Source organism: Amaranthus tricolor, chromosome 1 (genome assembly GCF_026212465.1).
Source record: "Amaranthus tricolor cultivar Red isolate AtriRed21 chromosome 1, ASM2621246v1, whole genome shotgun sequence".
Lineage (NCBI taxonomy): Eukaryota > Viridiplantae > Streptophyta > Magnoliopsida > Caryophyllales > Amaranthaceae > Amaranthus > Amaranthus tricolor.
The window spans coordinates 7,700,760-7,984,077 of record NC_080047.1 but is presented as its reverse complement, the minus strand read 5'-3'; the positions used below and the strand labels follow the sequence as shown (position 1 = coordinate 7,984,077).

The 283,318-nt window shown below is 32.5% G+C and overlaps 25 protein-coding genes, 1 long non-coding RNA gene and 2 other non-coding genes across 38 annotated transcripts in view; 16 read left to right on the top strand and 12 right to left on the bottom strand.

Annotated features, from left to right (window-relative positions):
• LOC130822892 (uncharacterized) overlaps positions 1-1,449 on the bottom strand; it is a 1,694-nt gene extending 245 nt beyond the window's left edge. The window contains exons 1-2 of the mRNA XM_057687695.1: positions 1,251-1,449; positions 1-296 (exon numbers count right to left, since the gene is read on the bottom strand). The exon at positions 1-296 is cut by the window's left edge and continues 147 nt beyond it. Coding sequence (XP_057543678.1) covers positions 1-296; positions 1,251-1,449 — 495 coding nt within the window. The remainder of the gene's footprint in view (positions 297-1,250) is intronic.
• Positions 1,450-4,719: 3,270 nt separating this feature from the next.
• On the top strand, positions 4,720-8,511 carry LOC130822733 (clathrin coat assembly protein AP180). Its single transcript, XM_057687684.1, has 2 exons — positions 4,720-5,297; positions 6,462-8,511. Exons 1-2 carry the CDS (start codon positions 4,720-4,722, stop codon positions 8,509-8,511), a joined length of 2,628 nt encoding a protein of 875 aa, XP_057543667.1.
• A 754-nt stretch (positions 8,512-9,265) lies between these two features.
• LOC130828881 (3-ketoacyl-CoA synthase 4-like) lies at positions 9,266-11,714 on the bottom strand. The gene has a single exon (XM_057694912.1). The coding sequence runs from the start codon at positions 11,198-11,200 to the stop codon at positions 9,674-9,676; it is 1,527 nt and encodes a 508-aa protein (XP_057550895.1). The 5' UTR covers positions 11,201-11,714; the 3' UTR covers positions 9,266-9,673.
• Positions 11,715-12,264: 550 nt separating this feature from the next.
• Positions 12,265-18,864, top strand: LOC130828897 (uncharacterized). Of its 4 annotated transcripts, none has more exons than XM_057694930.1 (3): positions 12,265-12,405; positions 17,507-17,710; positions 18,347-18,864. In XM_057694930.1, the coding sequence occupies exons 2-3, from the start codon at positions 17,522-17,524 to the stop codon at positions 18,437-18,439; spliced, it is 282 nt and encodes a 93-aa protein (XP_057550913.1). In that variant the 5' UTR covers positions 12,265-12,405; positions 17,507-17,521; the 3' UTR covers positions 18,440-18,864. The 4 variants fall into 4 exon arrangements, with proteins under 4 accessions (XP_057550913.1, XP_057550922.1, XP_057550929.1 ...); XM_057694939.1 differs by having other exon boundaries at positions 12,266-12,405; positions 17,510-17,710; XM_057694946.1 differs by having other exon boundaries at positions 12,266-12,405; positions 17,493-17,710.
• On the top strand, positions 12,270-17,462 carry LOC130828889 (protein ARV 2). Its single transcript, XM_057694921.1, has 2 exons — positions 12,270-12,405; positions 16,607-17,462. Exon 2 carries the CDS (start codon positions 16,656-16,658, stop codon positions 17,313-17,315), a length of 660 nt encoding a protein of 219 aa, XP_057550904.1. The 5' UTR covers positions 12,270-12,405; positions 16,607-16,655; the 3' UTR covers positions 17,316-17,462.
• Positions 18,865-25,828: 6,964 nt separating the features above from the next.
• On the top strand, positions 25,829-27,526 carry LOC130828872 (transcription factor RADIALIS-like). Its single transcript, XM_057694901.1, has 2 exons — positions 25,829-26,092; positions 27,411-27,526. The coding sequence occupies exon 1, from the start codon at positions 25,829-25,831 to the stop codon at positions 26,060-26,062; it is 234 nt and encodes a 77-aa protein (XP_057550884.1). The 3' UTR covers positions 26,063-26,092; positions 27,411-27,526.
• Positions 27,527-30,649: 3,123 nt separating this feature from the next.
• Positions 30,650-31,722, bottom strand: LOC130828864 (glycine-rich RNA-binding protein-like). The gene is made up of 2 exons (XM_057694889.1): positions 31,541-31,722; positions 30,650-31,300 (listed from the first exon to the last, which is right to left on the bottom strand). The coding sequence occupies exons 1-2, from the start codon at positions 31,646-31,648 to the stop codon at positions 30,908-30,910; spliced, it is 501 nt and encodes a 166-aa protein (XP_057550872.1). The 5' UTR covers positions 31,649-31,722; the 3' UTR covers positions 30,650-30,907.
• Positions 31,723-64,581: 32,859 nt separating this feature from the next.
• On the top strand, positions 64,582-70,471 carry LOC130828801 (probable LRR receptor-like serine/threonine-protein kinase At2g16250). The gene is made up of 4 exons (XM_057694804.1): positions 64,582-67,155; positions 67,994-68,122; positions 68,362-68,384; positions 69,316-70,471. Exons 1-4 carry the CDS (start codon positions 65,168-65,170, stop codon positions 69,924-69,926), a joined length of 2,751 nt encoding a protein of 916 aa, XP_057550787.1. The 5' UTR covers positions 64,582-65,167; the 3' UTR covers positions 69,927-70,471.
• A 352-nt stretch (positions 70,472-70,823) lies between these two features.
• Positions 70,824-70,895, bottom strand: TRNAQ-CUG (transfer RNA glutamine (anticodon CUG)). Its single transcript has one exon. It is a non-coding gene; the product is annotated as a tRNA-Gln (tRNA).
• Positions 70,896-72,057: 1,162 nt separating this feature from the next.
• On the bottom strand, positions 72,058-79,224 carry LOC130828845 (NADH dehydrogenase [ubiquinone] iron-sulfur protein 8, mitochondrial-like). Its single transcript, XM_057694862.1, has 8 exons — positions 79,007-79,224; positions 77,572-77,656; positions 75,911-75,964; positions 75,711-75,802; positions 75,485-75,598; positions 73,038-73,105; positions 72,829-72,940; positions 72,058-72,465 (listed from the first exon to the last, which is right to left on the bottom strand). Exons 1-8 carry the CDS (start codon positions 79,058-79,060, stop codon positions 72,370-72,372), a joined length of 675 nt encoding a protein of 224 aa, XP_057550845.1. The 5' UTR covers positions 79,061-79,224; the 3' UTR covers positions 72,058-72,369.
• A 3,595-nt stretch (positions 79,225-82,819) lies between these two features.
• On the top strand, positions 82,820-92,235 carry LOC130828853 (uncharacterized). 2 transcript variants are annotated; one of them, XM_057694879.1, is made up of 3 exons: positions 82,820-83,065; positions 83,162-83,280; positions 89,990-92,235. In XM_057694879.1, exons 1-3 carry the CDS (start codon positions 82,914-82,916, stop codon positions 90,007-90,009), a joined length of 291 nt encoding a protein of 96 aa, XP_057550862.1. In that variant the 5' UTR covers positions 82,820-82,913; the 3' UTR covers positions 90,010-92,235. The 2 variants fall into 2 exon arrangements, with proteins under 2 accessions (XP_057550862.1, XP_057550857.1); XM_057694874.1 differs by lacking the exon at positions 89,990-92,235 and adding an exon at positions 89,122-89,362 and having other exon boundaries at positions 82,822-83,065.
• Positions 92,236-95,249: 3,014 nt separating this feature from the next.
• Positions 95,250-100,198, top strand: LOC130828829 (uncharacterized protein At1g01500-like). Of its 3 annotated transcripts, none has more exons than XM_057694852.1 (3): positions 95,250-95,845; positions 96,842-97,664; positions 99,261-100,198. In XM_057694852.1, exons 2-3 carry the CDS (start codon positions 96,963-96,965, stop codon positions 99,462-99,464), a joined length of 906 nt encoding a protein of 301 aa, XP_057550835.1. In that variant the 5' UTR covers positions 95,250-95,845; positions 96,842-96,962; the 3' UTR covers positions 99,465-100,198. The 3 variants fall into 3 exon arrangements, with proteins under 3 accessions (XP_057550835.1, XP_057550827.1, XP_057550823.1); XM_057694844.1 differs by having other exon boundaries at positions 96,365-97,664; XM_057694840.1 differs by lacking the exon at positions 95,250-95,845 and having other exon boundaries at positions 96,306-97,664.
• A 4,285-nt stretch (positions 100,199-104,483) lies between these two features.
• LOC130828808 (BTB/POZ domain-containing protein At3g05675-like) lies at positions 104,484-109,747 on the top strand. Of its 2 annotated transcripts, XM_057694821.1 has the most exons (3): positions 104,484-105,726; positions 107,400-107,729; positions 109,609-109,747. In XM_057694821.1, exons 1-2 carry the CDS (start codon positions 104,578-104,580, stop codon positions 107,697-107,699), a joined length of 1,449 nt encoding a protein of 482 aa, XP_057550804.1. In that variant the 5' UTR covers positions 104,484-104,577; the 3' UTR covers positions 107,700-107,729; positions 109,609-109,747. The 2 variants fall into 2 exon arrangements, with proteins under 2 accessions (XP_057550804.1, XP_057550798.1); XM_057694815.1 differs by lacking the exon at positions 109,609-109,747 and having other exon boundaries at positions 107,400-109,286.
• Positions 109,748-111,011: 1,264 nt separating this feature from the next.
• LOC130822575 (uncharacterized) lies at positions 111,012-111,988 on the top strand. Its single transcript, XM_057687672.1, has 2 exons — positions 111,012-111,178; positions 111,280-111,988. Exons 1-2 carry the CDS (start codon positions 111,012-111,014, stop codon positions 111,986-111,988), a joined length of 876 nt encoding a protein of 291 aa, XP_057543655.1.
• A 6,743-nt stretch (positions 111,989-118,731) lies between these two features.
• LOC130828823 (probable receptor-like serine/threonine-protein kinase At4g34500) lies at positions 118,732-127,343 on the top strand. Its single transcript, XM_057694829.1, has 7 exons — positions 118,732-119,603; positions 122,752-122,856; positions 122,961-123,083; positions 123,311-123,481; positions 124,277-124,406; positions 124,492-124,701; positions 126,826-127,343. Exons 1-7 carry the CDS (start codon positions 119,020-119,022, stop codon positions 126,904-126,906), a joined length of 1,404 nt encoding a protein of 467 aa, XP_057550812.1. The 5' UTR covers positions 118,732-119,019; the 3' UTR covers positions 126,907-127,343.
• A 2,603-nt stretch (positions 127,344-129,946) lies between these two features.
• Positions 129,947-130,019, bottom strand: TRNAE-CUC (transfer RNA glutamic acid (anticodon CUC)). The gene has a single exon. It is a non-coding gene; the product is annotated as a tRNA-Glu (tRNA).
• Positions 130,020-130,108: 89 nt separating this feature from the next.
• On the top strand, positions 130,109-135,837 carry LOC130828792 (cyclase-associated protein 1). Its single transcript, XM_057694792.1, has 10 exons — positions 130,109-130,586; positions 131,852-132,020; positions 132,098-132,162; positions 132,405-132,711; positions 132,796-132,940; positions 133,027-133,136; positions 133,266-133,321; positions 133,416-133,472; positions 133,618-133,761; positions 135,430-135,837. Exons 1-10 carry the CDS (start codon positions 130,308-130,310, stop codon positions 135,514-135,516), a joined length of 1,419 nt encoding a protein of 472 aa, XP_057550775.1. The 5' UTR covers positions 130,109-130,307; the 3' UTR covers positions 135,517-135,837.
• Positions 135,838-141,480: 5,643 nt separating this feature from the next.
• Positions 141,481-152,642, top strand: LOC130828783 (glucan endo-1,3-beta-D-glucosidase-like). The gene is made up of 5 exons (XM_057694783.1): positions 141,481-141,995; positions 144,640-144,995; positions 147,888-148,214; positions 148,890-149,298; positions 152,001-152,642. The coding sequence occupies exons 1-5, from the start codon at positions 141,623-141,625 to the stop codon at positions 152,150-152,152; spliced, it is 1,617 nt and encodes a 538-aa protein (XP_057550766.1). The 5' UTR covers positions 141,481-141,622; the 3' UTR covers positions 152,153-152,642.
• Positions 152,643-158,750: 6,108 nt separating this feature from the next.
• Positions 158,751-169,423, top strand: LOC130828771 (guanine nucleotide-binding protein subunit beta-1). 2 transcript variants are annotated; one of them, XM_057694761.1, is made up of 6 exons: positions 158,751-159,285; positions 159,418-159,512; positions 160,355-160,776; positions 161,989-162,346; positions 163,044-163,157; positions 163,738-169,067. In XM_057694761.1, exons 1-6 carry the CDS (start codon positions 159,138-159,140, stop codon positions 163,861-163,863), a joined length of 1,263 nt encoding a protein of 420 aa, XP_057550744.1. In that variant the 5' UTR covers positions 158,751-159,137; the 3' UTR covers positions 163,864-169,067. The 2 variants fall into 2 exon arrangements, with proteins under 2 accessions (XP_057550744.1, XP_057550753.1); XM_057694770.1 differs by lacking the exon at positions 163,738-169,067 and adding an exon at positions 169,085-169,423 and having other exon boundaries at positions 158,752-159,285.
• An 895-nt stretch (positions 169,424-170,318) lies between these two features.
• Positions 170,319-179,840, bottom strand: LOC130828763 (coatomer subunit gamma-2). The gene is made up of 18 exons (XM_057694748.1): positions 179,584-179,840; positions 179,198-179,295; positions 179,058-179,108; positions 178,188-178,301; positions 177,888-178,088; positions 177,706-177,807; positions 175,716-175,823; positions 175,396-175,626; positions 174,680-174,930; positions 174,388-174,559; positions 174,128-174,283; positions 173,993-174,043; positions 173,602-173,742; positions 173,331-173,528; positions 173,113-173,244; positions 172,854-173,027; positions 171,601-171,840; positions 170,319-170,901 (listed from the first exon to the last, which is right to left on the bottom strand). Exons 1-18 carry the CDS (start codon positions 179,627-179,629, stop codon positions 170,707-170,709), a joined length of 2,661 nt encoding a protein of 886 aa, XP_057550731.1. The 5' UTR covers positions 179,630-179,840; the 3' UTR covers positions 170,319-170,706.
• A 1,696-nt stretch (positions 179,841-181,536) lies between these two features.
• LOC130822416 (putative proline-rich receptor-like protein kinase PERK6) lies at positions 181,537-188,287 on the bottom strand. Its single transcript, XM_057687661.1, has 8 exons — positions 187,726-188,287; positions 186,384-186,920; positions 185,215-185,301; positions 184,701-184,771; positions 184,506-184,582; positions 184,211-184,355; positions 183,647-183,808; positions 181,537-181,820 (listed from the first exon to the last, which is right to left on the bottom strand). Exons 1-8 carry the CDS (start codon positions 188,285-188,287, stop codon positions 181,545-181,547), a joined length of 1,917 nt encoding a protein of 638 aa, XP_057543644.1. The 3' UTR covers positions 181,537-181,544.
• Positions 188,288-191,236: 2,949 nt separating this feature from the next.
• On the top strand, positions 191,237-192,652 carry LOC130822259 (hydroquinone glucosyltransferase-like). Its single transcript, XM_057687649.1, has one exon. The coding sequence runs from the start codon at positions 191,237-191,239 to the stop codon at positions 192,650-192,652; it is 1,416 nt and encodes a 471-aa protein (XP_057543632.1).
• A 1,359-nt stretch (positions 192,653-194,011) lies between these two features.
• LOC130828760 (ras-related protein Rab7) lies at positions 194,012-197,868 on the top strand. Its single transcript, XM_057694733.1, has 7 exons — positions 194,012-194,308; positions 195,814-195,840; positions 195,981-196,080; positions 196,222-196,368; positions 196,842-196,922; positions 197,046-197,191; positions 197,620-197,868. Exons 1-7 carry the CDS (start codon positions 194,256-194,258, stop codon positions 197,684-197,686), a joined length of 621 nt encoding a protein of 206 aa, XP_057550716.1. The 5' UTR covers positions 194,012-194,255; the 3' UTR covers positions 197,687-197,868.
• A 492-nt stretch (positions 197,869-198,360) lies between these two features.
• Positions 198,361-206,367, bottom strand: LOC130828751 (uncharacterized). The gene is made up of 9 exons (XM_057694721.1): positions 206,215-206,367; positions 203,780-205,384; positions 203,339-203,565; positions 202,910-203,242; positions 201,792-202,038; positions 199,861-199,989; positions 199,563-199,778; positions 199,044-199,167; positions 198,361-198,795 (listed from the first exon to the last, which is right to left on the bottom strand). Exons 2-9 carry the CDS (start codon positions 205,346-205,348, stop codon positions 198,560-198,562), a joined length of 3,081 nt encoding a protein of 1,026 aa, XP_057550704.1. The 5' UTR covers positions 205,349-205,384; positions 206,215-206,367; the 3' UTR covers positions 198,361-198,559.
• A 4,760-nt stretch (positions 206,368-211,127) lies between these two features.
• On the bottom strand, positions 211,128-215,844 carry LOC130828741 (peroxisome biogenesis protein 19-1-like). Its single transcript, XM_057694709.1, has 5 exons — positions 215,556-215,844; positions 215,413-215,458; positions 214,793-215,087; positions 212,361-212,677; positions 211,128-211,332 (listed from the first exon to the last, which is right to left on the bottom strand). Exons 1-5 carry the CDS (start codon positions 215,593-215,595, stop codon positions 211,287-211,289), a joined length of 744 nt encoding a protein of 247 aa, XP_057550692.1. The 5' UTR covers positions 215,596-215,844; the 3' UTR covers positions 211,128-211,286.
• Positions 215,845-217,568: 1,724 nt separating this feature from the next.
• On the bottom strand, positions 217,569-228,713 carry LOC130828734 (SWI/SNF complex subunit SWI3D). 2 transcript variants are annotated; one of them, XM_057694696.1, is made up of 7 exons: positions 228,042-228,713; positions 225,445-225,980; positions 220,971-221,645; positions 220,423-220,589; positions 219,587-220,338; positions 218,493-218,692; positions 217,569-218,268 (listed from the first exon to the last, which is right to left on the bottom strand). In XM_057694696.1, the coding sequence occupies exons 1-7, from the start codon at positions 228,523-228,525 to the stop codon at positions 217,930-217,932; spliced, it is 3,153 nt and encodes a 1,050-aa protein (XP_057550679.1). In that variant the 5' UTR covers positions 228,526-228,713; the 3' UTR covers positions 217,569-217,929. The 2 variants fall into 2 exon arrangements, with proteins under 2 accessions (XP_057550679.1, XP_057550681.1); XM_057694698.1 differs by lacking the exon at positions 228,042-228,713 and adding an exon at positions 227,808-228,027.
• A 3,941-nt stretch (positions 228,714-232,654) lies between these two features.
• Positions 232,655-236,408, bottom strand: LOC130828732 (uncharacterized). Of its 2 annotated transcripts, none has more exons than XR_009047391.1 (4): positions 236,230-236,408; positions 236,017-236,071; positions 235,423-235,588; positions 232,655-233,938 (listed from the first exon to the last, which is right to left on the bottom strand). It is a non-coding gene; the product is annotated as an uncharacterized LOC130828732 (long non-coding RNA). The 2 variants fall into 2 exon arrangements; XR_009047392.1 differs by having other exon boundaries at positions 232,655-233,955; positions 236,230-236,402.
• Positions 236,409-246,079: 9,671 nt separating this feature from the next.
• Positions 246,080-257,339, top strand: LOC130828727 (ABC transporter B family member 4-like). The gene is made up of 13 exons (XM_057694690.1): positions 246,080-246,309; positions 248,144-248,444; positions 249,340-249,394; positions 249,483-249,658; positions 249,748-249,969; positions 250,191-250,429; positions 250,558-251,083; positions 251,499-251,772; positions 252,561-253,387; positions 254,099-254,365; positions 254,716-254,979; positions 255,954-256,247; positions 256,655-257,339. Exons 2-13 carry the CDS (start codon positions 248,208-248,210, stop codon positions 257,006-257,008), a joined length of 3,735 nt encoding a protein of 1,244 aa, XP_057550673.1. The 5' UTR covers positions 246,080-246,309; positions 248,144-248,207; the 3' UTR covers positions 257,009-257,339.
• The last annotated feature ends 25,979 nt before the right edge of the window (positions 257,340-283,318 follow it).

Genomic DNA, 283,318 nt, shown 5'->3' with positions numbered 1-283,318 from the left:
AATGGATTCGGATACAGCCACAACGGATCCGGTTACAACCAATAAACCCACCAAATCCGGGTGGTGCTCCGCCATTTGAAACCCGACAAACCCACCATAGCTAAACCCAACCACCACACATTTCTCTTCCACACCTAACTTCTTCAATCCTATTGCAAAACAATCTGCTTGAAATCTTGGAGTTCTATCAGTTTTGTTTGTGTAGGACCCACCGAAGAAAATGAGGTCTGGGATGTAAAGGGTGTATTTTTTTCTTAGGGCTAGGACTTGGAATTGCCATGTTAGAATTCCAGTACCTAAAATAATAACAACAATAATTTGTCAATTACAATCTTAAAGTTTAGCAATTTTGCGAAGAATAGTCTTAATGTTTATTTTGGAAATTATAGTCACCAAAATATTAAAGTTTATAGGTTTAGGCCAAAACACAGAATTCCGACTATTTTTGTGGTCGGAATTTTAGTTTAAGTGATAGAAGTTTTGTGTTTTTGGCCTGAACCTATAAACTTTAATGCTTTGATGGCTGAAATTCGCAAAAAATAAACATTAAAACAATAATTCACAAACATGCTAAACTTTAAAGCTATAATTTGCTAATTATTTAATAACAATATATATATACATATGTAAAAACTCTATAATCAAAATTATTTCAAGTTTTATTTACTTCTGCATACTATGCCAATGCATAAATTTAATTATTATTATTATTATTATTATTATGCATAAATAAAAATTTTAAAACAATTTAATAAAATTACATTGTGACTAATTAAACACGATCGAATTTAATTATGTTTTAATTTATAATTTAAAAATAAAATACAAACTAATATTTTTGGTGAATATTGCAAATAAATTTCCAAATGAAACATTTGAAGTGGATGTGAAGGAGTATAATTGTACTTTGAAATATACCTTCTCTGTCATCATTTGCTTGCAACACTTCTTAAAATACACTTATATATGCATATTTTTTACCGTTAATATCTCTAAATATTTAGTAGAAAATTTTTTAATAAAAAGTTAGCTATTATACATATAAAAACCAATTTAACATGATTTTACATAATTATATATTTTATTAAAGATAATTCACTAAAAAAATATCAAAACAAAATTTATAAAAAAATTTAAAAGTCAAAATATTACGAGTAAAAATGAACCGTTAGAGTATATTAGCTACATAAATCAATATAAATAAGATGGTATGCAAGGAGTAAGGACTAAGAACATATTTTTTGAATTACCTGCAAAACCTTGAATAAGAACAAGAGATGGTTTCTTTTTCTTCCTTCCATCCTTGTTTTTGTTATTCTTCTCTTTGTTATTATTAACCCAGAAATGAATAACTGTTCCAGGCTCTATTTCAACATCAATAGGATGCATTCCTATTGACTTCATCAATTTGTGTAGCATGGAAATGTAGCATTTCATAACATTCACCATCTTTCTCACTCTTAGTTTGAAATCAGTTATTAGTTAAATTATAATATATAAGGGAAATTTTGAATAATAAAACAAACTATTATTTGATCAGTTGAAATTACACCGATTGTTTATTTTGTTAAATAAACTCAATTATTGTTTATAATCATCTTTAAAAACTTCTTTGTAGTCAGGCAATTAGGAACAAATAATAACAAAAGAAATGAAAGATCAAATGCCTGAATTGATATTTTTACATCTCAATATCAATAAAAAAACAATACGAATGAAATTACACGTATATTATATATTTTTTAATGTCAAGTTGGGTTCATGTCATGTTGAATAGGATTTTAGAGTACGTTAAATAGGTATTTATCTTCTACTAAGTACATATTTAGAGTAGGTCAGTATTACATAACTGAAAAATCTATAACTAAAGTCTTGCCACATATAAATAAACAAAGCTTTTTCAGTGAGTTTATTAGTTTCGAGGGGTATAATATCATTTTCATCCTCAACAAAGAACAACAGTCAATATGAACAACTTTGCATTTGAATAAAGTGTTAGATGAAGCATGTGGGTCTAAAATTCATTAAAGCATGTAAAGAATGCTTCTAAAAAGGAAGTATTGGTGATAGAATGAGCAAACAAATAAAAATTGAATCAAAAATAAACCTTAATAATTTATAAAATAACAATAAAATAGTGAAATTAAATCCTAATAATTTGAACTAGGTAATAAAAACTAACCAAATATGAATTTGAGACCATAAAGATTACCTGAGATTAGACTTGATGAAAGATGGCAAAATTCAACAAGAAAATACAATTATGTGGCAACAATCTTATCTTAGAGATAAAAAAAACAATGGAAGTTGAATGAGTATCAAAATAAACTGACAAAGTATGAAAGATAACAATTTATCTCACTGTAAGACGGTCTCATACAAGACTTGCTGAAAGGCGTAATTTTTATTATAATTCATAATTTCTCGTTTTTTCAATTTAATTTTCTTAAGTATTGGGTTGATTCATGTGTGTGGTCACTCTAAGAGAGCGTGGATAATTTTTGAATGAGAAGACCCTAGAAACAATGTCCAACAATAGAATGGTTCATACGATGAAAATTTGAACAAAATAAGTATTTTTTTCTCAAAATATTTTCAAACTAAGCATGGAAAAAACATATTTTCAAAAATAAACACCTCCAGCTCATTTCGTAGGTATGAGATTTGTTCGTTGTTAGTAACAGCAGACAATTACAAAAATTGAGTTAAAAAGGTCAGTCAAGCAATCGCCCGCTCTTACTAACAGAGGGCGATTAATTGACTGTGTTTTTACTTTTTGACTGTTGTTGACTTTTGCATGTGTAATGTATTAGGCCATGACAATTCGTCACATGATCTCACCGTGGCCCACTCGTGTGGACACGGAGCACCTGTGCACTCGGGCACACAAACCCACGAGTTAAGAGTATTGACTTTCACATACACTTGGTGAGGTTCATTGTTTCCCATATACCTTAATCAATTTTTTTATCTCATATGGCCTAATTGTTACTAACAGCGAGCGATTATTTAAACTGAGTTAAAAAGTTAGCCCAGAAATCGTCCCTTGTTAGTAACAGGGAACAACCTCCTAACTTTAAACTGAGTTAAGAAGTCAGCCCAAAAATCGTCTATTGTTAGTAATAGGGAATAACCTCCTAACTTAGATTTCGAAATTTACATACTTATTTTGGGAATTTAATTTCTCCAATACCTATTTTAAAATTTTTTAAGCATTTTTCTTATTTTGTTCAAATTTTCTCATATGGTAAGAAGTCTGCCTTACGATCACAAGGTGCTAAAGAGTTCTCTTTCCCGTTGGTTTAAATATTTGGGCCTCTATTTTTCCAAAAAAAAGGGCCTTTTGCTTGGGTTTTAGATGAAAAAGTCCCAAACACATCATTTTAAGTAGATATTCTTATGAGAGGTTATTTTTACATTCTAAAATATTATTTATGGGCCTATTTACTTCTCTTTGGGGTGTCTCTTAAGAATAATTTGTGTTATCAAAGCAAAAAGTAACTACTTTAGTAGTACACTTGGCCAGCTTAAATAATAAACATAGCTACTCTTGTGAGAGATTGTTTTTTAATAAGACGATCTCAAAACAAGAAGTGTATATTTTCATTATTTCTGCTATAAGTTAGCTATTTAACCATGTATTGAGGTGTCTCAATGTGAGATCCCTCATACAACAATTCGTGTAATAAATTAAAAAACGTCCAGCTAATTTGTTATTTTATTGTAGTGAATGAATATAATGTTACTCATCCAAATGCGAAGCAAAAATTTGTGACTCCATTATATGTGCTTTATATAAGAGCCTCTGCTTTATCTTAAAATATTTGTTTATATTATGTATTATTTAAATTTTAAGTCCTCTAACTGTGAGGGCCTACGCAATCAGTTGTACATGCCAAAAATCTTCCTATCTACACCAAATGATTATGAAATGTTTGACTTGTAATAAATTTTATACAACCTAACTCGAAATGATATTAAATACCAATATAGATCTTAAACTATGGAAGTTAAACTATTAATGTGACTCAAGCATAGAATTTACATTTTTAAATTAAAGAGGTCTAAAAGAATTAACATTATCTACGTGCAGGAATAGTATGAGTGGAGGTCCATAACATAACGTCTCATACACTTCCACCCTGGAATATGATGTAGAGACGAATAAGAATATAAGATTTAGTGTCTTTTTATTATTGGGTCGATTTAAAATTGAGTTTTATGTCCACATTAATTCTTATATAATTTTCAATTCATTTAAAAGTCGAGTCAACTTAAATTCAATTACAATATCGGATAAATTATCAGATTATTTTAGAACATGCAATCTGATAAAAAATACATTTCAAATAAGTTCTTATCACGTTATAGTTGGACTAAATAAGATCAAATTTGAAATTGTATCATGCATGCCTCCCACTAAGTTTTCCAGCTCTTCCATTTTTCTTCCACCACCCAATTTTCTCTTCCTATTCTTCCCTCTTCTAAATCATAACCACTTCCAAATTTTTCTCTCTTTCCTCAAATCAAAATCATCCCTAAAAAAATTTTTAAAAAAAATTCAAAGCCCATAATTTGTTATTCTTGCTTGCATTCTACATTGTCAAGAAAACAATAAACAAATTGGTAATTTTGAATTTGTGTGCTTGATGCATTTATAGAATATAAACTTTATACAAAAATTTTTCCTAAGCTACCGTCCCTAGAAACATAATCGCAATGCCGAGCAAGTTAAAAAAGGTCATCGCGGCCATGAAAGATCAAACGAGCATAAGCATTGCCAAGGTATCAGGAGGAGTAGAATCCTCATCTCTAGAAGTCGCAATCTTAAAAACTACAATTCACGACGAAACTCCAATAGATGAGAGATATGTTACGGAAATTCTTAAAATTGTTTCCTCTAACAGGTCTTATGCAGGATCGTGTGCACGAGCAATAGGACGTCGTATAGGACGGACAAGAAGTTGGGTTGTTGCGATAAAATCACTCATGTTAGTTTTACGGGTTTTTCAAGATGGGGACCCACATTTTCCTAAGGAAGTCCTTCATGCCATGAAGCGAGGGTACAAAATCCTTAATCTCAATTCTTTTCGTGATGACTCTTCAAACTCTTGCCCGTGGGATTTCACGGCCTTTGTCCGAACGTTCGCCCTATATCTCGAGGAACGTCTCGAATGTTTTGTCACCGGAAAGCTTCAACGGCGTACAGCCTACAACCAATCTGATGATCGGAGGTGTCATTCGAGGAAAAATGAGCCTATTGTTCGTGACATGAAGCCTAGTGTGCTCTTGGACAGGTATTCTATAATCTTAAACATTATCAAACAATGCCTTTATTTGCCTCGTATTATATATTGCTTGCATTGATAATTGCAAAACTAAGATATGATTTCTAGATAAATTGAGGATGTATATGGGTTAAATTTTTGAATTATACAATAATTTATTTATTTCTGTTAATTAAAGAAAAAAATAAGCTAATAAATTAAAAACCAACGAGAACTTATAATAACTTTTTCATTTTAGCTTACCGAATAAATTTTTAGTTATTTGATCCACCGGCAAGTAAGGATCCACGCTTTTGAGTTTTGAATCCCAGATTCGCCTATATTAGATCCTAATGGTTTGGGTTGGATTTGGGTCTATAAACTTATGTAGGGTCTAAATTCTCACTTTTGAGTTTTGAAACCCAAATTCAAAGACACATTTGCATTAATTTTTTAATAGATTATACAAAAAAATATTATGTGATCAATTTGTATATTTTAGAATATTACGTGATTTGAAACTTTATTAATTTATTGAAATGTGATCGTTGTATATATTTGTACTTTAGAAATTACTTGATGAATATCTTGTGTTAAGGACTTGAATGTTGAAAATTTCCATATATTTAGGTTCTTAATGAGTGAATACGAATGGACAAATATTGCATGATATATATTTTTTTTTAAGTTTTTTGAAAAAAGTAAAAAAAATCAATTTTGAACACAAATCCAGACTCTAACCAGGTTATGGTTTGAGTATGAGTTTAAATTATCCACTTTATGAATATGAATCTAAATCTAATAAAAAATAAATTTGTCTAAATTTAATTGAATCTGATTCAAGCACATCTCTACCAGCATGTTAAATATTAATAGTCAACTGATAAATCGGGCAAAACGTTATTTATCAAATATGGCCTCTCATATAATTGAAATAGCATTCATATGTTTCAATTTTTATAGATAAAAGCCTTTGTAAGCTATTTTAACTAAGGTCCTAAAAAATTGCATCTTTGAACAAGTCCATATTTTATTTATGTTTGTAGTGTGGAAAAAAGAAGTTGCAATAACGAATTTGAACTTGGAAAATGGATATAGTACAACATTATTTCACCCAATTACTCAAGTGCAAATAATTTGATCTAATTCCAAATTTTAATCATCTAACACATTTGTGTGTTTAACATCACACAGGATCTTACACTGGCAAAAGCTACTAGACCGTGCGATCGCCACCCAACCAACAGGCGCAGCTCGAACTAACCAGCTAGTCCAAACATGCCTATATGCAATTGTCCAAGAAACCTTTGACCTATACCGCGACATATCCGATGGTCTAGCCTTATTACTAGACAGTTTCTTCCATTTACAGTACAAAAACTGTGTAAGTGCATTCCAAACATCAGTTAAAGCCTCGAAACAATTCGAAGAACTTAGCTCATTTTACGACTTATGCAAAAACATTGGTGTCGGAAGAACCTCAGAATACCCAAGTGTTCAAAAAATCTCAGACGAATTAGTCGAAACATTGCAAGAGTTTCTCAAGGACAAATCCTCGTTTCCTGGGACTAATGGTAGAAGTCCTCCAGGTGGAAGTTCAGCTGGCCTACCGCCTCTTAGCCCAAACTCGGAGTCTGGCTCAGTAAGGCGGTCTGAGTATGGTGGGTCCCAATGTACTTCACTCGAAGATCTTATTGGTGCGGATGGTGGGTTCAGCCCCGGGAGGTATTCAGACCCGGGAAGGCAGAAACCAATGCAATCAGAAGATCAGTACTATAGTACAAATGACACTGCTTCTGTGCAGTCTGATCCGACTGATCACCAAAGATTTAGCTCAGTTACGGATCTTTTGTCACTAGATGATCCATACCCATCAACTGAATTCAATGGGGGAATAACCCGAGAGGAAATCTCATTCGAACTTACCGATGATCAAGGCCTAAGTTCGTCCGCAGGACAAGGTTGGGAATTGGTCTTATTTGAAACAACACCGGCAGATCAACCTCCTACACAATCACAAAATCATGTTAGAAACGATAGTGAGATCAATTTATTCGGTGATTTCAATCGATTAAGTACTTCTTCATTATCACCCTTACCAAACGTGCAAAACTATAATCCGTTTTTACAAGATACAAATGATTTATCGGAGGGTTGTTTTCCTCCTACAATCAATGCTGAATTTGGTAATACCGGGGAGTTTAGTATGGATCATTTCTCCGAGAGTTTTGGTAACCGACTAAGCATTACCAGTACTAGTTCTGTGCCACCAACATTTGTACCCGATCCAAACGACAGTAATCAAGTTGATTTCTTTAGAGACCTTGTCCGAGGTCCCATGCCTTATGGTAGTGATCTCGTCGAACACAATCGAAGTGTTTCGACATCATTCCTGGATGACTTCAACGGTTTAGGACAAGGGCTGCCTACATTTAGCAACGCCAATGTACCAACAACTCATCATGCAAGGTTCACGAGTACTGATCTGAGCGCTCCAATATTTTCGGGTGCATTCAACAACAGTAGTAATGACTTCGATTCGAGTGAACAAACAACAGCTCGACATGCCAGGTTCGCGAGTGGTGATCCAAGTACAGTGTCACCATTTTCCGGTGCATTTAACAGTACTAATACTCAAAGTGTTGGTGAACAAACAGGAGCTCGACATTCTAGGTTCCCGAGTGGTAATCTTAGTGCTCCATCAGCATTTTCGGGTGCATTTAACAGTACAAACAATTTAGGTGCAAGTGATCAATCAGCAGCTAAACATGTTAGGTTCGCGAGTAGTGATCTAACTACTTTATCAGCATTTTCGGGTTCATCTAACAACATTACTGATAATGTGGGTATAAGTAAACGACCTACATCTCATCATGTTCGATATGGAAGTAATCGACTAGTGCCACCAACTTATTACGCGGATTTAAGGGATGGATCAACTGATGTGAATACGATGAATGCAATTGTACCTTTTGGTCAAGTAGGAAATGATAATTTCTTCTCTTCAAGTCCTAAATTCCAAGCAGCACCAACATTTCGTGCCTCCTCGAGTGTAGAGATGGATCAGAATCAGCATAGTTTGTGGGAGCAAAACGATCCGTTTGGATCATTTCCGAGTACGACAATGAATAATAATAGTGATCAGCAACGAAATAATGGGCATTTAGATCAACAGAATTTATGGCAACAACAACAGTCATGGCTGCAAAATCAGAATAGAATTTTAGCTAGACATTTGACATGATCACTCTATTATGGATGATATAACCACCTTGTATTTAGTTGTAGATAGCTTCATTTTGTAATCAGTAGTATATTTTGTTTCCTTCCAAATGGCCTTCTAGCTCCAAAATAGTTAACGTTTTTTTTGTTGGCAGCGAGATATCTGCACAACGAACAAACCTAGCCCACAGGGTATCTGGGAATCCCACTCCAACACTAAAGTTAGAATGTGCATAAGATAAGGTGGGTCGCTCCTGGTTCAAGGAACCTAATGCCGTAGATGAGTAATTCAATAGTGGTTTTAGTGGACATGACGTCATAATAAGGTGCGCTAGGACTCTTTGAACTAGAGAACTGAAGCTAAGTTGACAGAGAATTAGAGAGTAAGAGTGATCTCCACCGTCTTTAGTATACCTATGAGGAAATAAACATTGTGATCATTCTTCCTTGCGGTCTAAGGAGAAAATTTAAGAGAAATACATGGCACGTATTTCAGGCTTTTCTGGAGGCTTTCACTTCTTCCAAGATGATTTTTTTACCCATGGAAGGCACGTGTTTATCTGGTCGATATGCGTAAGCCCAACTCTAGATGAGCTCTTTATTGAAAGTTAAATCCAACCAATACACATTAAGTAGAGAATTATAGCATATTGGCTTAGGATGAAAGTATCTCAATAGTAAGAAAATAGTCATGCAATGCTAGTGTTTATCATTTTTAGCCTTCTAAAGGCAAAGGTCATTCTAAAAAACTAAAGCCCAAATAAATGAACATATCATTTTGTAAAAAACAATAAGAGAAAAGACACAAATGATAAGTACATAAAGGTACCTCTATATGGGAATGGGACCAGTACATGACCAATTACAACATAGAAGTATTTGTAGCTCAACAACTTTTCACAAACAAATACTAAGGAGTACATATTTGTAGGATGTTTGAATCTCACTCCCTAGGCTTCAAATGATTATAAAAATTATGGAAAAAGAAAGTCTTTTCACATCCAAATCAATACACAACATAACTTAACAATTTAAAATTCACAATATAAAACTCCCCTCCATCAATCAAATAATCACTAAAAGTCGACACAAAATAAGAAAATGTAACTAACAAGAATGTTCCTCTCCCGTTGTTTCCTTCTTTCTCGACCTTAAATTAAATAATTACACAATAGTCTCTCAAATTAACCTTTAATCTCAACAGGGTACCTATCAATACATTCCAACCAAGGACTTTTTGGTGATGGCTTAACATCTCTTAATGCTTGCCAAACAATACTATTACACTTAAACCCTGATCCAAATGCAATTTGCCATACCCTATGCCCTTTCTTCATCCTATGTTTAGCCTCAATATACCCAAGCTCGTACCAAATTGAGCTCGAAGACGTGTTCCCAAACCTATGAAGCGTCATCCTAGATGCTTCAACATGGACCGGACTCAACTGAAGGCTCTTCTCAAGCTCATCAATTACGGCTCTTCCACCAGCATGAATACAAAAATGCTCGACCGCAAGCTTAAAATCAGGAATATAAGGCTTCACATTAATATTTAAAAATTTCCTCCCAACAAGAGTGAAGAAGAATAGTAATTGTTCACTTATAGGAAGTACTAATGGACCAAGTGTAGTTATATTAGTCCTTAGTGCATCCCCAGCTATTGCCATCAAATCTTTAGAAAGTGAAACACCAGTTTTACCAATTTCATCTTGTTCTTGGTAAACACAATTAAAAGCCTTGTCGTTCGCACCCATATGTGTGCGGACGACATAATTAAGACGGTATTTGGCGCGAAGTTTTTCTTTTTTTTTATTAGAAAGCAAAACCGCTGCGCCACCAACTCGAAACAAACAATTGGGAATAAGCATTGATTTCTTATTCCCAAAATACCAATTTTGGGTTATGTTTTCGGTGCTAACAACAATAGCATAAGTATTTTTATGAACTTGTAAAAGATCTTTAGCAAGATTAATTGCTATAACCCCAGCTGAACATCCCATTCCGCCAAGATTATAAGATTGAATATTCCCACGAAGTTTAAATTTATTCACTATCATTGCAGATAATGATGGGGTTGGATTAAATAAGCTGCAATTTACTACTAAAATACCAATTTCTTTTGGTTTGATTCCAGTTTGAGTAAAAAGATTTTCCAAAGAACCAAACAGAACTTGTTCAGCTTCTTCTCTTGCAGCTTTCATGGATGGTTTTGGAGGAATTGAATGCATTGCTTCTGGAACAACTGTTTCTTCCCCTAATCCAGAACGCTCTAGAATCTTCCTTTGGAACTCAATAGAAGATTCATCGAAATCTCCAATTAATCTAGAATGTTCCACAAAATCCTTGAATCTGACCCGGAATTCACTTGGTGGATGGTACAATGAAAAATCCACCAAGTAAACGGATCTGGGTCGGGTCGTGAAGTAAACAGTAGATCCAAATACAAGAATAATACAACAAGCGACAACAGTAAAAGCGTTGTACTTAAGTTGAACCCAAAAGTGGTAAACGTCGTCGTATCGCATTTGAGAAGCTTGAATAACGGTCAACGATATTAATGGAAGTAAACAGAGAGTAAGTAGGTGATTCATAAGGTAATAAAAACCAATTTTGACGTATTTAAGACCAACACTCTGGAGAAAATCAGGTAAATACCTAAAATGACGGGTACGAACACCATTAAACGACGGCGTTTCGGCGGTTTCCGGCATTTTTGAGAAATGGGTTTTGTAATTAAGGAGGTTAATTGAAATGGGTAAGTGTTAGTTTTTGGAGATTTGGACTAATTTTTTTGGGTATGTTTGATGAATATATAAGTAAGAAAAAAAGAATCTAAGGCGTTGGAAATGGCTGAAATGAAGAAGTGGAAAATGTAATTAATTAAGTATATTAATTGAAATGGGTAAGTAGGAGTGTTAATTTGGGAACATTCCCAATAATTTCCAAGATTAATGGAAGGGAATTTAAATAGAGGGAAATAACGTGAATGAGAAGATGAAAGCTGGAAATGGTGACGAGGAGAAGTGGGTAAGGTTTAGAAATGGTAGTTGCAACAAACCTGGGGTAGCAGATTTACATGGATGGAAATTGGAATAATAGAAGTAATACATAGTCCCATTTGGTTTCTTTAGGCCATTTATAAATTAAAATACAGTTTAGTAAAATATTGTTTAATTTGTCTCAACATAAGAATTATTAATATCAGCGGTCAATGAAAAGAGTAATAAACTAAGTTGAGAAATAAGAATGGACTACTAGTAGTACGTAAGATAAATGGATTGAAAGGGAAAGTTTGTTGACTGATTCTTACCATGTTTGGGTACAATGTAAAGAAATTTCCAGATTGATGAAATGGAAGCAGAGAGTTGAAGTGTTAAGTTTGGGGGTGGAGATTTATGCTTTCCGTGTGATCTACTGTCTGGGAAACACGGACACGACACCTAACTGGTGTGTCCCGTGTCGGACACGGACACGTAAAAATCCGTGTCCGACACGCCAAATGAAGTGTTTAATATTTTAATACTTTTTCGGACACGTGGACACGACAAGGACACGCGATGGACACAGCAAGGGACACGGCAAGGACACGTGTGTTATTTTTATTAAAAAAAATAAAAAAAAATTTAAAAAAAAATATTGAAAACAGAATCAATACAGTAGGCGAACAATCAAATTCCATATTTTCATTTCCCTCTCAATTCCCTCTCTTGCTCTCAGCCTCTCACTCCTCCTCTAACCCTAAAAACTCGAACTCACCTCTTCCTCCACCTCCACCACGCCACCGCCACCGCTGCAACTGCTCGAACTCGAACTCGGTCGGTGCTGCAACTTCTGGCTGCTGCTTCCCTGTGGGCTGTGGGTTGTTCGAATCCAATCAAAGAATCCCTAAAAATCGAAATTTTTGATTTTGTTTAAGGTATTTTCACTCTTTATCCTAAATCCTAATCTTAATCTTGTTCTAATCTTTAATCTAAGTGTTAATCTTAAATTCTTAATCTTGTTGAGTTGTTGTTTTAACATTTATTTTTAAATCTTGATTGTGGGTTCTTTTTTGATTTTCAAGTATTGTTTTTGAGGTTTGCTGGCTGCTGCACTGTATTCAATATTCATGTCTTACTTGACTTTGTTGAAAAAATCATGTGGTTTGCTTTGTTCTATCACTCATGAAATCTGGAATTTAGGACTGTTTTCAATATTATGATTTTGATCATATGCATCTGGAATTTAGTACTTGTTGTCTTGCTGATTATGGATCTCAAAATGCATAGCAACTGTTTGTTCATATGCATCTTCATTTTTAGCATTTTTTTTAATGTGTTTGTTAATGTTATTTGTTAATCTTGATTTTTAAATCTTTAATTGTGGTTGTTTGAATTTGAAGAGTTCAATCATGTCTAGTAGTGGGGCTAGTGGCTCTGATTCATGCAATGTTAGTGGTGATGCTACAAAAGAAGAGGTTGATTTCGGTTCTTATCCTTTGTGGAAATATGTTGTTAAAGGGGACAAAATGAGTGGAGGTGGGGGTAATTATACTTGGCAATGCAACTTTTGCAAACAAATAAAGAGTGGTTCATATACTAGAGTTAGAGCACATTTGATGGGTGTTGCAAAAGGTGAAATTAGTCAATGTCCTAATGTAAAAAATGAGGATAGAATGCAAATGAGAAACTTAGAAAGACAAGTTGAGCAATATAAAGAATCTAGACAACCAAAAAGACCACCACTTCCTAGTCAATCTTTGTCTATAGAAACTTCTCTTTCACCAACTTCATATGTCAAGAAAAGAAAATCTGACAACCCAATCACCAAAGCTTTTGATATACAAGCTCAAAACAACTTAGATGCTGAGATAGCAAGGATGTTTTTTACTGGAGGATTGTCTTTCAACCTTTGTCGAAACCCTTACTATGTTAGTTCATACTACTATGCTGCCACAAATAATATTCCTGGTTACAATAAAATGAGAACCACTTTGTTAGATAGAGAGAAAGAAAATGTTGAAAGGCTTTTAGAACCAACAAAGGCTACTTGGAGGGAAAAAGGGGTAAGTATAGTGAGTGATGGGTGGAGTGATCCACAAAGGAGACCTTTAATTAACCTATGGTGGCTTGTGAAGTTGGTCCTCTGTTCTTAAAGGCCGTTGATTGCTCGGGAGAGGTAAAGGATAAAGACTTTATTGCTAGCTTGTTGAATGATGCCATTGAAGAAGTTGGAGATGACAAATTTGTTGTACAAATTCTCACTGATAATGCAAACAATTGCAAGGCTGCTGGAGAACTTATAGAGGGTAGATATCCACATATATTTTGGACACCATGCATTGTTAATTTAAATGCAAAGTAAAGTAGCTCCGTCTGTTAGATTGTTTATTATTGAAAATAATGTGGTATGTGAATAAATTGATGGGTTTTGGAGTCTGAAGAGAAAAAGCGACATTTGAGTGAGGTTTTTAGTTTTTTGGGGGTATCAACTTTGAAGATTGATTGAAATTTTTGTTTGTTTGTGTAATTATGGTTGAAGTAGAACAGTAAAACATGAATTTCCTTTTTTTTTCCTAGGTTGTTAGATTGATTTTCTCAATTGATTGCTTGTAATTTGCTAGTAGTAGTATTACTAAGGCAGTATAGGCAATATTGAACAATTGAACATCATCAAAGAAAATAGGAAAATAGAAGAGATGATCTAGAGTCATTTGTAATTGTTATGCCGCATTTTATGGATGATGTTGCCATTCACATAAGCCTCCTATAAGTATAGGACTGAGGTGCTTGTCTTATGCGTGCGCTGAAGTGCTCTCATGGATTTGGTGAGTAGTAGTGGCTGGTGAAGTGAAGCTAAGTAACAAAATGAGTGAACGACTGCGCGTGCAGGCGTATAGCAAGCGTACTAGTGTTACTGTAATGTGGCTAGGACACATCAAGAGAGTTGTAGTGTTTCATAAGACTTGTGAGCGAATTTGTAAGCGAAGTTGTGACAGCTCCCAAACTAAAGTTTGTGTAAGAATGCCGCAAAAGTTTTAGTCCCCCGGAAATATTAGAGTTGGATCCTTCACAAGAGGGCGGGTGTATTATGTGATATACTTTCCTGTATATAATACTAGGAAAATATTTTGATTAAGATACTAAACTTAGGTTGGCCATCTCCATTTTGTAAGAAATAAGCAATGGGAATTGATTTAAATGATTTCTGTAAAATGTTACTTTACATAGTAAGATTACAATGCAAACTCAAATGTCCAACTAAATGTTGTATTTGGTAAGGTATGTGAAAACGAGGCTATATTAGAGTTCGAACAATGTGTTTCAAACTCCAATATTGCCAAGATCGAGTGTATGAAGTTTAGTGACAAACAAATTACGCTATCAATGAAATCAATGTTTGTAGGAGAAAATAAAGCAATAAAATGACACAAAGATTTAACGAGGTTCACCCAACTTAGGCTACGTCCTCCAGTGTATAGTATCTCTTATATTATCAAAGGAGTTCAAAGAACTCTCAAATATGGAGAATTACAATAGAGAAGAGATATAGGCTAGTGTTTGGCTTGGGGTGTATTTTGTGGATGTCTATTGAGTGAGTATGAGAGCTCTATATATAGTACTAGGTACATAAATGTCAATAGCTCACTAAATACAGAATTAATATGAATAATGAATGACATGAAACTTCTCCAAGAACTTGAAAAGTCGAAAACAGCATCTTAGGCACATTAGAGAAACCGCTCGACTGGAACAGAGAGCTCGCTCGGTCGAGCGAGCAGCTGATACCTTCTGGATATATTCTGTCTGTCCGCTCGACCAATCAATAAGGCTCACTCGGTCGAGCGGATAGGTCGAGCGACCATTCTGCTTCTTCTGTCAGAATTCTGATCGAACAAACATAAACCAAGTCCTTTCTACTTCTTCATTAAGTCCCATAACTCTTTATATTTCATTACCTTATTAATGCATACTTTTAATCACCATCATAAATCACAATCAACACCCACATTAACATACTCATGGGATTCCATCCTAAGAGTCACACATGAATGCACACACCAAATATGCACTCAAGTCACACTAATCATAACAGTATGAGTTTGCTATGTTTAGATTTTCTATATGTTTATTTGGTATAATTTTGAGATTGCAACTTTGTAAGGCTAGATTCTTATCGTAGAACAACATCACTATGGAGGTTTAAGGGCCAGGTCTGACTTTCGTAAATGAAAAACAGGTCTAGATTTTGTCTTTCAATTTGTTTGATTTGGATTATTCAAGTTTTTTTGAGTTTATAATTTCTAATATTTTATATATTGTGCTTTTAACATATTATATTCAATGTTTTGTTATTGAATTTTATGGCTTTTGCATGTTGATTTTGCAAGTTTCTATTTTCATTTAAAACTTGCGTTTATTTTAGCCGATTTTGTGTGTTTGAGTTTCATTGTTGACTGAGCTAGAGATTGATTTAGGATTTACTTGATGAATTCGAATGTCAATTGCCGATTGGGGAATTTTGTGACTTCTAAGGTTGATTGAATTTTGGGTTTCTTGGATGTTAATGATCACTGAGCTTCATTTGAATGACAGTCATACAGCATGAGTGCCTGACCTTCATTCTTCATGAGCTCATCCTTTATGTCATTCTTCAACTCGAGGTTTAGGGAGTAAACACAGTCCTTGTTCTTGTCTGAAGATGTTTTAGCCTTTTAGGTGTTTTGAGAATTCAGTAGGCAGAGGGAATGAAAAAAGGGAGAGTAAATTATACTTGTTTGGATACCTGCACTAAAGGGAAGTATTTGCAGCCTTAATTTGTTAAGGCATGTTTGGAGGAAGAAGTGCAAGGGGAATCCAGGAAAAACATTATAGAGGAATCAGGGGAAAACTCCACTTGTACAGTCAAAAAGCCGAACATGGAGAAGAGGGGTTACTATTTCCCTTAAACCAAACATTATCCAATTAATCTAGAGTTGTGCCTTTTTCCTAGGTTAACTTGATAAAATTACTTCGATAAATCTACGTCATTCTTGTATTCTTTACCCCTAAACTCAAACGGAACTTTAGCTGCCTTCTTATAAACACCTGAACAAGATTCATCTTCCCACTGAGCCGATTACGATTTTTTTCATTCAGGTAAAAGTCTATAGAGTTCAGTTATACGAGACAGCAAAATAGTACCAATATGAATCCTCGATGTGTGAAGTGCGGCCAAGGAGTTGAAAAGCTCTACATTCAATATTCGCCAGGAAACATCCGACTGTTGAAATGCAGCAACTGCAAGTCAGTTGCTGACGAGTACATAGAGTGTGAGGTTATGATTCTCATAATTGATCTGATCCTTCACAAGCCCCCGGCTTACAGACACTTGCTCTTCAACTTGCTCCGCGACAAAGTTCAAAATTTTGACGCCTTGTTATTCAAGCTGTCCATTATCTTCCTCGCCCTTGATGCTTACAAGTTGTGGATTTTGAATGGGATCTCAGTTGAACAGTCGATTATGATCATGGGTTTGAAAACTTTCGGGTGTGCTCTTTTAGGAAATGTGGTGTTCTTTTGTGTGCTTTTGGTTTTACCAAGGAGGTTTTTGACTTTTGTAGATGATTTTTCTGGGTATAGAGATGTGCTGCTCGTAGTGATTGTCTCGAGCTACTTAAAGCTTTATATGTTGTCCATGTTAGTATGGGAATTGCCTGCATCAGTGGTTTATATCATTGATTTGTTTGTTATGTCGTCAAATATGGTGGCTTTGCGGGCGATAACGGAATCCCCTTTCAGGAGATGTTTCGGGTTATGTTTTGGTGTTCATGCCTTGAAGTTTTTTGTGAACTGGTTGCTGAAATAGTTGTAATGTTGATGTTGTTCAAGCTTTTATAGTTTTCTTTACTTGAAAGATATTATAGATCACTATTTGTGGTTATTGAAATTGTCTTGAGGGAGTTTTACATTTTTGTGTGACCTGATGAACTATATGATGCCTTTTTAATCTAAAAGACAGCTTAATTTTTTGTTGCTCTTTGAGCACGTATTCTATAGTAGCAAGTTGGGAACATGGAATCTCAAAAGCATCAAGCTGAAACTACACCATCGACTACTGCACCAACTCCCGCAATCACTTCATGTCGGAAGAAAAAGAAAGAAGATGCAACTTTCCTCGAGGACATAAAAGATCATATTGATGAGTTTGTCAATGCTTCCATGGATGAACACAAGTCGTGCTTCAAGAAAACCATTCAAAAGGTCAATTCTATTAAACATATTCTCAAATGAGATATCTATTGGGTTCACCCAATTACATCTACATTCTTAAAGTGATACTTACAATCTTAAAAGTGATAAATCATAACTTTAAAGTGATCACTTTTTTTTGTTGTCTTAAATTGATTACGTATAAGTTATAACCTCGAAATGATTACTTACAGACTTAAATTAATCACTCATAATATTAAAGTAGCCGATTATAATCTTAAAGTGAACTTACAATTTTAAGTAATTATTTTTTATACTTCTAAATTGGTCGCACACAACTATAAATGTATAATTTTAAATTGATCAATTAGATAAATGACCTGATTGTATGTGTGTGTTCATCTCATGGTGAGACGTTTCTCGTACAAGACTTGCTTTTATTATGCTCATTATGATAAAAGTAAAAACATGTTACTCTTTTACCCTTCTATCAAAAAATTTTTTTTTCCTAGTCTTGTTGGCCTTTTATTATTAAACTACTTTCAAAGTGCAATTTCCCCTCTGTTGAAAAGATCTATTCTTTAGAAAGAGATAAGCCCTGTTTATTAGGTGATTTGGAGGATGAATTTCGTGTAAATGCTCTTATAAACTTGTCATTAATGATCGAAATAATTGTGTGAAGGGCAGATGTTTGGCATGTCAAAGGTAGTAGCACAAAGGAATTCTGAGCTGCAAGAAGTAGAGAGTGTTCTTCCACTGCAGACAACAGTCTCAGAGTAAAGCATCCGGAAAGTACTCTCGAAGAAGTTTTCCTTCATAATAAGAAGCGTTGATTTTCACCTGTACAATCGTTGTTGGATATAATTTTTCATGATGACTTGCTTTCGTTCGTGTAGCCGACTCTATATTGTCGGTTACGAGATTAAGGCTTTTAAATAGTTGTGCTGATTAGAAATGATGCTTTTGTACAAGTGATCGAATGTAACATAATTTGCTTTTTCAATTCATAATTTGCTCAAATTCAAACAACCCAAAATTGACCGTAATTTGCTGTTATAGATTTGGATTTGCGAGGAGTTAGAGAATCATGTAACACTAGAGTGATTGGTAATTGGTTCAATGTGATTGATGACAAGGGACAGCAACTACGTCTGATGCTAATTTTGTGCACCATGATAACATGAGATATGACTATACTTTTATGCTATACCATCTAGAACCAAATACTGATATTCAACTATTTAAAAAAGTAAAAAAAAAAAAAATAAAAAATAAAAAAAATACCGATATTCACTAACTGAAATATTCACTTCTATGCTGTGATTATAGGTTTCCTGAGTATCTTGTATTTAAATTATTGAAAACATTTGTGGATATTCTAACTTTTCCTGTTGATTATTTTGTCTTTGCTGCAAATTGCAGGTGCTTACACTTTTTCTTTTTAATGGAGTGAAAGTCGCCCAAAAGTATTTCCAAAAAACGTTTTTTGTATTGCAAGAGGGAAAAGAGTATAGCCCTTTTTCTCTCTGATTTTTATTTTGGAATATACTTCTATGATATTGCTTCACTACATATCCATGGAGCAATCAATCAATAAAATATACTAATGAAGAAATAATTTGAGATATGTATCACGTTCTCATTAAAAAAAATTTCGTCTTTTTTTATGGAAATTTTTGATGATTAACTTGATTTTTAAGGAAATAATTAATTCATTAAAAAATATAATACTTTTTAATTGACTATAAATATATTTGCTTATATAAACCTATAATTTTTTTATCCTAAATCTAAAATAAAAGTAAGTTTGCTTCATTAAGAATTGATCCAACTATAAAAAGACAAAAATAAAATAATTTAATTTTCTATTTTCATATATACAATTTTCATATACATAAATTTTAAGCTCAAAATTTATATTATATTTTATATACAATTTATATATTTTATAATTCTTTAAATCTGATAAAAATCTACAAATTAAATTAAAATATATAATATATTGATGGAAAATCTAAAATATTTCAACGATGGGATCATAGAAAAAGAATAATTTTTTATAAATCTTATAAAAATTATTAACGGACATTTCTTAACTTACTTGGGTGATTTCATCAATATAATGTAGCTTAACGTTAATCAATTTGATAAATTTTTATTGATTGGTGGTAATTTTTTTGTCTAATTTTCACATATATGTTTTAATATAATTGAATAAATTATTTCTCCGCGTTGTCAATTATATTATTATAACATATACAAAGATTTAATGATTATGTTTTATGCTGTAAATGAATTAATTTTATAAATTAATATTTATATATTCATATAAGTAAATATTTATTATATCCGTGTTTTGCATGAGAATCTATCTAGTATCATATAGTAAATTAAATAGGAAAATAAAATTATTTATTTATAATATTACTTTCTTTTTTTACTTGCATCATTTTGAATTTTACACTACTAGCTATTCACAAGTATTACTTTGACTATACAGTGAATTATCTATTTATGACAAAAAAAATAGTTCTCAAATCTTATTAGATTTATTTTAAAATGTAGCTTTCACAAATTAACTTTGTATAATTTTTACTTATATAATTAGATACGTAAGCAGATTAAACTTGCATTGGCATACATATCTTAAGAATGGTTGCAATTAAAAAGAAATGGAGAGTATTATGTTGATAAAGCATTATAGAATTGTTCAGAGTTTCAGCCCCATTCTGGCATTCAACAATGGTAGTGCGGCGTGTACCTTGTGGAATTCATTTCATGGTTTCATGCATGAATTGATTATAATATAACTATTATTAGAGAGAAGCCAATTAACATTGGGGTAGTGACAATGATTTTTGTCCTGGTATAAGCGTATGCTTATGATTATTATATATGGATTAGTTACTTAGTTTTAGGCTTAAAATTTAAAAGTAAATATGCAAATAATCAGTGCCTCAAAATTTATTGTAAGGTTTACTCCACTATAGAAGAGCAATTGTAGGATTTATAGTTCAACCGGTCTCAGCCTCTTAAATCTTAATGTCTACTTATTGTTTTCTTAATGTCTAATTACATTATTCAAAATGTCTACTTACTGTTTTCTTAATGTCTAATTACATTATCCTTAATGTCTATATATAAGATACTTAGTGCCCACTGAAAAAGTACTTAAAATGCCTACCGAGAAACTTAACCTACTAGCCTACTTATCATATCCTTAATGCCTACTTGCAATATATTTAATGCCCACCGAGTAAGTACTTAAAAACTTACAATATTCTAAATGTCTACTTACAATATTCTGAACGCCTATCGAGAAACCTTTTTAGGCCAGTCCAATCACAACAATTTGTGTTAATATTTTGAAGAAAGCTCTTTTCTAAAGTCTAAAGTCTAAAGCCACTTCCCAAGAAGAATGAACAATACAATAAAATTTTGAGGACAAGATAGTATGCCTTTTTAGGACTTTTTTGAATGACTGCACATATAAGAGGTGCAAGAATCTATGCCCCACTGCAAGCATAGTTGTCTTACAAAATCTTCTCCAAGTATGCTCACTAAGATTTTGATGGGCTAATTGTGTTCTTAATGCCCTGACCTCATCTTAGCTAGAGAAAGAATAAGCTTAAATATAAAATTAAAGCAACCGGATAACACCAATACTGCAGTCATTATTAAAATTAAAGCAACTAATCAAATATATTAGTGTTTTGTCTAGATTCTGCTTTGTTTTGTGGTATTTGTTTTGTGTATTCTTTTGCTGGTCTTTTCTTGGAAGAACATTAACTGCGGGCCATTACTCGAGTTGAGGGTCTCTTTTAGATCCCGACCTCCTTCTGATGATGGTATTGGTTTGCCTTCTATCCACCCTCCACTTTCCAATAGGCAGGATTCAGTGGCTTAATTCTTCTAGCCTTTTCATTTGTATGCCTCTAGGCTCTAGGTAGCTTAGAAGTTAAGTTGCTTGAACTTAGGTTCTCTTGTCAAATATTAGTAATAGAAGTATAGTTTCAATTAAGAACTACTATAATAACATTATATTATCCCAATGTCATTAAAGGACTCACTTACTTATTAGTGATAGCAAAGAGGTTATTTCCAATGATCTTTTGTAGCAAATATCATCTGCAGCTTTACATAAATAAGAAATGTATATAATTTAATGCATCATTTTATTAAAGCCCATTTAATTTGAAATCAAACAACAATAAAAATTTGGCTAAATCGAAATAAGGGACATACGAATTAAGAAGTAAACCAATGAAATTATATACCTCTCAAAAGTGGAAAAACAGAATCACATTAAACCTACTAACTTCCAAATCTCATCACATTCAGAGAATCAAATTCGAAAAAGCATTTATTATGCACGCTTTAAATGTCAACTCAGCATTACTGTCAGTTTAATACACTCATATCAGCACATATTTGGAGTAACTAATAAGGTGATCCCATAACTAAACATATAATAGAGTGTTAAACAAGAAAATTATACTGTTGAATTATTCACCCTCCCCTTTATCAGCTCATTCCACTAACCAAGATATAGCATCAATATTTTCAATTTTCCTTTCAAAGGTTCTGTTTCAATGGTATCAGCATTTAGTCCTTGTGCCATGCAAGGACCACAATGGGTGGAAGATTTCTGTAAAGCTTAGGTTCCTTGGTCCCTTGTCTATACCTTGTCTTAAACATAAAAAGGCAATGATAATCTGATAGAAATTAGTATATGCTCTATTTCAAAAATTTTGCATCATGTATAAATCATGCATTCTCCTACTACGTCTCACGACTCTCAGCCACATGCATAAGCTGATATAGAAGTATAAAATATGCTATCACGGTATTACCCACAATGCCAAGTTGTCTTCGCCTAGATAGAGTTTGGTAGGACGAATAAGATGTTGTTTCTGATTGACCCTTGTAACCATCATTTGCAATTTAGAATACAAATGATCTAAGAAGTTGCTTTATTATTGTTCATTATAATTCGAAACTAAATACTCAATACTAATATATACACGAAAATAAACTCATGCATTTCCTAATAAGTCTCTCGATTCTCAGCCACATGCAGTACTAATAAGTACTATATATACATGTCGTTATCCTAATGCCAAGTAGCTCTGCGAATTTCAAGTGATTAGAAGTATGCAATTCTGCATTGTTATTATAAAGAGATTGTTTCAGAATGACACTTGATTGGAAACATTTGAGCTATTTAATATGTCCATTATAATATAAAATTAATGAAATATACTAGTGTACTATCTATGAAAGAAAATAATCTGGCAGTTTGTCTGACTTATATAACACTGAACAGTAAGCAGCAGCTCAGTTATAAAAAGGGCTAGCGGATAGATAGATAACACCTGACAGGAACCAATGATACGGATTCCTTCTCAACATGAAAAGATGCAAGTTGGAGCTGAAATAAGAGATACCTAGAAAGTGGCAGGAAAAAACTTTCTAACAAATGATGAGTCCTAGACTCTTAAAAATGTATGTCAAATGCAGTGGCAGTCTGGCAGAGGTTCCATTTCCAATGATATACTCATGATTGCTGAATATTCAAATTTCAAGGAACAGAATACAAGACTTGTAAGATTTAAGCAAATGCAAATTTACATGTTATTCGGCAGGAGAAGTAATACTTATTATAGCTATTCTTCTTTGCTGTTTATTTGTGTACAAAGTTTTAACAATAATGTTGCAATAGTTTGTTTAAACATACTATTAAATATAACAAGGAGAACATTTTTAATATCATGAATCATCTTATATTCAAAGCTCTCCAACTTGCAATTTCCTGTGTACATATCCTGATTCTAAATGTAATGATCAAGTTTTTTTGGTGAAATCTAGTTGGCATTTTATTCCAATAGAACCTACAGGTTTATGCTCATTCAAGCAACTTGCAAGATGAATCCAAACTCTCTCATTATCAATCTTCCTTCTTCTGGTATCTTTCCTTTACCACCTCTCATATCTGATATTAACGTTCCTCCTAATTTCAGGCAGACATATTCGATGATCACAACATCAACTCTAAGAATATGTTAACGCTTGTCTAGAACTAACTCATTGTTAAGGTCTCAATTCGTCTTTTCTCTTTTGATTGATACATGTTATTCGAATTGGAGACTAGTTACTAGTTAGTAATTAGAATCAGTTAACCATTAGTCAATATTTTGGTGATATAAGCTCCTGAGGGAACAAGAACATTTTATCACCCTAATTCTTCTCCCAAAGCTCAGCTTTAATCAAAAAAGGGAATCTTGAACATACACAGCCTTAACCCTGCAATAACAGATAGGCTGAAACGGTTTCCAGCGGATTCTTAGTCTGATATACTCCTTTGTCCCCCTGAATTTTCTACTTTTAGGATTAGATAACTATATAAGGAGTAATTTAGTTGTAGATAAAATAAGATAAAGAAACTTAAGTTGTGTGAATGGTATAAAAATAGAAAGTAAATGTATGAATGAGAAATCAAGAATGTGGTAGAAACTAGTTTCATAAAATAAAATGTAACAAAATAGGTGAGACAAACAAAATGAAATTGTAGCAAATTCAGGGGCAAACCAGTACTTGTTTGCAACTTCTCACTTCTCAGTAAGAAAGAACATACAAGAGTGAACAATTTTAATTTAGTTAACTCAAGTCCTAAAGTCAAAAACAATGAACCTTCTAGTATTACATTGGGAAAAAAATAAAATAAATAATTGCATGTCCTTTGGAAGTACTCAGGTCATTAGGGTACTGATCTCCACAAATCATAAATAAAAGATCAGTAAACATAAGAAGATATGACATTAAAAATAAAGAATAGCTAGTGTTAAGTTGAAACTCCTGAGTCCTGAATGTGTCTGGTGCAACCATTATATAGACACGACTTTGTAAATATCTTAAGTCGAACGTAAAAATTAACTCTATCATCATCTACCTTTATAGGGGACTTTTTTATTAGAGAAAACCAAATTTGTTAAGAGAATGCAAGTGGACTAAAGGCGTTAAGGAAGCTTTGCATACTCACATAAATATCAATTATATGGTCCTGTAAGAGATTCCTTAGATGTCTGTACCAATGAAGTGATTGTATCCCGTATCACAGAACACAGTAACAGTTGAGATATGATTCGGTGTTTGATCAGAATTACAGACAACAAAACATGTTGATTGTCTAAGCTTCAGATAGCTTAACAAACCACGTACCAATTTGAATTTACATTCTTTTCTAATTTCATGTAAGTAGACCAACTTACCAAAAAATTACTTACACGTATACACTCAGTCTCTTGCTGAACTTATAATCTATGACTATGAGATTCCTAAGGCAATCATTTTACTGTCTAAGAAGGCCAGCTAAAGAGCATGGAATGTTGTTCTGGACAAGGTACAATAAAAGATCATCTGCCTTAAGAAGCACACAAAAGATGTTCTACCAGAAGATTTGTCTGACACCAAAAATAGTAAATTATTAACTGACCTGTGGCTCACTCGTAAAGTTCTCCATATTGTCAGTGGATGATTAAGAATATTCCTAGGCCTGGATAATGAAACAGGTAAGTACTCTTCATAAAAATCCTGAAAGGCAGAGAATCTTCCATGGCCCGAATCATTAAGACTCTTGCCTAACCCGACCTGCCCTGACCTGCCTTGTTGAACATGTCTACACATGATGTATATGGAAGAAAATTTTCTAAACCTGAATATGTATTTTTATGGGAAAATGTAAATGTTAGGACTAGGGTGATAATGCGTAAGCAAAATTAATGCAAAAGAAAACAAGTTTAGTGATAAGAGATACTGATTCTAGTACCTGGATAATCAATTTTCACTCTTCCTCCAGCATATTCCTGTAGGAAAACAATTCACTCAAATTCCACATTTTTTGGGCAAAACACTTGACCCAACTGGCATTACCCCACAGTCACCTCCACACCACTATAAAGAGCAGGCACTGCCAACGCTTACTCACATCATAACATCTGTTTATCTACTGATTCTCACGTAGTTATAGTTTTTCATTCTCACGTAGTTATAGTTTTTCATTATTCAAAATATCTCCAAAAATTTGTGTTCACTCATAGTATTCTCATTAGGCTCATTTTATCAATCTCACAATAACCTTGTGTTTGCAGCTTCTTAATCTAACAAATGGTAATGTCGTCTCAGGGATCAGGATCCACTTGGACACCTAAGCAAAACAAGGCCTTTGAAAGGGCCCTAGCTATCTATGACAAAGACACACCTGATCGCTGGCACAATGTAGCCAGAGCAGTTGGAGGGAAAACTGCTCAAGAGGTTAAGAAGCATTATGAAGACCTCTTGGAAGACATCAAAAGCATCGAGGCAGGTCAAGTGCCCTTTCCTAACTACAGAAATACCGGTAACTGAGGAAAGCAAAGTCGAATTTTGGAGCAAAAGGTATAATAAAAACCTGAATTTATTTTTCTTATTGTAATACTACATTTACGTGTCATGACCACAATGTCAAGTGGCTCTCGCCAAAACAAGATTTAGGAGATCGCCAAATCCGATGTGCGCAACTTTTCCCTTATAATGACAAAGAGTTTGTTTCTGATCGACTCTTGAATACAAACGACATCTTAACTTCACATGTACTAGAAGCGCAAGCAATTGTTATTTTAGAGCAACAAAATTACCCCTTTTGCTTCCAGGTTCTTGCTTCATATTTAATAAAGCTTAGGAACAAGTCTTTGTTTCCATAGTTAGCTACAACAAATCAAAATAGCAAACCCAAAAAGTCTACTAAAAAGTTAGCCTTGTCTCATTTTCATAAATCTTACATGGGATTTGAAAGTATTGGAATTAGGTTGCCAAACTTAACCTAAACCCAATGCTTAATTACCTTTTACAAGCCTGAAATCCTGACTTACTAATCAACTTGCCCACTTCTGTCACCCTGTGAATTCCTTCAAGGACAGTAGTTTAATAGCAACATAACGCCAAGTTCATGCATTTCATAAACCGACGAAGAATAGTAGCGTGATAAATTTAATTTTAATTACTAAACAAAAATTACAAGTGTTGATTTAAAATATGAAGAGAAGGGAACCAGACATATGCCACCCCTAATGAAAGAAGGCATCTTACAAAATCAAATGTGCAACCATTTTTGAATACGCGTAATTCACAATGTAAAAAATAATAACCTAACATAAAAGTTTTGTCTATTTTCGATGGAGTTGCATACAACACTTCATTATCCCAATGTCATTAACCGGCATTCACCTAGGGTGGAGTTTGTGGGGTTAAACGTATGCAACTTACTCTTGTTAGTGACAACACTAACAAAATGGTTGTTTTTCTTGGTAGCAAACATCAGGTGCAACTTCACATAAATATATACGCATGATTTAATGAGTCATTTTACTTTAGTTCATTATAATCTGAAACCAAAGAACTATAAATTCTGATGGAATTACATAATTATAATTATTTTGGTTTTGAGTTATGTGTTACAGTTCAATGTTCCATCATTTTATTATGATTCATATTTCTTATAAACTACTTGCAATCAAGGGTCAATTGAAACAACAGATTTATTATTACAAAGGTATGGTTGCGTACATCCAATCTTCCGCTCTGCTTAAGAGGGAGTTACTTAACGTTGATGGCATATTGTAGTTTGCAGGCACCTATTCAGATACCAACTAGTTCAACTTAATAGTAACATTTATCTTTCTCACATTATCCTTTTTTGTGATTTTGTCTTGTGCAGGTTGAAAGATCTACAGCTCTCATGAAAATTTATCTTAATGAATAAAAAAATTATTTAATCACTTGCTCCAGTACCTCCTAGTAAATTAATCAATGCTACTGTTTTTTTATTTAAGCTCTGTGAAGCAATGCATCAAACATCTAATATGCAATCATGTTTGTACCTAATGTATAAAAGATTGTCATACTCAAGCCTTGTGTTCATTTTGTTTTTCTATGCTGTGAAGTTCCAAACAACAATCCATTTTAGAATGATTTTTCCTTAATACGACTTCAATTTCTTTAATTTTGATACAACAAAACAAATTAAAAGAAAAAATAAGTAGAAAAAAAAATACAATATAGCAAAATAACAAAAATCTGAATCGAAAATTGTGGCAAAATCTATAGCGACAGTGTGACAATGTAATAGAAGTATGTATTACCTGCGTTTCAAATGTATCCTATTATATTTTCCTAAATACATTATGTTCATATTTTGATATCATCCAAAATCAAACGAAATAATGAAAATTTTAGACGATAATTTGCAGCTAGGGTTTCCACAAATTTCAAACCTTATTTAGATGATGATCAGGTTGTAATAACTGAAATGCGGAGAGAAACTGCAAAACTCGCTACCAAGATGGATCAAATATTCATTGAAACAAGAGACTGAAGATAAAATGATGCTAGCTTTTAACGAAATCTTACCAATTTGTCCATGAATATTCTGTGCCGTAGTCTTATCATATAGAATTATGATTTAGCGTATGATATAACATAAGTGTTAACATACTTCATTTTAAGTAGGAAGCAATAAACCGCTAGAGGTTTTTTTTAGAAGAAAAAAAGGTAAAAGATCTTTAAAAAAATGGGATTAACAATGGTTTTTAAATTTATTTTTACAAAAAAAAAAATTAAATCTTAAAAAAATCTTAAATTGTGAAATATAATTTTCAATATTCTATAAGAAATAACCTATCACAATTGTTATTTGAAATTCATATGCCATTCAAGATTTCACTCATTGATTCTATATTTACTCGTTATTATAGTCTTGTATGATTTACTTGATTTTTACTGATTAATATTTATTGACTGATTAAGCTTATTTTTACTCAATACTCAATACGTATTTAAGATGGACTAAATAGAGTCTAATAAACATTGGAATTCCATTCACCAAAAACAATTATATTTGTATATTAGAGTGGATAGCTTATGCATTTGCTCAACCAAATTATTTCGAAAATTTCTAGTAAATAACTTTAAAGAAGTAAAGCTGGACTTCAACTATAGAATTAAATTGCTATGAAATATGAATTAATTGTATAGAGATTTTTTATATGAAGTTTTTTTAAAATTTAAAAAATTATATACTTTTTCTTTTTGGAAAATATATTGTTACAAAAACATTTTTAATAATCCTTCACCCATTGAATGGACCCGAAACCGACACAACCAAAACCAGAAAACAATCCAACCTAAACTTAATATTACCCGAAAAAGACTTAATGCGAATTCGACTAACGAACTGTTTTGACAGATCTAACTACAAACTTTTTTTGCCCCTAAAATTTATTACAACTTTATTTTTAGCTAGGAATTAATAAAAACATATTATATACTTCTTCAGTTTCTTAAAGAAGTTTTCTATATACGGTATAAATTTTGAAAAAAATAACCTTGTTGATCGTCATTTTAATAATTTAAAAATGCTTATAATCTTCATATATCTTCCACTAATTTTATTTTAACATTTTTTAGTTATATTCTTTATTGTCTCCACATATTTCACACTAACTTTATAAATTTTTTTTTTTTATTAGGTGTACTTTCTATATTTTTTTCCACTTTCTTTCTTTTAATATTTTTTTAACATTTATTATTTTCATTTTACATCAATCAAATTTATTATTCAATGAAATAATATCTCTACCATTAAAAAAGAAAATAAGTTTATAAATTCATCATATACTTATAAATAGACATAATTTACAAAAACGAGAAAACGTTTCTAAAAAATCCCTCTTATCGAGATTAGGTTGATAGGTGTCTCTTATTTCTTGAAGATTATACATCGGTAATTACGGTTAAACTGAATTTTATATAATTTTTATCAATATTAGTCAAGTACATCTTATAAATTTTATTAAAATTAATATTAATATTTTAATTTTATTAAGCAGCATAGAAGATATTTAGGAATTAAACTAATATACATTCCCAAACATGCAAATAAATAAAATAAAAAATTACTATTTTAAATAAACTCAAAATAACGAATTAGTACGTTACCGTTGTTTCACGTACTTTCTCCATTTAATATTACTTGTATCAAATAAATTTTGCACAATTTAACATGTGTGAAATTTTTTATATATAGAGTTATACATAATTTAAAATTATGAAAATTTAATATTATAAAAATTTTGTAAATAAAATGAATAGTTAGTTTAATATAAAAGAGGAAGCACTACATTGCACCCCAGTAATTAAGGCGGAAAATCAATTTAACCCACCGTAAACGTCAGACGACAGGCAGATGCGGAGATGCCGTATACCCGCAATAATTTAAAGGAAAGGGAACTCCCACCAGCTCCACCCAAATTGTCCACTCGAGCTAAGATAAGATAATAAAATGAATATGGATCTTTTCATTGTTTTATAATTTGACCCCTATTTTATTATTAGTGTAAAAAATATATTTGCGTCAGTTTTGATACAATTCTTTTACTACTGTTGTTTAAAACTATTGAATAAATGTCAGGGCGAAAAGTCTAAAAATTTGAAATGCATATATAAATTCTCCATAGTCCATAATGTATAAAGATTATGGTAAAATTTTGGAGTAAAACTGATAGTAGACGCACAAATAGTGTGAAATTCTTTTGTGAGCATTAAATTGTGTAAAAATTTTACACTATAGTAGATACGTAGGTTAATAGCATTACTATGAGCTTATTTTATTATATATATTAAAATAAATATAAATAAATAAATAAATAAAATCCTTGATAAATAAAAATAATTAATACTCCCCTAGGAGGCGTAGATTAGATAAGCCGTAAATAAAATACCTCTTGGCTAATAGTATATTCGTAAAGTAGGTCGCGGTCAGTACTGAACCTATATTGGCATCGAATCCCAAATCGTTGTGCACAGAAAACAATGTTTAAATTGTTAATTTTTAAATGAATGATGATAAAGGACCAAAAATTGAAAGAAATAAAGCAAAAAGGATAAAGATTGAAGACATTCGGCATTCAACTTCTTTCCATTACTTGCAAAAGGCTGAAACTATAGTTTCTAATTACAAACTAACAGTAACATCCAGAATCACAGTAACCAAACATCCCTAAGAACACCCATTATCAACCAGCGATCAAAATCAAGTAACCAAAAGTAACAGCAACAGTAACATCAAACAGAACCAGTAACAATAAGATAATTTTTTCCCATTCAATGGCAAAGAAAGCTTATGTGGGTGATGGAAACAATCCAAGATCCTAAAATCTAATTCCTCCAGTTTCCGTCAGAGTTACCACGAGAGTAACCACCACCACCACCACCATAACCACCTCCACCACCTTCACGGCGATTCCCACCATAACCACCGCCTCCACCTCCGTAACCACGGTTACCACCACCGTATCCTCCTCCACCACCTTCACGACGTCCTCCGTAACCTCCACCACCACCTCCATAACCACCACCACCTTCACGGCGTCCTCCGTAACCTCCACCGCCTCCTCCTCCACTGCGAGATTGGGCTTCGTTAACGGTGATTTGACGTCCGTCAAGTGTTTGACCATTCATTCCTTCAATGGCTGCATCGAGTTGCTCCTTGCTTTGGAATGTGACAAATCCAAATCCTCTAGATCTGCCAGTCTCTCTGTCATTGATAACCTGAAAATCATGAAAACAATAGGTTTAATCCCAGATCTACGATAATACATTTAAAAAATAGACAAAAATGGAAAAAATGATCATTGGTCTTTTGACGGACATACCGTTTCCGGATATCATCATAAAAAAGAACAGATCAAGATCAAGTAACAATAGTAACAGAGTAACAGAATTTCAGATCAAAGCAACACAATCATATATTTTTTTTTTCTTTTTTTCTGAGATTTAGTAACAAGAAACCTTCGAATCAACGACATCTCCATACGGTGAGAAAGCTTCTTCCAAGGCACGGTCATCGGTGGCCCATGCGAGACCACCGACAAAGCATCTGTACTCAACTTCAGCCATTTTTTAAGAGAAGAAATGTATAATAAAGATCTAGAGTTAAAATAAGAGAGAAAAGTAGAGAGCACGAAGAAATGAAGAGGACGTAGGGATGTTTATATAGGAGGAATTAGGGTTTGATGGTTGTGAATCAACGCAGTTTACGGAGTTAACTATGGTTTATGTGAACTCTAATGGATAACTATGGTTAAAGAGATATTTTGATTTCTGAGAGCTTTCACAAAAAAATATCTTGTGATCTTATCTTTGGCTCGTGATCGTGGCGTTTAGTGGATTGGAGTATTTGACCATTTGGCCACTTGGTGAGATATTTTTTAGGATTAAATATTTTTGTTACTTTAACATGTTTGTTTTTTTTTATTTTTTTTTATTTTATTTTGAACGATATTCTTTTTCCTATATTTTTTGTTACAAATATAATTTATAAGTAATTTGAGTTAAGGAAAAGTGATGCTTTAGGCAAAAATGAGTAAAAAATATATTGATGGATCAAAAATATAAGTTTAATGTTGTGCGACAACGGAAGCAAAGATTGAAAATAATAATGAAAACAATAAATATTCAAACAAACAATAAAGAAAATCACACCGAGAAATTAACGTGGTTCACTATCAATGTGATAGCTACATCCACTGGCACCGAGAATAAACTTTTCACTAAACCGGGAGATTACAAGATGAACACGAGAAACCACAACAATGGCTGTCCAAACTTTTTCTCTATTAGTTTTCCTTACTTTGTGTTTTGCATTGCATCTTATGCTCTAATTCTAATTACATTGGGGCTTTATATAGTATACCTCATAATAAAAAGAAATTAGGGTTAAGATAATACAAAAGAAACCGTCAAAAACAAAGAGTAACCGGCCAAAAACGTGCCAAAACTAACTTCCCGCAAAAATCGCAGTGCTCCGCGGCCCGCACACAACCTTCTACTTGGCGACCTGCGTTATCCATTTCCCAAATCTTCATCCCAAATAATGACTTGTTCGAGTCACTATATTTCAACATTTAATAGGGTGTGTGATAATTATTGTTGTCAAAATTGTGATACGAATCATAAAATCGTACGATTGTACGACCCATATCGGACCCAACGACTAGGATTGTTGGTTGAATCGAAATCTAGTGGTATTGTTGGTAGGATCGTTAGAATCGACTATAATAGCTGGTAGGATTGTTCAAAACTACTAATTTAATTTTTTTATAGTTTTTTGTTTTTTTTTTGCTTACTATGGTTTATTATTATATCTTTGTGTGTATGTGCTCTAAATATATTATGTGTAGTGTATATCTTTTATATATTTTGTCATTTCATTAAGAATTGAGAAAAAAAAACACCATTAAAAAGTAAGAAATGCATATGTTATAAAATTAAAGCAAAATCTTAAGAAAATATATGGGTTCTTAATACTTGTTTATATTGAAAATGATCAAACAATAAACATAAACATAATACAATTACTGCAAATTCGTAAGAGCTTTTAATCCTACGATCCAATCCTATCAGTTGAATTTAATTCTACATAGAATCTTGATCTTGATTACCTTGGTGATATCTAATTAAGAAGATTTTGATTCAACGTCAAAAAAAAAATATATAGCAACAATGAAAATTAAACTCCCACGTATAGAAAATAGTTTCACATTTCCATTTTTAACTTTATTATTTAAAAATAGCTAAGACTGACACAATTAAAATCATCTCACAATAAAACGATCTCACATACAATATTTTTTGAAACTTTTGGCACAAGAGGTTAGTAATTGTGTCATGACTTTGTGTATGATCAACATATGGTGTGCTAGTGCGAATATGCTAATAAAAGGCCCAATTCAATCAGCCCATTATTAATCCAACAACTGTCATGAGAGAGAAATATTGAATAAAATGATTTTTTTTTCAACAAATTGCCGAAATATGCTTTGAAAAATCTTAAATCTCCAAATATGTATTTTTATGTCCGAGCTTAAGGTCATGGCTGGCTTGTTCGTTCTTGTCAACAGCGAATAAACATTTGTTGTTTTTTGTCCTTTCAAACGTTATTGGTAACAGCGGACAAATACCTGACCTCCTTTGGCATAAAAACGCTTATTTTGAAATTTAAAATTTTTAAATTGGAAATTTTTTTAAATAAGACTTTTTTTTTTCAAATTATCCGTTAGAAACCGCCTTTTATGAAACAACTTTAAAAATACAAAGTCTATATTTTCATAATTTGAGGCTTATCTTAACTTTAAACCCATATATGAGGCTTATCTTAGTGAAACTGCCTCATAAAAGAATTTGTGTTACTAATCGGGTGCGTGCTAAATGTCGAGTCTCCGGGCGTGCAAGTACGTGGGCCTGTTTGTGGTACGAGTTGGAAGGGAGGAGACAAAACTTACATGAGACCATCTTATTATGAGACGGACCTATACAATCATCCTAAATTCTAATTAGTGATTACTTTAAGTAATGATTGCTCACTTTAAAATTGTAAGTAATAAGGGTAAAGTTATAAGTGACAACTTTAAGGTTATAACTGATTACTTTAAGGTAATAATGGTCACTTAAATATTGTAAGTGATCGTTGATAAGTGATGAGTTAAGATCATCTCTATTACTTAAAATGTAATGGAGGATCTATTACTCAAATCTAATGGTTAGAATTGTTTGATAAAGGAAAACATGAAGAATTTTGAGATTTTATTTTTTATTCTAAAATAGGTGTCAAAATCTTAAAATGGGTAATTGAGAAAAGTAATGGAGAGGATCCTAATACATAAGTGATTACTTTGACATTATTAAGTGATCACTTTAAAATTACACGTTTTTAAGGTTATAATCGGTCACTTTAAAATAGCAAATTATTAATTTAAGATTATAAGTAATTGCTTTAAAACTGTAAATATACACTAAACAAACCAAATAATAACGACCTAATCGTGAGACCATATCATTTGAAAAATTGTGGAAGAGAACTGAAATGATCTTGGGTGTTTTTGTCTTGAGGAAGTCTCATATGCGGTCGTCCTATATTTAGGACATGGTAAATGAGCCAGCCTATCATGTAATCAGTTTTAAGACTTATGTGATCACTTTTAAAGCTTATGCGATAAAGTATATGTGATCACTCTTTACTATTATAATTGGTTACTTTTAACGCCTATGTGATCCTTTTTAAGGCATATGTGATTAATTTAAGACCTATATGATCACTTTTAATTTACTGTGTGATCAGTTTTAAAGCTCATGTGGTTACTTATAAAGCATATGTGGTTACTTTTAAGACTTATGTGATCACTTTTAAGACTTATGTGATCACTTTTAAAGCATGAGTAATCACTTTAACTACCATAAGTGATTACTTTTAAAGTCTACATGATTACTTTTAAAACTTATGTAATTATTTTTAGGCTTAAGTGATCACCTTTAAGGCATATGTCATCATTTCTAATTTTCAAGTCCACTACCACCCCCACCACAAAACACAATCTTCATAAGCTTTAAAAATAATCACATAAGCCTTAACAGTGATCACATATGCGTTAATTTACTGTGTTGATCACTTTTAAAACTTATGTGGTTACTTTTAAAGCATATGTGATCACATTTAAAACTTATGTGATTTCTTTTAAAGCATGTGTGATCAATTTAAAGACCTATGTGAATGTGATTACTTTTAAGGCCTAATAGTCAATGTGATAAGTGATCATTTTTAATTTTTGAGTCCTCTACCATCATCACAACCACCACAAAATATAATCTCTATCTCTATAAGCTTTAAAAGTGATCACATATGCTTTAAAACTGAGCCTATAAGCTTTACAAGTGATCACATAGTAAAATAAAAATTAGCACATATGTCTTTCAAAGTAGTCATATAAAAATTAAAAGTGATCACATAAACTTAAAAAAAATGATTACATAAATTTTAAAAGAAATCACGTATGAAATAGCGTCCTTATTTTAGGACAATCCTAAACAAGATTTTGGGTTTTGTCTCTACAAATAGAAATAAGATGGCCCAGTAATGGACAATGTGTTGAACGGTCAATGGATCATCAGATATTGGGCTTAGCAGGTGACATCAAATAATGTTTGGTCCATAAAAACGTTTGGGTTTTATGCCCTTGTGCCACGCGTGGATTCGTTGCATCAAAACCATTCGTACAACTCTTATATCAGACCGTGACGGATATGTTCATATAAGAAGTCTTTATTTTAAAAATGATATGTTAATATAAACAATTAAAAGTGGTATTTTAAGGAGATTTTAATTATGTAATGTTTAGGAATAAGTATTGCATTTTAAATTATAAATTTTAATTATTAAAATAATAAATAAAAAATTTGAGAATGATAAGGTTTGAGTAGTCATTTTCAAATTCTCAACTTTAACTACTTTAATAATAAGGAAAATTGGCTGAACTTAATCCCAACTATCACCCGTTGGCCAAAATTAATCCCCACTATCGATTATTTTTTAATAATTCCAACTGTTCTCCTAATTTGTTCAAAACATACCCACCTCCCGGGTAACCGGCAGCAGCAGGTAACACCTGTGACATTTTTTTTCTCCTTTTTTTTTTTTACTTTAATCTTCAAAAATAACTCATCTCCTTCATCTATTAATCCCCTCCTTCTTCTTCTTTCCCATTAATCCCCATTAATCCCCTCCTCTAGTGATAAATCCTAACTTCTCAAAAAAACCAAATTGAATGTAAACCTCCAAAATCTTTAAATTCCTGCAACATATGATGTTGATCCCCCAAAACTAATGAATTCAACTTTTTCTTCTATGTTTTCAAACTCTAATCCCAAATCTAGGGGTGCACGTTACGGAGGAAGCTTGACATGCTACAATGGTCTTCCTGTGCAACTGAGGATTGCCAAATGAGTTACTAGATTGGGAAACAAATTCTATGGTTGTGCTAATTGGCCTGTAAGTGCTCCAATTTCTAAAAAAAATTTCAATTTCATTTTTTCACCAAAATAAAGCATATCTGATTTAATCTTTGTGTGGCTGTGATAGAATACCAATTGTAAGTTTTTTAAGTGGGAAGATGATGTTGACAAATCCACTAATGAGATCGACAAGCATGAACAATTAAATGTTGAAATTGGAGCTTTAGTTGACAAAATTTAGAAATTAAAGCATAAGAAGAGGATTATGGAAGAGGTTGTTACATCACTTAAAGTTGAAAATGCAAAGCTCAATGGCGCGGTGAAGGCCTTAGGAATTATGCTTGTGTTCTCATGGTTCATATGTTTTGTGATTGTATTTCTTCTTACTTAGCAATGTAATAACATTCATTATTTAATGTAATTGGAAGCAATATACTAAATTGCAACTAGTATTGAGATGTAATGACTAATTTGTACTGAATTTGCAACTAGTATAAAGAATGATTATGAAGAAATTAGTGCTGAATGATAATGAACACAGTAGTGCAACTTGTATTAGTACTGAATTTACAACATATATTAGCTGGTGCTTCTAATTGTTGAAGGTTGGGCAGACACCAAGTGATGTCAAGGTTGCTCTGTTGGTGTTTTCAAGGGAGTAAAAGCACTTTTTTTAGGTCTTTCTCTTGGTTTTTTGGGCTATGGAGGGACCTCTTGCACTTTACCCTTCTCAGGGCATTTCCTCTTGTTGTGAGTGGTGCTTTTGCATAGGGTATAAGTCATTTGGACCTCGTGTTTGGTCAGTCTGCCAGGATGTTTGGGGTATTCATGGGGTGATTTAAACCTAGATTTCCTAGGTCTACCTGGGCCTATTTTAATTGGTGGGGGGTCCATTGGAATGTTGAGCTGAGGCTAGTGCCTCTCTCCAGCTAAGGACTAATGCTACCGTTATACGCAAGTAATTAAGACTCTACAGTGTAACATTTATCAACGTATGACTAAACTTCCTTATGTAAATAAAACAAAGCAGCCACAACATGACAACATGGTATACCCTTTAACTTCCATTTCCCACAAGTGCACTCTCTTTTTTCAATATCAACTTCCAAAATATCAAAATGACAAGATACTTGGAATCTGGTAGTAGATGCAGGCATCACTGAATACTTAGTTGCTTTCTCTTTCTCTTTATCTAGCATCTCTTGCACTTTAGAACAAAGGATACCATCCCACTTAGCAGCCTGTTCCTTCTTTGTCACAAGTCTTTTCATCATCAATGACCTAATTTCTTCTAACATATTTATAAGATGTTTTGACCTTGCATTCATGATGTAATTGTTGAATGTTTCAACCATATTGCTAACAATTACATCACACATGCTATCCCTTTTCACATATGCTCTACAAAACACATTTGGATCAGCTTTTTTAAATGCATCCATAGCTTCATGACTTACCTCATCCATGTCCTTGATGGCATCATAGAAGTCAGGCTGATTGTAGGCCTTGGCAGATCTCCAAAACAACATCTTCAACTCAACTCCCTTGAATTGCTTGTTACAGTTGGCATATATATGCCTTGCACAGTGCCTATGCTTAGCTTTTGGAAACTCTAGATTAACTTCCGTTAGTATGCTCTGCCAAGAAAACAAAGTCATTGCATAAAACCAAATTCAATCATTGCACAATGAAATTAGGGAAAAAAATATAGTTACCTGATGCTCATCAAAAATCACAGTCCAGCCTTCACTATTGGTTGGAGGTAAACCCTTCTTCAACTCTAATAGAATCCATTCCCAAGATTCATTGTTCTCCCCCTTTACTACGGCCTAAACCAAAATTTTGCAGTAAATTTATCAAAAACACCAGCCTAAACTGAAAAAAGGGCAAAATCAACTACTAATACCATCCAAAACCAACAGATTACAAAAAAATTAAAGTTAAATGCTAGAGAATTACTAAGGGGAAATCGACATTACCATTGAAGAACCAAAATTGAGTAACGCCTTCAACTTCCTCACCTTCAATTGATCTTCTTCAACACTGACACCTTGTTCTTCGCGTTCAACTGAGTACTTAGGGTTTGATTTTGAATATGGGGAAGGATGTATGGAGGGTCAGTAATGGAGGATGATGAAGGAGATGGGTTATTTTTGAAGATTAAAGTAAAAAAAAAATGCCATAAGTGTTACCTGCTGTTGCCGGTTACCAGGAAGGTGGGTATGTTTTGAACAAATTAAGAGAATAGTTGGGATTATTAAAAAATAATCGATAGTGGGGATTAATTTCGGCCAACGGGTGATAGTTGAGATTAATTTCAACTAATTTTCCTAAAAACAATGGTGAAATTTAATCCAAATTCAAATTTGAATTTGATTTGTCAGACAATAAATTTGAGGCAATTTGAAATTTTCAAATGAAATCATTTATCCAAACATAACATTAAGGAATAAGTGTCACTTTTTAGGAAATATATGGGTTCGATTTTTACTGGCCTCCCCCCTTTTCTAGTCTACCATGTTTCCAAAAGAGTGGTTATAGCGCAATCTATGATTGTCTCACATTTTCAAATGAGAATTTGTGAAACCATCAGAATTATAGGAGTCTAAAAAATAGGTATGGTGATTTTAATTTTAGGAACTTTAACACTATAGAAGAACAATTTAGAGGATTTTTTTTTAATTGTAAATTAGAGGATTTTTTTTTAAATTGTAAATTGATCTTATTTTGTAAATAAAAATTAGGAAAATTCCACATGGTATCATCTAGTTTTCGTGAAACACCAGTGGTAGCACTTTTGTAAGATTTTTCCATATGGTAGCATTCAGTTTATGCACTATCTAACTGCCGTAATATTTTTCGTTAAATTCTTGTTAGTTTCTGTTTAATTCATTATTTTGTAAGATTTTTCTACATGGTAGCATCCAATTTTTGCTTTCAAATGTTTAATTCACCATTTTAACGTTTAATTCACTGATTAATTTATCAACACCCTTAAATGTTGTAACAATTTTATTTTCATTCAAATTATTCGCATTATAAAGTTCAAAAGGTGCATTACAAATATTAATAAATAATTCAAAATGTGCATTCCAAGCACTAATACATATCTACTTAATTGTTACAAAATTATAAGAGCGTTGATAAATTAATCGGTGAATTAAACGTTAAAATGGTGAATTACATATTTGAGAGCAAAAACTGCATGCTACTATTGTAACACCCGAATTTCCTCCCTTCCTTCACGATTTCTGGTTTCCCTGAATTTCCAACCCCTTACACGAAACCAGAAATCGTGAAGAAAGGGAGGAAATTCGGGTGTTACAACTATGTGAAAAGATCTTACAAAATGATGAATTAAACGGAAATTAACAAGAATTTAACGAAAAATGCTACGACAGTTAGATAGTGTAAAAACTGGATGCTACCATGTGGAAAAATCTTACGAAAGTACTACCACTGGCGTTTCATGAAAATTGGATGCTATCATGTGGAATTTCCCTAAAAATTATGTTACCCTCCACTTGCACATGTATAGTGCTTTAAAAACACACAAATTTTTTTGAGAGATCATCTCTAATTAGACCGACCCATTATTTATTTTTTAAAATATTGTAAGTAGGTATTAAGAATGATATAAATAGATATTTAAGATATTGAAAGTAGGCACAAAGGATAAGGTAAGTAAACATTAAGAATAATGTAAGTAGGCATTAAAAATACGGTAAGTATGCATTAATTTTTAATGATTTGGGCATAAGATACGTCTCTCAAGAGACTAGCTGTTAAAAAAAATAGTTGAAAGTATAAAAACCAGAGTTTGAAGCATTTATGTGGAAAGACCAATTCAATATAAAACACAATATGGTGAAAAATTGTATAAATAGAAGTATTTTTTATGGAGTCGAAAAATGGACGACAGAGTAAAAGTTTGGGTTGGGATTAAAATATATGTGAGTTTGTAGATAGAATGAGTAGAAGTTAGAAGAATTTTATCAGTCTGCATTTATATAAGAAACTGTAGCAAACTAATTGTGACGACTCTTTTTAGAAAATATAATAAATCTAATGAGAAAGAAAAAATATCTATGTATTAAGTATACAACTATTTGTAAGAGAGATTGTCCCTTAAATAGACAATCCTAAAATAAATTATTTTACTTACTTTTAATTTATATAATTAAATTTAACTATTTAATGCATTTATAAAATACATTATTAGGTGAGATTACCTTATACAATAATTCATGTTAGTGTATATTTTTTTGATGTCCTTTTCCATGCTTCAAAACAAAATCTCCGAAAAGGATGGTTGGGCCAATGTGTAAAGAAAATGGTAGAGGTTGCTTAAAACATTCGTACAAACTTATTATTGCTTGTTCCAAATTCTTTGCCAAATACTAGTAAGTCGATGGTACATCACTCTCAAGTCTCACCCAACAAATACAGGTTTTATTTTCAACGCCAAACTTAGAAATATTAGTTCTGTTTACAAATACTTGTCAATTGTAATTGATAGTAATATATTTATAAGTTGTTTAAAATAAACTTGATAACTCGACATTTAACCCGACCTTGTAACTAGAGGTGTTTAACGGGGCGGGTCGATCAAACGGGTCAAGGGTCTGATCACATTTTAACGGGTCAGGTTAATAACGGGGCGGGTCATTAACGGTCTTTGGTATAAAGGGTTGGGCCGGGCCAGATAATTACAAGAATTTAAAAAATTTACCACTTTTTTTTTATATTGTTAAATTATATTATTGTATACATAAATGGGTCGATCTAACGGGCCATAAAGTATAATAAAAAAACTATTTTATGAACTTTAAAAAATTGGGTCAAAGTGGGTCGGATCTAAACGGGCTTTGACCCGTACCGACCCGTTTAGTTTTGACCCGACCTGCTCCGACTCGGCCCGTTGAACACCTCTTCTTGTAAGTGTTGTAACTAAACTCAATTTGACCCAAATTCAAAAACGAATTATAATTATATAAAAAGCAACATGGACACAAGACTCGACTTTAAACCAACCAAAATATTTGACCGGAAATCATTCGATGATTTAAATAAACAAATAAAGATATTACTATCAATTTTAAGTATAATGAAGTGGAGGATGAACGAATAAATCGGCTTCGACTACGTTTGTGCTTAGCTACTTTAATACTAAAATCCATATTTAACCAATAAAATTTTGACCAAGAAAATAAAATTTGATAATCATCATTTTGTTCTTTTAGTGATAAGATGAAGCCCAAGCCTTAAAAGATGCAGTTAATAGAGTTTCATTAGGCCCTTATTAAGATTTTGTATGTCAAGGAATCTAATACAGCGTCCTTAAAAAATATATTTAAAAATATTATGATAGATATTTGAAATATAATTTGTTGAGAAAAACATAGAAGAAACTCTTAACCGCTACTTTTTATTTTGAAAAGCTATAAGTTACTATTTGAAAACCACTACTAATAATTAAAAGTTACTTAAACTATTATTTTAATGAATAACAACATTTTTTCTAAAATAGTATTTGTAACATTATTAAACAACTGACAATACTTTAACTATTAAACTGAATACGCCTTACGTAACTGATATTATTAAGGTAAACGTCCATTTCATTCTATCTAGGAAAGATAAATACTAAATATATATAATATTACTTTATAAAGTTGAGAAATAGCTGAACTATTATCAAAAACTTCAATTTGAATTTCCTTTAAACTTATAAGTGAATTATTTTCTTCTTCACATTGTTTGGATGTTCCAAAACTATTTCTAAAATTTTATGAAGTGATAATCTTTCATTTGTATTAATTTATTACAAATCTTTCTATACGCGCAAAATAAAAGGATTAGAATGACTTTCACTTTGTTTTTTTCTTTGTTTTACTGTATCAATTTCCAACAAATTGCAAATATTTCGGCTGTTCAAAGCTTTTCTTATCAAAGAAACGTGTTTGCTCAAATGTGCTTTTTGGTTTCGTTTTATACAAGTTGTTTTTAGGTTATCATGGATTCATGGTAGTTTTTTTTTTTATTTTTTAAAAATGATTGTTTCAAAGTTTGACATTATATATATTGGGTAAAATTTAATAAGAATAGTATTTTAAATAAACAAATATTATACATTCCTAGTTTCACACAAAAAACATGAAAATAAAATGAAAAATTATTTATTGCCTTTTTTAGAAAATGGCGATGATCTAGTGACAATTTTTGATACACTTAAAAATCAAACGGTGACGGCTTGGCGATCCTCAAGGTCGTCACCCTTTTTAAAATTTAATTAATTAATTTATTTAATTTTTTTACCATATATATATATATATATATATATATATATATATATATATATATATATATATATATATATATATATATATATATATATATATATATATATATATATAAAGGTAGACGGAGGAACGAGAACAAATTAAATAAATTAACTATGCAATTAACGGTAACAAAGATTAATTTTTTTTGTTCCTAATAATTTTTATGTAATACAATTTACAATTAACTAATTAGAAAATAAATATTATTATCATTTAGGTATAATAAATTATCATCACTTTCACCTCACAATTAGTTTATTTACTTTTCAATTTAGGGATCTATATATAAGAGGACGCAAACAAGTATATTTCATCTTAATTAATGATTACAGGCACACGTACTGCATCTAGTGATGGCCACGGTCCGGGTTGGGCCGGTTCCGTTCTGGTTCCATTTGGAACCTGATTCGAACGTTTCGGTTCCGGGCGGTTCCGGCGGTTCTAACTCGCGAGTCGGACCATTGGTTTATTTTTATTTTTCCTTTAAATATAATATAAAAATACAATAACAATGCGGACGTACCTTTGATGATTACTTGATTATTAGCGAAATTCATTGCTTATCATCGTTATTAAAATATTTACTAAAAAGAATGAAAAAAATAGATTAATAAGAAACGATAAAGATGATTAATAAAAAAAAGAGGGAGAAAATGGACTTAAACCTAGTACCCGAAGGAATACTAAGCTGTCTACGTATCCCGAAGAAATCAAAGCCTACGTAGTTCTTTGTCATACCTTTTATTTGTAGTTGTTGAATGTTGATTGATCGTTGTCCGATTGATCCTATTCGTCTTCGTCATCATCATCTGTCTTAAAACATGGGTCTAAAATTGTCGCAATTTCATAAATAAAAGGAAAATCAGTAAAATATGTGTTCCACTTGTCCATCATATCTGCAAGAATCGGCTTTAAATATGTGTTAGTATCATCATGCGAATGTTTGAGAACATGATAAAAAAATAGTAATACTAAGTGGACGTTTGATTCGTAAACATATGAAAAAATCTTAGTTGCGTGGTCATACGCTTCTAATATTTTCTGTACACGTATAGCTAGTTCCCATGTGTCATCACTTATATAGCTATCTGTACACTCACTATAAAGTTGTGTTATAACTGGACGATAAGCAATCACTTTTTTTAATAAATCGTGGGTTAAGCCCCAACGTGTAGAAGTATCTAATGACCAATACACTTTTTTTAGTTGATAATGGTCACATAATTGTATATATCTTCTCTTTACCTGTCCAACTCTAAGCCACTTCACTATGTCTCTAATAGGATCTAATAAATCACTTGATTGTTTTATACCTGCTTGGCAAGATAAGTTTACTATATGAGCACAACAACGTACGTGTAATAATTTACGCAAGAATAAAACTTAATGCAGGTTCGTTATACAAAAGTTCGATGCATTTAATGTTGGCGGTTGCATTATCGATAAAACAACAAAATATCTTATCTAACAAGTTCCATTCTTTACATATCTCTATTAATTTGTATTTTATGTTTTCACCCGTATGTCTTTCGAGCATTACCTCAAAAGCAATTGTTCTTTTTTGAATAATCCAATTTTGATATATCCAATGTGCTATTACACACATATAAGCTTCTAAATGTGGGGAAGCAGACCAAATATCAGTTGTTGTGCTAACCCTACCATTAAAAGATTTAAACATTTCTACTAATTTATAGCGCATTGATTCATATAATTTAATTGTTCGTCGTTTAAGAGTGTTCCTAGGGATTGCTCTATATGGTGGTTGCAAAGTTTTTCTAGTGTAATACTCGTACGCCCTACTTTCACCATGGTTAAATGGCAATTCATCACAAATTACATATTTAGAAAATTCATCAATCATATCATTACGATTATATTTAAAAGGCATACCTCCACTGGGAATATCCCACTGTCGGCTTCCACTTGTGGTCCCGCTGCCGCTTGCTCCATGAGTTTCTTTTGTGATTCCATGCTTCTTTGCCAAATGTTTGTTAAAAAATCCCGTACCACCACCTAACACGTATTCACAAAACACAATAAATAAATTTTTAATACATTCTTGATTTATAAATATGAATATCATGTATGTATAAAAAACTTAAAAAGTATTTACCTCTAGTTAAATTGTATGAAACTAAGAGATTTACTCCTTGACTTTCACAAATTTGACAAGTGCATAAGAAAACATCTGAATTGTCGGTTGGTTCTTTTGTAAAATACGACCACACATTTGAAACAACTCTATCACTAGGAGATGGCATTACCGGAAAAGGTTGTCTTACTAGTTCATCTTCATCTAAATTTAAATATAAAGACATACTCAAATACCACAATATATAAATAAATAATTTAAAATTTAATCAATTTGAAGAATAAAATTATAAAACTAACCGAAAGTTTGGAAATTGACTCGTTTACCACGAGCTTGTCTCTGTTGTTGTAGTTGTTCTTCATGTGATCTTGTTGATGACTGTCGAGAACTATGTATCCCAATAGGGGTCATTGGTTCCTCTTCATGTTCTTCTTCTTCATCAATTGTATTTCTCTTTCCACTTCTTCTGCATAATCGTGTAATTCTTAGTCGTACCCTTTTGGATAATTTGGTTCATAATTATAATTACTAATCGAAGGTGTTGTTGATACCGACGGAGTTGAAGTGGCTTTTCTTTTAGAGCTAGAACCTCCCAATAATATTGAAATAATAATGAAATTAAGAAATAAATAAATAATTAATAGACTAATTATGTAATTAACTAAATTAAGAAATAATTAAAGACTAATTATGTAATTAAGAGAATAATTGAGTAATTAAGTAGAGAGAGTAGGAGAAGAGATGAGTTGTGAATGAAAATGATTGAAAATGATGTGTACTTATAGTAAAAATCACAATGGCTATTTTTTGGACGGTTCCAAAGAACCGCTGGGCCGGTTCACCAGGCCTGTTCCGGTTCCGGTTCCAAGGAACCTGTGGTCCGGGTGAACCGGCCCGCGGTTCTTAGGTCCGGTTCAAGCAGTTTTTTCCGGCAGTTTCACGGTTCCGCGGTTCGGGCCGGTTTGGAACCTGTCGCAAATGGTTCCTGTTCCGGGACGGTTTCAAGCGGTTCGGGATCGGTTTGGTTCCGGGTAACCCGCTCTGTGGCCATCACTAACTGCATCCAATGCCAAAGATATATATTTTTCTTTGAAATCGTTTTAAGGGACCACGCATGCATGCAATTGAATACACAGAACTATCGATGAATCTTCACCAAACAAATATCACAAGCCTACGAGCCAATGTTAGAAAAATCGACATAACCAAATTAAAAACTTAAGTTAATGATTGATTTCTTATGATTTGTTATATAATCTAATACGCTCTTTTACACGAGAGCCTATTGAAGTAGAAGTGTGGATGTAGTACAATGCCTTTTTATACTAACGCTGAATATTTCACTTTAATTCATAATCTCTTTTCACTTGTCAGGTAGCTCTGTTACTATGTGAAAGAACAAACTCGATCAAAAATTTAAACTGATGGTTGAGTTTCAAAGATATGTTATATACTCTACCACAGAGCACAAACAAATAAGTAAAGCGAGCCCTTGTTTTTGATTGTTCCTCATGTTTAAAAAAATTCTTGGATTTAAAATCTTATTTTGATTTGGTTTCTTAACATGGTATCAAAACTTACGCGTTTGAATCTCGCCCACCTTTTATTTACCGTGAAATATTTAGCACCATGTAAGAGGAGAGCGTGCGTTGCATCCATGATCGTTTAAAGGGTGATAGAGTACTGGGGGGGGGGTGTCAATTCAAAATTTAAATGGGCGTATCAGGGTAGGTCATGTCAAATTTAAACGGGCTGGGGTGGGTCAAAGCCCGTTTAAACAAGACCTACTTCGGCCGATTTTTATAAAGTTCATATAATAGTTTTTTATTTTACTTTATTGTCCGTTGAGTCGACCCATCTTATATATATAATAATATCCTATAAAAATATTTAAAAAAGTGGTAAATTCTTTTTGCAACCAATTTCTATAATTATCCGATCCGACCCGCCCCGACCCATTTAAATTAAGGCTCATTTATTACCCCACCCGCTAATGACTCGTTAACGTTTGACCCAACTCTTGACCCATTGGGTTGACCCATCCCATTAAACACCTCTAATTATGACTCATAGGATCTTGACCAGTAGTTATAAAGGTGTGGATTGATTATAAGGTTTATCGTTAATTGAAAAAAAAGCAAGTGGTTGGTTGGTGATTTGGTCGTAATTAGCAACCAAATATAGTTGGCCGGTGCTATTTGTTCAACATTCAAGCGTTTTTTTTGAACTGTATAGAAGATAGTAAAAGGAGGCCGACCTCCAAATACCACAATTGTTGATAGGTCATAGGTGATCTCATGAGTCATGATCCGATGGTGATAATGTAGATCCTTCACCAACTTAATCAACCAATATAAATATTCTTGTTTATTAGTTTCATAATAATGATGTAATTTTAAAACAAGTCCAAGCTCAAATTTATGTCAATTTTTTTATTTTTTATTTTTTGCTATTTTAATTTACATACCCAATTTATGTTAGAGTATACTTCAACATTCAAATAACATGTAAAAGATTCAATTCGATTAAAAGTTTAAGTTGATGGTTAAAGCCTCAATTTATGTTATGTACTCTAACAATATTCTCAATTTTAGCACAATTGCACTATGAGTTCAATATTGTATTCTCTAATCTACCAAACATTAAATTGAAAAAAAAAAACCAATTAAGTTACTGTAGGATAATCAGTCAAATAAAATTTCGAGATATTTTTTTCTTTTCCACTATATCCCAAAATTTGAAGTGACATAAGTCAATTTATAATTATCAATTTAGCCTTTTGCTTAAAAAAGGTTCAGAATTAGAGTTAGAATTATCAACCCATTATTCTGCACAAGTCAAATTCCGAGGGGGAGGAGGATATCAGACAAATCATATTCATGCCCCCTCCAAGGAGAGAGCAAGGAGACATGAGCGCACTCAATTTATCTCTTAAAAAGATAGGTTCTGGTAAAAGTAAGGGGGAGTGCCTCACAACGCGCACATGCAACGTACAACACACATAAAAACTAAAACTAACCCATAAAGTAAAAACTAAAAAACGGTTAATTTTCTAATTTCTCCGCTCTTTTTATTCCTTTTTTTCTTAAATGATCGTCTCCTGTTCATACTTTATATTAGTTAGACTATTAACCCGTAAATAATATAGATCACAGGGAAAAATTATCTTATATAACAATTTATATTTTCTCAATGGAGGCCAGACAATAACCAAATGGGCCATGTTCTAGCGGTAAAGCCAGGAAGGTTCACAAATCAGCAGCAACATTGTTAGCAATTAATATAGAATCAAATAGCTAGCAAAAGGCTAACAAATACTTGTCTCATCTAGCATTCTTTAGAATAAACATTATATTGTATATTTTTATAATTGAGTTTTTCCTTAAATATATGTACTGTCACAGATCACTTAATTAATCATTAATTTATATATGTGGTTAATGGAAATCCACATGTATTTAGTTTACCTTCCTCTAATCATTGAGTCCACTTTTCTTTAACCTCATGAAACTAAGATATATACTTTATTAATGTATCATTATTTTATGAGTGAGTAATTAGCTATGTTTTTAAATTGGCCGAGTGCACGTGCCTTTTAAGTTACCAAATGTAATTTTAACTATTTTTTATTGGAAAAATTATCTTAAATAATCTAATTTTTTACTAATTTCACTAGAATAATGCCAACTTTTGATTTGAACATGAATTATCCTAATTATTAGGGGTTTTTGCTAAGAATGTACCTAGGTAACTTCTTACCTATACAACAAATTATTTTGCATAAAAAAATAAAAAAGTAAATGCAAAATTAAATTGTAAAAAAATCAAAAAAACTAAAGGAATGTAAAAGATAAATCGAGTGAGTTTATTTTTTTAATTTTTAATTGTATTTTTTGATAATTTTAATTTTTTTATTTCATTTTTTCTTTTTTATTGCAATAACCTTTAATAACCACTCACTATTTGGGCAACAATGTTCTTAGATAAGTGACTCTAAAATTGGAATTTATTCGAAATTAGGATTATTGTAGGAAAATCAATGAAAGATTGGATTATTTTAAGTAATTTTCTTTTTTACATTATAAGATAGGTTGGGGAAAAAAAAAATGCATATGTGAGAATTAAATCCAGTAACTTGTTAAAAAATATGGTACTTACATTAACTGGGATAAGACTTGATTTTCTAATCTATACTAACTCTTTTATCTGGCCATGATAATTAAAATTTAAAACTTTGAAGATATCATTTCAATTATCAGATTATATTTGATTTAAGCATGTAGTTCTTCTTTGAATAGTACAATAAAATAAGTTATGTTGAAATTTGGTACAAGTTTATTCAATTTGATTTTATATTAGATTTTAACGGGCAATTTTCTAAGGAGTACAAATGTGAGTATGAATAGTGAATTAATTTTTTTTAGATTGTGAGAATTAAACTCTTGTCATAAGGCTGAAAATAAAAATCTTTAATCATTATACTAACTCAAATTTTTTCTACACTTTTATCGTAGGGGTTCATTCTCGTCTTAATGGAATTTCTTATTTATTTTTGATAATTCTACTTTCACTTGTAATGAATTTATGAATTATACAATTTAATTCTCAAAATAATTAGAAAAAAACTGTTGTTTTTTCTTTAATTACCACTATAAGGACAAGCACGTGGTTGAGTAGTATTGTTACGAACAATGTCATGCACAAAGAAAGAAGGCAAGTATCAATTGCTTTACCACCTAAAGTAAGAGTCGGGTTAAAATATAATCTAACTAACTCTAACCTAAATGAGGTAGTTCTTTGTTTGAATTTAGTTACATTTAAGTTTGGTCAATAACAAATTCGATCAATATAATTCATGTTAGAGTTGGCTATAACTTGAGTTAACTTTAATTCATTATATAATTGGTTAAATAGAAGTTAATTTACTTATGAATTAATTTTTGAGTCGCTTATATATCGAGCTAATATCAAATTAAGTTAATTTCACTCAAATTGAATCTTTAACTCATTCGACTCAAAATTTATGAAAAAATTAATAATTTTTATTTTTTTTATTTACTATCCTTTCCAATGTCATTTAGTGTGAGTGAGTTGTCACAATAAAGATATGTGATTCTCTTCAAGTGGACTACACGTTCCTCTTTATATTTTTTATTAGTTTGTCCTTCTAAATGTACTTTCTAGAGACAAAAAGTATGGCATGAAACCATGTGGTTGGCCATTACTCTCTCTATTTAATATATTTTTCTCAAATAAAATTTACGAATTTTAGCGTTAAATTTTAATTATGATTTCTCATCGATCTATTTAAAAAAATATATTTACTGTAGAATCTTATTAGAATTTGTCTCAATGTAAAACTCAATATTAAAACTATTTGACTTTTAAGTTTGCATTAGGATCTATAAAAAAAGTAAATGAGAAAAACAAAAAAATAAAAAAAAGTATATTTTTAATTTGGACACTTTTAATAATAATAATAATGTCAGAATTTTAATATCAGAAGATTAAAGTTGAGTGTTAAAGGAATTTTGCTAGCTAACAATGATGAGGTGGTCCATAATTAATTTATGGTACTTAGCTATGAAATATTTTTACCTAGTTCATATAATTGATTTCGATTTGCTAATTCATATCACTTCAATTATTTACCGAATAATCAATAATGGTTCCAAAGTCCTTTTTTTTTCACCACGTAAATAATTTCCTATTTCCATTCTTGTTTAGTAACAAGATGTTTATTAATGACAAAGGGATGAAGCTTTAAAATTGAATCACATACCCTCTCTTATAGTACTAGACTACAAGATTAATTGCTGACATCTATATCTATAAATATATATATCTAATAAAAATAAAAAGATAGATTTTATTTTTTTTAAAAAATGTCTATTATTCATGGTAGATAAACCTTTTAAATGTAAAACATTTAATACCTTCGTTTATGTACTAATAACCTTATTTTATTTTTGACTCTCGTTTATCATAAACGGGTTTCATGAGTACTAACCTAATTAAATGTAACCAAAATTTACATTAGCTTTTTTGATGCTCTATCTAGTACTTCTTTTGTTTCCATGAATTTATAGCACCATGGAATGGCACAAATCTTAATAGAGTAGCGAGCTATGATATTAAAATTGTGGAAATAATATTTAAAATAGTAAATATATGGATGAGAATTAAAGATATTTTAAAAGAGTAAATGTATTTTTATTGAATATAAAGTATTTTTTCATTTCCTCTTATTTTGCATTAATGAGTGAAATTTAGTGAAAAGAAAAATTGGGTTTGGAGAGTGATACAGAAAACAAGTGATAGATAAAAATAAATGATTGAAATGGAGAGAGATAGTATATAAGTTTGTGGATTTTTTTTATAAGTAAATATTTTATTGATAAAAGACATATGAACAATAAACCCAACCGTCAACATATAAAAGATATTTGTCTCTCCTTTTTTTAACCAGATTTTATTTTAATTTGTTTTACTGATTTTGAACACTTTTTTTTAGTTACATTTAACTATACTTATAGGAGTATTAAAGGATCCTAATGCTTCTTACTCCTTTACCTCGTCAGTGTTGGCTTTTACGAAATGATTGTTGTAAAAGCAAGCTAAGACAACTGGGGTTGCTTGGACCCCAACAATAGCAAAAAAACGAATGTAGAAAATGATGAAAAACAGAATGTAACGAAAAAGGCAACAACACAACAACTTAATGAGATATCTTGGATACCTCTTTCTCAACAAATGTTTACTTTTATTAATAGATTCAACAATACAATAATGAATGAACTCTCGTACTTGAGAACAATCTCTCAAGCCATATATCTCACAATGGAGATCTCACAATACTAATACATAGAAGAATACTCTCAAGTTTCTTACAATGTATAGCCCTCTCATAATATGTTTATGTGCATTGGTGGTGATTTGATTCTATGAATGATGTATCCTTACATAGAGGCTCATACATCATTCTAGAATCCTTACATAACTCACCATCAATAGCACATTAACACCTAACATTTAACATAGCAATAAACTCTATAATAATGCATGACAACAAAACCATATTAAAGCTCACCATTATTCCTAGTTTAATTGCCCCTTAATTAATTACAACATTAAATAAAATTATATATTTAATTGTCTTTTATTGCATCTTTAATATTGCTCTCAAGTCTCAACATGATGTGCCTTTGAGTAAGTCACTACCATCACACTTAAATAATTTGTCACTTGCACTAACAACAAGATTTCGATCTAACTTAAGGATACAATTACAAAGAAGCCATAGATGGTCACATAGATCTTAATTACAATACAAGGTTTGTAGTAGCCTAGTAGGTGATACATAACATCTTTTTCTTCAAGAAAGTTTCTTATTGTTGAATGCGGACATAAGGGTGGAGTATAATAGTACATTATGGGGATTCAACTATGAACTTAGCTTTAAGTGATGTTAAAAAAATAATATATTATATTTTGTATTACTTATTTGATTCAATTAATTAATGGACTAGTTGAGTAAGCTCCATAGTATAGGATAAAAATTATTCTAGACCCTTGAATAAGATAAAAAATCTAAGGTTACGATTGAGCCAAAAATACTTTATTATAAAGGCACTATTTTATATAGAAAAGATATTATGTTATAAATTAAAATTTGAAGATGTATTTAATTTATAACATAGTAATCTTTTTTGGTATATATAGTCACTAATAAAAAATTGTTCTCATCCTTCTCATTTTAAAATTCTTCTATTTAATCATATATATATAAATAGATGTACGATCAAATAATAAGGATTTTAAAATAAGAATGATGTATACAAAAAAGATACTATATTATAAAGTAAGAACACTCTAAAAATTTATGTCATATTTACTTTTCTAGGTAACATAGTTACTTTTATAATTATGTGTTTTTGGCTCAATTGTGACCATAAATTTTTATATTTTAGTTAAATCAATGGTATAGAATCCTTCTTACTCTTCTCATTTTCAACACCTTTCTTATTGGATCCCTCCCATATATATATATATATATATATATATATATATATATATATATATATATATATATATATATATATATATATATATATATTGATATTATTCACCACATATTTTATTGTTCATGATAATAATATTAATTTTTCCAAATTTCCTTCTATTTTTAAGATTATAATAACGATAGATTTAAAAAAAAAACTACAATAGTAATAAATTTCCTACCATTCTTTCTTATTTGCTATATTAGTAATGTTCTCACAAATTTTTCTTTTTTTTATAACATTGCATCAGTAATAAATTTGTCACGAATAATTCTCTTACAACACTATATCACAATTATTTTGTCAATGAAAATATCCAATCAAATATAGTAGACATAAATATAGAAAAAGGAAGTAAAAATCTTCCTTTAATGAAAATCTCTTATGAATGAAAATAACTACTTAAAAATCATAACATAGAGCCGTTGATAAATATAAATAGCCTTAAAAGTTGTGAAGCATTACTTCGAGTGATCAAAAATCAAAGTAAATTATGTGTTGCTTCTTAGATTATGACAGGCACACAATTGCACAAGTGAATCCGTAACGAGCTGCAATGCGTGAACAAAAATAGAGAACCCTGAATTATGTCGGAAACCTTTGTGTAGACGTGTAATTGGCTTATGCATTCAACTGGGGTGTGGGGTAGGGTGCGGCGGGGGAGGTTTAATTCAGGAGGCATATGTATATGAATGGATGGTGCATGATGGTATTGGTATTTGGTAGGTATTAGTCGCTCGAATTATAATAAAAATATTGTAAAATAATAAATGTTATTTTTTAAAATTTTTACTAGAGACCATCTTTATAAAAAATCCGTTTTAAATGGGCCGATCCATTATTAATAAAAAAGTATTTTTCAGAAAAACGCGTTGTGTAATTCTATTTGAAGTTAGCGTTATAATCTATTGAAGTTGGTGTTATAACCTATTAGAGTTGGTATTATAACCTATCAAAATTGGTATCTCCAAATAGGTTATAATACCAACTTTAATAGGCTATAACACCAACTTTAAATACCAATTTTAATAGGTTATAATACCAACTTCAATATGTTATTATACCAACTCCAATTAGGATTTTTAGATTTTTCTCTTTTTTTTTTATTTGTTAGGCCTGAGCCTGGAAAGCCATCTCTTATAAAGACGGTCTCTCACGAAAGGCGTTGAAAGTCTTAACAAATAAAATTATTTTAGTAAAAGCATGATAGTTGATTACATGCTAATATATATTTACCTAATTAGAATCTGTTTTTTTTAAATTGGAGGTAAATATAGGTAAAGTATTTATATGATTTATTATAACAATTCATACCTCAATTAGAATTTAATATGTTTAATTGAATGAAAAAGTGATATATCCGGCAAACAATTTCTTTAAAGTTATATTTTTTTATATTCCATACTAATAAATTTTTGTATTGCATGCGTTTCTATTTTAGTTTTGTATAAAGAATAAAAAACGATTGGAGTTTTTGAATTATGTATATGATATTTAATAGGAGCTGAAATGTGTGGATGAGAATAAAAGAAAGTATAAGGAGCAGAATAAAAAGAAAAGTGTGGCATGTCTTAGAGATTGAGGGAAGAGGAGGGCAAAATGAGTATCAACTTTAGGATCATGTTTGAAAAAGACGATACTTACTCCAACTAAGAGACATATTTCTCATTATATAACATTAAGTCATTAAGGACTACATGACATTATTTATAAGTAATATAAATGTTTTTTGAAATTATGAGATACATAAAGCAACCAATATCAAGTGAAATAAATATGAAAGAAAATCAAACCAAGACACCTATATATAGTTTTAACATAGAAAATCAAGGAAAAAAAATCTGTAGCATCATTTGCAATAATTATCCTGACCGTGACATCAAAAAAATTTGTAATGTAAGAAAGTCAAATGCTGTTACTAGGCTCATGTCATAGTAAAAAAACTAGATAAGAACATGTAATGCAGTAAATGCACCCTTTTATTTATTTTTTATAAGTAAAACTGTATAAAGAAAAAAGAAATTTAAGAAATAGATTGTAGTATATTTGTACATGGTAGTCATATTATCTTTAACTCTAAGAGTTATATGTATTGTATTATATTTTTCATTAAAACTACTCAATTGTGAAAAATTTGTTAATGTCAAATAATTTATCTAAATAACTAAATTTGAAAAGGCTTTTTTGTATTAAATTTAGAAAAGCGAGTATTATTTTTGTGAGAGGTCACCTCAAAATAATAAGCTATCATATACTAATAATTTGTATTAATTGGGTTATTCAATACATATGTATGAGACGCTCTCATAGTGAAACCGTCTTATATAAAAAATTTGTGAGCTTAATTTCAAAATTAGTTCTAATTTAATTGGCTTGACTCTTTTTTTTTTTTTTTTCCTATACTACCACTATAAATACTTCAATTTTAAAAAAATTATTAATAATGAATATATTTTTACTTTCTCTATTTTTTTATCTCTATTTTTTTTATTAGTAGATATGCTGAGAGAGAGAAAGACCCTAATAGAGAACTCAAAGTCTTATTGAAAAAGATAATAAATTTATTTCAACTCAGATTTTTTTTTCTTATTACCAACTGCTTCCAAACCTCATTTACTAGTCAAGGCTATTAATGATACTTTTTCTGCTAGTAGGACTGCAGTCTCAAGTCTGTAGGAGCATAAGATCTGACATTATGATTGACGAACCAAGTTAATGTCTTCTTAATGCTATAAAACCTCCGCTTAATTAACCAATAATTACTCCTAAAACACTTCTATTTTTTTTATTTGTATTTATAACTAATATGAAACTTATAATAATAAAGTACAAAACTTTAGTACTCAATCAACTTGCTTCCTCGTATTAAAAGATTTTTCCATATAACTTTCTTTGTTCTTTCTAATATATTCCCAAGAAATATTTACGAAAATTAAAAAAATAAATTTTTTAGATAGTGAATATATATTATTTTATGGATGATAAAATTAATGGCGAAAATCAGTAGAGACCATAATTATTAAAAAATGTTATAATAAAATTAACGTAAAAAATATAAGGACGACAATTATTAAAAAATATTTAAATAAAGTTAGTAGAAAACATGTAAAGACTATAAACAATATAAAAAAGTTAAAATAAAGCTATATACCTATTTTATTCTTTAACAATAAACCAATGGTTAACAATTAATATTTAGCAAATACCTTGATAACAGTTGACATAAATAATTAGCTTAAAAAACTAACTTAACAAATAGCTAAAGAATTAACTTAACAAGTAGCTAAAATAGTTGGTCAAATTAATTACTACCGCTGATACTATAAATGGGTAAGAGGGAGAGCTTATACTCCAGGCCCATTTAAAAATTAGAAAAATAAAACTTTAATATTTAATAGTTATGGATCTATTATAATGTATTTAGTAATTATGGTCTCAAATAAATGTTCCGCTCCGGATGTCTCAAATGTCATTAGCTTCGGGACAAGAACTGTAGCTAAGCCTTAGTCTTCAACGAAAATAATATAGAAGTATTTACGTGTAGAGTATGTTGATCTCAATCCCTTGTACTCCTAGAATTTAGTAATTATTTACAAGTATCCTAATCATTCAACACGTAATTAATTTTATAGTTAAAACTATAAAAATTATCATTGATTTCAATTAACAACATATGGTTCTCAAATAAAATTTATTAATTGATTATATTATAGTTGATTAATCAGAATACAAATTAATTTATTGATCCAATATCTTTCTTTAAAAAGCGATTGATTCTCACTCCCTATAAAAAATGGTGTAGTGGATCCTCTATATTTTTAGGACGTTTCGAGTTGAAGGTTTCACTAATCGCAGTATTTTTATCTTCTTTTACAAAGATGTGTCAAGGAACCAACTCAATCAAAAATTTAAGCTGATGGTTGAAGCCTTAGAATTTTCTATACTTACAACATACTAATGAAGAAACGATTAGGACACATGTCGACTTTACAATACAAAATTTTCCCCTCTTTTCATTTTTTTATTAGAAAAATATTATTTAGTATATCATGTAATATCTTTTTGATTAGATTTATTGGATTTAAAATTTTACCTTATTTTAATTTTTTACCATATACAATCATCTAAAATATGTAATATCTTTTAATTATAATGGATAATTATTGAATAACATATTAATAATTTATGTAAATTATTATTTTTCATTAAAATAAATTTTTAATAAAGTAAGAAAAGAAAATAATTTTGAAAATTTTTCATAGATAATCTTGTATATTACTTACATGGCTATATTAAAAAGACAAATTTTTGTGAGAGACGGTCTCTTTGAGAGACCATCTTTCATTTGGTCAGACCACCATTATCTTTTAGTTTAATTAAGCTTTAATGGATTGAGCCTGAGAGATGTCTCTCAAAAACACGGTCTCTTAGAAGACCGACTATACTAGAAAAGCTGCACAAATTAAATAGGTTACACATTAATTATTTAAGAATAATAAACATTTAATAATTAGGATAAGATATCAGTGAAATAAATTTCAAATGATAATTTTATCACCTATGTTTGACAAGTTTATAATACAAAAATACTTAAAGTTAGGTATATGTTAATTATTATAGGAAAAAATAGGTTTTTTATGCTGAAAACTTATTTTAAGGTTTTACAAAGACATTGAACATTTAAATTATTTTTATATTATTTTTTATGTGTAGACATTTTCTATTATTTTATGTAATTACTTATAGTACATATTATTTAGTGCATATAATTTTATGATTATGTTTTATATAGCAATATATTAATAACATGTATCTCAATCTAATATAGTAATACTTTTACAATTTTTAAAACAAATTAATTTATAGTTTCAACATACTTAAGAAGTTAAAAGTCATATAATAACTTAATTACACATATAAGGTTACTAATTTTTTTATTTAAATAATTCATAAATCGTGCTTGGCACGGGAATCTATCTAGTATGTCATATACTCTAACGCGCCCCTCCTCACAAGAGCTCTTTGAGCTAAAAGTGTGGATGTAGTACAAGCTCTCCTCATACTTGGTGCTAAATATTCCACTTAAATGAGGGGCGATTGAGATTCGATATCGTGATCTCTTGTCATGTTGGCTTTTGATACCATGTCAAGGAACCAACTCAACCAAAAACTTAAGCTTATGGTTGAGACCCCAGAATATGTTATATACTCTAACAATATGGTTTTTCGTCTTCTAACCCTTTTTATAATTTTTTGGTAACTTTTATGAGCATGATATATTGAGTACAATGATGATAATAGCCACTAGTCTATATTATACAAAAGACCTATTTAAACTACAAACCATGGACTTTATATAGGAGTATAGTAGAGAATTCGAATTAATTTACTGATTTTGTATCTATTTAAAAATTGTTAATTCTCACTTCCTATTTAAAATGTTAAATATATGGAGAATATTAATCAATTATCTAGATAAGTCATATAGTTTTTAATAACATACTCATTTGATATCTTATTGAAGACTACAATCTTACATACTAATATAAACTAAAATATTAAAAAAAAAATGAGAAATGTCACCTTTCAAGAGTCTTGACAAATTGAATTATGTTAATGGATGATAATTATTATATAGCAATTATATTTACCTAATATAAAATTTGATTTTTTTTGTTTAAAATTAAAGCTAAATTAGTTAATTATTTATATGATTTCTCATAGCAATTCTGTTTACCTAACTTAAAATTTGATGTTTAATTAAATGAAAAAGTCATATATTCGGTAGATAACTAATAAAAATTTTCAGTAATTATTTTCATTATTTAAAAAAGTTATGTATTCGATAATTTGATAACGGTAGTAATATATTATTAATTCAATTTTAAAAAATTATATTTTTGTACATTTGATATTATTAAACACGTATAACGTACTGAGTTACTAAACTAATTTAGTATAAATATAAATAATATAAAAAAAAGGAGATAAGAGGCAAATAAAAAGAAGGTCAGCTTAATAAGATATTTTCAAGTTTGAAGCGATGGAGACACAAAGAAAATTCATAAGTTGACGAATTCTTCTTATTTACCTAATAATTAATTAAGTATCTCTACAATTGTATTTGACTTACATGACTTGTAGAATTGTGCTTACCTCTAAGGCTATGTCATTGACTAAGCCATTATAATGATCACCACACATAACGGCTTACTAATAAGCAAAAAACTAATAATAGGATTATCCATTTGTTAATAACTTAAATGCAATATTTTATGTATATAATCATTTAATTAGGTTTTTTTAAAACTAAAATAATTAGTTTATAACCAATAAAAAGTGCAAAATAATAAGTAGGAATGTTGAGCATGTTGATGTCTGATATATGCAATTGATGTATTCAATGAACAAGATCAATTTTTCAAGTAAATAAAATGACATGAGCAATGAAGAAACTAAAATAACAAACATAGGAGTAATAATTTAAGAGGTTCACTAAATTTGTCTACGTCCTCACTTTGACTAGTTTTTGATTACGTGTTTAAAGGATAAAAATAAAAACTCACAGAGTATGAAGGAATTACATTGGTAAAGTAAATTAGTTGTATTCGAAAGAGAAATAGCTAAAGAGCAAAGGTTGGGGAAGCCAAAGTATACTAAGACATGAGGGAGTGTATATACAAACAAGAAAACTGGGTAATTTTTATTGGACTATAAGCAAAAGATACGCAACAATAACAAGGATGGTCGAACTGCTTGTTTGAGCGCCTTTGCGCTTATTTGGGCAAACCTAACTAGGTAGGACCTTATTGTCTCATTTCTTGCTTTGTTCACATAATTCTTTAATATCTTTTTTATTGCTTTTTTCCAGTGTTATTTTACCAATTATTTAATTTACACTAAAATAGCAAATTATCAATGGTTCTTTGCACACATTTCACATTTCTTTCATGCTTTCCTTTAATCAACTAAGTGAGCATGATCATTTTTCAAGGTGTACATGCTACATCTTCAAAGTTAATGATTTTCAAAATTTTAGATCAATTTCAACAAAGTTATCTTTGGGATATAATCTCAAATTCAACATTCCTTGACTTCAAATGGTAATTGAATCTCAAAATGTATGTCAAACTAAGCAAGACTTAAGTGAACCAAATCATCACTAACCTCATCAAAAACAATAAATCGTACATAAACAATTCTATTTTAAAGAATATTCAAATAAGCTAAATATATAAATAAAAGTTTTAAAAATTATAACTTATTACCAAAAATTAAACTGTAGTAAACTTTATGAAACGTACTAAAAAAAATCCTTGCAATTCCTAGGAGACAAAGCTCAATAGGGGGGCTTGTTGTGTACCTTCAAAATATTCGTCAACTAAAATTGATGCATTTTTTTGATAGTACTTCTTTTCTTTATTGTCCACCAAACTTGGTAAACCTTAAATAAGAAGTACTAAGTACTAACTAATTTTTCCCCAAAAAAAAAATTAAAAAATAAAAAATACTAATACTTTTTTTTTGAGATAAAAAAATATTAATACTTACTAGATGAGAATTAAGTCTCATCTCAATTGAAATAAGTATTTTTACTAAATTTTTATATGAGACGGTTTCACTGTAAGATATGATTCATACTTGGATTAAATAGCCCAATAATAAAAAAAAATTAGCTTATAAGCTTCTTATTTTGAGATTTCAACATGAAACAGTCTCATAAATAAGGTAAAATTTTGAAATTAAATTTAACCTTAACGCTGTTATTTTTGTGTATTTTATAATCAAAACGTACTAACAATGATACAATATAATTTATAATTTGGGTTGGCGGTTGCCAAAATTGGTACAAATGGCAAAGTGTTCTCTAATTCTATTGCAGGACTATCATTTTATTTCTTTCCATATAAAACTTTATTAACACGGTTGGGAAGGCTCTAATAATACATAAAATTAATATTGCATCAACAACATAGTAGACTGTTTTAAATTCCAATGAATGATTTATTATAATGTACTTCTGAAAAGAGAGAAAATATAATATTTCTGAGAGAAGTAATAATAATTAAATGAATAATATATTATATTGATATATTATAAAATGAATTTTGTCACCATATTCATACCCGCCGATAATATATATTCAATTATTACATGCAATTTAGATTTAAAGTCATATTTAATTAATAATTTTGCCAAGATTAATTTTAATCCTTTTATGGTAATTATAACTTTTTTATTTGAGAGTAGACTAGAAAATCCATAGAATACATACAAAAAAGAATCAAAAATTACATTGACATTATATTAACAATAATTTCATGTTACACAACTTTGAAGTAGGGATAAACAAGTTATATACTTCAAATTATTAATATTGAAATTTTAATTACTCCTATAAATAATGAAAAAAATTAATAAGGTCAAAGTGACATACATCATAATGCAAAAGTCAACATAATATAATTAATCACACAAATATATATAAAAAAAAACATTTTTTGCATTTAATTTAACAACTATTCAATCCTCACAAGGAATTAGAGAGGAAAGTAAAGCATTTTTTTAAAACTATGTACTACTTTGAGTTTTTAATTGAAAGTAATATATTATAAGAGATATTTAAAAATATACTAATTGTTGATTAATGACTGGCTTGGTAGCTTGGTAGGTTTAAATTATTGTTCGGAATTAAACATTTAAGGCATGTATTCTCATATATCTTTTGAGTTTTCGATTGAAAATAATATATTGTACGAGAATATATTACTGTTAGTATCAAATTTAAAAAGGAAGAAAGTAATGAAATGAAAATGTTGTAGTTTTTATCAAATATTAGCATTAATGATGTTGTGGCAACAAGTAGAATAATTTAATTTGAAAAGATCAAAAATAATGCAAGCTTAGGAGTAAGGTCATTCACATAGATCCATCAGATTCAATTAAGCTTAGCTGTCTTTAGCAGCTTCACCGTAAGTCAACTATTTCCAATAAAAAACCGTTACCGGAGGTCACATACCCCTAAATTTTTGTCCTAGAAACCACACCATGGCTTTACACAAACACGCGTTTGTTTGACTATTAATATTAAATCATGGTAATGAAAATAATTTGTAATATTATTAAAGTTTTTTTCTTTTTTATTCTCTATTATCATCTAATATTTTATTTTTAAATGATAATGCATTAGTTGAATGAATTTTATAAAGTAATAAAATTGAGGAAAAACAAGCAAGATCATTAAACTTGTCAAGAGATATTTCTACGAAAGTTATACTAACATTCAGTTATTTCCACTATTTAATACTTGCTACCAAATGAATACAGTACTCCCTATTATTCACCATTATTGTCCTATTTGCTTTTTAAATATTATTTATTGATCACTTTTAATTTGTATTTTATTATTAATCTATAAATTAAAACATAATTAAATGTGATCTCGTTTAATTTGGTTCAATGTAAATTTTACTAATACTAATTTTTAATAATTTTTTATTTAGCAAATTAGTGATATTTATGATTAAATATGTGTATTGGCAAATGTATAAAATCAAATACGACAATAATAATTAATAAAATAGAGTATGTATTTTTCAGAAAATGATATAATTTAGAAAAAATTATACTCTAGATTTGATTTTCAGCTCTAAATTAGAATGTGCTTGTGATGTATGTTTTTGAACTCTTCATAATTCTTCATAATTATTACTTGATTTGAGTATTATTTTGATTGTACTACAATAATTGATTATTGGATTATAATAAGAGTAATAATAATAAAATCATTAAATTGCAAAACTTTCTATCTATTTTCAATTTTTGTAGATTAATTTGCATCAAGAACCAATTTAAAATTCTAGAGCTTATTTCTTTTAAATTATTTTCAGTATAATAATAAATCAAGTTTAATAGATACTTCTTTTTCTACTTTTATTCAGTGTAGATCATTATTCAAAAACAAAATGTGCCTCCACTAATTAGTACTCATTAGTCATTTTTTCTATGAGTCCTGTTGAATAGAATATATATATATATATATATATATATATATATATATATATATATATATATATATATATATATATATATATATATATATATATATATATATATATATATATTATTGTGTTATTTATTTTTTCTTGATAAATACTAATTGAATTTCGTTTAGAATAAAGTAAATATGTAAAAAAAAAGGTTTAATAAGAAAATATTATAATCAATAACAATAAAGTGACTATATTGAGTATTAATACTCCCTCCATTTTTTAATGTTTTTTCCGTTTAAAATATTTTAAATTGGAGAGAGAAATTTAATTAAGATTTTTAAGACATATATAGATGATATAATATGTCCATGTGAGATCTCGTTAGATTCGTCTTAATGTATACTTTTTTGTTATATATTTTTTATAATTTTTTATAATATGTATTTAAAGATATTGAGGCATGAAATAAGGAAGATTGAGTCTAAACCAATGTTTTTAAAACTTATATACTCCTAATGAGCCCTAATAATTATCTAGTAGTATGTGATTGATTCTCAAGATATTTTTTTTATAAAGTTGAATGGAACAATTAATAGAATATTTGATTGATAAATTTTTTTTATAATAAGACTTAAAATATGAAGTATTCCTTTGTTGATTGAGATAATATAACATTTATTAAGGAATATTTATATATATTAATTATATTATTTAAATAATAATATTATATTAAAAATTTATTACCAAATTACGTGTTAATGGATATAATCTATGTTTTAGTATTTACATTTTAAGCTCTTTATACATGGCGCTTATGGTTCAATTTCCTTATTGTAGATATATAGAATATTTTTGTTTTATTTTCTTTAGTCATAACTCATAATTTAGATACACCTTGCCAAAAAGTTAAAAATCACATCTTTACTTTCCATTTAACTTTGATATTATCAATATATTTTTTATTTAATAGCTTTTTAGTAAAACTTTATTTCTTGAAATCCTTTTCTTTTATTTTTATTTCTTGGAATCCTAATAGCATATTTAGACCATTAATTTTTTAGCTAACATACTTAGACTAAACATAAAAGATTTCCAACAAAATGTGTAAATTCAAGACTTTTCAACAATAATACAAATTCAATAATAATACAAATTCAATAATCATTTATTAGGACTTTTCAAAATAATAGCATGATTAACTTTTTCTTAATCAAATTTTGTCTTGATTAGCGTAAATATCACTTTTTTTAAATAATATCATAACTTATAAATTTGATTCTCACTGTCCATCTCTTAAACCTCTCTTTCCTTAATTTGCCTTTTTAATAAAAATATAAATTAATATTTTTTAAGGACTTTTCCATTCCTTTTATACAACAACAAACACGCCAAATAGAAAATCAAAGAGAACTAAAAACCAAAAGATTCATGTCATCATCTATAAAAGAGGCCCTTTTTTAAAAGCTTTTTGGTAATAAAAGTAGACTATAGCTTTGTGTATAAGAGAGTGACACATTCAAAAAAATTAATTTAAAAAAAAAAAAATTGTAGACAGACGGCTTGACCAGCACAACTTCAAATCAAACCCATCCAAAATTCCAAATCTCTCTCTCTCTTCTTTCTCTCAAAAAAATTAATAATATTATCAATTATTATTAACTTTAAAATAACCCATAAATTATTTTTTAAAATTATATGATCTGAATTTACTCTTTTTCTCTCAACATCCCAAAACACCATTGTTAACCCAAGAAAAAGCTAGAATTTTTCTAGAGAGAGAGTTGGTGGGTGATACTGTAACTGATTTAAGTATTCAGAGAAAAAGATGCTGATTTTTTACACCACCAGAAATGAAAGCTACTCAAGCTTGTGAAGAAATAGGTAAAGATTTAATCCTTTTCTTTTCTTCGTTAATTTAGGAAAAAAAAAAGTTGAAAATTTTAGTTGGGTAGAAGGAAAAATTGGAAAAGAATGCAATTCAGCATTGTTTTTTCTCAACTACCCTTAATGATTACCAAGTTTTTTGGGACAAAAATTGCTTTGTAGAAGACTAACATTGGAAGTTAGTTGAAAGGAAGAACAAAAAAGATGTGTAGATCACTACTCCATTGCTATATTTTGTTGTTAAAAGCTTAAAAATGGTGAGATTTAGAAAACCCAATTTGTTATTTATTGTAGAATTTATGTTTTTTTGGTGGGTTTTGTTGAGATTTGGGAGTACATTTGTTTTGGTTGTGGGTCAACAACAACAAAGGATTACTTTGCCTTCAGAAAGAATTGCTTTGATTCAACTCAGATCATCATTGGGTCTTAGAGCTAAGGATTGGCCAATTAAACCTGACCCATGTACATTTTGGAGGGGAATTCAGTGTAATAATAATGGTTCTGTAATTGGGATTAATATATCTGGGTTTAGAAGAACTAGATTTGGTGTTTTAAACCCACAATTTGCTGTTGATTCTATTGGTAATTTGACCAATTTAGTGTCTTTTAATGCTTCTTCATTTGAACTTCCTGGTCAAATCCCTAATTGGTTTGGGCAAAGATTGGGTAGGTTGCAAGTTCTTGATCTTCATTCTTGTTCTATTAAGGGGTTTATACCTTTAAGTTTGGGAAATTTGAGTAGGTTAAATACTTTGATTCTATCTCAAAATAATCTTAGTGGTATTGTCCCTTCTACTTTAAGTCAACTTGTGAGCCTTTCAATTCTTGATCTTTCCCACAATTTGCTTAATGGGTCAATTCCAGATTCATTTGCCTCCCTTATGAACCTCTCGTCCCTCGACTTATCATCGAATTTCCTATCTGGGTCGATTCCTCGTGGTATTGGGGTTTTGCAGAATCTAAGGACCTTGAATTTTTCCAATAATAGGTTTGTGTCTGATGTCCCACCTCAACTTGGTGATCTTACTGGTCTGATTGACCTAGACCTTAGTTTTAATTCTCTAGGCAGTACGTTGCCTTCGGATTTGAAGGGGTTGAGGAGTTTGAGAACTTTGGCGGTTGGGAACAATAAGCTTTTCGGTTCATTGCCAGATGGATTATTTGCAGATTTGACCGGATTGGAGATTTTGGGTTTGAACGATAACAACTTTTCGGGTGATATTCCTGATGCATTGTGGTCAATTCCTAGGTTGCAGATTGTTGATGTTTCGGGAAATAAGTTTACGGGTATGCTTCCAAATGTTACCTTGAAGGGGAATCAGACTTTTTCTTCGCTTAATCTCTCGAATAATGAATATTATGGGGGTTTAACATCGGTGCTACAAAGATATAGTTCGCTTGATTTATCGGGCAATTACTTTGAGGGAAAGGTTCCGTCATATGTGAATGATGTTGCATTCCTAAATGTTAATTGTCTCCAAAATGCTACGGGACAGAGGACGGAGGAGGAATGTTCCTCGTTCTATACATCGAAAGGTTTGGTTTTCGACAATTTTGGGATTCCAAGTACAAATGTTATTCCGGGTTCAGGGCAAGTGCCTAAGAAGTCGAATCACAGGCGTACTATTATATTAGCTGCTGTTTTGGGGGGAGTTGGTCTATTGCTCTTGCTGATTTTTCTGCTATTGTTGTTCATATGCGCTCGAAGGAATCGCGGTACAAGGCAAATAGGGAATGGTGTGGGTCCGATCCCTCCGTCTGGAGCTGCGCCACCTTCACCAGGAGTTTCGATTAATTTTTCGAGTTTGGGTGAAGGATTAACTTATCAGCAGCTACTTGATGCTACGAATAACTTTGGTGATACGAATCTTATTAAAAACGGACATTCCGGTGATTTATTCCGTGGTGTTCTTGAAGGTGGTATTCATGTTGTCATCAAAAGAATAAATTTGAATTCGGTAAAACGGGAGTCGTACCTTGTAGAGCTTGACTTTTTTAGTAAAGTATCACATCCTAGATTGGTTCCTCTTTTGGGATACTGCTTGGACCAGGAAAATGAAAAATATCTTGTGTATAAGTACATGCCAAATGTCGATTTATCAAGTTCTTTGTACAGGAAGATTAGTACTGATACTGAGGGTTTGCAATCCTTGGATTGGATAACAAGACTAAAGATAGCAATCGGAGCAGCAGAGGGTCTATCGTACCTGCATCATGAATGTACACCGCCCTTTGTTCATCGGTAATCTACATTTCCATTAATTTAGTTTTTTTCTTCATATTTTTCGTTTTTCATGTTGCATTTTGTTGCATCAATATGTTTTGTGTTTGCGGATTCTTGTCCAATGATTATATTGATTCTTATTGTTTTGCACTTTTTATCAATGTGATTGGGTTATTGTTAGAGGTGTTCATTCGGGTCAACGGGTTGATTTTGGGTTAGGTGTTTCGTGTTAATTTGAAATCGGGTTTTGTGTCCATATTATATTTTTCATAATTGTAAATCATTTTTGAAATCGGGTCAAATTGAATTCGGTTACAAGGTAGGTAAATTTCGGATCATTGTGTCTGCTTTGAACATCTCTATTCTCTAGTTGTAGTCACTTGTGGGAGTAGCAATTAGCATGTTTGGTTTGCCAAACATTAAGATTCTAAACGGAATCAAGAGTGTAAATCCATTACCGGTTGTTTATTTTCTTAAACCAATAAACATTTCCATTACAAGAAGCAAACCAATACCGTACATTTTCCTCTGCTCCACCACCGGTAACAATTGATCTCTCGTCTCCCTTGTTCATCATCGTGCCTACTCTCAAGTGTTAACCATTTCCATCTCAAGTGTTTCCAAACAATTAATATCAACTACTTGTATCGTTACCGTGTTAATTTCCTGAGTGCTTCCATTTGATTGCATTTCCTTTAATTATTATACCAAACAACCCCTTAATGTATGCTTCTTAATATCTAATTGCATATGTTACAATGATTGCCTTTTTTTGTTTGGATTTTTGCATCATATATACAACATAGCCATATAATCCCATTTATTTGTCCATGACTTAGCGTCAATATCTCTGCAGGGATGTACAAGCTAGTAGCATACTACTTGACGATAAATTCGAAGTAAGACTTGGCAGTCTAAGTGAGGTCGGTGTACAAGAAGGAGATACTCAACCAGGAGTCATTACAAGATTGTTGCGGTTGCCGCAGTAAGTAGCTTTCTTTATCGCCACACATTTTTAGTATTTGGATACTTTAAGTATATGCACGCAAAATTGCAATGCATTCACTGATTCACAAATTTCACATCTATTTGAAAATTGTTAAGTTTGGGATGATCAAGGAATTGGGATTTTGTGTTCTCGGAAAATCTTGACAGTTTGACTTTGCCTTTTCTTCTTCTACTCCCGTTCAATTATACTAATATTGTTTTATTTGATATTTGCAGGGGCTCCGAACAAGGGCCATCAGGTATGTAGAACGGAATTAAAATTTATCAACATTTTATTATTGAATAAGAAATTAAAATTATGATTTTGTTGCATGACATATCATTCGTTTTTATCAGCACTATTTACCTACAAAATAAAGGAAAATAAAGCATTTCCGGGCATTATTTACATATGAGCTTCCCAAACTCTATATCTATTGTTACCCTATTATAGGGGCTATCTTTTCCTCATGTTTTCGGATGTTACGGTCTAATGCTTGTTGAGCTGAAAAAAATGACCAATTGCATAGATAACTTCCGATAGTGTAGTTCTTGGAATTGTAAGATAGCTTTCAGGATGCAAATTCCCTGAGGTATTGTTTTGTTGCCTTGTAAGCTGACAGTCGTCACCTCGGTTTAAAAAAATTGGCTTTTGTGTGAGCTTGGATTGTTGGATGGAAGTTTTTGTGTTAAATTGGCTGAAATTCGATGCTAGTATACAAATATCGAAATGGTTAGTAGGTCTATGATCTGATATAGGCGGAACTTCTATCTTATGGTCTAATCAGCCTTTTGAATATTTCTGGTTGTGAGAAATGAGAATGTGCGATCGGGATATTAGGCTTTAAGTCTTATTCGTGTGTTTTTTGTTGTATACATATTTTGCTACCGTTTTTAACTCCCTTCCGCAACCAATGAAAGTTCAAACCATTGTGTAGCAAAAGATAGTTGCTTAATGTTTATTGCTTTGAAAAGTGTTGTTCGAGCTAGTCACGGGTACTGAAGACCGGTGTAACATGATTCGCCAGTTAATTTGCTTTTTGAATTCGCAATTCGCGTAAAATGACCTAAAATAGCCCAAAACCGACCATAATTCGCTTTTTTTGATTCACGATTCGCAAGAAGATTAGTGAATCATGTGATAGCGGTCTAGACATGAGCCTTTAACAATTTTGCGCATATTTTCTCCAGGTTCTCAGGCATCAATATGTGCATACGATGTTTATTGTTTCGGTAAAGTGTTGCTCGAGCTAGTCACAGGTAAACTAGGCATGAGTGCATCGAATGATGCCGGCGTGAAGGAATGGATTGATCAAACATTGCCCTATATAAATGTATACGACAAAGAACTCGTGATGAAAATTGTGGACCCCTCTTTGATATACGATGAGGACCTATTAGAAGAAGTATGGGCGATGGCTATTGTGGCTAGATCATGTCTCAATCCAAAGCCTTCGAGAAGACCGCTCATGAGATATATTCTTAAAGCATTGGAGAATCCATTAAAAGTTGTACGAGAAGAAAATGCCGGATCAGGAAGGCTTAGAACAACATCGTCTAGAGGTTCATGGAATGCTTCGGTATTTGGAAGTTGGAGGCAAAGCTTGGATGTCGGTGCTGCCCCCGCAGTACCCGCTTCTCGTATTGAGGGAACAGGCAGCCTAAAACGGTCGGGAACTTCAGGTTCACAGAACAGCGGACAGGTCGTTGGTGGCGTGGGCGATAATTCATCTTCGCAACAGCGGCAATCTAGGGAAATATTTCCTGAACCTGCTGATGTGCATGATATAGAAACACCATAGAAACGATGAAACGTTAGAGAAATCGAAAAACAAAATAGATTGTTTCACGTCACATTCTTTGTCAATAACATTTTATGCACCCGCTTATCTACATTTCGTGGGATTCAAGCCAGTTTTGATGTCGATTTATTGAGCTTCCGGAGTTGTACAGCCGTGTTACTCGTGATTCAGTGAAGAAAGTCCGAGGTTTGAAGGAAGGGAGCTTGATTTCGTGAGCAATTTCTGCTTTTATGCTAACCGTTTGATCCTCGAATGCTCGTAAGGCAGCTCGATCAAATCCCGACAAGATTCATTGAACAAGTTTGTTCGAGTTTGGTTATGACGAGGAACCCATGAAGAACAAGCTACTAAAATTTATTTTTTCTGTAATTGATCGATTTTCATTTTCGGGTTCTTGTTGTGAAAGTTGTAAATTATTAGTTTAGAACTCTTCTATGTTTTGTTTTTAGATTTCTATTTATTTTGGTGGGATTATTGGGTGCAAAGAAGTGAAAAAAGAAACAAGAAAAACAATATAACTTCATTTTTTACCCTCTTTATATCCATTATTTAATTCACAGATAATGCTTCCGTATTTACACTTTTTGATTATATTTTAAATTTATCATAATATTATTAGATTCGGGATTGGGGTTAGGTTAGGCTAAAGAATTCCTATGATAAGAGAAAAATGAATTAACCAAGTAATGTAAAATTAAAGCTCTATTACAAAAATAAAATAAAAAGCTTTAACCAATAGACTGCAGACTGCCACAATATGTAGTACGCAGGATTACTGTATTCAGACTGCAGAGCACAATTTAAAATACTACTCCTATTTAAGTATAAAGATACTTTGTATATTAAATAGAAGTATTAAAATGTTAAAAGATCAAATTTACAAAAAAAATAAAAAAAAGGTCCTACCGAGATTTGAACTCGGGTTACTGGATTCAGAGTCCAATGTCCTAACCACTAGACCATAGGACCTTGATTGATACAGAATTAACGTTTAATACCCTTAAAACCACAGTTTGATTTTTCCGAATTTATGATTGTTATACTAACAATTTACACAATTTAACATATTATTTTGATCATTTAATAATTAATTTGTGCAAAACTTAAAAAATACTCATAATAATTAATATTATGAACTATACTTTCAGACGATTTAAATAACATTTCAGTTGTCTATTTTTTAAACAATTATTAGGTAGTAAGTACTCCTATTTGAGAATAGAGTATTCCATCAAACCAAACTTTCATGTCTCATTGCCAATTTATTGGGTCGGTCACTTTGAAGTTCGCAATTTCGCATCCACCCTTTCTACCCAGCATCTCATATCATCCATCTGTTCACGGATTTTTTTAAATAAGATTGGTATTTTTTTTATAGTGGACTAGAGAATTTCTATAGGTAAATGGGAGAGTAAATTTAAGTTTTTTTTTTGTAAGTGGTGATAAACAAATAATTGTCACAAAGGTGAAATAAAAGGCCCTCAACCACTATACTAAATAATCCCGCCAATCATAATAACATATTTGATATAAAGAGATGTATATTGTATAGCAATTAATGGTCGATCGAGTTATCTTTTTTAACTGGTTATTAATATTGGCCATTTTATTAGCTAATTAGAGAAAAAGAAATTTAAAATTTTATAAATTTATTAAATAAGAGAGTCTCACTATGAAATAATTTTATATTGAACTAAATATAATTCAACTAAACTAATATATCCACTTTCATGCTTAGTTATTTCGAGCTTATCACTGTGTTAAAATCACATTTTAGATATTATAACATTCATTTATTGTTTTAATATTTAAACTCTTATATAAACTTGTCTCACCATAAGATGATTTATACAAAATTTGCTCTAAATCCAAATGTCAATAACCAATAAAAAAACTCATAGTGACTTTTGATTTTAGCTTATGGGTCAGCTTTTCAAATGACTTACAAGCCAATCGTCAAACATTTATTTAAATTGTTTGACTAATTTAAAAAATAAAAGATAAAAATCAAAAATCAAAAGCTAAAAATAAACAAAAAAAAAAACTCATTTATCAAACACAACGATAATACTAAATGGTTTTCATGTTTCTTTGGACAAGGAGTAGAATGACAAAAATTTCAAATTATATACACAGGTAAAAACATTAGTAATGGAATTGAATAAACCATAAACTGCACATCGGAAATAAATGCAGGGACAGACAGAAAAACCAAGGCGCAGACATGTAAGTTGAGTCTTGTAGAATGTTTTGGCGTTCACATCACATGTGATTATGGCCGAATAATAGATCAAAATTCAATTCCGAAATCTATATGATTTAATTTAACAATGTTTACAAAAAAAATTACAATATGATCTCTGAAATTCCACAAACAGAGATTATTAAATTTGATTTAGAAACGAAAATAGAAAAACAGCATAGCCTCGTCAAGTAACTGGGATTAGCGATACAAACTTTCCGATCTCAGATTCTCAGCGATCTCGGTTTCCCATCGATCACCGTTCTCCAACAACTTCTCCTTATCATACAGAAGCTCCTGCGACATTTTGATGCAAGAGTAGCTTCAGAAACGGATTGAACTTATACGGGAAAAACCAAGGGGAAAAGAGTTGGTTGCTGGATTGCTGTCTTTGTAGACAACTGCACCAACTATTCCATACCAACAAATAAATAGTTCTTTGGTATTTTAAAAACAATTTTTTTGTTTTTTTGTAACGAGCAACAAAAAACATTTTGATACAAATTATTTAGTAAAAAGATGAAGCAATCAAACTTTTAGGAAAAGATGAAGCAATCAAACTTTTAGGAAGAGTATTTAATTGGCAGTGCTTTCGAGTTTCGCCTATTAAGAATAAGTGAAGAGCTAAAGAATTTTGATAATACAAAGAACAATACTAACCTCGTGAGTTTCTGTTGCAAATTCGAAGTTTGGTCCTTCAACAATGGCATCAACCGGGCATGCCTCTTGGCAGAAACCACAGTAAATGCATTTTGTCATATCAATATCATACCTTCAAAAAAAATATGTTTCATTTAGATGCTTCGATTAAGGGGTGTGAACATGGTTAGTTAAGTACATTAAGATTTTCTCAAGAAGATACATGCTACCTGGTTGTCCTACGGCTTCCATCTTCCCTTTCTTCTGCCTCAATAGTAATTGCTTGAGCAGGACAGACCTAAAAGGTTGACAGTAGCTAAAAAATTAAGTGATCAATACAGCAGCAGTGATATATGGAACCAAAGAACAAAACATATATCAACAAGAACATACACAACATTTAGCTCAATGCAAACACTAAAGCAAATATGAGTTCCAATACTAATACTGGAAGGAATCGCATGAAACAGCAAAAGGTAGAGCAAGGAACTACTCACCTAATGCAAAGGTTTCCAGACTTACACCGTTATTGCTAACTAAAGTATCACAGAGAACTTAGGCCTTTGCCAAGCAAAGAAATTTACATCAAACCCACAAATATTTAGTGATGATAGGTTAATACGAGACCCCCTACCCTCTCATCATACCTCTTCACAATATGCATAGCACTTATCTCACAAAATATCCATTCATCAATGTCTCCAAGGACCATGGAACCCTATCAGTGTTTGAGGGGGAAAAGTTGCCGTCTCAGGACTCTTATATGTTGATGACTTCATCATTTTTGGAAAGGCTTTTCAAGCCAACTTTGCATCAGTCTCCAACACTCTAGACACCATTGCATCAGTCTCCATTCTCCAACACTAGAGACCTTCAAACAGGCGAGTAATGAAAAGCAGAAAAAGCTCTGTTTACTTCTCTCCGAACACAAACAATCAAATGAAGATAACTTTAAACAGGAGTTTCATTTGTAGCTTTCCCTCTTAACACAAAAAGAAAATCCAAAAACTTTTGCAACCCCAGAATAACACCCAAACAAGGGTAAAACCCCAGAATTTATGACCGCAATTTCTACTGACCTATTTGAAATATAGATGATCGAGTGTGAAAAGCAAGAACTATAATCACATTTTTCAAACATGCCGAAATTGACAATCAAATAATCACAAACCTATCATTTAGCCTGCTCCTTTATCCACGCTTGGGATCAACAATGAGCAATGAGCACTCAACGACAACGGGGATATGGTATCGCTAATGGTTAAGGGTAGTATTACAAAACAGTCATCAAAACAACTACTATATGGATGTGCACACTGAACTTTTAGGAAGATAGGGTAGTTGAATTGCAGATGCTTCAATGGATGAGTGCATATATTTAGAAGGATTGAATTCAAAACGAAAACATAAGAAAAGGTTAAGGCATCACATATACCAAGATAAAGATGGGAGATAATCGTTTAAGGTGGTTTCGAAATGTGCAACATGTTAGCAGACCACTAAGAAAGATTGAAAATTAAAACTTAGGGGTTTATAAAGAGGGAGAGAAAACACGAAACAAATGAATAGAAAAGGATATGATGAATCTCATGTACGGGTTTGAGTTGGTATATAACCAAATGAATGGAGAAGGAGAATTTACATAGATGACAACTGGGACTAATTTATGGTTCATGTAGCGAAACCCAATCTTTTGGGATTAACATTTTGGCATTATCTTTTTCTTTTTATGTAACACAAATTTCTTCCCTTTCTTTGTGATTATGTAACAAGGTTGTTGATACACTTACACAATTAGCTGGAATAAATTAGTGTATTTAATAACTCCAAATTTTGACATCCTCTCCATCCGGATGTACTAAAAAGCTACTTGATAAGTGCAATGCTAGCATCCATGGGTGGAACCAATTTTACAATTGTTTTGTGGACTCTATAATGGAGCTTTGTAAGTAATGATGAAACTCCTTCTCTACCAATACTGATAGAACCAATAAAATAGCCCGAATGTTGTCACGATTGCAGTAACAGTCGCGATTGTGGCACATTGCAGTGTTACGAATCGTTTTGCGAACATCGCAAAGTGAATCGTTGACTTGAAAATAATCCATCTTATCATCATAATTTAAGTTTTCAAGAAAATATCTACAAATTAAAGCTTAAAATAGACCTTTTAGAACCTGATACACTTTCAAAAAAGCTAATAATGTCTAATATGTTATAACAACTTAAAAAGACATTACTCCATGATTATAAATCACAGATTCGTTTAAAAGCAGAACGTAACTGCCTTATTTCACACTCTCTAATAAAATATAATAGATGAGCAACTGTCTTTATCCATCTTTCTTCCCTATTTCCTTAATAAAGAAATTCTGATTGCATTTCTTAACCTTAATCTCCATCAAACTCATAGCTTTTCAAGCTCATAATTATCGGCTGGCAATTAGCCACTAAAGCCTAACACCCTAAAAGAACGTTAAATTTTTCATAAGCTTGTGTAAGACCAACTAAAAATAGAAACTACGCTCCGCAAATCATCCCATAGATGCATTAAATTCAAATGAGATAGCTTCAAGATTCAAAAACACAACAGGAGTTATAATCAGAAAATAAGAAAATTCATATTAATCAAGTAAATGTAGTGGATAATCAGAACAAAGCCTAAAAAGCAACTCACAGCTTCACAAAGTTTACAAGCAATGCAGCGTTCCTCTCCAGTTGGGTAACGACGGAGGGCGTGTTCTCCACGAAAACGGGGGCTTAAAGGGCCTTTTTCAAAAGGGTAATTGATCTGCAAAACAGAAGTGAATCAACGATGTTTGCATATGAAATAATATGTGATAAATATTAGATACTAAAAGAGTGCAGCAAAAAAAAAAAAAAAGAAAAAAGGAGACACTCACAGTCACTTTGTCATCGAAGAAGTATTTTAGAGTCAGGGATAGCCCTCTAACCATCTCAGTGAGAAATAAAGTATTTATGCTTCTCTCAAAAACTGCAACCAATAATGAAGTGTCGGCACGTAAAGAAAATACATGATAAAATAAATCTCTGACCAAACGAAATTGATATATAAACTAGTTAACAAAGTGTTGTTTGTTACCAGAACTCCAATCCTTTGATATCTCTCTAACAAGCTTTTCTCTTTCTTCATCATCTACAACAGATGGTAAGAAGAATTAGACGCCTACAACGCAATAAGCATTACAATCCAAAACTATAAAATTACATAAATATTTCATGAATGCAGTCCAAATAGAAGTGTACTCCTGTCCCTAATGCTAGTAAGATGCACAAAACCAGCTCGTCAAAATCATGATAAAAGATTATCAAAAAGCAGCAACAAATGTCTTCAGGTTTTCTGTAAGTGAGGAAATATTCATTTAAATTGTGCTACTTGGATATTTGGATCAAGGTTAATACACAGATAAACCTAATCTACAAATCAAACCTAAATAAACCAATAGTAAAAAAGATATCCCGTTATTCACCATCAAATTACTTAATCATTTAAATTGTATTACTTAGATATTTGGATCAAGGATGATACACAGAGATGAACCTAATCTACTGATCACATGACAGCAGAAACACTCCTGGGAGTGAAGATTGTGATTGGTATCTGCTTCAAATTCCTTCGCAACTTTCAGTCTCTTCATTTTTTGACATTTCTAAAATCTTCCAACCAAAGGGAAACAGATAACCATCAAAGAGTAAGAATGAGGCTTTATTCTCTATCTTTAAAACAATATATATAGCAACAAATTTAGTTTAAATCAATAAAAATATAGCAAAAAAACAAATTCAGTTCAAAAAAAGGAAATGCAAAGAACAATGAATCAGTAAAAATAAGTTCGAAAACACTAAAAGGTTTAATTCAAATAAAAAAAATGTAAGTTCAGTTTAATAGAACAAAGTTGATTCAGCATAGATGAGAAAACGAGAATGGGCCAAAATGGAAGAGTTTTCCAAATAACTATACCAGGAAATAGTCAATGGAAAAGAGAGGGAAGCATATTAAAATACAAGGAGTACAATGCAAAAGCCCAGTACAATGCAAAAGCCTCAACATATAAACTATAAATCAATCTCAATGATCGTTCACGTGAATTTTCCTTCTCCATTCAAAACATGGAGTAGATATAACAAAATTAAATTTTTATCAACTAAAAAAATGGGTATTATTTGGGAAAACATCATGAAAAGCTAGACTTAAGTCAAGCAAAAACCTATTGTAATTAAGTAATGATAAAATTGATCATATACCACTATCCATAGTAACTAAAAAAGACATAATTGATATTCTCTTGAGCTTATAAATTCAACCACATAACTTATCCCTTTTTTCAAACCCAAACCCAAACAATAAGTTGTCATACAATTATAGAAAACATGCACACACAGAAGCGAGCAACAGAAATCAGGAGCAAAGATAAAATAATCAAGTTCACACAAGGATCAAGCACTTAAGCATGCAGCTACTTGAATTTCTTGTTGTCCAGCATTGGGAACCAGATTAGTGAGCAATCACTATGTAAAGCGCAAAGGCCAAAATATAAGTTATAATCCACCTAAGTCTCATGTAACCTGATAACAAGCCAAATACAATCAGAATATCGATAAACCTCAATTTTATCTTGCAGCTTAATTCCCTTATAGTTCCCACAAACAACCACCAATAGTTCGCTTCCAAGGTTATTAGAATAATAATCACATTCCCCAAAAGAGAAACCTGAAATAACAGCATTACAATACATAGCACACCTTTATCAGTGGAAAATGAATGTTTGGTGGCAAATGATCTTGTACCCTGCTGATTGAATCCTTGCCATGGTCGGCCAGTCAAAGCCTGCGTACAAAAATGGAAAACAAAGTACAAGTTACATACAGAAGAAGAGCATCACAAGTAACACATACACACTTAAAAAACAACTGAATGACAGAGGAAACGTTATATGACGCTACCTCCATCAACAGTGATACATTTTTGTCCCAATATCTATCACTCAAATTTACCTTAATTGCCAATAATAGATTCTTAACATTAGCATATGGCTATGTTCATTGGACATATCGTTGCGAACAAAAAAAAAGAAGAAAGCCTCACCAAAAAAAGTTTGCACTTGAGCAAGTACCTATACGAGTGAGTAATGAGCAGCAAACACCCAGACAAAGTCCAAATTATGGTTTTTTCACACCATTATAACACATGAAACATCGTCTTTTACAATGGCCTTGTTTTTGCTCTATGTTTAGGATTAAGGATTTTGCTTTTTTGTGTATGTCAAACTTGTAACATACTCAAATAAATGTTTATCTATAGGAGTGAAAATGTGAAACTAAACTACAAAAGGTGATAGTCATCCTAAAAATGGGAGGTAATCTTGAAAGTGTTCGATTTAACATTACTCTGGTATGAAAATCCATGAGTGGCATTCAAAGGTGAATATACTTTGAATTATAAATTGGAGCAATTAGTCAAATCACAAAGATGGATTTTTTAAATTCACACATGATGAACAGCGGATCAAGAATAGCATTACTAAGATAATATTGAGAAATCAAATCTCAATGGAGGGCGGCAAATAACCAACTTGTTCTGTTTTTGACATTACTCAAGTATGAAAATTCCTTGATTAGGATTGAATCGCATTTTTTTTAACTTTTAAGTATAGAAAAACATATAAGACCCAGTAAGAAAAATCCCTAAGATAATTTCTAAAATAATGGCACAGAAAAAACAGTAACAGACGAGTACGATAAATAACAAGTAATCCAGGTTATTAGAGAACCAGTACAACAATGCCAATTATGGGTCCACAATAAACGAAAGATAATTTCATGCCAACTAAAACATTCTTCCTAATGATTCATAAGGAAATCAATAACATATAATCGCAACTTCAGGAAAAATATCAGCTAATAACAATTCCTCAAAAGTAATTATCAAACACTACCACCCATAATGAGTTAGAATCTCATTACAAACCTCAAAGATCTAAAGTGATCGTTATAAGCAAATCCGATACAATATTACCCCCAAAAAGTTGAGTGTGTTTGACAAATATCATAAGCTTAATCAAAAGAAGAAGTACGAAATAATCAACAAAGTGAGTTAATTGTGTAGAATTTCATCGTTACGGAAGTTAATTTAAAAATAGAGAAATTTAGGGTTTTGAAATAGTAACTAAAGGCTTACAAGCTCACGGAAACGAATAGCAGAAAGCGATTTTCGAGCTAAGATTGCCGCCATTGATGGAAATGGAGCCAGAAATTTGACGATCGATTGATGACGATTCGATGATTCAATATTTTGGTGCTTTGTGGTGGTTTTGAAGGCGGTACAGAAAATGGCGATGCAATCCGCTCTAACCAAGGGTAAAAGGCGGCACAATACGATGCGTTTGGATCAAGTTTATTTCAAATCTATAATCTATTTATCTATCTATCTAAACTATTACTAAAACAAAACATTGTTGACATCGTTACTAATTAAACTTACTTACGTGTTACAACCTCAACAAAAATTTTCCCTCCAACACTCAATGATGGTGTCATTGTTTGTATGACTATTTTTTTATCTTTGACTTTATTATACACATCATTTAATGTAATGGAAAATCATATATATTATTTTTTTTCAATTATTTATAAAATCTTTTTTATTTTATTTATTAAATGAGTATTATTGGTGTATTGAATATTTTGAGATAACTAAAACATAATATACCTTAATTCTAATATGATTCAGGTTGTGACTATTTTTATGTAAGTGAATTATATTTTTCATGATAAAAACTATTTTTTGTTTAAAATTTTATAAAATAATTTTACATATTTTTGTGCGTAAATTTGATTCTTAAATGTGTTATCAATAGTGGTAATACTTTATATAAACTAATGTAATTTATGTCGAAAAATTTAATAAAACAGTACATCACACGGGCATTGTCTAGTTAGATACTAGAACAATTTGCAATTACACCACTAAATACCTTATGGTTGTAATTCATAAAAAATAAATATTAAAACTGTAATTCACAAGAATTCTAAACATTAAAACTGTAATTCGCAAATAAACGTACGTTGAGTAACTAAAAAAAATCAAGATATTTAAAGGTTGAGCATATATGGGGTTGAGTGCACATGAACATTAGGCTTTTAGTCAATATTTTTATCAATAAACACAAGATAGTTAAATACTCCATTTGCTTTATAATATTTGTAAGGTATTTCGTCTAAGACGTTTTCTTTTGTTGGTAATATTTAAAATCTTTCCTTCATGAAAAGTTTTTTATTTGAGTGAGATAATGAATTAAACAATTTTATTGGTCTATTAATTTAATAAATGGTTGCAAAAATGTTAAGAATCTCTTAGTTGATGCTTACTCAAATAGCAAAATAAAAAAACTAGTAAATCTCATATCAAACTCACTCTAATTTCTAAAATTTAATATAAAACATTAAGTAAAGCATCCAATAATTATTTTATTTATTATCGTGCACGTATCAAACTTAACCAATATTGTGAAACATAAGAAATATACTATTTTTATATCAAATATCCTCTTAACCATCGACTTATACGACTAACAAAAAAGTCAATGTGACAATGTCAAATCTTGCCAAATAAACTAACAATCAACAAGTCCATTTTTTAAATCTAGCATCCTCCTTAGTCCTTCCCCATGTCATTTGATCATTACTAAAAACGCTTGTGGCTCAATGAATAGAGCATCTACATGTGGAGCAAAAGATTTGGAGTTCGACCTCTACTAGACGCAGGTATCAATTGGGGAGTTTGTTGACTGCGCGTGTAACACCCCTGAATTTCCGACCCTTTAACGAAACCAAAACCGTAAAGGACGGGAGGAAATTCGGGTGTTACATAAAAGAAAAGGATAAGGATTTAGGTAAACGTTAAATATAACTTTAAAAAGGTGAGTGGAAATTTCTGCAGCATCTCTTCTAAAAAAACGGGCATGTGGTAAAGCCAACAAAATACTATTAAACTAATCTAAGGCATCATTGCCTTTAAAATCTCACACCACGACGGAATGATTCGTCGCGGGCTTCTCAAATCAACATGCCAAGCATGAATCGCGGTCCCAGTGTCGACGTTTGTGTTTTAAAAAGACTCAACTCTTTAAAATCATACAGAGTTATAAACTACGCAGCGGGAATACAAATATACAAGGGAGGACACAAGGCCTCATAACAAAAAATATACAACCAAAGTTTACAAAGGATAACAAGAGCTATAAAATCAAAAGATAGCGGTATGACACAGGTTATGCTTCGCCCTAATCACTCACCCCCAATGCAATGCAATGCAAAAGAAGCTCCAATACCTGCTACGCCTGTCTATGATCCTCCTGCTGCTTGACATTAGACGAAAGACCAATGTGTCATAGCAGGACAATCACAGAAGGTCATCAACAATCAAACATAAACATAAACACGTACACGTTAGTAACTAACATCAAATATAATAAGGCCAACTACTAGATAACATTATATTATACAACAACATAAGATGATTTCATAAGACACAAACACATATAGTAATTGTTTATCGGCCACTTATACTTCTTAATTTCATTACGTGCTTTCCAACCCGAACCATGTGTTCTTGGGTACAATGCAGGTCTTCACGCTTCTCTTTTCAAAACATAAACAGAATACCTAACACATGACCTTATAGGGCTTGTCTATCTTAAGGTAAGTGTGATCATAGTCTGTAATACCTTTGAGGTAACTTAACTTAGGCATACTTCTCACTAGCATAAACTATTCTATCAATAAGTAGATGTTCTATCAATGAGTAAACGTTCTATCAATGCGTAAGCTTTCTACCTAAGAATGAACCTTCTATCATTAAATAAATTTCGATCAATGAACAAACTTTCTATCACCGAATAGTTTTCTATCAGTGGATCTTTTCTCTACTTCCTGGCATAGTGACATGGCCAAGGGCGTTATCGGCCATCCAGCGCCCATGGCAAAGTATGAGCTCATGCCCCCTCCAACTGACCCTCTCGGGTCCTACCTTCGGAAAAAACTAACACACTAGGGTACTAAACCAGTGAAGAGGCCACCATATTGGGGTTTGCAAGACCCCCATGGTAACACCTCGGTCAAGGGGCGGTATCGTCCACCCGGCGCGCAATGACCTAAGCATGCTCATACCCCTCTTACGGTGGTCCCGTCGAACCTCACCTAGGGGACTACTAAATCAACCAGACATAATCCAGTTGAGTCATGCCAGCTAATCATAATCTAATACTTTATCAGATGGGAATAACTTCCACTTTCGACTATTAATGAGCGCCTTGGGATAGCAACGCGCCAAAACCAACTAAGCCACTCAATAGAATATGAAATTCACCTATAAAGGAGTCTATCTAACTCCAACTAAGGCATAATCTAATTCTTAAATAAATAAGGGGGTGGTCCCCTCCTCCTACTAACACTTTCATTCTCTATAACTATTCTAAGCGCAAGGATTTCATAGTCGACAGCTTTTCGTATAAGGCGTACTCACTAGTATCTCATAGTTTTGATGCAGTGCATATTATTACAATAAACAATAATGTCTTAAATAAAATTGCATATAAGGGATTGTTACTGCGTGTACGTACTTGCAAGTATCCCTGCACAACCAAAAGTTACAAAAATCACCCAACTAAGGTTCTATTTTCCTCTTATGAATTGGGAACCTATACAAGTTAGGAATAGAACTAATAAGTTTCCTTAATTACTTTGTCATACCAGCTAAAAGCCAAAGTAACCACTATCATCCATTCACGACTAGATTTCAATTACTTCTAGCACGTACGCATCTCATTCAACACCAAGCATAATCGTCAATTTGAAAATATTTAACGTTTACCTAAATCTTTATCCTTTTCTTTTATGTAACACCCGAATTTCTTCCCATCCTTTACGATTTACTCCCTCGGGGAACTGGTATGATTTGTCCTTTACCTTCATTGCACCCCAAGTAGTTTGTAATCCAAAACCTAGCCCGGTCGCACAAATTGGGGTTTAAGCCTCTCCTCCCCATCTCAAATTCTCTTCCAATCGAGAAAAACTCTAAGAAAACAATGACGACCTTGGGATTAAGGTCAGCAATGGCAGCAGGAGCTAGATTCACGGCAGTTCAATCTAGGTCCTCTTCATCTGTCGTCATCACTTCGAAGCTAATATCTTCTCCATTTTCATCGTCAACTAACAGAGCCATTTCTTCTGCTTCTAGGTATTATTTTTTTGGATAAGTTATCTCCATCTTAAATCAAATAAAACTGGGAACTTTAATCTAAAAATGTAATTTTGTTTGGATTCGTTGATCAAGGTTAGCTTCAATGTTGGGAATGGTTGAGTCACAAAAGCCACTACATAGTGCAATTGCCTCTGCTCGGCTAACTTCAGTTCTTGCTCTTGATTCTAGCTGCTGGAGCTGCCTTTCTCAAGGTAATTTCAATTTGGTTTAATGAATTTAATTTTTTTTATGTTGATTATGACATTGAAAATAATGGACTCTTTTGATTTAAAACGTGGTTTTGTGAGTTGATCATTCAATTGAATGAATGTTAATGTGATTTAGATTCTGCCCCTAATTTCTGATTGATATAATGTTCTTTCACGAGTTGTTATGGTTTTTTAATCGTGTGCAAGAAAAAGGGTTTCCATTTTTAGCTTGATGAAGTTGTGAAATATTGACCGAGGATAATGACCAGGGGCCAAGCTACACCGGGAGCAGGAAAGCCCGGCCCTTCGATCTAAACGTGCGGACTATTATACTATTAAATTGATCCCCTTTCTAATTTATTATTTACTTCTATAATACAAGAGCTGATTGTAGTTTCACTGCATCACTAGCCCTACTAGCTAAGTAATCCACTCTGTCTCTTATGAACTTTAGATTTTGGGTTAGGTTTGGGTTGTTTGCTGAACCTGGAGAGCGTAATGGTGGTTTGTGCTCATCGATGATTGCAATCATCTGATTACAAGAATGATGGTATTGTTGGATGGTTTTATCAAAGTGGTGTGAGTGTAGTTAAGGGAGAAGAATGGAAATGGGTACTTTTTTGTTCTAAAAATTAGATGTACAAGCTAGTTTGACTATATATCTGCTCCTGCAATGTATCTTTTCAAGCTAAGTGATTGAAATAGAGTAATTATCAGCAATCTAGTATTTCAAAGATTTGGCTTTGTTATGTGGCTGAAAGCTTTAGACGGTTAAACCCAAGTAGCTTGTTACCATTTTGCGGGCTAGTGAGTACACAAAAACCAATATCTATATTTTTGTTTTCTCTTAAAATGAAATTTACTAACGAGACAGTTTAAATTTTAAAATGCATAAAATCAGGTTTTTGAAAATTAGATACCCAATTCATCCTGTAACTGAACAGGTTTTGTAATTATTGAAGACGCTAATACCATTGCCTAAAATTTTCCTTTGGGAAAGACTAGGACATTCTGTTTTGCTACTTAGGCATTCATTTGTGGGTATTATTTGATCTTCTGACTAAGTGTGACTCTAAGCTTGATATCTTTCGACCTTCACCAATAAGGTTGACTAATTATGAAGTTTGTGTAGAGCGATACACTACTTACTTGCATAGCAAAAGAGTGGGTGTTCTAGTTAGCTAAAATGTTCGATTTTCCATGTACCACGCCAACTCCTGCTGATGGGTAGCAAAGGAATATAAAATGCCCATTGAATTTATCTCAGTTTACCTCTAAACCATTGATGTAAATATTTATTGGAAAATTAAGCTAAATGAAGCTCACACACTAGTATGATAGAATTCACTTTATGGCATAATAACTAATGTTTATTATTCAAAGGATTAGGAAAAGTTTTTTTTTTAATTATTATTATTTTTTTTAACCTTGGAATCTAAGTGCCTGGAAAAATATAGAAACCTTGATAATTGATGTCGTCTAAAGTTGCTATCGATGATGTTCTAAGTATATAAACCTTTTTTCTCTAAACATTAGTAGATTAGTAAGAATCATTTGTACATGGAAAAATGGGACTTCTGTTCTAGTATGAGTAACGGATTAGGGGGTTCTAAAGGTAAAAAAGAAGACTCTTGAAATAACAGAATAATTAAATAGTGTTGAGCGACAGCGGAAGCAAGCATCGTTGAATAATAATGAAACAATAAGAAATTCAATGCAAACAATAAGAAAATGACACAAGAAATTTAACGTGGTCACTATCGATGTGATAGCTACGTCCACCGGCACCGAGATCAAATAATTTCACTATGATTGCAAAGAATTTACAAGATGAATTCAATCACATTCATAAGTTATAATGGCTCTCTTGTGATCTCTTCCAATTTATGAATCATTATGCCTTAACCCTAAAATGGGAGTTTATATACTAATGTCAAATAAAAGGAAGTTATTACATAATAAACACAAAGTAACCGGCCCGAAAGATTGCTCCCGGGAAAAGAGACCGCCATTTCGCGAGCCGCGTACAACTACGCGAGCCGCAAAATGAAGACAGAACGCACTCCGTGCCTCACGCAACTTGATAGCAGCCCCTCCGCGCCCGGCGAACTCACACTGCAGCTCTTCCATGACTCTTCTCTTGATTCATCTTCTTCACTCAATGGTGCTACTAGTTGGAGTCACCATACTCAACAAATAGATTAAAAACAATGAATGAGAAGCCTTAGCTAAGCAATGGATAGTTCTCTTGATTTTATAATTTGGTCAATGTAATAATTCTTTATATATTTGTTAATTAATTTAGCGTGGAACTAAGATAAATAGTCCCTAATTATTTCCTGGATATTAGTTAAATGTCGCGACCACGCAAAAGTTACCCTAGAAACTAGAACAATCAAAACATTCGTTTAAGATTTAATCCTAGTACAAGGGTAAGTTGAGTATGAGCTGAGTAGTTGCAGATTTTTCTCTCTTTGAAGACCCTTCTCGAGTCGAATGACTCTTTGTCCTCACCCTCCTCTATGGGTATGAGTGCCGTCTTTCTTCCCTCCTCAGACCCTGATCATGGTTTTCTATGAGCGGGATACACTAGGTATGATGATGATGATGACAAGAGTAAGTTGAGTAATATAACTAAGACCAATCAGATTTAATATTACGAGATTGTTATAGAACAAATGAGAGAAATCACCAAAAAAACTAATTCTAGTAGATGAGAGTCCATTTAGTCTATAAACCCCACATTAGTTGCCCATACAACGATGTGAGGCGAAATCCCTGACCTTGTAATGGCCTCAAATTCACTCCATTACATTCAAACCCCTGTAAGGCCCAATGTCCTCTAGGTAATGAGCCTCACTGTTGTCTTAACCTAGGCCAAAAATTCGAGTTGGATCCTCATTGGTCAAGGCTACGTAACTACATTGGTTGGCTTAACCCAAGCCACCAATTCAAGTCGGCTCTGGTGTTGTTGTTAATTGTATATAACAAACGAGAATACTAACCTAAAAAACCAGCCTAGTAGGTGAAAGGAGCCTATTTAGTGTATAAACCCGACAATAGTTTCCTAATAATCGATCTGGGAAAAAGTCCAATAACCTTGTAATCGTTTAATGGCTTGAAATCCATTCCATGACACAATTTTCACCTAAAATCAATTATATCAATACCATTCAATAATTAATTATAATTACCACTTGTATTTAGATTGGTCATACCTGATACAATACCTAAGATAACATTAGTATGGTCTAGATTAGTTTACGACTCTAATAAAAATCTATACTTAGAATTTAAGAACGGGAATATAATACTTGGGGAAGATTAGAAAGCCACCTGGAGGAAGATGTGTACCCACACAAATTAATGGCCTTGAAATGTGTGCTATGTTGTCGGCTTGAGATATTTGCGATCTCACGAATGTGTGCACGTGCATATAAGAGGCTTGTAATTGTGTGCCTGTGCATAATTAAGGAACATATGTTGGGTTTGCAAGCGTTAGTGCGACATTCTTTGCATTTTCGACCTGCTTTTTCGGGCTCCTTGGTGAGGCCCATTTGCGCACTGGATTAAAGTGGCCTTATTGGTCTTGCTTTTGATCTCGACCTTTGTTTTTTAGCCCTTGAGTGTATACTTGAAGTATTTTGGAGTTCTCTTTAGGCTTTTCTTATGTGCTTTATTTACTTGTGGGTGATGATGTTTTGATTCATGATAACTACTTAATGTCATAAGTGTGCTAGGAATTAATAAATTTTATATTTTAACATAATTTCTTCCCGATGCACATTTTCAAAGCAAATGATATAAAATACATCAAAATGAATGAATAAGTGAAGTAAAAATGTCTTCTTTAATAGCATAAAATAATGCAATAATGCTTATCAACAATCCTGTTAATGCCATACAAGTTGCAGGGTTGAAGTAAATATAACCTATTCAAAGAAGATTGTGTAATTTACAAAGTGTTGAGGTGACACTATTTGTAACATAGTTTCTACTTATAAAATCCCGCTAGCATTTGTAATTTGGTGGACCATCATGTTGCTGAACCATGAATAGGCTTCATATAGCTTATTTTTGGCATTTGGAACATCATGGTTCTATGATTCCTGTTAGAAATGGGCATCCATAATTTAGATTTAAGACATTGCAACTTTGCGGGAGGGTGTGGATTTTTGTTGCACTTGTATTACTGATCTTAAATGCTTTAATAATCCACTTGTTCTCTCAGTGGCTTTAGTTTTTTGGCTGAGGTGGGGTGTTGAGTGATTGTTGAGTGTAAAGGGAGTTTGCGATCATCGATTAATCCAATTATCCAATCACAAGGATGCTTCAATAGTGGAATCGTGTAATTATTATGTCAAGTTTAGTGAGGGGAAATAAGACGTTTTTCCTCTAAAGATATTGTACAAAGCCAGTGCCACAATTTGTACCTATGATGTATCGTTTTGAGCCAATTTTAAATGTAGATTAAATACAAGCAATTTATTATTTCAAAGAATAGTTTTTGTTGTGTAGTTGATTGGCTATGAAAACGATGCTATATTAGAGTTCGAACAATGTGTTTCAAACTCCAATATTGCCGAGATCGAATGTATGAGGTTTTGTGACAAAATAATTAAGCTATCAATGATATCGATGTTTGTAGGAGAAAGTAATGCAATAAAACGACACAAAGATTTAACGAGGTTCTCCCAACTTAGGCTATGTCCTCCGGTGTTTCAAAGGAGTTCAAAGAACTCTCAAATATGGAGAATTGCAATAGAGAAGAGATATAGGCTAGTGTTGGCTTGGGGTGTATTTTGTGGATATATTTGGATGAGCAATTGAGCTCTCTATTTATAGGAGAGATCACGTTAAATAACATTGAGTACATTAAGACTATGAATAAATGACAATGAAACAACCCTAAGGACTTAAAGAGTCAAAAACAGCATCCTAGGAGCATCAGAGACATCGCTCGACCAAAGCAGAGGCTCGCTCGGTCGAGCGGGCTACAGGAAGTTTCTGGTTACATTCTGTCTGCTCACTCGACCCATCCAGCTCGCTCGATCGAGCGAGTCGATCGAGCGAGCTGGTCGAGCAGCACTTCAGAGAGCTTCTGACAATTTTGCTCGACTTTGCATTGTAGAAAATCTTGAATTAAACCTTTACACTTCTTCATTAAGTCCCATAACTCCCATGATTAACTCATTAATTCATACTTTAATCATCATCATAAACCACAAACATTAAGACAAAACTTAATACACCCATTCATGACATCCCTAGGATTCCATCTCATAAGTCACCACATGAATGCACCCATCAAATGTGCACTCAAGTCACACCATTCATAACAGGCTAGTTGCCTTTTGCTAGGCATTTGGGTAATGGCCTAATGGGTGACCAATCTCTATGTTTGTTTCACTAATAAAAAGACACAAGACTCTTTGTCTTGAGTAAGGTAGATTAAATTTAAGGTGTATAAGATGGGTTTTATAAAAATTGGTGTCCACTTCCCAGTTTGTACGATAACCTGATTAGCCAAGCTTGTTTCATTTTAAAGTTTCTTAGGCCAAAGACTAGTACATTAAGTTTACATTTGTTGGGTTATTGGGTACTTTACAAAGTTGACTGTGCATCCTTATTGACCTTCCTGAGTCAGGAAAAGCTCTAACATGCGTGTCATAAAAATATAATGGCGGCTTTGAGCTTGACCTCTTGTCTTGCTGTACCGGTATAATATTTCAGGAGAATATGTAAACCCTAAACCCTAAAGGTCTGACTGTTTTTGAAGTTCTCATGAATTGACTGATGATTTACTCTCTAGTGCTAACATGGTTCATTTTTTTGTTGCTATAGGATTTGCTACGCCTTTGTGACGAGCTCTTCCGCATCTTTATTGGACAATTGCCTCATAGGTGTTCTTGAATAACTTGTTATATAAAAAGAATTGCCTTCAACCACTTTGGATTTTTTCCTTGAGTTAACCAGTTATTATTTTGTTTTTAGTCGTTGTTAAGGCTTTGAACACTATGTGTTGTACTGTTGTTGGTTTTCATTTAATAGATCTTAAGTGATCTTATTCTTAAGACTTTTTGGCTCTGAAATTAATTTGCTATGTCTACTTGAATTATTAGGCTTCAAAAGGTATGTGCCTTACTTGGGTGAATCTGCTATGCTTTTTTTTGGAATATTAGATATTAGATATTAGATACTAGGTTGGGATATGAAATTATTTGCACTTCTAGGATTGAGATTGAGATATATTAGATACTAGGTTGTGAGGAGTGACTTGAAGATAATTTGCGTTTTATCAAGGAATTTGCGATGTTGTCAGATTTTGTTTACAAAGAGCGTTATTGGTTTAGACTTTAGATGTTTGAAATGGCTATAAATGATAAAGAAACGCTACATTTCTATTCAATAACTGTTTAGATTATGCTCAAGGAGCTAGGGGTATCCCTAAGGTAAGTGTTTTGTGTGGCCGTGCTCCTTATGGACATTATTTTAGATTCTTTAACCATATGTTCCTAAAAGATTATCATTAGCTGTTCAGAGTATTCAAATTCATATGTGTTATCTGAGAACCAGATGAACCTAAGATTCTCTGTCTTTGCTCTTCTTTATTTGTTTTGGCTAGCCTTTTTACTCTGCCTTTCTTATTCCTTTCCCTTTGTTTCAAGTCTTCAGATGCTCCACTGATTTATCTATTTTGTTCCGATTCTAGACTTTGCAGTTCCTCGGTGATCATGATCAAGTGGATGTAATTTGTTTCCCTTGCCGGTGGGTTGATACCTTTCTGAAACATCACTTGGCCTCCCTTTATATTCAACATTTTTTTTGCGGATCTTGTTTCCATTGCCATCATGGGATATTTGTTGTTAGTCATCCAAGCTGCACAATTTGAGTAAATCATTTTCCCCCTTTCTTTAATTCAATTTTTGGTTGGGAGGGATAAAAATACAGCTACATTCTTTTAGTACAGGCTCTTCTGCTTTGAATTTACTGCTGTTTGCCCACCATGTTTCCATGACCATTTCTGTTTCGAATATGTTTTTGGTTTCTGTGACAGATCAGCCGGACCCGTTACCCTGATATTTTTGACAATTTGAGTCTGCCCAATAACTCCTAACAGACCAATTTCTTCTTATTAATATTCCAAAAACTAATCAATTATTACAAGAGTGGCTTTATATACAGCCTAAGCCCTCAAAAGACAACTAAAGATAACAACAATTCTAATTTCAAAATACTAAAGACTGATTAATACGAAATGTCGATAATGCCTTTGGACCCTTCGACCCGAGTCATGACATTCTTGAGAAGTAATAAATATAGGTGCAAGTTTTTAGAGAAAGCTTATTCATAGGTCTCATCTCGTGTTAGCTGTATTATCATCTATTTTACGTTGGTCGTAGTTTATCCACTGCTTGTGGAAACTAGTTACAGAGCCATCGTTGCAGGATAGACGCTTACTAATACATTGTTCTTTATGTCTTGTAATGTGTGATAATTACTAATTAGAGCCAAGACCCAAGAGTAAGACTCATGACCAATGATTGAACTTTTTACGTCAAGACATAATCTTTTATGGAAGCTTTTCCCATAATATAACATACTGTTTATCTGTACGGAACACATACAATATTAAGCAAGAAAGTAAGGGATTTAATACCAGGAAAACTAAAAATGGTCACGAGAAACTTCCTGAAACTGCACTTACCTTCAAACACTCCAAATGCTTGTTGCAATCACTTCCAACGATCGTTGGGGCTTGGTTGCTTGACCGAATACTTTATGATGCACCTTCAACTTCTTTGGCCTTCAAGGTTTCTCGGGAATCCGTTCGGGTACACAACTAACTCGCAAGGTTTAAGCCTTAAGGAACAAATAAAACATGATGCACTAAAATTTTAAATACTCAAGGCACCAATGGTGGTATGTTAGAAGTGGAAGCAGAAGCTTAGAGTTCTTTCTGATTTATGGATTTAGAAAGAAAGAAAATCTCCGGCATAGACCTCTAGTCTCTTGTTCAGCTTGGCGCCTTATTTTCATGTAAAAACTCAAAACTTCAAGTGCATATAAGTTACTAACAAGACCACGTGAGGCATTGGTCGGGTTGAATTCTAACTAGACTTTATTGGCCCGTTTGGTTAGTGGTAATAAATGGTGATGATGTGAATAATTTTTAGTGTAAATTTCATCAAAAGTTCCATATTATTCTCATAGTGATGAGACTTTAATCACAACTTTTTTTTATTTAAATTTCATTACCAACTAATATTACCTCTCCCAATAGTAATGCATTGGATTGAACTTTATGAAGAAAATGAGATGATTGAAGTTGGACAAGTATGACCATCAAGGTAGTCAAAAGATTTTTTCAATTAAAATTATATTAGTTTTTCATTCCATTACCATTATTTATTAATACCTATCAAATGGACCGCTGTGTTATGATTTCATTATCTTTGTGCCATGTTTTTGCATAAAATTAGACAAACAAATAGTGGCACACAACTTAGTTAAAGTAGTTTGATCTGACTTGAGCATTATACAACCTGATTCGACTGAAATGTTTGGCGCATATATATAAAAAAATTATAGTAACATAGTATGAAGTAGTTTGATGACTTGAATATCCATCTTTACAAATAAAGATGAACCTTAATCACCATAAGCCATTTAATGTATGGGAGCATATTCCCCTCAAGAACTAATCAATTCACTTGAGCTTATTTGGTTTAGTTGAGTTCAATACATCACTTTTGTACTCTATTTCATGTAAAATTCTTGTACAGACTTATTCCACATTATTTTGTGTGCACCGACTTAATAATAGCAATATTTTTCAATGGTTGTATTTGATTATACTAGTTAAGTAAAAATACTAACTATTTTAATATCTTTTAAAATTAGTTCATACTAAAATAATGTGGGCTAAGTTCATACAAGACTTTCTGCTATTTTATTATTATTATTATTATTATTATTATTATTATTATTATTATTATTATTATTATTACTATTATAATTCAGCTAAGTTTAAATCTATTTAAGTTCAGTTGTTAATGGTCTGAGAATAAGTTGGATGCTCTGCGTTAACATGTAATGCTGTTGATTTTTTTGACCCTGCTCGCAGTTACTAACTGCAAACACCATTGAGCATAATGGGCCTGTTAGTGACTGCGAATAGGGTCAAAAAAGTCAACAGCAACAGCTTCTTTGCCTTTTAAAAAAATTAAGCACATGTTCGCAGTTACTAATTGCGAACAGAACCAAACCTCAAATTTGAAAATTAGACACTTATTTTTAGAAATAAGTTAACTTTCATCTTATTTTATGCTTTTTAAAAATAATTAATCTTATCTATTTTAATAATTCTATCGATGCATGGTAGATAATCCCAAAGATTTGAGGGGATAGACTAAAAGAGTTGGGAAAGTAACAGTCACTTCCACTAAAGTACATGTTTTATGTGAGGTTATAAAGTTGTTGCCTTTACCTATCAAACATGTTGTGTTCAAACACTATTGCTATATGATGTGTTTGTTTTGTTGAATGCTTAGATAGAAAAATAAAATTTGCTGATTTTCAGCATATAGGAGCTTATTTTCAGCCACGATTAAATACACAGATCTTGAGGAAAATCTTGTGGAGTTAAAAAACCAAATCTTCTATAAAGCAATCTACTTGTGGTTGTGAAGGCTTTGCCATAAATCTTTTTTGTTAGATATCTTCTCCTCTCTATGTATTTAATAGCGGATCTTCTCGTCAGTTGGCTATGGCCCGACTCTACAACAATAAAAATATTTTATTATCCCTAATGCCGTTGAATGGCTTCTGTTTAGAGTGGGGTTTTATGGGTTGGTATGACCGTTGATTAGCAAGGGTAAAGCGGGCTACCGCCTAGGGCCGTAAATTTTTTTGGGTCTAAAAGATTATTTACAAAATAGATATTAAATTGAATCAAATTTAAATATAAAGTACATCTTTTTGCTATGTAATATATGAGTTATTAGTGATTATCAAAAATAAAAGATAAAATGAGTACTATAACATTATTTGTTACGCCTTAAGTTTATAGAGGTTATTTTCAACTTACGCCTTGGAGTCTAAATATAAACAAGACGGCGACTTTGGGGGTCATATACTCATATATATGTAATCTTACTCTTATAAGTGATAATAAAGAGATTGTGTTTGATTAACCCTTGCTAGTAAACATCATCTATAACTTCATATAATCTAATAAGTTTTTGAAAAATTCTACATGGTAGGATCAAACTTTCATGAAACGTCAGTGATAGCACTTTTATAAGATTTTTTCACATGGTAGCATTAAGTTTATGTACTATCTATTTGCCGTAGTATTTTCTGTTAAATTCTTTTTAATTTCCGTTTAATTCATCATTTTGATGTTTCTACTCTTATTAAATGTTGGTTGTTGTCTTAATAATTTGCCTTAAACCATTTTTATACTCTCAAATGTTATAACAATTTTTTTTTCATAATGTTTGATTCACCTTTTGTCATTTTGAATGAAAACAAATTTATTACAACATTTGAGAGCGTTGATGAACTAAACGGTGAGAACATAAAAATGGTTTAAGGCAATCTATAAAGACAACAACCAACACTTAATAAGGATGGAAACGTCAAAATGATAAGAATTTAACGGAAAATACTACGGTAGTTAGATAGTGCATAAACTGGATGTTATTATGTGGAAAAATCTTACAAAAGTATTATCACTGGCGTTTCATGAAAGTTCAATGCTACTATGTGGAATTTTCCTAAGTTATTTACTATATAGTCCATCATTATTCAAAATTAGATAACTATAAATTTTAAGTCCTATCAAAATAAATATAAAAATTAATGTTTGAAATTTTAAATTGATCCTCTTAAAATTGTAATATCGTTAAACTCCATAAAAAGTGTTCATAATTCGTATATCTTTCTATTTTCTTATTTTTATAATTATTAATTTTTTTTGGATAAGGTATAGTTGTTGTATTTGATAGACTTTTTCTTATTAGGAAGCCTTGATTGTCATTTTCGGAGTGGTTAACATCAATGAGTCATTTATTTTCATTCCAATTTTAGTTCTATTTTTATCAAACAAAAGAAAAGATATAAATATTAAAAAAGTTTGATTGATAAGTTTGCCGACCTTTTTAATCTGGTGGATGTAATTAGTTACACAATTTTGATGAATTTGTTATAATTTGATATTAAATAGTAATTTTGAATAATGCAAGTTTGCAAGATGAGAATTACAACGTGTTAGTTCTTACAAGAATTTTGAGTCTTGAATATTGGATCCATATAGACCCATCAAAATGATCCGGTGATAAAGTTTTGGGTAGGTCATTTATATTAAGTTAAACTTCGGATTGAATTATTTATTTGGACGATCCAACAGGTTGTCCATCGGGTCAAGTATTTTAATTTTATAAAGTTTTATCATTGAGATTTCCCATAAAATGGTAAATAAATTTTTATAGAAAATATTTTCTAATAAATAAAATCCATGTATCAATTTTAAGGCTTTAAAAAATAAATACAAACTTAAAATACAAAAATTAACAAAAAAATATAATGAGTTTTGATCAAAAAGATGGTGAAGTAGAGCTGATAATTGGTAAAATTGAGAAGAAAGGTCAAAATAATCATGTTCACATTCCAACTTGAACTTGATAAGCGAGAAATTTAAAAACAATCAATCACAACATTACAATATTAAAGTGAACAAGTCAAAGCTTATAGTGCTAAATTACAAGTCATCACCTAAGTTATATATCATATTCGAGTCCATTATAACCTTTAAATGGTCAATTATATTATTTAGTAGTCAATTTTAACCTTAAAGTAATAAATTATAAATGATAAGTTATAACTTTTTAAATTCATCAATTTTAACCTTAAATAAACGTATGAATTATAACCTTAAATTACTTAATTCAATATCGGGTATTTAAAAAAATTAAAATTAAATCGCTTAAACAACTTTTATACAAGTAATTTCACAGTAACACGATCTGTCGCAAAATTTACTAAAACATAATAGTCCATATAAGTGTGATTAGTTGTCTCAAATCATGATATCATAGGACTACTCAATCACCCAACTAGATATCTACCAATATCTTATCATAAACATCAAGACCTAACGAAAATCAAACTTCAAAAAAGAAAAAGAAGTTATCAAAAAAGAGGAAGGGTCAAATGTCAATGGTGTACGCAATCTAGGAGCACAATGCACACACAACTCACATGGACCTGTTCCTATTCATTTCAGACCTAACTGAAATTTGGGGGAAAATTACAACAGTAAATTTCATTCTCTAGGCATTCCCTGATCCCTATCCATTCCTATCTGCTGTTATAAAAACTAATAATAAAGGAATTTTCAGATATTTATTATCTGGATTGATTGATCATAGTCATTCATAAAACCCTAATTCTCAGAACTTTCCAGAAGGGTAGATACAATTTCATCAAAGTTCAATTACCCACGCTAATTAAAGTCAATCAAAGAGGGGATAGAATTCCATAGCCTCAATCCAAGATATTTTTGGTTAGTTTTCTTCTGGGATTGTTATAATTTTTTGCCCATTTTCATCAATTTGTTCAATCCAATAGTTTATTGACACAGAAATATTTGTGCAAATTTGTGAAAAATTTGTTGCTTCATGTAATTATGTTGATCAGATTAATAGATTAATGGGGATTGTTTAATTTAAGCTTGTAATTGTGATCAATAAATCTACTGTGATTTTTGCTTGATTTGTAAATTCTAGGGAAACCCAGTTGAAAAATGTTATGATTTATCATTTCTGAGGTTGGATTTATATCTAATATCCTTTTTCTATTGTGGGTTATAACCCCACATCAAAGATTTGGACTTTTTCTGTATATTTCTTGATTTTTTAGTATTTTCTTATATTTTTGCTGTATTTTCATTTAATCAACAATTAATTTTAAATGGGTGTTTTTTTTTTTTTTTTTTTTTGTCCTCATGCTTCTATAAAAGCCAACTTGAGAAATTTCTGGTTAATTTTTTTTGAGGTTAATTTTGCTTCTTTTCACTGTATAGGGATTCAACCCCACATCAAAGTTTGCAACCTTTTCTCTCTTCTGGTGTATATCTGCAATAACCCCATGCTTTCTTATCTCTTATTTTCTTTCTGGGTTTAACCTTCCCTTCTATTTTTTCATTTGGGGATTTAATAGAAATCTCAGAAGTTATCAACTTTTAGGAGTGCATTAAATTATTTGATTGTGCTTATTGAGCTGAAGAATTTGGATCTTTTTTTCTTTTTTGGCTGTGTAATTTTGGGAATTTAGAAAGCCTAGTTGTTTTATTTAGTCAAGGGTGAGGTTACATGCATCTGAAATCGGATACGCTGTGGAAATTTGTGGTAGAAAAGGGGATTCTTGTTGAGCTTAAGAGTCTGATTTCTTTATTTCTGGTGTTGTTTGTGGGCTTTTGGGGGCGTTAGTGTGATTCATCGTCAACTATAGTATAGAGTATGAGTTCTAATTGTAGTTTCCTTTGTTGGAATTGCTGCAGCCGACAGGCTTCCTATGTTTTCACAGAGTCCATCATCTCTTTATGGTCTATTTGGAGCCATTTCGTCGAATATCCTTGAAGGATTTGAGCTAGTAATAAGGTTATTAGTACTTCAGAAGTTATGATGGATAGTTCTTATGGGGCTGTTAATGGTAATGGATACTTGGGCAACAACGGACACTTGCCTTCTAGACTTGCCTCGCCCCGTTTATCCTGGCTTGATTTACGTGTTTTCTATGTGAGGATTAGTAAGTGTGAGATTGATGATTCAACCCCGGAGCACCTTACGTTGAACCATATCCCGTTGGATCCAAACACCCTACTTGAAGTAAACGGGGTAAGAGCTAGTATATATTCTGATGGGGTATCGACCCTTCTTCGAAGGGATCGACTTGACAAGAAATCCGAAGAGGCTACTTTTGTGAGTACGGATAGTATTAGAATAACGGGTAGTGTGAAATTTGAGGTGTTTGATAGGGGTGTTCTTGTGCTTTCTGGGTCTTTAAATAAGTGTGATAGCAACGGTTTTATTGATGGTGATGATTCTGATCATGCTTCTCGGATATGGAGCATAAATTGTGAGACAGATGCTACCATGGGAACCGGCTTTTTAAAGGGAAAACAGTTGATTGGGTCTGATTTAGTTTCACCTTGCATTGAAGTATATGTTGCCGGATCTTTCTTGGGCAGTCCTACTATATTAACGAAGAGTTTGAATCTTAATTCTCGGAGGAAGCATATGAGGATGGCAATGCTTAATTCAATACCCGAACATGACACAACTGAAGGCGAGAAAGAGTCTCCCAATCAGCTTCCTGTGCAGGTATTATTACATATGGAGTAAATTGGGTTGCTTGATTAGTACATGAACATTTTTTCTTAAGTTATATGCTTTTCCATCGCTTTTTTGTTGCTTGACGTAGTTTATTCTTGTATAGTTTTGCTGAAATCACATCATCTACATGTTATATTTGATTGTTCTCTTTCGGGAGAATAAAAATTTATTTGGACGACTAATGGAACTGATATATTGGTTTATATACCCAATTCCAATCTTTTTGGATTAAGGCTTTGAGGTTGTTGTGGGGTCGAGTGTAGAGGTTATGGGTGAACGCTAAACGTGGATTAGAAAATTGCGATGTAGAAGGAAAAGGATTAGATATGTGTTGCATTTGTGAGATAGAAAAGAGTTACTATTATGGGTAAAAAGTACGAAAATCCTTCTCGTCGTGGATAATCTTAACAGTGACGAGTGAAAATTTTAACAGACAAATGCAGTACTTCTTCCATCCCTTCGAGATTTCCTTTAAACAAAATAATGTGAGAACAGATGTTGTCAATAGGGCAAACTTCAAAAGACAGTAGGCGAGACGATAATGCTTATGGAGTACTCTTGTAAGAGCATGCTTACTGTCTGTCGGAAAAAATAAATAAAAAAATTCTTATCCATAAGATGTCAGTGTGGTACTTTGGTATGGGCCTTCTGGCACATGCCGTGATCTGGGATATACCTCTTTGTTCTTAATGACACTGGGGTATATTTATTGCATTACTATGATGTACACAGTACAATGGATACTAGGAAATAGATCTTTTTTGTGGATGATTGATTGGTTTTAATGGCGAACCGTTTTACTTTTGTTATCTTAGTGGATTGGAGGAATGTAGACTTCATAACTTTCCCGTCATTTTGCACGTTCTGCGGTTGATTTGGATAATACTGTTCTCGTTAACGAGGGTTAAGATGAATATATGTGTCTGTACATGCTGCTAAATGGTCATTAGTGATGGAATGTTGGTGCCCGAGTTTCTATTATTTGCAACCTATTTAGTCGTCTTTGATATTATGTTACATTCATTTTCTTGCCAAGTTCTAGCTTTCCTTGTTTTGCTCCAAGCACGGGGCTCGTAAACTCAAATGAATTGTCTCTCATTTTTGGTTACTTTCCTTTTATTCTATGTTGTGTCTTTATTGAACAATATCAACTTTGGGGGTGTTCGGCAAAATAGTTTATTGGGCAATTTTAGCTTATTTTGATATAAATAGAGGGTAGAATGGTCAAACCATCTAAAGCTAGTGTTTGGTAAATTAGCCGGTTAAAATATCTTATTGTTATGAATTTGCTGTTGTTGATAAAGTTGCGCATAGCAGCAGGTTCAAAAGCAACTAGTCAAATCAATCAATAAAATCGGGTTGTCAAATTAGCCACGGTAATCAGCTACCAACTACCAGTTCTCAACCGTTTGCCAAACACCCCCTTTATATTGTTCCTAAACGACTTTCACCAATTACCTATTTTTGTTCCTTCTCCTAAAACAAAAATCGAAAATAGACCGTAACTTTTATCACAACTTGCTTTTTCTTGACTACCAAAATCTTTAAATCACTCAAGTCATGTAATTGGGATATATTCTACAGGTAGAACATGAAGGGTATAATTATCATCACCCAGGTTCCGAGTATTTCGAAGGTGAAGACGGAGAACTCTCGTTTTTCAATGCAGGAGTAAGGGTAGGTGTTGGAATAGGCCTTAGTATCTGCCTCGGAATTGGAATAGGTGTCGGTTTGCTTGTTAAAACATACCAAGGAACAACCCGCACTTTCAGAAGGAGGTTTTTCTAATCATCGCTTTTTCATCTACCCTCTCGAACTTGCAGCTTATCGAAACAGCTTTTGATGGGGCAGTAAGTATCCGTAAGTCATGACAATCTTTGAGTGAACCGAGCGCATCAGAACGTTCCATTCGGAAGGCATATTCATCCTGCTCGAGTGCTCGAAGCTCATGGTCTTTGTGTCGGAACAATGTATGGACTGGATATGCGCGTTGGCTCGCTTGATCGTGTACACACATAATACAGGAAGTATAGTGTAAGACATGTATGATTTAGGTTCATGTGTCATAGTATACTTCAAGTTCTGTGGAAGTGTTGATATGGAACAATATGGTTATTTCCATAGATGTTTTTTTGTGTTTTTTGATGTATAATTCCTTTTTTGTTCTGTAGAATTACAATATTGACTGATGAATCTTTTTTGTTTTATTTTTAAAAATAATTTTATGAACATACGGTTATTTATTTATTTTGTTCCGTTTAAGAGTATAAAGATTTTTTTTAAGGGTAAAAGTATAAAGATTTTATGAGGAGAAAGAATGAGGATCAGCCAATATATGAGTCACAAAGAAAGTCGGACAATAACTAATATATACTAGAGCGTTATGGGTTGTAAATTGTCTTAATCTAAATGTTCATACTTTTACAAATTGTTGTATAAAGTGATCTCATCATGATAGGCGCACCATGTATTAGGATTCTCTCCAATACTTTTTTACATTTATTCATTTTAAGATTTTGACACCCATTTTAGAATAAAAAATAAAATCTCAAAATTCATTCTATTTTCCTCTATCAAGCAATTCTAAGCATTAGATTGTGTAATGGACCATCTATTACATTTTAAGTGTTGGAGAGGATTTTAACTTGCATACCATATATATATATATATATATATATATATATATATATATATATATATATATATATATATATATATATATATATATATATATATATATATATATATATATATATATATATATATATATATAGTTCAACTAATATAAAACAACAAATATTGTATGAGACTCTCTCAGGATGAGAGGGGCTGATACAAGCAGTTAAAATCATTTATTTAAAAAAAATTAAATAACTTGAGCTTTTGGCAAATAACTGCCGTTATAATAAGAGAAAAAAAATAATAAATTATTTTTTAATTTTTTTAATAAATTAGAAACGGGTCAGCCCATATTTAGTCGTCTTACAGTGAGATGGTCATAATAAAGAATTTGTAAGTATAAAATACTTCCTCTGTTCTAATTTACTTGTAATATTTGTTTTTTCATGCTGTTCAATGCACTATTCAATCTTTAATATCTCTAATTATGTATAATATAAAATTATAAAAATTTGATATTATCTTTGCAATGAAACACATCAAATAAGATCTCACTTAACTATATTTTAACCTATAAATTAAAAACTAATCACAAATCAAGATTGATGAATAAATAATGTTATTTTTACTAATGTTACAACTAACATGAACGGAGAAAGTACAAGAATATAAGCTTATTATTTTAAATATGTGGTATTGAGATGCCATTTCTCATTAGAATAGTCATAAAAGTTATTGTCAAACACATAGAATGACTATTGACTTGATCACTTGAATGCTTCACGTCACATCCAAACATGGAGCTGTTGAATGAAGGCTTATGAGCTGGTCCTTTTAATTTGGGTTACTGGCTCGGCCTTCCATCTAATACAATTTTATTTTTTTTTTAATAATCCTGTTTGGTAGTTGGTACTCTTGTTTTTATGAGTTCGTCCATATTATTTTGAGCTGCTATTTTCATAGTTTTTAAATTCTTATCCTTATTTTATTTAAGAAAAAGTGTCAAAAATACCTAATAAAAAAAAATTTCAAAAAAATACCTAATAATTTTTTTTCCAAAACATACCTAATAAAAAAATTTTATTCAAAAGAGTATCAAATAACGGCTGGGGTTAAGTTTTTTGTTATCTTTTTTGCCCATCTTTAAAAAGTACCTAATAAATTTTTTTTTTTCAAAAGAATACCTAATAAAATTTTTCTTTTTAAAAGAGTACCAAGAATACAACATAATCATCAAATATAAACACAACATCATATATAACTCTTAAAACATCATCTATAAAAAGGTTCACACATCATCCAATACAAACGCAACATAAGAGCATCATCCAACATAAACCTAGAAGTTCACACAACTAAAGTTTCATAATTATCCAATACAAACACAAAATACGACAAATGTTTCAAACATAAAGGAAATTGGATTTTGTCCCTTATAGCATGAAGCATACTATGTGAGTACTTATGCAAAAACCTATGCTCCAACATTCCATGGAATGTCTTGTCACAGGCATTGGCCAACTTCTTAATTAGATAAGCCTCTTCCTCCACCTTTTAGAAATATGCCAGGAAGACCCACAAAAAACAAGTGAAAGCCCAAGTTTGATGAGGGTAGAGATAGAAAGAAGAAGAAGAAGAATTTTGTTGAAAGGGACTTCAAGCAAAACAAGTGTGGGAATTATGGAGAGCTTGGTCATTACAAGAAGAATTGCAAGAACCCAACCAAATCAAATGAGGCATCCACTAGTGCAACACCACTTGAAAGAAGAAGATCAAAAAAGCATTCTAGTATAACTCCACCAACTACATCATTCCCCCTACAGCAATTCAAACCACAACTAGAGCCCTTGAATCAGCTCACCCAGCAACTACCACAGCCATTCCAACCCCAACTAATAGTGTTGCCACTTCATTCACTGCCAATTTTAGTCAACGAAAGGTTAAATATGTTGCAAGGAGGAAGAAGCCGAATAATTCTACACCAACACAAGGGAGTCAACAACAATCAAGCTATGTTAATGATGTAGTAGACCAAAGTAGTCAAGTTTGAAACATTTGTCATATTTTGTGTTTGTATTGAATAATTATGAAACTTTAGTTGTGTGAACCTCTAGGTTTATGTTGGATGATGCTCTTATGTTGTGTTTATATTGGACGATGTGTGAACTTTTTTATAGATGATGTTCTAAGAGTTATATATGATGTTGTGTTTGTATTTGATGTTTATGTTGTGTTCTTGGTACTCTTTTAAAAAGAAAAATTTTATTAGGTATTCTTTTGAAAAGAAAAATTTTATTAGGTACTTTTTAAAGATGGGCAAAAAAGATAACGGAAAACTTAACCCCAGCCGTTACTTGGTACTCTTTTGAAAAAAAAAATTTTTATTAGGTATGTTTTGAAAAAAAAAATTTTATTAGGTACTTTTTTAAAAAAAAAATTTTATTGAGTACTTTTTGATACATTTTCCTTTTGTTTACTTGTTATCCCTTTTAATCGTCCACACAATTATAGTATCCTCTTACTTCCGTAATCATTTTACCATTTCCTGAGGACCGAGGGATTAGTAAACTTTCACATTTGATACATTTTATATTTCGATTTAATGTGATCCAATGCATTCGTCCTCATTGCTTCTATAAACGAAATGTCTAGGGTATAATATAGTCTATATTCAGCTATTACTTGTAATCTGTTTTTGAATTTTGATATATAAGTTATAATATAGTCAAATAAGTTATAATTGTGTCAATATAAATTATATTAATATCAAACCCTTTACACTTCATTAAATAGCGGGAAAAAGTAATTTAAAACATCAGCTGGTTTTCTAAGAGATCGTCTCTCTTTGAAAGGTTCCTCAAGAGGCCCAAACCCAATACAAAATATATAGAAAAAACTGCTTAAAATGCTTCCTTAACTAACTGCCCTGATTTTTCTAAATTTGTTTTGCCCTTTCTTCACGATTTGCTTTGCATTTTTCTCCTTTCAACTTTCTAACCCTTGAGAAATATTACTATCAAATATCGTGATTTTTGTAGTATATAGCATTCAGGTTGATGGTTGCTTCAAGTATAAAAACCTCAATTGATTTGGGGAAAATAAATAAATACTACTTAAGAAATTACAAAATCTTAACATGAATTGCAAAATCAAGAGTTAGAAAAACATAAAATTTTAAATAAATATTGATGCAGTTTCAATAATCAATGTTCATATAGTGGAATTTGAAGAACAAAATAGCATTGAACATGATCATGAGAATACATTTAATATCTTTAATGCCTACTTATATTATACTTAATGCCTATTTACAATATTCTTAATATAATGCCTATTAACAAAAACTTTAATGTCAATTATATCGTCCTTAATACCTACTTACATCATCCATAATACCTATTTATAATATCTTTAATTTCTACTTGCAGTATCCATAATGCGGCCTATTTACGATATCCTTGATGCCTACTGCTGTATCCTTAATACCTATTTAAAATATCCTTAATGCATACTTGTTAAGTATGCTTAAACACAACTTAACATTGACTAAATCCCTACGCAGAAGATGATTGAAAAACAACAAAGTGGTTTTCTAAGTTCTTAAATATTGATGATAAAGTTTCATCATCCTCTATCACACTTGCCTTTTTTCTTAGACATTTTCATAACTTTAACCAAAAGAAAATCACAAATTATTCGCAAGAAAAAAATAGAAAAATAATTCAACAAGGAATTATTGAGAAGAAAGCCTGAGAAGGAAGAGTATAGGAAGATGAAAGGTGAAGAATTTATGAAGCTAAAAAAAGTTGATATAAATGAGAATAATTTTTTCAATTCACAATTTCTATTTTTTTAAAATCCTAATTTCGTTTTTTTTAAAGTTGATTGTACCGGCCCATAAAATAATATTCTTTCAGAGATCGTCTTTAATAAAAAATTTTATATGAGACAATTGCTTGTTCAGCCCGTCTTGTATGTGACCATCTTACGGTATGATACCCTCAAAACAGATTAAAAAGTTTATTATTTAAGTATTCAACCCAAATATAAGACATACTCTAGAATTTTGCGTTGGTTTTTATAGGAAGAAAAATAAGACATTGCATTGAGAAAGTAATAAATTATATATATTCCACGTGGCAATACTTACCTAAAAAAATCTAGATAATTGCCAAACCTCACCCAAATCAATACTCGCATATAGGTGGTATCCATAAAAACACCCAAATCAACAAGTCTAGAAGTAAAAATCACACCCCATCATCTTCCTAGACTTCACCAAATGATGCATCACAACACCAACAATCCAATTCCAAAGAAACGACAGCGTATTAACAGTTCAACCCGTCTCTCTTCTCTCTCCTCCGCTGCCTCCGATTCATCCGTTCAGTTTCTCTCTCTACCCATTTCCGGCGGTTTCAATGATTCTTCCACCGCCGACGTCCTCCTTCGTCTCTTCCATGATTCTGATTCTCTCTCCTCCATTTCTGAAACTTCTAATTCGTCTTCATCTAAGGATGGTGATATTCAGATCTATCTTCATTCTTCTGCGCTTTGTAAAGCCAAGTATTTCTCCGCTTTGTTATCCGATCGATGGGGCAGAAACAAGGATGATTTCGAGATGAAGATGAAGAAGAAAGTTCATAAGTTAAATCTTGCTCTTTCGCCGAAACCTGGCTCGATTAATGCGCATTTGATGGTTCTTAGGTTAATTTATTGTGATGATTTATCATGTGCGGTTAATTCTGTCGAGTCTGCAATTTTGATGTTGCCTGTTGCAATGAAGTTGATTTTTGATGATTTGGTTAAGCAATGTGTTAGATTTTTGGAAGCTGTTCCATGGAGTGAGGAGGAAGAAGATGAGATTTTGAATTTGGTTCCGTTTTTGTTTGAGGAAGAATCAAAAGAGCTTTTAGCTAGGGTTTCGACTTCGAGAGTTGATTCATGTGAAAAAATGCTTGATAATTTGTTGATTTCAGCGAAGCAGAATCATCCTAATTTGGTGCCGGTGAAAGCTTTTGTAGCGAGATTGTTGAGAGAGTTTTCGTCGAGGGATTCTTCAAGGAGAGTATTGGAAAAGGCTTTTTCGATGAGTTTGAAGGTGGTAAAAGAATCAATGGAGGAGTATTCGAGTCCAGATTTTCGAGGTGATCATAATGAAACCGAGGCGATTCAGAGGTTGAATTTGCACAATGCTCTGACAAACGGAAAGCATTTGTTGTGGCTTGTGGAGAGGATGGTTGAGCTTCGAGTTGCAGAAATGGCGGTTAAGGAGTGGAGCGAGCAGGATTCTTTCGCCGCTGATTTACAGAGAGCATTTCGGGATGATGCTTGGAGGAATATTGTGCCAGGGCTTCCAACGGTTGTTTTGAAATGTACATCGAAGCTTGCGAATGCTGTGGCTTCGGGGAACATTATAGTTGCTAGAGAGGTATACACTTAATTCTTAATATGTGGTTGACCTAAATTGTGTTTTGGAGTTATTATTTGCTGCTTGTCATTGTAGATTAACATTTTAATCTATTTCTGTTGTGCGATGAACTGATTATTAATGTGATTTGAAAGATGAATGTGTAAATTGTGTTCTAATGGTGGTTTGGTCTACATTTCGGGTATGTTTGTTTGAAGCAACAACGTGGTTGATAATGTAGTATGCGTGATTTTAATCATGATTTATTGTTTTCGGCTACTAGGTTTTACAGTTATACTTAAGGGATTGCATCAATGTCTCATTGTTTTATACTTCCGTAGCTGTATCGGTGATCTGATACACTAGTTTCATAGGTTGAACATGTACTGATTTGCTCAAGTAAACTGAATTGCTCCCTTTATTTCCCTTTTGAGTGCTTTATCCAGCATTTTTAATGACTTTTCACTAGTTTTCCCTTTCCTAAAGCTTTTTACTTTGATTCACTTGCATTTCACTTGCAACTTGATTTTCTCCATCTCCAGAATAATTTGCTCATATAGCAGAACTGAAGTTCGACTACCACAATATACCTCATGTGACCACCACTTCCCAGCATGCCACTTTATATCAAAAAGTGCTGTCCCTAGAAACACCACTTTGCCATGTTCCACGTCAACTGTTTGCAAATTGGCACTATAGTTGGTAATTTATCTCCAGTCCAAATATTGATATCAATCTAAAGCTTTTGATCAATGCCGACAATGCTGCTAACATCTTTCATCAATTGAATGAATACTTGCCAAATAATATTGTAAAATTGAAAAGCCTCATGATATGATTGTGATGGTCAAAGTCCAACCCTAGGAATGCAAAACCAAGATTTTGTGGAGGATTGATCTGCATAACCAATGGCCAACTTGTGATGGTCACACTTGACAGTGGAGCCATCAAGATGACCAATGGAGAATGTCTATTTTTGGTGAATTTGATTGTAGAATACTGGAGGTTATGGCTAACACTGCAGACTTCCTTGTTTGGTTGATGATGAATATGAGGGAAGGGGATAAGTGATGGTGAATGTCTCATTTACTAGCGAAGAAGAGTGATGGTCTGGTAAAACCAATGACCTTGACGGTTTGCAGAGAAAGAGAGAGGCTTCGGGGAATAGAAAAACCAAACCAAAGGTTTTTAGTTCGCCTTTTTCTATCTCTCCTCTTATTTTCCTTTTGTTGCGCAAACCAAACAGGCCCTCAACTTGTGTTGATAGGGAATATCATAAGCTGCAATTTCATGTAGTTATGAGCAATTACCATGGTAATCAACTCGATCTAGAATATAAGAGTTATGTGCAGTATTATTCTATGCTAGTTCTCTGCTTATTAATGAGGGGTTGCCTATGGAATTTATCTGGCGATCCCATCTGTAAGAGTGCAATGAATCTACTTGTGATACACTTACACTTATGCATCTGTTCAGCAAGTCATATTTTTAAATGCATGAATTCAGCCTAGTCATATAGGGCCATATGCTTCTATGCTCTCTGTTTTGTAGTTTATGCAAGTATTTGTACTGTTTTTGAATTTGAGATGTGGGGTAATGCACTCATATTCTCCCCATTTTTATTCTATTGATACTTTACACTAGAGTATCTCTTTTGCAATGCTTGACCTTATTTTCTTTTTATGTGTTTTTAGGTTAGAATGAAACTCGTGAAAGATTGGCTTCCAGTGCTTATTGTATGCAAAGACAATGCGTCTCCTGTGCTTCCCTGCCATAAGCCTGCTCTCCATAGTGCTACATCACTATATCTCGAGCTGGAAGAAACCTTTTTGAGGATAATCTCGACTTTACCCATGGATGATGCACAAGAGCTACTGCAACAATGCTTAAGTTTCTCAGCCCGAGGTTCAGAAGATTGCCCCCATCTAATTACTGCCTTCAACACCTGGTTCCGGCGTGCAACTCGGCGAAATCCAGCTACAAATATCTCTTAAGAGTGCTTCGCTTATGCACCTCTTCTGTTGGTATGACTGTCTAAACTTCCTGTTTTCCTTGTCTTGTAATGTATTAAATCCTGTTGGAGAATAAGTTGAGTTTGGCATGAGATTTTCCACTTTTGTATATACCATGTAAATTGAACCTTTTTAATGAGAATACTTGTTCAGTATTTTAACATCGGATTGTATAAATGTTGCTTTTCATTGTTGATGTGAAGCCTTGTGGAGTGTTGGGACTTGAGACTAATGGCCCCTGTCCAAGTATTTTATACAATTTTTTATACTCAACTTTTGATTTTGGGGGACAGATAATCATCTACATGCAAGAGAGGGAAGGAGAAACGATCTTGTTGTAGAGTGGAATGGAAAACTTTCAACTACTAATTCAATCCATATTTTTTTATAATTAAAATTTAAGAATAAAATATCAACTTTTACTATTTTCACCAAGGAGCGCTCTGGGGTGAAGCTAGGCTAGCTTCTTTCATTTTTGCTTAAGTAAGAGAGGGAAGAAAGGACTAGGAATGGGCTGAGGAGTGACAGCGAGAATCGGACCAAGACCTTTACTCGAAAAAAGTAATACATGTTCCAATTAAGAATGAACATAAATCTAAGTTTTGTGTTGATCAATAGAATACTAAACTTAACAATGGTGATTTTTTTTTTGCAAAATAACAATGGTGATTTTTTTTTTTTTGCAAAATAACAATGGTGAATTGAAATGTTGCATTATAAGTTTCTTGTACCCCATTTTATGCATTAAGTACTTCCATTATTTGTGGTAGTGTAACTAAGAAAGTTTATCGTACGATGGTACCAATTAGCAAGGAGTCAAATGGTACTACTGATGCATTGCATGTTAGCCTGTTAGGTGGAGTATATTATGAATCTTGATATTACTTTGTTTGTCACAAGATTATTCTTGTGAGAGAACATCTTTAATTGGCCGACCTATTTTATATTGTTGTAAAATATTGTAAGTAGGTATTAAGAACGATGTAAGTAGACATTTAAGATATTAAAAGTAGGTATTAAGAATACAGTAAGTATTAAGGATAATGTAAGTATTACATTATGAATACAGCAGTTAATTTTTAATGGGTTGGGCTTGAGATATTCAAGAGACTAGCTGGTTGTTTGTTTTTGAAGTGTACAAGACAAGCAGTCAAGCTAAGACCCAAAACCATTGTTAGTATTTGTAGCTAGCAGTGTAGCTTTTGTTCGGAAGAATCCTCCCCCCTCACTGGTCACTACTCACTACCAAACTGTTGGTTTTGCCATGACATAAGATTTTGGTAATTTCGTTGTTTTTTAATGGATCCAAACTAACAACATATGGCGTGCAAATGCTTAGGATAGTTATACTACTTGCCTTTTTGCTATTACTCCCTTCGTTCTTTAATGATGTTTTCATTTGTCATTTTGAATGTTGTTTCTATTTTTGAACAACATATAATTTATTAATGAATAAATTAAGTAATGTGAAGTATTAAATAACCTTGTTTTTTCATGATGGATCTTTTTATTTATATACAAATTTTGGACAAAAATAATCTTGTTCATCCTCATTTTAATATTTAACAGTGCTTATGGTCTTCATATACCTTCCACAAATTTTATTTTAACATTTTTATATTTCTTATGATTTTCACATATTTTCCGCTTTTATAAAAATAATTTTTTATTAGTTGTCTCTATACAACTTTTGTCTAATATTTTTTAATGTTTATGGTCTTTACATTTCTTCTGTAAAATTTATTATTCAATAAAATCATATATCCACTATCTAAAAGAGAGGATATTTGTTGTTTTGGTCTGTTTCGTTTATTTTGCATCATTATTAGTTTTTAACCATAAACCATTACTTTTTTCTAATGTCCTCCATACATTTTAACCCTTACCGTAGGGTTAGGGTTTGGCTCGACATTACCAAGCCTTTGAAGAGATATCAAATGATACGGTTGAAAATGGGAAACACTGTGAGGGTGAGTCTGAAATATGAACGGCTTCCTCATTTCTGCTCCTTGTGTGGTTTACTTTCACACACGGAAAAGGATTGCTCGCAGGTTCCGGATGAAGATAAAGATCTGGGCTACGGATGGGGGATGAATATTAGCGCGTCTCCCCACAAGGGTTTGAGTAAACTTACGGAGGAAGTTAATGCTTTGAAACTGAAGAAGAATTTGTTTGTTCCAAAACCTAAATTGTTTGATCCGAAACTGGCAATTAGTATGGCTGAAAAGAATGCAACCCATAACACACTGGAGGAGGATTACGTGATCAGGCAGAGTAGGTTGTCTCCAAGGGTAGCTACTATGGACCCGGTCATAAAGAATGCTGCCATGGAGAAAATGCTAAATAAGGAGGTATCTGATGGTTTTTCTGACTTTGATGATGATAATAGTGAGGTGGTTACTGGCGCAAATTCCCAAAATCAGACAATATTAAATGATGATGTGCATGTCCTGGTGGAACCCACGCATGACCCATTAACCTACCCCACCTTTCAAATAGGGTATGTTAATCCCCCACTAAAAAAGACCTATCAAGACCAAAAAAAGTGAATGGTAGAGCTGTAAAAATTTTACCTAAAACTGACAAAACAGGGTCATCAATAACCCTTATGATTGATGCTATGGGTAAATGAAAGTCATGGGATACTGATGTGGAAATGGAGGATTCTGAATGGGTACTGAAGAGATCTTGCATGGGAATTGACAATAGCTTTCCTTTATCTGACTCAGTATCGGAGGTTGGGGAAAACCAACCCCGTGAATGACAATGAAAATCTTCAGTTAGAACTATAAAGGTCTTAATAATCACTTGACAGTTCAAGCTCTCCATAGCTGGTGGTGGAGAGAGGCTGAGTATGGTTTTTGTGGTTGAGACTATGATGGAAAATCGTAAGCTTAAAGGTATTTGAAGAAAATGTGGGTTTAGTGAAGGGTTTTGTGTCAGCAGTGAGGGTCACTCGGGGGGCTTAAGCTTGTGGTGGCATGATATAATTGCTAAGCTTATATCCTACTCACCACATCACATATTGATGGAGATTCGAGATGATTGTGGGGCGGGCTCAGTTTGGTATGCGTGTGGGATCTATGGCTGGGCTGACAGGACGAACAAAAGCAAGACGTGGGAGTTGATTGAGAAGATCCGTACGGATACAAGGGGTCCCTTGATTATGTTTGGCGACTTTAATGGAATTCTCTCCCATCAAGAGAAAGAAGGGGGAAATCAAAGGCCTGAAAGGGAGATAGCTGCGTTTAGACATTGCATTGACTCATGCGGTTTGAGTGACTTGGGATATAGATGAAGTATATTCACATGGAGCAGGGGGCTTTAGCCTATGCTGAGTGGCTTGATTTATTTCAATACTTTGATGTCCGACACTTCCCTATATATTGCTCTGATCATGCGCCGATACTGTTGCGTACCACCAAGCCACAAGCAGATGGGTGTGATGCTAAGTTGTTTCGGTTTGAATCCTTGTGGTTATCAAATGATGATTCAAGAGGGTTGTCTTTTAAGCTTGGCAGGAATCGTTGGGAGCTGATATAACTTTTCGTATTGGTAATAGTACCTCTAAACTGACCTCTTGGGCCGAGTCTACTTTTGGTGCTCTGAAAGCTAGGATAAAAGAATCAGAAAGGAAGCTGAGGGCGACACAACGATGCCCTCTAGATCTGAATATGAGGAACAATTACAGAGTGCTTTCAAATGAGCTGGATGAGCTACATAGGATGGAGGAATCTTACTGGTATATGAGATCGAGGGCAAATGAATTTATAGATGGTGATAAAAATTCTAAGCACTTCCACCACAAAGCTTGCTCAAGAAGATGTCGAAATTTGATCAAGGGTTTAAACGATGAGAATGGGTGCTGGAAAACTAGTAAGTCGGACATTGAACGGCTTATCACTGCGTACTATGAGAGCTTATTCTCCACTAGCTCCCCCTCGGGTTTTGATAATGCAGTGGATGGTTTGGGAGCAATTGTGACCGCTGATATGAATGACTTCCTGGATACGGAACCTACGACGGAGGAAATTCGTTCAGCTACCTTCCAAATGCACCGTACAAAGGCCCCAGGTATCGATGGCTTTCATGCTCTTTTTTATCAAAATTTTGGGATATTGTTGGTGATGATGTGGTTTGTCTTGTTAAACGATGGTGGCGAGGTTTATTCGATAGGAAGTGTATTAATCAAACATGTGTCTCCCTCTTCCCGAAGTGCAAGGAACCAAAATCACTTAAAGATTTTAGACTTATTAGTTGCTGCAATGTGATCTACAAAATCATTTCAAAAACGCTAGCTAATAGGCTAAAACCCCTTTTGGATCGTATTATAACCGTTAATTAGAGTGCTTTCATTGCGGGGCGTCTTATTACTGATATTGCTCTGTTGGCCTTTGAAACTTTCCACGCTATGAAACGATCATCTAAAGGGAAAAATAATGCTTTTGCACTAGAATTGGATATGAGTAAAGCATATGGCAGGATTGAATGGACTTTTCTTGAAAGGGTTATGTTGAAACTGGGGTTTAGAGATAGTTAGGTTCATAGAATTATAAGCTGCATCACTAGTGTCTCCTTCTCTTTTAAGATTAATGGTATCTTATGTGGTAATGTTCTTCCTTCCCGAGGTCTGAGACAAGGGGATCCCATTTCTCCGTATCTGTTCATTTTGTGTGCGGATACCTTTTTCGTGTCTTATCTTAGGGTATGTCTAGGGGTTTGATCCATGGGGTTAAGGTGTGTCGAGGTGCACCTCCTTTATCTCACTTGTTTTTTACGAACGTATTCTCTTTGCAAGAGCTACTGTTTAAGAATGCTCGGAGGTAGCTAACATCATTAGCACGTATGAGCGAGCATCGGGCAAAAGAGTTAATTTTGACAAGACAAAAATCTCTTTCAGCAATGGTGTACCACAGTCTATGAGACATGTGATTAAAGAGCGGTTGGGGTTCTAGGAGGTTGATAGACTTTCAAAGTACTTGGGGCTGCCAACAATTATAGGGACATTAGAGACATCTATCTTCACATGCCTAAAAGATAGAGTTTGGAAGAAAATTCAAGGGTGGAAAGAGCGTTTGTTGTCCAGAGCTGGCAAGGAGGTGTTAATTAAATCAGTGATTCAAGCTATCTCCACTTACATGATGAGTATCTTTCGTATACCAGACAACATCTTAGATGATATTCATTCCATGATGGCTCGCTTTTGGTGGGGCTCTTCTGGTGACAATATGCATTGACACAGTTGGGCGAATTTATGTTCTTTTAAGAAGCATGGGGGTATGGGCTTTCGTGACCTTAAGTGTTTCAATCAAGCGCTCCTGGCCAAGCAAATTTGGAGATTGGTTGAAAAACCCGATTTTGCTTATTGAACTCAGTTCTCAAAGCTAGATGTTATAAGCATGACTCCATACTGGATGTTAGAAAGGGTTTTGATCCAAGTTTTTCTTGGAGAAGTATGTGGGGTGCCAAGACGCTCCTGCTTGAAGGTTTGGGTTGGAGAATTGGTGATGGTTCTACTGTTTGGGTGAAGAAAGATAGATGGCTGCTTCGTGATGGGACCTTTATAGCTCCTGTTTTGAGGAATGAGCAAGAAATGGACTATCATGTGTGTGAGTTCATCGACCAAAGATCACTTCTAGCTTACTTTGAGTAGGGCACTGTTGATACTATCCTTTCCCTCCCTCTTGGTCAAGGTACAAATGAAGATATTGTTTTATGGGGGCACAATAGAAATGGTTGCTATTCGATGAAATCAGGGTATTGACTAGGTATGATGGGACCGTAGGCTCTACTGCTATGGTAAAGGACCAATTATGGTCCAAAGGCTGGAATCTTCAAGGTCCTCCAAAATTATGTCACTTTATTTGGAGGGCTTGCAAAGATTCTCTTCATGTTTATGAGGTGATGTTTCGAAGACACATTCGTGAGTCTAACCTATGCTCTCGTTGTAATGAGGCCCTGGAACCCATTTGCCATGCATTTGTTGACTATGTGGATCCCCGAAATTTATGGATGTCTTCTCCTTTTGGTTCATTGATTCACGATGCTCCTCGACAGTCATTCGATGATTTCTTCTTATGACTGTACTCTCACATATCTAATAATGAGTTGTCCCTTCTTTGTTCATCTCTTTGGGCTTGTTGGATTGGTCGTAATAAGTGTGTCATGGAAAATACCAGTTGCGATCTTATGCAGTTATCAGCAGTTATGATCAAGATGGTTGTGGATTACAAAGAATACGCCCAAAAGGTCTTTACTGTTCCACAGCCTAGAGCTCTCTCGTTTGACGCTAGGAAACCTCCTTACCATGGGTGGATCAAGGTGAATTTCAATGCGCACATTGGTGCTGGCTGTAGAAAAGGGTTGGGGATTGTTTGCCGTGATGAACAAGGTTGTGTTCTTCTCACTGGGACTCGTCTTTGCTAGGCAAATTGGAATGTTGAAACCTCGGAGGCTATGGCTGCAAGATATGGGCTGGAAGTTGTTAAAAGGATGGGGTTCGAAAAGGTTCATGTGGAAGGCAATGCTCTGAATGTGATTTCGGCCATCATCAACAGGGAAGCTGGTCGTATTCACCTAGTATATGACTCTTTGATTTCTCTGATTAATACTTTTGATGATGTACAAGCTAGCTTTGTTCGTAGAGGGGGTAACACCGTTGCCCATATGGTAGCTAGATACGAAACTGACTTTAGCCATGAAAAAGTTTATATGCCTCCTTTTCCTGTTTGCCTTCGGTCTTTGGCCGAGCTCAATTTGAGCTAATTTAATATACAGGTTCTTTTAAAAAAAATATTATAACTATAGAAGTAAAGAAAGAGATTTCTAAATCTATTTGGAAGACGGTACCGTGGTGCATGCTATTTGCTGACGACATAGGTCTGGTAGCAGAAACTAGAGAGGAGGTTAGTAATAAATTGGATGAGTGGAGGGAAGCTTTAGAAGGTAAAGGGTTGCGCATTAGTTGTACGAAGACCGAGTATTTGCGCTGTGACTTTAGTAGGACATCACCGGTAGGTGAACTAGAGGTGTCTATTGATGAAGCAGTTGTTAAAAGTACGACCAAGTACAAATATTTGGGATCGATCATTCAAAGGGATAGGAAGATTGACAGAGATGTAAATCATCGTACACATGCGAGTTGGCTCAAGTGGCGAGCATGCACTGCAGTACTATGTGATAGGAAATTCCTAAACAAGTTAATAGTAAAATTCTACCGGGCGGCAATCAGATCTGCTCTGCTATATGGGACCGAATGTTGGCCTGTAAAGAAGATTTTTGAACATAAGATGGAAGTTATAGAAATGCGTATGTTGAGGTGGATGTGTGGGCACACATTGATGGATCGAATTAGGAACCAAGAGTTTAGGGACAAACTAGGGGTAGCCCCTTTTTCTGGAAAAATGCGCGAAAATAGTTTGAGGTGGTTTAGACATGTGTAGAGAAAGACTTTCGACGCCCCTGTGAGGAGGGTAGAAAGCATTATAGTAGAGGGTAAGAGGAGTCGAAGAAGACCCAGATTAACTTGGAATGAGCAAATAAGAGTTGACTTGCATGAGTTAAACCTCTCTGAGAGCCTGATTAAGGATAGAGGTAGTTGGAGGTGCCATATCTATATTTTAGACTACTAATGTTCTCTTAGATTACCTTTTGGTGTTTTTGTCCTCTTGTTTCTCTCGTTTCTTTATTTTGTAGTTGGTTCTACTTATTTATTTTATTTATAGGCATTTAATTTATTTTTCCCGTGTAGTTACGTCTCTTTATCATTCTCGAGCCGGGGGACTCCTTTGACCGCGTTTTCCTTTATGGGTATGAGTTGCTCCGTCTTTTCCTCTCCAAATCCTGTCCATAGATTTTTTAACGAAGTACTCTGAGTAAGATAATAACGACAACTACTTTATGCAGAAATAAAGAAACAAAACTCAAGTACGTAGTTTTCGGGTTACGTAAAGTCCTTGTTAACATGTCAATAATTTAAGCCACGTAAAACATTAAGAGGTGGGACATAATAATAGTCACCGTAATTGGGCCCACTACAGTGTCACAGATATTAGTGACACTTAAACATTCAGTTAAAAAGTGGGACCCGTTTTCATGCCACGTGTAATAGACGGAGTGTTTTTTGACGGAAGCTTTGGTTTGCTTCCCAAATCCCATGCCATTATCTGTGTTAAACTGCTTACATACACGTACACTAAGGTCATTTTCGCATTTATCTGCATCATCAATTTAAGCCTTAAAGGTGATAAATGAAAACTCATATGGAATTACAATTGTACAATTATAGTTTTATGATGTTGAACTTGGAGTAATAGGTATTGTAATTGAATAGATATCTTATACTCTTGACGATTTTACTGGAAATGTCTCATTTACTTTTTAACACTATTCACTTATTATTTTAATTTATATTTTATTATTAATCTATAAACTAAAATATAGTCAAGTGAGAGTTTGTTTGATTCATCTCAACACAAAGATTATTAATATTTACTTTTTATAATATTTCATTATGCATAATAACGAATATTAAGCATTGAATAAGTACATTGAATAGTGTGAAAAAGTAAATGAAATATTGTGGAATAGAGGTAGTATACATTAATTGTATTATAAGAAAAGGTGTTGAAATGCAATACGGATAGGGGCTAAAGACTCAAAACATTATTCTAAAATTATACAAGAACAATGGTAGAAAAACTCTCGATCAAAAACAACTAGTCAATAAACTAGAAATGAAAACGATAGGAAATAAGTGTTATAAGAACAACGGTAGAAAAGACTCTTGATTAATGGATTTAAAGAACTCAAAACAATGGTGAATTACACTAGAAATGAAGGAGAGAAGGTGAAAGTAGCCTATGTATTTAGGTCTTAGGGTTAGAAAAATCAATCTAAATTAAAGTAACATAACTAACTATAGTAGACTGCATGAGGCCAATGATTGGGAATTGGAGTCCAATACTTACAAGTTTATAACTTTTAATAAATTACTTATTATAAAGTCTTTAATTTCGATGTTAAAGTGATTAATTCAGACCTTAAAGTAAATAATTATATATAAAATGTTTAATTAAATTATTAGTTATAAATTTTTAAGGAAATCAATAAAAATTTAAAATTTTTACCTTAAATGATCAATTTTGACATTAAAGTGATTGATTTCTACTTACAAGTTTATAATCTAAATGAATTAATAATTTAAGGTATTCAATTTCGACGTTAAAATTATCAATTCAGACCTCAAGGCGAGCAATTATATATAAAATGATCAATTAATTGATTACTTATAATTTATTAAAGAAATTAATTTGACCTTAAAAGTATCAATTATAACCTTAAATATATTAATTACTGATCGCATATTGGAAGACCCACTCTAGAACCGTCCAAGAGATAGATAGTCCTAGATTTGACTCGTGACTTTTTTTATTTTGAGAAACCTAATAATTCATTTGACTCATGACTCCATCCATAATTAGTTTTAGACTAATTTTAAACCTATTTTATTTTTACTTAGATCAATATTAGACATATTGAATTAAGACCCAATTAAACTAAATAAATTCACATTTAAGATGGTACCATTGTAAAAAAACGATGGCCTCAATTGTAAAATAAATTTAAATTGAGCTACGTAATGCAACTAAAATAATTAAAATATCTAGTTTGTACTTAAAAAACTAACTTTAACTGTTTTAATATTTATACGTCATTATTTATATTAAAATTGACATTTTAAATATTTAAACACTCATTTATTCTTAATTTGATTTATTTGTATGAATTTGTCTCACCCTGAGAAGCTAATTAGAAGAATATGGACTACTCATTTTAAGACTTTGTCATCGAAAAATAATCTCTCACAAAAATACTCTCACGGCCCGTTTGGTACATGGTATTAGAGGGCGGTAATGGTAATAAAATTAAGTAATGAAAATTTTGGTTGTTTGGATACCTTCAATGGTAATGGATGGTAATAAAATAAGGTAATGAAATTACAAAAAGGGCCATTTTCATTACCATCAAACAACATGGTATTAGGCGGTAATGGTAATGAAGTATTACTGTGGTAATAAAATAAGGTAATGTTGTTTCGAGCTGAAGAAAAAAAATAATGAAGAAAAAAAGGTAATGTATGTAATTATCCAAAAAAATATTATTATTAAAAAAAGAATCATTAGATAGAATAATTTAGATACAATAATGCTTTTAGATACAAATATACAATAATGAAACTAGGAGTCATTACCATTTTTTATTACTAACAACCAAATGCAATCAATGGAATATTATCTTCCATTACCATTCTTTAGTCATGCATACCAAACAAAAGAATCTTCATTACCAATTATCATATCCATTCCTTCATTACTATTTCCATTACAACATTTCATTCCCATTACTTCATTACCATCAACCAAACGGGCCGTCATAGTTACAAAAAGAGCTTTCATTACTAGTAGTATTTCCTCCGTTTTACCATTTACGATCATTTACTATTTTAATTTGTCATACTTATTTACATTTCTGTTTTTATAATATTTCATACTTTTTTAACTTAGCTCATGAGTAATCAATCTAAGACTATAAATAGTGATTATTTTAAAATTATAAGTGACTTAAGACAGATAATGTATATTGGACCAGCCCAATAAAGATGGTTTCATCGTAAGACAGTCTCATTTGAGAATTAGTGTTTTTCTTTTTCTACAAAGCAATAAGCATACTACTTTCTCCGTTCAGTTTACTTGTAATATTTGTTTTTTCACGCAGTCCAATACTTAATTCTTAATATATCTAATTATATAATAAAAATTATAAAAATTTGATATTAATAATCTTTGCAATAAGACAAATTAAATAAGATCTCATTGACTATATTTTAACTTATAAATTAAAAACTAATCACAAAATAAGAATGATAAATAAATATTGTCATTTTTTTCTAATGTTGTAACTAATATGGAACGGAGGAAGTATAGGCGCGGGTAGTATATCCGTTGTAACGCTCCTTCGGTGTCAAAACTCAAAGCTCACTCTATTTTCTTCTCTCTCTAAGCTCACCTCAGTCAGTTGCTTTCAAATTAGAGTACAAACAGAGTAATGCCTTCCTATTCACTCTCTTTCCTTCTACAACTTTCTCTCTCTTCTCATTTCACCTTCTGAATTTTTCTTGAATCACCACCAATGGAAGAAATTTCTCTCTAATCAATACCAAAAACCCTTTCTCTTTCTATCTCTAGAAAACCCATTTAAAAATTAGGAAAAAAAACTCCCCTATTTCACACAACAAACAATAATGGCGACAGGAAACAATGAGAAAGAGAAAAATCCATTAAACCCCATCACAGAAAAACTAAATTCAACCTCAATTTTAGGGATTAAAATCTATATTTTGATATTAATATTCATTATTCTTTTAGTTTGTTCTTGTTTTCTCCTATTCCTCTGTTTTATTAAGAGAAAAAAGAAATTGGGTAACAGTAATCGTGCATTTTTACGGAATAATTCTGGAATTATCCCGTTAGTTTCAAAGGAATATAAATCAATGGATGAAAAAATCGTGGTAAAAAAGAAAATGGGGGAGATTTTAAAAGGAGATAAAACAGAAGAAATAGGGATTTTAGTTGAAGGAGATAGAAATGTGAAAAGTGGTTCAGCTGAAAGTAGTGACGGAAGTTCTTCAAGTAAAACGTCGGTAATTTCATCAGATAATATTTCTAATATTGGGTGGGGCCGTTGGTATAGTTTGAAAGAGCTTGAGATTGCTACACGTGGCTTTTCCGATGAACAAATCATCGGTGAAGGTGGTTATGGAATTGTTTATAAGGGTGTTCTTGAAGATGGGTCTATTGTTGCTGTTAAGAATCTTCTAAATAACAAGTATGCTCTTTACCTTTTTAGTAATAATTTTTTTTTTTTAATGTTTTAAGCTTTTTTTTTTTTGGTTATTGTATGAATAAATGATGATATTAAGATGATTTATTCATGAAATTTTGTTTAATGGGTGAAAAAAATAAATCTCAAATTTAAGTATTTTGATGCAGAATGAAGTTTTTTATTATAAATATTTGATGTATGCAATGGTGGATCTTAGTTAAGACCTCTAAATAAAAGTTAATATTTTAAATTTATATTTAATGAATTTAATTATAATAAATTAGTCGCATTATAAAAATTGTTGAAGATCCGCCCTAGAATGTATGTTAATGGTCTACATAAATCTTCATTTGGGTATTATAGAATGCGACCGATTAAAAAAGTCGTCAAGCAAGATTTGAAGAAGGTCAAAAAAAAAGGTAGGCTAATAACTTTATCACGAAGATGTTAGAATTATTGATTATAGAAGTGTTATAAATATTTTCATAAAATTATGACATGACCCTTTATTTTAACCTAATTATCCTAATTGGGGTTATTTTGTTGATTACTGTAGTTGAATTTAGGTATATGATTTAGGGTTTTAATTTCATTATAGATTATATTGATAATATAGAAGTATAAAACAAAATTTCAAAATCTTATAGTGCAAATTTGTTATGATTTGCATTTGAAGTTTAGTGGCTTTTGGCACTCATGGCTTAAATTGATGATACTCTATTATTTGCATGTTTGTACTAAAAGTTATCATGTCGGTTTGAAGATTTTGATGGGGGCACTGCAATGTTGTCTTTTGCTTTGCTTAGATCTAACGGTGCAATTTGCAATTCCATGTGTGAGTACTTGAGTAGCATTATCTCATGGGAATGGAATGTTAGAAATAAAAGTCGGCTTTTATCTCAATTAGAGCATATACTACTTTTCTTATGAAGAAATTTCGTTCAGTTCTCACTCCCCTTCCGTAGCTCTTCCCTCTCCTCAGTATACCTAAAACCCCAAAAAAAAATATTTGTAAATAAAACCCGACAATAATTCTTAGATTTTGGTTTATTTTATATATATTCGAAAATTTGTCGCCTAAAAAATATGTAATTGAACTAAAGTAAAATTGATGTAAATTAAAATTTGAGTATAAGAAGATCCTTACTAATGTAATAAAGTGATATTTTTCCACTTAATATGTCTCATTCAGGTGCGAGTATTTTAAAATGGAGGAAATATAGTATTTGAAAAGTAGATTGACTAAATATTTTAGAATAATGTTGTAAATACTTTTTGTTATCTTGTTCATCTTTGGGATTGAGAAAGTGAAATACTCAATGAGCTCTTTAATCCTTTTTTCTTCACATTTCATCATATGGGTTTGGAGCTTTTGCTTTCTCTTCTTTTTAACTTCATTTCTTCACATGTCTTCTGCGATCCAAATGTTAGCTGTTCTCTGCTTTATTTGAACTCTTTATTTGTCAAAGTGCTTTTCTTTTAAGAACTAGGGAAGAGTTTTCATGTATTAAAGCTCATAGGTTGATTAGTTAACTAAATCCTTCTATTGTTATATTGTTAAAGAAAAGTTTTCTTATAGAATGCAAATTATTATTAATTTTTCTTTTCTTTTTGATTTGATGAAATAATTAAAATAGAAATAGGAATGAAAGAGGGGTGAAATTGGTTTACTTCCATTCCTAAACAAAAATGATTATAATGGAATGAAATCAAGAAAAACATTATTTTTCTTAATTGTTTTGCATTTTAAGTTTGTTGTCAAACAAAATTTGGAAAATTAGTGAAAAAAATTATTCGAGTAAACATAATCCTCAAAAGCGAACAACCCTTTAACGATGTTAATAAAGAAGGTGTTTGGTAAATTACCGGTAACTGGTAGTCAATTCCTTTGGTTGATTTGATCAATTAATTTTATTGACTAGTTTGACTAGCTAATTTTGACCCTCTGCTACGACCAGCTTGTTCAAAAATAACTTGTTCGTAACAATAAATTATTTGAACCAGCTAATTTACCAAAACTTAATAAGCTATATTTCCGAACACCCAAAATAATTTTCGGTTACTATTATCGTACTGAATTTAAATGTGGAGTAGGGGCACAATGGCAATAATAATTGTGGAAACAATATCAAAGCCAATATGGATGGTTTGCATTTGTCTGAACTTGTGACCCTACTCAGTACTCACCCAATAGCATTTTCTTGGTAAGCAATGCAATGGAGTTTGTAATGAGACTAAAGCTCTCATAGTTGTGACTTGCTGTTAACTATTGGTACAAATGGATTTATCAGAAGATGAAATTCAAAAATAAAAATTAATATATTTGGAGATTTTTTGGTTTTAAATAATTTCAAAATTCAAAAAATGGCCAATGAGGTATTGCATTAATGACATGTTTCATAGATGAGTACAGGGTGCACAAAGATTCCATTTCTGAACTGTGCATTTACTAAGACTTGCCTTCTTTTGTGAACTCATTTGATGCTTTGAAGCCGTGAAGTAAATTAACACTGATAAAAATGAGACTGGGACTACTTATTACTTAATGTACTCTGTAGAGCTTATTAAATTTGTCTCCTTTTGTTTTGACGGGGTTAAAGATTTGTTATTATTTGGTTTCAGATTATACTGGACAATATTAAAATGACATATTAAATTATGTGAACATCTTATTTATGTGAAATTGTCAACCAGAATAACATTTTTGTTATCACTAACAAGGCTGATGTTGCGAACATCCGACCCTCAAAATCAGCATAAGTGGGAGCCACTTATGACCATTTGGGTAGTAGGTATTGATTGGTGGGAATAGTAATGAAAAACTAGTGTAATTTAACGTCACTTGAGAAGTTAAATGACCATACTTGTTCTACTTCGATTATCTCATATTCTTTACAAAATTTATTTTAATGCATTACTATATGAAAATATACGTGATAATAGAAAATTGTGAAAAAAAAAATTTTTTATGATCAAAATTTCATTCCCATGTGAATAACATGATTCATTTCATGAAGATGTACATTATAAATCATTTCCATTACCATTGTTTAGTACCAACAACCAAACAAGACCGTTAATGTCGTAAAAATTATTTCAATGAATATGTACTAGATTGCAAATTCTAATCTTAACATGGCCTAAATTTCAGGGGACAAGCTGAGAAGGAATTCAAGGTAGAAGTAGAAGCAATAGGAAAAGTAAGGCATAAGAATCTGGTTGGTCTTGTTGGTTACTGCGCAGACGGCCCTCAAAGGTTGCCACAATATCAAATCATCTTATTTTACCTTTTATCAATGTTTTATGGATGACTAACTGGTGTTTTTGTTTCGTGCACGATATGAAAAATCGAAAATTCAGGATGCTTGTGTATGAATACGTCGATAATGGCAATCTAGAACAATGGTTGCACGGAGACGTAGACGGTGTTAGCCCTCTGAGTTGGGACATCCGTATGAAGATTGCCATCGGAACTGCTAAAGGGTATGATTTTTACGCCCATATAGCAGACCAGTGAAACATAATTCGCCAATTGGTTCGCCTTTTGGATTCACGATTCGCTCAAAATGGTTCAAAAATAGCCTAAAAACCGACCATAATTTGGTTTTTTTGATTCGCGATTCGCGAGGCAATTAGTGAATCATGTGACACTGTTGTAGACTATATCCATCCTTTGTCGTTGTTTGCCGTGTAACACGTTTCTGCGACAGACTGGCTTATTTGCACGAGGGATTGGAGCCGAAGGTTGTTCATCGAGATGTGAAGTCTAGTAACATCCTTCTCGACAAAAACTGGAATGCCAAGGTTTCTGACTTCGGACTAGCAAAGCTTTTGGGATCCGAGGCAAACTATGTGACTACCAGAGTGATGGGAACATTTGGGTTCGTACTTTCATTTCCTTTCATGCTTAAGTCTTTCAGTAGAGTTTAACAAATTATGAAATATACAGTTTGTTTTGAAAACATAACATTGGTAAAGACAGTAAACATTGTGCTAAATAGAACACAGGAAATCTAGAATGTTTGAAATACTAAGGGTTGTTTAGTTCACCGTAAAAATCAGTTTTAATTAGTAAACATCAATTAGCAATCCGTGAAAATCAGTTGCAATCAGTAAAAAGTAGTTGTGATAAGGGAAAGTTGGTTTTAATCCGTAAAACTACTTATAACTTATACCTAAATTTCTTTTTTCAATCAGTAAAAATCAATTCAATAAGTATCAATCAATATTAATCAGTAAAAATTCGTTTAATCAGTGAAAATCAATTCCAAACAGTAAAAATCAATTGAATTAGTAAAAATCAGATGAACTAACACATGAATATAGTTGAATTTTATCTCAATTGGAGCAAGTATTACTTTCCCATTCGATTCTTGTTACCTCTCCTCTAATCCCTTCCTTCCTTCAGCCTACCTTGTACTGAAAAAAAAAGAATCATATTCCATTTCAAATGAACTATTTATTTTTTACACGTTCGCCAATGCACAAATTCAATACTTAAAAGCAATGATTGTGTATTATTCAAAATTATAAAAATCATATATTAATAAACCTTATGTTGATACGAATCAAACAACATCCCCTTCAACTATGTTTTACGATCAAACCAAGAATTCCAACAAATTTCCATATATTTGTTTCCCCATCAATTATAACCCTAGGTTTTGATCATGCAGTTATGTCTCACCAGAATATGCTAGCACTGGAATGCTGAGTGAAGGGAGCGATGTATACAGTTTCGGTGTTCTGTTAATGGAATTAATCACAGGAAGATGTCCAGTTGATTATTCTAAACCACCTGGAGAGGTACGTACTTCTTTTCTAGTCCACTTCTCAGATAAAAGTATTAATTGTCTCATTATTTTAACAATCCTTAAACTTAAATTATCAGATGAACTTGGTTGATTGGTTCAAAGGAATGGTAGCAAATCGACGAGCAGAAGAAATGTTAGATCCATTAATTGATGTTAAACCGTCTTCCAGGGCACTTAAACGGGTTCTATTGATCTGCCTTCGGTGTATAGATTTGGATGCCAATCATAGACCAAAGATGGGCCAGATTGTGCATATGCTTGAGGCGGATGAATTTCCCTTTCGTCCTGTAAGTACTTTCTACGTTCGAATTTTCGTATGATGTTATGGTTGACTTGAAATTAGGGTTAGACTTAGATATTTTAGGGTCCAGGGCGAAATAGCACATTGGGGCCATTTTCCTTTGCAATTTGTAACCTATATGAACCCTTCTAAAACTATTAATTTTGCTTTTTTGATATTGGGCCCTAGGCGACGACCCCTCTTGTCCACCCTTAGGGCTGGCCTTGCTTGAAATCAAATCCTATTCGACCCGACTTTAAAAATGGACTTACAGTTATGTAAAAATCTACATGGACACAAGACTCGACTATAAATCAACTTAAAACACATTAACCAAAATCAACCTGATGTTTCGAAATCAACCTCTTTTACCAAAATGAATACTCCGTCTTAAGGGCTTACTTAAAGGTACGTTGATTTTGATATTTTATCAATAATAGAAGAATTCTTTTAAAAAATATGAACTCTTAAACATATGTACTAAATTTAAAAAATAATATTTTTCACTGGAAAAACTATTATATTATTAAAATATGAGAGTATTCGAAATGCGAATGTGTGTTTGGATGAATGATTAGTTGAAAAATCATTAGACTTTTCTTTATTTTATATTGTAAAATTTGAACATAAAAACATTTTTTTGGGGGAGTTATTGAAAATGTCAAAAACAAAAAAAAGAGGTTTGAGAAGTACTAGTTTTTTTTCCATTAGAAGGAAAACTGAGAATGTTAAAGTAATAGTAAGATTAATGACTCTATAATTTGCAAAACCTTTTTTCTGTAACAACCAATTTATGTTAGAGTTTCCATGTTACAAGCCTTACCAGCCTTGTTTGGTTGAGGATATTGGTAAGTGGACATTATTGTAGATATAAATAGCACTTTGTTAAATGTCAAAGTGATGGATGTTAATATGTCATTATGCTTAGCCCACCAAATTTGCATAATAGGCCATTGGTGAACAAATCAAAAGTGGTAGAGATGTGTCAATGACATAAAAATGTAAGTTAAATATGTTGATTAGAATTAAAGAAAAAGTGAGTCATGACTAAAAATAGAAATGGGATATATTAAATTTGACAGGAATTGACTAAAAATGATATATGGGTAAAATGATAAAAATTTATATTTAATGAGCTACTCTTGTGAGAGACTGTCACTTGGTGAAACAATCTCATAATAAGGAGCTCACATGCTAATGTGAAACAATCTCATAATAAGGAGCTCACATGCTAATAATTGGTACTATTTAACCCATATATTGAGCGTCTCATAGTGAGACCGTCTTATACATAAATTTTTGATATTTAATGGAAATGTGGGAGAAAAGTGTAAATGAGATGAGAAAGTAAGCTAAATGTATGAATAAAAATTATAGTACGTATCATCGCCAAAAATAAAAGTGGGGCAAATTCAAGGGTTGAACTATAAGAGAAAGTGAGGTGAGAGTGACTCTAAATACATCTCTCCAGATTCCTTGGATTCCCAAAACACCTTGCATAACTCTCCTATGAAAGCATATCATTGTTATAAATTAGGTGGTCCTCTTGATTATGAAAGCATATCCTATGTAACTGTCGTACCCAAAATACATGTCGAATATCGATTCATATACTTAGATTTCGATTTAGAGGTGTCAAAAATTGGCTGGATCTTATCGATTTGACAAAACCCGAATGCTTTATGGAGTTATTACTTTTCATGTTGAAAATTCAAATTTTTTTTTTCTAAAATACTCGCTATATTAAGTTAATTGGTGTTGTTCATATTTCAAACTTATTTTATACATTTCGGCTAATATGTAGTTAGAAATATGGTCAAGTTGAATTTTGTTGAATTGTCTAAACGCTTCTTTTATAATATTAATTTTTTATAATTTTTATACATGTTTTTAAGATAAATATAATTAAAATTAGGCATTGAATTACGTCAAAAGTGAAATATAGTAAATATAATGGAATGGTGAAACCATCAACCAACTATTAATGCCAAATAATTGTACTAAACACATCAAATGTCATATTGACCATCAACAGTTCATTACTTCAACGTCATAAAGTGATTTTAAATTATGTGGAGCTTTAGCTTTTAAGGGATTTGAATGTACATAGCTTTACCTTACAACTTTGCAGGATCGACCACCACGTCAAGACATTCCTCTACCTTATGTTACCGAGAAAGTTCAATCATCGAATAAAGAATTTGGAAGGTGAAGTTGATCAATTGCATAGACTATGAGTGATAGAGTATATAATATATTTTCTAAGCTTCAACCATCGGCTTATATACTCTATCAGTTACAATTAAAAAAAAGTGTATATTTAGCCTATACTTCCACATACGAGATTACAGGTGACAGATCGTGTTCTCTTGTTGCAAAGCCTCATATGGCATTATTGTTGGTTTTAGTCCTTTTTTCCATTTCTTAAATGAGCTTTGTATATTATACTTCTATTTAGTATTTAGTAGTTGGTACTTATGGCTTCTAGGAATGATATTATGTAGTAAGAAGCAATAAGTTATGTGTCTTATTGTAAAAAATTATTTTAGTTTTAAGAAAGTTGGTGGCTTAAACATGATTTATGGAGTAATTAGCTTAATTGTGATGTTAAATTGTTTTGTGCACAAATTAAAAATGTTTGTACAAATTACTTAGATATCTTGTTGATCTTTAATTTGCCCATTTTATATATTACACAGTTTAATATTTATAGTATTTTTAATGAAATAACTCAGATCATGACCTAGACAGATTCGAGCCTAAATTCTTTTCTATTGAGATTAGTGCTATGAACAAAAGATGGCATCTTATATATGAAAATCTAGTCAATTCACTTGGATATTTAGTCCTAAAAGGAAAGGTTAGAGAACCTCAGTTTGATAAAACAAACAAGAAAAACAAAGAAAAACATAAACAAATACAAAAGCAAGAACATGAAAGCTTGTTTAATGGTATTTTGGACAACTTCCCCTCAAAATAGATTGTATTTCATTAAACATTCAACAATATAATAATGAAGCAACACTAATAATGCTTGAGAACAACCTCTCAAACTCACTGAATTCACCTTTGAGGGAGATCACACACATTCTCTATATATAGCTCGTAAATTTCTGAATAACCCTAGCCCATTAGACAAAATTACCCACCAAGTATCGAGTAAAACAGAAAATCTGAGTCTTCACTTGCACGCAAATGCTCGAACGAGCAGAATTCTTGCTTGAACAATCACCTCTTGGGGTCCTTTTATTGACTTCTAATGTATTGTGCTTTGTTTAAGGCATGTGTTATGCATTCCTTACCTTGTTCAAAGCAACTTTTAAGAATCTCCCTACCTAATTAAAAATGTTTGTACAAATAACTTAGATAGAAGAAAAATAAATCTAATGCAAATATGCAATACAATCAATATTGAGCCTCTACAACTCTATACATATTCTTTGTTTAACCGGTGTGAGAGCCAAATTATCATAATTCATAACAAGGAACGACAAGTAACAATCAGTGTCGTTCCTGACATTGCATAGACCCTAGCTAAACTGAAATAAATGACCCTCACTATAAAGGATCGATTCTGAATTTAAATGGGTATTTGGAAAAATAATAAAGACGGACTGTATATATTATAATTAGCATTACAAATGTAAACGTGTCATAATTTTTAAATGATAAAAGAATTACTAATAAATTGTAAATTTTTAAGTGTCTATTTTTCTAATTTTAGGCTCTTTTTAACTCTGAGCCTTATGCAATTATCTACCTTATCTATGGTCAAGAACAACTCCAGTAACAATCACCGTAACGGAATTGATAAGGAAATCTCATAATTACAATATAGCTATTGCAAACATTAAATAAAGCCATAAACCTTCCCAAACGGATTTAAGATCTGTGAATGTACTTTTTGTTGTAGTAATTTCCATAACCCATTTGTTTGTTTAAAGGCATTTTTTACATTCGTAAATTCACTAATAATTTAAAAGTGGAATATGAATTCTTGGTTAACTCGCTATTACAGTGCTATTAGATTTTTATACATTTTTTATTGTCATTTATCTACATTAGATTACCCATTAAATTTGTCTGTGTTTTTTTTTTCGTCTCTCACGCTAATTTTCTCCCATGATAATTTATCTTTATTTCCGCTTTCTAATATCATGTATTTGTGAGAGTAATTTTAAGATCATTTTACTCACTTCAATATAATTGTTTATATTTGAATTTAGCGGCGGATCTAAAATTTTGTGAATGGAGATACAATATTTAATTATTACTTTATTTGAAAAATTGAGATAATGTGTAAGTCTTTTTAAGGTTTTTTGTTTTTAGCTCTCGACTATTAAATTTGAAAATTTTCATCTTGTGTATATTAATTTTTGACTTACGTTTGTATTTTCCAGTTTTTTTTTTTTTTTTTCTGTGATTGTTTATTGACTCACTTTACAATATTAAAAGCTGCACATGCATCATATTCAATTAATTATTAAAAATTAGAAAATATAATTAAAAAATTAAACTAATATCTTTTTTTTGAAGTAAAATTGAACTAATCTTATATAACTTAAAAAGGCTAAATAGGCAAAGTTGCATTAAACAAACAATTAAATAAACAGTGCTAAAATTTTAATTTCAATATATTAAAGCTTCATGAACCAAACTAAAGAAAATCATTGTTGGCAATTACTCCAATTTCACGTTTGAATTCAAGAGAGAAAAAAGATTTTCATACTTTGTAAGATATATTCTCTATGTTAAAAAGTAAACCATGTTATTAAGTTTAGTATTATTTAAATAGGAAAGTAAGTAATAAATCTAAAATTCTATTTGAGATGAAAATATCGTATTTTTGGTAAAGATTTTAGTTTAATATTTATTAATACCCCTAAAAAGTAAACCATGTTATTAAGTTTTGTATTATTTATATAGGGAAGAAAGTAAGAAGTATAAAATTTTATTTGAGATAAAAATACCATATTTAAGATGAAAATATCTTATTCTTATATAACAAAAAAAATAAAATTAATTGTGCTCTTGAAGGCTATACTACGATTAAAAAGTTATCAAAAGCGACAATTTTAATTCAAGCCGGTTTAAAATTCTATTTGAAATCAAAGTACTAAAAAATAAAATTGTTGGAGTATTTTATTTTTAAATTTACATATTTTAAAATCAAAATATAAATACTATATTAGCATTATAATTTCATAAAAAAAAAAAAGATACTAATTTTTATCCAAAATATATTAAAAAAATTCCGTTGCCGGGACTTGAACCCGGGTCTCTCGGGTGAGAGCCGAGTATCCTAACCAACTAGACTACAACGGATTGCTGCTGAGTATCAACGATTAAAATAAAATATTTTCTACAAAGCCCCCACACAAACATCCCTACCATATTTCACCTTCATCCATCCGAACACGACCCGCCCAAAAACTATCTGAAAAAACACACAAACACACATTCTTATTATTCTCTCTCCTCCACTTTTTCCACATTCCATTTCCCAGGAAAAACTCCATTGTCAACAACAATGGCTTCCGAATAATCGTTCTCAGATCTACCAGTTTCGCTTGCATATTCATCTCTTAGGTTACAAAGAAAGAGAAATCAATAATGGAGGCGCAACTTATTGAGAGATTGGAGAAAGCAGTTTCACGATTAGAGGCGATTTCCTCTTCGTCGGCGATTTCTTCTCGAAGCATCGATGTTTCTGGTGAGGATGCGGCATTGGATCCTTCGATCGTCGCTTTGGACGATCTGATTGCTACTTCTGTTGGCAAGGTTTCCGCCTCCGCTGAGAAGATCGGCGATAAGGTTTTGGAAGCTACCAATGTTCTTCGTGATGCTTTTTCTGCTTTGCGTGAACTTCTTGTCAAAGTTAAATTTACTCAGGTAAATTTAATTTGATTCAATTCGGATACAATTTTCATTGAATTTCTTCTAATAGGATTTTTTTTCGTTGTGTTTGATGTGAAATGTGCGTATTTTTTTTGTAATGTAATTTTCAAAGACATAATTCAATATGTTGATGATGTCGGAGTAAATGGTTGATGAGGACCGAGAATAGTGCAGATTTACATTTTGACGTGATTTGGATATTGAAGTAGTAATCTGAAAATTGTTGTGGTTGAGCTGTATGGTTTGACGAATTATGTGCTAATGGATCTAGAACTTTCTTGATTCTTCTAAATTCTTAGATTGTAGAATGATTACAACGATGTTAATAAACTACATTACACGAGCAAAATATCTTTGTTGAAAGTCGTATAGTGGTTATTTAACAATATTAAGAGGTTTGACTCTCATCTTGGCCATTTCACATGTTAATGCATGTCAAAGAGTTTTGTTTTCTCTCGATTGGATTTTGGACTGATCAAACTTATATATTAAGCAACTATACTTCATGATGTAAATATATGTGGTGAATGGTGATAGTCAGCTATGGATGTGAGGAGGTTTGGACTATCACCATGGACTTTTGAACTCGGAGGTCTGAATCAGTATCACCTCCACAGAAATTTGTAATTTTAGCAATTTTATATTAGGACAGGCAATAAAGGGATAATTACAATACAGGACAGAGTTAATGCCAATGGCCTTATTTTAAAAGTTTCGTTGGTTTGTTTCTATTTTGTGTTATGTATGCCTTTTTCTTTCCATGATAAGGTTGAATCTTGTAGGTTTTCTTCTGCACTTGAGAGTGACTATATTTGGAGATCATTCCACAGAAATAATTTTTCTGTTTTCATTGTATTTGTCACTTGAAAATTGAAATGCAATATTTTTTCGTGTGTGTTTAAAATACCAATGTGACATTACATATACAGTTCAATTACCGATGTAATGACTAAAAATAAGAACTCTTTATGTGTATGCGTAACTTAAATGGGCACACATCTTGGAATGAAGAAAGTAGTATGTTACTCAAACTTCTCCTGATTATCCCATATGGGTGTATCACCACAGATGGGTATAGGCAGGATCCTTGTTAAGATTGTTTATTTGAGATACTTTGATACTTAATATCTCCTATTATATCCAGTTTGGTGGCTAAGATTGGAGAAGATATGTTGAAGGTTTTGACTAGGGGTTATACACTGTTGCGCTGTGCTGTTTTTAAGAGTTTTGTTTGCTTAATGCATTGTAAATCTTTGCAGAAGCCTGACATGGCCGGGTTGGGTGAGTTTCTAAAACCACTGAATGAAGGGATTATGAAAGCTAATGCCTTGACAGAAGGGAGACGATCTGAGTTTTTCAACCATCAGAAATCTGTTTCTGACAGCCTTGTAGCTTTAGCATGGATTGCATATACAGGCAAAGATTGTGGTATGTTTTTTCTCTTTGTCCTTTTAATTACTGAAGTTTTTATCTATCCATAATGCATCTTTTGGTTCTCTCGTTAGGTATGAGTATGCCTATTGCACATGTAGAGGAAAGTTGGCAAATGGCTGAATTTTATTGCAACAAGGTATTGATTATGTTTTATCACCTTACTTTGCTTATTTCCTTAAATTATTGAAAGCAGAAGTTGATGCCATATTTTCTTTTTAACGGCTTTAGCAACTAGTATTGTTCAATGGCTTTGAGCACAAATAAACTTTTCTCATTTCATTAGCCCTCTCATTCGATTGTGTGTGTAAATATTTGTTGTTTACAGTACTTGATATTAGAATACATGTTCTGAATTTTTCAGTGCTCTTTATTTCTCAGGTTCTGATAGAGTACAAAAATAAGGATGCTAACCATGTAGAGTGGGCAAAGGCTTTGAAGGAGCTCTATTTACCAGGTTTGAGGGATTATGTTAAGTGTCATTATCCACTGGGACCAGTTTGGGGTACATCTGCCAATGCAACTGTTTCTGTGGCGCCTAAAGCTTCTCCACGCACTGCACCAGCTGCACCAACTCCACCTCCTGCATCACTTTTTACCTCTGATACTGCCAAACCTTCTTCATCACAGCCTAAGACTGGAATGTCTGCTGTATTCAGTGAAATCAGTTCTGGTTCTCTTACTTCAGGTAGCTGCTTCACACATTCCTTTTCTTTATTTTTTTCTTTTTTCCTGCTTGGTTACTTGTTTGACCAGACTGTTTTTTCTCTAGGCCTGAGAAAGGTTACGGATGACATGAAGGCAAAGAACCGTGCGGATCGTAGCGGTGTTGTTCCAGTTATTGAAAAGGAACAACGTGCTAAGTCTGCATTTTCCAAAACAGGGCCTCCAAAGCTGGAGCTTCAAATGGGTCGTAAGTGAGTGTTGTAATTTTTGAGAGTGTTTTCCTTTGCTATATGTGATTGATCATAACCTTAATCTTTTTCATTCTTTTTTCTTGTAGGTGGGTGGTAGAAAATCAAATTGGAAAGAAGGATCTGATAATTGATGACTGTGATTCAAAGCAGTCAGTTTATGTTTTTGGGTGCAAAGATTCTGTTTTACAGATACAAGGTTTGTTGAGTGTATTGAAGAAAGATTTGAGACATTGAATTTCACTTGATTTGAGAATTTCTGTTATCTCTTTGTTGATTCCATTGTCTGTGGGGACCTCACATTTCTCCTTTTATGCTCTCCCTACAGGAAAAGTTAACAATATAACTGTGGATAAATGCACAAAGATCGGATTGTTATTCATGGTTAGTGTGAATTTGTTAATGGGAAAATTGCATTTGTTGATGCTCAACATTATATTACGCTGTGGACTTATGCACATTGACCACTCTTAAACAGGATGTTGTAGCAGCCTGTGAGATTGTGAATTGCAACAGTGTGGAGGTGCAATGCCAGGTAATGCTGTTCTGCAACCAAAAAGACAATGAACTGAAGAATAAAAATCAAAATAAAATATTTTCCTTCTCTTGGCTAGAGTTCATCATAGCTGAAAATGAATAAATGGATAGCATATCCTAATTCTGTCAGAATTGAAATGCAGGGTTCAGCTCCAACAATTTCTGTGGACAATACATCAGGATGTCAATTATACTTGAGCAAAGATTCTCTGGAGACTTCTATAACAACAGCCAAGTCAAGTGAGATCAATGTGATGGTGCCTGCTTCTGATACTAATGGTGATTGGGTATGCAGAATTTGCTTTTTTGGCCACATACTCTCTTAGTAAACTTAATTGTTTCCATAATGCAATTTTCCTAGATGTTTACAAGGTTCATGAGAGAATAGAGGGAGGATTGGAGGAGGGAGGATTAGCTACTTAGGTTAATATGATGTAAGGGATAGAGATAGAGGGAGGATTGGAAGAGGAGGTGTTGATGAGAGAATCAAATGCCGAATCTTGCTGATAGTTGGGAGAGAAATATATCACCAATTCAGTGGGTAAAAGGGAGGCTAGAGTTGATGATATGTCATTAAATCATGACAGGGTACAGCGGCATCTCTGTGTAGATGAATAACATTGGAATTGAAGCCACATGTCTTTAGGGATTGCAAGGGGTAACAATAGTTACCCTTATGCAAGATTTTTATAGATGCATTTTGCATCTTAAATCCTAAAAAAGCTTGAACAAATTGTTGTATGAGACGGTCTTACCGCGAGACACTCCCCGTACATAGGTTAAATAGCCCAATTAAAACAAATAATGAGAATATAAGCTCTTTATTTGAGGCCGTCTCACTGAGAGATGGTCTCTTACAAGAGTAGCTCAAAAGCTCGAGTCTTGTGGAACTATATTGTTGTAATCTAATGCATTTAGATTTTACAATGCAAGCAAACCGAAGGTATAGTATAGGTAGAAGATGCTAATAATTATTTTGGCAGCCATTAATGTAATGGCAATAGTGGTAATGAAATATATGTATTTTGTAGTCTATCTCCTGCCAATGTCTTGGCACTAGGGTAATGAATGTGCATCTATTGTAGTTGACCAACTGAGGCTAAGAACTAGGTATACCTTTTAAGAGATCGTCCCATTAAAATTTTTTTGCATCAACTTTTTGTGTCAAATGGACCAAGGTTTAAGGGACAGAGAGGTTCTTATATAGGCGAATTATTCAATATTCTACAACTATTCAATCGAGACTTCGTCGTGTGTTCTTACTAATGGAAGTTTTTGAAGAGAGAAATTTTAGGGTGGTGTGGTGGCCAAAAATTTCCATGCAATATATTACATAAAGTATTTGTAACTTCATTACCACTAAGCAAGCTATTACAACAATACAAGTGAGCTCCAAAAGTGTTGGCAAGGTAGCTCTCTAATTAAAATTCAACTTAAATGTGCATACCTTGTATTACCTACTGACTACCAACTAAACATTTCCTGTATCCCTAAAGATTGTCCTATTTGACTTTTTTTGTAAACTTTTTCAGTCTAATGGGATGATCTTTCAGGAATTGAGGGATTTAAGAAATCCATGTTTCTGTGTTGTTTGCTACCCTATTGCAGATGAACTTATAGTGGTAAGTGGTAACGATACTGATTTAGGAGCTCTAGGAGCTCTAGCCATTGATAAGGCATTTAAGAAATCCATGTTTCTGTATTGTTTGCTACCCTATTGCAGATGAACTTATAGTGGTAAGTGGTAACGATACTGATTTAGCAACTCTTCTGATTATCTTACAATGACACTGGTAAAATTTTCCTGCGCTGAATATGTACATTTGTCTGCTAAAAGATTAGATGTAATTAAAGACGCTGATTACATTTGTATAGGAGCTTCAAGGTTGTAGTATGTTAGATGTTTTGTGTTTGGATTACTGGAGTTTAAAACATTTTCTTTTTCCAACTTGTAGGGAGAGCATGCTCTTCCGCAGCAGTACATTCACACATTCAAGGATGGTCAGTTCATGACTTCTCCTGTTACACACTCTGGTGGTTAAACTGTCGCATTTCATCATTGTGATTAACCTTTTATCATCTAGGCAAAGAAGTGCATATTCCATACTTCTAGCCTGTTTTGATTGATTATATGGTTGGGTTTTGTTTATTTTTCTGAAAGAGTTTTCCATTCGGCTTTTTTTTTTCTTGTTTTTTTAATTTATTTATTGATCACCTTGGTTGTAATATGTTTGTGGGTAAGGTTGTTGCTTTGTATTGGTTTGATGTTACAAGCATCCTTGTGTAAGAACTCAATACTATGTATCATTGTTTCTTCATGGATGTTATAAATCGAGTTTGTGTTTTTTGTTTATTTCTTGGAAGATTGTTTAGACTCTGCCTTGTTTTTTTTACTCTTGTGAATAATTGATTCTGCATATATTTATGGTGGAGCCTCCAGTTGAATAATAGTGGACGAGGAAGCTGTATGCCATCTTCCTTAAAAGTGAATAGGTAAATAAAAGAGATGTATGTTGTTGTACTAGTACCATATTTAGCCCTCTTGAGCACTTCTAGAGAGCATATAGACTAAAATGCCCCCAAGTATGTAGATTTTCACGTTGTACTACATTGAAATCCAAATCGAAATCCATCGGGGTGCTTGGCAATTGGAAATGGAAATTTCTAGACTTTTAACGATTAGACTTTAAGGTTAAAAAAAGTCTCATTTTTCGTTTGTTATATTAGAATTTTATGTGAGACTTTGTAGTTAAAGTCTCAACTTAAAATACCTTTCCTCTCAAAGCATTTTTTTTATCTCGGGGTTTCGATTAAATTTAATTCCCTTTCCTATGACTCTTTTAAACAAACAAAGACCGGCTTTTTATTCCTAAATCCTAATCCCTGTCACTCAAATCTCTCTTGCCAAACAACCCCAGAGGATATTGAGTTCATTTGTGAAAACATTAGTGCGGTCGTCATTTAAGTGGGACCTATATTTCTTTAATTGATTAATCACAATCTTGAACCGAAGTGTAGCCCTTTTAGGTAGGTATTGTCGAAGTTTAGTATGCTAAGGAACTGCTCACTTTTTCTTTGGTCTAAAAATGATAGAAGAAAAAGTAAGGAGGAAAAAGAGAGTATTTTGGTTCTCTATTTGGAAAGAGTAGATCTATGTTAAAGGGTATCAAGTCCCTATTTTTAAGGATCAATTCGAATTCAGATGGAATAGATGACTGATTTTACTTCCCGCCATAATTCTTTTTGGCTTCCTGATTTTGACAATAAAGTTGTATGGACACATCATCATCGTGAATTTTTTACAAGTATTTTCTCTCTTCCTTTGAAAATTGTACGCAATTTGTTTGGCTTTTTCTTGGATACGTCCTATGTTTTTAAATTTTTTATAGATTTTCGTGTCAAATATGATTTATAAATTATTTAAATAAAAAATTAGTAATCTTATGTATGTAGTTAAGTTATTATATGCTCTTAACTTCTTAAGTATATTAAAACTATAAATTGATTTGTTTTAAATCTGTAAAAGTATTACTATTAGATTAAAATACATATTATTAATATATTACTATATAAAACATAATCATAAAATTATGCACTAAATAATATAGATTATAAGTAATTACATAAAATAATAGAAAATTTCTACACATGAAAAATATTATAAAAATAATTTAAATGTCCAATGTCTTTGTAAAATCTTAAAATAAGTTTTCAGTTAAAGAACATATTTTTTTACTATAATAGTTAACATATAACTTAATTTTAAGTATTTATGTGTTATAAATTTGCCAAACATAGGTGATAAAATATCATTTGAAATATATTTTACCGATACCTTATCCTAATTTTTAATTATTATTTACTTAAATAATTAATATGTAATCTATTTAATTTGTGTAGTTTTTTTAATATAGCCATATAAGTAATATACATGATTATCTATGAAAAACTTTCAAAATTATTTTCTTTTCTTAATTTATTAATAATTTATTTTAATAAAAATTAATAATTTACATAAATGATTAATGTTATTCGATAATTATCCATTGTAATTAAAAGATATTACATATTTTAGATGATTGTATATGGTAAAAAATTAGTAAATAAGGTAAAGTTTTAAAATCTTTTGTAACTAATCAATTAAACAAATCTAATTAGAAAGATACTACATGATATGCTAAAAAATATTTTCCTGATAAGAAAATGAAAAGAGCGGAAAATTTTTATTGTAAAGTCGACATGTGTCATAATTGTTTCTTCATTAGTATATTCTATAGATAGATAGATAGATTTATTAAAAATTTATTTTAATGAAAATTAATAATTTACATGAATAATTAATATGTTATTCGATAATTATCTATTGTAATTAAAAGATATTACATATTTTAGATGATTGTATATGGTAAAAAATGAGTAAATGAGGTAAATTTTTAAAATCTTTTGTAACTAATCAATTAAACAAATCTAATCAGAAAGATACTACATGATATGCTAAAAAATATTTTTCTAATAAGAAAATAAAAAAAGCGGGAAAATTTTTATTGTAAAGTTGACATGTGTCCTAATCGTTTCTTCATTAGTATATTGTACAGATTTATCAATTACTTTTAATTATATTTGAATACTCCCTCCGTCCTTTTTTGTTTGTCCACTTTAAGGGAGAGAAATTTAAATTAGATTTTTGAATTATATATTGAAGATAAAATATATTCATATGAGATCTTGTTGGATTTGTTTTGATGTAAAGTTTTTTAATATATAATTTTTGTAATTTTTTACGATGCGCATTTAGAGATATTAAGGTTTAAAATTTACTAAAAAAATGCTTGCAAAAGATAAAGTGGACAAAAAAATAGAAACGAAGGGAGTATTATTCTATAATTTAAAATATAGCTAAAATGAAATTTTATTTAATTTATATTGATTCTCAATGTAAATATTATCAATGTAAAAATTATATAATTTTTATTTTGATAAATTCAAGATATTAAAATTTGCATAAATACATCAATATATGTGCTTAACTAAATAGTAGAACACATAGGAAGGGACATAGGGAGTACAAGTTTTTCCTTAGTATGTCGTTTGTATAAGGTTTTTCAATTTGTAATAGGGGGCGTTTGGTTCTTAGCTTTACTTAGTTTTGTGGTTGATTTTTGACTTTTGACTTATTGGTTGGTTAAACAACTAAAAAGTATTTGTTAAATGGTCTTTAAAGCAGCTGGAAAGCTGGCTTTTAAGCCAAAATGAAAAGGCTGCTCCAGCTAGCTTTTTTAGTTAGCTTTTGGCTTATCCCACTTTTTCTCTAGTGAACAGTCAACAGTCAATACTTAAATTTACCAAAAATCTCCACAAATAGCTAGCTCGAAAGCTAATAAAAACAGTCAATATTTACAGCTGGTCAAATAAGTCAACTAAAAAAGCTAACAATCAATTGCCAAACACCCTATAATGTAATATTTCTCTAACTTAAAGATCAGAAAAGTGATGAATGAGTAACTAAGTGAATAGTTAAAAAAACTATGTGAAGCATATATCATTGAAATTTCAAAATCAAAATTTCTAAAAGTTCATACTTCTAATGTCTCGAATTCATCCTATAGGTATTTGGTGAATAAATCAAGAAAATTTGGTAAATTTATATAAGAAGCGGACGAAATGTGTAGATAAGATGAATAATTAAATATATAAATAAAATTTTTTTAAAAAGTATAAATTATGACCAAATAATAAAAATAAACAAATTTAGTATGACAAACTAAAAAATAAAACAAATTTCATGGAATAGTGAAAATATTTTCGGATTTCCTAATTTGCGAATAAGAAATATGAAGTACAAATTATTATTATTATTTTTTTTTTGAGTTGAAGTACAAATTATCTTAATCATAACATTAACTAATTTTATAATAACATTAACTAATCTTATAAAAGATTAGATTAAAAGCTATTTGTATTTGAAATCATTCTTCTAAACCAGCCTTACCATATCAACTAGTCAGCACTGCAGAGGAATAATTTGAAATACGTAGAGTTTGGGTTTGGTTAAGCTTAGCAAATTATAGAACTTCCTTTTCCTTCGGTGCTAAGTAAAACTCAAGGCAAAGGCCCAAGCAATGCCTTTATTATTCCCTGTATTCGTAGCATTCAAGGCAGTCAATATTAAATGATAATCTCTTTGTCTCTTTGAAATTATTTTTTTTTTATGTTTTATTGAATTTATTTTATTGTTTTTATATTTGTCTTATTAAATTTGTAATTTTTTTCTATCATAACGGACACTCTTTTTAACTTATATTTTCATCTCACTCATATATTTTTTTCTACTTCACTCACTTTTTTGATTTATCTCATCTACTCTATTTTAATATGGACCAACAAAAAAATAGTAATTATTTTCTAATGATTATACTTTAATTGTATTTATTAAATAAAAAAATATACTTTTTTTATATCTTTTAAAGTTCATAAACAAGTACTTCCTTCATTCTGAAATACTCGCTACATAACGGATTTTGACACTATTCATAATTCAAGCTTATTTTATATATTGCAGCTAATGTGTAAGAAAAAATATAGTCAAGTGACATCTTGTTTGAATTGTCTAATCGCATACTTTCATAATATTAAGTTTTTATAATATTTAGATGTGTATAGTTCAATATATAATTGACCAAAATTACACATTAGATTGAGTAAAAAATCAAATATAACAAGTATAGTAGAACAAAGGAAGTATTAAAATAGGAGGAAGTCTTAGTAAATAACGGTGATTTATAAAGTTAACAAATCATCCTTATGTGATGAAATTTAATAAGGCGAAAGTTTTGTGATTTTAGTTTATTTTTTTTTAATTTTATTATTATTATTTTTATCTTTATATGGTTATTTACAAATCACAATTATCAATTAAAAATTATTGTTAAAATAGTATTCATCATCCATAATCCATATACTTTTATCAGCTTACATGAAGTATAAATTTGTACAGCGGCACAGCGGGCACTTGATCTGCAGTAAAAAGTAAAAATCGGCAACGGCTAAGTTTGATGTTACAGAACTTAGTACTACTTCTGACTACTGACTTCCATCCCTATGCAATCTATATGTGGTCCCCACATCCCTCGTCTTTATTGAATCCATCAGCTTCATCTCATTCATCCCAAACACTTTTGTCACTAACGTCCTTTTTGTTTTTTGAATTCATCCATTTATGGCTGTTAGGCTTGTCCGAAAGTACTACTCCTAGTATTTTCAGAATATTTTATTTTTTTTATAAAATTTGACAATAAATTAAGATTGTATTTGGGAAAATGAGAACAATTAATTTACTTTAAATCGTAGATTTAAATTATAAATTTAAGATAAAGAGTTTGACAATAATAAAGTTTAATTTGTAAAACAATTTTTAACTAAATTTTAATTACTTTAAAATAATATTAAAATTGACTCAAATTCAAATATTAATTTTTTTTATTAGCTGAATACTAAAGTTAAGTTAATTTAAAATTTTTGAATGAAATCAAAAATTTCAAATATTGTATAAATTATTTAAAAAATTATGGCCTTTTTCATTATACTTATTATTAAGAGTAATATTTTTTCACACAAAATATTACTCCCTCCAATCCTTTAATTTAGTCCCATTTCTTTGGGCATGCATATTAAGGATTGTGTGGGGTCCATGTAAAAGGTGGTAGTTGGGTATTTTTAAGTAAGGGTATTTAAGGGTTTATGGGGGTAAATTCGTAATTATGTGTGTGAACTAAGGGTATTTAAGTAAAAAAGGATTGCCAAAAATAGAAATGGGACTAATTCAAAGATTTTGCCAAATAAGAAAATGAGACTAAATTAAAAGATCGGAGGGAGTACAATTTAGTGAGTTTGAAAATTATTCTCTTCATCTTTATATATTCTTCTCAAATTGATTCTACAAATTTTAATGTCAAACTAGAAAACATAGGAATATACAGTAGAGTCAAATTTTAGTAAACCCCAAAATTGACCGCCCTTTTCCCAAATTCTTACGGTATTTACCCAAACGGGAACCGTACATACCTTCACCAGTTTCTATCTCTCTCTCTATATATATTTACTTGAACCCTTTTACCATCAACATTAATTGAAACCAATTAAGGAATACACATGGCACCAAAAACCCATCTTTCAATTTTCTGTCTTCTCCTAATTGACTTAGTTTTAACAGCAAATTGTGATTCTTTTCTTGGAGTAAACTATGGGGAGGTAGCAGATAATCTGCCACCGCCTGAAGCGACTGCTAAACTTCTTAAAACGACATCGTTTTCAAAGGTAAGGCTATATGGAGCGGACCCCACAATCATAAAGGCACTTGCTAATACTGGAATTGGTATTGTTATTGGAGCTGCTAATGGTGATATTCCTGCTCTTGCTTCTGATCCGAGTCATGCCACTCAGTGGGTTAACTCGAATGTATTGGCTTATTATCCTGCTAGCAAGATTATTCTTATTACTGTGGGTAATGAGGTTGTTCTTTCAGGTTCGTTTTTTTTATTATTTATTTTTATTTTCCCCTGTTTTTTTAGAGTTTTATTATAATCAAGTATCACCAAAATTACTTATGATTTGAAATTTGATATATTACACGAATTGACTTGAGTTTTTTTATATTTCATAATGCAAAAAATTTAAAGGGAGGATTGAAATAGAAGTGTTTATCTTTCTTCTCATCAAATTGCAAATTATCGTGTGTTCTTTAATTCATATCATTTAGATATAGAAATAGAATTATTGATATTCAAATTTCTTAACTATAGGTATTTAAATTCTAGAAGAACTAATTTAATACTTAATGATGATAATTAAAATTATAAAAAACTATAGATGAATTAAATAAAATCAATCCTGACTATGTTTTAATGTATAGATTAAATATAAAATACAAATTAATAGTGATTGATAAATAATTTCTCAAATGCAAATTATACATTTGAAAAGAAACGAAAAAAATATTATTTAAAAATTATGATTTTTAAGGGGCATTTTCTTCTCAAAATCTCAATCTTTGCAATATTAAAACAGAAGATAAGAGATTTAGAGGAGAGGAAATCTTTCCAGACTTGAAAAGATTTGTTAAAAAAATTAACATCTTCCTTGCTTTTCTCACTACAATAAAATTAAATATTACTGGCATATATTAAGTAACATTAAAATATGTGTTACTAATTTATATTTTAAGTGTAATAATTATTAGTTTTTTATTTTGACTTTTAATTTAAATTGATTTAGTGGCATTTGATATTTGTTAACATATGTAATTGTTACTACTATTTATGAAAATGTCATTATATTCAATATCGCGAAAAATTTTAGTATAATTTTTTATTATACTACTAAAAAGTCTTATATGTGTCACTAAATCAACTATATATACCAATTAAAAATTCAAAATAATGATATATAAATTAAATGTTACTAAATATATCTCACTAAAAATATATCATTTTATAGTATCCTGTTCTTTCCTCTTAACAAACAAAAAGTTAATTTCCTTCATTTTATTTATTTTTTATCAATATCCTTTCTCCCTTTTCCTTCTCTTTTCTTTTTCTTTTCAAATATATTATCCAAATATAGTATAAATGCAAATCATAAAGGACAATTTTAAAGTGTCTAAAGATTGAATATATATACTTCAAAATTATTTCCGATTTATTCTTCATTATGAGTGTAAATAAAAAGAGCAGCATGCTCCCTATATGATGAATGCTTAAATTTTACTCGCTACACAAGTGTTGTTGCATAAAAATTAAAAATTAGTATTTTTGTGTTGAAAAGAATATTATAACGACCACTAAAAAGTCGATGAGGTATGGGTAAGAAAAAAAAAGACAAAATAAACAATATAGTTATTTTTACTAAAAATAATAATAAAACAAGTAATTTAAAACGGTTTAATTAGGAAAATGTTCCAATATAAGGGAGAATGTACTTGGTTAACTTGTGTGTGGAAATTTAATTGTTTTATTTATGAATTTGAAAGGGAAGGTAGAGTACTAGAATGGGTTTAAAGACTTTAGACTTCATCCTTTTTTTTAATTTATTGAATTTTTGGAATTTAAATTTGAAATTTGGGCATGTCATATAATGGAGTTCTAATATTTTGAATGGTAAAATGGAGTTAAAGATTTCATCTTGTAATTTCTTTTATTGACTTTTTGGAATTCATATTCGAAAATTTGGCATTTCATATTCTTTTATGCCAATACAAAAATATATTTTTTAATGCTTCCAAAGCAAATTAACTCATAATATAAATTTTTATTTCCATATCATGAATAATTGCCATAGCAAAATCAAAATTTATCTTGACAAAATCAATACTCTACTTTTATTATGAGTTTAAAAGATTTAGCAAATGGATATGAATTATAAAGGGGATTGGATATGATAACAAATATATATGTAAAGCTCATTAGCTTGTTCTTTGATGCTTGAACTCAACCAAACTTTTGGTGGTAATAAAAGTATAAAGCAAACTTGCTCTTTGATTGAATCAAGTAATAGCTTAAAAAGAAAAAGAAAAAGAAAAAGAAAAAGGTAAAACAAAGAAAAATAAAAGAAAGAAAGGATGGAAGGAAGGAAGGAAGAAAAGTCTCAACTTGGAATGGCATATTGCAATTATTATACCACTTTGATTGAAATTTTTTTTCTATTTTCTGTATATAAACTAAATTGGTTCTAATCTGTCTAGGCTATATCCCTATTATTTGATTAAATATTTGTGTAACATATGACTTAGATTTACATAAGTTTTTGGTTTTGAATTACGATGGAATACACTAAAATGGCTCGAAGGGTACGAGTATAATTTGTCTGCTACCTCTTCCTTCAGACCTTATCTTTGTGCATGATGCTGGGTTAATGAGCTTGACCGTATTAAAATGGTTCATTGAACCACGTACACTCCTTATTTATATGATGTTGATATGATATTTTCTACCAACGGTAGTTTAGAAAATTTTATTACCATTAATAAGGATTATGTTGTGAAGATCTGACCCTCAATCGCAACATAAGTGGGACCCATTTAATAATAATATTAAAATGAAATGTAACTTATAACATATACAAAATGGTAGTCAAGTTAGTTTCGGTTACTGATTACCAATTATGATATGCAGGAGATCAGAACTTGATTTCTCAGTTAGTGCCAGCAATGCAGAATATTCAAGATGCTCTTAATGCAGCACAATTAGGAGGTAAAATTAAGGTCTCAACTGTCCATGCTATGGCAGTTTTGGGTCAATCCGACCCACCATCATCTGGAGCATTCAACTCAGCATATACAGACATTATGAAACAGTTACTTGACTTTCAAAGACAAAATGATTCACCCTTGACTATCAACCCGTATCCGTTTTTCGCTTACCAAAGCGATCCGAGGCCCGAAACTCTTGCATTTTGCTTGTTTCAACCCAATGCGGGTCGGGTTGACCCAGGAACAAATATCAAGTACATGAACATGTTTGATGCCCAGGTGAGTTGGAAAGACTAAATAATATGTGTTTGGTATGTGCCTTTTTCATAATTTTATAATACATTTGATGGACTTGTGATTGTGACTAAGGTAGGTAAATGACTATAGACTATTAGTGAACAAGCTTTTAGGTCAAAATTCTTATATCATCATAGTATAATAGCTGTATTTAGTCGCTCAGTTCTAATCAAAGTTAAATATTTCACTATAAATAAAGGGCAGTTGAGATTCGAACTCGTGACCTTTTATCTCGTTGGCTGTTGATATTATGTCAAAAAATCAATTCAATCAAAAACTTAAGCTGACGATTGAAGTCGTAGAATATATTATGTACGTTTTGAAATATATGCAAAAGCAAATAAGGACATCAAATAAAGAACAAAAGGAGTATATTCGTTCTTAGGTTTATTAAGGAAGTATAGAATATTCCGGTTTACAAAAGAACAAAAGGACCTCCTACCGAAAGCCATGTTTTGTTATTGCCTTCTAATTTTCATCCGAAGTTTAGGTTTAGTAACAAAAGAATATAAAGATATGGTTAATGGCAATAGCAAATTAGCAATACAAATCAAAATGAGATTGTTTTATGATGAAATTATTTATATTATGCTGGTCCCATTTACATTTACAACCTCTTACAATGTATTTGGATAATAATTTTAGGAAGAAAAGAAAGGAATGGAAAGGAGAAGGGGAAGGAAAATGAAAAAAAAAAAGTAACTATTGTTTGTTTATAGAATGAAAGGCTCAACGAGTTTTCCCTCTAAACCTTTCCAACAACTTTAAAGAAATTGAGATTTAAATAAAAATTATTTATCTAATTCCTCCAATCCGGGCCCATTTTGTTGTACAAGCAAGGGACCAAAGTGACAAATTATGATAATCAATAAGAGAAATAAGTTGATACTTGTTGAATTAGCAATATAGTAGTCCGTAAATGAAAAAGATACACAAGAAACAAACTTAATGAGATTTCATCTTAAAACCAATTAATAATAAATAAAGTAGACCATCAAATTTATATTTTAGTTAATATCTCTCTAATTCTTGAATATGAAATTCCACGTGTGGTTGTCTTGTGCTTGAACTTGGATCTGTTTTCCACTTCCTGCCTTTTTTTTCCAAACAAATTAACCATAGGTGACTCATCACATCTTTGAAGCACAAAGAAAGTAGTGCCAAATAAAGGATACTAGAAAGCATAAAGATTGACCAGTAAAGCATTTATGCATATAGATTGATGTTTCTAAATTTTCCAATTACATTTTCCCAATTAAACAAGCCTTTTTCCTTTTAAAATGGGGTTTGGAAATAGTTAATTGTTAAAAGAGGTTGGACAAAGTTTTATTGTTAGGTTATGTGGCACAACCCTCAGTAGATCACCGATTATCATCCAAGCATAGTTGGCCGATAATATTCATCGGAAAAGGGGCAAATCGCATTGTTTTACCATTGTATATGTATTGCAACTTAGAGTCTTTAGTGTCTCCTAAATTTTACCTCATTGTACCTCATTGTAAAGTACAAACGTACGTCTTAGAGTATATAACACATCTTAGGGCCTTAACTATTATCTTATACTTTTAGTTAAATTGGTTTTTTGATATGGTATCAGAGTCAGTTTGACAAAAGGTGACGCGTTCAAATCTAAGTACCCCTCAAATTCAAGTGGAATATTTTGCACTATGTATGAAGAGGGCTCGTATTGCATGCACACTTCTAGCCCAAATGACTCGTGTGAGGGGGCGTATTGGAGTATATAAGATATCGTGGACCTCAACCACCAGCTTAAGCTTTTGGTTAAGTTGGATCCTTGACAATACATGACAAGTATAACTCATACATCCTTTTTTCTTCTCAAATTGACACTTATTTGATTGAGAAAAGCCGATTTTTCCTTTTTACACGTGATTTAATTCAACCTCAAAATGCCCTTGAGACAGTAGATCTTCTTATACGTAAAAAGTTGTAAGGCGTCAAGTATTACTCGTTGCAGTGACTACATTTCTCTCCGCAGTTACTCTTCTTTTCTTTACGCTCACCACCTTTTTTTGTATGTCTTTTAAGGGATGCCTTAATGTGTAAGCATCCATGAGAGTGACTTCCTTGTCTGTTTTGCCTCATTATTGATAGTAGTGTGTGTGTGTGGATTTTGATGTATTCTGTTTAGCATTGATGCATTATGACATGGCCTAGTGGGTTAGTGCAAATAACTTAGACCCACATTTCTTTTATGCTTTACTTTGTCCTACAACAATGTCAATGTGGCAATCAACAAAACAAAAAAAAAAAAGGAAAATTATGTATATTGCATATCATACCTTTTTCTCCCTTTATGTTTTGATTATGAATAAATATGTATAATTTTCAATTGCTTTCGAGGTTTTCTCAATGTTACCTAAAACGAAATTTGATTTGATACGAGAAAATAAAACAGAAACAAAAAATGTTAATTTTCGAGGTTTTTCTCAATGTTACCCTAAAGGACGTGTAAGTGGTGAACTCATGTCAGAATCCTGAACATCAAACACAAGCTTGTTCTGCCTAGCAATTTAAGAATTTGTTAAGTACATAATGCTACTTCAAAAAAAATATCAGTACTTGGTAAAGTAATAGTTTTGGTAACATTTAGTAGTGTATATATTTGTTTTCAAAACGTTACAACTTCGAGGGTTTCAAAATTAAAGTAGCCTTACAAAATCTTTTCTACATTTTCTTTAACAATTTATATTGCAATAGGCCAACAACTACCATAATCAATATTTTTATTGAAGAACTACAATCGTACTACATCCATATTATTAGACATAAATTAACAGCTATAATTGTACAACTACATACAGCTAACAAATACCTCACAACTACCTCACGCTAACCAGTTGAGACTTTCAGGTTGATGCGGTGCGATCCGCCCTTAATGCAATGGGTTACAAGGACATAGAGATAATGGTGGCTGAGACTGGATGGCCTTACCATGGGGACAGCAATGAAGTTGGTCCTAGTATGCAAAATGCAAAGGCTTTTAATGGAGGCCTCATTTCACATCTTAGATCCATGGTTGGTACCCCTCTCATGCCTGGGAAATCTATAGATACTTACATTTTTGCTCTCTATGATGAGGATCTCAAGCCTGGCCCGACCTCCGAAAGATCATTTGGCCTTTTCAAGCCCGACTTGTCGATGACTTATGATGTTGGTCTCGAAAAGAGCAGCACACAGGTACGTATTCTTGTTGGTGATAACAAAAATATTATTTTTGATTCAGCTTCGTTCTAGAGTTCTTATTATTCAACTACAACGCGCATCGACGCATACTCACTCCTATCTCTACTGTCGACATACCTCGGTAGGTGAAAAGGTCAATAGTCAATGAAAAAACTGTACGTAATATAACTTTTATTTTGGTTTAAAAGCCAACTTTTCCGCTGACTAAACATTTTTTTCTACCTTTATGGCCCGTTTGGTAGGTGGTAATAACGATGGTAATGGGAATGAAAAACTAATGCAATTTTGGTTGAAAAACCTCTTGGCTATCTTGATGTACATGATTGTTCAACTTTAATTATCTCAAGTTTTTCATAAAATTCATTCCAATGCATTACCATCGGGAGAGGCAGTATTAGCTGGTAATGGAAATTTTGTAAACAAAAAAACTTTTTTGTGATCAAAGTTTTATTACCATGGGAATGATATGAAACTTTTGATGAATTTTACACTATAAATCATTCCCATTACCACCATTAAATACCACTAACCAAACGGGCCTTTAGATCATATCAAAAGTAAAAAAAAGCCAAAAACCAACCAAAAAGTCATTTGTTAAAAACACTTGTACGCCAAAGCAAATGTTTTTCTAAGAGATACTAGTACTAAGCAAGCATAATTGTCTTTTAGGCTCCAGCAACCACTCCATCAAAAAGTCCGGCGACTCCTTCAGAAAGTCCAGCTCCGACAAAGGCCCCATCAGCTGCCTCGACGACTCCAGCTCCAACAACGGCCCCATCAGTTCCTTCAACGACTCCAACGACAGAATCAGCAGGGACCCCTCCCTCGAAACCTTCACAGCAAACATGGTGTGTGCCAAAGAAAAACGTTTCAGATGCCCAATTGAAGGCCAATCTTGACTATGTTTGTGGACAAGGCATCGACTGCAGCAAAATCCAATCTGGTGGGCCGTGTTTTGACCCCAACACGGTGGCTTCGCACGCGGCTTATGCAATGAATCTGTTCTATCAGGCTGCTGGCAGGACTCCTGGGAGCTGTGATTTCTCAAAGACAGCAACAGTTACTTCCACAAATCCTAGTAAGTTTATTAGTGTTCATCATACAAAATCTTTTTGAAAAATTTATTTAAATCAACTAATTAATCTTTATATCATATTAGCCCACCATCTAGTATTTTTTGTAGGAATTTGGGTTATTGTGTTTTAGAGGTTTAGGATAGAGAGAGTTGTAAGCGAATGATTCACTTTTTATTGGTTACGAAAATGGGTTACATAACTACATATTTATAGTTGTCTTAGCCTAGTCTTACAATTTATGTAGAAGAATCTAGATAGTCCTACAAGATTATACATGTGATTAACTTCTAGATATTGGATACGTTTAGTTCATACTTATAAAGATAACTCTAGAACTACATACCTAGAAACTATTAAAAAATTTTCTAGATTACATTTTTAACATTTCCCTTAATCTAAAAAATCTTGTAAATAAATCACGAGACGTTGCATATGCACATGTCACCTACACTTACTAAATTTGTAGCTTGGATTTTCATTTTTGGCGCCTTTGTCGCTAATTGTCCGTCCCTTGTTATCAAAGTGCATTTGTTTTCTTATGTCTTCTTGCTAATACTCTTGTTATCAAACATCTTCGTTTCTTCTTGTGGACTGTGCTCCAGTCATTTTAGAGATATATATTTTTTTTTTCTGAAATTTTGAGATATTATTGCCCATGTCACCAACCATCTTTACTAATGTCCTTGCCATTAACAACATTTCAAAACTTTCAAAAAATTATCTCGTCATTATTTTCTTCACCAAATTGTGCAGTTTCTTCATTTTTCTTAGACCTATAATTTTTCTAGATATAAACCTCTTGCACACCCAACATTGTGGTTTTCCTTTAAATAATAATCTCCACTAACATGGTTAGCACGCTTACAAATTTCACAGAACATTTTAGTTTCTAAACTTTAATTTTCCATTGTCTTTTCTTCTCCATTTTCATTATTTTTCTTTATTACATTATTTTTGTACTTCATATTAAATTTTGTTTTAAGAGCCGTTTCTTCAATTTTCTCATCATTGTGTCTAGTTTTTCTTTGTTCATGGGATTTCAAAGTTCCCATAAGTTGTTCGACTGAAATGTTTGATAAGTCTTATGGTTATTCAATTATGGTCACAATATCATCATATTTTTCAGTTAATGTTAACAATACGTCTGATATATTTTCTCCATTTGACTTCTCACCTTACTATCTACTTGAAAAACTTGTTGTAATATTTCGCATGTCTCCTTTGCTATATCGACCCTTAACATTCTTGGAAAAATCAAATTCGCAAGTGCATTTTGTATTAAATATAAGGCCTTGGCATCCTGCACTCTTTCTGTCTCGAGCTTTTTCTTTTGCGGATCACTCAAACTGCTTTCATCTTTATACTCTTGGTACCCTTCATCTACGTATCTCCATAAACCATGTGATCTTAATAATGTCTTCATTTTAATCTTCCAAAAATCGTAATTTTTTAATTGGAGGTTTATTAAAATTATGGGGTCGTTATTTTTTAATTGTGTATGCTTATAGCTCTGATACCAAATATAGGAATTGGGCTCTTGTGTTTTGGAGGTTTAGGATAAAGAGAGTTGCAAGGGAATGATTCACTTTTTATTGATTATTCAAAAAGGGTTACATGAATATATATTTAGTTGTCTTAGTCTAGTCTTACAATTTATGCAGAAGAATCTAGATAGTCCTACAAGGCTAAACATGTGACTAACTTCTAGATATTGGTTACGTCTAGTTCATACTTATAAAGATAATTCTAAATCTACTTATCTAGAAATTGTTTAAGATTTTTCTAAATTACATTTTTAACATTTTTTATGTAAATCATTCATATTTTGTTGGGATGTTTTATCCCACATCGATAAATTAATTAAAGATGGTGTGCATACTTTATAAGTTATTGGCGAGTTCTTCCTCTTATTGTCATATGGTTTTGGGATGATATCTCATTGGCTTACAAAGTGTGTGTGCATCTTGTGTTTCCTCGATTATTTGCTGATATTGTAAAGTAGGAAAGAATTTCTCACTCTCTCCGTTTCTTTTTGTTTGTCCACTTTAAGTTTTTCCACTTTGGGAGAGAGAAATTTAAATTTAATTTTTGAAGTATATATTGAAGACAAAATATATTCATGTACGATCTTCTTAGTTTCGTCTTGATGTAAAGAATTTTGATATATAATTCTTAAAATTTTTTATAATGCGTAGTAAGAGATATCGAGACTCAAAGTTTGCTTTGAAATGCATGCAAAAAGTAAAATAGACAAATAAAAAGAAATAGAGGGTGTAGAATATATAGCATATTTTGTAGCTTCAACCATCAGTTTAAACTTTTGGTTGAGTTAGTTTTTTACATGATATCAAAGCCAACTTGACGGAAGGTCACGGCCTCACAGGTTCAAATTTAATCCACTCTTGTCATTTCAAATGAAATATTTAGCATCATATATGAGAGCATATGTTGCATCCATACTTCTAACTTAAAGGACTCTCGTGTGAGAGGGCCTAGTAGATATCACAAGGCTTTCAACCATCAGCTTATGTTCTTTGACAATCTCGACAATGGATTTTAAGTCAAGAACTAATTCACAACCAATCATGTACTCATGTCATATATGTTGCTAGTGTGTGTTATTCACTCAATACTTTATTCTTTTGTGAGTTTCAATCTTACAGACTTAAATTTAAGACTAATACCTTTCCTAAAATTTTTGTAGGTTATGGTTCTTGTGTATATCCTGGTGATGGGAATAAGAAAGTATCTGTAGGAGTTGGCCAAAACAAAGATAGTAGTGCTACTAACCCGAGACTCAATTTTAGTATGCATTGGTTTTGGTGGTGGTGTATTTGTGTCCTCTTTCTTCGTTAAATCGTAAAGCTCACTATTCTTTCGCGTTGGCGTGGTGCTCTCTCCTTCTCTCCGAACTTCGCCTTGCAACTTGTAGCGTCTCTTTAGCCCTCGTCACACCCTGGAGAAGAATTTCCTGCAAATGTGACTAAACTAAGTATAAAGAATTTCAAGCATGTAGTTATCATATGAGTTATGTACTTATTTATAAATTTTTCACCGTTATGAAATACCTGCATTAAATTGTGATATATAGTATGAAAAAATATCACTATCAATAACAAGTATAATGAAACGGAGGTAGTATGTATTTGTAGAAGTTGTTTGTTGTAAATTATGGCCAAGCTTTATCCTTCTTTGAAAGTGGACAAATGTCCACTTTAAAGAGTGTTTTGGTAGAAATTTTGTGGAAGTTTATTCATTTATATGGATGTTTAACCACTTTGGGGTCTACATGTGTCATGGAATGTTATTGGATCATAAAATGTATTTTTGGCTTGAGTAGTTGATTTAGAGTTAATTTTAAATAAAATTTAAAGTCAAGTAAAAATTTTAAGCATTTAATTATTAAGGTGGTCATAATAACCCGATTGATTATCACTAACGTCCACTTTGACGAAGGAAATCACTCTTAAAATGCATGAAGCATCAAACAAAAAGTAATTGGATTCCAATTTAATTTTAAATTAAAGGCATTTAAATTTGCTAAACGGATTGATTGTCAGTAACCCGATTTAATTTAATTTTAAGTTGGTCATAATAACCTGTTTGATTGTTACTAATCCAATTAAATTATAAGCATTTAATTTTATGGGTAAGAAGAATTTTCTATAGGCAAAAAGAGAAAGCAAGAAAAGTTTGTAGAAAATCAAACATAAAGTAATTAGAATCTAATTTTAGACTTTAGAAAATACTACTTCACTCTTAAATTGCATATTTATAAGATAGAAATTCAAGTTCATGTCAAATACTATATTTTTTTTTTGGTTGAAAGTATGAAACACACTATTAAATCGCACAAAAATCTCAATCATTACAACAAATTTAATATTTCGCAATATTAAATTTAGTGTTATTAAAAAATGCTATTGATTTATATTTTTAGAGTAATATTTGTTCGTTTTTATTTTAAGTTTCACTATAAAGTGATTTAGTGTCACTTTATTAGGCATTTAGTGACATATGTAATTGTTATTATAGTCTATAGTGACATTTATGAGAAATGTTACTAGATCCCATGTCGCGAAAAACTTTAGTATGATTTTATATTATGTTGCTAAAGAGTTTAATATATATCACTAAATCCACTATATATATACTATTAGAAATTTAAAGTAGTGACCTTTAAGTTAAATATTGTGAAATATATCCCACTAAAAGCAAATTATGTTGTAGTGAATCCGAATTTCGAAGCAATATGTAAAACATTTGGCATTTGCGTGCCAGTATCCATTTGTTTCATCAAAATTTTTATTTATGAACTAGGTAAATGTCAATCAGTAATCAATAGTAAACCTAATGTTATGGATGAAAAATAAGAAAATAATGTGGATTATGGTTAAAAAAAAAAAGGAATAGAGCTGTTAAGTATTAATGATGATTTTTATTTACCAAATAATCAAAATATGATTAAAAAAATTAATCTAGCTTGTTAGTGAAAGTAAGAAAAGGACTCAAGTACTATATTATGATTGGATGATGGAGAATCTAACAAGTATACTAGTATATTGTACTAGGTGTTAGCAGGTGCTTAGATGAAGCAAACCTTGGGCACATATGGCTTTTCTCCTATAATACTTAGACCTATCGAGTTTCAAGTTGATGATAAAGTGTTCCTTCGTGTTTCACCAACTAGAGCAGTAATGAGATTCTTGAAGAAGGGTAAATTAGCCTGAGGTTCGTGGGACCCTATGACATTTTTGAACGCATTGGCCTGGTGAAGTAGCTTATCGACTTTGATAATGATGAACTTTGATAATTTTGTGACATAATATGAGAGTTCGTGAAGATAAAGTACATAATGTCATTAGTGTTAGTAAAGCCTAGGAATGAACATAAGAAGATTATTAAGGCTTATAGTTTGAGTTGCTGAAAAATGTTCAGACTTCGTGATGATTACTGTTGACTTTTAGGAGGTAATAGTAAGTATTATAAAAGTTTGAGATTTGAATTCTTTAAATAGACAAAAGAGTTATGCAAATCAGTGGCATAGACTTATCGCGTTTCAAGTTAATTACAAGGTGTTCCTTCGTGTTTCACCAACTAGAGCAGCAAGGAGATACTGGATAAAGGGTAAATTAGTCTGAGGTTCGTGAGACCCTAGAAAATTTTTGAGCGCATTGGTAAAGTAGCTTATCGACTTTGATAATGATGAACTTTGATAATTTTGTGACACAATATGAGAGTTCGTGAAGATAAAGTACATTATGTCTTAGTGTTAGTAAAGCCTAAGAATGAACATAAGAAGATTATAAAGTCTTAGGATGGGTGACCTCCTTAGAAATTTTTTTAGGTGCGCATGAGTGAAGTCAAAGTGCACTGGAAAGACTTGTGTTGGTCTGTGGGGCTAGTCTACAGTCTCTAAGAGTAGTCACCGGTGGTCCGAGGGACCAGGGTGTTACACCCGTAGATCTAAAAGACCTGTTTTTAATTTTATATATATTAAATATACTTATTGTACAGCTGTACTAAACTACTATTGTAGTTTGTATTATAATTATAATTTGAATGTGACATACAAGTATATCACATTATCACTGACTCACTAAGTCCCTGTACTGGTCACTACTCTTAATCATTAATCCCCAGTTCCCCACTCATCCTCACAAACGACGGAAACAATCATTTTAAGTTGTATAATATTTTTTGGGTGATCGATTGTGAAATTATATATATTAGTATCATTAGTCAATGAATATAGCTTTATGACAATCTCAACACGATCCAAAAATACAAAAAAAAGTAAAAATAAGTCAGACCCATTCTGGACCCGGATTTGCAGTATCCACGGATCCGAATATGGGTCTAGCAAAACTAGACCCGCGGATCTGGATTGTGCTCTTGAAAAAAGATTTGGATCCAGGTCCACCTGGACCCGGTCCAGATCTGACCCATTGCCATCCCTAGTCGAACATTGCTATTTTTTTCTAAATGAAGTAATATTAAGGCTATAACCCATGTAAACACAACTTAAACCGAAACGCTTAACAGATCTTAACCTAATCAGTATGGTTGTATCGTTTATTTTAGACCTCTAAGGAATTATTCTGAGGATTATTCGTGAGCTGAGAGACTCATTGACCTCATCATTTTTTATGGGTATAAGTCGCCTCATTTCTTCCCTTTTCAGACCCTGATCTTAGTATCATATGACAATAAATAAAATATACTGAATACGATGATGATTATTTATAAAAAAGATAATAATATTTTATTTTAATAGAAAATATAAATTATATTTAAATTTAATTTAACATAACATTGTACATAAAATAATTTAAATAGTCTACTTTGCCATTACTAATCAGGACCACGACAACGCTAATCATACACCGACCTAGACCCATCCTATATAACACAACCCTTGATTTCTCTCAACCGTGGTGTCGTCCCTACACAACAAAGACTATCTTGCTAGTTACTGGATCAGGTTTGCCAGGAAATTATTTTTTTGATGCATAGTGACTCTAATATTTTTCTCTGTCCTTTCGAAACCTACTTTCCCACATTAAAATATTCAGTAATCAATGGAGTATTTTGTACTTACTTCACAATTTTTATTCTTCCCAACTTCATGGCGTTGGATTCTTCTTCTTCACCATGTTTTGTCATAATGCAGTAGTATAGTTAGTGACTTTTGATTTTTCCAGTCATAATGAATCAAGTACGCTAACAAGTCTCTTGATGCCACCATAAGTGGAGTATATATTAAAGACTTATCTTAGGGCTTGAGATTGGTTTTTAGCTGCGTTGCCCCAACAATTTTCAGCACTTCAGCTTTTGTTTGGCATTTGTTGATAATGTTATTATGATAACAATAGTTTGATTTAGATTTAGAATACTAGGATGCATTTATATGTTGTTTAATGATGGTTTGTTATTTTGCAGGGGCATTTCAGATTGGTAATAATGACATAAAGTCATATCCCGAATCTGTTAAGAGCGTTGTTCATTATGGAACATTAAAAGTATTCGTTAACTTATGACGCTTCTCAAGTTTACAGTCAGCTTTATCTTTTTGAGGCCTCCAAAACTATACTTCTGGAGTTATTCACCTCGCTTGTCTCATTAATCAGGTTGGATGCTTATGGAATTACCACTGTAACACAATACTATAGTTTTTCTTTAGTCATGAAAACAAGTTATGCAAGTTAAATTAAGATTCCAAATTTGAATGTGCAGTTAGAAAGATGGATGAAAATTATTTGCAATTATTGATGCCAAAGTTTGCTCCTTTTGCCTTATAATATTTGTGAGATTGAACTTTCAAAAATTTTCTGGTTTTTGTTAAGATTTCATCATTGTTGTATTCTTTTCTCCTACTTGTCATCTTTTAGCTGCCATTTATTTTTATCCAAGTATTATGATCAATGAGGAAAATCTGAAATATGTAGGAAGAAATATGTGATGTATATGTTGGTAAGTAGATGGGCATCAGTTGTTTTGGTTGATTAGAAGTTCTGAAAAATTAGCTTGAGTTAAAGTGACTTGATTGGATTGAATGTGAGTAGTTGCAGATATTATTGACTGAATGTCCGTTATTTAGGTATCAACATAATAGGCTCGTATCATAAAATGGAAATTGAAGAGAGAAAACTAAAAGTTGTTACATTTACTAGAAACTTGCAACTTTAAACTTCTTTTCTGTAATCAAAGTGCAAAAGTGGATTTAGTTTCACCTTATAGTTCAATATAGACCCTTGTAACGGGGCCGGGGATACATAGTACATATTAGTTACTAGGAATAACTTGGAGAAAATGCGGATTGTATTAGTCGGTTGGTTGACCATCTCATATGGAAGGGAGTGTATTAGCTGGCTACGTGTTATCTCATCAAGGGAGTGTATATTAAGGGTTCAAGTCATCTTAGCAACAAGTTTTTAACAATAATTTTGCTACATAAATTTTTGCCCCCCTAATAACTTTTGTATCTGGCTCCACCTTTGCTTGTAACAATGACTCTGTGAAAAAAATGTCATATTAGTCATGGTTAAAATAGACGTTTAATACATAGTTGTGGTCAAAAATGAGAATATACATATTGTAATTTTTTGAAATTATTATCTTGACTTTAGTACATTACAATTTAATGTATTGTGTGTTCCACAATGGAGTACAATCGTACACACTACATAACATCACAAATTACAATTGTATTCTAGCAGCTAGTTTTTGATATATGCTGGGGTTTGACATAATACAAAATAAAGTTTGTATTGTTTGCATTTTATTCTCTGTCCTTTTTGTTTACCTAATTTCGTTAGTACATCTGACCATCAAATGGATTACAATTGAGGCAGATGATGGATTATCGGAGATGAGTCTCCAAGTTATGTTTTAATCAATACATCTTACCCATAAAGGCCATATACATTCCCATTTAGAGGTGGTTATAGGACAATTAAAATTGACTTGTTCTAATTTTTTTGATCATCACTTTTTCTCAGCTTTTGAATTCTTTGTATTTTCATTAAAAATCCTTTCAACTATTATGCAAGAAGAAATTTGAACCCTTTACTTTAAACCACTATTGTATAAGATGTGTTGAGTTTGAAAATGAATCGATAGGATGACTAGAAAGCTAAGAATTGACTCAGTCCCTTCATTAAAATTTTTAACTTTTGATCTAAAATATAGTTGCTCATTTAGTTCCAACACTTTGACGCATCATAAACATCTATTTAAAATTCATTTTGTGATCCTTGAGTGAGATATACACTTCTCCTTTCGAAAGCAAATTTGAGGGAAAAGATTTAAAAGAAAAATAAAATAAATTAATTAGAACAAAGAAATATAAAAATGTCATTTGACTATGGAGTATCGATTATAAATTTTGGGAAAAGTATCAAAAAGTACCTAATAAATTATTTTTTCCAAAAAGTACCTAATAAAAAAGTTTCTCAAAAAATACTTAACAAAATTTTTTCTTTTTCAAAGAGTACCAATTAATGTTTTTCTTTAGTTGACCGTCAAATATAACGGTTGATTGGTCAAAATCGAAAATTCTTTTACGTCATCTTTAATTTTTTTCCAATTCAATTTTCTCACTGTCATCTTCCTCTACTTTTTATTCAAATTGAAGTTAAATTGGAAAAGAAATTGAAGATGAAGAAGAAAAATTTTTGATTTTGACCAGTCAACCGTTATATTTAACGGTCAACCGAAGAAAAACGTTATTGGTACTCTTTGAAAAAGAAAAAAATTTTGTTAGATATTTTTTTAGCAAAAATTTTTGATTAAGTACTTTTTTTAAAAAAAATATTTTTTATTAAGTATTTTTTAACATTTTTTTCACAATTTTTTTTTTAAAAACTTCGAAGTAAATCTAACACCAAGAGTGGGTCCTGAGTCCCGACGGCCGTATTACTCGTACCAGTCAACGTTTTGCGTTTCATGTCTGTCAGCTAATTATCTCTCAGAAAATGAACTCTTCTTTCTCTCTCTTCTCGTAACCATCACTAACAATTCTACTTTTCTCCTCTTCATTCATCCTTTCTCTCTCTTCCCTTTTGTAGTAATTCACGCTAATTTTATACTTCGCTCTACATCTTCCTCAATTTTCTCGATTTTCTACTACTTTCTAGGGTTTTCATGATGTGCTTTTCATTTTTGCGAACATGTTCCTTGTGAATTTTACCGTTTTTGATTAATTCGGCTAGTTCAGCCTAATCCGAAGCTTGGAACAAGTTATTGGACTGTAAATTAGGTTTTGGGGTCGAAATTGCATTATGCAATGTCGTAAGAGCAACTAGATTTGTGATTGTTAAGGTGCAATATTTCTCCGAAAATGGCGGCGGTTGCTGCGACGACGGAAGAGAAGAGAGAGAAAATGTCGGTTGCAGAGTTGAGGGATCGTCATGTTGCTGCTATTGAACAAGTTAATACTCTTAGAGAGCTTTTGAAGCAAAGACGACGTCATCTTCTTGACACTGATGGTTCTTTTTTCTCTGTATTGAAATCTGTGTTTCTTAATTCGAGTAGTAATATAATGTACGCTTTTACATTTTTCTTTAGTATATTTATGGAGATTTTTCGGAAAATTGATAAATTGTTGTTTGTTGTTGCAGTAGCGAGTTTTGCGGCCGCGCAAGGAAAGACGGCGGTGAGTTTTGGACAAACGGATCTTGTTTGTTGTAGAACATTGCAAGGTCATACCGGAAAGGTAGTGCCTTTTTCTCCTCTTCCCAATTTCCCATTAAGATTCAAGTTTTTTTAATAAATAGAAGGAGAAAAAATTAATGGAATTTGATATCATACCTAATACCTGACCGCCATGGGGTGTTTAGGTTGGAAAAACAATTTCCCTGAAAACGTTTTTTCCCATTTTCTTATTGGCTTGACAGGGGATGCAAAACTTGGGTGGATTTTTTTAAATGTTTTGTAAACATCTTCCTCCAAAAATAGAAGGAAAATAGTTTATTCGTTTTTTCTACCGGAAAATAGTTTTTTTTATGGAAAACAGCTTTTAAAGAAAATGTTTTCCGCCCGAGCAAACACTCCTATTTGTATTTTTAATCAGAACATTTTGAATCAAGATAACTTACCTTATTTTTTACTCCTATTCATATAACTTGCTTCAAGTAAAATTCAGTAGCTATTCCTATACAACAACACGAGTTCATGACAAATCGACAACGGCAGTCGGCAATGCTAAAGTCTTTATCCTAACAATATGATAGCTATTGACAACGAACATTATGTTTGTTCCCTAAGCTACACTCCTGTGGGAAATGTAAATGTTGCGTTGTTTCCATCCTTTTGATTTTACTAGAAAATCCTGTATCCTAATTTGACCCTTCTTGTACACTCCCAATTAACGCAAATTTGCAATGTGAACTCTTATCATCAATGTAATATTTGAGAGCTCAGCTAACCCTCTCCTTTTGGATTAGCTGCTTGAATTTCATAGAGATCTGCTGTTTATAGTGTATTGCTTTTTCCGTTGAACCATTAGTTTAAATCATTCAATCTTGGAATTGCAATTAATTATTAAAATTATGCCAGGTGTATTCACTAGATTGGACCGAGAAGAACCGAATTGTAAGTGCATCTCAAGATGGAAGGCTAATAGTTTGGAACGCCCTAACGAGCCAGAAGACTCATGCCATCAAGCTACCTTGTGCATGGGTGATGACTTGTGCATTCTCCCCTAATGGCCAATCAGTTGCCTGTGGAGGACTTGATAGCGTATGTTCGATATTCAACCTAAATGCCACCACTGACAAAGACGGAAATCTGCCTGTTTCAAAAGCTCTTGTCGGGCATAAGGGTTATGTATCTTGCTGTCAATACATTCCAGATGAAGATACCCACTTGATTACCAGTTCTGGTGATCAGACTTGCATTTTGTGGGATACTACTACAGGATTACGAACTTCAGTCTTTGGAGGTGAATTTCAATCTGGCCATACTTCTGATGTCTTGAGGTACTCGAGTATAATATTAATTTCATCCTAGCTTGGTTATCTTTCTGTTGTGGGCATGGTTAAGTGTTTGTGTTCGAAAAATTTCCTTTGTGGTAAATCAACGTTGGAGTCTTACTTGATCTCTTTTTCACTTAACCTTTAATGAGGTGTACTTCCAACTTCTCAATGTGTTCAGCTTGCTTTTGCTATGAATCATTGCATATATATTTTGAAATCTTATCATTTTACTACAAGTGCCGTTGTTGATCCTCAAAAATTTAGACATTATTAAGACACTTTTTGGCATTTATTTTCACCATAAGCATGCACTTTTTTCATAAATAGCTGAGTCGAACACTTGGGCACATAACCATTGGACTCTTGAACTCATTACCTTGGTCCGACGATTTACTAAATGCAGCAAGTAACCATGAAACTTATCACAACAGGATTTAGTCCTCAGATTTATACTGGTATAATTAACTCTAGATTGAATCTTTCAGCACAATTTGCATCTTAAATCAAGCAACAGAAATTAAGTTGGACAAGATTATAATCTAGAATTAGAACTCGTATTATCCTCATGTTCCTTGCTTTTACCCTATACCGTTTGGTTTGTGCTGAATATCCAAACTGAACAAAAGCCAATTTCAAGCTATATAACAAGACTACTTGGTCACACAAAAAGTACTACTCCTTCCCCAATTAATTGATACATCGTCTTTGGCGTGTCCCAGTTTAGCTGATACATGTTCCTCTTTGGCTTGTCCCAATTTCGTTGATACCTTCTTTTTACGGTATGTTTTTCTCCTATCAGCTGTAAAACCTAACCTATGATTACTCCTTATTTAATGTTTCGCACTATACAACCCTGGTTTCTTCAACCCAAGCCTGTTTTCCAAAATAACTCCATAGTTACCGACTCAATTATTTAGGACATAGAGAACAGTTTTTGATAGCACACATTCACCCACTTGTGTTAGAAACCTGGTATATTTATGACTTTTCTCCAGTACATAAATTATGTGGAGATTCTATCCCTTCAGACTGTAAGCTCAACGTCTGGTCACTTTTACTTTTTCAGATAGGCTATATTCTGCTGTCTGCTCTTGGATATTTTTGTCATTTCTATTCTGTTACAGTTGCCAGTTATGGATGATTTTAAACCGTATGCTGTCATTGTGTATTTATCTATTGATTCAGATTATCTGTAATTCCCCTTCTATATTTCAGCATTTCAATAAGCAGAGCAAACAGTAAAATGTTTGTATCTGGCTCGTGTGATTTAACTGCTCGATTGTGGGATACTCGTGTGGCAAGTCGTGCTGTGCGAACATTTTACGGCCACGAGGGAGATGTAAATACTGTGAAGTTTTTCCCAGATGGTAACAGATTTGGCACTGGGTCAGAGGATGGCACATGCAGATTGTTTGACATTCGTACTGGACATCAACTTCAAGTATATGACCAGCCACATAAAGAAAATGAAGTTCCTCCTGTGACATCGATTGCTTTCTCCATATCGGGAAGACTTTTTTTTGCTGGGTATTCAAATGGTGACTGTTATGTCTGGGACACTTTACTGGCCAAGGTATGTTTTTTGTCTTCCTTGTACTTGTTTGGAATTTTTACAACGATAGACATGTATGATGCCCCACATTGACTAAGAGCATACTGAGGGCCTACTGTTGACTTGCTGTTCGAAAAACTATTCTTTTTCCCCAATTTTTGTTCTTTGGTTGGACAAGGGATTTAAAACAGAAAATTTGGGTGGAAAAGCATATTTTTTATTCCATTGCAAACATTGTTGTCCATAATTGGAAAGAAATCAAATTTTCTCCACTCTTCCATCCCAACCCAAGCGGTTTTTTTTTATCAAAGGAAACTAAATAAAACTAATTTTGTTTGCATTTTCCATTGGAAAATAGTTTTGATGGAGAACGAATTTTAAAAGAAATGTTTCATGCAACAATACACACCCACTAAGATGCAACCATAATTTGAACCACGTCAAACCATTGCCAAAATACCAACTGGGAAATGGAGTATTTCAAATCCCCTGTTTTTAGAGTTATTATTTCCTTTTTAAACATGAGATAGTATTTTGATGGCTGACCTTTAAGCAACCTTGAGAGGTATTTATTTTCTTAGCTTATATGCTGCTGTCTGCAAGTAGCAATTTGACCAATTTGTTGTTACTTGTGAGTGGCTGAGTTCAATATTTATATATTTTGTGTGCCAAACTTGTATGGTAATCATAACAAGAAATGGTGTCCTTGTTATTATAGGTGGTACTGAATTTAGGATCACTTCAAAACTCACATGCTGGGAAAATCAGTTGTCTGGGCTTGTCAGCTGATGGGAGCGCCCTATGCACTGGAAGTTGGGACACTAATCTGAAGGCAAGTCTTTTTATCTTATAACATATGTTGAAACAGTTGAATCTCGTTTGATCTCTTTTTGGTGAAGTACTCGGAAATCATGTCTACTAGTCTTATATGTTGTGGTTTGTTTTTATTGATTTACTGGAAACTATTAGTATAAGGATGATAATCTATAAATAGCACTAAAACAAAATCATGCTTACATCATCCACTTCCAAAACAGCATAACCGTCTCATTGTCATTAAAACTTTTCCCTCTAAATTGATATGGTGATGTCATCAATGATATATTCGTACACTATCTTGAATACTATCTAATTTAGAGTTTTAACAATTTTTTATGAATATTCAGAGACTAACAATTTACTTAAAAATTTATTTTCTTAAATTTAATAAATATTTCCGAAAAAATATTAAAATTGTGCATTGCACGGCTAGTTGAATACTATACTGTATGATCAATGTTCACTAACTTCTGTACAATGGCAATATTACATAAATCGTTTATTGATCTTTTACTACTTGTGTTTTATGTGGCTGTTTTACTGGTTTGGATTCAAATTACCTTAAAGTGGGAGTTTTTGACTTACAATTACAGTGGATATTTTGCGGAATTCTTCTCTCCCTTTGCCACCTTCTCTTCCTGTCATACATGGATCCTATACAGACTAGGTTTGAAAGTAGAACCAGGAGTTTGCCATCCCATTCAGAAATTTGGATTTAGAGTAGAATGGAGGAGCTTTAATATGGAAATCTGCACCATCGCCCCTGTCTTTCCTGCCCCTTTTCAGGATAGAATGAGCTAGAGAAGGGGACAGGGGAGAAGGAATGCAATTTCATACTAGAGTTCCTGTCAATTTTGTCATTCTTTTGCTTTTTTAACATTTTATTTGTGATCTTGGGCTGGAAAAGTTGTTTGAATACATTCCTTTGATCACTGGCCTACTGATCTAAATTGCACATTTTGATTAGTATATCACTTCCTAAATCCTGACATGTAAATATAGTTCGGCTGCTTTGATAGATGCTATGATAAATGATTATGTGGAAATTTGAGTGTAATATTGTGCAAATGTCCATGTAATTGATCCTTATGTATGTAATCTATTTCCGTATTTATATCTTGTTCTTATGGAATTCTATGGAGGAAATGATATACTTTTGAGTGAACCACCTATATTGTGGATATTGAAACGAAGCTTTCCTAATAGTGCAATATATACATTCCTTGTCATTACGAGTTTACAACTTACTAGTTCATCATCATCATCCTACTCAGTGTATCCCATTCATAGAAGAACTATGGACACGATTTGGGGAGAGGACACCTGCAACTCATACCCATAAAGGAGAGCGTGGCCAAAGGAGTCCCCCGGCTCGAAAAATATAGAAGACGTAGCTACATTGGAAAGATAAAAAAATAAATAAAAAAAAATAAAAATAAAAATAAAAATGCATATAAATAAAATAAATAAGTAGAACCAACAACAAAAAGAGAACAAAAACTAATAATAAAAGAAACAAGAGAAGCAAAATGACAAGATCACCAAAAGGTAATCTAAGAGGATAGTCAGTAGTCTAAAACATGAATATGGCGTCTCCAACTACCTCTATCCCTAATGAGGCCCTCAGAGAGGTTTAACTCATGTAAGTCAACTTTTATTTGCTCATTCCAGGTTCTCCTGGGTCTTCCTCGACCCCTCTTACCCTCCACTATAATGCTTTCTACCCTCCTCACAGGGTCTGCGAAAGTCTTTCTCTGCACATGTTCAAACCACCTCAATCTATTTTCGCGCATTTTTCCAGAAATAGGGGCTACTCCTAGTTTGTCTCTAAACTCTTGGTTTCTAATACGATCCATCAATGTGTGCCCACACATCCATCTCAACATACACATTTTTGTAACTTTCATCTTATATTCAAAAATCTTCTTTACATGCCAACATTCACTCCCATATAGTAGGGCAGGTTTGATTGCCGCCCGGTAAATTTTTCCTTTTAACTTGCTCGGGATTTTCCTATCACATAGCACCGCGGTGGCTGCTCGCCACTTGAGCCAACTCGCTTGTATACGATGATTTACATCTCCGTCAATCTCCCCATCCCTTTAAATGATCGATCCCAAATACTTGTACTTGGTCGTACTTTTAACAACTGCTTCATCAATGGTCACCTCTGGTTCTCCTACCTGTGATGTGCCACTAAAGTCAGCGTAAATACTCGGTCTTCGTACGACTATTGCGTAACCCTTTTCCTTCTAAAGCTTCCCTCCACTCATCCAATTTATTACTAACCTCCTCTCTAGTTTCTGCTACCAGCACTATGTCGTCAGCGAATAGCATGCACCACAGTACCGTCTTCCAAATAGATTTAGTAATCTCTTCCATAATGACAGTAAAAATGAAAGGGCTTAGAGCCGAACCCTGGTGTAGTCTCACTTTAACCGGAAAAGGCTTTGTTATCCCCACCGGTGTTTGAATGTTAGTCGAAACTCTGTCATACATGTACCGTATAGTCTTAATGTACACTGAAGAAATACCTCTAGTCTTGAGGCTATCTCAGATGACACGTCGTGGTATGCTATCATACGCTTTCTCCAAGTCAATGAACACCATATGCAGATCCTTCTTTCGCTTCCTATATTTCTTCATCAGTCTCCTCAAAACATGAATTGCCTCAATGGTTGACCTTCCTGGCATAAAACCGAATTGGTTCTCTCTAATTACTGTTTCCTATCTAATTCTCCCCTCTATCAATTTCATTGTGTGGCTTAAAAGTTTGATACCTCTATAGTTGTCGCATACTTGCGCATCGCTTTTGTTCTTAAACAGAGGTACTAGTGTGCTATTCCTCCATTCTTCTGACGTCTTATGTGTCCTCAAAATAATATTAAAGAGGTTAGTCAGCCAACGAATGCCCTCTTCTTCTAAACCCCTCCACACTGCAATCGAGATGTTATCTGGCCCGACTGCCTTTGTTCTCCCATCTTTTTAAGAGCTTCTCGTACTTCTCTTGTGGTAATATCACTCGTTGACCCATATTCCAGTGGTCTTTGGACGTCAAAAAATTGATTTATCTGCTTCCTTTGGCCCCCTAGACTCATTGAGTAGCTGGGAGAAGTACTGGAGCCATCTGGTTTTGATCTCCTCTTGTCTCAGGAGAACTCATCCCCCCTCATCCTTGATGTATCTCACTGCCTCTAAGTCTTGCCGCTGTTTGGCCCTAGTCTTCGCCAACATAAAAATCTGCTTCTCCCCCTCTTTGGTATCAAGCTTCCGATACAAGTCCTTATAACCACGGTTTTTTGCCTCCGTTATCGCTTTCTTTGCCTTCCGCTTTGCTTCTTTATAGCTCACTCTCTTTTCAATCCTATCCTTCTCTTCCGTGCATGCCATAAGTTCCTTAAATCTCTTGTTTTTATCTTTTATCTTCTTTTCCACCTTATCGTTCCACCACCATGACTCTTTGAACACTTTTGGTTTACCCGACGACACCCCCAAGGTTTCTTTTGCCACTTTTCTATTGGTTTTTGCCATGTTCGCCCACATTTCATTCGCATCCTCTGACTGACTTGGAAAGCCCAATAAACTTATCTTGCTTGACAAGGTTGTGATCATATCCCGTTTGAGGCTTCCCCACATGATCTTTCCCCTAGACTCGACCTTCTTCTCTACGATTTTCTTCCTCATCCTGAAAACCAGTACTAGAAGTCTATGTTGGGTGGGCATCTCTGTACCCAACACCACCTTACAATCCAAGCATGAGGCTCGATCTCCTTTGCGCACTAAGAAATAGTCAACTTGGGTTGCGTGCCCGCCGCTCTTATATGTGGTCAGATGCCCATCTTTTTTTCTAAAGATCGAGTTTGCTATAACCAAATCTTTTGCTAGCGCAAATTCTCCCCATTCTCATTCCTTGCCCCCAAACCGAACCCTCCATGTATCGAGTTATAGTTGCCTGCATCTCTGCCTATATGTCCGTTAAAGTCTCTTCCTAAGAAAACTTTCTCATCTTTCGGGATAGTTCTCATGAGGTCTCCTAGGTTATCCCAGAACTCGCATTTCACCTGCTCATCGAGCCCAACTTGGGGCCCGTACGCACTGACAATGGATATGATCTCTTCCTTTACTACTATCCTAACTAGCATAATCCTGTCATTACACCTCATTACTTCAACCAGTTGCTTTAGGATATCATTAGACACTAGGATGTCAACCCCCTTACGTCAGCCGTCCAAACCTGCATATCACAACTTATATCCTTTTATACTTTTTGCTATTTTCCCCTTCCACCTAGTCTCTTGAACACATGCTACATGAATCCTGTATTTAGAAAGCTCATTGGCCGGCTTGAACGACTTGGCTTCTGGGGTACCTATGTTCCAAGTCCCCACTCTTAGTTCTAGATCCTGCTTACGTTGCCTCCTCTGACGCCTTCTCCTTGGACCTGACCTCAGGTGATCATAATTGCTTCCTAATTCTATATTCAGCTACTAAGGTAAAGGTTACAATTAGATCACTAACAGAGATCAACACAAAAAAACAAAAAGATAAAATAAAAAATAAAAAATAAATAAAATAAATAAAAGGTAAGAAAAGAAAAAAAATATTAAATGAAAGAAAACAAAAAGATTCCTTTCAACACTAAACAATCAAAAAGCTTCACTTAATGCATGTCATCGGACACTCGTTATGTACCAAAAGCCTTGTTCAACACTAACCCAAATTCTCCAAACAATCTTACTAAAAACAAATCAGTATAAGTTAAAACGAAAATCAAACACCAATCTAGAGTAGAAATATAAAGTAAAAACTATGTGAACCATCTACTTGCTTTCAAGTGATGATCCATCTTTTAGCAACTAAAATCTATAGGTGAGGTTTTATCAGCATAAAACATCAATGCAGTTTTTTCAGATAGTAATACTATGATAATGCAATTATGCAAGTATGATTTTATTTTAAGAGGCATGCCCTCCCGTGTCCGATAGTTTGTATTTAAACATTGAAGAGCCTTGAAGACGCTTGTCGGTATTTTCCTTGATGCGCAATTTTTGTTTTTTGATCAAGTATTACATATGCTGGCAAACTTGTTACTTTGAGCATTGATTCAGTCACGGTTTGATTCTCTTCTAGTAAACAAGCCTTCTTGTGTACGATCATTTGCATTTAAACATTTATAAGTTGAAGATCTCTGGCAATGTTTCCTTCACAACCAGATGGTATTTCTAATTGTTAAGCATTATATATGCGGGCAAACTCCAAGATAATTCGTTAGCCCAAACTTTGAGCTAGTTTTTCAGAATTTGTCTTTACAATTTCCAAAATCTATCGTCGTTCTTTTGGGTTTCCACCAATTTCGAAGGGATAGTTTCAGTCCATTTTTGACTCTCTATAATAAAGTCCATTAATGGCCCGTCCCATTAACTATCCGTTCCGTTAATTACCCATTTAATACTATCCAACCAAAATCCCGCTGGACCATTCCGCCCATTAATCACCTCTACTTTCGGTTAAGTTTGACCTTGTAAGTGAATGTTGAGTTAGATGATTTTTCAGTGTGTTATAATTTTTATCGCTTTTTACAATTAGATTTAGATGGCAGGTATCTTAGGCACACCGATAATGTGGATACCATCGTGCTTGAACCTTTGTTCCGTGTTTTCTGGTTGCCCCTTCATCCTGTAATCTTTCTCTTTCTTGTTTCGGGGCTTCAGTTGTCTGCTCCTTGCAACTTGCAGTTTATGGTTATTCATAACTGGATAAGCAATTCATGTAAATGTTAGATAGACTTGCTGCCCATTAAAGTTTCTGTTTTAATGCAAATAGTAATCACAACTGTTTCTTTTAGATCTTTGTGAAAACTAATAATTCTGCTTCATATAATCGAGCTTCATAATTAGAAATTGTGTATGCTCATTCTCTTTTGCGTATTAATCCTTGCAGATTTGGGCTTTCGGTGGACATAGGCGGGTAATCTGATCTGTAATGATAGCTAAATCTTGTTCATTTATCCGTATGCCAATCATTTTGCAGACTATTATTCTACTGTAGAGTCTTAAACCACTGCTTATTGATGTACTCTTATCTCAGTGAGCATTCTTTGCCGAGTAGGTGGATTCATCACACTGGTGAGCAGACAGCACTCAGCAGTGCCCTTAAGCTTTGAGCTTTTTATTGTTTAGTTTAGCTTAGTTCAGTTCAGTACGCAAAGTGGCCACGTACAATCTTTGAGTGATCAATCACTTATGATTAGTTACAATCTTAAAGCGATCAATTAGAAAATAGATTATGAGACGATCTCTTACAAGACTCACTAACTTAAGGGCAGCAAGGTTGTCATGGTTGTGATCTTATTTAGGAATGGTGAAACTTAGTATATGTAAAACTCAATGGTTAGATCAGATCATAAACGCCTACACTCATACAAAATGACTAAATTTTCATAGAATATAATTCATCGAAGTATATATGTATTCAAAAAAATTATATTGTGGGTTTGAAAAAAGTATGTAAAATCAATTGATCCGACCAAAATCTACGTTAGATGACAATGGATTGAATTTGGATTAGGTCTAGCTAAATTCGAATTCAGATCTTTTTTTATAGAAAGAACTCAGATTCGGATTCGAAATTCCAGGTCTAATATTTAAGATTCAGATTCCTATCTACTGATTTTTCGGATCCAAAATCAGATTCGAGTTTAAAATGAGTCTAAGTATGTTCATTTATAATCTAGTTATCAATTAAATAGAACACATTCAATGGACACTCAACATAATAAACCCCAAAAATTAATTGATAAGAATTACTCAAATGGGTCCAAGCATGTTTTTCTAATTCCAGATTCAAATTCAACTTAAATTTGACGGATAAAATCCAGACCCATCACAATGAATTGAGATCCATGGATTCAAGTCAGGTTTAAAATTCATTGTCATTTCTATCTTAACTTATGATATAAGTCTCCTACAAAACCCTATATGTTGCAAATTACAATGGAACGTAACACGAACACAGTTTTTAAGATGAGAAGCCCTTGATTACTGTACTAAAGAGTTGCTACAACTTTAATACTTGTACCACTTAATATTCGTGTGGAACAAGCTTACCAAAAGCCACTCGTGCAAATCTTCAAATAACAAGGAAGTGAGGTAACCAAGGACAATGAAATCATTGATAATGATATAATAGAGTACAATAATATATTTATTCTGTTTTTTTAAGTAAACACAACATATATCTCATGATTTATGAAAAAATTGGGTAGATTCATACATAAAAACAGGACCAAAAACAAAAAAGAATTTCAGAATTCTATTTGGGGCAAGGGGTATACATACAACTCTGGTCCATATAATAGAATTAATCCCCCAAATCCCACTCTGAACCAGGACTCTATAAAGTACAGTAATTTGTCATATAAATTGCATCAACACAAAAAGTAAATGTAACGATTTTTCTGTGGCAAGCCTTGCTTGTGTTGGGAAAATCCTCATCTCTACAACTTATACGTCTCCCAGTGATGCACTACGACTTTCACCTAAAACAATCGAACATTCACTCATTTAGCCGCTTGCGACAATTTCATGAATTGTATCGCTAACGACTTCGTCTTCTGATCTAACAGCAAGCTTCATTGCCACTTCTCGGTTTGCATCAAGACCAAATTGCAGTCGAACAAGAACCTTCACACTTCCGATGAATACACCAGAAAGCAGGCATGTGTGAGACCTCGAATTATTTGGAACAACATCAGTACCCTGAAAATTATAAATGAAAGGAAAGAGTTATCAGCATTATTGTTTAGCAGTGTGCTGGAGAAGCATGATCAAATGCACATCAAGAGGGAGTTGCAAAGATAAACTAAAGGATCGACTACAGCCAGGCAAATTGAGCTTTTCTTTTTAAATGAAACTGATGGTAAGTCCGCTAAACTAGAAATTGTAAACTACTCCCCTATATCCCACAAATTTTATCGCTTATTCAATGTAGCACTATAAACATTAGATTATAGGAGGTGGGTGACGATGGAAGATGATTTATGACAAACCATTAGGATGGAGAGAGGAAATTTGTTGAAGTTAACGGGAAAAATATGTATACTATTTGAACCAACTTATAAAGACAATGGAAAACATTGATGTGACTGTCCAGGCAGTACAGAACGTAAAAAATCGAGACTTTTGAATGAGACAAAAGTCAAACTGCCAAAGCTTATTAAAATAGGTATATATACCACCAAAATGATTACCCTAAAGCCCCAACAGTTTCAAAGATCTTTACATCAGATCTCTTAACAAAATCATTAGCAGCAATCTTATAACCACAACAATGCCAAAGCCTTTTATCCCAAAATTTTCAAGATTCTCATTCTTGTCGAATATTTTTATATCTTATAAGAAGCCAACCCCGTCTACTGGGAGCAAAGCTTTGGCATTGCTGTTATTCTACAAGCATACCTCACAGGGTTGCATGCCAAGAAGATTGATGACAGCATTCACTGCTTCTGCTAAGCTCTCCCTAGGGCCAAGACCATATTCATCCACTTTCTCAAAGTCATCACCAATGCTTTCCCAAGCATTTCTGAAATTAGAAACACCAACTTTCAACATATAATCTGCTGCTACAACTTCTGAGTCTTCAAGCTGGTATTCATCTTCCACACCATCATCCTCTGCCTCGCCAGTAGAAGGATCAACCTGTAAAACCAAATATAACAGAATCACCGCCTGTTTGATACCTCCCAAGGGATATCCAAAGTGGCATTGTATGGAAAAAAAAAACAGAAATAATTTTAGTGGAGGATATATGTTCTTTCCAGAATTCGAACAAAAATGATACTAATCCATCACAAATCAGTTTGAACTCTTATCAAAGAACTTAATTTAAAAGGCACACCTATCAAAGAGTTTTCAATAGTTTTTAAAAGAGTACATGTTATAGGATTAAGGAGACTTTAAAGAAACATTTTAATTAGAATGCAAGAAAGGTAGTGGGTCAAAAGGACAGGGAAGATTAGATACGTCGTGGTCATTCTCAAAACAGATGTATTCAAATTAATTTGGGACAAGTAAAAAAGGTGTTCAAGCTAAATTGAGATGGAAGAAACAAAATCAAACACAGTGGCAAAAACAACATACTTAAAACAAATGCCTAGTAAACATTCAGGTTCCGGATCCAAAAGATGAATAATTATGTTTGACACTTATCAAACAGCATATCTCCTGAGGAAAGAGATGTGAAAATCACACTCGACCATAAAGCAGCAAGCTTTTAAACACACTTCCTATCCTTTTTTTGAGTGCACCATTTTCCCTTTTGGAAAATTTCTAATCAAGTGTACCATTTCTATTTATGGAAACTTTTTGAGGTACAAGGACAAGTTTACCATGTCCACAAGACCACATGGGAACCATAAACACTCCACCTTGTTTCATGTGCTTAACCCAAATAGTGCACTTAAAAAGGGGAAGCAGGTCAAATTGAGAATTGAGGTAGCAGCAATAAAGTAGATAACCAAAAGTAGTCAAGCACTATGCTTATAATAAGCTATATGCAAAGAAAACAAATCCTAACAAGTTTGCACAAAACATCATAAAATGATAAAAATGAACTTATTCTACATCTACAACTAAAACATGGAGCAGTTGCAACCAAATGTCAATGAAGACTAACATATATTATCAACCCAAAATAATTTTTAAATAAATACCTCCTTCACAAAGAATCTCAAGATATTTGTAAATTTGCCTACAGCAGGTACTCCCTCAGGTTTCTGAAAGGCCACAAATGTCTGTCCAGGAGTGTCATATGGAAGAGACTTGAGAGGCTTAGATGCTATTTCAGCAAACTCCTCTGCTTCAGAAGCATCCACAAAAACAACAACCTAATAACAAAAAAGAAATAGCTCAAAAGATCAAAAAATTAGATTACTATACAAAAACCAGTATTTGATAGTTCAGAGGTCTTACATCTTCTAGTAATTGCTCTGGAATAGTGTTAGTGCAATTGTACTGGAACACAATGTGTCCATCATATACATGCTTGACAACATTAACTGCATACTCAGTTTCAGCTTCAGTAAGCTCGACAGGAGCCGAAGACTGCCAAAAAAGAGCATTTTAAAAACAAAATATAATTCAATACCCCCATATTCAGTCAAAAACAACAGGGAGTTCATCCAAAGGACCTTAAAGAGCTTGCCAAAAGAGGAGAATTCTGGAATGGAGGAGAGTAATTTCTCATAAGCATCAACGCCAGTTGTTGGAGCAGAAAGAGGAGTATCCAACCCAGGGTGCTTCTTGTTTGTAGCTTTTTTCTCGGCAAGGGGCTGAGACCTAACCTCCTTGAGGACAGAGTTGATGTCAAATGGTTCTTCGGAGGGCTCCTGCACGGAAAACAAACTGTTGAATAAATTACTCAATGATGGTGAGGATGAAACCCGAAGTAAGTATGCTTACATAGTTCTTCAGACTAGTCTCAAGATTGGATAAAGGCACATCAAGGGACCCAAAGAGGAACTCTTTTGCATCTTCATCAGTATCAACAGCTCCGCTCTCACCTCCCAGCATATTCAGATAAAGAGTTGCCCTATCACGAACCTGTCAACGATCCCAAATGATCAGTTATCATCAAAAAAAAAGGCCTTAGACAAATATGCTTTCAGACAGACAACAAAGAGCAGTAAACAGACAACAAACAATATTAACGCTCATTTTTTAAAAACAGATAATAGTATAGTGGAGCCAAGGTATTATATGTTAGGACTGTTACTTAATGTCATGATTTGAGGCCACAAAAAAGGATGGCTATGTCATAAAAACAAAAGGCAAATTAGAAAATGAGATTTACCTCATCATCACTGTCAAACAGGCAGCGTCTCAACAAAATGAAAATACGGGGCTGCAAATAAAAGAATTCACCATCATTCGCAGCCATTAATAATATTAGTTGATATTTGAAAAACGTTAACACCAAGAAAATTACCTTCAGTGAATCAACAACAGCACCAAATTTTGCCAATGTACTCACAGCACTAGCTCTAACAGTGGCATTCTCAAGAATTACTCTGTTATAGATATACCGAATATATTTGCTAGGATCTGATGTTTTTGGCCCCTCAACACCCAAGAAATGCAGAATCTAGGGAAACCAACCACATACGTATCAGAAGTAGAGAAGTTTGATATATTGCAGACAATTGTCAAGTGATTCACTATCCAACAGATTTTCAAATCACTTCTCACCTGAGTGGATAGGTACGTAAATTCACAGTCCTCAATAAATTCACAGAGGTGCAGAAGCCCACTTTCTTTTGCATCAGGGATATCTCTAATAAGGATCACAATAGAATCAATGATGGCCTTTTTATAATCAAATCCACCTTCTTCTCGGAGGATATTGCTCAAGAAGTTCATCCTGAATTGTTACATTTGCAAAGGTTTTACATTGATTATTGAATAATAAAACCTCCAGATATAGACAATAAAAGAAGAAGGCATCAAGCACTTCTTACGCCAATGAAAATAATACACTTACAGTGATCTGAATTTCAAAGGGAACTTCAAACAAAGAGATCTAATGGCTTCAACAACAACAATCTTAAACTCGTCTGCAATGTCCGACATAAAGTTCGTGATTTGTTTCATGAGGCGATCCACACTCGATTCATTACCAGTTTTTAAAAGAGTTGTAATGGCAAGTGTGGCAATGCTTCTATTTTGATCAGAGATCAGGCTTTCCATGTCAATGTTGCAGTTTGTCACAGCCATGGGATGCATCATAGCTACCTGCACAGCAGCAAAGATATTAAAGAAAATGAGATCAAAGAAAAAAAATAAGCGGACTATATGACCATTGATAACAGAAGAAGGCATGCACAAGAAACAGAAAAGGGATAAAGACCAAATATTTTACTTCAGAAAAACATCAACTATAGAACATTTAACCATCAACAAGAACTATAAATTCAATAAATCTGGGGAAGGGAAAGAAAGCAAGGAAACCAATATGAAAAATACAATAACGACTATCAAGTATCAAGTACTGGTGAACTGTAGATTCACAGATAACGTTTCAAGAATAAAACCGAGATAAGTTATTTAAGATTTGCTCTATAAAGGTTGTGCAATCAAAAAAATTCATTTGGGACATGGAATGTAGCTAGCATGTTTTTTGAAGACCAAATAGTAAGATATGATCACAAAGTAGCCAGCGCGAAAGTAATGGCACAGGAAAGATAAGAAAATTCTAACCTTGTTCAGTGTACGAACAGCTGCAAAACGAAGAACAGGCTTAGAAGAGCTGAGGAACAGCTGAAGGACAGTGATTGCTGGAGTCAACTCCCGGCTTGTAACACCACTTAGCTCTGTAATGGCTCTGGCAGCCTCAAAAATAACCATTTCTGCCTTGTGACGAAGGCAACCTTCAAGATAGTCATAAAATGGCCGATCACCTGTTTGAGAATTTCCAGACTCTCGGATAACCTGCATTTACTAATTTATGTGAGTAATCCAGGATGAGAGTCACATGTCCAACACAACAAAGGGAGCAAAGTCTAACATAAGTCATGCACCTGACTAATAAATCGGATTAAGAGACACTGTGCCAATGGAGAGCGCACTGCTCCTCTAGTCAAGTTAGAGACAAGTTTGCTCACAGCTAAACGGTCGTTTTGCCTTATCTGCAAAACCAAAATAAATATGGAATTAGGCAACTCTACATTCAAGTATAAAGCTGTATGCAATCACCGAGCAATCAAACGTTTGCAATAAATAGTTGAGCACCAGACAAATGATGATTGATAGGGGTGTAAGTAATTTGGTGAAAAACCGAACCAAACCAAATCAAACAAACGATTCTGTTCGACTATCTTTTTAATATGGTTCGGTTTGGAGTCATATTTCATTTTTTGGTAAACCGAACACCGAGTTAGGGCTTAGCTTATACTATAATAATTGCACGCCTAAAAAATATGAGAATATAACCCTATGACAAAAATTTGCATGACATGCCTCCTCCCGCGTCATTCTATCTCATTTACACTAAATCACTAACATTTAACATGCCTCCTCAATACTCCTCTCAAGAATCATTCTCTCTCCCTCATTCTCTCCCAACTTCGGCGCCTTTATCAACAAAGAACCTTAAAATTGTTCATCTGATTTTCATTCCTCTCAAGACTCATTCTCTCTCCCTCCTTCTCATTCTCATTCTCATTCTTAGGTTCCTTTTTTATTTTTGTTTTTGGTTCAATGTTTTCCGTTGGATCTAGTCTAGTTGATGTTGATAATTGATGTTTGTCTAATGTTCATAATATTTTTTGTAATTAATATCTTGTTTTTGTTGTGGATTTAGTGAAAGGAAAGGAGTTTTAGAATTTGAATCGGTTCTTCCCCCCACATTTCTGCTGATCTTGAGCTAATAGTGGAGCCTGCAGACCTTATAAAGCTATGTCAAAACCCTTCTTCAGTTCAGTGGGAGGAACTAGTTTTATGGAAGGATTTACTCCTGACTGATGCTACGTGGGAAAATTTTCAGCACCTACTGTGCACATTTCCTGATCACCTTGAGGACAAGGTGAAACTGCTGCTCCAGAGTAATGTAATGCTACAGACTCTCAAGCAAGGGAAGAAATTGCTAACATACTCCAGACGTGCTAAGAAGGGAGCTGACACACCACAAGAATCTCCTCAAATGCCAGTTGGACTGAAGGAATAAATTCTGTTATAACAAATAGGGCAGTGCACTTAGCTTTCTGTTATGATGCTCTGTCGTCGTGCTTAGACCTAGCCTAACATTGAGCACCTAGAATTTCTATACAAGGATCTAGTGCCTATCTCGAAGTACTATATATATCTGGATAAACAATTGATGTAAGCATGCCTTATATGAATAATCAATTAGTACTTGAGGAGTGTTGCTGTACTCAAATCAACTAGAATATCCAGTCTTTTTTCTCTCTTTCTTCTCTTTTTCCTTTCTTTTCTTACCTAACCAACTTTAAAATTCTACTGCCCTCTGATTTATCTCAGAATCAAAGTGTCATGAAAAACTACATTTTCAAACAAAATAGTTGAGATAGGGAACAGACTAGCTTTGATCACTAAAATATGTTCTTTCTTCAGTTCGCAAGTAACTAAATTGCGATTACAATACTTTCTCTGGTGATAAATGACATTCTGACCAGGAACGTGTTTGTAAATATCTTACAAACTCTATATATCACTTTAAATATTATGTTCTTTTTCAGCTCTAAAGTAAATAGCTTGTGACTACATTGTCTGGTCATAAATCACATTCCCTTTAGGAATGAGTGTGTCACCAACTCTAGCATCAAAATATATCGATCACTTCAAAAATCATTTTCATTCTTCAATTCCAAAGTTACTAACTTGTGACTACATTTTCTGGTTATAATTTAATCCTCTCCAGGAATGTGTTCCTGAGTATCTTTTCATCAAATTCTATCTATCCCGATCATTTTCAGGCAAAGGTAAACTATACCCAACATAACAAGATAATTACAAAAGACATTTACACTGCAATACAGAAAAACTCATTACCTGGTGCAACAGAGCTAGAGCATGAAATTGCACAAGAGCAGCCCGTGATTGAACAGCCTCCTGTACTTCATTGCTCCATCGTTTCACTATCTCTGGGTTGGTCTGAAAAAAAATCAATATATAAGAAACTTGAGCACAACAGGATCACAGATGCGAAAAACAGCTAAAATGTATTTACATACCTGGAGCAAGTGAATGCCACTGACTAGCGCAGCACTTGCAACAACAGGGTTCTTGTCAACAATAGCTTGTTTCAAGTACCTTTCGATCTGAGTAAGAAGTGTTCCATCAGTGATTCGACAAAGCACACGAATAGCATTTGCCCGGTACATATCAGTCTTGCTGTTCATGTCCTTCATTAAAGAGCTCGTGACGATGATAACCTTCAAAACAAAATAAAAATATTTCACCAATATAAATCACACTAGCTCATTTAATCTTTTCAAAAACAAATTAATACAATAGAAATTGCAATGCAAAACCTCATCAGCAGATGGTGAGAGTTCCTTAATCATCAAATACACCATTCTTCTTAACCCATTATCTTTCGACTGGAACAATTTTGTAACAGAAAAGAATACTTCTGTGGCTTCGACCTACAACCAAATCACATAAATAAAATAAATCTTAAAAATAATTTCAACACAACATTGGACAGACAATATAAACAAAAACAACAAATTTTTATTAAACTCTGAGAATCTCTTCTAAATAGTACTCCTAGTCAGGGCAAAGCTACAACAGGGGCTGAGGTAGCCTCGGTCCAAACCATTGTATTTTTAACATGCCCCGTTATGAATTTATAATATATGAATAATATGATGTAATGGTTGATTAAATATCACAAAACATATATAGTTAAGTGGTCAAAGCACTTCTATTAGAAATGAAAGTTAAGGACTGCAATTTCAATCTTAATTTTAACTATAAATTTTATTTTTTGAAATACCTTTTTAAGACTATTAATTTGATAGAAATCTTGTTTTAAAGACATTTGAGCAACCACATTGGCATCTTCTCATCCTCTCAATTTTTCATGTCCCAAATTATAAAATGTTTCCATTTAGAAACAAAGACTTACAATTTTATTGTCTTTATGAAGTATTTATTTTCACAATAACAATAACGTCAAAGTCGTAATCCCAAAAGATTGGAGTCGACTTGCTAGTATATTGATCATTAGACGATAATTTTTTGCAAATAGATTGGTTATGTGCCCCCTAGATTCCTCGTAGTTTAACGTTTAATAGTGAGAAGTTAATCATCTCAGATATCAACCAGGAATCCCTTGGTTAATTAAGATTTAAATCCACAATACAAATCAATCAAATATAATACGTTGAAGTACGAACCTTTGTAAATGTTTCTCCTTGGTTCAGCAAGTAAAGAAGCTTGGTAATAACCTATATACATAAATGCAGTTGAAATAAACAAATACAAACCTAGAAATCTCAAGGATTAGAGCAATTTCAGAATCGATAATTTCCAAAACCTGTGAACATCTTCTAGGATCAAGTTGAGGATCGTTGAAAACCCTAGCTTCTTGAAGCACAGCTCCCTTTTCGATCCCCAAAAATGGCGAGTATTCAGCTGTGAAACATAAATTCCAGATCCAATTCACATTATAATAGAATTCTATTGCATACGCAAATTACCAGATCTAACTAAAAATTTAATTGATCAAACAAATTTCAATCGAATTCTTACACATTGTGTAATAAAATTGTTTGCCCTAATTTAACAGATCCGAGATTTCAAACGATCGATTGAACAGTAATGCAGATGAAAATTGTTCGAATATAAAATCGACATTGATTTTAACAGAAATTACGAAATGGAAAAATGAGAAAGGGAGTAAATTAAGGGAGAGAGTGTTACATTCGTCATCGCGATCGTCGTCCTTCTTGATGAGAGGTTGCGCCATTGTTGAATGTGAGATCTGTAATAGTTGAATCGATTAGCGACGATCTTATCTCTCTTTCGGTGTTTGCAAGTTTCGAGCGAGCAAGAAAGAAAGAGTGAAGTCTGGGTAGAGCTTAAACAGAAAAATGGAGACGATGATATATTCCCTGGCAAGCAAGAGTATGAATTTTGATTCACTACTTAGATGCTCCATATGGGAAAATATTTTTTAAAAAATAATGCTCCCATATTACAAATTACTAATCTATCTATCTAACTATTTATTACTCTAAAATAATTTGTCTGTTTATCTCGGTATTTAATTCATATTTGATAGAATGCAGATACGGTTGAATACACATAGAATTCATGTTGTATTGTAATGTTTTATGCTATGTCGACAGACAGTGTATAATAACGAATTGTGTCATGTCATGTCATGTCAGGCACAAAAAAGGCAGGCTTAAGGGTTGTATATTTAGATCATGTATCATGTCATGTCAATTTCACAAAATGGTGATTGTGGCACGCCTATGATCCAATACGACTATGACAGTTTGTCGTACCTTATTTTAGTACTTGTAATAGTCTATGAATTCATCGTTTTCATCTGCATGCGTACCATCTCAACTCGCACCCATATCTAACGCTACGACATCCACATGGAGGATGAAAATGAGGATGGATGCTCTTATTCCTAAAGATCAAATCATTATGGATATGCAATTGCTCACTACAACAAAAGGTCGTATGACTTTCAAAAACTTAATTCGCAAATTGCAAGTGCCACTACGATGAACATAGGACGAATCATTAGAGGCAACAAGCTATTGAAAATTGGAAAATTTGAAAATTTAGAAAAATCACATAAGAGAAGTGTGTGGCAAATACTTAAGAGTGCACTTAAGTCTTAAATTTAATGCTTAGTTGAGTGAGGCAGCGGCCAACAAGCCATTAACGAATTTAATTTTAAAATGTAAGTATTAGACAAAGATGACAATATATATATATATAAATTATCTAGAATAATCCAATCTATTCGTGATTTTCCTATAATAATCTCACCAATTGATTAATTAATAATAATTTCAATTTTAAGGGGTATTTTCCTAGAGTAAGCCCGATGACCGGATGACTTGCTATAACAAGTTTTATTTTTTTAAAAAAAGATAAATTAAAATAAAATGTCGAAAAAAATATTTAAAAGATGTTGAAAAAAATTTATGATTTTTTTTTATGATTTAGAATTTTATGTAAATTTTTAAAATTTTTCTCTAATTTTAAGTTAATTTTTAGTTTACTTTTTTGGTGAATTACCTACTATAACCGGTCATCGGATTACCCAAGTTTACCCTAGGTAAATACCCCTTAAAGTTGGGATTATTCATGGTTAATCGATAGGTGGGATTATTGTCGGAAAATTATAAAAAGATTGGATTATTCTAGATAAGTTTTCCTATTTTATCTAATTACTCCTATTAAAAAAATGCTTAAGTATTAAAATAAAATGAATAATTGATGTAATCCAAAAACATCAAATAAATTTACAAACATACACAAAAAAAATTATCTATCAAAAATGTAATAATTACAAATGTTTATACAAGGGTATTATCTTTTTCTTTAAAATAAAACTAACTTTAACTAGATGTAGCTTGAACTAATACAATACTATACAAAATCACATTTTCTATGTAGATAAATTACATGATTAAAAAGCTTACAATAAAAAACAAAAAGCAAATATCTCAAATCAACTAATTTTTTCAGCACAGACTAGATTGAGAGATCATTTTTTAATAAGACAACCTCAAACAAGGAGTACATATTCTCGTAATATGTTTTAGATGGACTATTTAACCGTATATAAAATGTATCTATCAGTGAGACCATCTCATATAACTATTTATGTTGAATATTTTTAGCGTGTATTTGAATCATAGAAAATTTTTTGGGCCCGGGCTAGTCCGTTTGACGGACAATTCTCCACTAGAACCCGACGTATGCCCATATTCGTTGGTGGCGCCGTATTCACTACTAGCATAATCTGTGGTGTTGAATACTGCTCGTCTGAAATTCTTCATGTCATTGTTATATGATGAGGAATCATACTCGGAGCTATTCCCGCTACTGCTAACTGTGCTACCACTTCTTGCCTTTGGTCCTTCCTTTAAAGCTTCTAGTGAAACATCGCCTTCTAGTGCTCTTACTATCTGTAATTTGTGCAACAAATTTATTTATTTGGTTGTGGAATTTTATTGTGATTAACTTTTAAAATAATATGGTAAAATAAAGTCATACAATATTAAATATGTAATTTCAGATTATTATCGGTTATTAGACATGTTAAAACAACAAACTCTAAAAAAAATAACAAAATTTTTCTAGGATAACGGGTTAAAATAGTTGGGTTTTGGTTACTAATGAATTTGATTCACTTTTTGCAATTTTTGGGTGGGAACATTTTTAGGTTTCAGTTTACTTATTGGGTTATATATGACTCAAATTTTAATCAAGGTTTCAGGTCAATTTCAGATTAGAAAAATTTAAAAATTTTAAATTATATAATTATGGTATGAGAAGGAATGAAAGACTACAAACCATATCCTTATCGAAGGAGATAAGGAGGATTTGGCTAAAGGACCCTCTACTCGAGAAAGACCTATAAAAGAAAACAAATACCCACAAAGCACACCATATACAAGGCAAATAGCAAAATAAGAGATGACAAAGTATAAAGATTAATAGTAGTATCTATCTATACAACATACTAATGAAGAAACAATTAGGACACATGTCGATTTAACAATAAAAATTTTCCCGCTTTTTTTATTTTCTTATTAGGAAAATATTTTTTAGCATATCATGTAATATCTTTCTACTTAGATTTGTTTAATTAATTAGTTATAAAAGATTTTAAAACTTACCTTATTTACTAATTTTTTACCATATAAAATCATCTAAAATATGTAATATCTTTTAATTACAATGGATAATTATCAAATAACATATTAATTATTTATGTAAATTATTAATTTTTATTAAAATAAATTTGTAATAAATTAAGAAAAGAAAATAATTTTGAAAGTTTTTCATAGATAATCATGTATATTACTTACATGTCTATATTAAAAAAATTGAACAAATTAAATAGATTACATATTAATAATTTTAGTAAATAATAATTAATAATTAGGATAAGATACTGATGAAATAAATTTCAAATGATAATTTTATTACTTATATTTGACAAGTTTATAATACATAAATACTTAAATTAAGTTATATGTTAATTATTATATTTAAAAATATGTTCTTTAGGCTTAAAACTTTTTTAAGGTTTTTCAAAGACATTAAATATTTAAATTATTTTTATATTATTTTTTATGTGTAGAAATTTTCTATTATTTTATGTAAGTACTTATAATTTATATTATTTAGTGCATAATTTTATGATTATGTTTTATATAGTAATATATTAGTAATATGTATCTCAATCTAATAGTAATACTTTTATAATTTTTAAAACAAATCAATTTATAATTTCAATATACATAAGAAGTTAAGAGTTACATAGTAACTTATTTACACATACACGATTACTAATTTTTTAATTAAATATTTTAATTATACATGATAAAAATCTACAAATTATATTGATTGAAGGGAATTTTTTGTCTATTTTTTCACATATATGTTTTAATATAATTGTGTTATAAATTATTTTTTCTTCTTGTCGTCAATTATATTATTATAACAAATATAAAGATTTAAAGATTAAGTTTATGTTGTAAATAAATTAACTTTATAAATTAATATTAATGTATTCGTATAAGTAAATATTTATTACATCCGTGTTTTACACGGGAATCTATCTAGTAAATTTAGAAAGAAAAACAATCATACAAGCAAAAACAAATCATGGCAAATAATATCAAGGACACAAATTTAACGTTTAACTAGTTTTATAAAAAAAAAAATCAAAATCTTATTACAGTATATGGAAAATTATTTATAATCAATAACACAATATAATTACCTGGCTCATTTTTGCCCTCCTTTTAGCTGAATGTCTAATGGATGCACCAGCACAAGCAATCAAACGCATCATCTCTTCGGAGTCAAATTCACGTTCTAATCGCGGATCTACAAATCCATCAAAAACTCCTTCTTCGATTGTCCGCCCAATCAATGGTCTAGCCTGTTTATTATTAAGTATCATGTTAACATCAACCAAATATGATTTTGATTAATATAAATAAATTGGTATTTAGTAAATGACTTTTTGATTAGTCAAAATACCAAAAGACGTGTTTGATAAATGATTTTCTATCGGCCAACTTTCAATAGTTAATTTTATCCAACATTTTCTTGAATAACTGACTTATCCAGTTAACTAACATTTCCAACTAATCAAACAAGTCATTTTAAAAAGCTAATAGCCAACCACCATTAGGTAACACCACTAAATAAAATTTAATTAAATTTGAGATGGTTAAATATGCTCTTATTTAGAGATGAATATAGAAATTTAAAAATGTAATTATCAGTAGCAAATTTAGTAAAACAAAGCAGATAATTGTAGTTATGTGTAAATACTAACCCAATCAACTAAGCTATCTTCCTCGTCAGCTGATGGATCAATTGGGCGCTTGCCGGTGACAAGTTCCAAGAGCATGACACCAAATGAGAATACATCAGATTTCTCGGTCAATTTTCCACTTGCTGCATATTCTGGCGCCAAATACCTAAGTTACAAGGGTTATTGATAACTTAAATATATATATATAGGGTACATCTCACAGGTTTGTTAAACCTCTAACATAACAATAAATAAGTGTATTTAACTAATAAATATATATAATCATTTTAAGTTAATTTGATATGAAAAATCATACCCGAAAGTTCCCATAACACGAGTTGATACATGAGTATAAGTGTCGGACGAAAGCTTAGCTAAGCCAAAATCAGCCACCTTTATTAAAGAAAAAAATTTAATTACTTTTTGTAGACATATAAAATTCTATAATATTCAATTTAACAAAAATAATATGTAAAGTCTATGAAATTAGACTACTTAATTATGTGCAAACCTTGGCTTCAAAGGCATTATCAATCAAGATGTTGGCCGTTTTAATGTCTCTGTGTATGATTCGTGGATGGCCTGAAGGTATATAATATATAAATGAATCACTATGTTAACGAAGAAAATTAAATAAAAAATTGCTATTAATAATTTAAATTTTTTTCATTATCTTAAAACAAATCTATATTTATTATCGGTTAACTCAAAACAATTCATAAAAAAAATCGAGTATTGTCTTTACTTTTTAGAGCAAATATCACTTATCATAAACAAGATTTTGATTTCGATTCTCACATAATCCTTTTATTTCGTCAGCCTTAGTTAAAAAAAATCATACTCCTAATTTTAATATTAATTGATATCATAGTACAAATAATTAAAAATTGTTACTGTAATTGTATGCATTATTTGATGAGTTAATCAAAAATTGAGTTTATCAAAAATTGAGTTTATTTCATAATGATTAACAAAAATATAAATAGTATCAAGTTTTCCTAAAATAAATAAAGAAGTGTACATACAATCTTCATGTAGATAAGCCAAACCCTTTGCAGATCCAAGAGCAATTCTCATTCTTGAAGGGAAATCCATAACTGGTCGGCCTTTTCCTACAAAAAGCAGAAATAGAAACAATCAACATAATTTTTATAAAACCTATAATAGTCGACCTATAAGAAGTAAAATAAAAGTATGAGCACGAAACAGAAATTAACGAATTTTTTAAAGTTTGTGTGCAATTTTAAAAATTATAATATTTTTTTAATAATTTTATATCTTTAAACATATACTACGAAATATTGAGGCCCCCAATTTTTTAGACAATGTGTGATCGAACATGTCGAATATGCTCAGAACCTCTTCTGCTAAACGTATATAATGTTATAAGAGAGATTTTGAATGTATTGATTACAAATTTTCAAATGACACGGTTTCACAATAAAATTATTTTTATTGGCTGATATAATGCATATTTTATTAAAGTGATCAGTTACAATCATAAAGAAAACAATGATAACTTTAAAATGATCACTTACAATTTTAAAGTGGTCAATTTTTTATAATTTTAAAGTAATCGCATTTGACTTTAAAGTGATTATAACTTACAATCTTAAAGTGATCAATTAAGAAAAAAATTCTTTGTATGAATCCGTTTAATGATGAGACGGATTCATACAAGACTTCTATATATTGAAATATATATTTTCCATGAATATGCATTTGAACATCCATTATCAATAACAGAACATAAATGTGTGGTTTGCAAGTATATCAACCTTCTTTCATAAGTAATATATGATGAGAAAAATTAAATTAATTATTGATACAATTGATGTGGATCTATATTCATGATTAGATATATATGTAACAAAAATAGTACTCACTTCAATTCACTATTAATGTTTCATTTGTTTTTTGCACTCTATTCAATGCACTTATTCAATCTTTAATATTTCTAATTATGCATAATTAAAAATTATCAAAAGTTGATACAAATAATCTTTGCATTAAGACGAATCATACAAGATCCCACTTGACTGTGTTTTAACTTATAGAATAATAATAAAATTCAAATTAAGAGTAAGAGATGAATAGTGTCCAAAAAGCAAATGAGACATTAGCAGTGAATTGGAGGGAGTAGAACACAATGTATAATTTAAGACAAACAGAGGGAGTACATAAATTAGCATACCATGAAGATGATGCTCAAGGGTATTATTTGGAACAAACTCATAAACAAGCATTCTTTGACCTCCTGCAATGCAATAACCCACAAGGGACACAAGGTGACGATGATGAACCCTACTAATAATCTCCACTTCAGCTTGAAACTCTCTTTCACCTTGACCACTCCCAGATTTAAGGCTTTTCACAGCTATTTCCTTGCCATTTGGCAAAATTCCTTTATGCACATAACCAAACCCTCCTTGACCCAACAATCGTTCTTGGGGGAATCCATTTGTTGCTGCCGCTAGCTCGTCATAGCTAAAGGTGCTCTTACTTAATCCTAGGGATATTGACGGGTGAGACGGCGGTAACGCTTGACCAGTCGGTCCGGACGAATAATTTGCACTATTTATATCGTTGCTCATCATGGGCGGTGAGGGCATAGCTCCACCACCCCATGGAGATGATGACATACCCGCGCTTGCGTAGTTGTTCATGTCTTGGTGTTGGTGCCATGGTGCATGTGGTCCACTATGTTGTTGGTTGTTATTATATTGATGTCCTAGTTGTACATAAAAACTTATTAAAATTTTATATTGTCTTATTTTATAGGTAAATGATATATGCAACTCATAAAAATATCAGCTCGAAATTTATAGTTAACAGTTTAGAATATTATTGAGTGAAACATAATTTATAAAAATACTTTTAAAATAACAATTTAAAGAAAATATGTTTTATATTCATAAATTACGTACAAATCATTTATAAAATGGTAGTTGAGTGAACATATTTTAAGGTTATAATTCGAAACATGGAAATAAGAAACGATTTAGGAGTCATTAATATAAAGAAAAAACAAAGAGAATTGTTTAAGATGGTTTGGGATGCAAAGACGGAATATTAGCAAACCAGTAAAAAAATAAAAAGTTAAAACTCGAGGAATTAAAAAAAAGGCAAAGAAGATATTGAAGATGACTTAAAAGATAAAAGTGGAAAGGGATTCTGAGGATTCGACGTACAAGTTGAGATCGTAGAAAATCAAAATGAATGGAGAAAAAGAATCAATGTGAATGACCATTAAAAATTATCTATTAGTTTATATATTTGACCTTAATATGTTGTGATTCAGGTTTTGACATTATATTTATTGCATATGATAGTTTATTGCATATTATAGTGGCTAGTCATTTGATGAAATCTTTACAAAGAAGAATTTTGAAAATTAAAATAAGAATGTAACAAACATGGAATAAAATCTATTTTTATAGTAGAATTAAATTAATAAAAAAATAATATATAAATAAATGATTGAAATTTAGTTTTAGATATTTCAAGGGCTTTTTTGAATGAAATAAAATTCATACCTTGTTGAGAACGATCTCCATTGTAGTATGGCATATTGTCATTACCCTTCTTTTTTTTCTTCTTAGTACAAATTACCACTATGGATATCAATAACAATAATAAGATCCCAACACCAACCACAAGTCCACCTACAATAGCAGCATCTTTAGGAGACGAGGATGATGATGAAGCATTATTACTCAATCCTGGTGAATTTGTTGCGGAAGAAGATTGTGAGCCTTTTAATTGAAGTGGGGGCGATGGCGTATTCGGTGATACATTTATCGTCAAGGAAGGAGGCGCGTTGTTGTTGTTGTTGCTACTGCTGTTGTTGCTGCCACCTTCATTATTGTTGTTATTGTCGTTGTTGTTGTCATTGTTGTCATTGTTGTTATTTTCATTACCTTTGTTATTATTATTATTGTCGTTACTGTTGTTATCACTATTATGATTATTATTGTTATTGTTATTATCAGAAGAAGAAGATGAGGAATTAGAGTTGTTATTGTTATTAGAATTCGAATTAGAAGAAGATTTTAATGACAATGAAGGATTGTTACTATCTTGATCAGATGAAGCCATTATATATCTTTTGAACTTTCTCAACGAAATCTTAGCAATTGAAATATAGCCTCCTAATATTGCCTCTCCTCCAAATGATCATGACTCCTAAATTCATACAATAAACATTGCATTACATAAGAATCTACATGAGATATATTGGAAAAACAATAAAATCTATATGTAAACAAGTTTTTAATAGAATTATTAGAAAAATTAATATTTAAAATTGAATATAAAATCTTAAACATCAAATTTAAAGATGGGAGAAAGAAATTAATTGAATAAGGTAGAAGATAATGAACCTATGAGGAGAAGGGCATTTTGAATATCAAAGAAAGAGATTGTAAAAAAAAGGAACATGATAATGGGAGATCTAACAAGAAATATGGCAAAATTGTGTTCTACTCTAACACCACCTACAAAATAGAAAACATTGGTTGGTCTCATTTTCTATTTTGTAATTTAACCTTAAGGACTATATTTTAGGGATTATTAGTGGGTGATTTGAGGATTGTTCATCTAATTTTGTATTGGATTTTTTTGTTGTTGGTTACTATATTAGTAGAAAGCTATTTAGCTTCTTTCTAGCTCACAAATCACAATGTAATGTGTTTATGTAAATTTGGTACATGGGATGCTTATTATGACTCTAGTATTCTATTAGACTTGCTTTGAATTTGAATTTAATTCAAGATGGTGTGTTATTTTTGTATAAGATATGAAATTAATTTAAGAGTTATGTATTATTTTTATGAGATATAAATTTAATTTAAGAGTCGTGTGTTATTTATATAAGATATAATAATACCGATTTTTTTTTGGGTACATGTTTAAATGTTGATAAAAATAAAAGGAAGAAATTAATGATAAGTTTTTCTAAGATTAATTATTTTTTTTTTTTTTTCATAAACACAGACAAGTAATGGAATTACGCTTATGAAATGTAGATGTAACTAATTAATAAGAAAATTTTCACAATTAAAGGAGATGATAGGATAAAAGACAATATTATTTAGATAGGAAAAATTTAAGTACGAAACTTAATTCAACTAGGGCGTAATCATTTTTGAATGCTGATAAGATACACAATAATCATTAATTGTCTAAAAAAGGCACTATCAAGTTCAACCTTATAGCACAATTGGAGTAATTGACGATTTTTACTTTCCTAAATTCCACAAAGTAATTAATGGGCACCCTTGAACACAAATGCCCATGTCAACAAATCGTGGACATTGCTCCTTCATTTCCTTGCATATCATGATGAGAAATAAAACAACTATTTTAACTATCTCACTAGTAATGTTTTAACTATTACACTCCAAATTAAAAACAAACAACAATACTAAATGTCATTGAGAACAGAAATAAAAAGTTTAAAACATAGATAATATATAGACAAAGACTTAAGACATATTTAGCTCTTTTTGGATGAAGGATGAAGAATTGAGATGGATTTGATTAGTGATTTATTGAGTTGTCTTGAAAAATTTTAAGGCTCTGTGTAAAATTTTTATTTTGCATCTTATTTATAATAAATATATTTATTTTATTAATAAACTTAATATATTTTTTTTATTAACTTTCTCATATACAAAAGAGAGAGGGAGCCTTGTGCAGTCGATCACCTCGCACACCTTCAAAGACCTCTCTGGTGATCAACCTATAATATAGGTATACAACCAACTCCTTTTTAATTAATTACTTTAAATTTATGATTGGTTACTTTAATTTTTAAAGTAATCAATTTAAGATTATAAGTAGTCACTTTAAGTTTTAAGTGTTCATTAAGATAAATTATATATCAAGGAAGCCAAGATATTTTTCAACAAAAATTATACTAGTTTTCATTCTTATTACAACGTTTATTCATTATACCTCAAATTTTAAAGATGTTTTTATTTATCTTCTGAGTTCCGAAGATGAATGGAACGGTCCTTCATAATGAATCATGGCTCCTCAATTCCTCATTATTGTTGGTAATGACTTCCCACTCCTATTGTTGAAATATAGTGACTCGAACAAGTCATTATATGGGATAGAGATTTGAAAAATGGATAACGTAGGTCGCCAGGCAAAAGGTTGTGCGCGGGCCGCGGAGTTTTATGCGGGGCACGGAGCACTGTGATTTTCGCGGAAAGTTAGTTTTGGCACGTTTTTGGCCGGTTTTCTTAGTTTTTGACGGTTTCTTTTGCATTTTCTTAACCCTAATTTCTTTTTATTATGAGGTATACTATATAAAGGACCCATGTAATTAGAATTAGAGCATATGATGCAATACAAAACACAAAGTGAGGAAAACTAAGAGAGAAAAAGTTTAGAGAGCCATTGTTGTGGTTTCTCGTGTTCATCTTGTAATCTCCCGGTTTATAGTGAAAAGTTTATTCTCGGTGCCGATAAATGTAGCTATCACGTTGATAATGAATCACGTTAATTTCTCGGTCTGATTTTCTTTATTATTTTTTTGAATCTTTATTGTTTTTCATTATAATTTTCGATCTTTGCTTTCGTTGTCGCACATCACCTATGAACGAGTTTCTCTTAACAAGTTGATATATAATTAATCCCAAAAAGTACAATAGAGACTAGATTTATATGATTCTATATAATTAATCTCAAAAAGTATATATAATAGAGACTAGATCTATACGATTCATTACATATACTATATTACCATACCTTTTAACGAGGACAAAGGTTTATCCTTAATATATAGAAAAAAATATATTTATTGTAAATTAACCCTTTTTTATAAGTTGGTCTAAGTGTAACCTTCAACTTGTTTAAAATTAATTAATTATATATTCTTTTTTCACACATTTTTTAATAAGTGATAGGAACTTCGTGCTACATCCTTCAAGTTGACTTCACTAATTAAAACAAAGGATAAATACTTTCATCTTAAATCCCCTTATAACATAATTAGATCTCATATAAGAGAATACTAATAATAATTAGTAAATACTAATGGAGAAACAAGAACATAAATTAGCTAATCAAATAGCCTTAATCCCAAGTCCAGGATTAGGGCATCTAATTCCATTCATAGAATTTGCTAAACTCTTAATCGCCAACTTTAACCTCTCCATTACTCTTCTTCTTCCAAGTAGGGCCCATGATCAGCCCAATGAGGCCCAAATTTCCTTACTTGCTTCTCTCCCAAATGGCATTAATTATGTCAATCTCCCCCCAATAGACTTATCTCATTTATCGACTGACGATCTCGATGTCGTAATCTCTCTCGTCGTCCTTAACTCCGTCTCGGCCATCCGAGACTCTCTCGCCTCGCTCCCTCGAGTCGTCGCGGTCGTTACCGATCTTTTCGGTACGCCGGTGTTTAACGTGGCGAGGGAGTTAGGTATTTTACCCTACATGTATTTTACTACAAATGCTATGAATTTACTCTTTACTTTTAATTTAAATAAGTTGCATGAAACGGTGTCGTGTAACTTTTGCGACATGGTTGACCCCGTTGTTTTACCCGGGTGTGTACCAATTTATGGTAGAGATTTTGAAGATGCCTTACAAGATCGTAATAGTGAGGGTTATTTTTGGATTTTTTATCATCTTAAAAGGTACGGATTGGCTGAGGGTATATTTATTAATACTTTTATGGATCTTGAACCAGGGGCTATACAAACTTTACAAACCGAGGATCCAAATAGGCCCTCGGTTTATCCAATTGGTCCAATAGTGAGATCAAGTTTGGGTTCTAAGGTTTATGGGTCGAATTGTTTGACTTGGTTGGATCGACAACCATACAAGTCGGTTATATTTGTTTCGTTTGGAAGTGGAGGGACTTTGACTTCTAACCAACTTCATGAGTTAGCAATAGGGTTAGAAAAGAGCGAGGTAAGATTTTTGTGGGTAATTAGACGTCCAAATGATGAATCATCTTTCGGATCGTACTATAATAATCACGATCAAGATGACATTTTTAATTTCTTGCCTAAAGGGTTTGCTGAAAGGACCAAGGATCGTGGACTTTTAGTCATGTCATGGGCACCACAAATTGACGTACTAAGTCATAAGTCAACATTCGGATTTTTAACTCATTGTGGCTGGAACTCGATTTTAGAAAGTATCGTACATGCAGTGCCTTTAATAGCATGGCCGCTTTATGCGGAACAGAAAATGAATGCAATTATACTCAATGAAGGATTGAAGGTGGCTTTAAGACCAAAATCTAATGAGCATGGTATTGTTGAAGCCGATCATGTTACTAATGTGATCAAAGAGTTAATGTTTGGCGAAGACGGAAAGAGGGTTCGCATAGAAATTAATAAATTGAGTGAATCTGCTAAAAAAGCTATTTCTAATGTTGGGGATTCTACAAAATCTCTTATTTCTGTTGCTACCAAATGGACGTCAAGCAAATTTTAGGGTTTGTTAATTTTGAAGGTATAAATATGAAATCGTTTTTATGGTTATGATTGTTAGTTACCAAGAATAATAGATTGGTTTAATGATTAAAGGTTTTCTTTTTTACTCTAATAATAATAGTTTGATTGTTGAAGATTCTTCGGCCAAAAAATGATTATTAGCAAGGGCGAATGCAGCCTTATTCAATGTTGTTAACTGACAGCATTTAACATACAAGTTATATTTTTAAATATGTTGATAAATATATTGGTTAAATTGATTAAAATGTTAGTACAAGGAAAGGAGGGATGAGTTGGAATTTTACAATTCAATTTATATCATTTTATTTATCACTCCATCTTGTATATGTTTCTTTGTGTTTCATTGTTTATGGGATTGAATTCTATAATTTTGAATATTGATTTTGGGTCTTGATTGCTTTAACCTCAAACATTCATCTATTGATGCATTTAAGTTAAACATTTCTAATAATTTCAATTTTTTGGAATTTGCATAAACATTCAAGGTGAGTAGAATATGAATTCAAATCTTGTTCGAGGATGAGGCTCTTGCTGATCCAAATTCTGATTATTGTATTTTATACGAACATATCAATACAAATACATTATTGATAAACCAATTCACCAAACATGTAAATAGAGTATATGTTAGGGATTTAATCCTATAGTTTTTTGATACTATCCAATGTAATGATTTTAACATAGTATTTTTAATTATATATAATAAAAATTACAAAAAATTAATATAATTTTTGCATATAGACGAATCAAACAAGATTTTACTTGACTATATTTTAACTTGTAAAATATAAAAAATTATAAATTATGACAAATTGATGAACAATATCTATAAAAAAAAACGATTTGCAAAATGTTTGAAACATATTCCTTATGATCCTTAATAGAGTTCCCACAAGAATTTTTCACGGAAATAAAAAAATTAAAATATTTTAGAAAGTGAATAAAATATTTTATTGAATAATTAAAAATTGATAAATAAAAGTATAGACTGTAAACATTAAAAACATCAAAAGAAAGTCAATAGAAAAACTGAGAACCACAACTTTTAAAAAAATATTTTTTATATTATTGGTGAAAACATGTAGGGATCATAAAGAATTTATAAATGTTAAAATAAAGTTGGATTGTAATATTAAAAAATGTTAAAATGAGAATAAAAAAGATTATTTTTATCTAAAATTTATAATATTAATGAAAACATTTCTTTAAAAACAATAAATAAAACATTTTAAAATTTTAAATAAGAATTTTTTTTTAAAAAAAAAAACAACAAAGCAACCAGAAAGGAAAGTGAATTGATTGGAGCAAAAAGTGCCAACAAATAATCTTTTGGTGTGCTGTACTCTAAATTTAACGAGCACATCCTGTTTGTATTGTATCAAGACTCAAGAGTAACATAATTGAATACTTGTATTATTCACTGTTACACTGTAATTTGTAATTGTAACTTTCTTCCTAGAAACGTCTTAGTATACTCTACTTATAACAACTCATTGATTAGTAACATTCCATTTTGTCTCTCTCTCTCTCTCCAAATCTTCTTCGCTCTCTCTCTCAATCGCCGATTTTCCAGCAATTCGAAGATGCCGTCAAGAAGAAGAACACTCTTGAAGGTCATAATTCTTGGCGATAGCGGGTTTGTACACTCTGATTCTCATTTTTTTAAAAGCTTTTTGTAGTTGTAAAATGTTGCTATTCATTTTGTTTGTGGAGCTTGATTGAGGTCAATTGACCTTTTGGCTTGGTTTTTGGCTTGTTTATCTTAAATTACTGGTAGTTTTTATGTTTTGTGCTTAATTTTGAGAATTTAGGTTAGAAGGTATGCAATTGAGTGTAAAAAATGCTGATAGAAATGTAACTTAACTGGAAATATTATAACTGTAGATGACTATTGATTGAAGTTTGAAATTGCTTCATTTGATATGAAAATTAGATATAATTTGAATTTAGTGAAATTTTTGACTTTTTGTGTGGAATCTTCTTTGATGATTTTAGGTGTATAAAAACCTTTTTGATACTTTGTAATTGTGTATAAAGTTCTATTATCGTTGCTTTGTACAATTGAGGTTGTTTTATGTGATTTTAGCCTTTTAGGTTAAGACGTAAAATCATACTATAAGTTGAGTAAATTTGGGTTGGACATTGTCCTACATGATTAATATTCGATTGTATTTTACCAATGTGTATGCTGCAAATATTATTTGAACTTCTAGATTATTTTGTATAGGCAATTTAGTAGCTCACACAGAATTGCTGAGCTATTGGAGCCCCAAGCCCTTTAGCGCTGAGAGTACTCAGGCCTGTTCATTTCATTTTCATTTTCACAAATTATTTTCTCTAGAATCGTGTGCATTCATGAAGCGAGTACTCGGGGCTTTCTTCTACTGAGAAAAAAGTTAGTTGTTATTCGAGTAACCGTTGCCCTTCTTAGTGAAAATGGGAGTGCATGGTTGATCATCATGAAAAATCTTTCTGAATGTAAAAATGAACAGAAGAAGAGAAGTATGTGAAAAGTTTATCTATAAGGAAAGTGGATTGTTATAGATTCTGATTAAAGAAGTTTTAAACTGGCAAGTTGCTTGGAATATTGGAGAAATAGAATTGATTACATCATCTGTTTGTGATAGTAACAAATGCATGAGCCTGGATATGTCATAACACATGAATCATGTTAAAAGTATTGGATGTTGCTCAATGTTGGTGACTATTGGTATGGCAACTACGAACTGTGTGCCAGACAAGAACTTATATGAACTTTCGGCGGTCTTTCTCTTGATCAAATAGAAAATTGAAAGTACGATGCAAAAATGTGATAACGTTTGTGATAGTGACACGATGATGTTGTAACAAGAGTGATACAATTATCTTAATGCAAATATCAGCCAAAAACATTAGATATCTCTTGAAACAACTGAAATTTTCTCACTTTTACAATACGTTTTTTTTTCTTTCTTTTTTTTTTTTTCTAAAAACCTTTACAACTCAGCCAATGCAATGTATGCAGCCTGATTTTTGCACTATGTGAAAGTCACTTCAATTATGTTGAAATGAACAACAATTTTATTTTATATACTTACCTCCTTTATATATTCTTCAATTTTTCTTAATCAAATATTCATTTATCTTGTTATGCATTTGCAGAGTGGGGAAGACCTCTTTGATGAATCAGTATCCTTGATTTACCTGTTTGTGAATAAAGGAAAAAAAATGTTCTACCTTGTGTTAGTTGTGTAGAGAGGAAGTTTCAACTAATTTCGTAGATATCTGTATGAATTATAGAGTTGTTTATCGTTAACATACTTGATTAGATATGTGAATAAGAAGTTCAGCAATCAGTACAAGGCCACTATAGGTGCTGATTTTTTGACAAAGGAAGTGCAGTTTGATGATCGCCTTTTCACTTTACAGGTCAGTATACTATAAAACCATTGTTTTTTTTTACGAAAAATACAGTTTGATGGTTGCCTATTCAATTCACTTGTAACTGGATGAAATTTATCCTTCTTGGTTTTTTATGATCTGTAAATACGATGCATCTTGTCACGACAGATATGGGATACAGCTGGACAGGAAAGATTCCAGAGTCTTGGTGTTGCTTTCTATCGAGGTGCAGACTGTTGTGTTCTTGTATATGATGTCAACTCTATGAAGTCTTTTGACAATCTAAACACCTGGAGGGAAGAGTTTCTTATACAGGTGAGTGTCTTGTCTCGTCGCCTGTCTCTTCATCCTCCCTTTTGTCCCCAAATAATGATGTCTATGTGCTTATTGCAGTTTATAGTCAAGTGAATGACAAGTAATATGCTTCTTGTAAACTTCACCTCTAATTTGAATTCAAGTTTTTCTATGGACCATAACTTGGATATGCTTAGAGCCCTATTGCAGAATTATGTTTGCGAGAACTTGATTTTATAGAGCATTCAGATATTAATGCATGTTGATGTTTGTCTCAATTATGTAGATCATTCCTGAAAATTTTATGATCAAATCTACTTCAGACCTATGATGAACTAGATTTTTAAATAAGTTTGAGACCCTTATGTTTAATTGCAAACCTTTACGTCCTTGTTTTCCACAAGGAAGCATACTTGAATGGGCACTGGTCATCTTTGTATTTAGCATATAACTTTATAACGAACGTTAAAAAATTATTTGTTTTTATGTTGCAGGCTAGCCCTTCAGACCCAGAAAACTTCCCCTTCGTTGTCATTGGAAACAAACTTGATGTTGATGGTGGAAACAGTAGAGTGGTAAGTTTTTAGGTCCTGTCTTTTGGTCTCTGCCTTGTGATGTGATTATCTATTTTATTAGTTGAATGTTGTGAGCTTGTATTAATTTTTAATGAATAATAATTGTCAATTGAATAACTTAAGGTTCCAGAGAAAAAGGCACGGGCATGGTGTGCATCTAAGGGGAATATTCCTTACTTTGAGACCTCGGCGAAAGAGGGATTGAATGTTGAAGAAGCTTTCCAGTGCATAGCGAAAAATGCCTTGAAGAGTGGTGAAGAAGAAGAAATGTAAGTTAACCTATTCTTTTTTGGTGCATGAGAATGTCTTGGCTTTTTTAGAATTGTAGCTATGTTATCATGTTTTCTGCAAGACATTTTTTTTACATTAATGCATATTCTGTGTAGATGTTGTAGCATCCCTTTCTTTGAAATACTATGTTCACCTCTTAAGTCGTGTCTACACTTCGATATACTTTTCCTCCACCTGCCTGAGTTAACACCTCTTGCACAAATTACCGTCTCTTTGCACGGTTCATAACTTATTTCTACTGCACATATTCACTTCTTTGGCCATATATGGATTTTTCGTATTTCATTGTACGATGTTTAGTATGTCTTTCATGACCGTAAGATTATTGCTTATTTTTCATGACTGCAATCTCTTTCTGACAATTTTCTTTCTGCTTGTGTATTCAATTATTCATTACCTCCGGAAGATACTTGCCGGACACAATCGATGTTGCAAATAACAACCAGCAGAGGTCAAGTGGATGCGATTGTTAAAAACAAAATTGTGTTTGTCCCCTTTCTCCTCTCCCCTTTCTATTTTCAATTTTTGATGTGTAATAAGATTTTTCGGAATTTGTAGCGTTTGATCCCCCTTTTTCATACTGAATCGAGCAGTTGTGTATATTACAATCATTTGACACATTTTCAGAAGTTGAAGCCCTGGCGTGATTCTCTTGTTTTTGGCTTTGGAAACACTTCAAAAAGTGTTTGGTTAGGAAAAATATAAGTTTCAGTGTGAAAGGGTTTTCACAATAATTACCTATCAACTTAAATTGTATAAATGATAATTAGTATTTTATATATGATTTAATTGAAGCTAAGAAATGTGAAGAGCCATAGAGGATGGTAAAAATAAAAAGTAGAGAAATTTTGAATTTTTCAATTGTGAAATAAAAAGTAAATGATAATTAGGTTCTAAATTTGTTCTACTAACCCTCCTCCCCTTCTCCCGGTGACTAAAAAAATATTTACTGAAAAAGCATTCTGTGAAAAAATCCCTTCACCAAACACTACCAAGCGTCAAACTACTAGTTCCAGGCTCCAACTATGAAAGGATGTAGAATAATTCCCGTATAATTGGTGTAATACAAGGTTTCTTGATCTCAACTCAATATATTACCCAGTAGATCCAATTTGTTTTGCGTCAGACTAATTGTTGACAATGCAACTCAAAAAAATAATATACATCAATTGACTTGTAACTTATTTGTGAGTACAAATTTTCTGTTTTAAAATCTAATTTCAAAATCCAATGAGTATCTTATAATTATTTTACCGCTGAAAAGAAGTTTTGCAGAGAGCATACAATGTTCTCTCTTTTACTCGAAAATTAGTTTTGTTTATCAAAAATCAAGTAGAAGCTTCAATTCATGGGAATTGGATAGGCTCAGGCTGTAATGCCTTCTCTACGAGCTCGGTTTGTTCTTTGACATGAACAGAAATAAAACCAGTTGCAGTTGCAGCAGATGGAGGACGACCAACGTACTTAATGTCATCAATAGATCCCCTGTTTACAGATTTCATTGCAGTACAAAGACGGGGTGCAATGTAACTGTAAGCACCCATGTTCATCGGTTCTTCCTGGCACCAGACAATCTCAGCATCTGCAGATGTAGCAATGATTGTAAGATAACTTCGATACATCAAATTAGAACTTTATATCCGAAATCCTAATCCTGAAAGATAAGGTCAAGTGCAAGAGATCTTCAAGGGCAACAATTTGGGACATCCATGAAGTCCAGGATACATGTGGGTCATACAATAGAGCCAAACTTTAATGATAATACAAGAAGAAAGCTGAGAACAAAGTATATGGATACAGAAAATGTAACTACACCAATTAGGAACTTACTTGGATACCGCTTCAATTCTCGTTGGACAAGGTCATATGGGAAGGGGCAGAGTTGCTCCACTCTACAAATGGCAACATCACTGCCCTCTACTTTTCTCCTTTGTTCATCAAGCTCGTAGTAAACCTACATATTTTTAAAGTTAGAAATATAACTTAGAGGAAACAGAAAACATGGAGCACATGCCTCAACGTATTAGCTTCTAATATCAATAACATGTCAACTTATTTGATGAAGAGAGCATAAAGATTAACAAAAAGCAATTTAAAAAGATTATAATATAATACTCCTTTATTGGTCCCTTTCGATTTGCACCTGTTTAAAAGAGGCGTAAATATTTAATTTGTAGTTGGGTATAACAATTGGGGTCAAGAAATGTGTGAATGAGATTAAAAGAGCTAATAGTAGTAGGGGCCATTACCAAAAGAGGAAAGGGTGCAAAGTGAGTGGGATAACCTTAAAAGAGAAATTGGGTGCAAATTGAATGGGACAGAGACATTGTCCAAATGACAAACACTTACTTTTCCAGAGCACAAAACCAAGCGTCTAATACCCTCCTCCAGATCTGAGTGCATATTCTGATCTTTTATGAGACGCTTGAATCTGGTTCCTTGTTTATCAAAACCGGGATGACCCTTAACATCATCGAATTCAGAAAGGTTTGATTTACAATCTTTGTGACGAAGTAAGTTCTTAGGTGACATGACAATTAGAGGCTTGCGGAATTCCCTGTGTATCTGAATACAGCACAGCAAAATTGTCATCAACTATCAGAATTTGCAGAAGTTAAAGAATACAGAAGATCACAATTACACTCACCTGGCGACGCAACACATGGAAATAATTGGCAGGGGTTGTTACATTGACAACCTGCCAATTGCATTCCTGAATCTGCTTCCGTAAGGTGGGTTCCATCTCAGGTATGACATAGGGGTTGTCATCACTCATCTGTCACGAAAATTTTCAAGACGACTCAGTTTCTTTTATCTTATTTGCCAACACAAGATAAATAACAGAGCTGTATCTCCGCATGCAATATGCCATTAATGAAAAAGATAGAAAAACAACAGTTTAAGAGAGTTGTATATACAATGCAGTTGCTTTTTACAACTGTGGAATACATCACAAGAATTACCAAACTACTGTAAAGATATTTGTTTTTTGACAATGATTCATAAACATCTTTGTTATAAGGTCATTTAACCATATAATCCAATACCACGGGCCTGACAGAAACAGTTGTCTCATTCAAGTGGCTACTTTTCTTTCTCAGGTGGCTGTTGTAATTTTAAGATCTCTCAAAATCTCCTATTACTCATCAGTCTCTCCCTCTGTACGTAATACGTCAATACCCCAACAGGTTTTCCAAGGTGAAGCATGAACAATGACATGCCAACAAAGTATCCATGATGCATAGAGTTTCAAATCACAGTGCTCAGCTCAGTCTCAAACAGGCTCAGGTAATGTAGAATCAAAATGCAAAATTTCAGAGTAACCACGGCAAGATTAAAGCCTAGAGTCAATACATGAACTAGGAGCAAACGGATAAAAGGAGGAGAAGGGATGCAGGAAAAAGAAGCGGCATTACTTAGCACTTCATCTTATCAACTCACATTGTTCACTCATTAGTCATTTAGCGTGCTGAGGTTAAAAGGGGGAGGAAAAGAGGAGAAAGAATTTGAACTACTCTCTAATCTTTAATCAACTATACAACTATTCTATGCAGAACTTTATTGAAGACCCAACACCAAGTATTTTACAGATTCGATATTGCCCAAAAGCTCACCAAACCAACAGTCGGAACAACAGAAATAGTTTCATTAGAGATGAAAGCTCGAGTTGCATTAATAATTTCCATCAACAAAAAAGTTTTCCTGCATCTCCTTGGTTTGAGCACCACATTCTGTCATTATCACAACTTTTCCGTCGCTCTTAAGTGTCCCTTTATACACAGCATAAGTAAGAAATGTATAGGCAGTATTATCAAGTGTAAAGTGTAAACTTCTACATTACCACATAGGTGGAGGAATACATTAAGAGAGGAAGCGGAAACAAAATCACTAATAAATGGGCTTGATATGCAATTGTAACAAGAATTAGCAAACAAATAAGCCAGAAATATGTGCATGTATTGGCAGCCAGATTAAATGTGTCCATTTTTGATGGAGGATGTATAGTTTATTGATTTTGTATTATGATAAACTATAATAAAATGCTCGTTAAATCATGAACATGTCAGTTGCAGGATGTTTGCTATAAAAAATCACTTGAAAACAATCTTTTTTTACAAAGGTAAGGTTGCAAACATACAATTCCCCTCAACACCAATTCCCCCGAACTCCACCTAGGTGGGACCATTTAATGGCATTGGAGGGAATGATGATGGCTTAAATCAAGATTAAAATTTATTCTAACTTGGCAAATGCTTGTGGGAAAAACTGAAACAGAAAATTCATCCCACAGCCTCATCCAATCATTAAGATTTGTCCCCGGTTCAACATATCTTACACCATAATTTGATACAAACTTGAATAAGTGCGTAATTCAGGAGTCTAAAGTGCATGACTTCTCTCAAAACTTCAAGCCACAATGAACAAAGAGATGAAATGATAAGATACTCAGTCACCACCCAATTATAAAAAATGCATCACATTCAACTAAGTCGTGTATCTAGAAGCGAACCTCATCAGGTCCATATTCAGTTTATTCAATCAAAAAATTCAATGTAACCTTCAAGAATAATGCAATACCTGTAAGAAACGTTCCAATCGCGCACTTGAATGTTCAGGTCCCTGGCCATCATATCCATGAGGAAGCAGCACAACAAGACCGGTTTGTCGCAACCACTTTGCTTCCCCACTACTCAAAAACTGATCAAAAATAACTTGTGCCCCATTAGAAAAGTCACCAAACTGAGCTTCCCACAGGACCAATGAATTAGGATTCTCCATGGAATAACCCAATTCAAATCCAAGAACACCAAACTCTGAAAGAGAGCTGCACCGAAAAAGTCAAGAAAACTATTAAAACAGGAACTGAACATTTCATATAAAAGTACTCAATAACTAGATTAGCATGCACCTCCTCCATTCTATCCGAAAATACCAGCAAACCCCACCATAGAAACAAAGTGAGCAACAAATATGTGAAGCAAAAGTCTAACAGCAAATAATCAAATCATTACATCAGATAGTATATGCTCTACAATAGAACCACAGCTTATCAATCTTCACATGTGGGTGGAATATGTTGCTCATAATCTTCATTTATCTCAAATACCCCTTTCAGTAATCCACATCCTCAATACATGGACATGGGCAGACACTTTGGGACAAAATCAAAGAATATATTCATTAAAAAAATCTAAGTCAGACACTGCAAAAATTCCAATAACAGAGGAACTGCTATCTACATAGGCTATGGTCACCATCCCCCAAAACTGCACGCCATAGCACTATCAGTTAATAATCATAGCACAAAAATTTCTTTAAATCATACATACACCATGTATAAAATCCCTCCAATACCCCAATAACATTAAGTGGTTCCTACTCCTATTTTAGGTTTCCACGTAGGCAGGGTTTGAGAGGATCGGGTGTACACGACCTTAATTTACCTTGTTATTAATAACAAAGAGGTTGTTTCCAATAGACCCTTCCTTGGTAACAAACATCATCCTTCATATTGATAATAAGTGCACGTGATTCAGTACGAGGAAAACTAGTAAAAATATCATGATACAATATTTTGCTACAAGGTTCAACACATTGGAGATATGACTGGTGTGAAGAATTAGGTTATGACTAAAGTGAACTTCTAAGGACAAAGCAAGGCAGCTGCGAGCAAAATGAACTGATAAAAAGCTCACCTGTTACTAACTGTAAACATTTCTTCATTTTGATTTATCATGACATGGTCCAAAGGACAGTATTTTTCACCAGTTTCCTGATCATGGATTACAGAATGCCTATGGCTAAATGTACCCCTCTCAACATCCTGACCACTCAATCGAACATGATTGCCTTCAACTAGCAAAGTGGCAAAAGCTAGTGCTTCACCAACTGCCCAATCGATGCCCTCCCCCGTCTCAATCATTTGAGCACGGTTCTCATAAATCCTTTTCACAGCTTTGTGTGGCTTAAAGGTCTCAGGAAGTGTGGTGATAGCTTTCCCAACATTCTTCAGGATCTCTGGTTTAACCCTGAACCAAAATTACACAATACATGACATAAAATGATGAATTGAACTCTAAATCCAGCATAGAGAAGCTATACATCATCAAAGGTCAAATACATACCCAGTGTTACGGATTCTAGAAAGTTGTTCAGGAGACTTAAAACCTAGCCAATAAGCTGAAAGCCAATCTCTCCTTTGAGGAATATAAGCCTTGCTTGCATCGAACTCCTCATTGAGAATTGTCATAACCTTTTTCTGGATCTGATCAACTTCTTCCTTTGCCATTTCTCCGGTTTCAAGAACTTTCTTCTTGTAGATATCAAGCGCAGAAGGATGATTTCGAATGACCTGTTAAAAATAAAGAATTAAAGACTATACTTTCTCTCCACCAATACGCCTCTTCAAATGATGTAATTAACAAGGCATTTGACAGTCTATATATTAAAAATAAAGAGGCTTAGTGAGTGTCTTATCTAATTAGTAAGGAAGTCCTCAGTAATTTGGAAAAAGTGTATATACCAAGAAATATACCAGCCAAAGAAGCTAAAATTAATCAAGTTACCTTGTACATTTTTGGTTGTGTGAAAGAAGGCTCATCAATCTCGTTGTGACCGAATCTACGATAGCAAACTATGTCAACCACAACATCTGAGTGGAAGGTCTGACGCCACTCCGCTGCAAGCTCACAAACATGAACAACAGCTTCCAAATCATCCCCATTAACATGAAAGATGGGGGCATTTAGAGCTTTGGCAACATCAGTGCAATACTGCGAAGATCTTCCTGACCTTGGATCAGTTGTAAAGGCAACTTGATTGTTCACCACAATATGTATTGTACCACCAGTAGTGTAATTTGGAAGAGCACTAAGATGGAGTGTCTCGTAGACCACACCCTGTCCAGCAAAACTACCATCACCATGGATCAAAATTGCCATATTTTTTGTCCTGTCCGCATCATTAGAATAGTACTGTTTAGCTCTTGTCTTCCCAACCACAACTGGATCCACAGCTTCTAAGTGACTAGGATTGGCAACCAATGACAGATGAATCCGCTTCCCACCTCTAGTAGGCCTATCATAAGAAGTACCTAAATGATACTTGACATCTCCAGTTCCTGTGTAAAGTCCTACCTCATCTGTAGGTTTTGTGCCGCCACTGAATTCACTAAATATTTGTCGAAGGGGTTTTCTAACGACATTTCCCAGCACATTTAACCTACCCCTGTGAGACATTCCAATTACTATACTCTCAACCCCAAGATCTGCAGATCGATCAAACATCTCCTTCATGCCAGGAATAAGAGTTTCACAGCCTTCAAGACCAAATCTTTTAGCTGTAGTCCACTTTGTTGCCAAGAAACTCTCAAACTGGGTACTCCATATAAGCCTGTCAAGCATCACATGACGCCTTTCCTTGTTATATTCCATTGGTGTAGGGGTCTCAATTCTATCTCTCAACCAGTTACACTTGTCACGATCAGGTATATGCATATACTCATAACCGATACTCCCACAGTATGCCTGCTCAAGACGATTAAGGATGTTTCTAAGAGTCTGAACAGGGCGATTCTCTGACAAAAAACCAGCCATCCTCCACACTCCAAGAAAGAATTCACGATCCAGATCAGCTTCACTAAACCCATAAACGTCCAGGTTCAAGTCATCAGGAATTGGCCTTTCTTCCAGGTTCAATGGGTCCAACTTGGCCTTGAAGTGACCATTAACTTGGTAAGCCCTCACAAGCAGAAGCAGACGCATACTCTCTTGAATAGTCTGTCCTGATATACCTGGAGATGTAGCTGCTTGGCCAACAAAGTTCCTGAAGAAATTGTCCCACGACTCATCAACACTGTTAGGATCAGCTTCCCAAGCTCTTTGTAGCTCCTCTAGATACACACTACTTGTCCCATCAAGGAAACTATCGGTGAGCCGTGAAAGTGGTACAGGGCGCGGAACAGGAGCAGCTTTTGGTTTAACAATTGTGCTATGAAAAGAACGGTGAAGTGAATTAACAGTAATTCGGGTTTGTGAATCAGTGACTCGTGTTCTGGTTACATAAGACCGTCCCTGAGCTACTGCCCTCCTAACAGCAAGCTTTGCCACAGAAGATCCAGCTCTAAACCAAGCCATTGCTTCGGATCACAAATTCACCAACTTAAAAACAAGCTTGAACCCAAAAAGGCAACATTAAAAGACTATTAGAACAAAATTAAGTAAAAAAAAACACAAGCTGGACAAAATCAATCTCCAGAACTCATAAAGGCAGTAAGATGATCTATACTACAATAAACTCCCTAGCTCATAATTTGGATACAACTTCCACAAAATAATTCAAATTACGTTATCATGGTGACCATCACTACTAGTCAAAGGGAATACAAGTAAATTTGCTTCTTCTGCACTTCTACACAAGATTTAAAGTTGATAACAGACATTCATTAGCAAATTGATAACAAAGACACATGAATTGAAAAACGCTGAAATTTTTAGCAGTTAGATTCGTGTCGCTATCAACTTCCAAATAAAATCAAAAACTGATATTAGCCTAGACTTACTCGCTACGAAAAACATGGCTAAATAATACACAATACAAGAATCAACACAAACAACAAATCATTTCAAATTTCAATTATAGCGCTAAAAAAATCAAAATGATAACTTCAACAAAATAATACTAATCTTTCATGAAAAAATCCTGATGCCTACGAATTAAAAGTCAAAACTTCGAACTCAAACGCAAGCTAATTAAAAGTATAACCACAATTAAAGGAAAGATCCTCCGCAATAGAGGTCGCGTTCACCTTCAATTTCGCTCAAACATTCAAAAAAATCCATAAAAACGTAGCAAAAACAATTATTACTCCATGAAAGCAAGATGAGAAGTTTCTAAATGGATAAAAATTACATTGAACTTTAAAGGAGACACAAATTCAAACCAAAAGTAAATCGAATACTAAAAATTAAGCAAAAAAACAAAATAGTAAAAGAAATTATACCTGAATAATTTAGAAAATGAGTACTTGATAGTAGATCAGAAACCCTGATATCTAGATTTGACGAGGAGGGAGAAAGAAGGAAGAGAGAGAATGCATTGTAAGAAAACAGGGAAATGTCAAAAAGCGCATAGATAGATTGAAAAACACAAAGATGAATATATTTGGACAAGAAGGTTCTTTTTTTGAGAAAAGTAAATGTTTTGAATTTGGGTTGGACCATGGTCAATGAACCGTAGTTGTGGGTTTGGTTCTAGACTTCTAGTTGCAAGGTAATACCATGTCCTATTTGTTTTTTTTTTTTTCGCGTTTGTCTACAAATTTAATCTTTAATATCTTGCATAATTAAAAATTATAAAAATCAATATTAATACATATTGTATTGAGATGAATCAAAAAAGATTTTATTTGACTATGTTTTAATTTATAGATGTCTTATGAAGAGATGAGACATATATATGAGTTAAGTATCTCACCTAATATACTTTATGGGAATATGGTTTGAAGTCGCCTTACTGACAGACGGTCTCTTACAAGAGTAACTCATTATTGTATGAGACGGTCTCATCGTGAGATAAGTTTTCTCTATGCGTTAAATAGTACAATTAATACATGTTATGAATGGTGTGACTTGAGTGCACATTTGATGTGTGCATTCATGATTGACTATTTGGGTGAAAAATCCTATGAGTGTGTTAATGTGGATGAAATAAGTTGGTAACTTAATGTTTGTGATGTTAATTAAAGTATGAATTGATTCATGAGTTATGAAGGTGATGAATTGACTTAAATATGGGAGTTATGAATCTTAATGAAGAAGTGAAAAAGATGCTCTACTATGTTGGGTCGAACAAAACTGTCAGAATGCCTCCTGAAGGTCGCTCAACTAGGCCGCTCAACCGAGCGAGCTCCTGGGTGGGTCGAGCGAACAAAAGAATACTTTCAGTAGCTTGCTGCAGCCCCCTCGACCGAGCAAGTCTCTGCTTTGGTCGAGTGGATCTTCTGATGCTCCTAGGATGCGGTTTTTGACTCTTCAAGTGCTTGGGGCTATTTTATTATTATTTATTCATAGCTTTAATATATTTAATGTTGCTTAGTGTGATCTCCCCTATAAATAGAGGTCTCATATGCCATTGTAAATCATCCACAAAATACACCCCAAGCCAAACACTAGCCTAATCTCTTTTCAATTGTAATTCTCCATATTTTGAGAGTTCTTTGAACTCTCTTGATAATATAAAAGATACTATACACCGGAGGACGTAGCCTAAGTTGGGTGAACCTTGTTAATTCTTTTGTGTCGTTTTTATTGCATTATTATCTCCTACAAATATTGTTTTCATTGATAGTATAATTTGTTTGTCACAAGATTTCATATACTCGATCTTGGTAATATTGGAGTTTGAAACACGTTATTTGAATTCTAATATAACATCATTTTTAATATAAATTACGATAATATAGATTTTTTATTTTGAAGTTATTTCAATAAGACATTTTATCTTACAAGAATTGCTGATATTTATGTCGATTGAAGTACTTTTATTAGATAAAATCTCGAGTTCACCTAGAATCATCTTCTCTCATCATAAAATCTCAGCCGAAATCCGAGCTATTAGATCGAATGAAGCCCTTTGGGTTTTTACCCGAAAGATAGGTAAATGGCGTGAGTCTAGCCAGTTTTGACTAAAATTGGTTATTAATGGTAGTCAATGGGTAAAATGAAGAAAGGGAAAAAGTCTATCAAAAAAATATCTTTAAAAAAATTAATTCAAAATTCATAGAAACAATGAAATGCTCGACAATCAATTGTTTATTTATTAATTCAATCAGCTAATTTTGACTTTACTAACTTTAGTCATATTATATCAAGTCAACTATTTCAACTTTGTCATATAAATTGATTTTTAGCTAGTTTAAGGCATTTAACAAATATTTTGTATGATAGTTTGACCAAATAAAAGACTAAAGATAAAAATTCAACCAAAAATTAATCTTCTTAACACACATAAAATCATCATAATCATATTCAGTGTATCCTGTTTATAAAAACTACGATCATGGTGACATGGTCTAAGAAGGAATGGAAAACGCCAAACCATACTTATAATGGAAGATTCGACCAAAGAGTCATTCGACTCAAGAAAAGCCTGCAACGGCAAACAAACCAAAACCAGACAAGAAATATAATAAATCGACAAGGCCCTGCAACATAAAAATTAAGACTAGTAACATAACCAAATAAATATACAAGCAATCATAAAAGCTAGAACCCTAGAACTATAAACAAGGCATAAGTGACATAGGTTTAAGCATAAGCAATTATCATCCAAGGTCTAAGAAACATATACGTTTCCAATTAATTTTATCTCTAGTCAAGTCTTGGAAGAGATATAACTCGCCCATGTCATTTCTGATTTGCTTCTTCCACGTTTTCTTAGACATATTGCGCCTTCTTATCTCATCAACTATGATGTTTTTTATCATTCTCACAAACACTTCGGTGGGCTTCCTTTGCAAAAGTTCAAACTTCAAAGCATCTCAATATGCTTCCACATGTCTTTACAGATATAAGTGCAACTCCTAGGCCTAGCTTCTCTCTTAAAACCTAGTTTCTAATTATATCCATCATGATATGTCCACGCATGCACCTTAACTTTCGCATCTCTACTACAATTATCTAATTGGGAAACTCCCACCACATAGAAACCTAGTAGTAGTTCTCCATTTAAGTCATGCAAGCTAATTTTGATGCATTACATCTTCATTAAACTCCACTACATTAGCATTTTTAATCTTAAATATTTTAACTTGATCACTTTCATAATAACATCGTTGCTAATGATTACCTAAGGTTCTCCCACGTGTTCTACACTAAAATTACACCGTAAGTATTCCGTTTTAAAGCAACTTAATCTCAACTCTTTTCCTTCTAGACACTTACATTAAAAAGAAGATATAAATCGAAAATGCATGCAATGTCAACTTGCAAATCGGATCACCAAGGTTTTACACGAAGTGTTGAAACTCACACCCAAGCATACTTAAAGATGGGTGAACTTTTGGTTTTCATAATACGTGCAAGTCGGACAAAGTGCGTAAAAAAAGACGTGTTAATCAAATAGAACCAATCTACAATTCTAAAAATAATATTGCACGGCTAAAATTATATGTGAATATTTGGTGACTAATACAGTTAATAAAGGCTTTAAAAAACTAAAACGAATTCTTGCAAAACTATTTTTGTATACTCATCTTCCAACTATCCCATTAAAATTGTCAAAATTGACTTTTTATTATGAGTTTTTTTCATTATTTATAGCAATTTTAATATGATAAAGAAAGTATTTGGTGAGTCTATTGTTATTTCTCCTTTAACTTGTGTTGAAAACAAATACGGGCTTAGAAGTACCCAAGCATGGAACTATCAATTGGGTCTTTTTTTAACTCTAGACATCGTCTCAACCATAATAAAATCAGAGCAAAAACAAAAATTATTTAGGGGAAAAGAAAATTAAAACCCTAGCTAAACACAAATCCATCTTCTTTTATCTTTTCACATATAGACTTTTGTCTCCCTTGTGACCGCCAGCCTTAGAAGACTTAAGGACCAAACTTGCTTAATTCACATATAAGGCCGAAGAAAAAGATATTCAAGAAAATCGTACAAATGAAAACACAAATGGAAGTTCAAACTTCAACAGTTTGCGAACAACAGCTTTAATGTTTCACTTTTGCAAACTATAATTGTTGGGTCTTTTGGTGTGACTTTGAGTGCACCAATGGTGCATGATGAGGTTGATGGTGTGTGGATATGTGTATGTGTGTATGATGATGTGGGAGTCATTATGGGGTTTAGATGAGGTGCTCGACCAAATTCATGGTGTGCTCGACGGAGCCTGTTGGCTTGACCAGATCAGTGAGCATTCTAATCTACTGCTCGACTGAAAACCAAGTCGCTCGACCAAGGGGTATTTCGCTCGACCGATGGAGCGAGGGTCCAGAACACACTTTGTTTTCTTGTGCGATAAGTTCTACGGGAATGTTTTAATGTGGGCCTTTGCCCAATCATTTGTGTACGGCCTCTACTATAAATAGGAGTCTCATACACTCACTCCAAAGAAAATTAAAACCCTAGCAGGCCTAGCTAAACACAAACCCATCTTCTTTTATCTTTTCCAAGTGTAACACTTCTTTATAAGAGTTCTTAAGAACTCCATTGTTACTTCACATAATCAAGCAAGCTAACCACCACCGAGGACGTAGCCCACATTGGGGTGAATCTCGTAAATCTTGTGTCTTTGATTTTACTTTGTTTCTTATTGTTTTTCATTGTTTATTATTAAAGTGTTGTTTCATTGCATTGAACACCCTTACCATTGGTCTTGGGTGATTCCTAGAGATAAATTTTTCAACAACCTTTATGTTTCGATCAGTGACAACGATATAATCAAGTCACCAGAATCCGGTGACGGATACCCAAATTACACTTTGACCATATCTTTTTACCTTTGATCTTGAACCAACTCACTTACAACTAACTCACTCCTAATGAAATCCCTCACAACTTTCCCGCCTCGCTCAACATCAACACCAACCCCCCTCACCATAACTCCCTTGAAGTAAAAACAATCACGCTTTTAGTAAGGAGGCTAGAATACCCACAATTTTTCCCAATCTACACTCTTCAACTTCCTTGCTGTTTCAACATTGAACACTACATTTTCATTATAGGCCGGAACCAGTAAATAGATTAGAATCTCACTAAACAATGTCATCAATCGATCGTTACAAATAAAAGACTACGGATGTAGTGAAGGCTTATAGTTTATATCCGCGTAAATTGTTCAATTGTTCACCATGTATGTATGTTCAGTAACTTCAACTTGCTTAATTCAAGGAAACTTAATAAGTTAGATAGAATCAAGATATGAGATCATTTATAAAATAATTCGGATATAGTGTAAAGTAATAGATCTAATGACCAAGAAACAATACTATCAATAAACATTTGGAAGAAACTACAGTAACTGAAATGTAAAACCGGAAAAATATTGTGTATTCAAATCTCACATTCACATTATAGAGCAGTTCTGTTGTGCCTCCAACATTTCCGGCGATCTGCACAAAAGAAGGAAGGGTCAGTCTGATTTCATCACAAAAGGACACTTCTATCTTCATTCTTCACTAGTAAAATAGTCTTTTTTTTTCTATATTATAAGGCAGACTGGGGGAAGGAGAGCGCTAGATAAAAATCGAACCCCAAGACCTTACTTAGGGAGGTATTTGCTCCAACCGAGATAAGCCCCGATTCTCTACTAGTAAAATAGTCTTAAAAAATCTTGCATCACTAGAACTTTTATTTTTGGCTTTGTAATATAGAGGACTTTAGAATAATAGCCCATTAAATCATGTGCATTTCATTTTTAAGTGACATTGAAAATGATATTTGCTATCACAAACCAATCAAAAACAACATCTTTGTTAAAATAAGGATACGACTGCGCACAACTGATTCTCAAAAGTCAAAACCTAGCCTAAATGGGAACCACTTATACCATTGAAGTAATGGAATAATATTGTTCGGATGAAATATTAGCTAAGTCATACCCGTCCGTTCCTAAATGAGCTTCTCACTTACTATTATGAGCAGTTTCAAAATTTTTTTCCCGTATGAAATCTTTACTATTTATATAAAAATAGTTGGTCCTCACACGTGTCCCACTAATTTTATTTTAACATTTTATTGTGTATGGTCCTCAACCACTAACTACATAATTAACCATACATACAATGTTCTTCAATATTCTTCTCCCTATTCCAAGAAAAATATTCTTTTTTCCCTAAATTTTCCAAATATTCTTCATGGGAAGATCAGGAGTATTAACTAGAACTGGAATAAATGAGCAACAAAATCTATACTTTGTACCAAAATAATGTTGTTGCTCGAATATCATCACCGAAAATTAATCTCGTCAATAATAATATCCAGGTACCCAGCCACCAGAGCAGAATACTGGAGCATAAGAAACAAATTGCAAGCAGAAGATATGGCCTTTACAAGCAAAACAATTACGGTCTATAATATGAGTAAACCAAACACAAACACTGATAAGATAGAGATCAAAAGAAGTAAAAAAGCGACTTACAGTTGGCCAAGATTTGACATATCGAAGTCTGGAGCAAGTTCCCGAACAATATCATTTGGCGGTTGGCCACATTCTTGCATTTTCTGCATTAAGTCTACAATTTTGGTGAAGTTACCCGGGTCACTATCATAAACTCCATTAAGTTCCCGTATAAGCTCATACTGATGAGAGTAACGCTTATAATCTTCTTCGCTCAAAGAAGGTTTATGATCCTCCAACCATTTTGGATATTTTTCTCCAATTTCTTTCATGGGTTCATGGAGGATATCTTTGGACAAGAGCTGCTGCATCATTGTCTCCACAATGGACTCCATATCCTACAAAAAAAAGAAAATATCACAATAAGGAGTACATGAATGCGCAATAATTAGAAATCCACTAATAACATAGACAATTTTCAAAACCAATGGGTCGATCGCGGGACCGGGACTCTGGGAGTATAAAACATTCTTTTTTTAACAGGAATGTTCAAGAAGACATCTTTTGATTCAATATGATGAAAAGACGATTTCGTGCAAACTGTACGAAAATGGTGTCAAACAACCTGGTGTGTTCAGAATACAAAAGAATATACACAGAAAACAGAAATTCTGCAGATATGGAGAGCAGAGTCTCTAGATTAAGTTAACATACTCATTTGTTACCAATTTATTGAGTAGATGAAAATTAGACATACTCGACAAACCAAACATCGCTAATTCAAAAATCAATTACCCCGACACAACTAAGTGGGCAAGAATGAGATCAATAACAAAGCTAACTAACGAAGCAGAAAAATATATATTCAGGCAACTCCAATTACAAAATATTCAATATGGCAACTAGACGTGAACAAAAACTTGCTGATAGAACACGATTTTTAAACTCAAAACATACGAATGAACATATTTTTTGAACATATGTTAGTATGCAGCCATGGTGTCACAAATTAGACATGCATTGCACAAATTAGTGAAAAGCATTATAATCTTTGATCAAGTACAAGGAGCGAAAAATTAACCCATACAACCCCTTACTAGTTACCACCACAGCAAGCAGAAATCTGGAATATATCCACTAAACATCCATCCAATGGCGGTCCCCAAAATCACAATTAGTGTACACTTATCCCAGATTAATTCCACTACTTAACCCATTACTCCAATAGTATGGCCTAACTTAAATTATACGTCATAGCTCAAATAATAATAATATAATCAGCCCAACTAAACTAAATGCTCAACTCAAACAAATAAAGTAGCTAATCCCCAAGAGAAAAACACTAGGTAAAAAAGATTAGGATCATCATTACAATAAATTAACAAAGTAGAAATAAATTTCTCAGTTATAGTTATTTTATGTACAACTATACTGTATTTAGACTAGCTTTAATTCCAACTCCAAAAGACCCACTTACATCATACAATAAAGCCCAAAATAATCATGTATCGATTGATACATGTCAAAGCCATTTAAGAAAATTTCTTGATCGAAATGCATCGCACGATCAACTTCCCATCAATACTAAAAATAAAGTAGCTAATTATGTAAGATCATATTCATATATCTTCATCATTCATCTGCTATAAAATTGTTGGGTATTTAATACACATTGGGCCAACTCACAATTTCCACTACAACACCCTCACCGACTTCATCAAGCATAATCGTCATTATCTAATATCATCACCCACAACTTCATCATCTAATATCATCATCTTCATCACGTGGCTTAGATAACGTCAAAAATTTAAATTTTCAACATGAGCCATCCACTCGCAAGTCACACATACACAACCAATACAAAGAAGCCTCCTACTGATTCACCGTCCTCATTACATGTGCATCACCATCATCATCAAAGGTAAATGTACCCACTAAGATGGTAGTATGAGAATTGAATTAACAAATTTAATCAACAAGACGACTATATGAGACTAACAATATCACATTTGATTATGTTCTTGACCCATAATTTATGAATAATGAGTAATAACTAACATCTATATGCAATTGTGTGATTCTCAATACCCTGGACTTATATTATCATCATTTACAATCAATAGAGTTCACTATTTTTAGTAGTTTAGTGAATTAAATTAATCTAAGTTTCCTCATGTTCAACACGCAACATAAAATAAAATCTGACATCAAAATACTAAAACTACAACTCTTATATGCTACTGTAACTACTTAAATAGCTCTCGTGGTGCGCATAAATCCATCAACAATAAAATACTCATTAATTGTAATGTTCAATTTGTTTCTTATTTGTTGAAAATTTTCCGAAAAATGTAATTTCATGTATACCAACATTGACATTTTACCAAAAAATGCAAGCAACAAACAACATTGTCCTTTCTACAACAAAACTAAAAAGAAAAACACAAATGAAACAGCTTAGAATATGTGCCAAGGATATAACAAAAGCATTAAAGAAGAATACTAAAAACCTGAGACCCAGCAAGCTCCTCAAACTGCTTAACCCATTCCTCCATCATTGCATCCTTAGGCAAATCATCACCCACTTTCGGAGCCCCAGATATTGACTCCAAATTCTTAACTACCTCCCTTGTTTGGTGTCTAAGCTTATCTAAAGTCTCAGAAACATGAGAATCTTTAACATTAGAATTAGGAACTTTTTGTTTACCCTTTTTTTTGGATTTCAAATCAGGTAACCCTAACCCTAAACCTTGTACATTTGTGGGCAAAATTGGGTTTTCCTCTTTTACTTCTTCTACATCTTTCCTGTTAAAACCCATATCAAGATTCAAGATTCAAGATTCAACTCAAAACTTTGAGAAATTGCACTCAATTTATTTAGGAGGTGTTTGGTTTGGAGGAAAATGTCCTCCTCATTTTCCCCTGTTGGTTTGACAAATGATAAGGGATTAAAAATGAAAATTTACAAACATTTTCATCTGAAATTGAGAGAAAATCAATTTTCCTTCACTTTTCCATCCCTAAATCCGCAATTTCTATCAAACCAACCAAAATAAAACTATTTGGAAATAACATTTTCCACCAAACCAAACACCACTTAAAATTGAAAAGGGCACAGAAAAAGAAATACCTTTGAGAAGATGTGACATTAAGGTTCTGAAAATCATCCAAAGCACCTGAAAAAGACAGAGAATTATCAATTAATATTCAGTTAAAAGTGGAATTAAATTCAATAAAGAAGAGAAAACTAAAAATAAGGAAAAGTTTACTTACTGTCTAAAAGTTGATCCAAATCATCAGTGTTTGAAGCCATGAAAATTCACTAAGGATTATCTTAATCGGTAAACACTAGCCCAGAATTTAGTCAAATTCTGGAATTTATTTCAAGGTTGGATGAGTTGAAAGAGTAACAACCGTCAACCGACTAAGGTTAAGTTCGATTTTTCTCGAGCTTCTAAATTAAAAAAAATACTCATTTTTATTTGAGAAAATCTTAATTAATCAGGAACATATAAAAATAAAATTAATAAAATAATTAAATAAAAAAATAAAAGTATAGAAATGATGGACCTATGAGATAGTTCAATATTTCAGTGATTTACGATTGACATAAATCATGGTTATCCAGTGAAACTCCTTCAATTCAAAGCAAATGTGTTATCTTTTTAGATCGGTTCATATTAAATCATTTCATTTTTAATTTAACTATGATTTTTGATATATATAGACACTTTTGTTATGGCATCTTAATTTGTACATGTAGACATCTATTTGTGGTGATTCCACCCTCAGACCTCAATCTACACATATGGAAGTCTTTTTATTGTGGTCTCCTCCTAATTTATAGATGTAGAAGATTTTTTATTGAAATCTCCTTTTTATTATATGATTTTTGTGTAAATTTTAAACGATACATTTACTCTAAATTTGAATGAATATAATGACATTTGTATTTTTCCACCATGTGATTGATAAATCATTCTTTGGCATTTATTGTTTACAGCTTTTGTAGTTGTGACTTTTCATGAATATTCTCATTGATATTATTGTTGTAATGTATAGTATTAGTAGTATACCTCTGCCTGGCCTCTAGGTCTACAATAGATAGGTGTTAGCTTGTGATTGTAAATTTGTAATTGTAACCAGAAGAATAATTCCATATAAAACAAATAATATGAAGAATACCCAAGATTATATATGGTGATTTTGAATAACAATGACAATGATATAAACTTGGCCATCATTGTTTACATTAAAAAAATTTAATTTTATTTAAGTTTTAGATATAGAGTAGGTTGAGAATGAAAATTAAATTTAAATTTATTTTGAAGAAATCGCTATATATTCCAACTGAAATAAAATTTAAATTTGAAATCAAATCTTGAATTTTCTAGTTTGATATATAAATGTTTCTAATCTAATTAAATATATTTAGTATTTTCTAATTAGAATTAGAAAATGTCAGCTCCATGATATTATATCTAATTGCTACATTGACCTATATAGTAGTAGAAATTTAATAACGCTTATCTAGAAATTATAATATAGTAGATTAAATTGAGTATGGTAGATTAAAATAAGAGTATTTTAAAATAAAAGAGAACATAGAGATTAAATTGATGTAAATCAAATCATATTTAAAAGTAGAAACGGATTAATTTATTGAGATAAAAGTAAAATAAAAAAATAGGACAATAAAAGTAAACCAGAGGAATATGTTGTAGTTCAACTTAGTTAAACTCTTGTGATGAAAGTTGCAACAAACAGACACTTAAAGCACATAATTCATTTGTCCATCTGAAATTGTTATAATAGTACAAATTAAAGTGAATTTTTGTAGAAAAAATTCAAAGACAGAAAGAGTAAATAACAAAATATAGCATGTCAAAGTAAAAGTCCCTTTTGTGTGATTCATAAACATCAACCAACACAAGAAACACCCCAATTTCCTCACCTCATCATAATAGTCTAACCCATCCTAAGTTCTTTATCAGCTCTATTTTTACTTACCAAATAATTAGCATCTAATTATACTCTTTCTACAAAATAGAGAAATCTAACAAAATTTGGGTTATAATTTTAATATTTATGGTATTACATCAATTTAAAGAAAAATTACTAAATGGAAGATGAAAATGGGCTATTTTTAAAATGACTTAGATCAATTCTTCTCCCCGTGCCGGTAAGAGATTGTCTTTACCCCAAATTCCAAAATAAGAAAAAGTTTGAAGATTATTTCTCCAAGATTGTTAGGGTTGTACACTTGTGCTTGATAACACTTGGTAATGAATGGCCAATCACTGATGTGCTTTTCCATAAAAGAATGCCTTTCACGTTGAAGTTTTCAGCAACAATAACCAGAAATTTTTTTTTATGCTATTTGCATTTTTACTTATCTCAACACCTATGCCTTAAGGACTATTCCTAACCTTCAGCAAACCTCCATTTCATAGACTATTACAACAGGGATAAACACAAATTTAATTGAAAACTTCCTATTTTACAAGGTACGCACCTCTAAGCCGCCATGGGCTGGGGGATCTACTTTACTTGAACACGACATGAAGATGAATTTACTTCACATAAAGTCCAGAACTTTACAAGTGTTCCAGTTGGTCCCAACTGAAGGTTTTTCCATATCATATGGTTATGTTGGCTTTCCTTCTGGCCCTGTCTTCTCAGGTGGGGCAGATGTGTTCATAGTAGGAGGTGCAGACGTCGCAACAGGCCTTGAGATGAAAGGCCTTTGAGCACCCATGCTCAATGGTGGCCTCATCATTGAATTTACAAAGCCTGGAGGCATCTTGTTCATTGGGTATGATGATGGCAACATCCTAGATGGAGGTAGTGTTCCAAGTCGGCTTGCAATGATTTGAGCCCGTTCACTAAAGAGCTTTTGCCTTGATCGTTCCAGATGCTCTCTAACCCGCATAATAGCACTCTCCATTTCTGTGAAATAACTTAACTTGATCTCCAACTTTCGCATCTGCAAACACAGGAAAATCAATAAAGATCCTTCGTGCAATATGATAACCTAATGTCCAATGACAGATGACCAACCCCCTTTCAGACAAAAGAATCGCTTAATTTCTAACATGAAAGAGCTACATGAACAAGAGGCAATCACTTGTTCATTCAAATTTGAAAGAGAGAATTATCCCTCTCCCCTCATTCTTGTCGTTGGGGAGGAAGGTTGTGAATGTAACTTACCTGCTTCTCGATCATTACAATGGCGAGCTGCCTGATTTCGCCTTCTTCTTGGTTAGCCAGAAGCTTGGCCTTCACAGCGGCAGCAGAGAGTGTAGCCAAAGCTGCGCGCTTTAGCTTAGCTACATTGTCTTCCTCCTTTGTCCGTATTTTTTTCATAGATTTTGTATCCTCAGATTTATCAACTTCCATTTTATCTTCTCCTGAAAAGAAATATCCACCTTGTATTGTCAAGCAACCAACATGAATAAAGGGCAAACGAAGCAAAATGCTTTACAAGTTAAATACTGCATCTACCAGAGACAAAAACTCACAAATCACAAAGCTCTCTTATGCAGAACAGAATTCAGTTGGGACAGAGGAATGGAAATGTGAAACTTAACCTAGAGATTGGGTATGGATACATTATGTATACAAAATAGCTTTAATAACAAAAGAAAATGAAATTGTTCTTTATGCTTTAAATTAATTTTTTTAGGCAACCTTTTTAAAGGTTTCTAGGCTTTTTTTTTTTTTTTTAAGGAAAAATTATCATGAATAATACAACTTTTTGTGAATTTCCCTCCAATAATACCAACTATTGATTAACCATGAATAATACCAACTTATAGGGGAGTTTTCCTAGAAAATCCCTAACATGTTAAAAATCAAACTATAGGTGATTATAAGACAAAAAATTGATAAATTAGTTAATAAACTAAAGTTGGTACTATTCTAGGAAAATACCCTCCTAAGTTGGTATTATTCTTGGTTAATTAATAGTTGGAATTATTGAAGGAATATTAACAAAAGATTGTATTATTCACGATAATTTTTCTTTTTTTTTTAATTTCCTCCTTTTCTTGTCTTTAATTTGTAAGCGAATGACAGAAACTTTAAACTACATCGAAGGACGGTCTGCTAAACTAAAACGACAACTAGTGCGATTTGGGTTGTGTTTCAAAGGCAGTCTAAGATAATGTTCTGGGGTCATGGAATGGAGCTATGACCCACATTCCAGGTTTCTATGCTCATAGTCTCATTCACTATGCCGCCCTCTTTTTAGTCAGGAATATGGAGTTAAATGCAAGAATTGATACCATTAACCTAACGCTCACCTGCATCTGCCACAAATGCATCCATGGGAACTGCAGCTGGCACATCTCGTTGCCCAGTTTTGTCAGAAACAACAGAACTGAGCACCATATCTTTATCTTTCTGGGAATCCGTGCACTGCACACTTTCTGTTGTAGTTTTTAAGTTCTCTGGTTCACATACTGAAGGAGGTCTAACTTCAGTTGCAGAAGAAACTTGCTCCTTCGTAGTATCCAATTGCTCATTCTGCACGTCACTACTCTTTAGCTCATCAACTAGCTTTGTGTCAGCGTGCTCAACCTTACTAACAGCATCAGGCTTTTCTGCTACTTCTGATTTCTCTTCATCAGACTTCTCTGTTACTTGAGACTTCTCTTCAGATTTTTCTGTGACTTGGGGTGTCTCTTTATCAGGTTTTCCCTTGAGTTGGGTTTCTATATCAGTCTTTTCTGAGACCTTAGGGATTTTTTCATCTGGTTTTTCTGTGATTTGCGTTGACTCTTTGTCTGGCTTTTCTGTGACTTGTAATAATGTCTCTTCAACAGGCTTCTCTGGTAATCTAGAATTGTCTGCACATGCATCCAGCTCTCTAGGAGGCAATGTTGGATCATTGATTGATTTAGAAGCTTTCTTCTTATCAATTTGGCTCTCTGTTGAATGCTTTTCAACAGATAACGGGTTGTCCTTGGCCTCATTTCGGATGCTTGTTTTGTCATTTTTCAAATTCTCTTTCGCCATCTCCGAAGCATTCTGGTCAATATTTTCAGTAGTCATACTGCAAAAGAGCTCATTTCTCAACTAAGTATGTACACTAACAAATATAAAATTTCCAAATAGTAGCAGCACACCATGCACACACCTTTCTGAGGCAATAAGTTCTTTCTCAACATCTGGTGGATCCTCCAGAACAAAGCAGTGCCTTTCAGCTAGTTGCAACCCTGGAGAACTATGGGACATCGTCTTCAGTGAATCATGTGCCGATGCAGTAGCAAGACCCGGCTCAACCAATTGAGATAGGAAAGCAGCCTGAGAAATAAATTTTTAAATAAAATAAGGGTTACAATAAGAAATAATTAGAAAATGAAAAAAGGATCTCTTAATGAGTTACAGTCTATCACTTATAGAACGTTGTCAAAACAAGGATTAATACCAAATTCTTGTGCCCCTTTTTTCAATGTTAATGAATGGTATCATCCATAAAATTCTAGATACCCAAAATGTTCTAGTTATCCGATATCCATCTCCATTTTTCACTTATAGGAAGGAAGTCATATTCTTCAAGCTGTATGCATCCATGCATACAATCAAAACATGCTTGGATGTAAATTCAGATGTAAAGGACATTTAATCTGCTTAAACTTTCTGGACGAAAAAACTAAAAACAATCATGTAGTATGTCTTGCTTACCAAAGTCATTACAGAATTCCCTGCTTCAGCAAACGAAAGTTTGTCCTCTGGAGTAAGTGGGCAGCCAGCAATATGAAATGCCTCCTTGAGTGCCTTGATGACTATGTCATCACCTTTATCATGAACCACATTTCCATCCGGAGCTTCCTCAAAATTTAAAGTTTCAGCTTCCACTGAGACAGCTTGGGCTGCATTAGCATCAGTTTTCATCTCCAACTCTGGCTTGTCTTTGTTAATTTTGCCTGCTGATGGTTCAGAGTCATCATTACCACTTACACCCTCTGCTGCTCCGGAATTATCTTTACTTGCTTTCCCTTCTGAGGGTTCTGAAATATCATTGGGAACAGGTGATTCAATGTTTGAGGTTGGTTCTCCATTCTCTTGAACACCATTTATTTTATCATCATAATCTAGAAAACTATCCTCAATTGGCATTTGAAGAAAATGCAATATACATTGAGCTTTAGTTTTTGTGGCAACGTGCTCTGCTATTTCATTCCAGTTCTCTTTAAAAAGTTCCAATGCTTCTAGGAGGAGGAGAGTCTCCTGGTCAGTCCATTTCCCACCTGTTGTACCAGAAGCCTCAGCAGGCTCCATGAGAATGAAATCTGAGGGGCACATGCCCGATCCAAATTTCCCATTGTTATAGCACTCAGTACACAAATCAAAATCTGCCTGTGGGAAGGAACATCATCAGCCATTTGCATTCATAAGAATGAAGAAAAAAGCCATTATTCCAGCAAAATATTAACAGTGCAAAGGCAGAGTAAAAAAAAAGTTCTAAAAGTCCTTGATATTTTCAGTTCTTGAGTCCTTGACACTTATGCTAAAAGGTACATTTTTTGAACCAATCTCTTCCAAAAAAAAAGATATTATATTAACTTTGTAAAAAGGAGCAATAAATGGATAATGCTAAAGAAAAAGAACCTTCTCAAAGGTGCTAATTAAACTTGAAATTTGATTTTGTCTTGTAATTCATTGTATAAGTGCGGGTTAGAGTACAAAGTAATTCATGTGATTGTTGAGGTGAATTTGATAAATTTTCTAGTGAGACTGTACAAATTTATTATTTTAAGTGATGGCGATTTTGTGAGCTTTTATTGAAATCATTAACAAATTGTAAGTTCCACTTGTTAATGGCTTCATTTAAGTAAGAAAAATCCAGATTATGTGATGCTTAATTTAAAATAGAGATAAAAACAAAGGAGCTCCTTCCATGTTCTTGTTTCAAATACCTTTGGAGCAATTTCACAAAAATGGAGATATTAATCAAGATAAGTATAAGATTTAGTACGAGTGGTTCAAATGGCAAGCTGCAACCAAAAAATTATGCAAACAAGGTGATACTTCCTTTAAACTAGCGTTAAAAACAAAGGAGCTCCTTCCATGTTCTTGTTTCAAATACCTTACATCAAATTTCATGAGAATGGAGATAGTAATCAAGATGTGAAGTATAAGATTCAGTACCGGCAACTTAAATGGTGAGATGCAACTGAAATATTTATGCAAACAAGGTATGCAACTAAGATTAAAGAGAAACTTCTACCAATAATAATATACAGTTCATAGCATTGTGCTTTTAGAAGAAATTATTGTTGGAAGAAAAGATAGTTGAGATATGTATGTTAAGAATAAAGATTGATGAGTGGACATACCTAAAAGATCGAATTTGAAATGAAAACATAAAAATGGGTCTTGACATCGCATGCATGTACAACAATAACAATGCCAAAGTCTTAATCACTATAATTCCAAATGATTGGGGTCGACTAAATGAACCAATATATCATTTCCAATAGTCGGCCATATGAATTCTTCTCCATTTATTCTGATTTTCTAACATCTCAATTCATAAGTCTAGACCTTTCATATCTTTATCCACTACTAGTATCCAAGTCATCTTCGGTCTTCCTTCCCTCTTTTTGAGTCTCCAGGGCTCCAACAATCTATTTTCCTTACTAGTTGGCTAATGTCTCGTTTTTGCACAAGCCTAAATCATCTTGAATTATTTTCTTTCATCTTTTCCTTAATATTAGCAACTCCTAAACCCTTTCTTATATCTTCGTTTCGAATTTTAACCCTCAGGGTGTGCCCACTCATCCATCGAAACAATTGCAATTCCGCTACTCTTATCTTTCTATCATGATCCTTTCTAAAAGTCCAACATTTTACTACATAGTAGATTTGGTCTAATGAACGTTCAATAAAACTTTCCCTTTAACTTTAAGGGTGCACCACGATCACATAATATTCCAGACGCACCTCTCAATTTTTTCCACCCATACTTCACTCAATATTACGGATCACATTATGTTAGATGTCCCTAATACTCTGAAATATGAATCCAAGGTATTTAAAGCTATCCACTTGAAGTGATATCTTTCTCTTCTGGCTTTATAGTGACTCTCATTAATGCGTTTGTGCTTAAATTACACTCTATGTAGTCACTTCTGCTTCAACTTAATTTGAAACTTCGTGACTCCAACTCTTATCTCCATCATTCTAACTTAGCCTTTACTCCCTACCTAACCTCATCTATCAAAACAATATCATCAGCAAACAACACTCACCAAGGTATGTCTCTTTTTATTGATCGAGTTATCTCATCTAGGACCGCTGCGAAAAGAAAAGCGCTTGAGGCTGAGGCTTGATGGATGCTAAGTGTAATTGGAAAATCCTTCGTCGCCCCTCCATATGTCCTAACAATCATCTTTACTTCTCAATACATATCTTACACTAATAACCATAATAATGTATTTCTCGAAAATGTGTTTCTTTGTCATTGCCCATCGAATTACTTCTCTTGGAACCTTTAGTTTTTTTTTCAAGCGAATAAAAATCATGTGCAAGTCTCTTTTTCTAGCCCTATAGTACTCCATTATTTGTCTCATAAGATGAATTACTTCCATTGTAGATCTGTCTTGCATAAATCCAAATTGGTTTTCTGATATGGAGGAACATCTCTTATGTATAACTCTTTCCAATAACTTCATAGTATGGCTCATGAGTTTTATCCCTCGATAGTTAGAGCAATCTTGGTGAGGGGGACTAAAACTCGGATGACTGAACTAGAAATTTGAGAGGGGGGGGGATTCTTGAGCACAAAATTTCCTTCCCTTTCCTTCCTAATTCCCTACACTTTGACTGTATATGTAAGTGACCATTTCAAATGTCGCACTTTTTTTCCTTTTCCCTCTAAAAATTCTAGCTTCAGCCTTCAAGCACATAGTTACTTAGTCTCTCACTACACAATAGAAGTTTATGTTTGATGACCCTCCCTCTTTTCCACCTCAGACTTCTATTGTTTGTGGGGTTTCCAAAATGTTAAGTATAGACCCCAAAAGCAACACTGCCAATGGCCAAATTGTGGTCGTGATGGCATAAGAGAAAGGTGACCAACATAGAAGATGGTTGCAATGTTGGCTGGTGGCTGGTGTCTAGTATTGATTACAACATACCAGTAATGGGATAATAGTGTAGGGATGCTATAGAAGACCACCGAATTGAAGTAGTGAGAGAGTTAAGAGGGCGGAACTAATGGCTGAGATGGCGTACGAAGTTTGAAACTCGTCAAAAGGCCATTGGCAAGTCAGAGCAGCAGTGTTGTGGGAGGTGATATGAAAGCAATGCGAGTGCAATGCAGTTGTGCATTAAGGTGTAATTTGAACTTTTGAACTGAGTTTTTGTAATAGGTTAGCAAAAGAGATTAAAATCTCTATGCAAGGGAAGAAAATAAATTTAAAACCAGTTTGGGTGATTCCCAAATTTATAAAACTAAGGTTTTTCTGATTAAAGGACAAAAATCAACATATACAAACCAAAGTACAGGACATGTGCTCTCTTTTGTATCCAAATATCTGGACTGCAGTAAACCAAAGGTGTTAAACAAACTCTTTACAAAACACCTTCTAAGGAATACTTCATCCAAAACTAGAAAATTAATGAAGTGCTAGGGAATTCATTAAATTAAGATTACATGAATTCAAGATATGTCGACTGCCCTACTCCTAGTTGTCATAACGTAATCACACCCCAGACCACCAAAGTCCAAACATAAACACATGTGATCAAATAACAAACTTCTAGCTGATACAGAATTATTCTACGGAACCGATCCACTAGTGAAATCCTAAAAGTTACTAGTAAAGATCGCAATTTATGATTATTTTAATCCATATTAATCATACATAAGCTATAACAAGCAAATTCCTACAAGCATACATCACAATTCACAGCAGTTACAAAGGATGATGTGGACTCGGAACAAGCAAAAGACCCTAGTCCCTACATCCATCCAAGCCTCACTCACGAGGAAATCCATTGGCCAAGTTATTACTCATTATTATAAGTAAAATAATCAAAGAAACACAATAAATCAAAACTCAACTTCAAAAGAATAATTCAGCAAAAAAAATATTTACGACAGTAAAAACTAAAGTTCATGAAAGAAAATAACTAAATAAAGAAACTTCACCTGCTTCTGGCAATGGTAGCGCTTGCGAGAACAGTCAGCAGAACAGGAATTGCAATGATATTCAACTGCCGGTCCCTCTTGTTTTACCAACTCTTCAGCAATAGATTCAGGAAAAAGACCAGAAGGAACTGTTGCTGTCGACATTTTGGCTCTTGGAACTAATTGTAGAGAGGATTGCTCATTTTCAAACCGATACAACTTTTCGAGTAATGAATCTGTATTTTCTGCCATCTCAGCATCTGTATTTGGATCAGCATTGTCTTTAGCAGGGTCACTCTGAGGAAGAGGATGATAGTTAATCAAACCCCAGTGATCTAGAAACTCCATAATTTCTTGTCTTGCATCTGGATCCCCAACAGACAGCTCTGACAGATCTTTTAATTCAATGTTTGTGCTTGGATTGGCATGAAACTTCTTCATAATCCAATTCCGTATCTCCTTGTAGATTTCAGGAGTCCGATTCTCGACCTTCCCATTGAAGAAGGAACACAGCGTCTGTTTCTCGATTGAGTGAATGTTTGTCCAGGAAAACCAACCTTAAAAGGAGGGGAAATCTCTTTAGTGAAGGGCTTTCCTAAAAAGTTCATTAGAAGCCCACCCTACTTTACTGATACAAATGTTTAAGTATAAAAATAAAAAATAAATAAAGAAATAAATAAATAATGATACTTTTTTGTACAAATCACCACCAAATGGACAGTAGTTTTAGAGCAGGATAAAAGAGGGCATCACCCCATATTTCCATCACCAAAAGTTGCAGCATCAGCAAATTCAAAATTCTTATGACTTCAGGATAGGGCAATTCTGTAATTCATCTAATTTTGTTGACTATGAGAATGCTTTTGAGATAAAAGCACGGTTCTCATACGTATTATCCAAGTTACTTAGAGTGATTAACTATTAGAAGATTAACCTAACCCCATTTTAGAAATATTATTTCCCACTTATTCATTAATATTTATAGCATATAACAGTAACACATAACAGCGCTATGTTCCAATTCTGTGCAGAGACTTCCCCAAATTATATGCTTCCAACGAATTCATTTCTTACCATAGATCTCACCCTTTTCTTATAATAATAGAATAATCATGTTTTTTCTCATGTATGTAATCCACTTCCTCACACATGCTACAAATGCTCAAATTTCCCCACTCGGAGGAAGCAACTCCACAAATGAAGAAGCAGAATTGCATCCTTCCTAGAGGAACTTGACCATAAAAAGCCACAGCTAAACAAATAACAATAAATCGCTATAGGTTGCAAGAGGCTAACAGCTTCACCACAATAAGAGAAAAGGCCTTATCACATAAACCAGAGATCAACATGAAAAACTCAATTGTTTGTTGCTCATTCACAGTAGCAAATTTTCTCAACATACGATCCAAAAATCATAAGTTTCAACAGAATCATCACAGATAGCTTAAACAAGATTAAAGACCAAATACACGAAGAAGAAGATCCATAAAGCAACTAGAAAGCCGCAACCAAGATATAATAAGTACTAGAATGCTATCGAGCATTGACAAGCATAATCCTAAAACTCAAAATTTCTTGTTCAATTAGTGACATTTCATAACATTTTCTTCAAACCCTAACTTCAACATAACCACAGGGAAAATCACAAACACAATCAAAATCCTTAAAAGTTCAAATTTTCCAATCATAAAATATAACTTTAAAACCTAAATCATAAGATTCCTATCAGCCGAACACAAAAAAAAAAAACAAAAGCTTCCGAAAAAACGCAATCAAAAATCCGTAAAGCAAGAAACAAACCAGCAACTGAAATAAGATGGATTCACTACAGACAACACAAACATAATCTTCAAAACTCAACATTACTTGTTCAATTAACGACAATTCATAACATTTTCACTTCAAACCCTAACTTCAACCAAACCACTGTAAGCATCACTAACACAAACAAAATCCGAAAACTTCACATTTCTCATTCAAAACCCAACATTATACTCTAAATCCCTAAACCATCATAAAATAACTGACAATCAAACACCAAAATAAACTAAAAGGCTTCCAGAAACACACATTTAAAAACTGAAAAGCAAGCAACAACTGACATAATGGAATTGCTATCGAAAAGAGGCAAAATCTTAAAAACTCAACATCTCTTGTTCAACTACTGACAATTCATAACATTCTACTTCAACCACTAACTTCAACATAACCACTCACTGACACAGATGAAATCCATAAAAATTTACATTTGTAGTCCAATTTCCCTACATTTTACTCCAAAACCCTAACCATCATACAAAAATCACTAATCAGTAATAAACAAACACAACAGAACAACAAATGGTTCCAAACAAATACAATTGTAAATCCGTAAATCAACTAACCAGCAGCAACAGGAACAACATGAATACTCGGATCAAGATTCCGAACCACACACTAACACAAATGAAATCCATAAAGATTTACATTTGTAATCCAAGTTTCCAACATTTTACTCCAAAACCCTAAACTAATCATCATAACAATACATCACTAATCACTAATAAGTAATAAACAAACACAACAAAACAACAAATGCTTCCAAACAAACACAGTTATAAATCCGTAAACCAACTAACCAGCAGCAACAGGAACAACATGAACACTCGCATCACGATTCCGAATCGAATCAAACTCCGCATCAATCAATGCTTGAAACTTCTTTATTTCCTCATTCACAGCACTCTCTTCTCTGTCAATAACCGCAGAATCATTCACCGTCGTCATAGAAGCCTCATTCTTAATAGCATTAAGAGCAGAAAAAATGGCGGCATTGCTATCGGACAGCTGTCGAGCTCTAGTTAAAGGACCATTATGAATTGGAGGTAAATTAGAAAAAATACTACCAGATGCGGCGGCGGCTGCTGCTGCTGCTTTTTCGCGAGCGTGTCGTTTGGGAGGCGCCGAAGAGGTGGTGGATGATGAGTTTGTTGATTTGCGCTTTTGACCTCGCCGGCGCGGAGGTGGTTCAGTGGCCGGAGAATCAGTTAATTTCATGGATGATCCGCCGGGTATTGTCGCTGCCGGCGATGGAGAACCCGCTTCTCGCCGTTTTTCCTCCATTGATGTGGATTATTCTTCTCTCCGACGGGTGAATGAGGGTTTGTTGGAGGGAGAAATGAGAATGAAATAGGACTATATGGTAATAATTTGGTAATGTTGTGAATTGTCGAGTTTGAGTGGAGTAGATGTGGAAAATAGCACCGTATGAAAGTAGGATTAAAACCCATCAGCCAAATGGAACCACTAAATCTTTAATAGTATCGTCCTAAAATTAGAAGCGTTTTTTATAATTCTCTCATTTTCCTATTTTAGTATTTTATATGTAATTATTTTCAAAATTTATGTGATGACTTTTTGTAAAATTTACGTGATTATTTTTAAGGCTATGTGATCACTTTGAAAGACCTATGAGATTATTTTTATTTTACTATATAATCACTTTTAAAACTTATGTTATCAGTTATCACTTTTAAAGTGTATGTGATCATTTTTAAGACTTATTTATTTACTTTTAAACTTATCACATTTGTGTGTAGGTTGGTCCTATTTTAGGACTGCCACATATAAGAATTCATCAAATGGAACTACATGGTTTGGTGGAAATCGAACACTAAGATCCTCGAGTGTTTGCTAAATGGTTTTTTTGTTGATTTTCTTTTTGTTGGTCAAAATGCTAAAAAAATGCGTTTGTAAAATGACTTTTTCAACTAAAAATCCATTTTTAACCTAAAATAAAAATAATCATAAAAAAAAGCTTTTTTACAAGACTTTTCACATGTTGCCCATTTTTCCTCCAATAATAGCCAACATCAATTTTCCAAACAAAAACCCTATCTAGAAAAAACTGATATTTACTACAACTGAGACATGAATCAATTTTCAATTAAAACATACTCTTAAATCTTGATTACCCTGAATTTAAATAAAAGTGAACAAGTCACCTTTTCATGACTCAGAGTCATTTATATTCAATATGAAAATATTGTTACTTTATTATTACTAATTACTTTTTTTTTATTATTATTATTATTATTATTATTATTATTGTTATTATTTATGAAGCACAAATTTGCTTGTTCACTTTGATGAGAATCTAAATTACTTGAGGAGTCATCATCACTTCAAGTTGCAATCATGATTTTCTTTTTATAGTCTTTTCTTTGGTAGCCCTCTTTATCAGATTTCTTTTTATCGAAGTATTTTTTTTCTTTTTAGCAAAAGATGTTCTCTTGAACCACATTCTAAACAAGTTAATGATCAGGATACTCATGTGTTTGTGCGTGACAATTCTTTTAAATTTCAAGATAATGGCTAGTATAGTCAACATCACTTCATTCTCTTCCTCATCATCTTTTTCATTCTTGCAAACTTCAGAATTTGAGAGTTTTCTTCACTTTTCCATTTTATGCATGCCATGTTCTTTAACGAAATAAAGGATTCCTTTTGAGAGTAAGTATATGAGTTATCAATTTACCATTTAGATCAATAAATGGTAGGGTTATGAGGTCTTGAACTTCCTTAAATTGTAGTGAACTTAAGACCTCATCTTGTTGTTCGCAGGCTTCTTAGGATCTTGAGGAGTTTCTCCTGTCATTGTCTTGTCGAGGTAATTAATACTTGATGTTCAGATCATCAATACGTAGAAACATATTGGATGAAAACTAAGTTTAAAGTTCAGCCCAACGAACCATGGGCTAAGCCACATGGGGGGCCAACAGGAGCCGACACTTGCAGCCTACTTTCGCAATCTATTCTTACGAAATTTTCTAGTTTGGCTTCTACAAGGTTTTCATTTATATATTGCTAATACTGCTTCATATTTTTCCAACCTAACTTTTATATTTTTGGCTTCGCTCTTGAAGAACACAATACTTGATGTTCGACCAGATAGACTATTTTTGGCCAAAGCACCTATAAGACGCAATTTTTTCTTGATCTTTATCCAAATATAATTAGAGATAATTAAAATTGAAATAGTGCATCATCAAGTATACTAAATTAAATGAGACATTTAATTAGAATATGAAAAAAAATTATTATTATTATCGTGTTAACTTTAGTAAACTTAAATAGAACATGAATAATTTTTGTTGCCTAGAAATGAAAACAAAAGTCATATTGATACTACTCTTTTAAGCACACTAGTTGGTGGGGCGCGTGCACGTACTCCCTCAAGTTATCCTATTTTATTTAAATTAATTAATTAAAATGAAAGTTCAAGTTATCCTATTTTATTTAAATTAATTAATTAAAATGAAAGTTAAAAAGACAAAGAGATGATTTTTGTTGATGTTCTACCTAAGGAAACATAATAGCTTGTACTAAAAATACTAAACCTATTAAGTAAATGTTGGGGACTTGGGGTGATGTATTGAAAGTTTTTTTGTTATGATTTAAAAAAAATAGTTTTTAGCATATTTCATTAAAATTCTAAAAGTATTAGTTTTATATGAAGATATATTTATTATTGTTATGATTGACAGTTAAAGCTTCAATTAATTTAGATTGATATTGTAGATAAGGAAATTGCTTAAACTAATTTAGCTCATAATGAAATTGCTAAAACTAACAAGAGTATGCTTAAAACTAATTTATTTACTTTCAAGCATCTGCAAGTTTATTTATAGATAAACAATCAAAACCCAAAGTGCTTGAGCACCAATATACGTTGTTTATTCACAAGGACTCATAACTCTAATAGTCCATAGATGATGATAAATCATAAAAATCAAGCATTAAATGGGTAAAAACATATACTTTGACGTACGTTGTATTATGCGTGTTGTCTTACTCTTGACCACTTTTACTACCAACCCAAATTCACCAAATTTCACTTACATTAATAAAAGAAAAATTCAATTAAGCACAAACACATGAAGTACAATTAAACTTGCTTACATCGACATCAAACATTTAGGACAGAAATTTCAAAACATCAAAATGATAATGAGTAAATAACCAATTGAACCTTAATTTATTAAACTCAATTAAAGGTCATAGAAATAGATAAGATGCAGAGCTCACCTCTCCCTAAGCAGCCCACAATAGTTGTTGATGGGATAATCACAGAGGCAGTAGTTGAAGTGGTTCAAACAGTAGATAACAAACAACAAGTATTCCTAGTTGATGCATTGCAACAGTAGATTGATAAATAGGTATTTTCTGTATTGATATCTCTCATTCTCCTCCAGTTTAACCCTATCTAACCTATTGAACGCAACACTCATCATATGTCTTATGTACGCCAGCAAAATGTGCACATTCACAAAGTCAGTCATGATTTCCAAAATTTTCATTGCAAGAGCCAAGAACCACCATTAAATTAAGGAATACCTTTCCCTAACTAATTCCATATCTTTCTTGTGGTTTATAAGATGGAATTATCTTAGCATTAGATTCATTCAATGCAATAATTATCTACCCCATGACCACATTATTGTTAATTATATGATTATATCCCATGCTTTTCCTATTGAAGCGGACCATATGCATAGAGCTCACAATGAACTTCATGCAAAAAGTCAATCAGGTATGCTGAGAATCGAGTATTGTAAGCAATAGCATGACTCAAAATTTTCTTAGAGTGGCGATCTGAACATGTTTAACAAGACTCGGAATAACGCAACTTCAAGTACAGAGAAATTGCAGTGCTATCTTCAAGAAGGGAATGAAAAAGCAGAGCCCGAGTCTAGTTTGAGCAGTATCTAGAAAGAGAAGCGATACTCGTACATGGGATTTTAGAAGAAACTGCTGCAATATACTGGACCAAGCTCTGCAACTGTTCTTTTCTTTACCTTACTTCTACATTGATACTAATACATAGATTAGGATACATCAAAGATTACCATGTGAACACAAATTAAGTCTGAGTGTATAGAACATTGAAATAGACTATACAAAACCAAAATCAACATGTTAGATGCATTCATACAGATACAAGCAAGGACTTCCAGAAAAAGTAAGCAATACACAAAGCAAGCTAATATATACAAAAACCTATATGTGAGAAAAATATGTAGATGAAATGTAAAAGTAAATTATATGCGTGGATATGTATGGATGAGAATCAAAAAGAGAGTGGGCATGTCCAAATATAGAAATATAGCAAAGCTAATGGGACAATTCGAAGTAGAAGTACAAGTCAAATGCATCCTAAACATCTAAAGTCATCCTACAAACAACTCCAGAATTTACACCAATTAATGTATTTATATACATCCATCAAATGATCATATGAAAAAAGAACACACAAGAGGTCAAGAAAAGATTTGTCATCTTACATCTATAGCATTCTTATGCATCAATTGCTCCACTGTACAATGGGGTAAAATACGATCAAGAAGATGTGAATTTGTAGCACCAACATTGCCTATGTACCGAATGTATCTATCGCATTCTGAGCACATAAATCAACCAAATATGGAGTTGTCCCCTTCCCCGCTCTCTTTTTGTTGGAGAAGTGTATGTACACTGATCTCATATTGAAACAAATGTTTCAAGTGATAAAGCCCATACAAACAGTGTGCAAGAACAAAACAGTGTATCTGACTTAAGATCTACGCCAAATGCTCATGAAGGACAGAAACTGACCCTTGATGCCTTTCAAGAGTTGAGAATAAGCCCAAAAACACAGATTGGGTCCAAAGAAGCCTAGCCAACATCGAAGAACAGCATCATGGGCATGATAAGACAAACAGACAGTAGAATCAAGGATACAGAGCATTCTGTCAACCATCAGACCTTGCTGAGTCTCCTGAGTTCAGACCTGGATCATCTGGACCCTGATAAAGCCTGGGACACCATCTCACCACACGGGCCAAACCATCAAGGGCCTAGGACCATGCTAACAATCCACGTGGAACTCTAAAATCCATGCTGAAGGAGGGCTGGTCGACAGTTTTCAGAATCAGAATTTGTTTAAGTTTTTATTGCTTTCTGTTTTCTGTTTTGAGCGCTCATGTATTAGCACGTGAGTTTTAAAATAGACTTGTGAAATTTTAGCCGTTAAGTTTGTTGAGATCTCTATATAAGGGGAGTCTCACTTGTGTAATAATCAGTTTTGGAGTTTTGATCATTCATAATAATACAAGAGGTAATTCAGAAAAGTTTTTTCTGTTTTCTGAAGTTTGTTTGCAAACTTCATCAAGGTTGTGGAGCACCCTTGTCCTTGGAGTATAAAGAGTTGTGGAGCAACTTTGAATTCTCTAAAGGAACCTGGAATCAAAGTCTGGAAGACTTTGTAACGTGATAGACTAGTTTGTGTATTAGAGAAAGGAGTCGAGATAATCACTGATCATCATCACCACCAGTTCAAGAAGTCGTTTCTTGGTTCTGCTTGTGATCATTTAGAGTTCTTTTTGATAACATCTGTAGTTTCTGAGAAGAGTAGCAAGCCAAATACCCGTACAACAATAATCATTGCATCACCAAGGCCCTATTCAGCCTTAGTTTTGCATCACATATCTCCTTAGTCCTGCAGTATTGAAACAACTAAGAGACAAGCGGTCAGAAAAAAGGATGGAATGTAAAACTTGAAGACACTAAAATTAATCATGGTCTTTCCCCACACACACACACAAAATAAAAAAATCAAAAGCACACAAAAGAATCTACTAATGATCAGCTACTAATAACATTATAAAACCAACAAAAAAGCAGGAATATAAAATTCATCAGCTAAAGAAACTTTAAAACTGATAAAGAAGGCACAAGTATTCAACATAGTGCAATAATATTGTTTCGGTCAAGATCGCGAATTTGCGCCAACACGGATGAATTAGACGTACAACAACATTATGATATGGTAATGCAGGCGGTATTTTGCACTATGATCATCAACGAATGAACAAAAAGAAAGAGTTTCTAAAAACAGCTTACCTTATCCATAAAAATTCACTTTCTTAAGGGTTTTAAAGGGAGCAAGGATTGCAAAAAGTCAATGCGTAGTGCAGTTTTATTGGTATCACCATGCAGTTTGATTAATACACAATAGTACAGTTTTCAATCATAGTAATTTCAAGAGAATTGATAATAGAGTAAGAATTGGGCACTTTCGGCGTAAAAGAATATAATCTTAAGACAAAGAGGGAAGAAGTATTTCCTCAATTCACAACAACCTACTGCCTGACAAAATTTCACTACTGCCCATACTTTGATAAACTATATTATGAGACCCAATTCACCAAACGGAAAATTCCCACCAAATACATTATCAAACTAATCAAATGACAAACAAATTAAACATATATTCAGACCAAATTCAAATAAATCAACTAACCTTATTGCGAGATTATCTAGACTCTTATTTCAAGATATTCAAACAAATTACCAAAATAAATAGTAGAATTAAATTACTAATCAATTGAAACTCTGATAAATTCCAACAAATCAAATATGAAACCCTAAATTCATAAATTTACCCAGAAAGATGTGGAACTCAACAAAGAAATGTGAAAAAATACAAATTAAAAAAAACCATTTTCTTTCTTCAAATTTATATATATATATATATATATATATATATGTATATATATATATATGTATATATGTATATATATGTATATATGTATATATATGTATATATGTATATATATATATATATGTATATATATATATATATATATATATATATATATATATATATATATATATATATATATTATGAAGAAAAAAGTCGCCAAAATCATCAATAATAACAGCAAGAGGGAAAGGAGTAAGCTGATGAAAGGCAGGAAATTATTTTTGAAGGCTTTCATCATCATAATCATCTACATACTTGCCAATCAACCATAAGAATGTATGCAAAATAAGGGAAATTTTCAATTGCGAGAGTAACAAATAAGAGAACAAGAATAAGTAATAAACTTGATTTAAATTCGGTCATATATAGGAGATGAATCATCAATTCCCTGAGAAAGAAACGGAGTTTTGGTTTGAATTGAGCAAAACTACGTATACCTGGTCAGAGTATTCCTTGCACATTGAGTTGCTTCCTGTTTTCAGCACGCTTCTTCTTCTCGGAATTGAGCAACTCTTTTGAGGCCAAAGCCCACTCTTCCTCTCTTTTATGCTTCTTCAAAAGAGACTTTGGGACAATAACTTTAGCCTCCTCACCCATCTCTACCTAATCGATGGCACAAGCTTCATGAAACAAAAATCGAAAAACGTATAATCTCACAAAAATAAGAAAACAATCTAATAGCAAGATCATCTGCTCAATCCAACGTTCTATACAAATGTAAGCAATTATTTGCATTTTTTAAGCAGGATCCCAACAATATTCAGAACCAGAAATCAAATTGCTACCATTACTAAGCAATCTAATAACGATAGACTTAATTGATAAACTTGTACAAATTTATCCAATTGACATTTACAGACAAGAAATTCCGTACACTGAAGTACTAAACTAAATCTAAACCACATAGGATACTAATAACACCCACAAACAAGCAAGCCTAATTCCATAAATCGTCATAAAATCAAAACTAAATTTTCATCAAAAAAAACCAGTGAAAAACCTGAATTTGCATCAATTAAACAGGAACTAACCCAAAATGGAGATCTTCAGAGACTATTACACCATGAAATGTATTGAACTGAAGGCCTGCAATCAAAACAATTCAAATCATTAACCCTAGCTAATTCGTAATTCCAATTAAACCTTAAAATTAAACTGACTTAAACTCATCCTAAACCTAAAATCTCAAAACATCTAGAGAACAAAATCCAAAAAATCGAACAACATAACTTACAATTCCTCACCATTAAAGCATCGAAATGAATCAGTAATTAATCATTGAATCATTGAACATGGAACATCGAACTTGAGCAAAATAATCGAAAATAGGAAGATATCGATATTAATGGACATGGAAAAATCCAGGGAAAACTTGATAAATCGAGAGAAAGGTGACACTATAGAGGTTTTTGTTGGACCAAAGTCTAGGTTGGGCTGTAAATGTTATTATAATTAATATTTATATGTTCTAATTAAAGAGATTTAATTAAGGTTAAAGAGTTTGGGTTTAAATGTATCAATAGGTTGTGGGTCTTAAATGTGTAGAAACTCGTTTTATAATTGGGTTCTATAATGGGCCGAATGTCAGTCACAAGTTATTATATATATAGCAGTTATGGTCCCTAGGTTATAATTATTTCTTTTTCTCCAGCCATCCCATTATCAAGAGAATTAAGAATGATATCATTAAGGGTCGTCACTCTAGGGAATACGTGTAAATCTAGAAGATCTAATCCCTTCTGTTTCCAAGATTATCTCCTGCCCCGTGGAATCAGGTATTCTTCAGTTTTGTCCTTTTATTTTGTTCTTCTAATTCAACATAATCGATTCTGTTTGTCAGTAATGGTTTTCACCATATTTTGTCCCTACAGTTTTAGTATGTCTTTTATCTTGAACCTAAAATTAAAATTTCTTAAAAATCTCTAAAGAACAAATTAGGAAGCAAAGTCGAAATTAGGTTTTATAGCGAAAAAATCAATTACCAAAACAACAAAAAAGTGAAAGGAACTCACAGATCAAGCCCTGAAAATCGAAAATGATCTAGATGCACCGAAATTCCATTTTTCTCCTCTTCTTCTTCTCTGACTGTATTAAGAACCGAATAAATGGAAATGAAAATGGAAAGCGCAGAAGGAAGATGTAAAGGAAAAAAAGTTAACTGTTCACCATGAACAGTACACTAGTGGAAAAAAACGTATCTACTGCGTGTCATTTGCTGCGGTTTTCCTTAGACGTAGCATTAAATAGCAAAAAAAAAAGGAAAAAAAATATATAATACAAATGCTGCGGTTCACCTAATGCCCGCAGCATATAAGCCCTTATATGCCGCGATTTATTTGAGCTCACAGCAATTAATTTCTTTTATACTGCGGTTTTGTTTTACCCGCAGCAAATAACCGTTATTAAAACGCGTCTTTTTAACGTTCCTTTTACAAAACCTTATGTTCTCATTCATAAACCCTCTTCAAACCTACTGTACTACGCACGACTGTTTCATCGACCCCCTTCTTCTTCTTCTTCAAGCTAAGCTTCAATTTTCTTCAAACACACAAAATTTGTTCATAATCCCTCATTTTCTTCTTCAAGCTACAATATTTTTCTTACCCACGACATTAAACCCACGAAATTTAACCCAAGCACGACTAAGGCATTGCAATTTTCGTTTCTTCAAGTTCTTGCATTAGTTCTTCACCATTTAAGTTCTTTTAAGGTATAATTTCTCTCTTTTGTTTCTTCAACCTTTAGTTCTTCAAGTTTTTATAGTATTTTAGGGCTTAATTCTTCAAATTATACTATTTTTTTTTGTTTTTCATTGTAGGTTACTATACCCAATTGTAGAGCACACCATTATCCTTCTCCATCTTTGTTTAAGTTCTTCAACTCACTATTGTTGCTTTTCCTTCAAAAACCCATGAAATAAGGGCTAAGTTTTTTCTTCTTCAAGGTATAAATTTCTCAATCTTTGTTTAAGTTCTTCAAGAATAGCTTCATTGTGATTTAATAGCTTCAAGAATAATTTTAATTAATTAGGATTTTTAGGGTAGATTGAATGTGAATAATTTACTTATGTATATATGTAGTTGTATATTTGAATGTGAATAATTTACTTATGTATGTAGTTGTATATTATTAGTTTCTTATTATTTTGATTTATGTGTATTTGATTAAAGAAAATGGCCTTTTTTTGTTATATATGTTTTGCCATTAAAATATGTTTTAGGTTATATAGGGTTAATTTGGGTTAATTATATATGTTAAAAGTTGTATATTAATTTTATTTTGAATTAATTAATCACACTAATTAGGATGATAAAAGATCGTTCTTGGATGTATGGAAGCATTAAATCGTTAGAATTTATTGATGGCATATTTAGAATTTTGTAGTATTGCGGTTGAACATCAAGTTAGGACGGGGGGAGTTGGTTTTTATTGCCCATGTGTCACTTGTGGCAATGTATCAAAGGTAGATAGTGTTGATATCCTTAGGGAGCACATACTTCGACGTGGGTTTAGGCCTCAATATCATGTTTGGGTTTGGCATGGTGAGGAGGGAGTTTACAAAGAGAAAAGTGTTGTTGAGGACGTCAATAATGTGGCTGATGTCAATGAGGATGTAGTAGATCATGTTGATGGGTATGAGACAGATGAAGAGAATGTCGATGAGGATGCGGATGCGGATCTTGTTGATGAGATGATGGAGGGAGTCGAGGATGAGTTAGGAAAACGTCCTATTGTTTTTGACTTGTTGACAGAGGCTTCTCAAAAGCCTTTGTACCCTGGATGTACAAAGTTCACCAAACTAACAGCAGTGTTGACAATTTTCAACATTAAGTCAAAGTTCAATTGGAGTGACGCTAGTTTCACAATGTTATTAGAAGCGTTAGGTGAGATGCTTCCTGAGGGAAATGAACTTCCAAAGTCGACATATTATGCCAAAAAGCTCTTGTGTCCTTTCGGCTTAGTGTACCAGAAGATTCATGCGTGTCCGAATGATTGTGTGTTGTATCGGAATGAAAACGAGAACTTAGAAGAGTGTCCTAGGTGTGGATTATTACGCTACAAGCGTAAAGAGGCTCGGGAAGCTAAAGGGCCCCCGGCTAAGGTATTGTGGTATCCAGAGCTATATATAGTTATACTTTTCCCATGCGTTTCAGCACAATGAAGAAAGTGCGTGGAGAAATGAGATCTATATCCAGAGCCACATTTCCGAAATGGACAGCAGTAAAGGTACCCAACGCTATTCGATTTTATGGGTTTTTAAGCTTTTTTTGGACTTTCGCGCATAAAGTAGCTCAAATTTGGTTTGTTTTGCACGAAACTTGGCACACAATAGTAATTGGTATATATTATTGTGTTGAAGTGGTTAGAATTGAAAATAATAGTCATATGCTAGAAATTACGTGCTAAGTTGCGATTTTATGAGTTTTTAAGCTTTTTTTGGACTTTCGCGCATAAAGTAGCCAAACTTAGTTTGTTTTGCACGAAACTTGGCACACAACACTATTTGGTGTATATTATTGTGTTGAAGTGTTTAGAATTGAAAATAATAGTCTTATGCTAGAAATTACGTGCTAAGTTGCGATTTTATAGGTTTTTAAGTTTTTTTTGGACTTTCGCGCATAAAGTAGCTAAAACTTGGTTTGTTTTGCACGAAACTTGGCACACAACACTATTTGGTATATATTATTGCATTGAAGTATTTAGAATTGAAAATAATAGTCATATGCTAGAAATTACGTGCTAAGTTGCGATTTTATGGGTTTTTAAGCTTTTATGGCACTAACATCTATTTTCTCTTAGTGCTTTCGACAAGCTGATAATACCGTTGATTGCGGCTACTATACTCTCAAATACATGGACGATATCCTAAAATCCGTGAAGGAGGTTGGAGTCGAAAATATTGATGCCGTAAGTATTTGTTACGTTCTTAAATTATAATATTATATATTTACTATTGGTAAAATCTAATAATGTTTATGTATCATTTAATTTAATATTATATTATAGGTTTTATACGACATTCCAAGGGAAACACGCCCTTTGAGAGATGGAGAAATGCGCCAATTGAAAGACAAGATTCCCGTGTATCTTGCTAATTTTTGTTCTTGGTAAATAATGTAATTAGTTAGATTTAGGACTTTAATTTGTATATGTACATATTATTATATATACGATCGAGAGTTTACAAAGAGATTATTGGTGATTATCATTGGAATTATTGGATTAATCATTGTTTACATTGTATATTATTGGATTATTTATTAGTATTAAACGAAAAAAGCAAATATATATATATATATATATATATATATATATATATATATATATATATATATATATATATATATATATATATATATGCTGCGGGCTTCCATAAAACAGCAGCATATAGTGCAAAACTATATACTACGGTTTTAGGGAGGCCCGCAGCATATAGTCTTGCACTATATGCTGCGGTTTTAAACCGCAGCATTTATAATAGGCCATCTGCTGCTATCACTAATGCTTGGAGTCAAAACCGCAGCATATTATGGCCAAAAAACCCCAGCAAATGAGGTTTTTTTCACTAGTAGTATTTAGCCCTTCCTCTCTTTTTATATTTAGAGGATACAAGTATACAACTATACAAGTGTTTGATTATGTTGCTTTAGTATGTACTTAGTCATATATACTGTTTTGAGTGGATAGAAAATAAATACTATCTATGCCTTAATTTACACTTTATGTATCTCATTAAATTACCATCATATGACTCAAAAAATATATTTGAATCATATGATGTAAACTCATAGGAACATAAAACATTTATTACTAAGAACAATAATTATATTTCTAATATTTTGCTTTTTTATATGATCATCCAAATAATAATAATAATTTTATGAGAACCAAACTCCTTTGAACCTTAATAAAAGTCTGTTAGTAATTAAGTCCATACATCCTTTAATAGTGCAAACAATAATGAATAAAGCCACAATTTTTAATTATTACTCCATATAATAGTTATTCAATATTTTACTTTTATAAAACGACCAAAAAATTTTCAAAAGGACCAAACTCCTTTGAACCTCAATAAAGATCCGCCCCTAGCTGAGCCCATCCTTCGATGGTGCAAACAGTAACCTCCGAACCCAAATCTCGTATTGATGCCCATACACATACAATGTCAATTTAGGCCGAAGCCGCTCACCCCTATTGATCCAATTAATCCCGTGTTCCTTTACATACTCACCAAACAACAACTTATGCACTAGGGAGTTTTCAAACTCTCAAAGACTGAAACAACCTATTAACCTCGATTGAAAACAAATATTATATTTTCAAGTAAGTTTCTAAATTTAATTTTCATACAACCTTTTCATTTCTTTAGCTAGCCATGTAATTAAAAAAAAAAACTTCCATTACCCCCTCTCATTTTCCTCGCACTCTCGATAAAACCTTGCTCAAAGCGAAAAACAACCAAGTAAGATGGACTTGTTGCTTCTTATCAAAAAGGTTGTGGGTGTTGTTCCATGTCCATCATATGTAACAATGTTTAACAATTATATACTATATATATATATATATTTTGTTCCCTATAAATTTATTTTAACCTTATAACTTTATCAAATACATTGATTATGATGAATTATTTGATCAACTTATAAATGTGATGGATGTTTTGAGAACCGCAAAGATTGATGACCGATGACAACTCTCAACAAGATGGTGTAAATTGTAACGATACTTTTAATAATTTGATTAAACTGTTAACCATCTAAACTATTATTGGTATATTCGTCAGGTTGATGTCAAATATACCTTCATATATAAATAACAGACTCGATGATTCGACATTTAACCGACCTATAATAGAACTCAACATTGACCTGACTTCAAAATGAGTTTAAAATCATGAAAAAAATCAATGTGAACACAAAATCCAATTTTAAATCAACTGAAAACACCTAATCCGAAATCAAATCAACTCGATGATCTGAATCAACAAACTCTACCACCATAAATGGTCATAATCATGAAATACTATTAATTATAAATAGTTAAAAAAATAACATCAGCCCCAACATATTCTTCCATTCAATACAAACAATAATAAATTCATATAGTTGTTTTTTATGCTTTTCTTGGAGAAAAAGTATTTGACAAAAGAATAAGCCAAAGTGGATTTACAACTGCTCACGTAGAGCTAGGGGATGCTTCATTAATGTCCATTCTCCCAGATTCATATACTTTTTATTTTTTTATCGCAATTTTTTAATTGACGTGGTTTTACGATCGATGCGGTCATTTTTATAGAGAAATCTATATATATTTTATCTGGTTTTTATTAGTTACTATAGATAATGATATTTTATGAGAAGAAATATCACTATCTGTAACAATTAGTAAAAACTAGAGAAAATATTTATTGTTAATCACTTATAAATTGAAAATAATAAATTAATAAAATAGGTTAAATATATAAGTTCGTCTCGCTATGAAACAATCTCGTATGCTATTTTTTACTTTGTTTTTCTGATCTGTAGAGTCGGGTCAAACGTGTTCATTCTTGAATGATGTGGTTACATTTATTTTTTTTATTTCTATGATTTAATACTTACTAATTATCTTATTGTTATTATATTATTATTTTACTTTCCAGAAGATCCGAAATGGCAATGAACTTAGTTCTGTCGTAATGACGATTATATTAATATTTACGGAAATTGTTTTTACGTCATTCTCTCCGTCATTTATATATTTTTCCTTTTTATTTTGGAATTAAAGTCCTTTTATGTTTTATATCAAATAGTTAAAAGACTTATTAGATGAATGATTTTTAGGTCAATTCAAAATAGAAAAAATTGTTAAAAATAAATTAACATTAACTGGATACGTTGAAAATAAACTCATTTATTATTTATTTTTAAATAAACCCACTTATTCAATATAATTGCTAAAATAAACTCAACTATTGTTTATTCATAATTCTTAACTTATAAAAAAGCTTGAAAATGATTATAAACAATAAGTGGATTTATATTTAACAAATATATCTAATATGTGAATTTATTTACAAGTAAATGGAGTAATATGTGAGTTTATTTTCAGCGGATTAAGCAAATATTAACTTATTATTAACAATTTCCCTAAAAAATATTGCTATACGTATTTTGATACTTTTTTTTTACTTAATGCCATTTTTTCAACATTAAATAGCCAAAAATTAATAACAAATTTTGTCAAATACTAGTATGTCATTAATAAATAAACTATAAAAATACAACTATTGCTAACAGAATCGACCAAAGGCTAATTAACACACATCCACATTATTTTATTGAGAAAATATATGCAACTCTAGTCCTCCATTTCAATTTTTTTTTTTTTTGAATTGTCCTCCATTTCAATTAATTAAATTGCTGATTGCATTTACAAGTAAAAGTATGCAATTCGATTAGGTCAAGTGAGTATTTTAAGAGCCTGTTGAATTATGGGAAAATTGTCAAACTATCTTTAAATTTTTTATGTCAAATGGTAAAACTCAATTACATATTCTCTATAACAAAATAAAAAGTGTTAACTCAATTACATTCTCAATTCCATTTTTCATATAAAAACTTGTCTCATTTAAAGTAAATATTGTCTTTTTCAAATAAGATCTTATAATTAAATTTCACTTATATCTTTTATTTTTTTGACATACTTTATAATTCAATAAAATATATTAAAAAAAAAAGGCATTAAGACATAACACATTATTTTCTCTTTCTAAATTCAATAAATACAAACTAAATTTAATTAGTACTTCCTTTAAAAAAAATAATTAGTACTTTTAACTCAAAATAAATTGAAGCTATGCCTTATGAGCTAATACCTTGGATCAAAGACACATTATTTTCTCTTTCTTTAAACTTTGTTATTTGTAAGTTTTTCATTAACTTCACAACGATTAAAATCTATTTTTATCTTTGTCTCCCTTAATCTCGGGGTCTCTACTGTAATAATAAGAGTAGCTTTTAGTTGCAAAAATAGTTAGTTGTATGGTTAGTCTTTTATACCCTATAAGCGGCATACACCGGATATAATAATAACGATGATAATAATGTTAGTCTTTTTTTAAGTCAAAATGAAAAACTAGTTTGCTTAATCGTGAAAATTTTATATAGTTATCGGTGAAAACCAATCTTAAAAGACATTAAAATCGTAAGTATATTTACTTAACAAGTATAGTCAAGTACATTCATTGAAAAATACTTGATATTATTAGATAGATCCACACTAAAATAGTGTAAACCAAGTCTATGCAGAGTGATTTGCCTAAGTAGTGTTGAAAAATAAAAAAATTCTCAAATTGGGGCTCACCAAAATTTATTTCCCAAACTAGTGTTTATTAAGAAAAAAATTAATTAAATCTATTTAATTATGGTTTGGGAAGTTTCAAACCTATTAATTCTCTCCCAAGCAACAAGACTAAATTAATTTCAATTCCTATAACAAGCCTATTAATTTTTTCAAATCCCTAAACTAAACCTCTGTAAGACTGACGACGGTGGATTTGAAAAAACCGACGAAAACCACGCACCACAGACATTAATTTGAGGTATATATGTATTACAATATTCAATGTATTATTTTTTACATTGAAAACTCACTTGATTATCTATGATAGATCACAAGGATGATGGTAATAACAGATTACAAGGATACGCCATCTTCGACAAACATCTTTATTAATTTTGACTTTTGGACTTGATTGAGATTTTTGGTTGTATGTTGAAGTACTTTTTTTGGATATTTTACTCTTTTGTATGTGGGATTTTTTAAGTTTGTTTAACACATATATTTGCTTTACAAAACAATTTTATCCTCTTGTAGGTTTGGAATTACCAAACCAAAAAAATGTGGCTTAGTAAAACTATTTTATTATATGAACACTATTTTGGAAATTAAGTTTTAAAGAACACCAAAGTTAAAAATTTTTATGTTTCAACCCCAATTAGGCAAATCACTCGTCTATGTAAGAGTTTTAACAATTGATTAACGTTTTTAATTAGGCTTTAGGTTTTTGACCCATTTTCTCTCTATTAAATAACCAATATACTTTATAATTTTACCATATATATTTTTAATTAATTTATTAATCTAGTTAGCTTAAAAGACAATAAAAAAACAAAGAAATCAAATATAGCCGACTAAAATCTTTTTAAAAACTATAGTCAAGATGTACTACTCATTTTGGTGGAAACTAGTTTACAAGCAATAATTTAATAATAAAATGTAAACCATTTTATTTTATATAACCGTGCATAACTTCCATAGAAATATTTGCAATTGATTCTCATGAAAGCGGTGGACCTTGAGATTTTAAAATGTTTTTCAAATAAATCTAGATGAATTTATGATGCCCTATTTAAATTCTTAATATTGTTAATTTTGCTCGATTAAAAATATAAAAAATTTAATTAATAAATTTATATTGAAAATTAAACAACTTAAAAATTCACCCGATTATATTGTAACTTAACTGAAAATAATGTATAAATTGAGAGTGATTGATTAAAATGAAATAAACAAATAAATACGATTTCTATTTCATTATACTTATTAATTGTTACTGATAGTGATATTTTCCCATACAATATCTCACAATCAAACGTGAATATTTTAGAACGGAGAAAGTATTTGATTAAAATATATTGGATTATGAAGTACTCCCTCCGTTCCTTTTTGATCTTCCACATTACTATAACGGGTAGTTTCAAAAGTTCTTCCACTTTAGAATACTTTCTATTTTTACAAAGTTTTTATCTCACTTTTACCCCTTAAAATCCCTTTTTTCTTTTAATGTACCTATTTTCTTTTATTTATAATTATTTTCTCTCTCATATTTCCAATACAATCATTACTTCACACTACTATTTAATTAAAATAATACCCACTACAACCTCATACTTCCAATACAATCATTACTTCTCACTATTATATAATTAAAATAATACCCACTACCATCAAAGATTCTCTTTTTCTTAATTTTTGTGAAATACCCAAATAAGAAGAACAAATAGGAACGGAGGGAGTAGTATATATTATTGAAAAGTGTAAAAAGAGTACATCTGTTTTTTGGGTTTAGAGTTGATAGTTGAAAAACCGCACTCACTATTATTTTCAATATTTTTAAAGGAGAAACAGTATTAATTACTCTAATATCCTATCATCCCGCCATTCAAGATTTTAGATTTAAGATCCTTCGCTTCCATTTTTAAACTCATTTACATAGAAGTACAATTTACAGGATGAATCTACAAGTCTGATAAAGGGAAAATAAGCCTTTTCTATTTTAGGTAAGTCTGCTTGTATTGTTTGATTATCATTCTTTCCTTTTTTTTCATTGAAAATGAAGCTTCTACTACAAGCACTTTCCAAAAATACAACATTTTCCTATGATTTATGTTTACTTTATACATGCTTTTGTTAGATTGAACTTTTTTTTAAAGGATGTTTTTGTTAGATTGATTGTACACATAACCTTTCTAATTAGTACTAGTGCATTAAATCCCTGTAAGTAGAATTTATAATCAATAACGGTAATTTGTAAATAATTATAGAAAGACAAATAAAATATAAAAAATAAAATTAAATTTTAAAATTCCTCTCCTATCTAATGATGCTACGTAAAGGTAATTTATTAAGTTAACAAATAACGGGTGATTTACCTAGATTGAGATTTAGAGTGTGAGTGTACTAGGCTTACCTTGTTTGTATTTAATACTGTACTTTATAAATAGATCAACCTTAGCTTATAGTTGTTTTGTCTTTTAGGCAGTAAGATTTGTAAATCAGCAGCTTTAGTCTTGTTTTGGGTACTTTTTCTGGTATGCTGTTGAAGTGGAGGAGCCAAGTGCCACGGACTTTTGATGAATGTGTAGTCTGACTTGTTGTGTCCTTATAAATATGGGCCAAGCTTTTGTAGATCTCTGGTTTTAAACTAGAATTTTTTTTTATTCGTAGGCTAGAGAAATTTATAAGCAATACTTAAGGGGATGTCAGAGGGTAAAAAAAAATGATTTTTCTAGGTGAAAGTCCTAATTGATTTTAGTTTTTATTTTTATTTATATGATGTTTACTGTTAGAGTTTATAACATATTTAGGGGTCTTAATCATACCTTAAACTTTTGGTTGAGTTAATTTTTTTTATATGGTATTAGAAGCCGGTGTAACAAGAGATTACGAGTTCAAATTTCAACAACCTCTCATATAAATTGGAATGTACAGCGCGAGGTATAAGGAATGACTTGTGTTGCATTTACTCATCTAACCCAAAGGACTCGTATGTGAAAGGCCGTGTTAGAATGTATAACATAAACAGGGTCATCAACCATCGGCTTAAGTTTTTGGCTGAGTTCATTCCTTAAAATTGTCGATAATTTTTTGATGATTTTTTTATTGTCCTAAACTAGATGGCTAGTTAGAAACAGAACAAAAGTAGTGGTCAATGTGAAAGTCTTTTATAGGGGCATAAGTGTTATCAATACACCTCTTCTCCAACTTATACAGCAAGGGAGAATGGCTGAATGCTCATTACATACTAAATTTATTGTATATTTTTGTTCCGGTCCTAGGAAGTGCTAAATGTTTGTATATGTGACTGATACTAAATGATCATTGGGAGGATAAGCTGGAGTAGTATAAGCAATGAAGAAAAAGTTGTTGCCAATTTTGACATTGCAAGGTGAATATGTTAGGCCTTGACAATTCTTCACATAATCAGTCTATGGGCCCACTCGTGTGGACATACCAATCAATTACAAAGCACTGTGGGCTCAGACTTACAAACCTATAGGTATTGAACGTTGACTAGCATACACACGTAATGAGGTTTACTTTTCCCCAAAACCATATAGATTAAGAGGATTACCCACCAAGCATTATATGAAAGTTTACAACGTAATCCAATATTTTAAGTGATGTGGGATACATATAAAGTATTTCTAATAAAATGCTCATCAAAAACTAGAATAGAGTATACATTACAAATGGGTATATACTGTATATGCTATAAAGCTAGTGCTATAACATTGTATATATGTATGTTTATTCACCAAAACCTGATCATAGTTTCTATGAGCGGAATGCACCGGGTATGATGGTGATGATATGTTTATTGGAATGTTGTAGGGTGACTACGTGGTGAGCTCCGATTCGACTTGGTTTATAGGAAACAGCTTCAAACTGTAATGCCATGGAACAAAATCAACAGGCTGCTAAAGATGAGGAGAAGGCTACTGTTAAGAAAGTTCCATTTTACAAGCTGTTTTCCTTTGCTGATTCTACTGACAAGTTGTTGATGACCATTGGCTCTATTGCTGCTATTGGTAATGGTGTTAGTATGCCCCTCATGATCATTGTTTTTGGTGATTTGGTTGATGCTTTTGGACAAAATCAAAGCCCTGAACACATCGTTCATGTTGTATCTAAGGTATGTTTTATGGCAAAGTCTAGTATTTATAGATAGTATTATGATAGAATATATATCATATCATGAAGTTTTAATCATTAACCGACACTTTTGGTCAGTGTAACATGATTTGCTAGCTAATTCGCTTAAATTTGCCTAAGAATAGCCCAAAACCAATCATAATTCACTTTTTTTGATTTACGATTTGCAAGGTGAATCATATAACACTGCTTTTGGTTATAGAGTGAATAATACCCCCAGAGTTTGCAACAACTACTATTGCACACTTATTAAGAAAACAGTGAGGATAATTATATTATGTGGATATGATTGAAGGTGAGGGAAAATGAGAGAGTATGTATGGATAATAATTTAAAAAGTGGTGGAGATATTACCTAAAATAGAGTTGTTGCAAAGTGAGGGACGTACCAAAATAGAAATGTTGACAAATTCACAAGTGGTGGAGATATCCTGGGATTCAATTAAAAGTTTGAGCTTTTTATTGAGTTGATTTTTTTTGGTTTGGTATCATAGCAAAAATAAAAAAAAAGGTTATGGCCTTACGGGTTTGAATCTCACTCACCCTATTTCGAATATTTTGCGTTTGGTACGAGAATAGCCTGTGTTGTATCCACACTTCTACTCCTAACGACTCTCATTTGAAGGGACATGATAGAGTATATAACATATACCAAAATTTCAGCTATATGCTTAAGTTTATATTTGAGTTGGTTTCTTGACAAAAAAACGATCATAAATTGAATTCCTCAGTGTACTACTATATGTCAATCATCAATGTACTTCATGAAATCCACATTTATCTTCCTTCTTAATGTACCTTTGAGTGTATTATTTCATCGTTTATATACTCTTCTCAAAGATGCTAAGCTGCTAGAATCACGACTTAATGATGCAGGTGTGTCTGAAATTCGTCTACTTGGCTATAGGAGTAGCCGTTGCTGCTTTTCTTCGTAAGCATATTGATCCTAGAAGGAACTGTATTGTTACCTAGTTGGTAGCTAGTGAAAAATGCACATAACTGTTCTTTTACTATGGCAGAGGTGGCTTGTTGGATGGTCACAGGAGAACGACAGGCTGCAAGAATCAGGAACTTGTACCTCAAAACTATTCTCCGACAAGATATCTCCTTTTTCGACAAAGAAACAAATACTGGAGAAGTCGTTGGAAGGATGTCTGGTGATACCGTTCTCATACAAGATGCTATAGGTGAAAAGGTATCGTGATTTACTCTAACTGTACTCTTCGTAATCATCGACATTTTCCCTTTTCCAATGTTTATACGTTATTTTCCGAATCATGATAGGTTGGGAAGTGTCAACAAATGGGAGCGACATTCGTTGCCGGTTTTGTGATTGCGTTTACCAAAGGGTGGCTTCTTACTCTTGTTATGTTATCCTCCATACCCCTTCTATTGATTGCGGGTGCTCTCATGACCATTACCTTATCGAAGATGGCAACACGAGGCCAAGCTGCTTATGCTAAGGCGGCTATTGTTGTAGAACAAACAATCGGTTCAATTAGAACTGTGAGTGCAACTCTCGATTTTTACACGTTTAGAACTCTTTCTAGCCTTCAATGATAGTGTCAAGGAACCAGTTTAACCAAAAGCTTAAACTGATGCTTGAGGCCTCAAGATATGTTATATACTCTAACAGATAGGTCACGTACTTTTGGGATAACTTCGAATAGAGATGTTGCGTATGTGTTTCATTATTTGTTTACAAGCTTGGGTGTTCTTTATTTCAGGTGGTATCATTTACCGGAGAAAAGCAAGCGATTGCTAACTACAAAAAAGAGATTGCAAGTGCCTATAAATCAGGTGTACTTGAAGGAGTGGCTTCAGGGGCGGGGATGGGTGTATTTACACTCGTTATCTTTGCTAGTTATGGTTTAGCCATATGGTATGGATCAAGGTTGATTCTTGAGAAAAATTACACCGGGGGTACTGTCTTAATCGTCCTTTTTTCTGTCGTGTTTGGATCCATGTAAGTCAATACCTTTCAACTTATTCTTCTTTAATTGATATAGGTTACTAGGAGCTACTTAATGGCATTGGGATAATGAAATGTTGTTTGTCGGAGAAACTAATTGACGTTTTTCCCAATTGATGCAGGTCACTAGGGCAGGCATCACCCTCGTTTAGTGCATTTGCCGCGGGCCAAGCCGCGGCCTACAAGATGTTTGAGACCATCAATAGAAAATCGGATATTGATCCTTACGACCCGAATGGAAAAGTATTAGATGATATTCACGGAGATATCGAGTTAAAGGATGTTTTTTTTAGTTACCCGAGCAGACCAGAAGAACAAATTTTTCGAGAATTTTCTCTTTGTATCTCAAGTGGCACAACCGCAGCATTGGTCGGACAAAGTGGGAGCGGGAAATCGACAGTGATCAGCCTTATCGAGAGGTTTTATGATCCACAAGCCGGACTAGTGCTAATCGATGGGATCAACCTTAAAGAATTTCAGCTGAGATGGATCAGGCAAAAAATTGGCCTAGTAAGTCAAGAACCTGTGTTATTTGCTTCATCAATAAAAGAAAATATTGCATATGGGAAGGATGATGCTACACTTGAAGAGATTAAAGCAGCAGCAGAGCTCGCAAATGCTGCTAAGTTCATCGATAAATTACCTCAGGTTTGATGATACGTCTATATATTAATCTCGATTAGAAGTGTAAACGGGGCGGGTCGACCTAAGGGGTCAAGGGTCTGGGCATATTTTAACGAGTCATGGAGGGTCGGTTCAATATCGAATCGGGCAAGGTCGGATAATTATAGGAATTGGTTGCGAGATAAATAATAGGTGGGTCAACCCAACGCCAAAGTAGTATAAAAAAATATTATATGAACTTTTAAAAAATGGGTCAAAGTGGGTTGGGTTTAAACGGGCATCGACCCGTCTTGACCATTTAAATTTGACATGACCCCCTCGATCATGTCTTTTTAAAATTTGACCCGACCCGACCTGACCCGTTACACCCCTCTCTACAATTCCTAAAAAAAGTTCGAAACTAATGAAGTTTTAAGTCTTGTTGTTCAATTCACTTCAGGGGTTAGATACCTTAGTTGGTGAGCATGGAACTCAACTATCTGGAGGACAGAAGCAAAGGGTGGCCATCGCGAGAGCAATTTTAAAAAATCCGCGGATTTTACTTCTCGATGAAGCTACAAGTGCGCTTGATGCAGAATCCGAGAAGATTGTGCAAGAAGCATTAGACAGAATAATGGTAAACCGAACAACTGTCATTGTTGCTCATCGATTAAGTACTGTGAGGAATGCCGATTTGATAGCAGTCATTCATCAAGGAAAGGTGGTTGAGAAAGGTAATCTTGTAATATGATGCTCCCCGTTCCCTAAATGATCTGAAATCAGCTTTTTATTGAAGCATACTTTCTCTGGTTTATATTACTTGCATCTTACGAGGGGAAATGTCACTTTCTGTAGCAAAATTAACAAAAACCAAAGGAAGTATTTGTGAATATAATCGGTACATTTTCCACCACCCAAAAAGCCAAATATATCAAGGCATAACCCTGAAATTTCATGGGGGAAAATGTTATTTCGGGTTGTTATTTGACCTGCAAATTATTCAACTCAAATCGAACTCTTTGTTTTTTACTAACAAGGATAAGGTTACGTACATCCGACCCCTAAATCCTCCTTGATTGAAACCACTTACGGCCCGTTTGGTAGGCGGTAATAAACGATGGTAAATAGGATAGAAAATTAGTGTAACTTTGGTTAAAAAAATCTCTTGGCTACCTTGATGGACGTGCTTGTCCAACTTTAATCATCTTTTTCTTCATAAAATTCATTGCAATGTATTACCATCGAAAGATGTGATATTAGATAATAATAAAAGTTTGTAAACAATAAAACTTATTTGCGATCAAAGTTTTTATCACCATTTAAATAACATGAAACTTTTTTAATAAAAATTTACACTATAAATTATTCCCATGACTTTTGTTTAGTACTGCTAATCATTGGGGTAATAGAACCGTGAAAAGGAATCATGTTACCCATAATCCAACACCATTTTATTGTAAGCACAAGTTTATTATCAAAGATGAAATTCATAACTTCCCTTCCTTTTGTGCACACAAACCAGGTTCTCACACTGAACTATTAAAAGATCCAGAAGGAGCCTACACTCAGCTCATAAAACTACAAGAAATCCGAAAAGAATCTGAACAAATCGAGGACACTAGCGAGATTTCACGACACTCTAGTCTAAGAAAATCGTCCGTGCGATCACTAAGTCATGGCTCGTCAGGTAGAATAAGTAGCAGTCGACATTCTTTCACACTGGCAGAACCCAAAGGTAACCCAACGGATGAATTACCATCTCAAGAAAAACCGGAGGTTTCAATTTGGCGTCTTGCAGCCCTAAACAAACCAGAAATTCCCTCACTTCTTCTAGGATCATTATCTGCTTGTGCAAATGGTCTAATATTCCCAATTGTCAGTATAATATTTTCTAGTGCTATAAAAATGTTTTACCAACCACCCCATATACTAAAAAAGGATTCAAAATTTTGGGCTTTAATGTTCTTAATCATTGGTATAGCATCATTTGTGACACAACCTCTTCAATTCTTTTTTTTTGCCGTTGCTGGGTGTAAGTTGATACAACGTATTAGATCAATGTGTTTCGAGAAAGCTATTTATATGGAGGTTGGTTGGTTTGATGAGCCTGATCATTCTAGTGGTGCGATTGGCGCAAGGCTATCTGCTGATGCATCGATTGTACGTGCTTTGGTTGGAGATACGCTTGGTTTGACTGCTCAAAATATTGCTACTGCTGTTGCTGGTTTGGTGATTGCTTTTACTGCTAATTGGATATTAGCATTGATTATTCTTGGGTTGATACCGTTTATAGGGTTAAATGGTTATGTTCAAGTGAAGTTTTTGACAGGGTTTAGTGCAGATGCTAAGGTAATTTCTCTTTTTTTAAGTTCTTCACCATTTAATATATACGAATTATATACAAGGTGTCTTAAACATTTTTGGGGCCCAAATTCTTAAAATACGAATATTATTTCTTTTTTAAGTATCAATTGATAAACTAGTAACTTTATCAATTAGACAAAACACTAATATGCTCAATTAACCTATTAGCCTAGAGAATACAATATATTAAAATTCATTACTTAGTTATAAACACAATGATTATCAAGGAAAAAAAATATTTATATCAACCAATCAATAACTCAAAAACAAATAATTAATCATTAACAAGATAATAAATGACTATCGATTATGGAAAGCATTATTATTTATTATATTTTCACTTTTTATCTATGTAAAAATATTATAGCAATAAATAAAAATTAAATATATCAAAAAAAATTAGACTCCTCAAATAACGAAGCCCAGTTTATGTTATCAAATGAAATAGTTTTGTAAACCTTGATATTGTATATATCATACTATTAAGCTTTAACCATCAACTTAAGCTTTTGACTGAGTTACTGATTTGACATGGTATCAAAAGTAAGGTGATTGACCAATTTTCATCATAAAGGTTAATCAACTTTGATAAGGAAAGCTTAGTTGATCTCAACAAAAACCATGTAAACAAAACATTGCTTTTAAGAATTCCAAGACATAAAGACATGTATTTTTTTTCAATTTGAACTTTTGCAGAAGAAGTATGAAGAGGCTAGTCAAGTAGCTAATGACGCAGTTGCTAGCATAAGAACCGTTGCTTCATTTTGTGCCGAAGACAAGGTGATGCAACTATATGAAAAGAAATGTGAAGCTCCTATTCAAGCTGGTGTAAAACAAGGAGTGGTTAGTGGTGTAGGTTTTGGTATGTCCTTTGCTTTGCTTTTTTGTGTATATGCTGGAAGTTTCTATGCTGGAGCTCAGCTTGTTGCTCACGAGAAGACAACATTTGGTGACGTTTTTAAGGCAAGTACTTATACTGATCCTGTTGGAAATACTTTAAATGTGACGAAGATTCCACATCGCTAATATAATGGATTGTAGACTTATATATAATACTTAATGGATAATCCTCCTAACGCCATATGGTTTTGAAAAGATTGAAACTCTTCATGTGTTGTAAGCAAGTCAACGCTCATGACCCGTGGCCATGGGTGCCCAGTGGGTGTGTTCACACAAGTGGGCTCACAGGGTGATTATGTGACAAATTGTCATGGCCTAACAAATTCACAATATAAAAACATGAATATTGTAAGGCTTTATATCATATGAGCTATCTAAAGTTTTGCTTGTGTATATTGTTAATGATCCTGCAGGTATTCTTTGCATTGGCTTTCTCTGCAATAGGAATATCACAATCAAGCTCTTTCGTAACTGATAGTAGCAAGTCTAAGAATGCGGCTAGTTCTGTATTTGCAATCCTTGATCGTAAATCTAAGATTGACTCGAGCGATGCGTCTGGCATGACATTGGATAATGTAAAGGGTGAAATCGTGCTTCAACATGTAAGCTTCAAGTATCCGAGTAGACCTGATATTCAGATTTTTCGAGACCTATGCTTAACGATTCACTCTGGCAAGGTAATTTCTGCACTCGTAGATGCTCATTGTCAAAGAACCAATTCAATTAAAAGCTAAAGTTGATGGTTAATGCCCCAGGATATGTTATATACTCTACAACGCCTTCTTACACGAGAGCCCTTTAGGATAGAAGTGTGAATGCGACACAGATCTACTGTTGTGCGACAGCGGAAGCAAGAATCGATGAACAATAAAGAAATTCAAACAAAACAATAAGAAAATGACACAAGAGATTTAACGTGGTTCACTATCAATGTGATAGCTACGTCCACCGGCACCGAGATCAAATAATTTCACTATGATCGCAAAGAATTTAAAAGATAAATTATAATCACACTCACAAATAATAATGGCTCTCTTGTAATCTCTCTCAATTTGTGAATCATGAAACCCTAGCACTAATAGAAGGAGATATATATATATTAAAACCTAACTAAAAGATACTTAGGCTCCAACAAAACCCAAATAATCGTCAAAACCCACGTGAAAATAAGACAAAACGTATAACCATCAAAAGCGACGAGTTGTCTCCAAAATGTCACGACTCGTGGCAAAGTTTCTGACCCAAAAATGCAACTTTAGTGAGAAAGCGACGACTCGTCGCTTTCTCTACTCTAAAAGCGAGGAGTCGTCGCCTAGCCTCTGACCCACATCTTCACTCGTTCTTCTTAACTTCATCTTCAATCACAAGCAAGACTCTATTCGAGTCACCAATCATCAACATCCACACATACCTGGCACTGAATATTTTACTTTAAATGAGAGGTGGTTGAGATTTGAACCCATGACCTCTTGTCACACTTGATTCTGATATCATGTCAAGGAGTCAACTTAACTAAAAGCTTAAGCTGATGATTGAGACCCCAGAATATAATATACTATATACTCTAACACTCATGTTGTTATCTTGCCAATAAATTCTTGTATAATATTCAAAACAAGTTTTAATTTTCTGCATTCATGTTCGATATCAGACTGTGGCGCTTGTCGGAGAAAGTGGGAGCGGAAAATCAACAGTCATTTCGTTGTTACAGAGATTTTATGATCCAGACTCTGGTTGTATCACACTTGATGGAATTGAGATTCAGAAATTTCAGTTGAAGTGGTTGCGACAACAAATGGGTCTTGTAAGCCAAGAACCTGTTCTATTTAACGACACAATACGTGCAAACATTGCTTATGGAAAAGGTGGCAATGCAACTGAGGCTGAAATCATAACTGCTGCTGAGCTTGCAAATGCTCACAGCTTCATATCTAGCTTGCAACATGTACGTAAGACGTAGGAGAAAGTATTGTGTGTATAGGGTAAACATTAAATTTATTTTGCATCATAGATAACGTAGGTGTAGAGGTATTCATTTGAGTCATCGGGTTGATTTCAGGTTAAGTGTTTCGGGTCAGTTTAAAATCAGATTTTGTGTCTAAATTGGTTTTTTACATAATTTGTAAATTCATTTTTGAGTCGGGTCAAATCGGGTTCGGTTATAAGGTCGGGTGAATATCGGGTTATCGGATCTAATTTGAACACCTCTACGTAAGGGAATGACAAGTTCAATTGTCTCTTTTTTCTTATTTTGGGATCAGTTCTTATTGTTGGTTGTTCTTTTGAAGCATGTAAAATATGTATGCATTAGTCTAATGGATTTTTTTGTCAAATGTGTAATGTTGAATGTAGGGCTACGATACAATCGTGGGAGAACGAGGAGTTCAATTGTCAGGAGGACAAAAGCAAAGGGTTGCTATAGCCCGAGCCATAGTAAAGGACCCAAGAATGCTCCTATTAGATGAAGCTACTAGCGCGCTTGATGCTGAATCCGAAAAAGTTGTGCAAGATGCACTTGATCAAGTCATGGTGAATCGGACTACAGTCGTTGTTGCTCATCGTTTATCCACTATCAAGAACGCGGATGTGATTGCTGTTGTAAAGAAAGGTGTCATTGCTGAGAAAGGCAAGCATGAAACATTGATTCGAATTAAAGATGGGGCATATGCTTCATTGGTCGCACTTCACATGAGTTCATCATCTTAATTTCCAACTATGTCAAAAGAATAACTTTTTTTTGTCTTAACTTATTGCGAGTTTTTTTTTTCTGCACTTCGCAAAAATGAAAAGTTTTTGTACATTACTTGTGGTAATTCATTAGAATGTGTTCTTATAATGGGATTATTACTAGGGTGTGTTAGGGAAGTTCATGTTTCTGGAGAGTGCAAAATTTTCCCTTTAGCTTTTTTCCACAAATATGATTATTTCACTTGTTAATTCCTCTGATGATTTTATGGTGGATTTGCTTCTATGTACAAAATATGTGGTTTTTGTAATGAATTTTTGGTTTTATTGTGCATCATACTTTTGAGAATTACTTAATATTTTAAGTTGTGCAAAAAAATTATTAATGATATCTTTTCAAAAATATATATTTACCTTAAGAAACCAACATGTTTGGAATTTTAAATAAGGTAGTAGTAGTTGTACTTACCTTCTGATATGAATCCTGAATAGATAGGTAGTCCTTGACCATTGAGTCGACGCTCCTGATTTGAACAATATGTGTATAATTAGTCGCTAAGTTCTTGTGATCTGATGAGGGTCGATGCTGATGCGACTGATGCTACTAATACTACTAACTGCTGATGCAGTTATAGGGGCGGAGCAAAAAATTGACAAATTAATTGAATGTACTATGCAATTTTTAAAAATATAATATTTTTCTAACAATTTTGTTTTTTTAAACATTTAACATATACTATGTAATTTAATATTGGGGTTTCTAGCTTTGTGAAGCCCTATGCGATCGAACATGTTGAACATGGCGAGAACCTCCCATGTATAGCCACTAACTACTGCTAAGTCATGGTCTGTTGTGGACTATACTTCTGGTATGCCTACTGCCTGTGTTCTGATCAGATTGTTGCCTTGACTTGCTTCTGATGTAATAGAAATACTTACTCTGTTATGTTTTTGTTGCTACATTTGCATGGGCACAGAAATTAAAAAAAGGCGGGCATAACTTATAAACTACAATTATACCCTTTATTTTTAATTCTTAATTGAAGAGAGAAAAAAGTTAATGAGGTATAGAGTAGGATAAAAATAGGGGTAAAGTAGACATTTATATGATTATTTTATTATTAAAAATAGAAATATAACAAGTAATATGAAATTATCAAAAATAAAAAATGTATAAAACGTAAAAAATATGTATTGGATTGCTGACTTGCCATGTATAAGCTAGATGATAGCTTATCAATTGAGATAATTTATAACTTTATAAAATTTACTTTACCGAAAAATTGATGTATTGATACTCATTGATTATATCCTTGAAATTTGCGATATTTTTGGAACATTTGGCGATGTCCATCTCGAAAAAAAGTCCTTTTGAAATAATTAAGTTAAATACACAAATGATTTTTCATTAATTGGCATTAATTAGTTTTTATATACAATTGGTCTTCTGTTCAATCTCATGTTGTAGTGATAAGAGTAAGTTGTTTTTATGCAACGAAAACATAATATATGAACTTTAAAACTGAATAATTACATTAATGATTAATGGGTTATGGGTATTATTCAACTTATTTTATGGATATATTATTTATATTTACACCAGAAAAACAAAGAATATGATCCTTACAACTACAATTGAAAGTCATCACATAAACACTAATATTCTCGATCAAGACGATTTTATGATGAGATCCTTATTAAAAGGCTAGCCTATTAATTAAAAAAATTACAAATAACAAGGACGGTTATAATTTCTAAAACTAGCATATTACTTAGTAAATTAAGTAATTAATGTATTTTTTAAATATATAGAATTTAGATTTCTTATATGAGCCCGTCTTTATAAAGTTTTAAATTTTATGGCTTACTAGTAAAATACCGTGTAATTTACGGTTTTTATAAAGTTTAACATTTATGAATACTCATGCGTAAATGTAATTCATGATTATTTAACACTTCTAATTTGAGTGTATGAAGTTTGATGATCATGTGTTTAAAGTTATTATTAAAATATTGAGTAATCAATATTTGAATAGATCTTATTAAGTAACAATTTTTTATGATAAAAAAAATAATTTTCTATTAATTGAGTATAATGTAAATATTTTTGTAAGTAAATCAAAATTTCTATTTATTTTGATTTAAAAAGACTTTGTTTTTAAAATTATTTATACACTCCCAAGTTAGTTAATACTCCATCCGTTTCTTTTTGTTTGTTCACTTTAAGTTTTTCCACTTTATGAGAGAGAAATTTAAATTTGATTTTTGAGGTATATATGCAATACAAAATATATTAATGTGGGATCTTGTTAGATTCGTCTTGATGCAAAAAATTTTAATATATAATTTTTACAAGTTTTTATTATGCGTACTATGAGATATCAAAGCTTAAAATTTGCGTTGAAATACGTGAAGAAATAAAGTAGACGAACGAAAAGAAACGGAGGGAGTATTAAGTAACTTGGGAGTGTATAAATAATTTTAAAAACAAAGTCTTTTTAAATCAAAATAAATAGAAAATTTAATTTACTTACAAAAATATTTACATTAGAGTCAATTAATAAATTTTTTTTTTTTATCATAAAAAATTGTTACTTAACGGAAAAAGTACCATTTTATTATTAATTTAATTTATTTTTCCTTTATTTGATTCAATTATATATTCTTATATACATATCGAAAAACATATATAAATTTTTATATAAGTACAACATATATTTCCTCTGCTTTGATTCTGTTGCTACATCTCTCTTGACACAGGAATTAAGAAGAAAAAACCTACATTTTTAAAAGTCTATTTCACCCTTTATTTTAGTTCTGATTTAAAGAGGAAAAGAAAATGAAAATACCAACAAATAAGAACCAATTTACACCATCACATCATTATACATCAACAAAACAGTAGCTTTAATCATCTACCATAAATCAAAACCAAGTGTAAATCTGAACAATCAACCACCAACCAAGTGAACAATAACTGTACACTCTAAATATATCAGATTTAGAACAAAACATTAACTTTAAAAATTCTAAATAACTCTAAATCAAAATCCAGATCTCAAATTGGTTCAAAATGAGTTTCATAGCAATCAAAAAACCCAGATCTCATTTGGGTTTTGTAAACCCATAAAATGATGGAGATTTCCAAGCAAAGATGAGAGTAATAGTAAGTGAGAGAGAGAGATGGTGAGGGTGGGTTTTTAAACAGATAATGGAAGAAGGTGGATGTTTGAAGGGGGTGTGATTTTAAAAGATGATGAATGAGTGACAGAGCTAGTTTTATAGTCGTTATGCTTGTCAAAGTAATATTATTAGAATTGATTTTCGGTTTAATTGTGTTGCCTTTTCATTGCTACATTGATTGATTAATATAGGTTACAAGAAAATATTCTAGATTACAATCAAGATATTATGATAACAATCAAGGCCTAAATATATGGTAAATCTCTTAGGAATAGGAAACTAAATAATATTCCCTAATATCCTCAAAATTTCCTTAACAACCCCCTTAAGGTGGAGCATCCGGAGAAAAGATGCCCAACTTGGATAATAAATCATCAAACTGTGACTTTCCAAGCGCTTTTGTGAAGTCATCAGCAAGCTGTGTATGTGTGGGCACATAAAAAGGATCAATCAAACCTGTAGATACTGCATCACGAACAAAGTGACAATCGACTTCAATATGTTTCGTCATTTCGTGAAAAACTGGATTTCGAGCAATATATAAAGCAGACTGACTGTCACAGAACAATTTTATGGCCTTCGGGTGTTGGACACCCAAACTGAGCAATAGACCTTTTAACCATTTCAATTCACAAGTTATAGCAGTGTAACGGCCCGGTTAAAGTGACCCGGATAAATCATGTGAAAACATGATTCCGGTTCACAAACGGACACAAGAAAATTCATCTTTACTCGGATCGTCAACGTTCCAACGGTAAAGAAATATGGTCAACAAAGAAAACAACGCCAAACAAAATAAAACAAGTCAGCGGAAGTCTTTACATACAACTCGAGAGCCCACCGGCCTCTAGACTAACTAAAAGTTGTACGAGATAAAAAAAAACGTCATAAACTTTCGTTACATAAACTGAGTTATTTCAACTCATTACAAAGTATGTCTAGATTTGATGGTTACGGGTTCTAAGCTGAATCCTCACTCTAGCCTCCTCCTGCAGTTAACCTGCTGCACGTCGTATGATAACACGTAGCAGGTTCCAAAGAACAACCAATACACGTCAGAGACTTCATACATATATTAAACAGGTTGAATACAAGCATTGTGTTTATCCTAGCATGCAAAGGCTCTAATACATATTCTTTATTCAATATTTCCAACCTTGTAACGTTGCCCGTCCTGTTCGGGTCGTACAAGTAATATTTCAAATTTGTTTTGGTGGAATACACTTGGGAGAGCTAATCCCAAGGCAACCACCTACGACCTACCTAAGACGTTGCCCGTCCTGTTCGGGTCGCCAAAGGCTAAAGTATGCATACCCCCATGGTGACCGTAATGATCCACAACTGCCATGGGAAAAATAATTGATAGTATTCCAATTCATTTGTTAACCCTTTTGGGTAACTTAACCATAAATTCTCAATTTCCACATAATTATTTCATATTATTTGAGGTGTCTAATCCTTATGTGATTACAATGCCTCGATTAGGAATAAAACAACATTACTTGCACAACCATATAAACAGTATGGTCTAAGCGTGTACCTTTGAACGCTGCAAACACACGTTGTTCAAGCACAATTAAAATTTCGCCCTCTTATGAAACGAGGTCCTAAATAACACAAAACGATCATGTATTAGACCGTGTTTAAATATTTAATCCACTCAATACCATTAAGATATCACTAAGACTTGATAATTTCAAATGTTTTCATCAAACTCCCAATAGTTCCAAATTTTACATTCTGACCAGAAACTTTTATGGCCATTTCAGACAGTTTAGAAAGTTCAAATTAAAAATCCGACTTCACCGCTGCGTCCGGAACGCATCAATTACCTTGGGTACCAAATTTCATAATTTCTAGCATCCAATTACTATTTTTAATTATTTTAAGCGTTTTAACGAGTTTTAAAACGCATCGGTTAAATAAAACTACAACGAAACACACCCAACACTCGGATCGGGGCGCCACTACCGAGGCAGCAGCTGCTGTCCAAAATTCCTTTTACTTTAATTATATATTTTATATTTTTTTTATTTAAATTATTTAATCCTTTTTAAATCTCATAACCAAGATACACCTAACCGAAACCGAATTTACATTCTACTTAAATAAAACAAACAAGACCAATTCTCCTATCACAGAACCACTTGATATTTCCACACATCTAACAATACACAAAATCCCATCAACAATCTAAACCATCATCAAAACATAAGGCTAGCAACTTAAGACATACTCATCCACAAGATCCTTCAAGAGCACTTAAAATTTCATAAACCATGATAATTAAATTAAATACTTGATTCTCTTATCAAATTAAAATTTTGTAGAGAATCATATACCATCATTTTTGAACCAAAACATATATATAAGAACAATCCTTTAAACAAATCAAATTATGTTAAAGGATTTATAAACTCATGGATACCTACATTACTTAATTCATACACTTAAAATTTCTTCTAACAAACTAAAATCTTGCTAGAGAAATATAAATCGTAAAATAAATCCATTTTAACCTTTGAATAGACTTTATTCTTATAACAAATTTAAACTTTGTTAAAGAATGTAAATCAAGGAAAATTTTATATAATAGAAATAGGATTTAATCCTTTTTACAAACCAATTTTATCAAATGATTATTAAAGAAAACTTATATAAAATACTCAATCCTCCTAATAAGTCATAGGATATCATCATAAAAAAAGATTATGTAATCCCATACAAAAATTTCTTATAAATAAAAATTTATAATTAACAACCCAACTTAACTTACCCTTTGATTAGAAGATTGGATTGAGCAAAGAAAATATTTTTTTTTTCTTCTTGAGTGCCGAAACCAAGAACAACAAGGGGAAAATTTTCTGAATTTTTTTTTCTCACTAAGAAGATTAAGAATGTGAGGAATTCAAATTGAAGCTTAAGGATTAATAGGCAAATTAAGGGATGGCTTAAAGTGTCATAATTCACACTTATGAGAGGAGTTACAAAACTCCTCCCCTTACACTTCACAACCGGCTGCCTATCCCCCTTCCCCTATTTTTTTTTGTTAATTAATTAATTATTTAATTAATTGAGTAATTATTGTGTTATTATCACAATCGAAACAAAACGTCATGCGATAAAACTCGTTACCGTTAAAATTAACCTACTTTGTTACTTATAATTAACTATGTAAAATAATATAATTTAATATCACTTATTTATTTTATTTTGTTATATTTTATTTTATTATATTTCATTTACTTTTAAACCCGATAAATTACGGGGTGTTACAAGCAGCCATGGATCGATATTCGGCTTCCGCAGAACTACGGGAGACAGTATTTTGCTTCTTAGTCTTCCATGAAATAGGTGAATGACCAAGGAAAACCAACCAACCTGTTAAAGATCGGCGAGTAAGAGGACAGGCTGCCCAATCAGAGTCACACCAGCCCTGCAAATCAAGATCACTATCCGGTCTCAATAAAATTCCTTGGCCTGGAGTACCCTTCAAGTAGCATACCACACGTAAGGCCGCCTCCTAATGTTCAGCGCGAGGTTGATGCATAAATTGAGACAAGATATGTACGGAATAAGCGAGATCTGGTCTAGTAACTGCCAAATAGATCAATCTACCAACAAGCCGTCTATAAGATTCAGGATCAGACAGAAAATCACCTATAGCTAAACCAAGTTTATGGTTTTGTTCAATCGGGGTCCCGATAGGCTTAGAGCCTAATAAACCAGTCTCAGACAAAATATCCAGAGTATACATTCTTTGAAAAGAAAGATACCCATAGCGCTGCGAGCTACTTCGATACCCCAAAAAATATTTCAGACTCCCAAGATCCTTCATATGAAAACAGTCAGACAGATAAGCTTTAAAGGCTTGCAGGGCTGCAGAATCATTCCCAGATAAAATCAGATCATCAACATAAACAAGAACATTTATTTGAATGAAACCACGGGAGTAAGTAAATAGGGAATAATCCGAGTAAGACTGAAGGAACCCGTAATCTTTCAATGCAGATACTAACTTTGCAAACCAACACCGAGGAGCCTGTTTTAAACCATATAAATACTTCCGTAGACGACATACCTGGTTAGGGGATGATGAGGTAAAACCGGGTGGAAGCTTCATGTATACTTCCTCATCAAGATCACCATGAAGGAAGGCATTATGAACGTCCATCTGATGCAACTCCCAGTTTTTAGATGCAGCAATAGCAAGAAAGGCCCGAACAGTTACCATTTTAGCAATTGGAGCAAAAGTTTCATTGTAGTCAATCCCTTCGGTTTGATGATTACCAAAAACAACAAGGCGAGATTTAAAACGTTCAATACTCCCTTCGGATTTATATTTGATACGATACACCCATTGACTACCAAGAGCCTTCTTACCTGGAGAGAGATCCTCCATAGTCCACGTGCCATTCTTCTCTAAAGCCTGTATTTCATCCTGCATTGAGCGTCTCCATCCTTCATCTTTCATGGCCTCCTTAAACGATCGTGGTTCTTTGCCTGAAATTATAGCTGCAAGAAAATTTCGATAACGCAAAGAATAACTGTTACAATTTACATAATGTGCTATAGGATAGGGAGTACCTGAAGGATGCCCATTGGACGTGACAGGTGAAGGAGATGGACTTTTTTGTACAATAGTATGGGTAACATAATCCTTATGTCGAACATTAGGAAACTTGTGTCTAACACCGCGGCCCAAGGTCATTTCGTGGGACTGAGCTGTTTCTGAAGAGGCGGACTGATCTGTGGGCTGATCTGGGACAGTGGGCCCAAGTTCATTTCGTTTGGGCTGATCTGGTGCAGTGGGCTGATCTGTAGGCTGAGGCTGCTGAGGAATTTGGCTGAGCCGTGTTTTGGGCTGATCTGTGGGCTGCATGGTAGATGGGCTTAGGTCTGATTGTTGAATTGAATGTTGTTGAGGTTGGATTTGTGAGTTGGGCGTGAGAGGGAGATCATTTGTGGAATTGGGCTGTGAAAGAAGTGGGCTAGAAGAGGGTATACAATCAGAAGTGCAATCAGCAAAATCAAAATCCACATAATTATGGATTGGAACAATTTGTTCGGGAATGATATTTGTAGTGTCCGGATCAAGAAAGGGGAAGACATCCTCAAAAAATTTCACATCTCGAGAGACAAAAAATTGCTTAGAATCCAGATCAAACAATTTCCACCCTTTTTGACCAAATGAATAACTCATTAAAACACACTTTCGACTTCAACTAGCAAACTTATCCCCCTTTGTCTTTTGGTTGTGGGCAAAACAGACACCCAAAAGTACAAATTGTATTGTAAGAAGGTGATTTATTAAAAAGAATTTCAAAGGGTGATTTATTTTGGAGTAAAGGTGTAGGTGTTCGATTAATGAGATGTGCAGCAGTTAAAACACTCTCCCCCCAAAAATAAATAGGTAAGTTTGCTTGAAACCGTAAAGCCCGTGCAACATTTAAAATATGTTTATGTTTTCGTTCAACCCGGCCATTCTGTTGTGGTGTCCCAACACAAGAAGTTTGGAATAAAATCCCATTATCATTAAAGTAATCCAGTAAAGAATTAAATTCCGTTCCATTGTCACTTTGAACCACTTTAATGTTTTGAGAAAATTGTCTATTAATCATGGCCACAAAAGACATAAACATACTAAATACTTCTGTTTTATCAATCATCAAATAAAGCCAAATGGCTCTCGAGAAGTCATCAATAATAGTCAAAAAATATCTTGCATCACATGAAGATGGGTGTCGATATGGACCCCATAAATCACAATGAACTTTTTCAAATATTCTAGTGGCTTTATTGTCACTCAAAATGAATTTATCCCTAGAGTGTTTTGCACGGAAACAAACATCACAAACTTTGTTTAAACTACCCTTACTACTAGAGACAAGGGGAAGAAGCTTCACTACGTTTTCAGAGGGGTGACCCATCCTTTTGTGCCATAAATCCAAAGTAGAGGATACCGCATTCACCAAGATTTGTTGAGCCTGATTAGTTCCCTTAAAGTAGAAAAGTCCATTCCTCCTAATGCTCGTCCCAATCGGCTCCCTCAATCGGTCCTATATAACACAATTAGTAGGAGTAAATTGTACAGCACATTTTAAATCATCAATAATTTGCGAGACCGAAATTAAATTGCAACATAATTCCGGAACAAAAAGCACATGTTTAAGAATTAAATTTGCAGATAAACAGACGGATCCTTCCTTTGTTGCGACCACAGATTTTCCATTAGGAAGACCCACCGAGCAAGTGACATTATGAACATCAAACAACTATGAATCGGTACAAGTGACATGTTGGGAAGCTCCTGTATCAATAATCCACAAATTGCAATCAAACTCACCCGTTAATCTATCGTCATATATTTTAGTATTACCAATGAAGGAAGCAAAAATCTTCCACTGTTCTGGTGAGAAAACCTGCCCAACCTGTCCGTTAGTTGAAGGAAGAGAAGAGGTCACGTTGCTGCTGCTGCTGAGAGCGTGAGCCACGGCGGAGCCACCGCGACCCTTGCCTGCGGTCTGAGGCGGTTTACCGCGACCAGCAGTGCCTGAATTTCTGGGCTGCAGCTTTGAAGATCCCGGTGGCCACCATTCTGGGTAACCATTCAATTCAAAACACCCGGATCGTTCGTGACCCGTCTTCCTACAATGTGAGCAAAATAGCGTTGATTTGTCCTGTCTGTCTCGTGGATCTGAAGATGCACTGGCTGTACCTACTGCCCACGTCCGCTGCTCGGATTTGCCCCTCCTTGGTGGCGCACGGACGGCGAAACCAACAGCATCAGGAGGCTTGTCCTCCGGTAGAGACCTCGTCAATCGAACCGGTTCATCTTGAACGAGTAATTGATACGCACGATCAAGAGAGGGAGGGGGATCTTGAGACAATATGTTTGCACAAATTTGTGAGAAATTTTCGGGATATAAACCCATTAAAAATTGATGGAGTCTTGTATTGTCTCTTCGTTTTGCATGCTCCTCGCCCGCCGTACAAGAAACGCAGCAAGAACAGGTAATTAGGGGTTCATAATTATTCAATTCTTCCCACAAAGCTGTTAATTTCCCAAAGTATTGTGCAATTGACATGGTTTTCGTTTGCTCACAACGAGCAATCGATGATTTAAGCTGCTGAATTCGAGGTCCATTAACAATGGAAAAATGGGATTTGAGAGTATCCCAAAGCCTTTTGGCATCTTTGTATCTAGAAAGTGTGGTCTTGATTTCGGGATCAATGGTGTTCATGAGCCACGAAATAAGCATTGCTTGAAGAGTATCCCAATCATCTTGTGTACAAGGAGATGTGGGAGAAGTAATTTGGCCATTCAAGAAGACAAATTTCCGTCTTGCTTGTAAAGCCATTTGAACATCGTTAGCCCATTCATCATAATTGTCTCCACGGAGTCGAGTCGGAGTGATGAAATCACCGGGCCGATCATGAGGGCCAAGATAATACGGAGAAAAAGAGTCAATTTTTGGTGGAGGCGGTGGTGGTGGTGGCTGATCTCCAGCCATGGTAGGTCGTGTTCTGTTTTTTTTTTAAAATGTGAATCGTAAAATCCTGAGCGACTGATACCATATTAGAATTGATTTTCGGTTTAATTGTGTTGCCTTTCCATTGCTTCATTGATTGAATAATATAGGTTACAAAAAAATATTCTAGATTACAATCAAGATATTATGATAACAATCAAGGCCTAAATATATGGTAAATCTCTTAGGAATAGGAAACTAAATAATATTCCCTAATATCCTCAAAATTTCCTTAACAAATACTACTATAATAGTAAGCAGAGGTTCGATCTACAAGGAAAATAGTACCTTCAATTGATTTAGGTGTATCTTCTTAAATACAAAACTTGTTTAAATTGTTTCAACTAATATTATTATGTGGTTGTAAAAAGATAAAAACGATTCTTGAGTACTTGTTAGTATTCCAAATTCACACATTAATTTTCAGTCTTCCCAAATCAACACAACCAACTAGTCTATTGAAAGAAAAAGCATCCTTATCTTGATTATAAATGCATAAATGAAAAGCATCAAATATTCATCATAACAAGTCAATAAACTTATGGAATTGTATACTAAAGCAAGATTACAATTAACCAAAATGATAATCCTTCTTAAACAGCTTATAAACTAAAGCAAGTTTTATAAATTATTCAAGTTGCTACCACATTCAAATTAGACAAAGATATCCAATTCAATAGCATGTGAATAAGTAATTAGAGAACCTATTTGCAAATAAGCATTCCAATCAAACCAGTTCAATTCATATTCAAGAGTAGAGAGATTATCAAAGATGATTGTATTAATAAAGGGAAAGACTTACAATGTAATGGCAAAAGAAGATACTAACTTTCCCAAATTACAACCCTAATTCAATTTCAGCAAAAGTTTTTTTCTAATTCTCCTCAAAAAAAAAAAAAAAAAACTCTCCTTTAACTATTACAATCCATTCCCCTTTTATACTAATTTACAAAAGTTTACTTACTTAAGAGGAGATGTAACAGACTCAAATTTCTTAATCTTAATCTTCCGATTAATTATTCCGAAATTTCTTTTCGAATTCCTAATCCTTTGGTTATCTAATTCAAATCACCTTTAATTCCTAAACCTTATTCCGATTTTGTAATTTCTTCCAAATATTAAACTTAAAATATATATATATTCTTAAATTTCTTTATAAGAACTAAAATATTATTTTATTATTTTATACTACGAAAAGTAAAATTTTAATATTACATTTACGGTTTTATTTAAACGTTACGTTTCAATTTTGTTTCCTTAAACTAACTTTACTACTTATCATTTTAACCTTACAACTTTGATTTAATTATTTTATACCTAAAAATTAACTATATTTTTCCTATTAACTTTAAGTATAGTTTTAACCAAAATTTTCTAAGTAAACTATCATATTTTCATAATCAAACCTTAATCATACTTTCCCATTAATCTAAATCATTTCACTAGTGTAAAGTAAAACAAAAATTTGATGAATCAAAATCCTTTCTACATCAATCCATAATGTTTATCACTTACACAAGCTATCATCATTTTCTTACACAAGTTAACATTCTTTTACACTATAAACTCTTACACATCCACTTACACACTCCAACTCTTACACATTCACTTACACACTCTAAATCACTTACACAAGTTAACCTTCTTTTTCATACAATTTTATGAACTAAAAAGTTGCCCAAAACCCATTATAAATACCCCTCCTTAGCCATGAGATCACTTGCACCCCTATCATCAAATCTTTCTATCATTCTTTCTTATATCTTCACTTCATTAACATCTTACTAACTTTATACCATTTTTATTTGTTGAAGAATCAAATGAAGATGGAGCTTGATCTTATCACTTCTTAAGTCAATAATCATCAACTTTTGAAAAGTCAAGTATTATCTTTTGGAGCTTGGATATCATTTTTCTTTTGGGTAATTGAAGATCTACTTCTTTGAAGCTTGGAGCCTTGAAGACTTTCTCTTTTGGAGCTTATTTCTTTAAGTTCTTATTTTCCTATTATTATTCTCTTACTTGGTTTACCACCACCTTTGGAGGAAAATGGTACACATTTTCTTAACTCTCTCATTATGTGATATTTATTTATGGTTACTCGATAATATAAAAGCATGATCAACATGATTTTATTTTAGTCATAATACTTTTGGGACACTCGAAAAAAAAAAAAGAAAAAAGTCATATATATGGAAATTTTTGATTAATATGATAATATAAATATATATGAATTTTACTAGTTAAATAAACTTATGTGTTTAAAATGATTCCATATCATCTTGGTGTTTTGATAAATTTTTAATCGGTTTATTGGTAAAATAGTCAAACAAATTTGTTAAAATGCTTAGCGTTGTTTTTCTCGAAAACTCATTTCATTTAGATTTTGGACCCTTAATAACTTGTTGGATTATGTTTTTTTTATAGTTATGATAGATCCGTTTTACTATTTTACTGATTATTTGATAAAATACGTTATTAATATTACTCTCGACTTTTATGATTATTTATGACATAATAATGACTTAGTTTAGCCTCAGGAATCTTAGTATAGCTACGAAAATTTGTTATTTAATTAATATTAATTTATTAGATACTAGTAATTTATTTCTATTAAAAGGGTAGAATTGTCAAAATTTTGACTAGTGCAAGTTTGACTTATAAGAATGTAAACTATTTCGGTTTAAAGTCTTGTTTGATATTGCATGATATTGATTGTATGACTCTGATAGTAAGGTAACGTCGAACCATGGACCGGCATGTAAAATCTCGGCGTCCGTGTTAGCCGGCACGTAAAATGCGATGTCAGACAGGGGGTCCGAGAAAAACCCATCCTGTGAAGTCTCGAGCATAACAGTATTGAGAGGAGTGACGACTCCCACCACAGTTAGGGTTTAGGACTACAGTCCTCACCTAACCAGACCCTTACATATATCAGTTGTCATTATTGTTGTGATCTTGTGATGTGCTATGATGGTAAAGTTATGAGGCTTAATTGAATTTGATTAAATAAGCATTAAGGTTACCAAGTATTTAGTAGCAGTAATGAACTTCTGCAAGTATTGAGAATGTAACTTAGTGGCTTAGTAAAAGTCAATAATGAGTAATAACCTTCTATATTGTGCTTGATGATTATTCTGTAAGCATGATTTAACTATCGCATCATAAACTTGTTGAGAAAATTGTACTCGGCTTTATCGCTGACCGATTTAATCGGCTGTCATCCGTATTATGGATAACAGTATTTTGCAGCAAAATTTAGCTCAGGTTTCGATCCAGGCCGCAACTTTAATTATTCTATCGAGGACTTAGCTGCATTGATTTTACTTGATGATTTTGATGACTATATTGTACCTATGTTTTTTTTTATCGTATTTAAGTAAACCTTATTTTATATTTTCTCAATTGTAAGATTTTTTTTTTTTTAACTTATGTTTTGAACGGTTTTAGTTTAAATTGTTTTTAGCAGTTCGGCGTTTTACACTTCCGTATTATTTATCTTAAGTATAATTATTAATGTTAATTATGTATCGAGAGTGCCGCTTCTGCTACAGGAGAAGAGAAGCATCATTGCTCTGATTCGAGCCTTTCTTCTTCGTCAACCTCACTTCCTTTTGTATCCAATCATCTTCAAAACTGAAATGTGAAGGCGGCAAGTTTTTTAAAAAGTTGAGGCGCTCAGATTGCGGCTGCAACATGCTGCTGATATGTTTTCTGCTTCAATTCGTTCCTTCTTTCTTGATTTTAATACTACTAATAATAATAATAATAAAACTAATAATTGTAATAATAATAATAATAATAATAATAATAATAATAATAATAATAATAATAATAAAACTAATAATAATAATAATAATAAATATAATAATAATAATAATAGTATTTAGTAATAATAATAATAATAATAATAATAATAATAATAATAATAATAATAATAATAATAATAAATTATACTAATAATAATATTAATAATGAAATAATATTTAGTAGAATTTAGTAATATTTAGCTAATAAAAACTATAATAAAAAGGAAATAAAAATAGTAAAATAAAATAAAAATAAAACTCTATCAATGAGGGTGGGTTTTTTAAGAGGGTGTAATTTCAGCAAAGGATGGTGCAGATGCATCGTAAAAGTACAATGGACGGTGCACATTGCCTTATTTTGATTGTAATTGAAATCAGAATAAATGGAGAAATAAATATGGAGAGGTTATTAATTTTAGTTAGGAATATATAAAAATTAAAAAATGGTTGATATAAAAGTCAATGAGGCATTGAGTAGGATAAAAATAGAGGTAAAGTAGATATTTATATGGTTGTTTTATTCCTCAAATTAGAAATATAGCAAGTAATATAAAATTGTCAAAAATGAAAAATGTAGCAAGTAATATAGAACAAAGAAAGTATTAATGTAGAGTCTTTCTAATTATGCTAATTAGGCTCACACTTAAATGAGGTATATATTATATTTGAAAAATTTTCAAAGTCATATACTAACATTTGGAATCAAATGTTATATTCTAAATTAGGCATGCATAATGATATATTATATTTTTTAAAATTCTTTATTTAAACTACCATTAAATATATATATATATATTTTTTAGTAGGAAAATTATTTTTGTCTACATGGCTTCTCATCCAATTAAATAATTTTAAATAGCAAGATTCTCATAGTTTTACTATTTGTCATTTTCCTTCAAAATTAAAAGTATTTATGATTATGATTTATGATACCATCAAATATATATATATATATAATTTTTTAATAGGAAAACTATTTTTGTCACATAGCTTCTCATCCAATTAAATAATTCCACATGGCAAGATTCTCATAGCGTTGCCATTTGTCATTTTCCTTTAAAATCAATAGTATTTATGATATGATTTATGATTATGATTATGATTAGGCGTGGATTGGGAAGAGATTTAGAAATTGCTCAACTGCATAAACTCTTCTTAATTCTCTTACATGTTGCAAAATATTCCACTTAATTTTAAGAGTAGTAAAAATTCAAACCGGTGTATTTTTATTAAGTTAACTTATGATACCATGTAACTTTGGTCCGTCCTATTGAATTTATACCATTTCTTATTTTGGTTTGTCCCACTTAATTTAAATTATTTTTATTTTTAAATAATGGTCCACCACGTTTTTATCTTATCTATACATCTAAATTATCTTTTAATTTCATCCATATAATTTATTTTCTATCTTTATTATTATCATTATTTATTGTTTTCTTAAAAATATCAACTTTTGTCTTTGATCCAAATATAAGACATCACACCAGTAATGTTTAAGGTCCCTCGATAATGATCGACTGAGACTCGATAGAGATTAGACAAAGGCAATATAAATATACCACGTGGCCTTGGCCATTGAGGGTAATGGATGAAGTAAATCCAGAAAAAAAAAAGTCTTTTCTTCTGTTAGTACTCTGTCCAATCAAATTTAAACACTAATAAAGGGACAAATTCTACGTCTTTTCAAAGACTATTTTCAATGGGTGTTGTTGTAGTTCGCTATCCCTTTTTATTTTTTCGCCACCCTTTTGAAATTATTATTTTGCCCTTGAACTTATAAAAATTACAAAAATGTCATTATTAACATAATTAACACTACTATTGACTTAAAATGTCATTATTGACTTAAAACGTAATTAAAAATTCTAAATTATGCTTAATAACATCATTAACACTTTAATCCGGAAGATTTTTCTATATATATCTAAGTCCTAGATGCGTATGAAGTATGAATTCAAACTCGTTACTATCTCTTTAAAAAAACACATAAAGAAGCTGTTATCTGTAATCGGTTAATATGGCGGACGATAGCGATTATGAATCGGATGCGGTACGTAAATATTTCGATTTGAATTGTTTAGTAATTTTCGAAAAAAAAAAAATTTTAATCGCATAGAAACAGGCGTTTGAACCACGGTGGAATCGCATGAAATTGAGCGACTCTACCCGGGTTCAATCGCACAAAACTGGGCGATTCATCCAGGGTTCTGTCGCTCAATTTTGTGCGATTCATCCGGGGTACAGTCGCATAGATCTGTGCGATTGGATAATAATTTTTTTTTTTTTATAAATGAGCGTAAATTTATAATTTTTATAATATATAATTATTATTGTTGTTAATTTTGTTAGTATTGTTATTATTATTATTATTATTAAAGTGTTAGTATTTTTAATATTAATTTTTTTTAGTATTAGTATTTTTAATATTTTTTGTTATAATTACTAGTATTTTTAATATTATTATTATTATTATTATTATTATTATTATTAGTATTTTAATATTTTTGTTATAATTTTTTTATAATTTTTTTAGTATTAGTATTTTTAATATTTTTTGTTATAATTACTAGTATTTTTAATATTATTATTATTATTATTATTATTATTAGTATTTTAATATTTTTGTTATAATTTTTTTTAGTATTAGTATTTTTAATATTATTATTATTAGTATGATGTAATTGATTTATAATATATATATATATATATATATATATATTCCAAATTGGCAGGAGTTTGAAAACTTTGGAGACAACGTAGACTACTCGGGTAGATTTGTTACGGATAGAGAATTTATTTCCGTAGATGAGTTACATAGTTGGGCCGATGAGATAGCAATAACAATTGGTTTTCAATTTACACGTGCTTCTTATAAAAAGAAAGAAGGACGTTCTAGACGTAATGTCTATTTAAGATGTCACCGTTATGGTAAAATTAGGGGTGATTTACATAATCTAGATAATACAGCTCGACCTGGTTCTAAAAGTAGTAGTTGCGGGTGTAAATTTATGATTGTAGGAAGTAGTAGTAAACCTGGAGAAAGACCTTGGACGGTAAGGGTTTGTCCTGGTGAAAAAGGAAAATATTACCACCCGTTTATAGTGTACAGAGAGGGTCATGTAAGGACGAGGATCAATGACGATATTCGAGAGCATATACGACAGCTCAGTGCAACCGGAATGCAACTGGCCTTTATTATGAATTCAATTAGAGATAACTTTCCTGGTTTTTATGCTAGCATGAATCAGATATATAATATTAGGCAAGCAATAAGGAGAGAAGAGATGCAAGGTAGGACTCCCCTTCAACATTGTCTTTATATGGCCAGAGAACATAATTACGTGGTTTGGACAGACTTAGATAACGAAGGGCAATTGACAAGACTTTTAATTGCAAATCCTACGTCAATCCAAATGATACGTACGTGGCCGTATGTTGTGCTGATAGATACAACGTACAAAACGAACAAGCAAAAGTGGCCACTATGTGAAGTGATCGGAATGACGCCAACCAATCACAACTTCTTGGTTGCGTTTTGTTTGATGAGAGACGAGGCGGCAGTGTCATATTCTTGGGTGCTGGAGGGATTGAGAGACATTTTCGGCACTGCTCAGACTCCTAGCGTCATTGTAACCGATCGAGACGAAGGTTTGTCTGCAGCTATTGTGACGTCTTCCCAGGTAAAAAGTTTTGTTGTTTAATTATTGTCTTTCTATCTATTGAATATGTCTTAATTTCGTTAAATCTTTTGTTTAATGTAGATGTGTGGCATTTGTTATGCATCTTGCATATTGCCAACGACGTAGAGAACATGGTGGACAAGTTGTGTGGCGGCAAAAAGAATCAACAAGGCCAAATTTTCAGACACAGCAGATGGAACACGTTGGTTGAAAGTTCTACAATTGGGGAATTTGAACAGAAATGGCAAGCGACCGTCAGAACGTGGTCTGTCAGGAACAAAAAGGTCGTTCGGTATTTGTCTGGTACATGGATTCCACTTCGAGAGAAATTTGTGCGTGCGTGGACGAATGACTGTTTCCACTTGGGTAACCGTACTACAAGCAGAGTTGAAAGCCAACACTCGTCTTTCAAGTATTACCTTAGTAGCGGTAATAGCTCATTCGATACCCTTTTTAAAAGGGCACACGCACAGATTACAAATCAGCAAGCTAGGATCCGACAAGCGCTACAAGAATCCATGAATTCTGTAGCAAGGTCGTTGCGCCAACTTTTCTTTAGACCTTTATATCGCCACATATCTATCTATGCCTTGGAGCAGCTCCAGCTCGAGTATAACCGCATGTTGGAACTGGGAGATTTTGTATTAAACAAATGCGGTTGTGTTCATCAACAAACCCATGGATTGCCGTGTGCATGTTATTTATTTATGTCCATCGGTACACATGGTGCTTTGTATGTGGATGACGTTCATCAATTATGGAGTACTTTGAGGTACACAGACGTTGGAGACGAGACCAACGAAGGATTACGATACGCGAACGCCACTGACAGGGAGTACTTTCAATCTTTGGTCGATGAGGTCCTTAAATCAGATTCGGCTGTTGTACGCCGAATGGCTCAGGTACTAGAATATGAACTACACCCAGAAGGAGCCGAAATACCTGATCCTTACGCAAGTCCACCGAGAAAGGGAAGACCAAGCACAAGTAAAACCATGAGAAGGAAAAAAAGTGCATTTGAATATAGCAGATCATCTTCTCGTGGCCGAGGATCTAGATCTTCATCCCGCGGGAGATCTAGTGGCAGATCTAGTGGTAGAGAAACGCAATCTTCAGTAGGAATTAAGTTTAGTTTTAATTTATCTGGTACATCACTATCTTTTCCGTTTCTTGCATTAATTTCTTACAATTGAGAATCTTACTAACTTTATGTTCAATTTTTACAGATGAAGCAGGAGGTCGTGATTTTTCACAGTTTCCTTGGCCTAATAACATCCCGTTCATCCTTCCTCCTTACTTGTTCGACTGGATTGATGTGTTAGGTGATGAAAACTGTGGATTTAGAGCAATTGCCGTCACGGAGCTGGGAGGCGAGGATGCATGGCCTCTGTTACGACGTGCTATGAGTATGGAAATGCAAATGAACAGAGAACAATACTTAACTTTGTATTTATCCCAGGAGTCGTTAGACGAGGCTATATTCAGAATAGGTTCACACACCGTTGGACCTGCTCCGTTAATGCACTGGCTGGATGCACCTATGGATTTGTACTCTGCAGCAACGTTCTTTAACATTGGCATTGCTTATTATGGTTCTAGTAACGGTGACTCAATGTACAACTGTTTGATCCTTCCGTTAAGGAAAGCACCGGCCGTGCATGGTGTAAATAAAGTTATTCATATATGCTGGGTGAATGGAATTCATTATGTTCAACTTTTAATGAACGACGATTCATCCCCACTTCCGCCCATCCACCCCCGTTGGAGACAAGCAGTTGACAATTTCACCAGACATATTGAAACACATTTCACAGATAGGATTAGGCTATGGCATAATCTACGCGGGCCACAACCACCACCAACAAATAACACCGCTGACGATGCTGTGAATTTAGATTCTCCATAGTTTTATATGTATTGAGTCAATATTTACTTGTATTATACAGATAATACTTGTAACAATTTCTCAATAGATTATACATACGACATTCAATTTATAAGTCACGATGTAAACTTCAAAATAAATACAATCAGTAATATAAAATAGTCAACATCAAATATAAAATAGTTTAAATATACAAACTATGACGGGGTTGCCCCTCAAATAGTTGCCATTCGGCTAATAAATCTCTACAATCATTTACATATATTTCTAACGCATGTCGTTGACGGGGGTTCATGTCCGCGATCGAAGGAGGTAGTCTCGCAACTGGACCGAATCGACTAGGTCATTCTCTGAGGAACTGAAAAAATAAAATATAAAATTAAAGTCAAGAACAGATAGAACATTATAAAAAGCATTAAAATATGTATTTTTTTTCGAAACTCACGTATTCAGCTCTGCTCTGGGAAGGACCAGGACCGGTACTCGGGCCCTCGTCGCGCCCAATGTACGGGTGCGAGCATATTCTGAACCACTCAACGTAATTAGGTTCAACCTCAGATGGAACAGATGCCGGACGCAACGCCTGCTCAACAAGGCGGGCACTATAGGGGAACCTACTCCATTCCTCCAAATATACAGCCGACGAAGGAAAGGTCACGGAGTAGGTACCGTGTGCCGGTCGCACAGTCTTGGCTGATCTCATCGGAGCTGGGGGAATACCCTGCACGAACCCAATCTGTCGCAATGTCCGCTCCGAAAAATACACCTCGACTATATCAAAGCACGTGATACCCCCGATGATTGAGGTCCGTGGGTGCTCATTGAGCAACGCACTACGAGCAGAATTGTACGGAACCCATTCGACCTGCATGCATGACAAGTCAAAAATCAAGAATAATTTCAAATTAAACACACAAACAAAAGTTAAATGTCATGTAATATACAATACCTGAGTCTCCGTCATGGAGTCGAGAATCCTGCGGCATTCCTTCAGCCTGTCTACCTCACGACATGGTTTCTTCGGTGACCACATCAGCGCCCTAGTCATGTTTGGCCAATCTTCTCGGTGAGGATGAGGGCGGAAAGCGGGAAAGTATTCATAGATCCATGGCTGCAGCAATGTCAGGAAGCCCGCAATGGTCTTGCAACCAGCCCTAGAAGCCATTCCAAGCTGCCTATACAAGTACGCCAAGGTCACTGCACCCTAGGCCACCTCTTACTCATCGTCGTTAATGGAAAATATAGGGTGAGGTCGCATCCCAATTCTGGTCTTATCAGCCAGCAAGGTAGAGTCGACGATAGCCATGTAGTATGCTGTCATCTGGATATCCGTGGCCTGGGACCTATCACACAGCTGCATCAATTCCCCAACGTTCATGCAGCCGCAGGTAAACGCACCTCTACGACGAAGCTCAGACATAGGCTCCCCAAACAAATTGGTGACACCGACCTGCCACTCAGCTTCAGAAGGCTCAACCGGCAAACAACCTTCAATAGAAATGCCCAAAATGCGTTGCACGTCGTGCAACATAATCGTCATTTCCTCCCATGGCATGTGGAAGGTGTTCGTATCCGGCTGCCACCTCTCCACGAACGCCGAAATCAAAGCACAGTCGATGTGCTGGTGCATGATGTTCGGTAGTCGGCCTAGCGAAGTGGCAGGTAGAACATCGTTAAGCTCATCAGACATATCCCTTAGCCGAATGATAGACTCCACCGGCCTCTTCCTAATACGACATTTTAGACTCGGAGGCGTACGCTCGGAGCCGTCGAAAATTAGCTTAGCTATGTGCCCGCCATAGCTAGGGATCAATCGCGTATCTGTCGGCCCCCCGGGCTGGGGCGACATCACAAACCAGTCCAAGTTAGCGGACTGTGAGGGCCTGCTCTCCCTTGGCGGCTCATTATCCACGAAACTGCGACCTGCGCGCTCAGATCCGGCAGAAGCACTGGGGCCGGCACGGGCGAATCTCCCATCAGGCCCCCGAACAACAGTCCAGTCCAATGGCTGATACTCAGGAGCTCCGTATTCAACAGCATCAGCATCATTACCATCATCACTGGAAACCCCCAACTACTATGGATGCTACTAGACTGGTCATCCAAAGAGGTACGCACTTTGTCTAGCGCACTAGACTGTTGGGCCTCACTGTGTCTGGCAGCCTCTTCGTGCCTAGCCCTCCTAGCCGAACTCGTTACCCCCCTCTCATGCGGGTCCCCTCTAAGTAAAGTAGGCCTAGAACTATTACCTCTCAACAAATTTCTAAAAAACCCTTTCCTCTGCCTTGATTACCAGCCATTTTCTACAATTTTTAACAATAAAAATAAAGGATATAATAACATTATAACATTCACTATAATATTAATATAATACTACAAAAATAAGAATAACAGTAATAATAATAATAATAATAATAATAATAATAATGATAATAATAATAATAATAATAATAATAATAATAATAATAATAATAATAATAATAATAATAATAATTCTAATAATAATAATAACAACAATTATAATTAAATTAAAAACAACATAAATATTTATAAAAAAAACAGAAAAAAAATAAAGGGGAATCGCCCAGATCTGGGCGATTCCCCTTTTTTTTTTCCGGTTGTTTTTTATAATTTATTATATTCCAACAAATTTCATAAATACAATAAAATTCATAATAATAACACTAAAAAAAATATATAAAATAACAACAACAACAACATTAAAATTTATAAAATTAAAAAAAAACGAAAAAAAATAAAAACAATGGGGAATCGCCCAGATCTGGGCGATTTAAACCCCGGTTCAATCGCCTAAAATTAGGCGATTGAACCGGGGCTGTAATCGCCCAGATCTGGGCGATTCCCCATTTTTTTTTCTTCGTTTTTCAATATTAAATATATTCCACCAACAAAAAAAAAATAAAAACAATAATATTAAAAATAATATAAATAATTTACTTAAATTAAAAATAATATTATACATTATATACAAAAATTATATACATTAATAAAATAAAAAACAAAGCATAAATATATAATTAATAATAAAAATAATAAAAATCACAACAATAATAATAAAATTCATAATAATAACAGTTAAAAAAATAAAAATAATAACAATAACAATATAATTAAAATTGATAATATTCCAAAACAAACAAAAAAAAAAAACTTATAATCGCCCAGATTTAGGTGATTGTACCGGTTCAGTCGCCCAAAATTAGGCGATTGAACCGGAGTTCAATCGCCTAGATCTGGGCGATTCTAATTTTTCTTTTCCTTCGTTTTCATTAGTTTAATTCGATAAAACTTACCTCGATTAATAATTTGCGGATTTAACTAAGATTTTGCTCCAACAATTTGATTATGTAGATTGGTTTTTATGTGTGGTCAGAAAAGTTTGAGTGAAAGTTTGGTATATATGGAAGATTTTAGGTTTGATGGCACTTTAGTAATTTTTATAAAAGCCAGGGGCAAATTAGTAAATTCACATGGGGGTGGCGAAAATATGAAAACGGGGTGCGAACTATAAGAATTGGGATTTTTAATTTAGTTTACCCATAAAAGAAAATATAGAGTAAGTTTTTTAATAGTCATTAAGAATAATATAAGTAAATATTTAGAATATTGTAGTATTTAAGTACTTACTCAGTGGATAATTGGACATTAAATATGCTGTAAATAGGCACTAAGGATATTGTAGGTAGGCTAAGTTTTTGGGTAGGCATTAAGAATATTGTAAGTAACATTTTAAGTATTTTTTCGGTGGGTTTTAAGTATAGGAAAAATTACCCAAAATAATCCAACCTTTAGTCGATTTGCCAAAAGTATATTATGGTAGCCGATAATTGCTTTAGCAGGTTATTTTTCCAAAAAAAAGTTAAATTAAAATAATATAAAAAAAAAAACGTGAAAGCGCTAAATAAAAAAATTGATCACTCAAATCCCTCCCCCACTACTACCCCTCCACCCCATCTCTTTTCCCTTCCCCTTCCCAACTGTCAGATGGGAACCAAGCCCTATATTCATGGTTTGTACTTTTTTTTACACTTTCTCTCATTTTCTCTCTTCAAAGCTTCTTTCTTTCGTTGCAATTGGCTTTCTTCATCAATCATATTTCAGTTTCTTAATTTGACTACAGATTATTGCAATTAGGTGAATAAAAAATTATTATTAACTTTTTGTTAAATTAACTGATTGTTTTAGTTTTTTCCATTTGAATTATGATGTTCTTAAGCTAAAATCATTAGTTTATTTTGGTGGGTAACATATCATCATCATTATCATACCCAGCCACTTATAGAAAACTATGATCAGGTTATGAGGAAGGAAGGGAGGCGGCAGCCCATACTTCAGCAGAAGGATGCAGCCAAAGAGTCCTTCGGCTCTAAAGAATGCTTAAAAGATAGGTTCCTGCATGAAACTGCTCGTTGAAGTCAGAATCGCAAGCCCACAGTCTTGACCCTTAGACATAAAATATAAAATAAAGATAAAATAAATAATTGAAAAGACTAGGTAAAAACACAAGTAAAAGCATGATAAGACAAAGGCCAAGAACAAGAACTCCAATAAACGAGAGTGTCAGTAGCCTAAGATTAAGGATAGAGGTAGTTGGAGAAGACTAGGAATAGAAGTAGCTTAAGACTAGGGATAGAGGTAGTTGGAGAAGACTAGGGATAGAAGTAGCCTAAGACTAGGGATAGAGGTAGTTGGAGAGGTTTAAATCACACAACTCATTTTTTGTACGCTCTTCTCACGTTCTCCTAGGTCTTTCTCGACTTCTCTTACCCTCCACTATAATGCTTTCGATCCTCCTCAAAGGGGTATCTAAAGTTTTCCTCTACACATGATTTTGGTGGATAACACGAAGTTTATAAATATTTCAATTAAAAGCGAAATGTTGTATTGTTTATATATTTTAGTTTGGAGATTTGAGATGAATCCTATAGTGAATATTTTTGAATTTGATATTGAATGTGTAAAAATTTATGCAAACTTAGGTAGTATAAGTAAACTTCCATTGAGATGGGAAATACAATGGAGTGAATGAAGCTTTACCTTTGTTGGAGCAACATGATCTTTGTTGGGCAAGGTAAAGTTAAATGAGATATGGCAGTGGTAAGGGATGGCAATGGGTAGGGGTATTCTAATTTTTTTTTACTTTTCTTTTTTATTATTTTTGTTATTTCATTTAATTCTTTTGTTATTACCTACAAAATCAAGTCATTATTAGCTTGATTACATTCAGGGTAAGCGACTTTAAAGTTGAAATTATTAATGGTTAATTAATAGTTGAGATTATTGCAGAAAAATCAGTGAAAGCTTAGATTATTGAGGGTGATTTTTACTTAAGTATATTGTAAGTATGCATTAAGGATAATGTAAGTATGCATTAAAAATGCACTAAGTGGACATTAAATATGAATTTTTATAGTTTGAGTGAATAAATCATAGAAAATTAAGATTAAAGAAAAGAGTAAGAGCAAGTTAAAGTTGATTTTTATGTGGTTAATTTTTGCAAAAATAGCAATTTAGTAAGTAAATCGAAATGATTAAAGGAGATTAGTATAATAAATATTGTGAAACGAAAGAACAACATTTAATTATAATAGTTTAAAAGTCAGGAAAAATTATTTTAGTTAGTCAAAATTTTATCCTCGCCCCATAACTAAATTAACTTGTTAAATTTTGATAATTGTATTTAATGGATTAGACTTTAGTGTTCGTTTTATCATTAACAAATTTTCAAATGAATCAGTTTTATGGTAAGTCTATTTAATTAGACTAATATACAATTGGTATTTTAAAGTGATTATTTATATAGTTTACTAGTGTGTGTGTATATATATATATATATATATATATATATATTAATATTATATATATATATATATATATATATATATATATATATATATATATATATATATATATATATATATATATATATATATATATATATATATATATATATATATACACACTTGTGCAATGTAAGAATTTAAAAGTGATAGATACATATAAATAAAATACAATAATACATATAAACTAATGATAACAATGTGATCGTGATAAATTTTAAAAGTGAAGATATTAAGAATTTATCGAAAACAATTAAAATTTTTATTTTTTTAAAATTTTAATTGATAGAAAATGACATACCGTAAAAATAACTTGTCAAATAATCAAAATTTGGCAAACCTCATTGAATTATGTGGCAAAACTCACAATGAGTGCCA

Bases quoted from the DNA above. Each gene is read 5' to 3' on its own strand.
- LOC130822416 (XM_057687661.1), bottom strand. From the start codon at position 188,287: ATGGCTTCATCTGATCAAGATAGTAACAATCCTTCATTGTCATTAAAA. The intron at 186,921-187,725 runs GTATGAATTTTA...ATGTACAACTAG, and splicing joins TGGAGATCGTTCTCAACAAG to GACATCAATATAATAACAAC. The intron at 184,356-184,505 runs GTATGATTTTTC...CTTGTAACTTAG, and splicing joins CGTGTTATGGGAACTTTCGG to GTATTTGGCGCCAGAATATG.
- LOC130828829 (XM_057694852.1), top strand. From the start codon at position 96,963: ATGATGGATAGTTCTTATGGGGCTGTTAATGGTAATGGATACTTGGGC. The intron at 97,665-99,260 runs GTATTATTACAT...TATATTCTACAG, and splicing joins CCAATCAGCTTCCTGTGCAG to GTAGAACATGAAGGGTATAA.
- LOC130828889 (XM_057694921.1), top strand. From the start codon at position 16,656: ATGAATCCTCGATGTGTGAAGTGCGGCCAAGGAGTTGAAAAGCTCTAC.
- LOC130828808 (XM_057694821.1), top strand. From the start codon at position 104,578: ATGATGCATCACAACACCAACAATCCAATTCCAAAGAAACGACAGCGT. The intron at 105,727-107,399 runs GTATACACTTAA...ATGTGTTTTTAG, and splicing joins ACATTATAGTTGCTAGAGAG to GTTAGAATGAAACTCGTGAA.
- LOC130822575 (XM_057687672.1), top strand. From the start codon at position 111,012: ATGAAGTATATTCACATGGAGCAGGGGGCTTTAGCCTATGCTGAGTGG. The intron at 111,179-111,279 runs GTTTGAATCCTT...TATTGGTAATAG, and splicing joins TGTGATGCTAAGTTGTTTCG to TACCTCTAAACTGACCTCTT.
- LOC130828760 (XM_057694733.1), top strand. From the start codon at position 194,256: ATGCCGTCAAGAAGAAGAACACTCTTGAAGGTCATAATTCTTGGCGAT. The intron at 194,309-195,813 runs GTTTGTACACTC...ATGCATTTGCAG, and splicing joins ATAATTCTTGGCGATAGCGG to AGTGGGGAAGACCTCTTTGA. The intron at 195,841-195,980 runs GTATCCTTGATT...ATACTTGATTAG, and splicing joins AAGACCTCTTTGATGAATCA to ATATGTGAATAAGAAGTTCA.
- LOC130828783 (XM_057694783.1), top strand. From the start codon at position 141,623: ATGGCACCAAAAACCCATCTTTCAATTTTCTGTCTTCTCCTAATTGAC. The intron at 144,996-147,887 runs GTGAGTTGGAAA...TGAGACTTTCAG, and splicing joins TGAACATGTTTGATGCCCAG to GTTGATGCGGTGCGATCCGC. The intron at 149,299-152,000 runs GTAAGTTTATTA...AAATTTTTGTAG, and splicing joins AGTTACTTCCACAAATCCTA to GTTATGGTTCTTGTGTATAT.
- LOC130828734 (XM_057694696.1), bottom strand. From the start codon at position 228,525: ATGGAGGAAAAACGGCGAGAAGCGGGTTCTCCATCGCCGGCAGCGACA. The intron at 221,646-225,444 runs GTGAAGTTTCTT...TCCTTCCCACAG, and splicing joins GCTACCATTGCCAGAAGCAG to GCAGATTTTGATTTGTGTAC. The intron at 218,269-218,492 runs GTAAGTTACATT...CTGTGTTTGCAG, and splicing joins TTGTAATGATCGAGAAGCAG to ATGCGAAAGTTGGAGATCAA.
- LOC130828792 (XM_057694792.1), top strand. From the start codon at position 130,308: ATGGAGGCGCAACTTATTGAGAGATTGGAGAAAGCAGTTTCACGATTA. The intron at 130,587-131,851 runs GTAAATTTAATT...AAATCTTTGCAG, and splicing joins TCAAAGTTAAATTTACTCAG to AAGCCTGACATGGCCGGGTT. The intron at 133,322-133,415 runs GTTAGTGTGAAT...ACTCTTAAACAG, and splicing joins AGATCGGATTGTTATTCATG to GATGTTGTAGCAGCCTGTGA.
- LOC130828727 (XM_057694690.1), top strand. From the start codon at position 248,208: ATGGAACAAAATCAACAGGCTGCTAAAGATGAGGAGAAGGCTACTGTT. The intron at 249,970-250,190 runs GTGAGTGCAACT...TCTTTATTTCAG, and splicing joins CAATCGGTTCAATTAGAACT to GTGGTATCATTTACCGGAGA. The intron at 253,388-254,098 runs GTAATTTCTCTT...GAACTTTTGCAG, and splicing joins GGTTTAGTGCAGATGCTAAG to AAGAAGTATGAAGAGGCTAG.
- LOC130828763 (XM_057694748.1), bottom strand. From the start codon at position 179,629: ATGGCGCAACCTCTCATCAAGAAGGACGACGATCGCGATGACGAAT. The intron at 178,302-179,057 runs GTTCGTACTTCA...ATTTGGTTGTAG, and splicing joins AAGGAGAAACATTTACAAAG to GTCGAAGCCACAGAAGTATT. The intron at 170,902-171,600 runs GTATGCTTGTAG...TATAATTTTCAG, and splicing joins TTGGCATGCAACCCTGTGAG to GGTACTGATGTTGTTCCAAA.
- LOC130828741 (XM_057694709.1), bottom strand. From the start codon at position 215,595: ATGGCTTCAAACACTGATGATTTGGATCAACTTTTAGACA. The intron at 215,088-215,412 runs GTATTTCTTTTT...GGGTTTTAACAG, and splicing joins AATGTCACATCTTCTCAAAG to GAAAGATGTAGAAGAAGTAA. The intron at 211,333-212,360 runs GTAAGTCGCTTT...TCTTTTGTGCAG, and splicing joins ATGTCAAATCTTGGCCAACT to ATCGCCGGAAATGTTGGAGG.
- LOC130828881 (XM_057694912.1), bottom strand. From the start codon at position 11,200: ATGCCGGAAACCGCCGAAACGCCGTCGTTTAATGGTGTTCGTACCCGT.
- LOC130828864 (XM_057694889.1), bottom strand. From the start codon at position 31,648: ATGGCTGAAGTTGAGTACAGATGCTTTGTCGGTGGTCTCGCATGGGCC. The intron at 31,301-31,540 runs GTTTCTTGTTAC...CATGATTTTCAG, and splicing joins GAGATGTCGTTGATTCGAAG to GTTATCAATGACAGAGAGAC.
- LOC130828872 (XM_057694901.1), top strand. From the start codon at position 25,829: ATGTCGTCTCAGGGATCAGGATCCACTTGGACACCTAAGCAAAACAAG.
- LOC130822733 (XM_057687684.1), top strand. From the start codon at position 4,720: ATGCCGAGCAAGTTAAAAAAGGTCATCGCGGCCATGAAAGATCAAACG. The intron at 5,298-6,461 runs GTATTCTATAAT...AACATCACACAG, and splicing joins CCTAGTGTGCTCTTGGACAG to GATCTTACACTGGCAAAAGC.
- LOC130828845 (XM_057694862.1), bottom strand. From the start codon at position 79,060: ATGGCGGCAATCTTAGCTCGAAAATCGCTTTCTGCTATTCGTTTCCGT. The intron at 72,941-73,037 runs GTAGCATGTATC...TTTTTTTTGAAG, and splicing joins GGAAGCCGTAGGACAACCAG to GTATGATATTGATATGACAA. The intron at 72,466-72,828 runs GTTAGTATTGTT...AAAATGTCGCAG, and splicing joins TTGCAACAGAAACTCACGAG to GAGCTTCTGTATGATAAGGA.
- LOC130828897 (XM_057694930.1), top strand. From the start codon at position 17,522: ATGGAATCTCAAAAGCATCAAGCTGAAACTACACCATCGACTACTGCA. The intron at 17,711-18,346 runs GTCAATTCTATT...TGTGAAGGGCAG, and splicing joins TCAAGAAAACCATTCAAAAG to ATGTTTGGCATGTCAAAGGT.
- LOC130828751 (XM_057694721.1), bottom strand. From the start codon at position 205,348: ATGGCTTGGTTTAGAGCTGGATCTTCTGTGGCAAAGCTTGCTGTTAGG. The intron at 203,566-203,779 runs GTAACTTGATTA...TATTTTTAACAG, and splicing joins CACAACCAAAAATGTACAAG to GTCATTCGAAATCATCCTTC. The intron at 199,168-199,562 runs GTAAGTGTTTGT...AAAAATATGTAG, and splicing joins TGGTTTTGTGCTCTGGAAAA to GTTTACTACGAGCTTGATGA.
- LOC130828771 (XM_057694761.1), top strand. From the start codon at position 159,138: ATGGCGGCGGTTGCTGCGACGACGGAAGAGAAGAGAGAGAAAATGTCG. The intron at 159,513-160,354 runs GTAGTGCCTTTT...AAATTATGCCAG, and splicing joins TGCAAGGTCATACCGGAAAG to GTGTATTCACTAGATTGGAC. The intron at 162,347-163,043 runs GTATGTTTTTTG...TTGTTATTATAG, and splicing joins GGGACACTTTACTGGCCAAG to GTGGTACTGAATTTAGGATC.
- LOC130828801 (XM_057694804.1), top strand. From the start codon at position 65,168: ATGGTGAGATTTAGAAAACCCAATTTGTTATTTATTGTAGAATTTATG. The intron at 67,156-67,993 runs GTAATCTACATT...ATATCTCTGCAG, and splicing joins ACACCGCCCTTTGTTCATCG to GGATGTACAAGCTAGTAGCA. The intron at 68,123-68,361 runs GTAAGTAGCTTT...TGATATTTGCAG, and splicing joins AGATTGTTGCGGTTGCCGCA to GGGCTCCGAACAAGGGCCAT.
- LOC130828853 (XM_057694879.1), top strand. From the start codon at position 82,914: ATGACGACCTTGGGATTAAGGTCAGCAATGGCAGCAGGAGCTAGATTC. The intron at 83,066-83,161 runs GTATTATTTTTT...TCGTTGATCAAG, and splicing joins GCCATTTCTTCTGCTTCTAG to GTTAGCTTCAATGTTGGGAA. The intron at 83,281-89,989 runs GTAATTTCAATT...TTCCGATTCTAG, and splicing joins CTGGAGCTGCCTTTCTCAAG to ACTTTGCAGTTCCTCGGTGA.
- LOC130828823 (XM_057694829.1), top strand. From the start codon at position 119,020: ATGGCGACAGGAAACAATGAGAAAGAGAAAAATCCATTAAACCCCATC. The intron at 123,482-124,276 runs GTTCGTACTTTC...TTGATCATGCAG, and splicing joins AGAGTGATGGGAACATTTGG to TTATGTCTCACCAGAATATG. The intron at 124,702-126,825 runs GTAAGTACTTTC...ACAACTTTGCAG, and splicing joins ATGAATTTCCCTTTCGTCCT to GATCGACCACCACGTCAAGA.
- LOC130822259 (XM_057687649.1), top strand. From the start codon at position 191,237: ATGGAGAAACAAGAACATAAATTAGCTAATCAAATAGCCTTAATCCCA.